The sequence below is a fragment of the Silurus meridionalis genome, chromosome 25 (assembly GCF_014805685.1).
Source record: "Silurus meridionalis isolate SWU-2019-XX chromosome 25, ASM1480568v1, whole genome shotgun sequence".
Taxonomy (NCBI): Eukaryota; Metazoa; Chordata; class Actinopteri; order Siluriformes; family Siluridae; genus Silurus; species Silurus meridionalis.
Window position 1 is genome coordinate 7155754 of NC_060908.1, and position 288358 is coordinate 7444111.

The 288358-nt window shown below is 37.5% G+C and overlaps 5 protein-coding genes across 12 annotated transcripts in view; 1 reads left to right on the forward strand and 4 right to left on the reverse strand.

Moving 5' to 3' along the window:
- Positions 1–1813: 1813 nt before the first annotated feature.
- On the reverse strand, positions 1814–8885 carry si:dkey-220k22.3 (uncharacterized protein LOC796870 homolog). Its single transcript, XM_046838593.1, has 4 exons — positions 8548–8885; positions 7910–7940; positions 5246–5305; positions 1814–3728 (listed from the first exon to the last, which is right to left on the reverse strand). The coding sequence occupies exons 1-4, from the start codon at positions 8641–8643 to the stop codon at positions 3310–3312; spliced, it is 606 nt and encodes a 201-aa protein (XP_046694549.1). The 5' UTR covers positions 8644–8885; the 3' UTR covers positions 1814–3309.
- Positions 8886–26253: 17368 nt separating this feature from the next.
- On the reverse strand, positions 26254–128274 carry si:dkey-220k22.1 (multiple epidermal growth factor-like domains protein 9). Of its 3 annotated transcripts, XM_046839147.1 has the most exons (7): positions 127623–128274; positions 112195–112393; positions 55239–55378; positions 45848–45997; positions 30937–31206; positions 28390–28835; positions 26254–27989 (listed from the first exon to the last, which is right to left on the reverse strand). In XM_046839147.1, the coding sequence occupies exons 1-6, from the start codon at positions 128092–128094 to the stop codon at positions 28411–28413; spliced, it is 1656 nt and encodes a 551-aa protein (XP_046695103.1). In that variant the 5' UTR covers positions 128095–128274; the 3' UTR covers positions 26254–27989; positions 28390–28410. The 3 variants fall into 3 exon arrangements, with proteins under 3 accessions (XP_046695103.1, XP_046695104.1, XP_046695102.1); XM_046839148.1 differs by having other exon boundaries at positions 26254–28835; positions 127638–128274; XM_046839146.1 differs by having other exon boundaries at positions 26254–28835.
- Positions 128275–139250: 10976 nt separating this feature from the next.
- p2rx1 (purinergic receptor P2X, ligand-gated ion channel, 1) lies at positions 139251–167819 on the forward strand. 4 transcript variants are annotated; one of them, XM_046839779.1, is made up of 14 exons: positions 139251–139527; positions 148568–148712; positions 150315–150386; positions 151288–151360; positions 154000–154059; positions 155072–155156; positions 156089–156169; positions 161012–161153; positions 161881–162011; positions 163069–163159; positions 163609–163674; positions 164055–164150; positions 167357–167389; positions 167492–167819. In XM_046839779.1, exons 1-14 carry the CDS (start codon positions 139391–139393, stop codon positions 167510–167512), a joined length of 1233 nt encoding a protein of 410 aa, XP_046695735.1. In that variant the 5' UTR covers positions 139251–139390; the 3' UTR covers positions 167513–167819. The 4 variants fall into 4 exon arrangements, with proteins under 4 accessions (XP_046695735.1, XP_046695736.1, XP_046695737.1 ...); XM_046839781.1 differs by lacking the exon at positions 139251–139527 and adding an exon at positions 139720–139919; XM_046839782.1 differs by lacking the exon at positions 139251–139527 and adding an exon at positions 139720–139875.
- A 2280-nt stretch (positions 167820–170099) lies between these two features.
- camkk1a (calcium/calmodulin-dependent protein kinase kinase 1, alpha a) lies at positions 170100–271188 on the reverse strand. Of its 3 annotated transcripts, XM_046839045.1 has the most exons (18): positions 270743–271188; positions 240325–240376; positions 222948–223360; positions 216568–216615; positions 216016–216069; positions 206294–206345; positions 204517–204650; positions 202905–202941; positions 201626–201647; positions 199362–199450; positions 195279–195478; positions 189898–189951; positions 189680–189753; positions 188451–188538; positions 186349–186477; positions 184739–184842; positions 176010–176057; positions 170100–174958 (listed from the first exon to the last, which is right to left on the reverse strand). In XM_046839045.1, the coding sequence occupies exons 3-18, from the start codon at positions 223269–223271 to the stop codon at positions 174871–174873; spliced, it is 1545 nt and encodes a 514-aa protein (XP_046695001.1). In that variant the 5' UTR covers positions 223272–223360; positions 240325–240376; positions 270743–271188; the 3' UTR covers positions 170100–174870. The 3 variants fall into 3 exon arrangements, with proteins under 3 accessions (XP_046695001.1, XP_046694999.1, XP_046695000.1); XM_046839043.1 differs by lacking the exons at positions 240325–240376; positions 270743–271188 and adding an exon at positions 231010–231103; XM_046839044.1 differs by lacking the exons at positions 176010–176057; positions 240325–240376; positions 270743–271188 and adding an exon at positions 231010–231103.
- A 10977-nt stretch (positions 271189–282165) lies between these two features.
- The window catches only part of atp2a3 (ATPase sarcoplasmic/endoplasmic reticulum Ca2+ transporting 3), a 77731-nt gene continuing 71538 nt past the window's right edge, over positions 282166–288358 (reverse strand). The window contains exon 21 of the mRNA XM_046838696.1: positions 282166–285830. Within this exon, the coding sequence (XP_046694652.1) occupies positions 285784–285830 (47 nt within the window). The 3' untranslated portion in view covers positions 282166–285783. The remainder of the gene's footprint in view (positions 285831–288358) is intronic.

The following is a 288358-nucleotide window of genomic DNA, read 5'->3' on the forward strand; positions in this document are numbered from 1 at the left end:
TCCGACACACCACATCAAATTCAATTAAGTTTCAAATGAGTTTGAGGAAGTTCAACAGGGAGTTCAACAGTTTGTATAAGGAGGAAGTTATAGAAGGTATGTGTGTAAAAGGAATATAGGGCCCTTATACACAACGAGTATTTGCTTGTGAGAGTATGGCTGTACTGTATGTGATAATAAGTGTGTGACAGTATGATTGCGTGTAAAAATATGATCGTGTGAGAGTATATTTGTATGTAAAATTGCATGTGGTAGTATAATGGTGTAATGGTAGTTAAACCAAGCATGACTTACAGCACAGTATAGATGCACTGCACTGTACATGTAACAATAAAAAGAGCAATAGAAAATGGGTCAAGCATGTAAGCATAAAGTAAATATAAGGTATACTCCTAACAATAATACAGATTAATTGTGTATAATTAATTGTGTATAGTTAATTGTGTGTATATATATATATATATATATATATATATATATATATATATATATATATATATATATATATATATATATATATATATATATATACAACTTGTCACTTGTCACTTACAGCATTTATTTTTTGACAAGAAAGATGCAGTGTTTTCAGAACTCAAATCATGCAAAGAAAACAAGTTCATATTCATTTTAAAGAACTTAATACTCATATTTTAGCTTAGGAAGAGTTCAGAAATCAATACCTGTTGGAATAACCCCGTTTTTTAATCACAGCTTTCACAGACCTTATTCCACTCCTGTCAAAATAATTCATGCAGCTCAGCTTCTTTTAAATGGCTTTTGATGGCCATCTATGGGGTTTCAATATTTTTTATTTTATATTTAAGTCTGGGCTGGCCATGACACATTTATTTACATTCACATATAGTTGCTTGATGGTGCTGGCATTTGAAAACCTTCCAATCCAGAGTGCAATAACCTTAACCATTGATTTAACACCTCTACACCTTGATTGACCTAGCTGTGTGCCATGGAACATTGTTCTACTGGGGGAAAAAACAATCCCCAGGTTTGGGGAACATTGTCAGAAGTTTTCTTTCAGGACAACCCTTGTACATGGCTAGATTCGTGAGCCCTTCATAACGATAAACATCTTATAGGCCCCTCCCTTTAACCATTAGACGCCCAGGTTTTGGGCAAAGCTGAAAACTAAAGCAACCTGACTCTCACTGTATCACTCTGCCAGTACATCTAGAATTAAATCCTTATTTTTTCACTTAAAACTTTTCTTTTTTAACTCTTTTGGCATGGTCAATAGTTATCACTATCCAGCTTCACCATCCAGCTTGTCCTTTTACAAGAGCAGGGTTTTTTATAGTTTTCCTGCCTGACATGTTGAGATGCTGATTTAAAAAAGATTTAAAGAGGTTTCTGCAAAGAAGAGTATAATTTAATGAACTGTATAGAATAGTACAATAGAATATAGTAAGAAAAACACAGTGTTCAGATGCAATTATTAAAATGAATTTATCGCTTTAAATAACAAATAATTACAATCATACGAAAAATGCAGTAGATAAATACAATATTACTGAGCTGTTTGAGAACAAAGACAGTAGTACATTTCATTTCATTCTTTCATCATGAGTGTATCGTTTGGGCTAACCATAAAAAAAGTAAAATAAATTTATATATATATATATATATATATATATATATATATATATATATATATATATATATAAATAAAATCACATACAATCAAATATGTCTGAAGAGTAGTTGCTTAAATGTCAATACTGAGAATTAAAAAAAAAAAAAAAAAAAAATAATAATAATAATAATAATAATAATAATAATAATAATAATAATATTAATAATGGATAACATTAAATTTTTACATAGCCTTTCTCACTTCTCATATCCTAGACAGCTTTACTGCAAGAAACAAGAAACAAAAAACAAGAAATAACAACAACAACAACAATGAAAAAAACACGGTATAACAATTTGGAATTTCTTACACGTTTTTAGAATTCTGATCAGCAGCCCTAAATGTATCTGAGGTTAAAGACGTGGAATGCTTTTTTTTTCAGCTGACTCATAACAAACCCTGAACCTGGAAATTGATTTTGTGTGTCATGTAACAATTCTTGTAAAAATGTAAGAAGTTTAATCCTTTGTCCAATCAGGAACTCAAGAATATTAAACTTAATCCTGAGCCTATTACAAACAACTTAGAATATACATGACTTGTATTCTAATATTGATTGTCACAATGCAACTAGTTCCAGCTTTATGGCTGTTAAATTAGTGTGTTATGGTATGACATACCCTCAAAAAACCTTTACCAAAAAAAATTTCTCATCAGGAAAAAAGGATATCAGATTTTAACTCTGCATTAGCAGTTTATATATTAAGTGTTAAGACAAAATGGATGTATTTACATTTTTCCTGAGCAATAGAAAAAACCATTATGCTAAAAGAATTGCTTGGTTTGATTTTTGTATTTAAATTATAATATAATGAGGTTATTATTATGTGATGCTCCATGTGGGGTGTGTGGGGGGGGAACTAAACTAAACTAACCAACCAACCAAACAAACAAACAAATAAACACAGAGGAATATGTGATCGTTGTCATCACATACTGCTAAACTATCACATGGTATGGGGGATTTCTCCAGATTGTTGGTGCACATTTTGAATTTTTACAACAGGATGCTCCTCAAAAACACATTTTAAAGCATCACATTCAGCCACGTCACTTGTGCATGTTTTCAAAATAATGGCAAGAACAAGAAATGGAATTTCACAGAAATACCATCCTCCATGAAAAAAAAAGATCCCTCGTTTCACAAACACAGCGAAGCAACAACTGCAGCAGCGAGTGGAAGTGACTTTAATTTGTGTGTGCTCATTTCGTCAAACCGAGAAATGAGGAAACAGGCATGATGCTTTTCTCAAATGAGTCATAACGAACCCGAAACAAAGTGAAAATCACTTTTGTCTCTAATGGGCGGAAAATGTGTCATGCTTCTCAGAAAATCATGAGTCGGGAACATTATGCAACAAAGGGGGAGGGGGGAAAAAACAAAACAAAGAAAAATTATGGAGATAAATATTGCACCTCCCTACGCAAACATCCCAAAATTGTTGAGTTGTCATATTTCTTCCTGTGGTTTAACATTTCTCAATTTTACTTCGTGGAAGCCTCTGATGCCTTTGGTCATCATTTTGACATCATAACAGAAAAAAAAAAAAAAAAAAACGCCTTCAGTTTGTGATTTAAGTAAGAAGAAGGAAAATAGCTGACAAAGACATTGAGCATATGTACGAACTCGTGGGAAGTTGCTTGTTTCTCCCTGATCAGCCTGACCAGTCAGTGTAGCGAATGATGGTGATGTAACTTGAGAATGGCTGCACATCATTATACTTAATCCTCTCCTTTTGATGTGTCTTTATGGCGAGGCTGTTCTTAGCCTTGATGTGTAACAGGAAGAAGGACGAGAGATGGGCATCTTGCTCCGTCTCGCTGAGTGGCCTTGTGTCAAAGGAACCACTGTAGTCCTCTTGACCTTCAGGATATCTGAAATCCACGTAAAAGCTGAGGTCTACACTAGAGCTCTTTCCATCATTTTTAAGACTGTATGTCAGCTGTACATAGACCAGATAAACACCCGTCTGCTCCACTGTTATCCACATCTTGTTTTCATCCAGGGAGAAATTCTTTTCACACCACTCCTTCACCAGGATCAGATGATCATCTGTTGCAGAGTTGTTACTCACTAGATACCAAACAGAAGACTCATTCATGAGTCAATACATCAGTATTATCACTAAAATTTCACCTTCTATTTAAGCAAGTTAGCCCAAGTAAAAAGGGCTTGTGGGTTATACAGAATATCAGCAAGACTGCAATATTCAGTGTAAATACATGGCTGTGAGTGCAATATAACAAGACATCTTTATAACACTATAGAGGAATGATCTGAGTCACACTCACTCAATAGCTGTCAACCAGGAGAGCTAGCTAATACTGATTTATACATTCCTGTTTAAAGTGTTTCTGGTATATTGTCCTTTCAGTTCAAGTTCCTCTGATTAAAAGAATGCTTCCTGGTTGCTGCTGATATTGCTTTCTCTATTGTACTAACCATTTTAAATAAGGAAGTGGAAATATACATGGTGTACACAGATAAGTGGAGTGGTACAAACAGTGAAATATTTCAGTGTGGTTCTAGAAAATATAGGAACTCTTGAAAGCTTTGAAAATAAATAAGTAAATAAAATGTAAACATCTGGTCATAATGCAATTGAGCAAACAGACTGATTATATTTACTATATATGCAAGTGCCTTTTTTAAATTGATGGACAGGTTGCAGTAATGTGAATAGACAGTAATATATTTTAAATCTTGGTGTATATTAGCTTTACATTCTGACAAACAATTTATATATAAAAAAATTATATATTATATATAAATTTATATATATGAAAAAAATACTAGACAGCTATTCTGGCAGAACATCTTAGATAACTCATACCTCACTATCCTAAAGCCAGGGGAAAAAATGTGCCACAGAAACTCCTGGCTCAGATGATGGTTTGGATTATATTATATAGATAATAATAAACCATTACAATCATACTAACAAATAGAACTTTTGATCAACTGGGCATCAGTAAAACATACAGGCAGGTTTTACACATTTTTTACTGACAGGAAAGAATATCAGCCACCTTTGTTTTTTTGTTAGTATGCTGATGAAATGATAGTGTAAGGTTACTTTCTATAAAACCAAGACTTGCGATTCAAAAGTTAAAACGAATGAAGTCGGCACAAATCGAAAGCAAGCACTATCAAAAACATATGTGCATCTTTGACGTCCCACGTCCTTTCCCCTACAATGAACGGGCTTTTCCATTGGGTGAATTGTATTTGCAACCACGGTGATAAAGGAGAAAAGCTTTTTTTTTTTTTTGACTAACTGTAGCAAGTGGTTAAAATTGCTAAATAATACAGATCAACTGTAAAGCCTGGCACGACTGTAGCTGTATAATTTTTTACTGAATAATAACCAGCTTAGACTTGAAAAAAATGAAAAGTGCTGATGTGCATTTTTCATATAACAAATCCATCGATCAATCTTCCAAGTAACACTAAATCTGGTATAGTTATTGTATAATAACCTCATTTATAACTTTTATGTAAATTACAAATGATTTGGCATGCATTACTCTTTAAAACTGCTATTCAAGGAACAACACAACAATTTTGGAAAATGCTCATTTAAACCTCACCTTTACAGAGACAATGTGCAGTGGAAGATGGATTTTTGAGGATTTCCCACACTGCTGTACCTGTAGGGCAGGGGAAAGAAAAAAAATCTGACATGATGTGACGTATTTACAGGTTAATAGTAACACACTTGCAAAGGAAACCCATGCGTCATGCCAAGCAGCGTGCTAGAAACAACGAAGGAGAGAGTTACGGGAAACAGCTCTACAGCTTACCACAAGCTTGCACGATAAATAAGCAACACACACACACCAGCACCTATTAGCAACACAAATAAACACATACAAACACCTGACTCCTGTCTATAAAGAACCCCAGTCCTTCATTGCAGATGATCAGCTAGTGAAAAATAGCAAGTCTACCATTTTTACTCAATTACACACCAGGAAAGTTTCAGTTGATCTTGAAAGGAAATTCAAATCAAACACAGACCACCAACACACGACCCTAAGATAAAAAGCAGCTTCCTGTAAATGAAGCAGAGCATTTTGCAATAGGAGTCTTAATGTAAATGTCAGTGTGTCTTAGGGGAATAAAAGTGATAAAAATAACTTGCTTATGCACTGTAACCCTTTACTGTCACATAATGTCTGTATGTTTTACAAATTGGATATAAACATACAGTAATTTTCTGTTTGGTTTATTACTAATAGAGCATTATATTTTGGAACATATTGCATTATTTTAAAATGTTATGTTTCTATATCTAGCTAGCACACTTGAACTTCTCTGTGATGATCAGCACAAAGCCTATATTGCAGCCAGTACTGACTTTAAGGGTTTAATGAACAAAAAACAAAAATGACTATTCATGTTAATAAAATATTCTGGTAGTGTGTGAGTTTGTGTGTGGTTTTTAAACCTTTATTAGGCTTCGATTAGCCATTATTGTTACAGTAGCTACCCTGTGAGGAGGGTGCTGCCTGAGACAGAGATTAAAATTTTCGGCTGCAATATTCTAACATTATTTACTATCATAAGAATAAATGGGATTAGATAGGTTAAAAAAGAAATAAATAAATGAAAGTCAGTTGTGTTTGGAAATTTTGATTGTCCTTTCTACTTTCTTTCCCTTGAACTTGGAAAAGCTGAAATGTTATCACTATTGTTTAATCCAAACCAAACAGTTTACTTCGTTCTCATTTATTTACCCTGTAACACAGCTATATCATCTTTTACAGATAAAGGTACTCTGTATAAATTGTATAATCTGCTCTGGAAAATATTTTGCCAATTGGTTTTTGTCTTGTTGTCTCAGCTGAATAATTTGACGAAGATCCAATGCTAATAAAAGGTCACTGTGCATGATTTTAGTTCCATTAAAAATATATATATATATATTTATGTAACGTGTCCATTCTCAATTCATTTGTACAAAATCTTTAAATTGTGAAACATTAACAAGATGATTGCATTGTTAAATATTAACTGTACAGTGTATTGGACTTTTGTTTATTTTTTATTAAGGTTACAGCTGATATTTTAATTTTTATGTTCATATAACTGCTCTTTGTTATAAAATAAATAAATGTAATAAATCTCAGTATGTTGTATCTTTTTCCTATTTGTTCTTCGGTCTACATATAAAACGTACGCATGATATTACAGTAGGATACACTATTTGGTAATAATATAACTATATGGCAGTAGTTCTGTAAATTACACAGAAATGTGGCTGGCCATGACATTGTTTATTTAAAGAGATATTTCTTTTTAGAAAATGATTTATATATGATTATAAGAATAATATAGTAACTGAAGACTTGTTCACTTGGGGTTCGGCTACAGCTCTAAAAAATAGCCCAACCTTAATTTAATCCGATTTTCTATTAATTCTATTATAATTCTATTATTTCTACTTTCTTGCACTATTTACAACTGTCACAGTGCAATCATGTGGAATGGGTAATAATAATGACCTGATATGTTTTTTTCTTAAGTCATATGTAACACTTAAACTTCTAAAATGTTGATCTCAGTAGAACGAAACAACACTGTACAATGATATCAGTATATTAATACAGGATAGGCATCTGTAAAACACAAATCACATTCAACTTCTCAGTCTTTCATTTCAAAGCCAAAGAATGTAAAGCGTTACACTTCACTCCTATGGAAGGGGTGTGGTCACATGTGCAGCACAATGTGTCAGTTACGCTCTTATAGAAGCTTTTCCACCAATCTCATCATATCCATGACATCAAATTAGTTTTTGCAAACTTACTGATTGATGCAAAGTCCCTGAAAAAGCTCCAGGAACTCGTTCTAGAGCTAGATGTATTAGTGCTGGCATTTTACTTTACAACAATTTCAATAGAAAAATCCTGTATTTTATGCTTCTTTTTTGCTTCTTATAAATAAACAAGCTTTCATAAAAAAATAAAAATAAATAATAATAAATAAATAAATAAATATGTTCCAGCTGCTAAATCATCTTCTAATGTTCTTATTATCGGTCTAAAGTGATACAGTTAATAGCTTTCACACTGTATGAACTTACTGCAGCAGAACAAAAAACAAACTGAAAATCATACTGGATTTTTTCACCGAAATAAATAAAAATAATAAACTTGCTTTCTTTTTTTAGTTATTTTTTAAAATGTGGTTATTAGGTATGGTTAAAAGAATGTGCATAGGTGAGGGGATATGAGTCACTGGAAACCTACCGTTAATAACTTGTCCTGAGGGTTTTGTTTCCTAAAAGAATAAAAGAAAGAGAAGTCAATAAATTAATAAAATAAATACTAATAATAATATTATTATTAATAATAATAATGATAATAATAATAATAATAATACTAATGATGATGATGTTGATGATGATCATCATATATATATATATATATAGTGTGTGTGTGTGTGTGTGTGTGTGTGTGTGTGTGTGTGTGTGTGTGTATACATATCTATTCAAGCGCAGAAATTGTTCTCAACTTCAAAGAATTGCACTATTTAGACTCTTTCAAATATTTGCAAAAGAACTAATTTGGAATCGACAGAAGAACAGATGAGACGCTTCAGAGCCCAGACAACACGCCCCCATGCAACTTAGAACCAATTCACAATTCGCTTTCTCATTTTACACAGCAGCTTTTTAGTGCAACTTTCAACAACAATAAATAGAAAAGCTGTTTAAGTAGTTACAAAAAATATTAAAGCAGTTTCAAATCAGTCGATCGCTATGAATAAGGCACATGATACCGATCCAAGTTTGGGGGAAAAAAAAACCAGATCGGGTCTACTTAAGGCACAGCGTTGTGAAACGCGTGTAATCCAAGAGATTAGAGAAAAGAAGACAAGCCCTTACCCGGGACGCAATGATCCAGGTTACACAGGAGACAGTGACAGCTACCATGATCACTGCGGAAATCCAGGTAACGTGCGCTCTGGCCGCGTGCGCCATCCTCTCTCCCCTCCGCAGCACAGACTGGAAGCGCAGCGTGCGTCTACATCTGATCAAATACAAAGTTAAGGGGATCTCCCACGCATCCAATCGGCCTTTCACTCCCCTCCACTCTCCCTCTCTGTGGCTGAGACTTAAGATGTGCGGGGGCGGCAGTTATGACACACAGAACGCACACTACCACACTGGCGCCTCCACTCATACTGGGAAAAGAACCTGCGATCTGAGGTTTCAAGCATGAGCATGAGACATGCGTGCATCCCGCAAAACAAGTGCAGGGTGAGAACAAACTGCAATACCCCAAAAAGTCCATGCCGTGCATTGCATTAGAAGTTCCCAGATTTAAAAAGATGGCACACATTTCTTTGAGAAGCAATTCGTTTATTTATTCATTCATCATTTCAAGGTTTATTTACACGATTGCACACTTGCTGATTCAAAAGCAATGTAGGGTCCCCAATCCACCCATGAGCTACAGATGAGGTGGCAGTGCAACCCACTGCTCTGTGGTCTTATCACACAACATGCAACTATGCATCATTAGTCATTTATTAAATGAAAGCATTGCTGAAGTTTGCAACCACAGACACACACCTGTTGAAGGTTTAAAAGTATTTACAGTATTATCCTACTCTCAGCACTTTATTCCTTTAAAATTGAAAGCACAAAAAAGTTGACATTATTAATATTGTTAGTTTTAAAGTATTGGATTATGGTACTGTATATGTGGAAATATGAGAAATTTCTACTTAATGTACTTACAGAATATGTAGAAAGTTGGGCATAGAAAGTATGCAGAACCTTTCAATATTTTTTCTCCACAAATCTACACAAATAACTTTAACAATTTTTTTGTGAAAATTTTTGCAAAGTTACTTAAAAAATGCCAGCTCATTTATTTACATAAGTATTGTGATCCTTGGCTATGGAACTCTAAATTGAGCTAATGTGCATCCTGTTTTCCTTTATTATCCTGGAATAACTTTAGAACCTTCCTCTAGTCCAACTGTGGACATTTCAATAGACTGGACATGGTCCAGAAATGTAAAACCCAGTTTGTTTAAGCTCCCACTGAGACCTTTTTTTTATCACAATCTAATCAAGAGCATGACGTTTCTCTACTGTCATGAGATAGATACTGAACTTTTAAAGTTGAACCCCAAGTGCTGTCCCTGGCATGTTTGTATTGTAAAAAAAATTTTTTCCAGGAGATCAGCAGTTTCTGAATAACATTAACTGTAAACCCAACTGGCACGAACACCAGTGACATGGTCAGTGTTAATGAGGTCACATTTTCTCACTAATCTGATGTTCACTGTAATTTTTAGCTGAAACTCTTGACCTGTATATCTATAATTTGATGCATTGCACTGCTGCCGCATGATTGTCTTATCGAAACAAGCATATAGCAACAAGCAATTCAATGTGAATTATTGGATTTATTTAAAAGAATCTTTAAAAAAAAATTCCTTTCTGTCACATGATACCAGTCCATGTCATGTTGTATAGCTTATTTACACATCCATATACTTTTCCAGGCACTTGTGTTTCTTCCCCAAACTGTGACCACAAATCTGGAGGCACACAATCGTATATAACGACTTTGTATGTAGTAGCATTTCATTTTCCCTTTATTCAATGCCCCTGTGCACAAATTGAGCTCTATGATGATATCGGTGGCAGTGGGTGGGCAGTGGTGGTTTCTTCTGAGCATGAATTCAAATACCAACATCACCAAGATGCCACTGGTGGCCTTTAGACAAGGTCTCTAACCAGCAATTGCTAAGTGTACTGTATAAATTAGATAATTAAATGTCATCTTAATAAGGGTGTCTGCCTATGCCATTAATATGGTTTACAGGTGTTGGAGTGGAAGATCTTGAGTGGCCTACTTGAGCTCTGACTTTAACTCTATTGAATACCTTTAAAATCAAAAATATTTTGTGGATAAATGTGCCAAATAACCACAACCACAAACCAAAATCCATGAGAATATATAAATAAACAATATAATTATAATAAAATGCCATTTGCTCATGTATTTGTCTCTCAAATTGTGGAGCTTATAATCAGTATTCATTCAAAAATACACTGAAATAAATGTTTGCACTTCTAAAACTGAGCTCCACTAAAGTGGAATCTCATATAGAATGTGACTAAATATTGTACTACAAGCTGGTAGAAAACAAGCTGGTAGACTAAGTCCCCAAAGCAGTTCATGATTGTATATCATGCCAATCTGGCAGTATAATATATAATGTTGTGGTTTGTGATGTGCTGAGAATGAAAAATACAATATGACTTCAAAGTTTTTCTGTGATGAATGTTTTGACTCGTACAGCTTGTAACATTTCTGCATTTTAGAAAGAAACGGGAAACCAAGACCTATTTGCCAGAGGCATGGATTGCTATCTCAATCGACTCAAAAGCCAGCTACGCTGCATACTCTATCTGTAATGTGATCTTTAAAAAAAAGTGAATAACATTATGTAGCAGAACAAACAAATGGAACATGGCAATAATCATCAACCTCGGTGAGAACAAACCGCAGTGCTTCAAGGAAAGGCTAGCTATGACACAGAATCCATCCTGATCAAAAGCAGTTGTGTCATAGCTGTACACAGTAGTGGGCAGACTGCAATCATGACTTCTCAGCCAGCTGGTAGGTATCTGATCTGAAACAACTTTACCTCTCAGGCTAGTTGGCCTTTAAAAATCTGTACATATTTGTTTCACGACCACCTTCTTTGGTTTTTCCACCAACCTTCCAAGACTACAAGGCAATCCCACATTAAATCTCTGATTAGTTGAAGAAAAAAAAAAGTCAGCAGTTGCTTAAGTGTGGGTGTTCAGCTCATGCTTGCACTAGCTTTTGCCATATATGTGTGTGTGTGTGTGTGTGTGTGTGTGTGTGTCTTTGTGTTCAGGCTCTGATCACCTCTCATTTAGCCACAATTCAGTTTGATTTCCTGTCATATTTTTTTTTTAATATGACTCATGTTTATCACTTGAATCTATTTACACAACAAATGTCTTATTTCCAAGATGGGGCTATTTCCCATACCTTCTCAGAAGAAAACTACTACCAAGCAGTTCCAGTCAAATCGGAAGTCACCAAATGATCTCTTTTATCCTTTGTAAGCCCTTGATGATGTCAAACTTTTTACAATTTCCACTTCACTGTTCTGCTGACAAGGTCTACTTCTACGGTCTACTTCCACTCTAAAATATGTAAACAAACATAAAAAATGTTCGAAGGCCATAGAGCCTCCCAAATTAGATCTATTCCATTGGTAAAGATTAATCAAAGAAAATTTACCTGTCTGTCAAAATAATGATGGACCTGAAAAGATTATAACACATGGACTCATTATATAACCGGCACACTATGAATTTGACTCTCATAATATCTACCTATTATTTTAACAATCACTTTTACTCATCTTACTTCCGAAAAACCATCTGTATTTCCTCTCGTCTTACACTGACTGCTCCTTTTACTTTATTTATGCTATATGCTGAATTTAAACCACTACTAACCATTTAAATCTAAGCTAGTCAATAGAAATATACAACATATTTAACTCTTGTATGTATTCCTTTCTAGGACATTATGGAACAACTTTTTACTTCTAACTTTGTTAGTCTCGAACCAAACTCTAAGCACCATACAGTCCCTTTGGAATGTAGAATCCATTCACATATGACATCAAAAATCTTCCTACGTGTCTCAGTAAGCAAAGGGTTTCACAAGAAGCTGAGAGAGAGACAGGAAAGCCTCTGCTCAGTTTCCACTCGGTGCTCTCCATTATCGAAATGGAAAACTAGTACAAACTGGGGCAGGGTATGAAAGATTAATATCAGTGAGTGTCAGCATTCTCATTCTCTGACACACAGTGTGAGGCAGGTAATTAGAGCAAGTTGCATTAAACTTTAACTGTAAAACAACAACAAACAACTCTTAGTCATATAGAGCTGTTCTGGGACACCAACACGCTGCTGAAATGTGGTTGACTCCATGTTATACTAAACCACACTTCAAATGCAAGTGTTTAATTTGACAATTTAAAGGTCACCAGTGGTACAGCAGCGATTTTATAAGGAGAACTCCACCCTGATGCACAGTCAATATGTTTGCAGTCAAATATTCGTAAGGGTGTTCATTTGTTGTTTGGTCTGTTTTTTTTTCTGTACGATTCATGTGACGTTGGTTTTGCATCACTCACACAGTAGTGTATTTACAAAGAGGAAATTAAAATAATATCAAACATTACACATAACAGACCAGTTTGGCTGTTAGCTAGTTTTCTTATCTATGAGAAATTTCGAGTGACAGCTTTGACAACAGGAATGGAAAAGCTGGGGTGTCTGAGCAAGAGGTATAGATAATTAAGTGAGAAATCTGAGCGGATTAAAGCATTGAAGAGTGTAAGAGAGAGAGAGAGAGAGAGAGAGAGAGAGAGAGAGAGAGAGAGAGAGAGACATGCCTCAGCTTGTTCGGATGCTGGGGTCAGAGTGCAGGTAAATGATACAGAGAGAGTTAAGCCTAGCTTAAAAGCACAACAGTGGCAGATTGGTGGTGCTTGGGTTTGAACTGCCAAACTTCTGATCAGAGCCTTAACCACTGAACACATGTTCATTTTTTCCTTACACCGAAATGGGCTGACCACAGTGATATTTGGAAAAAGAGTTTAAGGGGAATCCAAAATATCTGAACTCACATGTCAGGGCTGAGCTTCTTTCTGGGAGTTTACTGTATTCAGTTTAAAAAGAATTCATGCTCTTGCCTGTTCCACTGCACATGATTCATGGAACATACTGCACTGAAGCAACTGATTAATTAGACCCTCCTACAGTGGATAAATGTTACATACAGTGGTGTGAAAAAGATATGGATTTCTTATTTTTTTGCATCTTTTTCACACCATCAAACTAATTTAAATATTAGTAAAAGATAACACAAGTGAACACAACATGCAGTTTTAAATGAAGGCTTTCATTATTGACAGAAAACAAAATCCAAAACTATATAGCCCTGTGTGAAAAAGTGTTTTTCCCCTGTTAAAACTGTAGTTTATCACACCTGAGGTTAATTTCCCTAGCCACACCCAGGCCTGTTTACTGCCACACCTGTTCACAATCCAGAAATCTCTTAAATAGGACCCGCCTGACAAAGTGAAGTAGACCAAAAGAACCTCAAAAGCTAGACATCATGCTGAGATCCAAAGAAATTCAGAAACAAATGAGAAAGAAAGTAATTGAGATCTATCAGTCTAGAAAAGGCTATAAAACAATTTCTAAAGCTTTGGGACTCAAGTGAACCACAGTGAGAGCTATTATTCACAAATGTCAAAACCATAGAACAGTGGAGAACCTACCCAGGAGTGGCCGGCCGACCAAAATTACCCCAAGAGCACAGCGACGACTCATCCAAAAGGTCACAAAATGACTCCACCATAAGAAAGAGACTGGGCAAAAATGGTCTGCATGGCAGAGTTTCAAGACAAAAAGAACATAAGGGCTGCTACCGAGCAAAAAGAACATAAAGGCTTGTCTCAGTTTTGCCAGAAAACATCTTGATGATCCCCAAGACTGTTAGGAAAATACTCTGTGGACTGACAAAAGAAAAGTTTACCTTTTTGGAAGGTGTGTGTCCTATTATATCTGGCATAAAAGTATGGTTGGTGGTGGTAATGTTGGTGGTGGTAGTGTGATGGTCTTTGGCTGTTTTGCTGCTTCATGACCTGGATGACTTGCTGTGTTAAATGGAACCATAAATTCTGCTGTTTACCAAAAAAATCCTGAAGGACAATATCTGGCCATCTGTTCGTCACCTCAAGCTGAAGCGAACTTGGGTTCTGCAGCAGGACTATAATCCAAAACACACCAGCAAGTCCACCTCTGAATGGCTGAAGAACAACAGCAGGGCAAACACTTTTTCCACAACTGTATTAGTTAAAATATGTTTCACATTCATGTAATGTCTGACATTAAATTTCCCTTAGGTCATTCTTTATTTCATAAGCAATTAATGAATAAGAAATCTTTACATAAGAAAGTGAACAAGCATTCTCCTTCATTACACCTCAATGAGGATCATTTGTTGAATGTAAAACTTGGCAAGCTAGATTAGTTCTGAGCACGGTAAAGAAAAGCTCCTTTGTAGGTGTTACAACATAAGCAATAACAGAATCCAACTTGTCTTGTAGATGTTACTTAAATTTTATTATAAACCACAAACTATTAAACAATACTTGCGATACTTGTGTTGTATTGAGAAGATCGATTCTCACACTAAAATATCTATATATCTCTATATATAACTATATATCTATATCTATATCTTCTTCTTCTTTCGGCTTCTCCTATTAGGGGTCACCACAGTGGATCATCCGTCTCCACAACCCTCTGCCCTCTCTGTCGCTGTCACACCAACGACCTGCATGTCTTCCTTCACCACATCTATGAACCTCCTCCTTGGCCTTCATCTTTTCCTTCTTCCTGGTAGCACCATCCTCAGCATTCTCCTACCGATATAACCCATGTCCCTCCTCTGCACATGTCCAAACCATCTCAATCTTGCCTCCCTTACCTTGTCTCCAAAACGTCCTACATGCGCTGTCCCTCTAATAAACTCATTTCTAATTCTGTCCATCCTCGTCACTCCAAACGAAAACCTTAACATCTTCAACTCTGCTACCTCCAGCTCCACCTCCTGTCTTTTACTCAATGCCACTGTCTCTAATTCATACAACATCGCAGGTCTCACCACAGTCCTATAAACATTCCCTTTCACTCTTGCAGATACTCTTCTATCACAAATCACTCCTGTCACTCTTCTCCACCCACTCCACCCTGCCTGCACTCTTTTCTTTACTTCTCTAACACACTCTCCATTACTTTGCACTGTTGACCCCAGGTACCTGAACTCCTCCACCTTCTCCACCTCTTCTCTCTGCAACCGCACCATTCCACTGCCCTCCCTCTCATTCACACACATGTATTAAACATTCCTAAGCTGAAAACATGATTTTTACAAAGAGCTTACAACCTTCCTCTTTCCATAAATATTGCAAAAATGTATTGTAACAAATACTTAATCACACTAATGACTGTACATTACGATTAGTTAAATTGGATTTAGAGAAAGCGTATGACAGAGTGCCTTCTTTCTCATTCACACACATGTATTCTGTCTTACTCCTACTGATTTTCATTTCCCTTCTCTCCAGCATGTACCTCCACCTCTCCAGGCTCTTCTCTACCTGCTCCTTACTCTCACCACAAATCTCTCTGCACCCTGTCATACGCTTTCTCTAAATCCACAAACACACAATGCAAATCCTTCTCTATACTTCTCCATCTGTGGTGCTCCTCCTCGGCATGAAACCATACTGTTGCTCACAGATGGTCATCTCTTCTCTCAGCCTGGCTTCCACTACTCTTTCCAATTACTTCATGGTGTGACTGATCATTTTATTCACCTGTAGTTACTGCAGGTCTGCACATCTCCCTTATTCTTAAAGACCGGTACCAGCACACTCCTTCTCCATTCCTCAGGCATCCACTACCATGTCTCTTTGTCTTCCTTTCTATTTCCAGATGTCACACCAAGTACCTTTCTATCTGTCTCTCTTTTCAGTTCTGCAGTATTTGCCCAATCATCCAACACCTCTTCACCACCACCGAGCCCCTGTCTGACCTCTTCCCTGGACCTCACACTACAGTCTTCCTCCTTCAGTTTTCACCATCTAATTTTTCTTTCAGTCCTCCTCTTCTTCTTTACCTCCAAAACCATCATACAGACCACCATCCGATGCTGTCTAGCTACACTGTCCCCCGCCAAAACCTTACAGTCTCCAATCTCCCCCGCCAAAACCTTACAGTCTCCAATCTCCTTCAGGTTGCATCTCCAACATAGAACATAGTCCACCTGTGTGCACCTTCCTCCACTCTAATAAGTCACCCTATGCTCCTCCTCCTTCTTAAAATAAGTGTTCCTCTCCTTAAAGCCATACCTACCCATCACTTCCTCATCACCTCTGTTCCCTTCACCTACATGCCCATTAAAATCTGCCCCAATCACCAATCATTCATTCCTAGGTACACCATTTAATTCACTCCAGAATTTTTTCTTCTCCTCCATCTCACAGCCGACTTGTGGAGCATAAGCATTTATCATCACCCCTTTAACTTCCAGCTTCACGTTCATCACCCTATCAGAAACTCTCTTCACCTCCACTACACTCTTACTATATTCTTCCTTCAAAATCACCCCTACACCATTTCTTTTTCTATCCACACTATAGTAGACAGGTTTAAACCCCCCTTTCCACATGGTCTCCTGAACACACAACATATCTACCTTTCTCCTCTCCATCATATCAGCTACCTCTCTCCCTTTACCAGTCATAGTACCAACATTTAAAGTGCCCACCTGAACCTCCACTCTCCTACACTTCTGCTTTTCCTGCCGTCTCTGTAGACGTCTTCCTCCTCTCCTTCTCCTCCTTCGGCCAACAGTAGCCCAAATTCCACCGGTACCATGTAGGCTAACGATACCTGTGGCGGTCGTTGGTAACCCGGGCCTCGACTGATCCGATATGAAATTCTTATTCGTGACCCGCATATTCGATTTGGCACATGTTTTTACGCTGGATGCCCTTCCTAACGCAACCTTTCCCATTTATCCGGGCTTGGGACTAAGCATGCACTGGCTTGTGCAACCATAATGGCTGGGTTACATTATATATATATATATATATATATATATATATATATATATATATATATATATATATACACACACACACACACACACACAATTTGATTTACAATTATTTTATACACTGAGCAGTTTATGCTCAGTAAGGGCCCAGAATGACAGCTTGGTAGTGCTGGGATTTAAACTTATCGCCTCATTACTCATGACCTTCCAATCCAAAGTCCAATGTCCACTTCTATTAACAAAACACAGAATGTATGTAAGAATACATTTCTTGAACCTAGTAGTAGTAACAATGAAATCTTCTTACATTTCTGTGACTTGTGTGAGGTCTTCACTCTTCTCATGATATATTACACTCAGGTCTCTGCAAGTACCAGTTTTTTGTCCCACGATTGATTTTGTGATTTTGTCTTAGTTTTGTCGTCACCGGGCCAATGGCCTATTTTCTGTGTATGATTATAAATCCTAACTTGGATTTGATTTGGTCTGCTAGTTTTTAAAAATTAAACATTCATATAGAGCACTTGTATTTGTTTATCTCCAGTATGAAATAACAGGATTGCTGCACTGGGTGTGACTGATAAAAAAAAAAATTTTTTTAAAGCAGTAGAGTTGATAATTGATTAATGATTACCCTACCTGCACCCTGATTACACTGTGAAGTGTCTTTAAGTAAATACTTAACAATCCTTATTTCTCTCTCTGTCGAGTTAAACATGCTCCCGGGACCATTGTTCCTGTGCCTTTCTTCTCTTTGGATCTGCTCAAATTCATCCTGACACCCTGCCTTTAGATGGAGTTCTCTTAAATTGGAGACCACTCTGTACAGCTGAGGATGGTTCCACATCCACAGCCTAAAGAGCCATGAAGTTACTGAGCAACTCAAGATGGATGGATTAGGACTATAATTAGTATAAACAATCTGGTACAATGGCTCAGGACCGCAGTTTGCACGAATAGTTCTGGAGGACCCATCATTAAAAACAGTACAAACTAGAATTATAATGAATGGACATTTGGTGCGACCCAGAGGATAATGGGTTCCCTTTTGGGTCTGGTTTCTCTCAGGGTTTCTTCCTCATACAATCTCAGTTTTTTTTTTCTTTTCACAGTTACTACTGGCTCGCTCATTTGGGATAAACTTAAAATTTAAACAAATTTATAGCCACTGAACTTATACATTCTGACCTTTTAAACTCTTTATCTCTGTAAAGCTGCTCTGAGACACTGCTCATTGTTAAACGTGCAATACAAATAAAAATGAATTGAATGAGTTAAATTATTTAAAGAAAAAGAAGAAAAAAACCTAGGAATGCAGAAATATTTTGTGAGAGTTTAAATATGGTTTGTGTGCTTTTATTTTGTTAAAAGTTTGAGTAATATATATTTTTTTTATCCAGTGTATTGCACTCTATTTAATATTAATAACTGTGGCTTTCAAAATACCGGCATTGCTGTCGGTTTCAGTGATACTGGTAATTGGTATCAAATTGAAAAGAAAATAAGTGGTTTCAAACATCACATAAGAAACAAATGCATGACTTAAGGAGACTAGAAACAAGTTATTAGGGTTGCACAAGCCAGTGCACTCTTAGTGCCGGTCCCAAGCCCGGATAAGGAGAGTGAGGACTGAAAGAAGAATAAGATGGTGGAAACTGAAAGAGGAAGACTGTAGCATGAGGTTCAGGGAAGAGGTCATACAGGGGCTCGGTGGTGGTGAGGGGGTGCTGGATGATTGGGCAACTACTGCAGAAATGATAAGGGAGACAGATAAATATGTACTTGGTGTGACATCTGGAAATAGAAAGGAAGACAAAGAGACGAGGTGGTGGAATGAGGAAGTGCAGGAGAGCATAAGGGGAAAGAAGTTGGCAAAACAGAATTGGGATCAACAGAGAGATGAGAAAAGTAGGCAGAAGTACAAGGAGATGCGGCAGCAGGTGAAGAGGGATGTGGCAAAAGCCAGGGAGAAGGGATATAAGGAGCTGTATGAGAAGTTGGACACTAAGGAAGGAGAAAAGGATGTGCTGCAAGTTAGAGCAATAAAGGATGGAGATGGAAATGTGTTGACTAGTGAGGAAATTGTGTTGAGAAGATGGAGGGAGTATTTTAAACAGCTGATTAGTGAGGAAAATGAGAGAAAGAAAAAGTTGGATGGTGTGGAGAAGGTGAAGCAGGAAGTGGATAGGATTAGTAAGGGGGGAGTGAGAGCAAGGATTATGAGGATGAAGAGTGGAAAGTCGGTAGGACCAGATGACATACCGGGAGAAGCATTGAGATGTTTAGGAGAGATGGCAGTTGAGTTTATACCAGGTTGTTCAACATTTTTGGAAAGTGTGAGGATGCCTGATAAATGGAGAAGGAGTGTGCTGGTACCAATCTTTAAGAATAAGGGAGATGTGCAGACCTGCAGTAACTACAGGGAAATAAAGTTGATCAGTCACACCATTAAGTAATTTGAAAGAGTAGTGGAAGCCAGGCTGAGAGAAGAGGTGACCATCTGTGTGACAGCAGTAAAGTGTGCAGTAGGAACGACAGACTGGTCGTCTTTAAGGTGGAGGTTGGACTGCATCAAGGATCGGTGCTGAGCACTTTCCTGTTTGCAGTGGTGATGGACAGATTGACGGATGAGGTCAGACAGGAGTCTCCGTTGACTATGATATTTGCAGATAATTTTGGGATTTGTGGTGAGAGTAAGGAGCAGGTAGAGAAGAGCCTGGAGAGGTGGAGGTACGTGCTGGAGAGAAGAGGAATGAAAGTCAGTAGGAGTAAGACAGAGAGTGTGAATGAGAAGGAAGGAACTCTTCTCTTGGCACTCTGTCATACGCTTTCTCTAAATCCAATTTATTAGTGTGATTAAGTATTTGTTACAGTACATTTTTGCAATATTTATGGAAAGAGGAAGGTTGTAAGCGCTTTGTAAAAATCATGTTTTCAGCTTAGGAATGTTTAATGACAAAGGAATGTAAGCTTTCCAATGTATTATAATTATTTTTTTAAGACAGAGAACGAGGTGAGGAATGCTTACTCAAGCAAAAGAACAGGAACTGACTTGCATTTTAGTCGTTGTGCAATTTTATATAAAATTATAAATGCCAGACTTGCATCACTCCATGCTGTTTTAACAAAATAATGCAGTTGCTGCCTACACCAGCAATGACTAAAGCTTATCTATTCCATGATGAAACATGACTGAAGAGCACATTTCTACTTGAAAACACCATCTTTGGCTTGCAAGTCCTTGGTGTCACATACTAGTATTGTAGTGCTTTGTTATAGTGCATTAACGTTTATCACAGCACACAATTAATATGTTAATACACCAAGTTATTAGCAGATGTGTGGTATTATGTGTTGGAATGATATGAAAGGTCTGGAATATATAATAAACCAATACATGTATGAAAATGATGTCTCGTGCTTCCTGTACCACTATTTTAGAATTTGTACGTTCGTTCGGTATATTCCCTCAGTTAGTTGACCTTATTTTTTGGGCACAAAATGAACCTGACAAACTGAAGCAACCCCAGTTCATAACATTGGTGCCACATGCTTTGTACTTTACCATAGCCACTTGAATGATGGATGAATCACTTTATCTGTCTGTCTTCTTAAACTGATGTGTGTGCCTAAAAGCCTGTGCTGACCAACTGGCCCCCATCTTTAAATCTTTAACAGATCACTGCCTCTGTGTAGTTCCCTGCTACTTCAAACACTCCATGATCATTCAAAAAACCCCAAATCACTGGTTTTAATGATTACAGACCTGTTGCTCTCATGTCTGTTTAATGAAATTATTTGAAAGACTGGACCTGGCCTACCTAAAGGACATCACTGGACCTTTGCTGGACTGCTTTCAGTTCGCCTGAAGAGTAAACAGGTCTGCGGATGATGCAGTCAACATGGGACTGCATTATATACTGCAACATCTTGATAGACCTGGGACCTATGCAAGGATCTTGTTCAGTTCGGCCTTTAATACCATCATTCCTAACCTTCTCTCAGCCAAACTGACCCAGCGCTCAGTGCCCACCTTAATCTGTCTATGGATCACCAGATCACCAGTAAGGCTGGGCAAACTCACATCCAGGTCTCTCACTATCAGCACTGATGCTCCCCAGGGTTGCGTTCTCTCCCCACAGGAAATGTCTTCCGACATGGTTGTTTAAAACAAATGAGAAGCTGCTCACTGCATCATTTAGGGGTGAATAAATTGGAAGTACATAATGTAGCATATAATGACCACCTGCCTAGTATTGTGTTGGTCCCCCATTTGCTGCCAAAACTGTCCTGAACCCTTCAAACATTAACAGCATTAACTTCTTTAGCAATTTAAGCTACAGTAGCTCATCTGTTGGATCGGCATCAATAAGTCTTGGCCGCCTATTACCCTGCTGCTGGTTCACCACTGTTCCTTCCTTGAAGCACTGCAGACCAGGAACGACCCACAAAAGCTGCAGTTTTGGAGATGCTCTGCCCCAGTCATCTAGACATCACAATTTGGCCCTTGTGAAATTTGCTCAAATCCTTATGCTCGCCCATTTTTCCTGCTTCTAGCACAACATTTTCACTTGCTGCCTAATATATCCCACCCACTAACAGATGCCACGATAAAGAGATAAACGGTGTTGTTCACTTCCCTGGTCATAATGTTATGCCTGATCAGTATACTTATTGATTAAGCTTTTTCATGTTGTAGATAAAGAACAGGATGAAAAATAATACCTTAATAGAAAATAAAGCCCAAATATGCTTAAAAATCAAAACATTATCACACAACAAGGAGACCCTCATGATAAGATACTGTATATAATTAATTGCAAAGCCATTTGGTGGCTATAAATGTCATACAAAACATCCAGTTTTACTTTGGTATTGTAAAATGGCGAAAAAACTGAGTAATTAATTACTTGAGTAATTTGAGGGTTACTCATTCATTTAATCAAACACAATCATCTGATGGAGAAACTATACGATGTAATGCGACAAGACAGCCTAATTGTCCACATATAACAGTGGATGCTCATCAGCAAACTTTACACAAGCACAAGGTCAAAATGGGATATAGAGTGTCATATCATTTTTTTTATTTTAAGCAGCTTTTAAACAGTTTGTGATCTGTTTAGTCACCTTTTTTTTCTTCTTTACATTTCCTGTGTATTGATCGCAATTATGGCTTAATGTAATTTTTCAAAGATGTGAAGACAAGGTGACATTTGGGTTTAACCTGCCAAACATGACTCAACCTGATGAGTACAAAGAGTACAAAAAAAAGGTCACAATCAGAGGCACACAGGAGGCAAACAGCATCTGTCCCACTGAAAACAAACAGTGGGTGATGATGTATAATGTACTGTTGTGTGGAGATACAGCAGGTGTTGTACTATGATTCATACACTACTTTCAGGTAACTCCAGTCACCTACAGTTTCATTTGCAAGCGGAGGGAAGTTTTCTACTGAACTAAGTAACGATAGCTGCATCTTTTCCACTTGAGTTGTTTTTTTTTGTGTGTGTGTGCAAACCAAAAAAGCGACTCTCACAATGCACATTCATTTATTACTTCCTAATCCACTCACAATTACAGTGGAGATATAAAGAGCTATGGAATTTATACTGGTCTAAAAATGAACTCGAGCCTTCAAACATTTCCAAGTGTGATCGGAATTGTTTTAAAGCAAGAACGTGAATGCTAGAGGTTCAAGAGGCCTCCAAACATGTCCAGTACTAGAGTAGAAAACATCGAGCTGAGCCAACTGACCATTACAACACTGAACAACAGTATGTCATGGGATTCCAGGGGATGACACAATCATCTCTTTCTCGTGACAGTTTGAATTCGAAAGTACAGAACAATATAGCTTTTAAACTATTTATAGATTTTTTTTAGGGGTTGTTTTTGCAGTTTTGCATTTTACAGCAGACCGACACTCACAACTTTCCGTCATTCTTTTGTACATAAGTATTATTTGATATTGCTGATATGATATCTGCCTCATAGCTTTCTACACTCTCGCTTGCGAATGATGATACGACATTGTGGCTTTCTGTTGCACACCACAGTACCTATATCGCAACACGCGCAAGAATCATGTCATCAACCGGTAGTTGCGAAATGGCTCTGATTTAACGTTAAAGTTAAACTAAATGTTTTCTATAAGGGAAAGATCTGGACTGCAGGCTGGCCATTTCAGTACCTGGATCCTGCTTCTATGCAGCCATGATGTTGTAATTGATGCAGTATGTAGTCTGGCATTGTCATGTTGAAAAATACAAGGTCTTTGATGAAAGACACAGCGTCTGGATGGGAGCATATGTTGTTCTAGAACTTGAATATACCTTTCAGCATTGATGGTGCCTTTCCAGATGTGTAAGCTGCCCATGCCACATGCACTCATGCAACCCCATACCATTAGAGATGCAGGCTTCTGAAGTGAGCACTGATAACAACTTGGGTTGTCCTTATCCTCTTTACTCAGGATGACATGGCGTCGCAGTTTTCTAAAAAGAACTTCACATTTTGATTCGTCTGACCACAGAACAGTTTTCCACTTTGCCACAGTCCATTTTAAATGAGACATGGCCCAGAGAAAACGCCTGTGCTTCTGGATCATGTTTAGATATGGCTTCTTTTTTGACCTATAGAGTTTTAGCTGGCAACGGCTAATGGCACGGTGGATTGTGTTCACCAACAATGTTTTCTGGAAGTTTTCCTGAGCCCATGTTGTGATTTCCATTACAGTAGCATTCCTGTATGTGATGCAGTGTCCTCTATGGGCCCAAAGATCACAGGCATCCAGTATGGTTTTCCGGCCTTGACCCTTACGCACAGAGATTGTTCCAGATTCTCTGAATCTTTGGATGATATCATGTACTGTAGATGATGAGAACTTCAAACTCTTTGCACTTTTTCTTTGAGAAACCCCTTTCTGATATTGCTCTACTATTTATCGCCACAGCATTGGGGGAATTGGTGATCCTCTGCCCATCTTAACCTCTGAGAGACACTGCCATTTTGAGAGGCTCTTTTTATATCCAATCATGTTGCCAATTGACCTAATAAATTGCAAATTGGTTCTCCAGCTGTTCCTTATATGTACATTTAACTTTTTTGGCCTCTTATTGCTACCTGTCCCAACTTTTTTGGAATGTGTAGCTCTCATGAAATTCAAAATGAGCCAATATTTTGGCATGACATAAAATATAGGTTTATGAGATTTGTAAATTATTGCATTCCTTTTTTATTTACAATTTGTACAGTGTCCCAACTTTTTGGGAATTGGGTTTGTACTATATACAGGCTATGTTAAGGGTGGCTAATTTGGCAGGATTCAGGCATCACCATACTCATCACTTCTAGCTTGTAGTTTAAAAAAAAGAAAAGAAGAGAAGACAAAAGACAAAGACAAAAAAGCTTATTTGTACACAGAATGAACCTCCTTTTCCTCAGCGTGGTTTGTATGTGTTGCTCAGAAGGCAGCGTTCTGTGCGAACATTTGATTCAGACGTAGAAAGGCATGTGCTTCCTATGAGACATAAATCCAGTCAACTGTACCTTTTTAAACTACTTTATCCTAAGTACTGTATATCCCACTGTATATCTCACTCTCTGGCCTTTTGTTTTTACATACAAGTGCTTATAACTGGCATCACTGTGATTGACAGCGTAAAGAGAACACTGATAACATTGCTCCCTTTGACTTCTGATTGTTGCAGCTGATTTCAGAATTTGGTATTCATGCTTGCCCAGACCAGCTTACAATAAGAGTCTTGTTCAATGGCACCAATGGTTTGGTGTTGCTGATATTTGAACTCATGACCTTTTGATCCGAGTTCTAATTTCTGATCTACTGGCATTCACCACTGTTCCTTTCTTGGTGCACTTTTAATAGATACTGACCACTGCAGACCAGGAACATCCCACAAGAGCTGCAGTTTTAGAGACGCTCTGATCCGGTCGTCTAACATCACAATTTGGCCTTTGTGGAACTCGCTCACATCGTTACGCTCACACATTTTTCCTACTTCTAACAAAATCTTCACGTGCTGCCTAATAGATCCCACCCACTAACGAAGAAAAGATAATCACCAGTCAGTGGTTATAATGTTATGCCTGATCGATGAATATATGTATATACATCTATATAATACCAGTGGGTACCATTTGATTCCTTCTGAAATAATATCTGTACATATGTATATAAAGACAAACCAAAATACATTTTATACATTAATAAAATGTCTAGCCTTTGTTCCCTGGTGGTCTAGTGGTTAGGCTGCGGCGCTCTCACCGCTGCGGCCCGGGTTCGATCCCCGTTCAGGGAACCAACCCCAGCCCCTCTTAGTGCCGGTCCCAAGCCCGGATAAATGGGAAGGGTTGCGTTAGGAAGGGCATTCAGCGTAAAAACGTGCCAAATCAAACATGCAGAGGATCCGCTGTGGCGACCCCTAATGGGAGAAGCCGAAAGAAAGTTTAATTAAATGTCTAGCCTTTGTGCATGTTTCCAGTAAGATAAATGTATTTTTTAACAACATTCTACATCCTATTTGGAAGCTGCAGGATATCAAATTTCCTGACAATCAAGAGAAAAAGTAATTTGTGCCATTTTTGCTGTTCTTTTTTTTTTCAATTCTTTTAATAATATTGTGATATTAATTTACAAGCTTATTTTGAACATACAACTTTTTAGTCAAGTCCTGATTTGACCACATTGCCATTAGTATGGCTCCTACTATTGCTGAATGTTCAGCATGAGATATCGTTGCCTGTCGTATGTTAACACATTTTCTGAATGGTTAAATACCAAAAAGAAAATGCCGCCTCGGTTTATTCACAGCTGCATGTGTGACTGCGTGCATGGTAAAAGTGATAACCACTGTCAATTTGGTCAAAAGGTTTTTTTATTGAAATCATTCACAGAGTTAGTTGTGTGGTCTGCACTTTAACAAAAAAAAAGCTTAAGACCAGATAAAGTTAGCCATTCTTTTTCCGGTCAGGGTGAGATGGACTGTAATCTACTGTGTTTCTGGTTTCTGTGTGTATATATGGTATCTCCCCACATCGTACCTATACAATACAATAGCAGCATTTTTATTTACAACATAATTTCTCTGTACAACAAATATTTACAGAATAACCAGACCTCAGGTATGGGGGAGAACCTGATTGAGAAATGGGAGCTTTTGAATGTAGCAGAAGATGCAAGATGGAACCTGGTGTCATGTATTGACGTACTCAGTGCTTCAGTTAAAAGCTGCCTAAACAAAATAATTTACTTGTGCTCTGATGAAAATGAACTAGTATTATTTTTGGAAAAAAACCCACACATATCCTTTGCCTACTTTTTTTAATAGCTCTGGCTCAAGTTATTTCCTCATACACTGTTATTATTTTAGCAACCGTTTTTGGCATTCTTCCCGTCAGCTACTCTCTACTAACACGTCTCCACTCACTTGTTCGATCAGGCAGGAGCAGGAACAATTGCAGAGTTGTTTTAGCCAAACAAGCCTGACTTTTCTTGGCCAGACAATCTGACTCATGACATAACACTTTTTCCATGCAAGTGCTTCCACCTTTATGCCTTGAAACTTAGTTCACTCTAGACATTCAGTGATAACTGTAGGAAACTGAGGTGTCTCACATAAAAAAAAAAAAAAAAACCCGTCAAGCTAAACCTCACTTACTGCAAGACGATGTGTCTGACTGATATAAACGTACAGTGCAACTGAGAAGCTAATTATCTGTAAAAAATAGTCATAATAATAATACAAAAGAAAAATCTCACTGGCCTGGCAAAGAGGTTCACTCTGGAGAAGTTTAAAAACAAAACACCACTATGATTTGCTGGTATCGCCACAGAGAAACAGTTGCTGTTCTTTCTCTATTAGGACTATAAGTAGTGCATCATCTAAAACATTAAGAGGTGGCATGTGCAGGAGAGCGTTCAGCGATTGATTAAATACTGCCCTCTATAGGCACACCTGTAGAATTGCAGTGATGGGAGTAATCCTATATGAATACGATTAGACTAAAACCAGCTTGTGTACAGTATATCCTTAAATACTCAACTCTCTTTTCAGAAATAAAAAGCAAAAATTCGTCATAGAAACTGCCTTATTGTGATTTGTTGTTATTATTTGTAAAAGTCATGTAATGGAAGTAATGTAGACATGCCCCTACTTCATAACCGCATGTGTTTCTGCTGCATCCCACGATGCAGTGCATCAGCTTGAATGCCACTGCAGTATGGAGGAAAACAGACGCCTGAGTACCATCATCAGTGTTAACACATGGCTTTTGTACCTGCAACCACATGGCGCAACACTCAACATCGCCTCTTTCTATGTGCAATTCTTTCATGTATCTCCCTTTTCTGTAGGTCTATGTTTGTGTGTGTGTGTGTGTGTGTGTGTGTGTGTGTGTGTGTGTGTAAAGCATTAGTGCATGTCCGGTCCCACAACGCCTTGGTTAAAGTTAAATAAAAAAGTTCAGAGTGCCGGGTGCCACACTGACACCCCGTAAAACCTGGCTGAGCTGTCGAGACTGTCCGATGGAGGTGGTCTCGCTTTCCATATCCTCCGTTTGTGCATTTCTTCACATCTATGTGCGTCTACGTTTCCTGTAAAACCAGAAGCATCAAAGCATGTCCTTTTTTCCTCCCTCAACCATAAGCTGAATGTTAAACAAATTAAACACTTTATGGCAGTGCAATCCAGACTTAACTCAAATTCACAACCCTAATTAGAAAATGCTAATTCCTGCCATGTAATTCATTTCCTGTGTGGGTGTTCATGGTTTTTTTTATGCAAAAAGCCAAATGTCATAACAGTTTCAGTTTTGTTAAAACATGAGGTCGTCAAATTAGCAATTTTGCTTCCTCTTCACAATCGTGCAGAAGATTTTGATTAAATGCTAAAATAATTGATGCACCTTCACAAAAAGAAATACAATTCCATATACAGGACTGAATCACCATTTTCTAATTAGCGTCTCAAATTGCTTAGTCGATATTATGCTACCATAATTCACTGAAGGTCATGTCACGGCATGTATAAACTCCCAGGGCTGTTGAGGGTAAGCTGCCCGTTGGAGGCTGCCTCGCATGCCTCATCGTCCAACAGACCAGAGGCGTCTGCGTTGGTCAGACTGTCATGGTAGCTGCTGAAGCTGATGTTGTCCTCCTTTAGCTCGATTGTCCAGAACGGTGCGTTGATCTTGCGGTTCTGGTACTGCCGGTAGGTGTAAATGCCGCCAGCTGTTCCCAGCAGTGCCACTATCAATGTGATGATCACAGCCAGAATGATTAGTCTGATCTGATGCCACGAGCTCACTAGCTCGGAGTTAGATGTGCTGTTGGTAGAAGCGCTCGTTAGACCGGACAGGAGCGCCGTAGATGATGTGGGAAACTGATCGGTTACATTAGGGCTGGTGGTCATAGTGGAAGAGTACAGAGGTGTAGTGGGTACTGAGGAGAGAAAGAAAAAAGAGAGAGCACACGTAAACTGGTAGAACAAATTTTGAGGTATAAGGTATAAGGATATAATATGCAATCAATCACTTTGAAAGCTTATTATTTAACACATTATAGCTATAAAAAAAGGAAGAAAAACAGAAAGGAAAACAACTGGTGAATATATTAAGTGTTTTGATCTATGAAAAGCATATAAACACAAAAACCATGATTTTGAACGCACTCTGTTTTCCAATAATGCATTCCTACGTTCTGGCACACATCCTCATAACCACAAATCATATAACGTTAGGCAGGGGGCTAATAAACTGCTGCACTCTGATAAATTCTTCCAGTGCTTATTAAAACAGAAATATCAGATAAATCAAAATGACCACCAGTAAGTCTACTCAATGACTACTACTAAAGTAGGGCTGTCAAAATTGACTGATCAAAAATGCGCAATTGCTTTTTTTTTTTTTTTAGACGCCACAGATTTGATTAACGTGCGATTCATTTAATTCATTAAAATCCGCTTTGATGCACACGTCCGGCAATTAAAACCGTCCGTGTGGAAACATAGCAAAAGTTCCGTTTGGTGTCCTGATGAATAAGGTAATTTAAAACACCATAATTACTTTAAAACCTTTACAAGAATATTTTGTCTTCATGCTTTATGTTTAGTTTGGTTTCACTAATAATACACACATTTGCATAAAGCATTCATACTTTTCCATGCCCACGTTGATTAGAGTATTAATACCTTGAAGAGTATTAATTGAAGGTCCATCAAGAACAGATAAAATTGTGCGATGAAGTTGCGATTAACTTATGACAAATCGGCAATAAATATTTTAATTAATTGACAGCTCTATACTAAAGTCTTCACAGCTAGCAACTGTGCTATTATATCATTTGTCTATTCCTGGGTAAATTGTAATAGAATAATGAAGCTGTTGAGAAGCAGAAACAGTGATGCTACTATTGACCCCACCGCGAGTTTAATAACTGTTAATGCAGTTTTAAAATGCAAAGACTCGCAGATCAAAATTTTAATGTCAATATATTACGTTTAAAAAAGTTTTCATTATAGCCATAAAAGAAAAAGCATGGCATGTACTGTATAAAAACCTTTTTGTGATACTAAACACTATTACTTACTCTAGACCGCTATTTCGCTTTTGTTTTTGATTAACTGGACTTAGCATTTTAATCACCATGCGCTACTTTGAAAGATTTTTGTTTGTTTTCTGACTCAATGGGGAATCACTTTGCATAAAAGCACATAACAAATAAACAAAAGTACTTGGCAAATTAGAATAGAACTTATAAACGACAAGTTCTCAGTGTTTTTTTTACTCATATTAAGCCATCTAGTTCATGCTAAAAAAATACATTTATCGTCGTTTGCTTAGTTGATAAGGAATAGATAGCAGACTGGTATGTAGTTGCTTTAAATCCCTAACACAGAGTTGTCCAAACTAGGGCATATGGGCCAAAGTTGGCCCTGGTGACTATTCAAGGGGGGAATCCATTTGAAATGGATTAAAAATAAGGACCAGCTTCATGTCTCTCACTGGATGTCACTGAACAGCTGTATTAGTCACTGAACTCTATTGTACAATAAATTGGATTACTCATTGTACTACAGGTTTTACTGCACTAATAATAATAATACATTGTATTTACAAATGCCTTTCAAAACACTCACAAAAACTGTACAATTGAATGAGAATCACAAAAATCAAGACAAGCAACAAACAACTGTTTAACTGTTAACATTTTCAGCAAAGGATATTCTCAACAATTAAGTTTTAAGACATGATTTAAAAGTGGTCACTTTCTTGTATAGACTGCGGAAGAGAATTTCAAAGATGAGGAGCAGCCTGGCTAAACACCCTAGACCCAATAATGACAGTGAACAGAAGATACAACAAGGGAAACAGATAAAGAAAATGAACTACTTCTTAAAACTAGAACTTTAAACAAAAAATCTTCATTAGATAAGCAGATTACGGAGTTTCTATTAACCGATTTTTTATTTTGGTTTGCGGCCCATAGTTTGCGAAGATAGTTAGAGAAAGAAAGTTTGGGCACCTCTGCCCTAAAGGCTTACTGATGGCTGTGCAGTTCTTGACAAGAGCGTCTCCAGTGAAACCAGGGGCGCAGTACTGGCAGTGAGATCCAGTGGTGTTGAAGCTGCAGTTCAGGCAGTGTCCGGTCTCTGGGTTGCAGGTGCGGGGTGCGCTGCTTGGCTCTGCGTTCCCATTGCAGTCGCATGGCACACAGATACTGTCTGCGTTGTAGAAGCCAACTCGACACAGCTCGCAGTTGGGGCCCTCGTACTCAGGGTTGCACTGGTCGCACACCGGCTTCCCAAATGCGTCTGTAAGAACGCGAAAAAAGCGTAAAAGCTAACAATTTCAACTCGGTTCTTCTAAACCAAACCAAACAAATATAAAATATAATGGTTCATTTTAGTTTTTTCTATGCCAATCATTCGATGTGAAACTTACGATAAAATAGTGCAATAAGATCATATTCATTTAAATAAATTCTAATAAATAGTTATTTGAGTGGAACGGAGAGAGAGAAAGAAAGAGAGAGAGAGAGAGACAGAGACTGTAAGTTTATGAATTACCGGCGTCTTTACCTCGTCAGTGCTTTCACTCTGCATTAAACTGTTACTGTTTGCTACTATGGCTACATTTGTTTGTTATGCATTGTCTGTTAAACCGACTGAACCTACCAGTACATTCAAAAGGTATGAAAGCACACATTCCAGCCAATCAGAATGAAGTATTCAGACAGGCCATGGCTTAATGTTTGTTACACGTTAATCTAAAGCAGAAAAATAATGAGTCATTCCATAATAATACTTTATTCTTTAACATATTAAAAATATCCCACCACATCACCAAGAAAAAACATTTTATTTTTGATAGGATGAGCAGGTTTTTTTTTCCAGCTGGGGTCAATTTGAAATGTTTCAGTACTCAAACTGGTTTAAAAAGTCCAGTGTTTACCCAAGAAGCTACAGATACAGTAAATTGTGAAAATGAGCTGGCAGGATGTTAAAGGTTGCAAGCTAAGTTTCTTTTCTCGCTCTGATGTGATCTTAAAAAAATAATAAAAATCCTCAATCAAATTAAAATCACAATTTCAGCATCCATACCACTTTACACGATCCATCAAGATAAACTCTAGTTTAACATGCATTCATATGTAATGCTACTCTGCATCTATTAACAATAAAAGGTATCATCACAAAAGATCCAGAATTTCATTCAGATCGTTAATCACCTCATCAATCATGTAGATGTTAGGTCTCTAAAATGTAGCAGAAGGATTATCTGGTGGACAATCCTTTCGAAATTACAATTGTTATGCCTGATGGAAGAACAAAACACACCAACTTCAAACAGAAACACTTACCAATAACCTGAACACTGATGTTTTTGCAAATATAATGTGCTACATTACACACTTTGCTAAAAGAGGATCAGGAACGTGTGATCTATTGCTCGCTATTAACACAATCAGCTAATGATCCTGCCACATGTAATTACTTTACATCAGCTACCGTTTTATACTGTAACATCAAGTAGTTTTTCAGGCAGCCAGGAAGCACTCTGGAGTGGTAATTTCCCAGGTGGCCTTGTGAGTGATCCCACCTTGTTTTATATGGTGCTCTATGGGACATATATGCAATGAGGTACAAATGCTTCTCTGAATGCTTCTTTTTGCATCAGTTCATTGGACTTGGAAAATGTAATAATTTGCTAATTCATTTGATTTATATTATCAGCAGGAATCTAACTTAGAAATATCAAGTCAAGTAAAAAGTCAGCTTTTATTGTCATTCTAACCATATATAGTACAGTACACTGTAAAATAAAACGGCGCTCCCCCAGGACCAAGGTGGTACATAAAACAAGGAAAATGAACAAAAAGTAACACACAAATTAAATATTTACATACTTTTAAGAATTTCCTCATATTTACTATGTCCCACGTTAACGACAGTAAAATGACAGCACACTTGAACTGAATGGTTCACCAGTTTGTACTAACTGATTATTTTTTATCAAACCCTTCAATGTGCCATCTACTTTAAAAGAATAGGCCCTAAACCTCACCCTAGATATAAAATATTTACTTTCTTTATTTGAACTATTAAAAAATTCTAATCGCTATTTCAAATTTTATTTCCAGAATTTGGGCTCAGCCTTTCGGACCCCACTGTAAAAAAATATAAATAAATAAATAAATTAAAAAAATCTTTGTTCGAAAGCCTTCTTTCCCTACAGGTCCTTGTATTCAACACTAATTGCTTTCTAATCAAAAGACAAAGCTCCACATTATTAAAACTCTCCTGCTTTTGCTAAAACTGTCCACGTTAATTCCGGTGACTGAGCATTTAAATTGGACACACCACTCTCTAAGGTAGCTGTTGTGCCGTAGTGCTAAATCATGGACTGTGAACAAAAGATGACAACCTCTGGAGCTTCCCTGAGCTGTCTGCATCAGATGAATTCAATATTGCAGTCAAACAGAATCTCTACAGGCAGCAGAACGGGGCGAGCAACATCCGCATTTTAGAACATTTCCCTTCACAACAGTGAAGCCAGTTCACAATGAATAATGAGTGCTGTAGACGGCGAGAGGGATTCCCCCGGCTCATACCGCACAGTTTGCTTTTTGTCACGCAGTGACATTCGACTATTTTTATTGAGATGTACTTATTATTCTAAGAAGTCCATGATCAAAGGCAATATATATGAAATCGAGTCTCATGTCAAGAAATGAAAGCGATTTTGTAGTGAAATGGAAAAAGCTTTGATGGTATAATATCTTATCGTTTGAATGTTATCCATAAAAACTTCTCAGTGACGATAAATAATCTAGTAAAAAGTGGTGTGCTGTGAGAAATTTTTTTTATTAAAAGTCGACGCCCAGTTAACACTGATCTAAATGATATTCTGATGTCCCCAAAATACTTCAGTGAATCAGAATTGAAAACTGTGTAATCATCCATGCTACCTACTACACCTCAGGCTGATCCTTTCACATTTACTTTAGGTCTGGGAAGTTTTCTAATCAGCTGGGGCTTTTGTAAATTGGTTCCTGCTCCTCCGCCTGTGTTGCTGTAACACAGAGGGATTTCCGGCACAAGCCCTGACTGATAACCGTGGCAGTCTTAACAGGATTGCTACCAAATTTATTACACTTGACTTTATATCCTGCAGATGAATCACATAATCGCCCCTGAAATACAGCGTCGTGATGAAAAGCACCGGAGATAAAAACTGAAATGCCCTAAACACTAAAATGTGGCATTTGAATAATGAATGTATTCCGGCATTCGCTTTTTTTTTAATGGAAAATGTGAGACACCAAAAACAAATGAACATATACATTTTTTTTATAATTATCAGTTGATATAATTCTTTTTTTATAATAAGAAATTACACATTCAGAGACATTTCAAAATATGAAGATGCGAAAAGGTTTAAAAAAGGATTGAGAAAACAAAAATGGTAAAACAACGATTTAGCAGAAAGATAAAGACTAGTGAGAAACTGAGAAAGAAAGTGTCACACCGCTGCACTTCTCAATATTATAACATGGCTTAAACATTTACGAATACTGCTAGGGCAAAAAAAAAAAAGAAGAAAAAAAAAGGATAGTGTCTGATAACAGTGGGACAAATTCAGAGTCAAGTTACATGTATGCAGTGAGTATATTAGGGCTGAAATGATCCCTCATGGAACTCGTTTAATTCCATTACAAAAATTCTAATAGAAAAATGCTTTGTTCAGTCCATTTATCGACACACGGAGCACTGCGTTTCCCACAGACCAATATTATTGACGCACCACCCGCTAAACTCTGAAGCGCTCTGGACAGGTAAACACAGGAGGAGCTGCAGAATGAAAAATGGAGGAACGGGGAGAACACAGTGAGGGGTGAGGAGAAGATTCAGGCCAAAGAAAATGGCAGAAAGTTTCCAAAGTTTGGGATCATTTCAAACTAAAACATAAAGAAAACAACGTACGGTGTAGTTACCTATTTAAAAATACCTTATTAAAAATAGATTTTTATATTTGGATTTATATACAGTGCGTTTAAAACGTCGCTCCGCAGTGGCCGTGTAGAGCAGGTAGTGGTATGCAATTTCAGCAGTAAAAATTTACATTTTTCTAAAAAGAAAAACAAATGACTTGTTGATTTTAAATGACCGCCTTGTTTTCTCTCTCTTATTTAGTATTGCACTTTAATAAAAAAAAGGTACTTTTTATTCGATTACTTGATTAATGGATGGAATAGTCGTTAAAATAATCGAGTATAAAATTCATGACATTATGTTTGAGTGATACAAACATTCAACAACACAACCTGAACTACTGTAGTGCATAAATTCTTATACAAAATTGGCTTTTCACATTAAAATGAGCTGATACCTTGATGCTATCCATTTTGGGACAAAAATAAAAAAATTGGAATAAGCTGTTTTCTTTTTCATTCCACATTTTATATCCGTGATTCTTAAAGAAAACACTTTTGCTCAAAAAATCGCAAATGTCAGAACTACACACAGGCCATTTGCATGATCTACATGGCGAGACCAGAAAATCAACTTACTTTACCATGGAAACGAATTCACAATACAGATGACTTTTTCCTGCATAAATATTGTGGTCTGTTTTAGACGCAATTTGCTGACACCGGAAACAACTCTAAAAGAGCTTCGGATTCTGTGAGCACACCAACGCTCATTTCACTAAAATGCAGAATACAGAATATAAAAGAAACATAAGAGATTATATATATATATATATATATATATATATATATATATATATATATATATATATATATATATATATATATATATAAATAAAGAGAGAGAATTTTGCCTTGTCAAGAGTTAATTTGTAACATTTCTTGCTTTCTTAATGTGCTCCAGACCATCAGAAATTCATATTATAGTAAGTAAAGAGAAAAGACAATCCATCATTACAGTACTTCAAGAAATGAAGGTCACCCAATTAAAAAAAATCCATTTTTAAATGTATCTCCATGGGCAGTTGCCAAAACCATCGAACACTATAAAGAATCAGGCCACAAAAAGAAGACAAATAGCTACCTCTGCCGCAGAGGAAAAGTTTATTAGAATTACCAGCCTCAGGAATCACAGATTTACTTAAATCCTTCTTGGAGCTTAAGTTGCAAACATATTTGAACATCCACTGTTTTGAGAAGACTGCATTAGTCAAGCCTTGAAGGTCAAATTGCAGCAAAAAAAACATTTGCTTGGACCAAGAAACACAGGGAATTGACATTTTCTGCATGTCCTTTGGTCTGTTGAGTCCAAATAGGATATTTGCACTGTAGTTCTAACTGCCATGTCTTTGTTTGTCATGAGTTGGCCCAAATTAATGAAGGAAAAGCAGCCAACAAGCACTCAACACCTCCGGAACATCTAAAGATTGTTGGAAAATTATTTAATGTAACTACCTCATGAGGCTGAGTAAAAGAATGCAGAGTGTGCAAAGCTGTTATAAAAGCAAAAGTGTTAAATTTGAGGAAATCTAAAACATATTCTGGGTTGTTTTAAAAAAGTTTTTGTTTACTATAAAATAAAGTATTTTTGTCATACAAGTTGTTTCATACACTGATGGAAGGGAATTATTGAACTGTGAAACTGTGCAGAACATGGAGGAATTGCATGACATAATCCACTAAAGGTAAATAAGTATTACTTTCTTTATTAAACCATATTTAATTTTTATACAATTTGCTACTACTGTGAAAAGCTAGAAGCAATTTCCTTTTGTAGTTTCGAAATGCACCATTTTGTTTACATGTCTGAAATAATCTTGCTTTCGTATACACACAAACATGCCCCTTCTGAAATGTTCATACTCTGTTTACCTCAGGCTAGACTCTATACTGTTCCCTCTCACAGCCTCGTGCTGCTCTGCACCGTTCAGCTAGAGGAGTCCCGGATACGCAGAGTCTCTGGTGATTCAGGCCAGTCAATCATTAAGCTTTTGGAAACAGAGCTGCCGGCAATGTCTGTCGCATTTCCTGCATTTGTCATTCACACACGTATGCTTTGTCAGCATGCTATAACATGATGTTTCCTATACAAACACTGGAACAGACACATGAATCTGTTGAGCAAAACTGAAACCTCAAACAGACCAAAAATCTGCAATATTATTCACTTTCTTTTTCTGAGTCAGTCGCACATCTCAACTATTCACTCCGTGTTTTAGGCTCATATTACTGTGGGAAGTACTGCGGAATGAGACATTCCGAAGATAATGAGTGGAAGAAGAAAACGAAGCCCCGATTGTGACATATAAGCGACATCGTGAATTAAACAGGGTGACGAAGCCAGCCTAATGCAAATAAAGTCGGCATATTCAAATCAACATGACCGTTACTGAGAGAACCATGTTGGAAAAACCTCTTTCGTTCCCCCTGAATCAATCGATGCTTAGCGATATAGTTTTTTTTTTTTATGAGACAGTTGATCTGTCTTGAATGGAAATTTCTAATCAGATATGTCAATGTGGAAATTAGTGTTTACTTTTATAAATAGTTTCCAAGAAACATTGATGTTTCAGCCTCTGGTACAAATTTGTGGTTATATTACTCATCCTCATGACAGCCATCGCTCCGTGGTCACATCAAAGCTGGTCTTTTTTTATTATTATTATTTTTTACTCTTATAAATTTTATTTAGTTTTGCTGTTATCTGACAAACAGTACATCATGTACATGGATTAAAATATAGAGATTGTTATGATAAAGAAAATGTATGAATTAATATAAGACTTTGATTCAAAAATAACTGATTTGATGGTAAAAATATTCATATTTCTATTTCGTTTGTGTTATCTATTATAGAATTATTTGTTAGATTTATTTTGAAAAAGCATTTTACATCGAAATAAAGAGAAATGATTTTATTGTATTAGTGTTACTTATACATATAGATATTTACTCATTGTATTTATTCAAAGAAAACACTTTACACAACAAAAATGTAAATATTAAAAAAAATCAATACAATTATCTACACCGAGTATAGTCAGTTTTCTGTTTTGCTGTCAGTTTCTTCTTAAACATTTTTTATATATTGTGCTGCAGGACTGGTTATATACTGGACAAATGTTATATGTTTTTATACAAAAATATTTTGTCAACCTACTAGAATATTAGTAGCTGAAATATCACTCAAATGTTTTACACAGACTAGTTAAATAACAAATCCACTAATTACAGAGTTTTTGTCAACCGGAATTTTTTTTTATAGCTAAATATTTACTGAACATATATTTTCTGGGTCACATATCCTGGTTAAGTACCAGTAAACTTAGTTTCGAGTACAGTCTAGACGATTGATTCTCTCTGTTCAACTCCTGAGTCATGAAAAGCCTGGAATAAACCTAATTATGTGGATATATGCAATGTTATATCTATGGAATTACAACTAGCTGACTCCTTTTTATAACTAAGGTCTGACTAATTGCTTATGGATTTATATATATATATATATATATATATATATATATATATATATATATATATATATATATATATATATAAATATATCTGTTATTCAGCGGTTTTATATACACACACACACACACACACACACACACACACACACACACACACATATATATATATATATATATATATATATATATATATATATATATATATATATATATATATATATATATATATATATACACACACACTAAACTACTGTAACCGTACTGTACGATTAAAACCGCTGAGTAACACAGATTATCTTCTTACAATGGCACCTACTAGTGGGTGTGATATATTAGGCAAGTGAACACTTCTTATCGAAAAAGTTCTTAAAAAAGGCTAAGGGGCAAACTTAACAATCTGAGCCACTTCACCAAATTGTGATACCTAGATGACTGGGTCAGAGCATCTACAAATCAGCAGGATTGTAGTGTGTTCACGGTATGCAGTAGATAGCCCCTAATAAAAAGTGGTCTAAGGAAGGACAAATAACAGAGGATCTAGAGCTCATTGATGCACATAGGAAGTAACAGCTAGCTCATCCAAATCAGATCAGCTAACGTAGCACAAACTGCAGGAAAAAAAATGAATCTGATGAAAGGTGTTATTGTGGCTTGCTGAGTATGAAGCTGTATAGCTGCAGATAGGTCAGATGGCCCGAGCTGACCCATGTCAACTGCCAAAAAAAACGTGTGCTATAGAACTGGACCACGGAGTGGTGGATGAAGGTGGTCAGATGTTATGAGTCGCTTATGAATTATATACATAACAAAAAAGTGAACTGAAAATATGTCATATTGTAGGTTCTTCAAAGTAGGCATCAAGAGAATGCCAAGAGTGTGCAAAGCAGTAATCTAAGCAAAAGGTGGCTACTTTGAAGAACCTACAATATGACATATTTTCAGTTGTTTCACACTTTTTTGTTATGTATATAATTCCATATATAATTCCACATCTGTGTATATTCATAGTTTTGATGCCTTCAGTGTGAATCTACAATTTTCATAGTCATGAAAATAAAGAAAACACTTTGAATGAAAAGGTGTGTCCAAACTTTTGGTCTGTACTGTACATCAACGATACAAACTGTGCAATAGCTGTCTAGACACATCAAAACAAAACTATTGATTTTGTAAACTTTGTGGTAAAGCTGTTTGTAATTCAAAAGGTGTCCAACAGCCCAGATCATGTGACTTAACTAGAATTCGCAATAATATCAGTGAAAGCTTTGTCTTTGTCCATTTAATTAGCGTTCATTTTTGTGTGCATGTGCGAGGGTGTGTGCTTGGATAAAGGAGCCTCTGTCTTGTTGACATGGCAAAATTACAACGCTGAGCAGAAGTGATAGAATTGTTTTGTGCAGTGTATTCAAACAAAATGGCATTCGCATTAGCATGACAATAGCAAAGAGCAATTATTTTCTGCGGGCCAATTTCGTCCTACATAATCAACAAAGTCATGCTCGTTTGCAGGGAATAACTTATTGAGGCATTACCACAAGCAGTGATTAATTATTCACACAAAAACACAAACAAATCAGCTTCGTTACAGCGTGCAAATAGCTGATGTGAAAGGAGTGTGCTCCAGAAGAATTCGTCGATAAATTTTCATATAATAGCACTCTGGAAAATGAATTTCAGGAACGCATTCGCATGCAAACGGCCTAAAGGGTTGAGGCATATCTTCGACTGAACACAAAATATAAAATACATTAAAAACTAACAGAAATTTCTTTACCACCATAACAAAAGATTCCAAATGACCTCTATGTGGTGTACTCACTCTATGCATAAGTGTCAAAAAGGATGAACACAACGTTATTATCTTATTAGAACGTTATTAGAACATAACATTGTTTATTTCTAAATACATTTTATAAAGTCTATATTGTGTATATTATATTGATATTAGAGGTGTAACAGTACACGTATTTGTACCAGGTTTTTTTTTTCGGGGTATAAATAAATGAAATTAGAGTTTGTACAGTTCATACAGTGCAGTGTCACTGTGGTTACTTACTCCGTACAGGAAATAAGATTTGTAGTGCGCTGAAATAAGATATGCGATGTTTTGTTTTGCGCCTGCGTGAAATTGAGGCCACTGTCGTTCTTACAACAGGCTCGCGAGATACATTTCATATATATACGCTTCATGTCCAGTCTCCTGACATTTCCGCATATGCAGAGAGTGAATGAATAAAGAATGGAAGAAATGCTGACTTTTGTTAAAGTATGCTGAAATAAGCAGAACAGATCATATCTTTAATAAATTAAATATGAAATGTTGAACACACACAGACACACAAACATACATATAAAATAAACTGTAAAATGTATTTATTTTTTTTATTAATTTTTATTTATGTATTTTTTTATTTAATCAATACAATTTGAGCCAATTTAATCTATGACTCAATGTAATCAATATAATACATATTTTTTTTAATATTTTTATAAAATATTATTTTATATATTATTAAACCAAGCAAGCCTTTTATTTAAAATTGTTTTAAAAATGTATACTTTTGATGTTCACAAATATTAATAATAATTATAAACTGTGGCAATAAAAAACAAAATTCCATATCTGTACCAAAATTGAACTGAAGCGTGACTTAAAAACTGAGGTATGTCCTGAACTGTGAATGTTGTGTACCATTACACCTCTAATCAATAGACATAAAAAATTAACATTCATAAAAGTTTCATAAAATTCCAAAATGATTCCCCAGAGTAGAAAGTGTTAAAAGTACAAAAAGATAAAAAAAAATTATATTTTATTATTAAAATGATAAATATAACAATAATTTTAATTATTCTGAATAAATTATGTATTTTATTAATTTGAATATTAACTTAAAGTATATAGTGTTAATCATTTTTTATTAACAAATCTTAAATCTATTAATAATAATGATCATTACCACTATAATAAGGCGACCCCTAATAGTAGAAGCTGAAAGAAAAATGATGAAGAAGAAGAAGGAAACCACTATAAAAAATACAATACGGATATGTTTTTTAAAATCATATTTATATAAAATAGCAAATTAAACAGTATTCAGTTTGCTACTGATTATTTCTGTAAAGTAAAAATATATATCACAACACCTGGGTTCTCACAAAAGTGCACAATATCACAATATTACAAAATGCACATTATTTCTTACAATTTCAATATTATAATTATATATCATTATAATATTATAGAATCATAAGCCTCTAATTCTGCACTGCAAGTGTGTGGTTTTCAACCGGTTTTTATTACCATCAATATGTCTGCAAACCACGAGGCAGTGTTTGCACAGTATGAAGAGACGGACCCGATGCAGAGAATGTAAAGATATCACATAACAGCTCAACTGTGATAGCAAATCATGACCTCTACTAGTGTGACATTTCCACTGCTGGCTTATATGATTCAGGGCTTTCTGTATTTGAATTCTAAGGAAAAGCTGAGCTTTTTGTGAGAAAAGATGTAAACAGTGTGACATACATGATGACTAACAATGGAAAGCAGGGGGAGGAGTCATGGCAGCTCTACAGGGAGGTTGGGAATCTGGATCGAATCAGATTTGTTTAATGACCCATGTAATGTTTCCCTCTTCTCTTCATCTTCTCCGAGAGTTTAGCTTGCTTCAGTGAAAGCACTGCGCTCTTAAATAGCACGAGGAATCTATAGTAAATGTGGCTCATTTCCTTAAAATGAGCCACAAGAGGGCATGCGGTACATTGATTTCATCACCGATTTTATGTGATAAAATCATTCCAACACACGGCCTTGTTGTTTAAACTTTAATAATAATTAGTATAATATACAAAGCACGTGTCTGATGAATAATATGTGTTGTTCATATTTATACTATAATACAGTTTAATTCTAAAATATGATTGGTCAGAAGGTGCACTTTATTTTGTAGAACAGCATGGCCTGGACAGGAGATCCTCCTTGTTCTAATATGTTATTGGTTTTATGGCAACAGCTCATACGCGGTGAAATCAAAAAGGAAAAATGCACAATCATTCTCGTGTGTCAGTACATTGAAACTGAGGCGTCATAGGGAGTTGCAAACTTTCCCAGCACAGGAATGCCTTCAGGACTGAGTATACAGTTTTTAGGTCTTTCTAGAGCCTGGGGAGGTAAGAACCGCTACAATGAAGTATATCGGGAACTAACTTTTCTCTCAGATGTTCCATGACATCTAATAATAAACTTTGATGAAATACACACTGGGCCATTCTGCTATATGAAAAGAATATGAGGTGCTAATCCAATTAGTACGCTTTAGTTGCTAAACAACATCCAGTTAAAAGCAAACACCTGTATTAGTGTATTATGGAAAGTGAAGTGGTTCACGTTAAGTGTAATAAGTTCAAACCTGCCCAGTTATTGTCGTTACATGTGTGTTACAAATAAATTTACAACAGGTTCATACGTGGCATCTCAGGTTTCCTCAAATGTGTCAAAAGCTTTTCTTACTCTGCCCATATAATCCCTCCTCATAAACTTACAGCTACACCAATTTTGCCACAGGACTGGAAAGCTCTAGAGTTCAGCTACTGCTTGTGATTCCCCCGAACAAGCCTTGCTGATGAACAGTCAAGAGTTTATGGGGACAAAATCATGGATCAGTTTATCACCAACATACTGTGTGCTTCTGCACCTGATCAGACTACACCAGCAGTAATTTACTTGTACAATGAGATACGGCTTGCTTAATGCTAATCACCTGCTGACCTGTGGGTTTAAGCTGTTAGCATGCAATAAATCAATAAGTCACACTAGTGGGGTACATGCACCAACACTGTTGAAATGATTCATATCTGTATTCTGTTCCGGAGCCATGAGCAATTTTCTAACTTATTTGCTAACTTGTTTTAAAATATACATTTTTATGTAATTGAGTTGGCTTCTTTTTCCTCTGTTGGTTAAACAAGACAATTGACGTTAAAGAATGGTGCTTGTGGCGATGAACCATTTGTACAGATAAAAAAAAAAAAAAACGACAAAAAAAAACTATTGTTGCTGGTTGCTACTCAATTGCTGACTCAGTGTTTTTGTTTCATGTGATAACTGGGGTGTGGGAGACAGGGGAGAGAAACATTTTACCATTAACCCCAAACACCCTCCCCTCACAACTTTGCGCAAGTACCTCCTACTGGTGTAATCACTTCATCTTAGAAGATCACAGACATACATTTTCATGCTGTTTGGATCTAAAATAAAGTAAAACAGAGTACACTCGTGATATTAATTGCACTCATACTGTTTAAATTTTGACTCAATATCATACTATATTCAATAATTTGATGCTGAGCACACATAAGAATGGGTATATTAAAGTCACTATTTTTCTTAAATCCTACACTCCACAAGATGATTTATATTTGGAACATGGATTTTAAATTCAGTGTGTGAAACTTTAATGGGCTGTTGGTGTAAAAACTGTATTAAGCTGTAGGTTTGGCACTGGCCACAAGAGCACAGGACTATAAAATAACACAGGGAATATGAAGAGAGTGTGAAAAGTTCAACAAAACCAAACTACCTCATATTCTTTACCGTATTCTGATCTGATAACGCAGCTTTCGTAGATCGTTCCCGAACAGGCAGAGTAAATAAGGTTTATAATGCAAACCACACGTTCGGGAGAAATTCCAATACATTTTATTTAACTAAAAATACAAAAAAACACCCCAAAACTATTATTTACACTATATGGACAAAAGTATCAGGACACCTGACCTATCCTTCCATATGTGATTCTTTTCCAAACTGTTATCATAAAGCTGAAGGCTCACAATCGTACAGGTTGGTTTTGGATCCGCTTTAATAAAATTTCGCGTTCACTTGAACTTGGGAACCCAAACCTGTTCCAGCATGGCAATGCTGCTGTGCACAAAGCCAGCTCCATGAAGATATGGTTGACATAATTTGAAGAGGAAGATCTTGACTGGCCAGCTATGGCGCTCTAACTTAGACCCTAGTGAACACCTTTGGGATGGATTGGAACACTGACTGCACCCCAGGCCTCCTCACCTCACTTATATTAGTACATGACTTTATTTGTGGCTGATGAAGACAAAGGTCCAAAATCTAGTTTCACAACTTCTCAGAAGAGTAGAGTTTTCTAGGAGCAAATTGAGACTAAATGTGGAATGCGATGCTCAAAAAAGCACATATACTTATGACCTGGTCTATGCAAACCTTTGGCAATATTGCACATTTTTGTATAATTTAATTTAAACCAAAATAGAGATGAAAACGGGATTCAAAATCAGGTGTAAAAGCACCAGTATCTTATTTTTTTTTATGTAGAATCCTTTCTAAATACTAGTTTTTATAAGTCTTTTCATTATTTATTTCACAGCTTGAACGTACAGCTGCTGTTTAAAGGACTGATATGGACATGATGTGGGTTATATGGCCTGGATTACGCTCATGTTCAAATGTCTGTGCTAAACTTTGTTACTCTACGAAGGAGAACTTGTTTGTAAGGTACGTCTTTTTAAATGGTAATTTTTATACACCTATATACACGTATCCACCCGCGCACTTGGTGTCTGGATATGCCGTATTTTGACACAATATAGTCATACAGCTCATCCTGGACCGTGCCTACGTGCACACGGCTCTTCCCTTTTGTGAGCACAGTGCATGGTTTCGGGATGACTGAGTGTGAAAATGAACACACTGTACAAGCCCCTGCCCTTTCGCTGGCTTGTGGGGTTTCCGCTCGCGGGTCTGTACCTGAATGCAGCTGCTAGAGAACACTGCTGTCAGCATAGAGTGCACCCACTCAGAGTGAGAGATAGAGAGAGGGAGGGAGAGAGAGAAAGCGAGTGAGAAAGCAAATGAGAAAGAAGGAGAGGGAGAGAGGGTAAAAAAAAAAAAACCACAAGTATGCACGTCTTGACAAAAACAATAACTCGAACAGTACACAGGTAAAATGAAAGAGAGAGACACACAGAGAGAGAGAGAGAGAGAGAGAGAGAGAGAGAGAGAGAGAGAGAGAGAGAGAGAGAGAGAGAGAGAGAGAAAATTTGACAAAAAACAAGTAGGAACATATAAAGGCCGATACAGATGTAATGGGAAAGAAGTGGAAACACAAGTGGAAAAGAGGGCCAGGCGAGTTGAACAAGCCTGCACATCTGTACCTTCCATATCTCTACCTTCCTTCTTTCATAATCCAGAAATAAACCTTGCGAGGGCTTCTTCCGACCAAGACAGCCCTCAGTTTAACGGAAATGCACCTGCTTTCGAAGCTCGAATCTAAATACCACTTAATTACTAGACAAAAAAAAAAAGAATGTCATGACACACATGTAATCAGGAGATAATGTTAGATCTCATATCCTGGATTTACTCAATCCCCCCTCCCCCAGAGGACAGACAAAGCAAACAGGCTAAGCTAGGTTATGCTAACCTCAGGAGTTAGGATAGGTACTTACTGAGTGTGCAGTTGCCTGACGAGGTGACGATGGAGCAAGGGCAGGTCGAGCACGGAAACCTGAGGCTGGAGCCGTGCTCTCGGTAGAAGTTTGGTTTGCACTCAGCACAGCTGGAGCCTCTGGTGTTCCCCTGGCAGTTCAAACAGACGCCTAGGAGAAACAGGAGGGACAGAGAGGGAGAAAGAATGGGAGTTGAGTAATCAGTTTGAGAAATTTGACTGACAGGACTTTGATCCAGTCAGGTGCTTGCACATGGAGGTGCAGGTTGAGCAGCGCAGAAGCAATGAAAAAAAAATATATACAAAAATTAGGTGTGTGCAACTGCAAGATTTTTACCAGGAACTCGAAAAGGAAGGTGATTCTGAGAAAAAGCGCTCGTTGCAAATTGGCCCTGATGCAGGACTGCTGGAGATGCAAAGTCACATGATTGTGATAAAAGACACTCGCTCTGGGAAATTCTTATTGATGTTGAAGAGTGCTTTTTGTAAAGGAAGCACATTATGCTGATTAATTCTTCTCGGTGGAGCAGAAATGGAAAAAGCAAAAGAGGACTGCCTAAAAAGGGTTTATATAACTACTGGAAAGAATTTGGTATAGGGAACAGATACAAACATGCAGACAATAAACAGAAACAGTTGAGTTGTTGTGTTACTGGTACACCATGGGCATCAATACAATACTAGTGTGTGTGTGTGTGTGTGTGTGTGTGTGTGTGTGTGTGTGTGTGTGTGTGTGTGTGTGTGAAAAATGAAAAGATACTTGAGGCTGTAGTGAAGGGCAGCAGATTACAGTGTGAATTGTAAGCTTACTAATAAAAGTCAGAAAAAGAGAGAGCTGCAAAAAATAGCAAGCTAATATTTACTACTAATAAGCAAATAAAATGCTTTTAATTAAGCCTTTACATTTCAGCCTTATTCAGATACTACCTGTGCTGGAATTAAGAAAAAAAAATGTAAACAATGATGTGTCAGTTGCATGATATTCCAAGATATGCTTAGTTTGCTATGTATTTTTATTTATTTTTACATAAACATGAACTACTGTATTAAATGTTAGTTTTGTCCAGCAGGGGTGCCAGAGCTGATCTGTAACAAAACAGCTCAAAATCAAAACCATTGCAAAAACAAGCTTATGCCAAATCGTAAAACAAAAATGTACAATGATTGCAAATGTACAAACAAAATCAACAATTTTAATAACATGTCTAAAAAACTTCCATTTTCACAGCAATATGCAGTTTTACCCTAAACTCTTACCACAAAGTTGTATAGGATGTCTTTGAATGAGGTAGCATAATATTTGTCCTTCACATGAACTGTTCCAGCATGACAGTGCACCTGGGCACATAGCCAGCTCAGTGAAGATATGGTTTACATGGGCTGGAGTCGAAGATTTTGAGTGGCCTGCTATAGAGCTCTGACCTCAACCCTACTGAATGTTTGGAAAGCTGACTGCACCCCAGGGCTCCTCCCCCGTACATCACTTCCTGACTTTACTAATGCCTTTGTGGCTGAATGAGCATAAATGTCCATAAGCACACGCCAAAATCTAGTGAAACATCTTCCCAGAAGAATGGAGGTTATTATAACAGCAAACTGGGATTAATGTGGAATGAGATGTTCAAAAGGCACATTTGAACAGTTTACCTTTACTGTAGAACCTTATCTTTTCATGGAAAGCTCTCCACCTGATTCTGGAGTGTGGCTATAAAGATTGGTGTTCCTTTAGACCCCAGAGCATTACGAAGATCAGGAGGTCTGGGGTGCATTCAGTGTTTCAGTTCATGGTGTTCAGTAGGGCTGTGGTCAGGGCTCGGTCCTGCATGCATGCCCACATATTTTTGGCCATATTGTGTAGATAAAAACATCTTTGTGCCAATCAATTTAGGGGATTCATTCAGTGACCTATTATACATAGAATATAAACTGAAATGTTACTTACATTCATATAGATGAGCTCTGGCATATCAGTAGGTCTTCAATAGAGCAAAACCACATAATGCAGCTCCTGTGCTTTACAGGGTTCATATCTTGTGGTCAGATGAAACCGAAAATGACCAGTTGTGTGAAAATTATCGGCACTAGGAATCAGACTAAATACCAGTATATATTAAATGCCAACCTATTCTCCAGAAGATTAAAGACTTTGGCAATTGATGCACAGACCAATAACAGAAATGTCTGCAAAAACACAAGCGCAATGTCCGAGTGTTATGCAAAAATCCCAACCCTAAACCAACAACAAAAAAACCCTAAAAAAACCCAAACCCAGTAATGTAGACTTGGCAACACCGTCTCTGCTTTCTACAATTATGCAGACTAAAACAAATCAAGAAACATAAGAATATGAGATAGAGAGATCCACCAGACAGTAAGAGGAAAAATTATTAAATGTCAGGGGGGAAAAAAATCCAGTATATTGAAAAAGCTAAAGGACAGGAAGATGGAGAGATGATTGGTATTAAATCACTCAGACAGGAAGCGACACTTCAGCCATTCACATGCTGATGAACACGCGTCCCGTAATAGGGATGTTGGAGTGCATTTCCCTGCAGATTGTTCGATTTTTCATATTCTGCCATTTTCTTAAAAATGCCACTTCTGGCTCTATGTTCTCTAAGCAGGTGACCATATACATATACATATATATATATACATATATATATATATATACATATATATATATATATATATATACATATATATATATATATATATATATATATATATATATATATATATATATATATATATATATATATATAAATAAATAAATAAATAATGTTTTTATTACTTTTTCCTCACTTTAAAAAAGTTTGTTCCAGCTGTCGTAAATAGGCAAGACTTCACATGTGATGGCTTCTGCTACACGGTACAACAATCCTTTTCACAGATGGATCCCAAATTCAACTGTACTGGCCAGATGGCAGCCAGTGTGTACAGCATTGTGTGCGAAAGTATTTCGCTGATGTCACTGGATGCCTTTGCACAGAGCAGCCCAGAGTGATACGATTCTGGCAACTAATACAATCTGAATGCGCAGAGATACCATGATGAGATCCTCAGGTCCGTTAAGGTACTACATAAATCCATGGTCCACTATAAATCCATGTCATAAGGATCTCTACAAACTTCCTGTCAGCTACAATGGCCTGAATTCTCACAGGTCAGCCACTGAACATTTTTAATAGTTGCTAATGATCTGAGGCTCGCGGGTTTTATCGCAAGCGCTGCCAAGCTGCTGTTAACACTCGACTGCTCAATTATGTCCGGTCTCGAACCGCAAGTGGCTTGGATAAAAGGTCAACCGAATGATGTAAATGTAATTGGAATTCACTCCAGATTATGCTGATTCAGTAGATGTGCGGCCAACACATTCTCCCACTCACTGGAATAATTCCTGGTTTATATAAGTAAAATTAAATTACAACTCAATTAAAAGCGTAGCTGTGAGATTTTGACAATTTATTTGCAATAGAAAATGAGTTATATGTGGCCTTTACATTTGCTCGTTTCCCCCTACTGTATATCCCATGCTGTCCTGAGAAAAATGTGGTTGCAGGATCATTACTGTTCAAAAGCTTGTGTTTGAGAATATATGCTGGCCTCAGTGTGCAGACTGTGCAGAGCTGAAAGCAAGTCAACACACACTGGCAGCAGACGAGCCAGAAACCAGAGGCAGGCATTAGTAATCAATCTAGGGTGGCGTGTGCATACATAGTCAATGACAAGATGTGTGTCTGTGTGTGTATGCATGCACAAGTGATTAAATGTGGATCTCTTATGCTCCATTAGCCAAATGAGGTCTCTAAATCAAACTTCCAGAGACTCCTGCAAAAGTGTCAGTGCTTGGAGATGAACAGGGCGGAGTGTTAAGCGGCATCTGATCTCAAATTCGCTTGTTGTTGTTGGTCTTCAAAACCCATAATATCCAGTAGGTGGTGCTGCTGTGTGTGTATTCCCTGTTTGAAGGAGACAACATAAAGTGAGACAGCAGGGGTGATAATGCAGCACAGCATGCCTTAAAGCTGAACTGCTGTGGAGTCCAATGCATGAAGAGCCGGACACAACGCTAGTAATATTCTTAATGAGATTTCATGAGACTCAATTAGGGGCTGATGTTTGATTTGTTTTTTCAAAATGAAAGGGAAAAAAAAAACATACAAGTGCAAGAGCGTTCTCTCGAGGATGCGAGACTTGGTGCAGTTGCTTTAATGCTAATCAGAGAAAATTATAAAGGGGAGAAAAAAACACTGCTGCAGGCACACATCCAATGGCAATAATCCACATCGGTGAAATAAATCACAGAGTTTCCGTTTAAAATTCCCATGAATTTCCTCTGTGACGGATTAACACTCGGTTAGAGGACTGAATGGCTGCTGTTAGGTCTTAGCATTACAATAGAGAGAACAGAGAACACTCTGACAACAAGCACACATACACTAATGAGAGTCATCTGACCAGCAATACATTCAAGTTCAGCTTATCACCCCAAGCATGCCCGTCTCCTACTCTGCCTTTGGAAATGCAATTTCAGTTTATCATTGTGCTTTGGTGGATAAGGGTGGGGTGGGGTTGGGGTTTGAGTGGAAGGTGTCAGGAATAGGACCTGCAGAAGGAGAACCTGAAACAGGCTTCTGTTGAATCGTGGTGGACGTAGCAACTCACCCCTTACAAAAAGGTCATCCGTTTATATACTGCATTACCAAAAGAATCATGGTGAACTGATTTAGTCACTGCATTGCTGTTAGAAACACCTTTTTTAAGACATTAAAGATTTATTTTTTTACCTCAGTTCTAGCTAAGGGGAATTGTAATGCTACAGCATACAAAGACATCCTATACAATTGTTTGCTTCAAATTTCGATGCACAAGTATCAGTCAGTGAACTGCACACTGTCTCTTTAAAATCTTTCAAATCATCAATATTGAGGCAGTGAGCAGATAGCAGGTGGCCTGGGAGAATGGGGTGGGCTGAGAAAATCTCAGTGAAGGTTCCACAGAAGAAAGTGACGAATGGAAAAAGAGCAATTCCTGTCTTTATTGCTGTATTATTAATCAAACTAATGTAGCTGAGGAAAGAACGCAACTAGCTTGAGTAACAATGTGGGGAAAACTCTTCAGCAGAAAGAAACACTGACGCCAAACCCGACCTGACAAGGAGAGTGACTGGATAACTGCTGTGAAATCCGACTCCAACTTCAGTGCTGTGTAACACAATACAATCAATATCATTCAATGTCAATGTCATTAGGCGTTCCTTTTATTTTAGGGACATTTGTTCCTCAAAAAGGGCTAAAAACATGCCCCCAAACTGCAACCATATGCACACACTTCTACCCACAAAGTCACGTCCTCCTTGGATAAAAGCTCTAATTGTGCTTTATGTAACAGTACCCATCCTACCCTCACAAGGGTGATCAGAGGAGCAGCCGTAGAGTGAATGGAGCCGGCAGAAGTGTGTTACATTCGGTCTGCAACATCGATCCAGACAGTGTGACTTCACGCTGTGTCATTCTAATCACGGACGCTGGCAATCAGAGTGCATCTGCGTGAAAGTGCAGATCTGTGTACGAGCAGTTTGTGACACCGCGACATCCTCAAATCTGCGCGAACTTTTCCGCTTTGCATTCAGCGCAAATGACAATGTATTCACTCACCAGCGGTGGAAAAATGAATTGTCAAATGGATTGGTAATGTTAGCATCAATGCAGGTATGTAAATAGGGGGAATGGATATACACAACAACGTGGTCGAATGGCTGCTGGTATTTAAAGTGTCTTTTCATTCTCCACAACGATACATTTAAAGAAGTGATTTGGGCAAAGACTCAACACAGCTCAATTATGATAATGAGGAGAGCAGCTATAAACATGTTCATTCCCACATTACCTTTTAAAAGGCAGCCGGTGATAAGGGGCGTTTTTTTTACGATAATTGCTTTCTCTAAAGAGATACAATGTGAGAGACAGATAAAAGATAAAGGTAAAACGTTCAGACGATCAAATTAATACCTTAGAATCTTTAACATTGCTTAATCTGGATCAGAAAATAGAGCTGAAAGAAGACATTCTCCTCAAGGACATTCTTCTGGATCATTTGCATGACAGTCATTTTTTGCTGCATTTCATAATCTGGTGACACGAGATAGATTTGAATGTTTCTCCAAAACGACTGGTGGTGTTGCAATATTTTCTAAAGTTTTTTAAAGTACAAGTAAAAAGACTACATTTTATTCTGTAGTGTCAATGACGCTATTTGAAAACCAGAATATAAAAACTCGATTTGTGTTCTCCATATTGTACACACTTAAAGTGAAGAAGAAAAAAAGATATAACCACTGCTTGGATGTGGCACATGCAGTGAAACACAGGTAACCGACAATAAAGCACTGCAACTCTGGGTGAATATATATTTGAGAAAATATGGACATTACCTTTGCCATTTTTACTTGACCTTTTTAATCTTCTTTCAAGATTTCAAAGTTTCAATAGGAGAATGATTTTATTTGTCCAAACATTATATGAACACACGTTTGTGGACACATGTACAAAACATGAACATCCCATTCCACATTTAGTCACTAGTAACCTTTCTTTTGGCTTCTCCATTAGGGGTCACCACAGCGGATCATCCGCATGTTTGATTTGGCACATGTTTTTACGCTGGATGCCCTTCCTAACGCAACCCTCCCCATTTATCTGGGCTTGGGACCGGCACTGAGATTGGCTGGGGTGGGTTCCCTGACTGGGGATCGAGCGCCGCATCCTAACCACTAGACCACCAGGGACACAATTAGTCCCTGGTAATAACCTCAATTCTTCTGGGCAAATGTTCCACTACACTTTGGTGTGCTTATGGAGGATTGTGCTCATTCAGCCACAAGTGCATTAGTACTCCTACTTACTACTTAGTTTACTAAAAGGTACTGATGTAGGATGATCAGGCCCGAGGGAGCAACATGCTGGAACAGGTTTGAGTCACGCATTCAAGTGGTGGGAAAAATGAATGCTTCCGCAATCAACGACATCCTATACAACTGTGTGCCTCCGACTTTGTAGTAACAGTTTGAAAAAAAAATCCACACGCCCAAAAAAAAAAATACAAATAAATAAATAAATAGGCCTCCCAACACTTTGGCCCATATAGTGTTTCTGATACATCATTTTAGACTGCATGTCAAGTACTTATCAGAATAAAAAATTATGTCATTAAAGGAAAAATGTGAGTGCTCCATATTTTCAAAATTAAAATTATGGGAGAAAAAAAAAATTGTATGAGGCTCTCTGAAGGAAAACCTTTATTTCTCCTACCCTACTGTGAATTCAATTAAGTTGGACAGACCATCACAACAGGCTGCTCTCACTGAGGACCTCCACAGCATGCTTATAAATCAGGCACTGAAAGAAACTATACAATATTTAACATCAATCACCAACTTCAAGTTCCATTCAGTGCCACGCATGTATTTGTGCACAGCACATTCCTGTATTTTTTGTGTATACAGGTAGCAAAGACATAAAAATGCAGCCCGAAAGATATAACTAGTTCATATAAGACCTCTTTAAGTGCAGTCATGTGTTGAAGAACAGCTTAAAGGCAGACGGCACAAAATTAAGTTTCGTGTAAGTCACGCTGCAATGAACGACTTGTAAAATCACGTCATAGACTGTCGTGGGGAAATGGTTTTAGCAGAGTCGTCAGCAATCTGCAGCAAAAGTCAAAGAAATGCAGTGGTATAGATGAATTTATTTGTTACTGTTGATTGCAGGTCAGATGAAATTAGTGCAATCTGTGTAATAAATGACTGCCGCTGCCCAGTTTGGGTGAGGAATGAGAGAGAAGAAGAAGAAAAAGAAAGAAAGAAAGAAAGAAAGAAAGAAAGAAAGAAAGAAAGAAAGAAAGAAAGAAAGAGAGAGAGAGCGAGAGCGAGAGAGAGAGAGCGCGCAAAAGTGCTTAGTGCTGCCTCATAGTGTTGTGTAAACACAAATTATATTATAGCAGCACATCTTGAAAGAAATATTTGAGCAGAGTCCCAGAGTCAATAATGGATGGCTATTTGTGGGTATTAGAGAGATTATAAAATAGGTTTGACAAACAAATCAAATAAAGCTTCCACAAAAGATACAGTTAAAGAATTCATCATTAAGAAGAGAGTTTCGACCTAAATTTAGATGCTGAAACTCTGTTTTAAGCCACCTGCATTTTCCAGTCATATGTGGTCACATCTTCCCGTCACTTCAATTAGGAGACCCAAACATGTTGCAGCATGGCAATGTCCCTGTGACAAAGCTGACTCCAAGAAGATATGGTTTACATGGGATGGAGTGGAAGATTGGCCCGTTATAGAGCACTGACCTTAACCATATTGAACACCTTTGGGATGTAACTGGAATGCTGACTGCACCCCCCGGGCCTCCTCACCCTAGATCAGTACTACGTGACTTTGTGAACGCCCTCGCGGTTGAATGATCACAAATCTCCACAACCACATCTAGTGAAACATCTTGTCACCTAGAGTCGGGGTTATTATAACAGCAATTGTAAAATGGGATGTTTGAAAAGCATATACTGTACCGATACGAATATATACGCACACACATTTGAAGAACTGCAGTAAATGTCATATTCAAGCTTGTGGGTGCTTTCAGTGTGTAACTGGTGCATGCTGTAAATTATTTATTTATTCACACATTCTGGTTCCTAATTCTGGTTGCCAATTCCCACCCACAACTACAGCCATGAAAGGTGAGTGCTGGCGCATGTGCAACTCCACCACTACATCTTTGAAAAGCTGGAAAAAGGTCATTCCAATCAACTTGAAAGAGTGCAACAGCGTCCATCCTTTCCATCCATAGACCAGGGACAATTTTGCTCTATTGGACACTAGGCCTTGAATAGCTGTAGCATCACCTGGATTCAAGACACAATCAACCAACAAAAAAGATGGATGCTTTTGCGATGGACCATTTAGAAGACTTTCTTTTAGCCTCAGCAAAATGTCCTCGAAATCTCATTTTTAAACAGAAGGCGAGGGAAACAGGACGAGTCCCGCAACATCCTGGCTTTGAAATTAGTTGGATGCCCTTCAACCCTCCATGACCTCAAAAATAATTTCAACCTGAAAGTGAATTTGCTTTCACACTATGCTTATTGCAAATGGAGTCAGTTTTTAAAGTTTGTATGAGATTTATATATAAAAAATCAGATTTTCCATCATCATCAATTCTTCTCACCTCACACCCAGTATTTCAAACAAGGCATATACATTACACAAACACTTTATTCCAACTAAACTGTGTTCTCTATATATAGTATGAGAAATCTTATGCTTTCACCTTGCAGTTATTGAAAGTTTGGTAAAGTGTGTGTGCACGTGTGAACATTCTCACCTGATTGTTTGTCGCAGGTGTTCGAGTGATTGTTGCATTGGCATGCTTGGCATCCTGTGCTGCTAAAGTTAAAGAAGCCCGGACTGCAGTTGGTACACTTGTCGCCGTCTACTCCCGCTTTACACTCGCAAACTCCTGAGCTGAGAAACGCAACAAGAAAACACAAGAAAATTGAGCTATTAATATACAACACTGTTTATACTGTTTAAAACAAAGCCCAGGAAACATATGGTGTGAATAGTTTATATATTTCGTTTCCTAGACTCTATGTTTAGTGTGAAGAAGATACACTGGTGAGGGAGTAGCATATGCGCCGTTTTTGAAGTCAGCTCATTCGTTCATTTTCGTTCGCATGGACGAACATGAGTAAAGCATCTCAAAATCTCTGTAGGTCATGTACAGGAAACAGAATGTAGTAGTTCATCTTATGAGTTATCGTTCTTTTATCACGTGACTCCCATATACCCTATGCAGTGCATTACACAGGAAACAGAATGGAGTAGTTCATCTCATGAGTCCTCTGGCCTGATTCATTCGTTCTTTTATAACATGACTCCCTATAGGCTCTTCACAATAAAATAGATTTTTTTTTTTTTTTTGGTCCGAATATTGACATTATGTTACGAGATGCTACGCAATGCAATAGAGCAGATATGAGAGGTGAACTACACATTCTGTTTGTCATGATTTATCTTTAGCTGCATCGTCATATTTTCATTATTGGAACTATAGTCAAAGTTTGTGTTTGTAGATGTGTTGGGGGATCTGCTTATTGAAAATGTAACATTTTATATTATTTTTGATCGAAGGAGTTTCAAAGAACCAAGTCACTAAAATTATTAAATCTTCCCATCATTAGAATGAATCGAATCATGACTGGAATATGCTGTCCAACACATAAGGTCTTTTCACACTGTGTATAAGATAGTAGCATCAAGCAAATGAAAATTGCAGTTAATTTATGTAAATATATGTACAATAAATAAATAGGCTATATGCAGTAAAAGATGTGCAGAATCTGTTCAGCAAATAGAAGTAAACATGAAAATGAAAATATTTTAATACGAGCAAGATGCATATTTATTTATTAGTGTGTGTGTACACTGTATGTAAAACAGTACCCAAGATAATACATAATATATATAGAAAAGATATACAATTCTAGAATATGCTATGAATTTCATAATACAGAATGTATAGAGTGGAGCAAAACAGCATGAAGATTCCAGGCAGTAAAAGCAGTACAGCATTAAGAGTTCAGCGCGGTGACGTCTGTAACGAGAAAACTGGCCTTGAACCTTTTTTTTGTTATTGTTGTTGATTTAAATCTTATTCCAACTGCAAGCTTGACACCTGCAATTTAGAAGCAGGGTTAGCGCCACTTTTGTGATGGTAACCCTGCATTCTAATGACAAATGTGTACAGTGTGAAACAATGCGGTGGAAGAATATTACAGCTGTGTGCTGTGCTTGTTGAGACTGCAAATATGCAAATAAGAGTGTTAACCAGGGGTTTTAGAATGTACACTGTGAATAATCAGATTGTGAATACCCAGGATTTAGCCCTGGGTAAAGGATCAGCAGTGTAAAACGTGTTTTATTTTTACTGACACGTTTGTTTATAATTTATTTTGCAGAAGATTCAGTGGTGGGGCAAAAAAAACAGCAAAAATAAAAAAATCGACATCTATGATTATATTTTAGATGGCTTAAAATGTATTTCTTATCTTTAATATCAATGCTTTACTGATTACGTGACAGAAAACAGACATTAGCTTAACCCCTAAAGAAGACAATCTATAGAGTAACATGTTAAATGTTTAGCTGTTTATTTCCTAGTTGCAGCACTGCCCATGTTTGTGTTTTGCTGGACAAAATCTCTCTATACAGGGTTCATTTTGAAGATTGGCCATTGGTACAAACACAACCACAAACCAGCGCTGCTAATGGAGTATACACTTTAAAAACATACTCGCACACTCAGTCAAAGCCAAGACAGCAAAAGATTTACTTCAGCACAGAGGTTTCAAGATAGAAGAAAAGAGGGAAAAAAAAGCCTCATATTTAGATCAAACACTGGCTGTTTTTCTTCTTAGCTGTCAGACTGAATGCTCGCTACTATAACTCTTCAAATGCCCTGACTATTTTTTTTCTCTGGTTGTGGTTAGTTTGTTTACACTGATCTGGGATCAGTTTTAAATCCTTGCCCCTGCAGTGCTTATGCCTGCTTCTAGAAAAGCAAGTAAATGCAAACAGCTCACCGGTTAGCCCTTTCGCTTTAACAACATCAAACGGCCATGAATTGAAAGAGAAACCCCTTTTTCTCTCTCTGGCTCCTAACAAGAAAAGCCGCTTTCATCTTGCACGGACTGTGGTAAGAGCAGGGGGAAAGAAATTTTCAGGTCTTGTTCCTGAACCTGAACATCTGTCACAGATAATGCCTTGTGCTGAGAGTCACACAAGGAAGTGTTATATCTTTGCAGTCATGCGATCTAGAGAAAAAAACCCAAAACAGAAAAAACGTCTGGATTTTTTTTATGTGTAGAAAGTATACGATAAGATCAAGATGCATTTGAGTTTCATTTCCGAATTCATGTGAATCTTGATCGGCTTTGGGCAAAGTGGAACATTTATTTTCATTAATGCTGCACCAAAGTAGTAGGCGTATATTACACAGTGATTTGGGAGTGGGCCTGGCCTCTCTGGGGTAAACACTAAACACTATCTAGTGCCCTTTCTGGAGTGAGCGTCTAAATACTGAAAAATTACTACGTACATAAAGAAATCAGTCTTCATCCAGGAAGCCATTCTGGTCCTAAAACCTTTTTTTTTTTTTTTTTTAAATATATGTTCATTGGGGCCATTTAATAACGTAAACACTTGTTTTAAGAAGGAGGATTATAGGGTGACGTGTAAGAGTGGAGGAAGGTGCACACAGGTGGACTATGTTCTATGTAGGAGATGCAACCTGAAGGAGATTGGAGACTGTAAGGTGTTGGCAGGGAACAGTGTAGCTAGACAGCTTCGGATGGTGGTCTGTAGGATGGTTTTGGAGGTGAAGAAAAAGAGAAGGAAAGTGAGGACTGAAAGAGGAATAAGATGGTGGAAAGGAGGAAGACTAGTGTAAGATTCAGGGAAGAGGTCAGACAGGGGCTCGGTGGTGGTGAGAAGGTGCTGGATGATTGGGCAAATACTGCAGAGGTGATAAGGGAGACAGCTAGGAAGATACTTGGCGTGACATCTGGAAATAGAAAGGAAGACAAAGAGACTTGGTGGTTGAATGAGGAAGTGCAGGAGCGCATAAGGAGAAAGAGGTTGGCAAAACAGAATTGGGATCAACAGAGTGATAAGAAAAGTAGGCAGGAGTACAAGGTGATGCGGCAGAGGTAAAGAGGGATGTGGCGAAAGCCAAGGAAAAGGCATATGAGGAGCTGTATGAGAAGTTGGACACTAAGGAAGGAGAAAAGGATTTGTACCGAATGGTCAGGCAGAGAGACCGAGCTCGGAAGGATGTGCTGCAAGTTAGAGCAATAAAGGATGGAGATAGAAATGTGTTGACTAGTGAGGAAAATGTGTTGAGAAGGTGGAGGAAGTATTTTGAGCAACTGATGAATGAGGAAAATGAGAGAGAGAGAGAGAGAAGGTTGGATGGTGTGGAGATGGTAAAGCAGGAAGTAGATAGAATTAGTAAATTATGGTAGATTATTAGTAGAGGATGAAGAGTGAAAAGTCGGTTGGACCAGATGGCATACCGGTAGAAGCACAGAAATGTTTTGGAGAGATGGCATTGGAGAATTTTGGAAGGTGAGAGGCCCGAGGAATGGGGAAAAAAAAAAAAAAAAGAAAAAAGTGTGTGCTGGTACTGATCTTTAAAAATAAGGGAGATGTGCAGACCTGCAGTAACTACAGAGGAGTAAAGTTGATCAGTCACACCATGAAGTTATGGGAAAGAGTAGTGGAAGCCAGGCTGAGAGAGATGACCATCTGTGAGCAACAGTATCTGTAGAGCATTGCAGACACATTATTTGCTTTAAGAATGTTGATAGAGAACTATAGAGAAGGTCAGAAGGAGTTGCATTGTGTGTTTGTGGATTTAGAGAAAGCGTACGACAGGGTGCCAAGAGAGAAGTTGTGGAAATGTATGAAGAAGTCTGTTGTGTCAGAGAAGTATGTGAGGGTGGTGCAGAACAGTGTGACAGCAGTGAAGTGTGCAGTAGAAATTACAGGCTGCTTTGGTTGGATTGCATCAAGGGTCGACTCTGAGGACTTTTCTGTTTGCAGTGATGACAGGCAGGAGTCTCTGTGGACTATGATGATTGCAGATGACTGTTATTTGTGGTGAGAGTAGGGAGCAGGTTGAGAAGAGCCTGGAGAGGTGGAGGAGTTTAGGCACCTGGGGTCAACAGTGAAAAGTAATGGACAGTGTGTTAGAGAAGTGAAGAAAAGAGTGCAGGCAGGGTGGAGTGGGTGGAGAAGAGTGATAGCAAGAGTGATTTGTGAAAGAAGGGTTTCTGCAAGAGTGAAAGGGAAAGTTTATAGCACTGTGGTGAGACCTGCGATGTTGTATGGTTTAGAGACAGTGGCATTGAGTAAAAGACAGGAGGTGGAGCTGGAGGTAGCAGGGCTGAAGATTTGAGGTTTTCGTTGGGAGTGATGAGGATGGACAGGATTAGAAATGAGTTTATTAGACGGACAGCACATGTAAGACGTTTTGGAGACAAAGTGAGAGAGGTCCGATTGAGATGGTTTGGACATGTGCAAAGGAGGGACATGGGGTATATCGGTAGGAGAATGCTGAGGATGAAGCCACCAAGAAGGAGGAAAAGAGGAAGACCAAAGAGGAGATTTATGGATGTGGTGAGGGAAGACATGCGGTTAGTTGATTTAAAAGAGGCAGATGTAGAGGACAGGGGGGTATGGAGACGGAAGATCCGCTGTGGCGACCCCTAAAAGGAGCAGCCGAAAGAAGAAGAAGAAAAAGAAGGGGCCATTTAATAACGATAGGCTACGTTTTAGTTTAATGCAGTACAGTGCTGTTTAAAGTCTGAAGACATGGAGTAATCATCTTGGACATCAACTCTGAATGTAGTGTGCTTGTCCCAATGTGTCCTTCTACAATTTAAGGGACTTGTATATAGGTGGATTCTCCACATAATCTGGCCAAAAACAACAACATTATTTAGTAAAAAAGAAAATGCAGAATCTGTGATATTTTGACATTTGTTGTTTAGAAGAAAAAAAATCCAAATGCAGAGCTTGTATTTTATATGGCAGCTAAATCATGAGTTAACATGTTTTTGAAAGGAGCCTTAAAGTATTACACCCTTCACCATAATATAAAAATGAGTGTCAAAAAAAAAAAAAAAAAAAAAGTCTTGCATGGTGGGGGTACAACGTGCAATTGTTGACACAAAAGACACACAAGCAGTTACATGATACTTATACAATGAAGCAGAAAGCTTTAAGTATTATAGAGGATTCTTTTCATTCTTGATACTCAATTCCAGATGTTGCCTTCACTTTAGACCAGGGGTCACCAACCTTTTTGAAACCGAGAGCTACTTCTTTGGTAGCGATTAATGTGAAGGGCTATAAGTTTGATACTTCTGAAATAACAAATTTGCTCAATTTACCTTTAATTATATGTTATTATTAATAATTAATGATATTCATCTATATCTAGTTATCTATTTTTTTAATATTGTTATTTTCAAATTCACACCAATGCAACTGTGATTTTAAAAAGAATAGCAACAAAAAAAAATTAGATGCAGCTTTACTGGTAAGTGGCACTGTGGTGAGCTATTTTTAGAAAAGGCCCACGGGCGACTCATGTGGTCCTTGCAGGCAACCTGGTGCCCGCGGGCACCATGTTGGTGACCCCTGCTTTAAACCATGGGTGAGGAAAAAGATCTATCAACTCGCAATTATGACAACTGCCGTTAGAATATAGAACTCTGAGTCAGCAATGTGAGTTGGTGTGAATATGTAATGCATACAGTATTCACTGTCAAAAGCTTAAAAACACCCAGGCTTTTACTGGTTTTGGCAACAAATAAAGTAAGACAAAAAGACAAGAAATGGACTGTGAATTTGGATGACTGGAAGAAAGAGAGAAAAGTGCATATATTTGTATATTTTTGGTTTTAACAAAAGAACTTATGTAAGACAAAGAACGGGAGGGAATCTGTTAGCAGACTGCTTTACATCCACAGTGAAACATGGAGGTGGAAGCATAATGGTTTGGGGTTGTTGAAGCAGGGAAGGTTGGAGACTTATTCCGGGTGCCGGAATACTGAACCAACATGGCTACCATTACATATTTCTGTGCCACGAAATTTCCGTCTGGACTGTGGCTTATAGGAACCAACGTCACCAAACAGCAAGACAGTTGAATCATACGTCCAAACTCTGTAGGAAGCAAACAGTCGACTGCTGTGTTATCTATTATGGAATGTCCTGCCCAATTACCTCACCTAAATCCTATTGAACTGCACTGGGGTAAACTGGATCACAAGATCAGAAAGAACTATCCAACTAGCTAAGAACAACTCTGGCAAGATTTACGAGGTTTTTTAGCTAAATGTTTGGAGGAACGAGCTGTGTCTGGATTTCGAGTGTGTGTAAAGCTGTTATTCATGCTAAGATAGGAAAATAAAGTGTGACGTCTGTACATTTATACATTTGTTTTGGTCAAAGTAAATCTTCATGTTACAATACCTACTTTGTTGAATATAAGCAAAACAAACATGCATTTGTGTCTCAAAAATGATAAAAACCTTAATGATAAAAAACTTTTGACAGGCACTGCATCTATGTACATACAGAAATATATATGTGTGTGAATTTGGACTACGTTTCTATATATTTATACTGTTATTTTTAGGTTATGAGATGTTTTTGTCGTATTGCTTGCTGAAGTCAAAGGCAATTTTCTTTTTACTCTGTAGACTACAAAAGTGGTAGTAACTACATTCATGGTAGAATTCACCAGTGTCATCGTTTTTTTTTTTCTGTCTCAATAACATCAAGTGTAAAAGAAAGTGTGGTGAGGGAACAACTTTTATAGCTGCAACAAGTTTATAGCTGCTATAAAGTGCATGATAAGAACTAACATGTCTCGCGAAAGTTACAAATCACAAATGTGTTCAATTATAAACAGTTGCCAAATCGCTGTGTTTAATATGCAGTGAACACTTTCACAGGGATGTGCTGTTATAGGAAAATAATAAATAACATGCATCATACCACCTGTTCTACTTAATGTCTTTCGTAGGTTATGTTAAATTTTTTATAAGTGCTTCAATTTATACATGTATTTTTAAAAAGTTTGGCAGACATACAACACAATAATATACTAAGCCTACTTCGACAATGTCAGAGTCAAAAATAAAAGCCATAATCACGGGGCCACAAGCAAACCTATGATTAACCTGACACTTCAGTGATTAAACGCGTAAGTGCAACATCATTGTGGTTTTTCTACAAGACTAAGTGGCTCATAAAGCTGGGCAACATCTGCAGTTATTCCTTTCCCTCCCACACACACAAATAACTTTAATTTAGTTCCCCCTAATGTACCCCCGCCACCCCTGCAGGTCCAATCATAACTGTGTGTTCCCGACCCACTATAATTGCCCTACCTACTGTTGTGCTGGATGTGTTGGATGCTTTCTCTCTGATAATAACCTTGAGACTTTCACACTAATAATACATCAGTGCACGAGCCCAAGCTCATTAAAAAAATGGAGGAGAAAATTAACCACAAAGTAAGATGAAATGCACACGAGCTCCTGCTCTAGACAGCGACATCATTTAAACACATGCATGCACTGAATTAAAAAAATTACGAAATAACACCAAATATGTATCTTTAAAAAAGAAAAAGTAAAGTGAAAGAGCACTGACTATTAAAAGCACCACAATTCTTTAAATTTTTTTTTTCTAAAAGTATCAGACTTTCAATTGAACTAACAATTAAAATAAAATAAAAATTTTATTTGTCACACATATTCATACCGAGTACGACATGTAGTGAAATGCTTTCTTCCCACTGTCCAATACGTAAACATAAAAAATCGAATATAAGGCAAAAATAAAATAAAACAAAAATAAGTACATTAAAAGTGTAGTTAAAAAAAAAACAATATGATTATATTATATATATATATATATATATATATACATACACACACACACACACACACACACACACATATACATACACATATACATATACACACATATATAACACACGAATTGCACACAAAGGGATGGACCCTCTCAATGTTGCAGGTGTAGGTGCAGGCATAAAAATTTCTTATCACCCGAGAGGGTAGTTTAAATTTCCTGAGGCGTCTCAGATGTTACAGACGCTGCCAAACCTTCTTCACCAGGGTGTTGATGTGACAGGACTAAGACCGGTCCTGTATGATGTGAACACCTAGGCACCAGAAAATGTCCACTCTCTCTTCTGGGGTCCCATTGATTACAGCTCCTGCTTCATGCTGAAGTCCACTATCAACTACTTAGTCTTGCTGACATTCAGGAGAAGATTGTTCTCCTGGAATTATCTCTCCAGGTTTTTATCTCCTGTAGGTAGGCAGTCTCCTCATTGTTTAAGATCAGGCCCACCACAACAGTGTCGTCCTTGATGATTGTGACTAGATGGTGCAGAGCAGGGGGCTCAGAACAGAACCCTGAGGAGCTACACTGCTGAAGGTGAGGGTGGATGAGGTGTGTTTGCCCACCCGTAAGGCTTGTGGTCTGTCTGTCATTATTATGTTATTATGATTAAAATATATTATATATTATTAAAAAAAATATATCAATTCATTTCCACAACATAATTGATATATTTTATACACTATTCAGGCACAATTACCTCCTCACAGTAGCACTTGGGAATGAGTGGGATATACAGTATTAGGCAGCAAATGGACAGTCATTAGTCCATTTGTTATTTTGTTATTACCCCATAAGTTATTTTGAAAGGAGGACAAATGTGTAAGTATCTGAACGACTGTGACAAGATCCAAACTGTGAGGTTCAGACTACTGGGATGTAGCTTCCCCAAAATAGCAAGTCTTGTAGGGTTTTCCAGTTATGCCGTGGTTAGTCCCTGACAAAAATTGATGCTGGCTATGATCGACAGGTGTCAGAACACACAGAGTCACGACTCGCTGCATACGGGGCTGCATGGCCACAGACTGCTCGGAGTGCCCATGCTGACTTTTGTTCACTGCTTACTATGTGCATGTGAGCATCAGATGTGGATGTTGAGTCCTGGCATTCATGTGGATGTTACTTTGGCACACACCACCAGGCAAAACATAGTTGCAGATCAAGTACACTTTTTCATGGTGTTGATTTTGCCTCCAAATTCCCCAAGTCTTAATCCGATCAAGCACCTGTGGGATGTGCTGGACAAACAATTTCAATTCATGGAAGGCCCACCTCATACCTTACAGCATTTAAAGGATTTGCTGCTAATGTCTTAATGCCAGATACCACAGCACACCTTCAAAGGTCATGTGGAGTCCAGGAATTAATCGGTAAGAGTGGTTTTGGTGGCATAAGGTGGAACTACACAGTATTAGGCAGGCGAATATAATATTTTGGTTGCTCAGAGTATATAGAGGATACAGAGAATATCAGAGGAAATATAGTGTTGGAATTACAACTATATCATAATTCTACCACTTAGTCTACCAGTTTCCATTTTGAATGTATCATGTGACCGAACACAAGAACACAAGGAAACACAACAAAACAAGAAAAATTCCTAAAATTTGTAAATGCATGTGAATAAAATGTATTTGATATGAATCAGCAACCTTCGGTTAGACAGAATGTGAATCTTGGGCAAACTGTTTTCCCCCTTAAAATACATAAGAATGATGAAATAATTCAAACAATGCTGTGTTATTAAATAAAGAATAAATAAAAAATCTAATCAAATTATTATTGATTCTTTCTGTACATATGTTTATATATCTATATGTTTTTATACTAGAAAATAACTATAATGTAAAGCATGCCATTTTTTCTCAATGCAAAGAGTAAAGCAATTTTTTTCTTTTCTGATACTAAAACCTTGAGTATCATATGACACCAATAAAGCTGTAAACATATATTTTATAAAAATATATAGAAACTATTTTTTAAAAATGACTAAGCTTTAAAATGGTCTTCAAAAAAATATTTTTCTTTAAAATAATAATAAAAAAAACTACTGAACTTTCATTGACTAAAACTGTGGTTTTCTTTGTTTGGGAAAAAAGAAAGAAAAAAAAAACATTTCCTGTTTGCCAGTCCAGTATTTAATATTTTTTCCTTCTCTTTAAACAAATCTTTGGTATCTGATCAGTACAATGTCTACCCTGTTATCCTGGATTTTATATCTAATTAATCAACCTAATTGCAACATACTTTATTATTTTAGATTATTATTATTTTAGATGTATTAAGATTGGTGTATGATTTTAAAAAGTAGGTCAATCCTACTACTTCTGTAGACATACTTATTCACACATAAATATGTCTACAGAAGTAGTAGGATTTACCTACTTTTTAAAATCATACACCAATCTTAATACATCTAAAATAATAATAATCTAAAAGATTATATTTATAAATATTTTATAATATATTTAGATTATAAATGTTTTAATCAGTTTTTGCTTTTATTTCCCACCGCTCGGCTGTTTGTGAGTACAGAAAAACAGTTCAATGATGAATTCAGCAAACAGAGTTTGTCATGACACCATTTGTTAATTTGGTTTATTCTCTTTTTCTTCATCAAAAAGATGTTTGTGAATATTGAAAACTCTGAAACTTCTAGCTCCCGTGAGACTGACGCAATCGCACTGGAACGGCTGCGAGGAGAGTTTCGTGGCTTTTTTGTTGTCGTTTATTGTTCTCGTTATTTCCCCATCAAGGGACTGATTGCAAGCGAAGAAAACTAGGTGGTTTCCTTACTTGCTGAAGAGATTAACTTCCACAACGTGCTTCCAAAGGAGCAGACAGTGCGACAGGACGACCACCATTTAGAAAATCTGGTGAGTGAATTTAAACGTTATAAACCATGTTTTTTATGTTATGCACATTTTACAGCATTCAATAACTGGCAGGATTACATCATCTTGTCCATCTGTTTCTTTCTTTCTTAGGATGCCAGTGACATGGACTTGTATCAACAAATTCCAGTATGAATCCTCTGTTTTGACCTGGAACGTCCACAGCTACACCCTTTCTGATGTGCATCATTTTGAAAGCGAATTCAGTAATAAAACTGGACAAACTGCCTCAGGCCTTCTGTCTTCTTTATGGACTAATTTATGCCCTGCAATAGAACTACCCAAAAAACACTTTCCATTTTGTCCAGCAGGCATTTCTTTACCTTGAAAAGGTTGACACTTCTTTTTTTAAAAAGGTGTAAAAAAAAAATTGGAAAACTAGTTTTAAATTAGTTTCTTTACTCATTTGTAATTTAAAATTAAAAGAACTAAAAGAAAAGATTTTCTTTGCTTGCTTTTGTACTGTATATAATTTCTTCTTCTTCTTCTTCTTCTTCTTCTTCGCTGCTCCCATTAGGGGTCGCCACAGCGGATCATCCGCTCCATACCACCCTGTCCTCTACATCTGCCTCTTTTACACCAACTACCTGCATGTCTTCCTCACCACATCCATGAACCTCCTTTTGGCCTTCCTCTTTCCTCCTACCTGGTGGCTCCATCCTCAGCATTCTTCTACCAATATAATTTATGTCCCTCCTCTGCACATGTCCAAACCATCTCAATCTCGCCTCCCTCACCTTGTCACCAAAACATCCTACATGCGCTGTCCCTCTAATAAACTCATTTCTAATCTTATCCATCCTCGTCACTCCCAACGAAAACCTCAACATCTTTAGCTCTGCTACCTCCAGCTCCACCTCCTGTCTTTTACTCAATGCCACTGTCTCTAAACCATACAACATCGCAGGTCTCACCACAGTCCTATAAACTTTCCTTTCAATTTTGCAGATACCCTACTATCACAAATCACTCCTGTCACTCTTCTCCACCCACTCCACCCTGCCTGCACTCTTTTCTTCACTTCTAACACACTCTCCATTACTTTGCACTGTTGAACCCAGGTACCTGAATTCCTCCACCTTCTGAAGCTCTTCTCCCTGCAACCGCACCACTCCACTGCCCTCCCTCTCATTCACACACATGTACTCTGTCTTACTCCTACTGAGTTTCATTCCCTTCTCTCCAGTGCATATCTCCACCTCTCCAGGCTCTTCTCAACCTGCTCCCTACTCTCACAACAAATCACAATATCGTACTGTATATAATTTAATGTAAGTAAAAGGTTAAGTGGAACAATTTGACAGAACAAAATACTTCAAAGCATTTAAGTATTAAAGTATTTAAGTCTATTTAACTAAAAATAATTTTTAGAACAACTTAAAAATGTAAGTTATCTTTACTCAAATGAAACAAAATTTTATTAAGTAAACATTGCTGAATTATTTTTAGGGCAACCAGTTTCCTCCAATTTTTTTAAGTAAAATCAACTCATCTGGGCTTAAAGTGCTATAAACATAATAATAATCAAATTTAAAACAGATTAGCATGAATAAACAACGGTTTTATAATCACATTGTGCAGCATGAATCAACATCAAATCAGTCCACCGAGATTCTCATCTCTATTTAATCACTCTCAATCCTCTAATCGTCTGAATACAGTTAAGCGGTTGTATTTTTAGTACTACACAAATCCTGGCTAAAAGCTTAAAAAAGAAAGTGAGAAATTTATCTTTCTGAATCGATGCCATGGGGTCTAAGGAAGTGGCCTCCCTGCCCGACTCCGAGTTCTGTGCCACAGTCAGTGGGTTGGAGCTGACGACTGACTCTATAATCCTCCACAGCAGCAGTCTGGCACGTTGATGCCTCGCTGTGCTTAGTCTCAAAGTCAGAAGAAATATATTAAGACACAAAGTCAGAGACGGGGAGGGGGAACGGAGATGGCTGGGCTTCATAATTTGTGCGAAGTGTATACACAGAGCGAAACCGATCCTGTCGTGTAAACTCATGCCAAAGTAATAACGCAAAGAAGCCAAGTGGAAGCTTTGTGTAAATCAGCGTTATGTCACGGCTCCATAAAAAACTTTTTTTTCCCGGGTGGATAATGGTCGTAGTGCTCCATTGCTGCTAGTGTTCTTACTGTTATATAACACGCTCCTGACAAAACAGAACACTTACCGTGATTAAATACCAAAACACTCATAGTGTGTACCTCTAAATCCAGAGAGTTTGACAAAAGTCTGAATAAACAGCACACTAACATGACTGAATGACAACAGCGGGAACTGTTTTGGCTCCACCACTTATGGGATACATTTCTGGATAGAAATATTGCTTATTATATTTAAGATTATATTTTGTTTGATCGTAGTGCTTCCTGATACTTCTTACATAATGGGGGAAGAAGACTACATACAAATATATTACATACCTACTTCCCTGTCCTCATTGGTTCTATTTTCTAAGCAGACAAATGAAAATTGTGGAAATTTCTTGGAAATAATGTCTTATGCCCTGTAGTTAGTCTTACCTGATAAGCTGCATTCAGTTAAGTAATTTAAATAACTCTATGTATACTATATGGACAAAGTATAGGGACACCTGACCTTTCCAGCCATATCTGGCACCCCCCCCAAACTGTTACCCCAAAGTTTGAGGAACACAACTAAATAGGATGTTTTTGGATGAGGTGGCATTAACTTTTCCCTTCACTTGATCTAGGAGACAAAAATCTGTTTCAGAATGACAATACCCCTGTGCACAAAGCCAGCTCCTTTAAGATATGTGTAAAATCTTGAGTGGCCTGCTATAGAGCTCTGTCCTCAGCCTTACTGAACACCTTTGGGATGAATGGGAACAATGACTGCACCCCAGGTCTCCTCACCCTACATCAGCACCCTGCATTAACACCAATCTTTCAATTTACTAAACATCCTTGTAGCTGAGATCAGCACAAAGCTCCACGAGCCCACTCTGATATTTAGTGGAACATCTATAAAAAGAGTGTTATTATAGGAGCAAATGTAGACTGGGATGTTAAAAAAAAAAGACACAAATCTTAAGGTCAGGTGTGCACAAACATTTGTCCATTTACGTTTATGGCATTTGGCAGATGCCCTTATCCAAAGTGCTTTGAAATCTCCATCAATATATACATTCTAATACTGGTTCATTATGCCACAGAATAAAACACTGTTAGGAGAGAAACTGTCCATACAGTGTATGTCTAAATATAAGTCTGTTTATATAAATCTCCAGCAATTCTACATTCAGAGTTAAAATGCCAATGCTGTTTTATCTCCAGTAAGGATAACATTCACCTGGTTTAAAGGAAAAGCTGATTAATCTGCTACACAAGATTGAAATACATGAGAAGAGGCTAAGATTAAGACATTAACAGTACCAAAGGTGGAAAGTAATGAAGTACAATAATTTGTTAATGTACCTTAGTAGATTTCTTTCTGGCTTCAGTGCTTTGCTTCATTTATTTTTCGGACAACTTTTTACTTTCACTCTTTAAATTTGTACACAAATATCTGTACTTTCTACTTCTTACATTTTCAAACCAGACTCGTTACTTTACTGTTGTTTTGATCTATTTGGTGACATGATCAATATCCATTCTTCTCATTTCGTGGCTTTTTCAACCTACCACTGGTGTGTAGCATTTCCTGGCTCTCACGCACCACAGATGTAGGCTAGCCTATGAAGCTAACAACGAGCACGGCAAAAGGCAACAAGAAGTCTGGGGTTAACGTGGATGAGAGGGAGGACAGAGGGAGTCAGTGATGTAAACATGACTGGGAACAGAGACATTCCTGATCATTATCATCTTTTCTCTGCTTGTGTTCTATATGGTGGATGTTCAGCCTGGATACATTCATTAGGTAACAACATTTGAAATTAATTTTGTATTAAGATATTAATATGATGTGAGGTTCAGTTCCAGCGTGACACTAAAACAGGCAGTCGAAATGGCACATTTTTACTAAAGTAGAAATATACAATTAAATCCTTGCTGAGGGCACTTAATTCTGAATACACCCCGATGTGCTGAGGTATATAGCTGACTAAATATAGAAATAAACCCGCATGTGACGATGCATACATACATACATATGTATATATATATATATATATATATATATATATATATATATATATATATATATATATATATATATACACAGTACAGACCAAAAGTTTGGACACACCTTCTCATTCAAAGAGTTTTCTTTATTTTCATGACTATGAAAATTGTAGATTCACACTGAAGGCATCAAAACTATGAATTAACACATGTGGAATTATATACATAACAAAAAAGTGTGAAACAACTGAAAAATGTCATATTCTAGGTTCTTCAAAGTAGCCACCTTTTGCTTTGATTACTGCTTTGCACACTCTTGGCATTCTCCTGATGAGCTTCAAGAGGTAGTCACCTGAAATGGTCTTCCAACAGTCTTGAAGGAGTTCCCCGAGAGATGCTTGGCACTTGTTGGCCCTTTTGCCTTCACTCTGCGGTCCAGCTCACCCCTAAACCATCTCGATTGGGTTCAGGTCCGGTGACTGTGGAGGCCAGGTCATCTGGTGCAGCACCCCATCACTCTCCATCTTGGTCAAATAGCCCTTGATGCCTTCAGTGTGACTCTACAATTTTCATAGTCATGAAAATAAAGAAAACTCTTTAAATGAGAAGGTGTGTCCAAACTTTTGGTCTGTACTGTATATATATATATATATATATATATATATATATATATATATATATATATATATATATATATATATATATATATATATGAACATTTCCCTCCCAGCACAGTATGAAAATGTTTGCGAGCATTTAAAAGAACAACAGCAAACCAACAAACAAGCATATGAAATAATGACAAGGAACCAAAAAGCAGACAGACGCACACACACAAGGCCAGAAGGGAGAGAAAGCTCAGCATTGCTATAGACATCACTGACACTTTGATATTATCCAGCATGGTTATCCAAAAGGCTTATCTGATTTGTGGTTAAAACTGTTAAGCTTACCACAGCACCCCTCAAAAAAAAAAAGCCCTGCGAAGTCATGCTTCCATGGCAACAACCCCAAATGCAAGCAAACTATGATCAGTAGGACTCGGTAAAAAAGTCTACTGTAATGAAAAAATAAATAAATAAATAAAATGCTGCATGAGTCAGGGTTGAAGCACCTTCAGCTCAAACTAATGCAAGCAGGCTAATGGCTGTAAAATTGCGGCGACGCCCGCTTCGGAAATGACAAAGTATTTCACTAGCCTCGAAAGTCTCCTCAATAACGAGCACATCTGCAAAAGTGTATCCAGTGAGCCCGAAAAAACAATTACGCGTAATTAGTGGATAAAGATTGCTGATTGGTCTTATTGCCGCCAGAGGAAAGCTCTCTGAAGTTGAAAAAGGTTAGCTCTATAAAGAGACAGACCTGCCGCGAGTGACGAAATGAGGCCATTTTTTGCTTTTACAGCTTTTTGCTGGCGTTTGGGTCTTTTCCAGCTCATTAAGAAATAGGCACACTCCCCCTGAGTCCAGCATCCAGCTCACTTAGTTGCTGGGTACCTCCTGAGCTATTTCATTTAAATTCATGCACAGGAGAAGAATATAATTATAAAAAATTAATAAATAAATAATGGAACAAAAAAAAAAAAAAAAAAGAAGAATCCCTGAACATGTACTCAGGGGATAAAATCATTCCCTATAGCACTGAATATATATCTATATAATATTGCATAATTCTTTGAAATGATCTGGATATATAATTTCGATATCGATTGGCAACGCCTGTTCTGTAGCTGAAGAAAAGACTGGTCTGAGTGCATGCTGTCATCTTGTGCATTTTAAAATGCCATAGTAGAGAGCAAGAGAGAGAGGGAGAAAGAGCGAAAGAGAGAGAGAGAGAAAGCAAAGCTCCTCTTCCCAGAAGCAAAATGCTGCCAACAAATAACAGTCCATGCCAACCACCTCCCAAGGACTGATACCCATGGAGAACTCATCTGCTGCGTCCTTATCACCTTCTTAGAGCAAAAACAGCACGACTGGGATGAGGCTCGGGGAGGATGCGGTGCCACCGGCGGCCCTGCGATATAAGCTGTTCAAGTTTGCACATTAAGCAGGATAATTCGTGTCCTCGTTATCGTGCCGCAACGTAGTCGCGTGTCGGCTCGGCTTAAAAGCTTACATCATTTGAACCGGTTACTGCAGTCCTCCAGTACCTAATGATACTGGTTAAACAGCAGAGTCTCGCTAAGTAAACGGACAGTTTGGACATATAGAGATTAAGTCGACAAATATCAGCAACACAAATATTAGCTTTTACAAACTGTCGAAAATGAGCAGTTACTTTGTAACTCTCATAGTGCAAATACAGCCGAGCACTGAAAATCCGGAGGCAATCCCAGGAACAATGGGTATGCGGAAGGAAAAGGATTAAAAAGGGGCAGAAAATGTTCGGTACGTTTACGGAATCTCTCAATGGGAATTTCATCTGGGAAATATTCCAAATTGAAAAATGACCAGGAATGAATCGGAATTTATGGAAATTTATAAGAAATTTGGGGAAATGTATAGAAACTGTATCATACACAAACATTTTGTTGCACAATAGTTTACACACAGCACAAGGACGTTTTACACATATGTATGGAACATGTATGTAATTTAACATTTGACATTATTTCGTGTGAAGGACTCAAGAAAGTATCTGTGATATGTTATAAAGGAATGCACAGTGTATGCAGGGGGCATGTCCTCAATAGTCCTGCAGTAAGTGGGCTGTGTGAATGTGTTTGAATGTGCAGGGTAGAAATTAAACTGAAATTGTTCCCTGTTATAGATTAACCAGCATTTCTGTAAATGCCCAGTTTATTTCCATTCACTCCCATGGAAAGTTTTCAGTCTTGAAAATTCCTGGAGCCCCAGGTAGGAACACGCTCCGAACAGATCCCCAGAATTTTGCGCACAAACATTCACTGTAGGAATTCAGATTAACTAACCCTGTATATTTTTCTGTGGAAGAAACCTAAGAACCCGAAGAAACCTAATAGACACCTACAGGGGGGGTGGCGTCGAACTCGACCCAACTCAGGCTCCAACAATGGACCCTGGAGAAGAACAGTGGCAATCCTGTGATTATTAAAAATACCAAAGAAACTTAGCTCGCTTCTTAGCCATGCATTAAAAAAAAAGTTCTTTTATAACAGATTGAGGTGGTGAGAACATCTGGAGACGAAGCCTGTGCTCTGTCATCCTGATTGCAGTTTCCCCATACATGCAAAGTGAGAGTGACTATATATCTCGAAAAGATTAATCTCACACCGGCAAATTCACCTCATAATGCATCAAAGACTGCGTAATCACACTAAAAAAAATAAATAAATAAATAAATGAAGGGTAGGTGATGGGGCATTACTTAAATTTGTCAGGTTTGCTGCTTGATGTTTGCTATTCGATTTACAAATACAATCATTACGAGGAGATTTATTTTTCCGTAAACTGTCAGGTGAGCATCATTAGAATAAAGTCACCACAGATGTCAGCTTCAAAAATAGTGCTGGCTGAAAATGTTTAAAGTGTTGGGTAAGTCAGTGGGCACGGTGAACAAAGAGGCTCTGTACTCAGAGGAGAGCTGGAAAGAACCGACTGCCCCTCCGTCTGCATGCCAGTGCTGGTCTGAGTGAATGCAGAGGACTGCAGTGAATGAAATGGAGGGAACGAGGAAGGCGAGCAAAAGTGCTCTTTAAATTGACTCAATTTGCGTCTGTACAACAAGCCTTTTTTCCCCCCAAGAGGAATTACAGGACAGTGTTGTATCGGCAGCCTCCAACATCACTACTCATTAGTGTGAAATTCGCACGCTTTGAGGACCCAAGCTAAAAATATCACTGTATTAATCAGCCGTGACATGAACATTATCTATCACTTTGTTGTTAGAAGCTGAATGAGAGCGAATGAGGAAAGGAGGCTCGCTGAAGCTAACAATATCAAACTATCGCTGCCGTGTAAAGAGCTGCTTAGCAAATTACGATTGTTGGATTGCTAAATTCAGGTCACCAGTGTCATGTCATGCCTCTCAGCATTTCATAGTTGCTCTGTGTAATAACGCTACAAAAAGAAACAAGGGTTACCGTAGTACGATTTTGTCCAGACGGAGAACTATAACTAAATGACACACTATACACTATGCTATCTAGTGTAGGAATTTTAGATGGTTGGTAGCACCTTAAATGGAACACTAACACTAATAGAAAATAAACCATTTCTCAGCTGCAAATGAATGAACGTATCAACGGCGTGGTTTCAGACGAAAATTAATTCCTTCATTCCACGAAATAGGGGGTCGTTCCCTTCCCTGGGAAATGATGTGAACCTAACTGTAATATACAGTTATATAGTAATCTAGAATTTTATGCATTAATAATAGCCTTCAAGAAAACAAAATATCCACAATTTTCTAGGTAGTGAATCATCCAGTCATAATATTACTACGTGGAACAGAATAGTGCATATGTCCAAGTAATTTGTGGCCATTTTGAGTAAAAAAACCCCCAAAACACACACAAAAAAAAAAACAGTACACTATTAGATTCGGTGTTGAAAACCCTCGTCATCGTTACTTTTTACACCCAACATTAATTCTATCACCATTAGACATAGGTGTGACGTTCACCACAAGTAAACGCAGCTTCACAAAATCTCCGTCACCTGGAAGCCACACCCCCTCATCGATCACATCCCCAACAGTACACACTCTGTTTGTCGATTGAATAAGTGCATGATCCGTGGATATGAAGTGCACCACTGCTTGTTGGAATTGTCATTATGAACACACTAATCGCACTATTTAAACTACAAAATAAGTAATAGTGTATGAGATATCGATTTGGTGGAAAAAGATTGACAGAATGCATTTTTATATAATTTTAAAATGAAAAGTTATTGGTGGCTGAATATATACAGTAAAACGAGCAAACCGCCAACCCACAAACACTCTGTAATGCATGACGAAGTCTGCAATGCATCAAACTGAAAGCACAAGCCATTTGTTTTCCCGTTCTGAACAAGACTGGAGCTTTAAAGGGTCACTTGGCTGGGACTTAAATGATGCCATCGTGCTTGTGATCGATGAACCAAAGGAAGACACAGGACACTTGGTAAGGTTTTTCTGGACGAGCAACAAAGGAAGGTGACATCTGAGCACACTGTCAGGTCCCATTACTGTGTCAGGAGGAGAACGCAAGGCCTTGCACTAGCCAAAGGCTTTCACCAGCTGTAGGAAATGGGAAGTGACTGAGTGTAGCCGTCCAGAGACGATAAGAGCAGTCAAAGTTATTGATCAGGTCTGTCATTCTGCTTTTGAGGTGAAGAACGGCCTACTTCTCTCCAACCACAACCTAATTAAAAATGATCAGGCCATGCAGAAATGTGAAGAGGGAATTGCAGGTGGTTTGACAATGAAATTGAATTTTTTTTTTCCAATGGCGAGATCCTTTTTAGAATTCTAAAAAAAAAACAAAAAAAACAATCGATGTGTCAAACCAATACATAACAGTGATAAATGCTGGATGATTTATTTATTTTTTATCTGCTCACAGATTAGAAAAGGGGAGAAGTGTTGCCAGGTACTCCCAATGAAAGCTCATTTTAAAAATAGACTGAAGGGCATGTGTGCTTCCGGTGAAATAAAAATCTTTCATATTACAATATCAAGGACTCTCAAAACTCTAGGTGTCATTTATTTTCCCTAAATTCCTCATATTAGTCATTTTAGAGTTCTTATTTTTAGATTAGCTGAAATGATTGATGTCTTTTTCATGAGTTCTAAGCAAACATTTGTTTCCACTAAAGAAAGTCAGAAATCATGCTGTATGGAAAGTCCTTCCAGAGTACCTTCTCCACTAATCACTTTGTCAGAAGGTCTTTTTTTTGTTGAAGTCCATGCATAGCCAGGTTACGCCGTTGATGGACACGGCGAAAGTTGTGCCCGACAGAGGATGAACTTGTAGAGATAGGAAGTTCCAACATAGTTCAGTGGAGATCTGAAGAACCATCTGGTTCTCAGTATGGACTGTAGATGAAGAAAAATCGTTCAGCACGAACAGATAGTCGGTCATCGGCAGTGACCTAGGGGGCACTTCAACTGATGCACACATCCATGCATGGACACAGAAAAATGCAATGTTCCTCAAACATGAAACACAAATCAAATACTCTCAATACTAATATTTTCTCATTCTGGACAACCAGACTACACCACATGGTCAAGATCTCTGGACAAGAGCGTCTGCTAAACAAATGTGAATGTACACGTCCTTGAATGCTTCAGCATTAGGATTTACTTTCACTGTATCAAAGCACCAGCATCACAATACCTCTGTGCACAATGCAAGCGCTATAAAGACCTGTTGTCCACGCACACTCTGACTATAACTCTTGTATATGCTTTTTACACATCCTATTCCTTTCACAATAATCTCCACTCGCCTGGGAAGGCGTTCCACTAGATTTTAGAACGTGGCTTTGGGAATTTCTGTTCATTTAACCAGAAGTATCATTCAGTTTATTGAGATTGAGTTCAGGGCTTTGTGCTTTGGGAAATCGGGTCTTCACAGACCTTACTTTATGCACAGCGACAGCATCATGATAAATCTTGTTTGTGCCCCTCAGTTCCAGTACAGAAAAATTGCAATGCCACAGCATACGTAAACATACGTTATACAATTGTGTGCAACTTTGTAGCAGCAGTATGATGGAAAATCGCACTGTATACCCTACTGACCCCCCCAAGAAAGTTTCATTCTTGCATGCTCAATTGTAATTGATGCCTACTTCAATAAGAACTGCTGAGTGAAGCCCAGTCTACACTCTGACCCACAAACATGCCTGCAAGCATTAAGCATGCCAACTCATCTACAGATCTGTAAAGCAGGAAGAAGACATAATGCTAGGGTTAGCTTGTGGTCATTACTACGGCAAAAAAAAAGAGATGAAAAAGAACTTTTGGAATACACTGCAAAAACAGCAACAGAACTAAATTTAAAAATGCGTTGTGTCATCTGTCAAAAACATAAAAATGGCGTGTTTTTTTTTTTTTTTTTCCAGGCACAACCGATTTAAAAAAAAAAAAAACTACTTGAATACAGAATGAAAGCAGACTACATAAATATTGTGAAAAAAAAGACTACTTGTTGAATCAAATGTTTACAACCAACCACTTGCACAACCTTCCATAACGTACTGCTCGGTGCTACTCTGTTACAGTTTTTCTTTGTCTCATGTTTTTTGTTTTACTTTTTACACTAAATGCTGCACGTGAGAACTTTCAGTTGTTAGTTTAGAGTATTTGGTATTGTTGTGTTCCTTTTGTTTATTTGTGCTGTTTGCTGTAGCACATTGGTCCTAGGGAAGCGTTTCGTTCTACTGTGTATGGTTGAAATGCCAATAGAGCCTACATGCCTTGACTTGACTAGTGAGACACATGGTTAACACTTTAATGACAAAAGGTTTCAATCACAAAATGAATTTTCGCCCTCAAAGATGAGCTGCCAGAAAGTCCCTAGAATAAATGCATTAAATATCTACTAGCACAGAAGGACGTTCATTTCATCTACAATTTGTCCGGCCTTGGTTATAAAGTACAGGCTATTAGAAAGAATATTTTCCTGTGTCTTTAATAGAAATGTGAAAGCTCAAAAGGTGTACCGTCTAAAATAAGAGCTTTTCTTCGGAAATGCCAGGATATTGTGCATTCAGGCTTTATTTTAATATTAATGCATGCCTTGAGGTTCTGCTGGCTGAAGTCAACTTTGTTTAAATGTTTAATTTACCCGAGATTAAAATCTGAATATTGCTTTGCATAGGTAATGAGGCGGTAGGGGGGGTGATGCGCCTGGGGCTCGAGCTGAATTACTGAGGAGCTGCTGGAGCAGAGCTTAGTGTCCTGTGAAAGCCTGTCCTGCATCCGCAGCCATTTATCAGCTCCTAGCCTGCCGATAGGATTAGAAGCGCATTCCGTCAGCCCACGGCTTCTGGCTGCCGGCTAGTTCTGTGCAGCCTCGTTACAGTCACTTAATATAGGTCCAGCACTTAATATAGGGCGCAGTGCAAGAATTATTCCTCTTTATGATTGCTCCCCCAAGCGCCATTTGTTTCGGTAACAACGTGGGCCGATCGGCAGGGGGTAGGCTGACTAACAGGGCATTAGGCATTTTTATATTTCTATTTCCACGCATGTTTCTTTCAAAAACAGCTTACAATCGTGGCACCAATCCAAGCATCGAGCGGAACAGCTCTGCCTTAGGGGTCTTTTCAAGAGCAGTCCATCAGCAGCTCTACGAGGTTTACGCACAACCTCGTAATCACCATCTTATCATATTAACCACTGAACATTTTGTTACTTACTCCAGTGGCACTTCAGGGAGGAGTAGCTCAAAAATCTCGAGTACGCTTCAGTTTAAAATATTCATTGTCACACAAGGCAGGTGCTTAAGTGTTCCGCACAGACGATGCTTCGAAGATGCTGTTGTGAATTCTCGTCAGTTTGGGGCCATCAGCGAATGAGTCATGTAGTACGCCTGGGCGATTTCAACATCTCTCTACGATTTTACACTGCCTTGATGTCCAGTATCATTTACTCGGATTACATTATCTTAACTTCCAAAGGAGGTCTAACAAGCTAACATCAGGAGAGCAAAACAAGTATCAGTAAGCAGTCTTTTTCTCTGCATTAAAGCTGGAGACGAGCCAAACAACCTATCAATCTGGAGTGTACAATCTGGAATCTACTCTACCCCACCCATCTCACATGTTCTTGACGAGACTTGTTTTTGCTTTTCTGTCACGCCAGACGAGGAATGTTTTCATTACGAGTTCATTAACGTCAACTCGTTATGAACACGCAATGAACTCGTAATAAAATCTATTAAAGTATATCTGACTAGTGTCTCATATGACACCGGCGTAAAAATAAATACGAAAAAAAAATAATCAGCTGTACAAGTAAGTGGCAAATCTAACACTTATACAAATAATATTAATGGTGAAGATAATTCGATGATTAAAAAACATAAATAACTGGCTTTCCTTTGCTCTAAGAAACATTTAAAACAGCAGATAAAGAACAAAAATTGTTACCATGTGGAGGAGAAATCTATACTGAAAAACTTTACTTTAGAAAAAGAAAACTGTTTCGTGCAGATGCACCTTTAAAAAAATAAGTAAAAGCACCATCCAGCTAGGTTCTGTGATTGCTGCTGCCAGCAAGCAGCTCCGGACTGCACATCTGGGAATATTATTATATATCCTCAGACCCCCCTGCAATCTTTTTATACCTTAGATGTAAGAAATGTGTGCGTTTCTGTCTTTTTTATTTATTTTTTAAATAGACCATTTAATTGAGGAAGGGGGAAAATCTATATGGTACAAGTCCAATACAAAAAAACTACTTCAAAACCTTAATATAAAGGGAATCTGATGGAAATAAGTTGATCAGCATTTTCTTTTCAAGGCTAAATATAAAGAACAAGAAAAGCAATGTTTCCCTCAATTATTTTCAGCCATATGCGAGTTAGTGAGTTCCTGCTTGTGTGTTTCTAAAATAACAGTGCCGTTACTGTTTTCTCTACTTAGCACTGCTAGAAAAGACATTAGCCACGTTGTCATCGTCACCTTTTTTCGCTACACATCTGGATTTGGTCGAACCAATTCCGTGGCTCGTGTAGACGATTCCTCATTCACACACACACACACACACACACACACACACACACACGCACAGGAAATTACGCACATTAACTCTCTCAGATTGACCAAACTAAAGTGACGGACTTGTACCTGAAGCATCCTGCTGACTGCTGCTAGCAGTCGTAATTAAATCCTCAGGACGGATTTAGAGTGACGCATGACCGCTGGCTTTCAAGCTGTGTGAAAGTGACTTTACCTTCATTTTTACCGTCATTGAGCCTGGTAGATCATAACTACAGCCAGGGAAGATGCTGTTCGGTTCAAAGATTCAATTTTTTAGCACTTTTGCAGTGAGTGCTAAGCAATGCGCACATGCTGCTTCACTGATGTGCTGAATGGAGGCACTGAAAAGATATGGCGAAAACATGAATGGAAAAGGCGACATACAAACTCAGGGCTGATGCTGATTCCATATCCAACCAGACATTCATACTAGCGTGAACCCAGGTTACTTGGGTTGGTTTTAGCCACAGTATATATATACACACACACACACACAATATGCCTTTGGATGTGGTAGCATTCCATTTTCCATTCACTTGAACTAGGACACCCAAACTGTTTCCTAATTCACAAAGCCAGTTCCATGAAGATATGCTTTACATGGGTTGGAGGAGAAGATCTTGAGTAGCCTGCTATAGAGCTCTGACCTCAACCCTTTTAAACAACTTTCGGATTAACTGGAATGCTGACTGCACCTCAGAACTCCTCACCTGACCTACATCAGTACCTCTGACTTTACTGTCACCCTTGTGGATAAATGAGCACAAATCTCCACAGGAAAACTCCAAATTCTAGTGGAACATCTGTCCAGAGGAGTGGAGGTTATTATAACAGTTGAGTAACTAACCAATCCGTTACTTCCTTCAGAACATGTTTATACGCATTTAATGTCAGGATGCGAGATTCTCTTCAGTTTCGCCATGTCAACCAGTAAATGGGAACCAACTGAAGATAGGAAGTAAAGTTGTGGGTGGGGGAATTTGATTTTTAAAATGTCAACCCACATGCAATAAGATACTGTATGTCTAAGGAATCATTTAAGCAAATTGTTTTGATCCCTGCATCTCACTAGAACAAAATAAATAAATAAATAAACAAACAAAAATTATTGGGCTCCTGAGTGGTGTGGAAGAAAATCATACATCCTATTATTCTGGAGAAGTTTAAATTATGATTATGGTCAGATCCATTGAGTCCAATAGAACATATTTGCCATGCTCACTGGTTAAAAGGAATAGCATTCTCTCTCTCTCTCTCTCTCTCTCTCTCTCTCTCTCTCTCTCTCTGTGTCAATCACAGTGACACTGGTCAATTGAAGGCACAGGTATGAAGAAAAGCACCGCTTTCATTGAGAGATTTCAATGTGACCCCGCATGTGACCCCGCATGAGCAATAGTTTAAAACTTACATAGCTGCTTTGCAAGTCAGAAACAAAACGGGCATGTTGTGTGATTAGAAGAGCTAGCCAGCAGTTTAAAATTAACAACTGACCAAATTACATAAAAATAGGAAGAAAAAAAAACAACAACTCAAACAATTCTGCTGATTCTGCTGTTGTTTGGTCTCCCGTCACTGATATAGCAGCTCCATGTCAGGCACGTACGCTGAAATTCATGGTCAGCTGTTGCTTTGTCACACATTAGTGCGAGTTAATCAGAAGAAATAACTGGTACTAAAAGAGTGTGTTAATAAGAGTTACAGCAGCACTGAGTGCACATGGGAAATCATTGAAATATCGCTCAGTCCCACCTGTCCCATTATCCATGGCAGAGTGTTTACTCCGTCAGGACATGGGGCAGGAATTATCCAGTGTGCCTTAGGCCTAGTAATGATTACTGCTTCATGGCATCCTGAGGGTTGGAACCTCCTGCACTATAGTCTCCAAACCTTTCTTCCCCAAAACTTCTTCAATTACTGCAGATTAGGACTAAACTGTCCTTTACTTACGTCTTCACTTCACTACAGCTGGAGTGAAAATTAGTGAACAGGAATTGCTGACTGCAAATTTATATTCAAGAATCAAGAATACAAGAATACTCAATTCAACAGGTCAATGTATGACAGACCTTTTTCAGACTATGTTTATTATTATTTTTTTACAGAACCATTGCTTAAACGAAAACAACTCATTATACTATTGATCGTACACTATACAATTTTATTTAACATATACTTTAATGTTTATAAAAGCCTCCACTCTTCTGGGAAGATGCTCCATTAGATTTTGGAGTGTGCTTATGGAGATTTGTGCTCGTTCAGGCACGAGAGCCAAAAGTGCCACATCCAAAGTCGCTAGTGTGGTAACAGTTTGGGAAGGACCACATATGGCTGAAATAAAGGCCCAATCAAGTCCATATGTTGTGTGCATATACAGTAGCTACTACCAACCCAAGCAGCTTGTCACACCCTAGTATGATTGTCGGGTTGGATATGGAATCACCATCAACCAGTATTTTATGTCGCAGTACTAAAATCAGGTGTACACTACTTTTGTCCATATAGTGTATATTTAGATACACATGCAGCTAAAGCCATGAGAGGCCTTTATTCTGAACTAGAGGACACTTGTTTTCTAGCCTAAAACTAGTGTCTAGTACTCGAAACATTTGCTTGGTCTGTTTTGCACGTTGTATGTCATACAGTATCTGTTCATATCATGACAGATTTCTAGTACATGTAACAACAAAGCTAGGCAGTTACTCTTGACGTTAATAAACGATTTGCAAATTGTAATTATAAAACCAATACTATAAGAAACAATAAAAATTAGCGAAAAATTCTCTCATAACAGCAATACCAAAAACCTTCTAAAGCGAACCTTTCATGCTGAGCTCGTGGATCACGCGGTGTTAAGCTATTCTGACCCTCAAGACTGCCCAAGTGTGTGAGTATCTGTATAATCAAATCCCATTTCACACAAGCGTTATATCAAATATGCCGCTGTGTAATGAGACACTGGAGGAAAGAAAAGCCTCCAGTCAAACTTCATTTCGCTCTCCTTATTTCATTTACTTTCCCCTTTGTTTGCATTTCACAGCAATTCGGCGTCTTCGTCTACTCATCCGGAAAAGCGAGCGGCTCATATAAACCAATTAAAATTCTGTAAAAGGTGTGCAAGACACCGACGTGCACGTTTGGTTATGTACATTATCATTTTTTAAATCGTTTTTTGTACATGGAACCAAATGCAGATTAAGAAAGTAGTTTGTGCAAAACATGAAGGGAGGGAAAAAAAACCAAAAAAAACAATGCTTTAAATAGTGTTAGTTTAAAAATCGAATCAAAAGCCGGATGTGGGATATTTCCTACTGTAGATAGAATTTCAGAGCATTGCAGCATTTCACTAAAGAGATTAACCACAGTGTGTTGTGATATTTCTTCAATATAAGGAACTTGGAAATGAGTTTCAAAGCTCATGTCTGAATGCAATCAATGCGTTCCCTTTATGGACGAAACGTCAGTAAGCTGGAGAAAAAGAGCTCGAGTGTTTCTGGAGTGGTTTGTCAGACAGAAGGAAAAAAAAAAAGGCCTACAAATGTCATGTTTTGTGATTCATCATGCTGGAACTTGAGCACTACATTCTAACAATGGACAAGTCTTGGAGCAGCTTGCTTGTGACATTATCCCTGCGGGTGTGGAAAGAGGGTGGTCTGGTTGGAGGAACGACTTTGAGGAGGTCGAATATTGACCATACTCCCCCACCATATGACGTGAATGATATCAAATAAAGCCTGTTTGTTCGCACGCAGGAGTCGGAGGCGTAGGCCATTTAAAGACACGGGCAGTGTTGACGCCATTCCAACATTTGCCCAATGAAAAGAGCTTTTAGAACTCGATAAAGAATGGATCATACAAAGATGAGGGTGGGACAGAGGGAGGAAGAAGGGGAATGGATCAGAGAGACAAAGAAAGGCAAAGAGACGCACATTAATGCTGTTGTGGTAGACCACATTAGCTGATTATAGGGAAAGACGACAAACATCTGGCCTGGCCCTCAGCCAGATTGACTGATTCTCTTATTAGGCTTGTGATTGTTTCCCAACTTGCGATCTACCATAAAAAGAACACAATAAAAAGAAAAAATAATACAAAAACAGGAGGGTTTGCATTTCAACCAATTTGCCTTGAAGACAATCTGGTAAAAATCTTATCAACTGTGTGGTCAGGAACTGCTGGCTGGCAGTGGCATAATTCTGAGATAAGACAAATAATAATTGTATTTCTTTTATATTTTCAATCCTTTAACAATGTTATCAGTTGTCCACATGACTTTCACTGTTAATTAAGTGTTTGCCCGTGCCCAAGCACCAACTGGTGCAGAAGGAAAAAAAATAAAAATCATCATAACCATGAACATTACATTGTAGACCTAGGGATTTTTTTCCACTGATACAGATGTTAACCAAAATAATTCTATAATATTATATAATTCAAAATACACCATCAGTTCAGAATATGCTTACAGCAATAAATGTTTCACCCAGAGGCAGTCTATATGCTGACCTGTTTAGCAGACACTGCTTAAGTAGCATTCAAGGGAATTCTTATGTTTCTTGTGTTCACAAAGCAATGCCTGAGAGGACATGAGTCTTTCACTGCATTTTTTTTAAAGGCTGCTTTTACTGCAGTTTCTGGAAGTTTCCCTCACGACACATTTCCTCATTTCTCTCTGGCGCTGAACAAGATGGTGTTAAATTTCCTGTATTCAATACTAAATATAAAGTGTTCTCTCTTTTCTGCGCATTTTTGTCTTCGTATTGATCGTAATTCCGATTTATACTCATCATTTCTACTTGTGTCAAAGCTGTACAGGACTGCTTACAAGTTGTTGTTGTTTTTTTAATAATCTATAAGAGAGATGTGTTCATTCCTCCTACATTATTCAGTTCTTCATTGGGTCTCGGTTTTATATCGACCTTCTCTCACTGAAACAGACTTTTCGGTCTAAACAAACACAAGGTTGGCGGACTCATTTTCAGACACTTGAAGGCTGCTGTTCCATAATTTATCTTTAAGCAAGTTCAAGCAAAACACAACAACAAAAAAAACATTCACAGAAATAGTAATTTAATATTGCTAGATATTTGGATGCCAACTTGCATCATGATTAAACACTTAAATGACCTTAAGCAGAATGTTTCTTCATCGATCGATTATTAGAGATTGTAGGTAAATATATCACCATCAATTCAAACTGATGGTTTATTAAGAAAAACAAAATAAAATTCAGATTCAATTTTTGCAGCAGGGGAATTAATTTACATGCGCTAATAGGTTTAGTACATCAGATCCTACGAGTGTTGAGGCATCTGTGTTAAATGTCAACACTCGAAACAAGTCACAAAAGCAGAAGCTAACAGCTGGCGTGGGACCGGATGAGCAGGATGTGCACCACGGCAAGGACTGCATCCCTGTGCAATCATGGGCCTGCTAAACGCATCTCCGAGAGAGAGAGAGAGAGAGAGAGAGAGAGAGAGAGAGAGAGAGAGAGTGAAAGAGAGAGAGTAGGAAGGCATAAAGACAGAAAGGAAACAATTGTATTCTCAGGAGAGCTGGAAAATTAACGAACGTCAGAGCTCGGGCTTTATACGGGGTGATAACTTTGCACTTGGCAGCTTGCCACTGCACAAGAACCGTAATAGTCAGCGATGCTACAATAAAAGTGCATCAGATGCATAACGGAGGAGAACAGAACAGTCCATCATTCCCCCTCACCCAAACCTTGAACTGGCAATGAAATAAGATCCAGATGAGGTGAGCCAAATCTAGCACAGCTTGGGAGGTACACTAACCAAACATGCAGAGCTGCTTCTCTTTCCTTCAAAACTTTACTTCTCCCTCTGCCGTGTAAATGCCGTTTCAGTGATAAAACATGCATGTGTGTTTGTGTGAGTTTATGCGCACACACATGTTGGAATAATTACTCACTGTTGTGGAGTGCAGTGGTCTCTGTAACACCTGAAAAAAAAAACCCTGACCTCTATATGACTGAAAAACAAACAAACACACACACACACACACACACACACACACACACACACACACACACACACACACACACAGTTCCAGGGGAGATGGTAGCTCAGTAGTTAAGGCTCTTGGTTACTGATCGAAAGGTCGGGGGGTTGGGGGGTGCTCCAGGGGTGCTGTATTATGACTGACCCCAGCTTCTTACATTGCTGGTATATGTGAAGAATGAATTTGAACTGTGCTGTAAAGAACATGTGAGAAGCAGAAAGCCCCTTCTTTAAAAATAACACGAAAGCATGAGCAAAATTCTAATAGGAAAGAAAAATACTTCCACTTCATTTGTTCCATCATCATCAACTCCATTTGTTCCAAAAAGGATTTTTGAAATGACATCGGATCTAACTAGGTTTGATTTAAATTTTTATTTTCCTCCTCTAGCTTTTTTTTTGCATTCGCCTTAACACCACTCTTTGTGGTTTGTAGTGTCACAGAAGAATTCATGGAGGTTGAGTCCAAACATGCGCATAATGAGCACCGATTTCCACTCCATTTGCTTCGATGAGGCTTAGAGCTCAAACGCAGTAACAGGAATGTTCAAGCTTATCAATCAAAATACTCCTGGTTGGATTTTAGACCAACATTACATTATCTATCCGGTTCGGTTCTAAATTGTACCTGCTGCTGCGCTGGACGTGCGTGACAGGAAAAAAAAAGCCCGCTAAAAGCATCATTAGCTCACAAATGAAGCTCTCTCAGGTCAATGGGAGCGGTTACGCTCCCGGCGTGTGTCTCTGGAGAATCTCAGTCGTTTCATTGCGTCTAGCTGAAGAGTTCAGGTCATTCAGGTCAGTTCTGTCATCTGTGTGTGTGTGGAATGTGGATGTGCAGAGGCAAGTCAGAACAAGAATACACCCTCTAGATGGCACCAGACACTATTTTCAGCTCTATCATATCACAGCTAATAACCAAATTACATCAAACCATATCTATTAGGACGGCTTGCTAATTCATGCATATTATCTAATCAGTTGATCATGTTGCAGAAGCAAGATTGTGCAGAGAGCTTCAACTGAGCGTTAGAAACATGAGAAATGTGATCTGCGGCTTGGGGAAGAAGCTATGGTGAGTCAAATAGAGAGATCTATTGACTCTATAACTAAGAAGCAAGTGATATGGTGGTGCAGTGTGTAGTGCTGTTATCTTCCAGCTCCAGGATCCCAGGTTTTGATCCAGAGCTTAGTTACGTGTGGAGTTTTAGATGCTATTCCCGTGTTCATGTGTGTTTGCTCAGGGTTCTCAGGCTTTCCCCCAACTGTCCGGAATAGGCTTTCAAGGCTTTTATTTACAATTTTCATCCAACTATATCACAAAACAACCCACACAAGCCATTACCAAAGGAGATCCATTCAACCAAAATAAACAGTGCAGAGTGATGTAAGTTTACGGTTTTTATCTAATCAAGAACTATTTATTAACCATTTCAGACCTGAAGCACTTACCAAACTTTACCTCCAGAACTAACTAGAAAAGCATGCGGGCGCATGGATGTAAACAAGTGATTTCAAGCACAAGTGCTGGAAATGGGAACCACTATGTATTTATACACTTGTACGAATAAACTACCAGTTTTATTTGACCATAAAATGTTTTATTGTTCCTGTTATTCATTGCGGTTTGGTTTTGTACAACAAATGTTACCGCAACTGAATAGAATGTCCCTTCACTTGACCTACAAGTCCCAAACCTTTTCCAGCATGACAATGTGCTTGTGCACAAAGCCAGCTCGGTGAAGATTTACATGCGTTGTATTGGGAAAAGCAGAATGATATGGTTAACATGGGAGTGGAAGATCTTAAGTGGACTGCTTTAGAGCTCCGCCCTCAACCCGCTGAACATCTTTGGGATGAATTTGAACACTAACTGCACAGCAAAGGCCTTGTCACCCTTCATCAATACCTGGCTTCACTAACACTGTTGTAGCTGAATGAACAGAAATCTTAAACACTCAAAAATCTACTGGAACAGAAGAGTGAGCAGATATTATTATAACCAGTGGTGGACAGTAACGAAGTAAACATAAAAGTATTTCCATTCGAAGAGACATTAACTTCATTACATTTCGTAGTCAAATATTTGACTTTTTATATATATATATGAAGTACTTGAAAATGTTTTGAGTTCATAGTAATTTTAATAGATATCAATTAGTGTTTGTTTAATTACAATCAGTCTATTAATAGATGTGCTATAAGTAATATTACAGTCTTTTCACATAAACTGAGTTGATAAAGTCTTGTGTCAAAAATGTTAATAGGAACATTGGAGCCCTAATAAATACTAGAAATAATAGTACTTTGGATACTTCATTAAATGTATTTTCAATCAAGTAAAGTTTAAAGGAAGCACTTTGACTGGAGTAATATGTTTACATGGTTTGTGTACTTCATTCACCACTGAATATAAAACATTACATACATATGTTCAGAAAGCATACAAATCTTACGTTCTGGTGTACACAACTTTGTGTACATATTTTACATACAGCGCATTTTGATTTGAAAGCTGAATGTGTGAGGATCCAAAAGCCACTTTCAAGCTTGAGCACAGCACATTCTCACATCTGCCCGTTGCGTATGAATGCGTGGTTATAGTCACAAAAACTGCTTCCTCCACCAAACCCTGTTATCTTGTCTTTTCATTTTCACAAAAAAACGCTTCAAATTCATAAGATTTGAAGGTTGACTTCTTTTTCCCAGTTACATCTACGTCTGAGCCTGATGGAAGTTGGTGTAACATTAGCAGATGGTCTTTTAAAACTTCTAGAAAAATAAGCAGAAGGAAATCATTTTGTGGTTCTCCTTTAAGATGTAATACTTTCTCCTCTCAAGTACATCAAGTGCAGGAGGAGGAAATGAGCTCATCGGGTTCTGTGAAAGAGCCTGTGTTCCTCACTAACAATGCACAAACAACTTGTAAGAATCTACCAGCCTTAGTCAAAACACACCGCTCGCAAAATTAGTATAGGCGGTCAGTAAAAGCAAAGTACACCATGCGAGTGTGCGTTTCGAAACACAAAGCTGCACTGGTGTGTGTTTTTCTGTACAGAAAGCGAATATCTAAATACAAGCGTCATTTGTTACATATTAGTCTTTGCCCCAAAGCATCCCCCCTAATCCCCACACTCCGCCTGGGGGATGCCGTCTCATCAGATGATCTCTAATGATGCCTTGGGATATCAGCCAGTCCATGCTGGCTGATCTCTTACTGATTTCCGACATCCCGAACTCGATCAATGCAGCGATCGATGCGGCCAAGACTCAGACATACGAGGTCGGAATAAACCAGAGCAAACATATAAAGTGTGTATTGACGATCACATCAGAGCCGCTTTGTTGCTTCACAATTCGAAGTACTGGCTTGAGTCCGTGGTATAATGCTTCGCCGATTTAATATTACAGCATGTGTAGACGCTGACAAAATGCTTCCTTTTGACCGAGTCAGTCTGTATTACATATCATATAACACAAACCGAAGCTTCCGCAATGAACCTTTAGAATAAAAACACTCTACACCCTTTAAGACATCTCTAAGGAGAAAGGCTGTTTCCAGACAGCACCATTTTGCACTAGTGAGTATCTGAGGCAGCGCTGCAGAGGCTAATTACCTCCAGCGTAGCAGACCTGCTGATGGCCCACTGTGTGTGGAAGACAGAGTGGAAAATCTTCAGGCTGGCCGTCTACTGATTCATACACCAGAGTCTTATAATGAATTCCTAATCTGCACCCCAGGTGCATAAACCCCCTCTTGCTTTCATGCCTGGCAGGTAACCAGGAAGAAAAAAACCCATGGATTGGACTAGAAAAGAATGTTGTGGTGTGGTTCAGATGCAGGGCCTACTGTATATGTTGTCATTATAAGAGCCAAAAAAACTCTGAAACAGGGGACTCAGGTGGGAAGTGTTGTACAACTGAATTGGACTGCCAGCCTGACTGGATTTGATGGAAATCTGGTTTACATTACATTGATCACTCCATCCCTTCAATTACATCAGCACAATCAGGATTCAAAATCGAAATCTAAAAGCACTAGGGTTATGCTTTTCCGCTGTCAAATGTGGGAGGCCTTGGCTTTGCGAACTTTAGACCACCACCGAAATGAACTGCAATTGCACTTCTATTTGAAGCCAAGTGACAAGATTTTGGGAAAGTTTGTAAAAGTTCCGAAAAGTTTTTTGCTGCTTTTTTTTTTAAGTATCTAAATGAATGTGGATGTGGCCTATATTTTAGCAGAGAGCAAAGAGAAATATCAGAAACCTGTGAAGCATTTTTATTGAAAACAAATTCAACAATTAAAAGGCTTTGTTTTGGTTACTGTGGAGAAAGAAAGAACTGGGCTAGTGACAGCCTACAGAGGGCCAAATGCTTGATCTTTTATACATATACACTCTAACCCCTCCACACCCCTCCCCCCACCACACACTTTACACCCCTTGTTAATACAATATAAAAACAGATGACATCAGCTACAAGCAACTTTTTTTTCCATTCATCAGAAATAACAGGGTTTTTTTTCTTTTCAAGTATTGTCACAAAGTACCAGAGTAAATTGTACAGCACGTATAATCCTTGTCCTCAGTCTTTCATAATTTCTGTATTTATCTGCCATATCTTCGTTCTATTGTCTGTTTTTCTGCAGCACACACAGTCCAAAAGGCTTGCTTGCAAGGCTAGGCGGAGAGCGAGGCTGTTAGGAAGCTAATCAGGAAATTGCCAAAAGGCATTAGGCATCAACCAATAGCAGCAGCAGCAGCAGTTCACAATGAAAAGTGAAACGAAACGGCAGCCGCTCCCCACAACGCAATCATGCAAACTGTTTCACACAGAGTGAAGTAACAGCGTGCACAGAAATGAATTTGGATCAATTTAAAACTTGAAGTTGGGTAGTTTGAAACAGATGATCAATGCAGCAACACAAGTTTCAAGTAACACGACTATCAAAGCTTCAGCATACAAAGAAATTCATACTCGAAATTGTAAATGTAACTGGTGTTACAAAAGAACACACCTGTTCAAAGAGGGCATGAATGGCGTTTCGGATTGCCAACAAAAGGCATGTATACACGTATTCATTTTCTGTACATAATGCCGCTTTATTGAACGTCCATGTACAGTCGGAACAACCCTAGCGCGGGTTCAATTTCTACCACTGAACTGCCACGGGCTGTGGGAAACACCTGGATTCCAACTTGTACACATGAAGAGGGGGCCTGAGAGCGACCAATGAGACGCAGCTATAAAAAGATGTGGGTCACGCCGTGCAGACATGGGACCGGTTATATCTGTAGATCTGTAGATCTGCAGCGTTTGTTTTCATGTTGCTCCAAAACACAAAAGAGTTGTTAAAATGCCATGGCAGCTGTCTCCTCGAGTAGGTCTGGACGCTTGGACTGATATCCATTTTGAACACAAGATTCAGATTCAGATGCAAGAGCCCCTACTGCAAACTGTTTAGTGAATGGAGTTCACTGGATGTTTATCAGGGTTTTTCAAGGGATTGTGAAACCTTATCAAGTCTCTATCTGTTATTAAGATCTACATGACGGGCATCATAGTGCACAGCACACTGCATGGCATTACTGCATTTTGAAATGGAGAAAGGTGCTCCACTTCCCTAGGACCTCCTCCAAATGTATGAGAACAACTTAAAGTGGGTGTAAAAAAGTACCTTATTGTTAGCAACCACTTTGGCAGAAAGAGCTGAGGCGCTGTACGCTCTTGTGATACGCTTGCTTTGCATGGCCATATGACTTTCAAGTGACTGCGTGGTTAAATCTGGGTGTTCCGCCCAAGGTAAAACCCCGACAAGGCAACACTTTATGACATTACAACATTATGACAAGTGAGTGACCAACACTGATTATATGTTCATCATAGCACCTGCTATTGGGCGGGATATTGTTAGGCAGCAAGTGAACATTTTGTCCTTAAAGTTGGTGTGTTAGAAACAGTAAAAATGGAGAAAATAAAATACATAAAATATATAAAAAGTTTGACAACGGCTAAATTGTGTTGTCTAGATGACTGGGGCAGAGCATCTCCAAAACTGCAGCTCTTGTGGACTGGTTCCAGTCTGCAGTGGTCAGTATCTATCAAAAGTGCTCCAAGAAAGGAACAGCGGTGAACCGGCAGCAGGGTCATGGGTGGCCGAGGCTCACTGATGCACCTGGGGAGCGAAGGCTGACCTGTGTGGTCCGATCCAACAGACAAGCTCCTCTAGCTTAAATTGCTGAAAAAGTTAATGTTAATGCTCGACGGGTCAGGACTGTTTTGGCAGCAAAAGGGGGACCGACACAATATTAGACAGGTGGTCATAATGTTATGCCTGATACATGTATAACCCAACACTGTGAATCAATTTACTCACTGCACAGGTTTCTTAATAAACAGAAAGTTTCTTTCTGTGCCCAACACATGCCCTATAGTGGTGTTATTTAAAGTAATATACCTACCATTTATTTGTTGTTTATGTAGGTAAGACTGTAAAGCGAAGCATTTGCCTTACCAGAGACTTGACCACTATTTGGTCCTGCACTATTCCCTGCTCATATGCTACAGCGGAACGTGTGCTACCACAGAAAGAGTGCATTATGCCGTCCAGTCCTACAAGTCTGGTAGTGATCATTGAGCACTTTGCTAGCGAAGCATAAGGCGAGTCATTTTCTTTACGGCTTTGTGGGTATCCATTATATAGTCACTGACCACAAGACGGGTAAATTACGACCCTGGTTACCTGTCAGCGTGTTACTAGATAACTGATTAGGTTTCATCACGAAAACTCAGGCAAGGAGGATTATTTAAATGTCTGCTGTGGGGTATTTATTTTAAATACAGAAGATCTCGTGTGAGCAAATGTATCAAAAGCAAAAAAAAGGTGTTTCACAATGTCCTTGATTGTTATCCGGTACTTATATTTAACTGCAGGTACACACCTGGGCCAGATTCAACTAAACCAGTGTGTAGTTCTGCCAGCTGTGCGTGTTCGCTTTGACTCTGCCGTTTCTACACAGTCAGACACTGTGTCCTTTAGAAGGACAAAGCTAAAGGAGTGCATGCGTACCTGCCATCCATCTACAACTTTCTAGTGGCATGGATATTTTTGAGTGTCCACTATATTTATGATCCATAGGGGGAAATCCCAAGTGAAGAGAAAAAGGGGTGCATTGTGCGGAAAGAAAAAAATATATATAGCCGGACCCTAGAGCTGTGGATTAGCGGAAACTCCGTTAATTTAGCAGACTCAGCAACAAACAGAGCATGCTATGTCGAGGAAAAATCACCCAACCATTCTAGCAGAATATTAGCCCTCCTGGATAGGTCTTTAAAACTCTGCTTACTTGTTACATTGGGGAGAGAAAAGAAAGAAAAACAGGAACAGGGGGCCTTCTCTCTGTCGAAAAATGCCACATCTACAAGAGGCGTGTTCAGGTCTAGAAAGTAGGATTTGTAATATAGACTGATAATGTATCACAAAAACGGGTGAAAATTTAAAACGTTCGGTTACAAATGTAAAAACTAAGAAATGAAAAATCAAAATCAATTCCCCTGAAACCTTTTGGAACAAAACACAGGAATCTGAGGCAAGAGAGGGGAAATGTCAGGGTAAGAATATAGTTCTTAAGGAGCATATGTATCGTTTAAATTAGCAAAGGAAACACATTTGGCCTTAACTGCTTTGCACCAAAAAAGAGATATTGACTTTTGAGCATGACATTTTAAAGTCTTGCTTCTTCAATGTAACATGCTTTTTGCAGAATTCTTTACTGCCATGCCAACATGGTTATCATCCCACCTGTTTTCTGGAGCTTTGCATTCTTTCTAATAACAACAAAGACTAAAATGAAGGTGTGCAGAGGTGTGCATCAACACTAACATCTGTACTACATATAGAAATATACATTGTAGGCAAAAAAAAGAGGGAGGGAGCTTTACATTCTTGATTCAGTCAGCAATTTCTCCCAATACTATAATCCTTTCCTGCTGCTGTAGGTATTTTCTTTATAAAAAATGACAGTAGGTATTAAAAGATGACAAGAATCTTGTCCTCCCAATGAAGGATCCTTTGACATGTGGCTGCGGACTTTCTATTGTTGTACTTTTCTTTTTCTGCATAACATCATTATATTAAGACTTTGCTATAATAATTCCAGTTCTACATTTTTTGGAGCTTGTTCAAAAGAAATAGTTATGGGATTTAACTAAAGATTCACCAAGCTTAAATGCAAATGCAATTGAAAATAAAACAGTTTCCTTATAAAATTAAAAGAATTGTTTTCTTTTACTTCATTTATGCATTAACATGAATCAATTACCAACAAAAAAAACTGATGAATCAGAAAAAAAAAGTTTAAAATGAAAATGAAAGTGGATTAGAGCTTCTGTATATAAAGCACGCCACGTGACTAACAGTGCGTCAAGCTGTCATACGTTTCACAAAGTGCCATGCTACTGCAAATCATTCAGCAAAGTAATCAACTTTGAAAGTCATGGCCTAGGTGAAAGATCAAATGATCCCCCCCCCGAGACAATATCATTTTTATGCACTCAGGAACATTTGAGATGTGCGACCGTCAAGATGTACTTGAACAATCCTGGACCAGATTCTATATTTATATCCAGGCTGATCAGCAACAAGAAAAGTAATATTTGTGTAGTGGGAATTTTTCTGTATGGCTACTATTGAATTATGAAAGCAAAAGTCATTGGTCGATTTGGTTTCACAACCTCAAAGCGGTATTAAAGGTACTTTTCCATAACTGTAGTTTCCTGGGCAAGCAACTAAGCAATGCTCTAGATGTCTGCTCTGAATGTTAACACACAGTTGAGGAAAATGGTACAGTTGCAGGCGATCTGCGGCTCTTTAATTCCACTCGGGGAGAAAAAGTCAGTGACATTCCTCACTGTTCTGAACTGTACTACACACTACACCATGAGCCTTCACACTCTGGTTTGCACATAACTCTTCAAAACAATTTAAGTTGCACAGGACTTGGTAAAACAGTTTTTGCACAGACACTTTCAATTTTTAGTATTTATTTCATGCCTTATTGCCTATGTTTGTGGATACTGCTGGAAGCTGTAACTTTCCTACTTAAATAAATAGTCTGTCTCTCTCTCTCTATGAAAAGCTCAATGTGGGTCATCAGTGTTCACCATATGCTTGTTTGTATGACACACACATGCCTGACACAGGCCTTGAAATCTTTTGACCTCATTTGTATTTTTACTATCTAACTGGCACCTGTGTGTGTTACTTCCACTCAACACCAGTAAGAGGAAATAAAGTCAAATATACTTACTCTGTTAAATTTAGTCGGTCAAATGTAGATCGATTAGCACTATGGCACCTTCAGTAAGAGGCCAGTAGGAAGCCAGGCATCTATTTTAGATTCATAAAAATAACTGCAAACCTGTCAATTTAATTTCAACACTGATAATCATGTGATCGTTCACTAACCCACGATCTAAACTCCATCACAGAATTTCAACCTTTAGAGAGTCAAAGCCTCCAATATGTCGAGTGAATTCCACGAAATCTGAGTTACTTGGAAACGGATTAAGAATAAATACAGCTCCGTAAACAAGGTTACTTTTACCACTGACTCCATTTATTCATTCATTGATTCAGTCTTCCAGTATCACCACATCACATCGAGTGAATTCCACAAAATCTGAGTTACTTGGAAACGGATTAAGAATAAATACTATATTCAATAAAAGCTCATTTTCAAATAAATTTGTATTATTGATAGATCGACAGATTAATGTTAGTCACACTAATGAGATTATATATGGAAATTATAGAATGATAACTCAAAAGAACCAATTATTCAGCTGCAACTGTGGCAATGTCTTGAAATAATAGGCTATTAATTTCAAAATGATGACATTCATGATGACTTCTGTATGCAAAGCACTCAGTGGTTAAAAATAATACTGAAAGTGAAACGTGTTGGCTGAGGAAGGCTTTTCGCTGGCAGTCAAATGCCTCAGTCTGCTAATTAACTGTAATCTACAAAAGCCATTAATGTTAATAATGTTATAAATGTTGTAACACATTTGCAGTTATTGTCAAACCTTGTAAATGTTTAAGAGTGGTGACATGTTAATGAAGATCGGGTGGCATATTTCACTTCATTGAAAGGTTTACTGGAGAGAGCATACAGCTACAGCTAGGTAGTCAAAGCTCCAAGTGGCTTATCTGCAAGTATCTCGAAAGCCTTGCTGTACAATTCCAAAATAAAAGTTTTAGAGAGAAAAAAGAAACAAAATGTAATAACTGTGTGTGCTAAAGGTGTTATCATTAGTCATCATAAGATATGGTAATGTGCAGCCTACAATTACCTAAAAACTGATGGAAAGATGATATTCATGATCATCATCATCATCACCACAATCACCATTAACATCTGAACTTTTCCTTTCGGCTGCTCCCATTAGGGGGCGCCACAGCAGATCATCCGTCTCAATACCACCCTGTCCTCTACATCTGCCTCTTTCAAACCAACTACCTGCATGTCTTCCTTTACCACATCCATAAACCAAAAGAACAAACAACAATATTAATCATCCAGGTATTAGCAGACAATGTGATTCTCTCTCATCATCGATTCTCAGATGAGGATTGATTCCCTCTTGAGTCTGGTTCCTCTCAAGGTTTCTTTCTCATACCAGCTCATAGATTTCTTTTTCTTACCACTGCTGCCCCTGGATTGCTCATAAAAATGCAAATTTAAATTCTATAACCTATTTATCTCTGTAAAGCTGCTTTGGGACAATGAGAATTGTTAAAACCGCTGTACAAATAAAACTGAATTGATTTGACGAGATGAATAAAGGGATTGTATCTGCTAAATATCTGGGGAATATGGAATTATTGCATTGGTCTCTCTAAGTGCCTAAGTAGTACATCTGCTGACCTTATGCTAACATGGATATACCTTGACATTCATTAAAAAAAGATTTTTGATTACTCAAAACAATTTCTCTCCACCACAGATGTCAAACTCATTGCCTTTGGTTTAAACTTGGCCCACTGCCTTGTCTTTTTCTGCCAACATGAACAATAAATAAATGAAAATAACAGTGATAAGTTCGACTGTACACTGCAACTCCACATTTATATACTAGAATATCCAGAATTCACACCTGACCCATAACGCACAACTCAAACTTGAAACCTGCTATAGAGCAGGTTAGACATGAATGTAAAAACAACTCATAACAAATATGCTGACGAAAGGAAGTTTGCTGGAGCATGAAAAAAAAGACAGATGGGAGATAAGTAGTAGTATGTTCTTAATATACTAATATACTTAATATAAACATGTGGGAGTTACTAATGGCTACATAGACACACAAAAGTGTAGTGATGGAGATTTGGGACTATTCAGACACAAGGGTCTTGATAAAGTCAAGTACTGATGTAGGTGTGTTGAGGAGGCCTGGGGGGGTGCAGTCAGGGTTTCTGTTCATCCCAAAAATGATCATTAGGGTTGAGGTCAGAGTGCTTTAGCATACCACAAGATCTTCCACACCAACCTATGTAAAGCATATATTTATGAAGATGGCTTTGTTCACATGGGCATTGTCATACTGGAATGGGTCCGGGGGAAATGTAATGCCAGCGCATCTAAAAACATCCTATACGATTGTGTGCCTCCAACTTTTTCTAGTAAAACCTGATCATTAATGTCCATATAAATATGAAATGTTTTACACCCGAGTCTCGATCAATGAACAATGAATGACCTCAGCAGTGATTATCAGTGTCACCCAGTTGAGAATGGATTCCCTTTTCAGTCTGGTTCCAGTCAAGATTTCTTCCTCATACCATCTTAGGGAGTGTTTCATTGCCACTGGTACCAGTGGTTTGCTCCTTAGAGATAAGCTTAGGAATAATTCTTGAGACTAATTAATACATTAGAATTTTATATTTGAAATCTATTTATTTTGGTACAGCTGCTTTGGGACATTGTCCTTCGTAAAATGTCTCTATACCAAATAAAATTGAATTTGATTACTTTGGGATGTACATTCACTTTTATAGGCTCTGGTAGACCTGTTTCATCAGTGCCTGGGTTATTAATTTGTTGGTTCAACAAATAAATAAATATTAAACAGCCTAAAATAATTCAGAATTGGTTTGCATTTGTGTATACATTTCGTTCTAAATAGATGTGAAGGATATGTAAAGAAGAATTTCGTAATTAGATCCTGTATAAAACATATAAAACAGTTTACTTAAAATCAGAACACTTATGAAAATAGCCACCAGGCAGGATTAGGCACTGTTCTTTTCCTATTCTTACACTACTCTTTTTACGCCTTTAAACATGACAATATCAAATTGCTAAAAGCCCTGTTTGTTGCAGGAATCTTTTAAATAGGCACTACTTAGTATACAGATGACTTGGAAGTACTTCCATGAGCAGCCTCAGCAGATTTAATTGTGCATTCAGCTTTTCTAAATTTCATGCAAATAAACAAATACAAATCTAGCTAATTGCAAAGATCCTAGCAATGTGCTATTTATGGTAAGTGAGGACAGTGACGGAGAAGGAGGATGGTGCTTTGTAAGCAGCTTCATGCCAGAGTTTAAATCAAACACTGACAGGTCACCATATAAGGCGCAGATGTGAAGGCCATAAGCTACCATACACATAACTTCCTTTCCGTAACACAGCCCTGCACAAAAGGCAGCACAGAACTACTGGATTTAATCTAAAAAAGCACTAAATGATTTCATCCTTACAAAAAAAATCCGTCTATTCGTGCCAATGTCTCAGCTATTTTGATGTCTGAGCAATAAACAGAGTGATACAGCCAACAAAACTTTGTATCGGGATTACGAGTGCCTTGACAGCTGTTTCTCACTAATTTTGTTGCAGGTTCTCATTATGGAGCTCCACGTACTTCCACAATCCTGCGGTAGGTTCTTTCGGAAAGGTCCTCGGATTTCTTTCACAGATGGTGGTCCTGCATATTGTACCCTTTTCTTCTCTCTCACACAGAATCTGCTGTGCCTCCATAAACAAAGGCTAAGAAACTGAGTAAGAAATAATAAAAATATATATAAAAACAACCATGAAACAGGTTAGACACTGCTATTGCTTATAAGAGCTTTGAATGGTCATTCCCTCACCAGCTCCTTTCTGCTTTGTCTTAATGTTGTCACAGTACAAAAAAAAACAACTACTCTACTGCCAAAAACACTGACTAATAACGACTAATTCACATGTAAACCTTCTCCAAACTTACCAAAAATCCATGCTACCACTCTTCAAAAACTAGAATAAAGCCTTCCCAGAAGAGCGCAGGTTATTAGAACAGCAAAAGAGGAACCAAATCAGGAAATGGATGTTTAACAAGTGCTTTGATGATCAGGTGTCCAAAAACATTAGGACACACATCTTAAAAGTCCTATGGTGGAAATATTATCAAGCACAGACACCTGAGGCTTCGCCCATTAATGTTAGAGAAACACCTAACGAAAGGAATTGCCATATACCAACAACGTATACAACACACTTTTGTAATCTTTTATTATTAGACTTTGATTATATACAGTGTCCTCCATATAAACGCTGTCAATGAAGTGTTTGTGACGTATTACATCAAGACATACACCGATTAGGCATAACATTATGGCATTATAACATTGTTATATAGCATGTAAATAACACTCTCTCTTCATCATGGCATCTGTTAGTGGGTGGGCTCGATTATGCAGTACCTAAACATTGTTGTGTTATAAGCAGGAAAAATGGGCAAGCGTAAGGTTTTGAGCTAGTTTCACAAGGGCCAAGTTTTGACTGCAGCTCTTGTGGGGTGTTCCTGGTCTGCAGTGGTCAGTATCTATCAAAGGTGGTCCAAAAAATAGAGATCTGCACTGAAAGCTTACAGAGTACCCTGATGGAGTAAAATATCAATTCATTAAATGACAAACTGGATAGATACTATTATGACTTCTAGAAGACTTGTGAGTATAATTGATAAAATCACTTGTGGTACAACAGTATTCACATATTCCAAACTGTGGGGTTCTGGGAAGAGAACTTAACAGTGTGAATGATTGGGATACTGTCTGGGGGAACTCGGTTATCTTAAAAAAAAAAAAAAAAAAAAAAACAGCTCAACAAATAATTCATTATAACTTAACTTACAAAACATGCCATTCCCTGCCTATTACATATAATGAAAAGAAAGTCTGATCCCTTTTGTGACCTGTGTAGCAGCTCAATTCAAGGAACTTATATGCATATTTCCTGGGACTGTTCCCGAATTGTGCTGTTCTGGTCCTCGGTACAGGGCTTATTGTCGGATCTTCTGAAGACTCCGACCCAAAAGGACCCACTGCTTATTCTTTTGTATAATGATTGTGTCACTGTCTGTTTACTGCTTTAACTGCTGCCAAAAAGGTTACCACAAAACTGTGATTGGATCCATCTAATCCATCTACTATGTTGGATAATACAATTTTGGTTGGACATTATTGAGATTTTATCAGACCTCTTGAAATCCTGAGATGTACTTGTCATCCCACTACTATTGTTTTGGTCATAGTTTTACTTTCCTGGCATATAACCCGTTTTGTTATTAATTATTATATTTTGTCTATTATTCTTATTTTTAATATTATAGTTTTTTTAGTATATTATGCATATAGGCAGCTTTTGGGCTCTGTTGTAAATTATAAATCTAAAATGTTCAATAAATAAGAATAATAATAAAAAGTGGTCCAAGGAAGGAAGGAACAGTGGTGAACCGACGACAAGGTCATGGGCGGCCGAGGTTTATTGATGCATGTGGGGAGCGAACGCCAGCCCGTGTGGTCCGAGCCAAATGACGAGCTCCTGTAGCTCAAACTGCTGAAGAAGTTAATGCTGTTGATGCTCGACAGGTCAGGACTGTTTTGGCAGCTAAAGGGGGACCAAAACAATATTAGGCAGGTGGTCAAATTGTTATGAGTGGTCTGTGTATAATATAATATAAACCTGTGATCTGAATTACAGTGGGTAATGCTATTAGAGTGGCTATTATAATCAACACTGTCTGAAACATCAAATTTGAGAAATCAGACGATTTTATGCACTAAAGTAACCTCAAGCATCTCCACTGTTTTTAACTTTTATTTGGAATCTTCTTAAACATCCAATAAAATCAACTTCCTCTTATGAAAATGGTCAGTTAGCACACATCTTTGTGTGTGTGTGTGTGTGTGTGTGTGTGTGTGTGTGCGTGCGTTGTTTTCAGAGGCTCATTCTTCTGACCCATGTGTTCCGACCACATCAAAGTTGTGTCTAGGTTTGCTGCTATATTCATGCTGAGTGACTGAGTGCTTGTTTTTGGCTCAACTGTGAAAATCTCATTATGGCCACTGTGGCTGACCAGCTCATTTCTCAGCTCTCTGATATATATTTATAACCAAGGATGACAGACAGATCAGGACTAATCAAATCAGGACCTAATTATTACTTTAGATCAAGCTTTGAATGGCAATGTATTGCTGGCTGATGGCCGTGCTCTGTATGCGTGTGTGTACATGATTAATGAACACTGCAATGACTTTGGCTGTCTTTAGCATGTGGGTTTTCCACAGCATGTGGTGTAGCATGATGTAAGCAAGTCAACATATTCACCCGGAATAGATCAGTCCTTAAAGTCACCTAAACCAGAAATGAGACAAAAATTCGTTTTCAGTATTGGAAAGGAAACACTTTCGGATGCCGTTCCAATATATTAAAATCCGCACGCGAATACACACACGCGCACACAATATACAAGAACCAGCCACTGGAAAACCAATAAACGAGAAGACAAAAGGTATTTTACCTACAGGATGTTAGTTTGAGCTACACACTGCAGTAAAGTCTGTACTGAATTGTCTATACATCACTCACTACTAGACCAATACCTTTTCAGCAATCTACTTGATACCTGATATGCATGGAAAATCAGCCAGACCAGTGCTCAGAGAGCTTTCAAGCACTGGGGTCGCTCACCCTATGGCATGAATTGTAAAAGCAAAACACGGCAAGGCATTCAGCACAAATTAAGGGTGAATAGCAGATTCAATTATTAACAGGTTCACCAGGCTAATGCATCCCCAAGACTTGTGTTTTTTGTTTCCCATATACTTTATTAACTAAACTCAAACGTGGTACGAAGCATAATAAAATTAAATTGCGAAATATAACAAACGGAAAGTGTATAAAAACACTGCACGCTGTGTTTTTGGCTTAGACAGAAAGTCTGTGTACTTACATAATCACAGCGTTTAAATATACATGCAAAATACAACATTTTCTGTTGCAAAAGTCAATAATGAGTAGAACTTTAACTTCATAGTAATTTACTTTAGAGCGCCTTCCTTTCAATTCCAATATATTATTCAATACATATGGTGTTTTAATTGTTAAAAGCAAGGCAGGCTAGATTAGGAGAGCTTGGCTAAATACGTAGAGCAGTGATGCGAAGACACTGTACAGTTGCTAAAAATTGAAAAGGATTTCTTGCTTTATTTATAAAAAAAAATAAAAAAAAACTCTGGCTAATTTTATATTCTCAGAGAAATAACAAATGTAACTATTAAATCTAAAACTCAAAGGCTAGCTGCAAGTAATCATCTAGAGCTGACCTACAGATTAGTTGGACAATTTTAATATGTGCTGTATATTCAGATGTAAAATAAGGGTTTACCTGCTGACTAAGAATAATTCACAGTTTTACCAGCGCCCATCATCCTCTGCCAGGAATTGCTAAGGCTGTCGTCAGTTAAACGAGCGCTGCAGATTCCCACCTAAAATAGATTTGCATTCACTATGTGTCAAGAAAACCTACTTCTACCTGCTTTGGTAGCATGCTGGCAGTACAGCAGGCAGGAGCTATACACTCTCCTGGAATAAACATGAGCTCTATGTGAATATGGAATCTGATGAGCATTAATATTCCGTGGTATAGTGACACTTGACTGCATCAGGGTACAAGTCAGATTTCCTAGGATTAACTCAGCAGTTCTAGGGGGATTTTCAGCTCTTCGGCAAAACTGCTGCAGTGACAGCTTCAACAATATAATTGTTCAAATTCATTCTTTCAAAAGAATGCAACAATAACATGGTTTATAAAAGCTAACGTGACTGCACTGGGAAAAGCGTTTGCGAGCTATGCTGGAAGAACAGCTTTCCGTTATCTGGACCGGAATAAGAAATTGCGAGCTATGCTGGAAGAAGAACGTTCCTCAAAATGGACTAAGAAACAAGCTATGCTGGAAGAAAAACGTTCCATAAAATGGACCAGGAAACACGATTGAGAGCTTTGTTCGAAGAAGAACGTTTTATAATATGAACCAGGAAACATGATTGCGAGCTATGCAAGAGGAACAACTTTTTCCCGAAATTTGGACCAGAATATGCAATTGCAAGCTTTGCTGGAAGAAAAACATTCTGTAATATGGACCAGGAAGAACAACACACTGGAAGAACAACATTATGTAATTTGCTGGAAGAATAATCTGAAATATGTAACAGAAAATGAAACTGTGAGCTACGCTGAAAGAACGCTCCTTAAAATGCACTAGGAAACAAGCTTTGCTGTAAATTCACCAGGAAACACGACTAAACTACGCTGCAAGAAGCACATTCTGTGATTTGGACCAGGAAACAAGACAGGGCTACACTGGAAGAAGAACATTCTGTAATTTGGACCAGGAAACACGACTGTGAGCTACGCTGAAAGGAGATTGTTACATAATATAGATTTTGCTGCATCCATCATCACCTTGCAGATTAATCCAACATCTGCAAATTTAAAGACATACATAGTCAATGAGAATTCAAGGCTGACTGAGAAACAGCATGAATCACATCAAATAGTAGTAGTTTGACACATGGCCCAAGAATTTACAACTCTGAAGCCACAAATAAATCAGTTGCTGTTGGTGCAAATGTTGCTTTTACTGAGCAGCATGAGAATAAGCATTACCATGTAGTTACTGTCAAACAAACAACACATTCTATGCTTTTCCTTAACCTGTAGTTTCATCTGACTACAAAAAGAAATCAAGGAAACAACTCAAATTGGAATTCCTATTCGGGCTTATGTCCTCAAACCCAGGGTACAACAAGTGTTCAAGTTGGCTGCTTACTTTTTAACAGCAAACTGTTCATCATGTGAAATCAGCACTTCTTACCTGCTACAAACCTACAACACTGACAATGGAATCTTCCCTGATTTGAGGATAAATAATATTCCACTGCTCATCACAGTGTCCAAGCTAGATTGTTGCTAACAAAGATGGACATGCGGGAGGTGGCATCAGTGAATTGGTCTTTAAGATGTTAAAAATGGCATCATTCCGATTTCCAAAAGCAGCATAAATACCAAATGAAGCCAGACGGGTTGCTCTGTTGTAATCTCACAACATATTGCTTGGCACGGAGTTTGGAACACATTAAATCTCCACTCGCCAGCTATTTTTATCTTTTCACCTTCAACAATTTTACAACTGGGGTACGACACAGATTTGCAAATCAGCTGTCCTCAGCCACTACCTTCCCACCCAAATCTCTAGGCTTCTATTGTTCCTAATGTTGGGACGTGATGATGCCTGTGATGGCATGTTGCTGACTGTGAATTATTACTACAGCATTGTTGGGGAAATTAAATATCTCAGTAGCTTATTTTCTCAAAACTGAAAGCGCAGTGACGGGTGAATGCATTTGTGATAAAATAACATTCAACGTACAAGCATATAAGAAAAAAAAATAAAAATAAAAAAACACATTAAGGAGAGCTTGCAGAAATATGATTTTTGTACACCACAGATTTGTGGTGCTTCATCGGATCCGGAGAAAATCTCAAATAGCGAAATCAGACTATCAATTTCCACAGCATCTGTACTAAAGGCTTCTACCACCAGAGAAAATTGTCATCACTTTTCTTTCTTACATAACAGTATGTTTCTGAAGCACACAGCTCAACTTACTCACTCTACTGCAGTATTACTTCTGCTGCTGTGTAAATGCGATAGGGTTGCAGTCTTTCCTGTACGGCAGCTTGAGTTTCTTTGCTTTGACTTGTCCTTTCTAAGCAAGGCTACATGTAGGACACCGTCATTCTCACAATTGCGCCACAGCAGATGGCTAGAACCAAACTAAAACTTGATAATGACAGAAACAAGATTAAACAACACAAAATAACTATATAATTTGGCTGTTAATGGTAATGGGATCCATATCAGGTTCCCGGTGTATATATTCGAGCATGAAGAAAGGTGGCATAGGGGTTACAAAGCAGAAGGGGCTATCAGTCAGGATCACACATTACTCATGAGCCGTCAACATTCAGTCCTCTCCCGGGCCCTAAAGAATATGTCCAAATATGACCTGACACTATGAACCATTACTGATCTGGACACTTCTTTAAACAGACAGTTTAAAATTGACACAGAATTTATAGCCAAGTCAAAAATATTATAGAAGATAGTTTACAGTATGAATGGAAGAGGTTGATTCTGTGACTGGTGTATTTTATTAAAAGGTACAGGACTAACTTGGGTGTGTGGTGGTCAGGATTCTTGCTGGTTGGGACGGGATCAAATACAATTAAATGTATAACCTTTCTTTAATGTTTTTTTCTGGATTTTTAAAAATATATATTCCGTTGCCATGAAACGTCTAGACTGTTTATTTCTTTATAAGGGGGTAAACTCACAAAATCAGCAGGAGATCGAATAATTATTTCCCACACTGTACACAACATTTTTTTAAATAACTAGGATGCCAGTATAAAGAACTGATTAGCTAAAATTGGCATGTTCTGACCAGCAAGTCAGCACCATGTTTGCGCTTTACAGCAATCATGTATGATTAAGTTATGAACTTGCCGGGAGCATCCGCAAAAGTACCAATGAATCAACAGGAACAGATCAGATCCAGATCATTTTCAGTGCAGAAACAGGAGGTTGAGGTAGCGTGATTTACAAGGAGCAAATGGGAGGGGGTTTCTGAAGTTTTTGGAAGGTTATAGCTGAACACACAAGGAATAAAAAACCCTGGGGTAAAAAACCTGAGTGGGGCGATGTAATGTTGCCAATATAGCATAATTCGTTTGTGTTTTGAAAAGGCCGCCATATATTAAGACACAATGCAAATACCATAACGCTACAGCAGGGAAATAATAATGCCATTTTACAAGAGACTATAATGTGCTTTAGCCAAGTATATGCTTACACATATACACATACCGTATAGGGCAAGCCATACTGTATATCTTCAGCAAACTGACAGCTACTGCTGGTAAGCAACAAAAATACTCATGCAGGGCAAAGGTCCTAACCTAGGTCCTCCAATCTTTTAAATGCAACAACTGACCAAATGTATTGTTTTTACTCTTCTTGCCAGAAAAAAAATAAAAAAAGAAATCAACTCTTACATCTACACTCCAATTTGCATTTCATTTGCCTATCCATGTTTATGCTGTATAGTGAAGCACATTTTAATACTGTATAGCAGTGGCAGGCTGTCATACATATACAAACATACACATTCAGATACATATATACATACATTAATGTGTATATTAGAGTTATATATACATATGTTAGGACAAAAGTAACGCGTTAACGCAAATCAATTTTAACAGCACAAATTTTTGTTAACACACGATTAATGCTATGTGCATGTTTGACCATTTTTATTAAAAATGTTAATAACTAATCATTTAAGAGGCGAAATTAAAACCTGCAACGCAACACACATTTATCCAAGACGTCCTTTCTTTACTCGGATATAAAAATATATTAATAAATAAATTCCACGACAAATACATTTTGTCTGTAAATCTGTAAAAACTAAAACTGTTTTACAGATGAGTCTTAAATCAAGTACCAAAATCCACAATGGTTCACACATCAGACAATTAAAACATGGCAATGTGGAAATATAGCAAAAGTTCCGTTTGGTGTCCTGATGATTAAAAAAATTTAAAAACACCATATATGCGATCACGATGCGATTAATCACAGTTTACCTCATGACAATCGTGCGATTAATCGGGATTAAATATTTGAATATATATAAAATGTTTGTCCATGATTATGTATTTAATTTCTCCAATAGTCAATTTCTCTTCATTTCATAGCGTTTCTCACGTTATGGTTACGGTATTGGAGAGCACGTGCTAGTCAGACTCGCAACCTGCATCTGCTGCAAACTACACAGTCTTTTCATTTCACAATGGCTGACAAGAGAATAAATTGATTTGGTCGCAGGTTTACTTATACAAGATCATTCACAAGACTTATTTTAATAAAAAAATTAAAAGTTGGACTTCATGAGGAACGGTCAGCCAAAACAGTTAAAGCTTTTTCATGAACCATTTATACTTTTGTGTTTTCTTTTTTGCAGAAATTAGACAAAAACACACAACTTTTCTTAATTTCAAATCCCCAGGAAAAATTGTAATGCAAAAATGTACAGAAAACCTGGGGCCATGTTATGAGCTTAATATTGATACTTCTGTTAGCAATGATGTATGTGAGGGGGTGCAGCTGTGGCTGCAGTGAAAGGAGACTTATTGCTTTTCTTGTTTTAGTAATGGCATTCATTCTCACTGCATGAGGCACCAGTCTTTGATGCAGCGCTGTTATACTGCGTTTACGTATAATACTGATCTACGTTTCTATTGTCGTGGCATTAAGTGATTGATTGATTCAGGTTGGACATCACTGGAGGCCTATATGTGAAATGCATGGCCTGCCACCGCTGTATAGACAAGCCTTTTTCCAAAAAACATTCTAATAAAAATAACTTAGGAACTAACATTTCCAATTGAGTAGAACAAAAAACCATGGAAAGTGTCAGTGGATGACAGTTTATCATGACTGTTTAATTTTTGGCTGCGACTTCCTTCTGATGCTCAGCGGGAGAAAGGGAGAGCTGAGCCGATGCTTGGAGTCAAACTGAGGCGGCTGCATGCTTTGTGCGATCTCCAATTCAAACAGAAGTGAGTGGCAGAGGCTCGCTAGACTGGGGTTTCCAACTGCAGGCGGTCTGTTGCTTCCAGGCTATAATTACTTACACTGTCCTGGCACATCAGAGCAAAGCTAACTTCAGCCCCGGTCTGCATATGTGCAACACATGCATAAAGAAGTGAACAGAGGAAATGTCTTAAAATCCCACCCCATTAGTTTTAAATTGACTTATTTTTATTCATTAAACAGTAATTTAAAAAAAAACATGCATGGCTTTAAAAGAACCTGGTTTGGTAGGCAAGTTTCTGCCTAATACTTTTACACTGGTGAGCGACAAATCCTTGGTGTTGCTGGTAGTTGCTCTCTCGTGGTTGTGGAGCACAGGCGTGAAGTGTGTAAAGCAGGATTTTATTTTGGCAGCTTCTTTTAAGCAGTTAATCACCTAGTTAGATAATACCAAGTCATTACACTATAACTATGCCTAGTTTTGCATTATAAAGTCAAAATAACAGCAATTTATGGGTTAATTCATTACTTTTTGTACCCATGATACTTCTCACTTAACTGTTAATCACAACGTGTCAGTTATGATATCTATAATAATTGACATTCAGTGGCACAGACAAAAGGAACAGGCTCCAGTCGCCAGTTTCATCTGACATTTTGCCGATTTGGCATTTTGGTGATTTTCTGACTGATATTTTACAGATATTACATGCTAAGTATACGTATGCAATCCTGTGAGCAATAAAACACTGTGCACTTACACATAAATAATGAACTACAACAGTGGTTATGTCAGTGCTGCTGGACTTATTGCAAAAAATGTTGCCAGTTCTGTGAATATAATGCGATTATTATGCAGAATGCAACAGTCTTGTGGCTGCCAAGATTAGAAGAGTCCTGGATGAGCGGCTTGAATATTATCGCCTGTCTATGGCACAGTGAGCATAAATAATTGGCAAATATATATTCATGGTCCCTTTCCAGCATGTGCGTAATGTATTGGCTCTGATGGTTTGTATAGTACGCTAAGATTTTTTAAAATTATTCTTTAGCTTGCAATGTAACAAGGTCCTCGGTGAGCAGACTATGAATAAATATGCTGGCTGTGCCCTTTATCTAAAAGGAACATGATATTAGGTGTACCATTAAATAATTAAGACTTAATGAAGCAAAATTGGGGAACACTTGGGGAAAGTGTACTAGTAAAGGGTCAGAGTGTGTCCACCATTGCCAGAGTATATTCCGGTAAAGACGGTAAAGACATGCCTAATGATGAGTGAAGGCGTATAATGGTGGAACCCGCCAAGCCTTAATAGATAGATAGAAACAAATGTATTGTCATTGCATAGTACAGGTACATAGCAACGAAATACAGTTTAGCATCAATCAGAAATGCAAATAATAGCAATTGTGCAAAGTGACAAGTGGAGACAAACATGCAATTAAGGCTGTAACGATTCCTCAAGTAACTCAAGTATTCGATTACAAAAATATATTATTTGCCTCGATGCTTCGTTTAGTCTATTTAACTAAACACGAAGCACTGTGTTTCCAACGGACCACAATAACGCACTGCCTGCTTATCTCTGAAGCGCTCTAAACAGGTAAACACAGGAGGCGCTGCAAAATGAAAAATGAAGGAACGGAGAAAAAAGTAGAGCAGGTAGTGGAGCACGTTTTTAAAGATGGTGATAAATACACAGATTTAGTGCGTGGAAAATTTCAAGCAGTTTTTCCCCGGGGGGACAAGAAAACCACATCGCGATGCTGTGCGAGATTTAATAGATAAATACATGAGTGAGAATAATTATGAGTTTCAAGTTATGAGAATAGTTTCTTATAACTTACTCTACGTGGCCATGTAATGTGTAATGATGTAAAATGGCAATTAAATGCACTAAATAGGTTTAGTTTTCAACGACATGCAATTGCAGCAATAAAAATTTACATTTAAAAAAAAAAAGTACAGCAAATAAATAAAAAGGCTATAGCAGTGAAAGAAGTGCAGACACTGTTGCAAAAGTTCAACAAGTAAATAGTTATAAGGTTATGGCAGTGAAAAATGAGCAGACTGTTGAGAAAGTACAAGTCAAAGGCTAAGGCAGTTAAAATAAATTGTGCAAAAGCTAAATACACTTAGTAAAGGTATATATACACGTGAAATATTGTTAGGGCAGATCGATGTAAGGCACAACATATATAAAGAATGATCGGTATATAAATTTGCAATATGCAATATGTACATTGTATATACAACTGTACAGAAGTTATACACAGTATGTCTGTGCATTAAAACAGATCTGTGGTAGAACTAACTTTGTTAATGATGAGGCCTAAACCATAAACCCACATCTTGGAGATACAACGTGAAGCACTGCCATCAAGCCTTCACTGTCGGTCAGAGGCAGATATGATACGATTCTCAAATGAATGACTCATGAGTCATTTCCCTGCCATAACTTCAGTTGGCTGAACTATCAAAGACATCAAAGACGCAGCATGACAACAGGTATGCTCTTTTGATCAGTGAAAAACAGCACAGGCCCATTTTTGCATGTGACCGCTCTGACGACGACGACAAAGTGTAGGAACACGAATGCAGAAAAACATGATTCGTGACAGCGTGTAAACTCACTCACTTGCAGCTCATTGACGTTCAAAAAAGAACTACTACATGAACATGACTGTTAATGACGAGACCTTTTTAAAGGAACCTCAGTGTTAAATCAGTGTATGTTGTTGTTTCATTTACGCCACTTGATGGGACTTTTCTACTGTGACTGCCATATCTGAGATTAAATCTAAAGCTTTACATAAATGTGTAGGTGACAGGAATGTTATCTTCAGTTCCTTGTAAGGGAATCAACATTGCTTTGACAAAGCAGAGAGATTTATGTTTAATTCCATAGAACTGCTGAGTCGCCTTTAAGTGGCAAAACAATTACTGCATCTAGTTTTTCCAGGTGTATATTTATACACATAAACAACCCCGTTACCTGTTACAGAGTGTCTAAAAGTGTTCAAGAGCTCAAACACTGGCTCTTTATATAGTGGGTAGGTACAGATCAACTAACTAACCAACTAAACATCGAACAAACTTGCTATTATTAGCAATTTTTGCATTTTTCTCATGGTGTAGCTTGTGAACACAGCTATGAGGCAGGATGAGCCACCGATGTACAAGGTGGTATCAAAGTTGGCACACCAACAGATGGCAGCACGAGGCCGCACAGTCACAGGGATCACTGACCTTTAAAAGACACCGTCCTGTGTACAACGGAAGCTGTGCAACTTGTGGTGTTCTGACCATGAGTGTTAACACATCTGCTAAGGATACAGTTAAGTCATTGAGCTCACCTCACAGGAGTTTCTCACCGGAAACAACATGATCTCACATTCGCCCCACCCTAATCCCCAGATTTGGCGAAAATGAAGATCCATCTCAAAGGTCGCTGTTTTTTGACGGCATTGCGGAGATCCGGCGCAATCGCTGAAGGTGATTGTTGCGCTTTGAAAAGACTGCCATGACACATTCTAGAAGTGGCAGGTAAACTCGGAGCGCTGTACAGGTTGTCCTCTACTTACGATGGAGATACGACCCCATCGTAAGTCGAAAATATTGTAAGTTAAAGATGGTTCTATGACTGTGACAGCATTTCCTGCTTAATGCTGATTTTCTGCTCTAATGTGATGGCGTTCCTCTTCTTTTTTTCACTAAAGGCAGGAGACATACTTGGGCGCTTGAGCGCTGTCCACAAAATGGCTGCAAATTTATAAGATCACGTGCACCGGTAGGATAGCCGTGAGAAGCACAATGCTACATGACAAACTCATCAGGCATATTTAATGATCTGCTAATGATAATAGCCTGCTTCACCTTTTTCCAATTATGACTCCTCCAAGGGTAAACATCATGTATGCAAATGAGCATTTTTGTTTTTGACTTGAAAACTTTTTTCAAGTCAACAACAATTTTTGGCAGCTGCTCTGCAAGATGTAGCGGTTAGCTTGAGGGAATCTGGCACTACCGACTGGAAAAGTGCTCTGTGGAAGAGAAGAAAAAAAAAAAGAAGGAAAAAAAAAAAAAAGAAAGAAAACACTCACGTACCTATTGCACTGCAGCCCCGCTGCTCCGGATGAGTCACAGTCACACTGCTGGCAGGCACCTGTGTGGTTTCTGAAATAGCCGGTGTAACACTGCTCACAATGGAGTCCGGAATAGCCACGCAAACACTTACAGCCGCCGGTGAGTGGGTCACAGCTGTCAGGGTCCACTGAGCCGTTTGTGCTGCAGTTACACTGAGGGCCTAAGAGACAGAGAAAGAGAAAGTGACAGATGAAGAGAATCAAAGTAAAAGAGAAAACATAGAGAATCCGAGAAAGACAGGCATAGGCAGAGAGATGAAAGAGTGTGGAAGACAGAGACAGCATAAAGAGATAAAGAGAGAGCCAGGTAGAGAACGTGAGGAGAGAGAGATATACAGAAAGACAAAAGATAAAACACAGATAGTCACACAGAGAATCAGACAACGATAGACATAGACAGATGAAAGAGGAGGACAGAATCAGTGACAGAGAGAAATAAAATAGACAGAGTAGAATTACAGAGACAAAAGATAAAAAGCAGATGAGAGAGAGAGAAGAAAGTGGCAGATAGAGAGAACCAAAGACACAGAGAAACACAGAATCAGAGAAAGACAGACATAGACAGAGAGATGGAAGGATGGAGATGGTAGATAGAGACCATGACAAGGAGACAGAGACAGCAATAAAAAGACGAACAAAATAGATAGACAGAGAGAGAAAAAAAAAAACAGGCATTGAAACAGAAAGGGACAAAAAAAAAAAAAAAAAGAGAGAATGAAAAAATAAAATAAGGGGATTATCAGACAAACCCCTACTGTATGATAAAAATCTTAAAAAAGTCAAATCCACAAAAAAGTAAAAGATGAAAGGATAAGAAGACCAAACTCCAGTCGGCAACTATTGAAAAATATCTGCCGACTCGTTCTTCTCAGCGGTCACACTGTTGCCTCCAGAAGAGTGAAAAAACACACAAAAAAACAAACTCCTTTTATCGACAAATCTTTGACGTGGAAGACAATTCAGAAAGATTACGTTCATTACATGTTTTTGCTAGCTGACTCCAGCTGGGTTGTGTTCAGAGGTTTCGCAATTGAAAGAAAAAAAAAAAGAAAAGTGTTACAGAAAGCTGGCGAAAGAAAACGGCTTTCTGTCGTTTACAGACTTCCAGATAATGACTAAATGACTACAGCTGTTTCTTACCTGAGTACAAAAAGAAAAGCGCACTGGGGAGATTTGACACTTGATATTCATATATATACAGAATTCTGTAATAATCTCCCACATAGCACTTCCTCAATCCTAAAGTTACAATCTTATTTTTTCAAAAATTTGTTTTTTTTGGCCATTCACATTTATCACACTGTATTCTGCATGAATTATTTATCTAATAGTCAATAAGGAAAGCAAGCTGTCTCATTCCATTATGTGCTGCTTTATCCCTGAGACCTGCTAGTCATTTCTAGTCACAAGTCCACAAGTAATAGGAGTGCGGCTTCATGCTGGGTATTGTAAAAGAACTTAACCCTGTCAAACGCCTGTGTGATGATGAGACACAAAACTGCAGATTGAAATAACAGAATGGGATCTTCGAGCATGGCATGTTATGATGGTGCAGGATGCGCTGGTTTGAGCGTTTCATAGATTATTCATCGACAACAGTCTGTAGAGTTCACACAAATTGGTGCAAAAACAAACAAACAAACGCCCAGTGAGCAGCAGCTTCATGTTGCTCATTAGAGAGAAAGAACAGTAGTTCAAACTGACAAAGTCTACAGTAATCCAAATAACCACTTTTTTACAACAGTGCAAAAGCATCTCAAAACACACAACGTGCTGAATGTTGAGGAAGGAGAACACAAAGTGTGCTGGGAGGTGGAAGCTTAGTGGTTAAAGCATTGGACTTTGAATCCAAAAGGTCTTGAGCTCAAATCTTCAGCCACACCAAGCTGCCACTCCTGGGCCCCTGAGCAAGGCCCTTAACCCCATAGCTGCTCAGCTGTATGACCAGATAGGACACTCTGGATATGAGTGCCTGCCAAATGGCATACATGTAAATAGAAAGTGTTCTTTCTAACCAGAAAAACTGTTAAAACACCAATTCAAAACTACAGCATTTAAAAGCAGCGTCAGGAGGATGTCTTGCCTGTTCACGTTCTTCATCTCATGTCACTTCCTGCAGCAAAATCCCAACAGTCTCATCCACATGGTGCACAGTGGCTAGACTGACAGCAGCAGGAAAGCTCATCTATTTAAAAAATTCATAAATAATAACCCTCTGCACTGTTGTAGGAAAGAAATATTCTGTCAAGCAAAGAGAAGAGCTAAGAATGTCATCAAATGTTAATGACTATTCTCTGTTGGTGGGGCATTTTGTTGCTGGCCGGGGGTTTCTATTTCCTAAGGCATGTTGACACGGAGTGGAAAGCAGAATTGTACTCATTTAAAAAACATGAGAAGTAGCATATTGTTCCAAACTGGGTGCTCAGAATCCTGAACTCCTGCAACAATTAGGTTAAAGCACAGAGTTGTTATCAGGAACTGAAAACTGGGGATAAACTCTTCTTATTCTTTAATTATTGACTAATGGGAATTATTTCCTGTCCTGATAACCAATTTAATTCATAAATGATTACATTTTAGCTTGCCATTCTTCAGACATTTTGTGCAGGAGCTCCATATGTGAATAATGGAGTACACTGGTTTGATTCTTTTCCTCCCCCATTAAAAAAATAAAAAAATAAATAATAACTAAATGGGCTCAACCAAATATTCATCGAGAATGACTGACAGGTGTGGTTTAATTCTTCATTATTAACAGACACCGCCTGGTAGCCTGTTCCTCCCTCCACCACATTTTACAATAATCTATGAGCTGCTACTTTCACAACATAGTTCATTCCGTTTAAAAATGACAATAGGCAAGAAATGGCTGGAAATTAAAATCTACCAATACATGTTTCAGCTTTTTTTTTTTTTTATCCCCACAAATTGAAATAAAGGCTTAATATTCCTACAAACAAAGTGTTAAATCCAGATTTGGCAACCTGTTTTTTTATGTTTTATGTAGAAACCCTGCATTTTAACTTCAGAGTACTACAAGTATAACTTACAATATGTTTAAAGTACAGTGTAGGAAATAATTATTTGATCCCCTGCTGTTTTGTAAATTGAAATGGTTAATTTTGACCGAAAGAGAAAGAATATCAAGGAAATTCAGAAAAACAAAAATTGTTTATATTATATATTCATTATTTTGTATTTGATCGAGTGAAATAAGGATTTGATCCCCTTCCCAATCTGATCGTTTTGTAGCCCATTCCAGCCTTGTGCAGGTCTACAGTCTTGTCCCTCTTTGGTCTTTCCCATGGTGGTGGAGAGGTTTGAATGGAAGAGGTTGATTCTGTGACGGGTCTTTTATACACATAATGAGTTGATATTAGGAGTTCTTTCTTAAAGGTACAGGACTTATTTGGGTGTGTGGGAGCCAAATTCTTGTTGGTTGGTAGAGGATTGAATTTTGTATTTGATCACTTGATCAAATACCAAATAATTTATATATAATGATTTCTTATTTCTTTCTGGATTTCTTTCATATTCGTTCTCTTTCTGTTGAAATAAACCTACCATAAAAACTCTAGACTGTTCATTTATTTGCAAGGGGGTAAAATTACAAAATCAGAGGGAGATTAATAGTTATTTCTCCCACTGCAAGTATAAATCTGGAATGATTGGCTGGTGTTCGAAAATCTCTTAACATCACCTGACTCCCTGCAAGCCCCACCCCTTTTCCCCATCACTGTGTAAGATATTGGTCTTGTGGAACCATTTCACAGTCCTGGTTTCAATGATCAATACATCACTACTGTTCTGAACAATGCACTGTTACTATTTACTGCATTTGTCCCCATTTACACTATTTTTACTTTCTATTCTCTATCTGAAATATAGAAACTCACTAGGCCGCATCTTATTAAATCAGAATCTTAGCTAAACTAAATTACACAGGTTCCCTGTTGAACTCTGAAATTCTTTCTTTTGTTGTATAATCTTATCAGTTGTAACAATTCTCACCTGTATAGTGAAGAAGTTTCACCCTTTTGCTATGACTTTTACAAATCTCTTGGTTTTGAAGCAGATAAATAACTTCTCAGCTTAGTCTGGCATGTCTTCTAGTTCAACAAGCAGGTAATGTGTTGTGGTTTATCAATAATGCATGGTGTGTTATGGGGGGAGGTATATACTGGCTATAGTGTAGTCACAGTATTTTAAATTGATTTTGCTGAGCGGAAGTTTTGCTAGAGTAATATACTACATATACTACTGAAACCCTGTGCAATTAAACATTGTACAGTAATAATGCACTGTTTAGTGTAGGCATGTAACCAAATAGGACATTATTCAGAATGAACAGATAATGTGCTCTAAACAGATGAATGCTTGCCAGGGTCAAGGCTGAGAAAGAGCTAGAGGTGTGCAGTGAGCCTGGGGTCCTGCAAACACATTGCACAAGCTGGAAGCTTTTCTTTTCATGAGGGTGAGAACATGTACGAAGTCAAACACAACAAGATAAAATGATAGTGTAAAACACCTAATACAGTAACACTATATCACATACAGTGTAGAAATGCCCAAACTGGTGACTTGCTAATGGTGTTGCTTTTTCCTCCTCTCGCATGCTGTGAGCTGTGTGGTCATGTGGGGAGAAATTACTGCAGCATGTTTCTTTGTCCCCCAAAGATAGAGCAGATGATACCTCCTAGAGGAGCGAGCACTAAACATGAGCTAAGTAATGAGAGAAGATGCGGGGTAGGGAGAAGCGAGATTCTCAGCGCACACATGCTGAAAGAAAGCCACTGGCAGGCATAACGGTGTTGGAACGGTTTTCGGAAACTGCCTACGCTGGATTGTTGTGCTTGGCTGGGAGGTCAGAAAGTAAAGCACATGAGTGAAACGGCCCTCCAGAGATGAGAGGCTGCTGCTGATTTTGCCGCATAATTCATCATTAGAAAACTGCAAGTTCCTGCTAGCATGGCTTTATTGCGGAACATACAAATCAAGCGCCACGCACAGAGGCTGACTTTGCACACTTTTGTACCGTGATGCCTATTTTACAGTCAACCGTCACCGAAACAATTTTATACTATACGCTCAGAATCGTTGCTGGAGGGAGAGAAATGGAGTGAAGAGATATATTTAGACGGAGCTCACACCGAGTACGGTTCCCACTGGAAGAGCGAGAGACAGATATGTTTGTGTACTAGAGGTGACCTTGCTAAAGATAAGATTACACAATTGGAAAGCTGAGAGACGTGCACCATCACACTGTAATAATACCATCCACCAGCTTCCACTGGAGGGATGTGGCTTTTATTTATTTATTTATTTATTTTTTGACATTTATTGAGTAGAATGATCTAAAAAAATTCACTGTAGATTCACTACAACATGAACATTTATACGCAATAAACTAAATAAACTGTATAACTAAATCCTCAACACCTTAATTGTTGGATCAGTTTTCCCAGAGCCTGAGGCTGAACTCAATTACAGATAAAAAAAAATAAAATACCAATATAACCTAATATAGTGTGTAATATGATAAACTACTTTTTCTCTGTGAAATGTCATGCATTTTATTTCAAATTTAACTCAATGCCTAGAAAAAAAAATCTACATAAATCAAAAAATTATGAAATTTTATGTTGAAAAAATTTGAAGAAAAAAAATAATTGGAAGCCTGATTAAACATCAGCTGGTTTAATCCTAATGGTGGAAGGAGTGACCTTCATCTACCAATCAGAGTGACACTAGCAAATCATTTGAGCCCGTGTATGTAGAGGGTAGAGGTAGAGGGTATATAGGATAGAGTGTAGAGTGACATAGCAGCAGTAAAAAAAAAAAATAAAAAAAAAAGATGTGATTCAGAGAGAGGAGGTTACACCCTCCATTGTTTGTACCTGTTGTCTGATAAACTGGGTTGGAATAAAAACAAAGTGGAACAAAATAAGACTTTTAATCACTGAATTTGAACTTGAACTGTCAAAGGTAAAAATGTTTAATATGATCAAATCTTTATTCAAGCCAATAAATTCAGGCTGCAGCCTCCAAGGACTCTGCAGAGAGCGGAGTAGGAAATGATGTACAGCGTTCACCAGAATCTGAGCCCCTTGGTGAGTATCTGTTACTGGTCCACATAGTTAACAGAGGAAATTAAGACATCTGAGCCTCCGAGCAAAAGAGCGAAAAAAAAAACAAGCCACTGAGTAAATATCACGGTGTGCATTTTGACTTGGTCTCCACCTGAGAGACTAGAGATTGTGGCTGTTTACCAAATGATTATGGCTCTGAAATGAACAGCTGAAAAGCATACTCCACAGATGAGCTCTACTGATTGGACTTTTCGTGGGCCGTTTCCAGCCTGGGATTGGTGACAGCTACAAATAAAGCAGTTGGAGACTTCTGCTAGAGACTCTGTTCGTCTCACACTTGTCACCTGTCTCGCTGCAGGAGAGCTCAGTGCTGTCAGATTACACACAGAAGGGAGTTCGACACTTGCTCAGATTGATGAAAACCCTGCCAGAGCCCTATGCATGTGGAACGAAGCCATCGGCAGTCAACATCTGCACATTTTCCTATCATTTTCAAAATCAAGGGTGACGGATAGTGAAGACTTCAACGTAGTGACAGTTCACATTCGCACATCTACAGCTGAAGCAAGCACTTTCAGCACAAGATGAACAGTGAATTTTTTATATAGATTTTTGTATCATTTGACTTTTTCACAAAACGGGAAGTTTTCTCAGTTCCGGTTTATTAAATGGCTCATTACAGCTTTCAAAACAGTAAATCACAAGCAGGGGCAACAAAAATCATTATGCACAAGCCAAGCCTAACTTATACTTCATGCATCAGACACCTTTCAGACATGTCTGTACTCGCAATGCACTGTGCTCCAGAATGTATACTTTTACAACCTGCCCTAAAAACAAGAAAGCAAACCCAAAACGTTTCGGTCAAGGAAAAGGTTTACCCTGAGTGCCTTCCATATCATATGTTTATAAAAGAAATAGTTTGCTTATTTCATCGACAATTTGGCCGTATAGTGTTCAACTTTCATGCGAATGCCACCACCCACACCACAGTACTTATAGTATTTTCGATCGTTAATTAGATCGATCAAGTCTCTGATACAACACATGCTGCATTCTGGCAGTTTTTAATGTCCAATACATTTATGCTGGATTTCCCATTAATATGACAAACAATGTTGAAAAAAACTGATTATTTTTTTAAGGTTTTAACAACTCAAAATGTTTACGCTATGTATTAAAAAAAAAAGGGTTCATCTGGACTGTTGCTACAAAGCTGGAGGAACAACACTGTACAGGATGTCTGGGGAGGCGGTGGCACTGACCTTTCCCTTTCCTTTCAATCTGTTCCAGCATGACAATGCCCATGTGCACAAAGCAAACTCCATGATGATAAGGGTAACACTAAATTGAAAGATCTTGAGTGCTTAAGAGCTCTGACCTCAAGCATTAATGAACACTTTTGGGATGAATTGCAACACTGACTGCATCCTAGGCCTTCTGCATCAGTAGCTGACTACACTAATGCCCTTGTGGCTGAATGAGCACAAATAATCACAAGCACACTCTAAAACCTAGTGGAAGATCTTCCCAGAGGAGTTAAGGTTATTATAATGGCAAATGGGGACTAAATGGGTAATGAGATGTTCAAAAAGAATATGTATTGTAAGATTCAGACAGAGGTGGCAAAACACACACATCCTTCACTCAAGCAGAAGTACAAATACTCATGTTTTAAAAGACTCTAGTGAGAGTTGAAGTACTGACTACACTTTTTACTCAAGTAGTAAAAAGTAGTTTTAGTGTCATGCTTGTAACTGAACCTCACATCATATTAATATTAATACAAAACGAATTTCAAATGTTACCTAATGAATGTATCCAGGCTGAACATCCACTATATAGAACACAAACAGGGAAAAGATGATGACGATCAAGTGATCAGGAATGTCTCTGTTCTCAGTCATGTTTACGTCACTGACTCCCTCTGTCTCATCCACGTTAACCCCAGACTTCTTGTTGCTAACTTTGTAAACTAGCCTACGTGGGGCGTGGCAGCCAGGAAATGATACACCAGTGGTAGGTTGAAAAAAAAAACATGCAAAGACAGGAAATGATGATGGGCTAAAAACACGGCAATGACAAGAAAAAAAAATTGCGAGATTTCCCCAAATTAACTAAGCAAACAAAAAAATCAACTAAAGTAATGAGTTTGGTTTGAAAATCTAAGAAGTAGAAAGTTCAGATATCTGTGTAAAAAACTTTAAGTAAAATGTTGTCCGAAAAATAAATAGTAAAGTACTTACACCAGAAAAATCTACTGAAGTAAAGTAACAAATTATTTGTACTTCATTACTTCCCACTTCTGGATTCAGAAAAGGATTCTGACATCAGAATAATGTTCATACTAGGACCAAAGCCCTGGGTCAGCTTTAGTTGCTTGGATTTTGTGACATAAAAATGTTTGTTCTGATAATGTCTAATAATACTGATAATAAGCCAGTCTAATAAGCCTGATTCCCTCAGGCTATGTGGCATCCCGTCGCCCTGCATTGTCAGTAGCGCGACAGAAAACTAAACTACCAAAGCTAAAGAAACAACTCCATATGGCAGACGATATTCAAAACCCCGTCAGGCACAAATGGCCGTCTGATGAGCTGAATACTCGCTCATGCATGCTCGCTTCATAAGCCTAATATGCTGACAGAATTCCTGTTTCGCACACATGATACGTCTCCAAAACATACATTTATTGCGCTAAAATAGCACTAAAATAGTCTGGCGTCAGGGCGGTTATTATACTTGAGGGCCTATTTTTGTCATGATGATCAGTTCATTAAATTTCTGCTTGCCCAGTTACCTCATTGGTCTAGATTTCCACCTGAGATCTAGGTAATGAGCACACAGGGAAATGAAGGCAGGAGGAGAGAACTCATGCGCCTCAAACACCTCGGCATTATTAAATTGGATTGTTACAGGCTGGATCCATATTCAGATTCTGCTGCAAAAAACAATAAAAACAACAACGTGTCTATCAGTTTCTACAATATAACATACTGTGCGTGGGAGAAAACGAATCCTTGAAAAAAAAAAATGGGTGGGGTTTTTAAACGCTTAATCTCTCACAGCCACAGCATACAGGCACAATGCCCAGAAAAACAATCAAGCACGGATGTTTTAATCCACATCCAAATGCTCCAGTGTAAGTCTTTCGGAATTATTTGAATCCTGATGTTTTTCTGTTGTTCGATGTTGGCAAAGCCGTATTAAAATAGAGAAATCGAGTTACCAAATGACAGGATAATGCATGAGAGCATGCATGAACTCCATATCATTCCTTCTAGTTCATTTAGAGGAAACAGTTCGAGGTCCTGTAAATAAAAATCAGTCATTAAACTGCTTTCACTTTTGAAAATTATAATTCAGTCAATGATTCATCCTTAATAACCGCTTCATCCCTGATAGATCCGGAGCCAATCCTAGAATCATTGGATGCGCACAATCACCTCTTGGCAATTTTAGCATAACTAATCCTTTCATGGGTGGGAGGAAAACAGAGAACCCCGAAAGAAAACGCATTCAGAAACTCCACGCAATCAGTAACCTGATCTCAGAAATCAGACCCTGGAGCCGTGAAGCAACGACGCTACTCGCTGCGCCACAGCACCACCAGAGATCATTTGCATAAAAAAATAAATTAAATAAAATAAAAACGAGTTTATTGCTTGATTGCACAGCAAAAGAGTCCATTAATTATTTTCATGGGGTTACATTATAGGACACCTCAGTAAATATGGATGACTGTTAAACATAAATAAATAAATAAATAAATAAATAAATAAGATGAGCAGAATGTATAATAAATCTTGAAGTGAATTTTTTTCCCTACAATGAATGCTAATAATAAACCACCAGACTTGCTGTCAGATACTTTGCAATGTTTTGGCAGCCTCAAACGTGCACATATGATTAATGATTAATAGTTAAAGCATTCTGCAATTTAGGCTCATTTTTTATTTCGTGCTTTTTCCAACGGCAAAGTCTCCTATGCGCTATATATGGAAGCGGCTCGGATTGCTGCAAAACAAATTCCCTAAAGTGCTGAAGCAAGAGAAAGCGGTGTTGCTGCATTTAAGCTACTGTTTCACACTGGAGCTGCTGCTTTGTTCAGAATTGGAGACTCGCTTTCTCCTTCAGAGAAAGATGCACAAAATAGGCAGGAGATTTACACTACACACTCAATTTGGTGCAGGAGATAACAATGGAGTCACAAATCATCTTGAATCACTAGGATTTTATGCTGATAGATTCTTTGCCCAATATAATGCAATATAAGACACACATTGCTGTACACTGGGTTTATGCAGCAAATGTATGTTTAGTACTGTTCTTATGATATTTCCAGACATACACCTGTTAAGTAATATTGCAAGAGAACATCTGTTGTACTAATCATCCATTCACTTGGGAAAACCCACTACTATATAAATCAGTTAAGCAAGTAATGTATGCATTTTTGTCACCCTAAAACATTCAGCAAACCTTTATCTTTATTACAAACCTTAGAAAGTCCCATTATTAAGTCACATGACCATAGATTCACCCTTACTCTAAAACTTACCTAAAAGTCCCAGATCACATTTCTAATAAATCCTTTTAACCTTTTCCATATTTTACAGTTCTGCATTTATAATTTGGCTGGTACTTTATTAGATTTTGCTTTCAATAGGAAACAAATTATGCTTCCAAACTGTGCTTTGTGCTGAAGCCTAATGTTGCAAAAAAAAAAACCACACAAGAAGAGAGGGTTCTTTCTTCCAGCCTGTCTTTAGCAGACGAGCAGCTGGGGGATTGGGACAGCGGTGTATGGGTTTGAAAATGTCACCATAAATTGAGAGACGTGGAGAAACGCTGAAGGAGTTTGTGGCATGCTGCCATTTTCTATTCACGCAGAAGATTAACTCAAATCACAAACAATAAACTGCAAGTCTAATGATCTGTGTGCAGGATATAAAAAAAAAGCAATCATTAAGAAGTAACAATAGAATCGTAAAAACTTACAACACATCTAAATAACAGCTGTACAATAATCATACAGTAATGATAGAAAATGTTTATAGCATATTTTGCTTGTTTGCTTGAATTCCCCTTTAGAAAACAAGATCTCAGAGGGAGGGAAAGGGATAGACGTGAATAAGAAAGAAGACGCAGGGAGGTAGAGAAAATAAAAGTAAGAGAAAGAAAGAAAGTAAACAAGACACTGTGGCCAGTGAAACGCCTCTATTTAATGTTCGTCTCGGTGAGAGGCCAATCCAAGGCCAGCACTCCCATGATCATCTATCAAGAACCACAGACGTAAATACATCCATGTGTGCTAGAAGTCAGTGTATAGAGTATCATATGCACAGTACAGCCAGATTGAGGGGGTGTTCAATGCATTGTTTGGCATTAAAGGCATTCTAGACAGTTCTTTAATGACCTTTTTTTGTTATTTAAAAAAAAAAAAGGGACAGAAAAGCCATGAAACTGGTAGATTGTAAAAAATATTTTTTATGCTTAGCTGCTACAAAAGTTATGAATAGGACAAGATGTACAAAAAAAAAAAAAAAATCATCTTTCGGCTGCCTATTAGGGGTCGCCACAGCAGATCATACATGTAAACATGAATAAAGTGTGAATAAATCATGACATGAAAGTCCAGTTCCAACAATGCCTCAAACATTATTCAAAACCCTGAGTGAATGGACAGTGTTTAGGGTGGATGGATGGATGGATGGATGGACCTGACATCATATTCCCATTACATTGCTATTTTAACTGCTCTCTCTATTCCATGCCCACAAAAAGAAGTTATATTTGGCGATTGCATAATTGTATAATACGGCTATTGCAGTCAGTCCACTAATCACTTTTAACTAATCTTCAGGATGGAGAGATTTTCCTTTCTAGACCTCGTCTACAATTTGACTGAAAGAGCAACTTAAAGTTAAATCAAATGAGTGCATTCTCCTTTAGCGTCCTGCATCCGTTCTTGTTCGAGTGTACTGACCTTTCCTCCAAGGACAATTTCTTTTGATTCGCTCTCACCACTGCTTAACTCCACCTGTCCATCCCTGAACATGAAGTCCTTTCTGCAGTGTCTTTCCAAATAGCAGAAACGAGCTGACTTCCTCTTTTGTCTTTATTGACCCATTTGTCACAAGCGCCTTAAATGGTTCATCCATTATAAATCGGTGCAATCAAAGGCAGGAAAGAGCGGCTGGACGGCGAGACTGAAGACTGAGGAGAGGACAATTTCCAGCTTGTCACAGGGACTCTGTTACACTGCCTGCTGAAGAAACAGATAAGCACCGACCTTCCTTCTAAAAAAAGCACAATAACAGAGTACTAGGCGGAAGTTAGAATGGATGCAAATTGCTCAAACTTGATTTTTTCTTTGTAAAAATAAAACCTTAAGGGATAGGAGCTGTGTGAAAGACTTGATGCAATCGTTTTATCACACTGCAAAAAGTCTAAGAATGAAAGGCACCTACGCGTAATCGTGTCAAAGTTACATCTCATTACTATTCCATACGTGCTCTACAGACATGAAAGATGTCTCTCTGTGTCTAACAATATTGGGACAATAAGTATCACTCTTGTATTGGATCATGTTATCCTGACGGTCATATTCGCCATTCTGCCCTAGTAAGAGGAGAAAATAAAAATAAATTCTAATAATAGCTCTGTGCATGTATTCCATCTGAGTCAAATAATTGCTTAAAGGGTGTTGCAGCACTTTCGAAAGCACTCTGATATAATGTTTGCTTTTCCCACTGGCGACTGCAGGCGGTGATTCAATTAACGTTTCCAGTTTTGTTTGGCCCAAGCACAGAGAATTCAAACAGAGAAAAAGACATTACTCATAGGAAACAATGTATAATGCAAAAAACTTTGGACTCAAAGGACAAATTTATGATTATTAATTAAGACTCCTAATATCGAGATGGACCTTCGCAAAAATTTAGAGTAATGACTGATGACCAGCCAGCCCAACCTCCATCGACCACCACAGCTCCTGATTCTAAAGATTGATCAGCAAGTGAAATATAAAGCAACACAGCAATTGATCCAGGTCCCAGGTCCTTAAAACTGGACAACATTTCTCTAATAGCCACCCAATCAGTTTACTGGCTTGGCATCCATCCTTGGTTAAAGCTCTGTAGAGGAAATCAACCACAAACGAGTCCACGTGATGCATCAAGCGTGATGGTAGACAACCAATAGTAATGTCTGGTCTCAAAGGATGAAGACTACACAGTGCATATTAACGGTGGAGCATCCAATAAAGTCATTTACACACAAACAAAATCCACATTATATTATATTATATATTATATTAGATAGATAGATAGATAGATAGATAGATAGATAGATAGATAGATAGATAGATAGATAGATAGATAGATAGATAGATAGATAGATAGATAGATAGATAGGAGAGAGAGAACACTCAAAAGAGCCTACATTGATATAAACGGACACTTTTCTCCTGGGAAATATTTGAAATGTTACTAATCTAAAAAAGCAATGACACCTTTTCAGTTTATATATAAATGAAGGTCATATGAAGGTCATAGAATGAATGTCATCTGGTAACATCCCATAATGTGCATAACGTGCTTTCGCTAATTAACCTATTTCATAGCACTAGATTAAAACAAACTAGTGGCTAATTAATCTATTTATTCATTTTGTAAGAAATAATTCTGAATACAAGTGACGGCTCTTTCAAGGGCACCTGTATATCTGTATTCCTGTCGGGTACATATTACTATTACCTCTTAACCCAAGCTTCCTTGCATGGTGTGTAGTTAAAATGCTCAAGGCAGATCAGGTACTCGTAAGTATTGGGACTTACTCTGACCATTTCCATTGCTAAACCGTTGACTAGTTGATTCCTTTACTTGTCACTTGATGGCACCTTTTACGTGTCATTTGGTGCTTTGGATTTGAATAAAAGCGTCTGTCAAATGAAAACATGTAAATACAATGTAAATATATTCCTTGAACTCGCCTACAGCTTGGGGAGCTTTTAAATGAGTGTTTTAGCCTACAGTCTGTATGCTTGTGCAAGATAAGCCAGTAAATGGAGCGATTTGAAGTTCACTAGATTAAGTTTAACAAGCTTATTTTTACAAAACAAAGGCTATGTGTAATCTGGCTGTAATATCCAGAACATTCATTACTCGCAGATCCCGCTCTAAATCAGGTTTAATCAGTATATGCGTGACACCTAATATCAACAGCAAACATTGGAAAACACAAGGAGCAACAGTCACTAACAAAATAAGATGACTAATTAAAGCCTGAAAAACCTGCCATCCTTAAACGTGATTTCCTTTATACTTGTGAACACAAAAGGATAGCGTGCAAACAGCTTTCCATATTAGTGATTAACACTAAACTCTGCATGTGGATCAAATTCAAGCCCCATAACCATATGCACCAGGCACTTCGGTGTTCAGTTGGCGTGTCCCCCCCCGCCCATTTTCCACCAAATGTCATCTTGGATACACTTCAACCTCATCAACCCCTGGAGCTTCAAATAAATGAGAAAAAAGGAGCTTGATAAGTTTGTTCTTTAATAGATAGGACATTGTTGCAAAAAGCCGTTTGCCCAATCCACAACTTTACACCCATTCATAACAACAACAACAAAAAAAGTCCTCCTGGCACAGTTCTGCTTTTTTTTGTTGTTGTTGTTGTCTTATCCAATGCGTCACGGTCACTGCGAGGGCACATAAAGGTGTGTTTCATGACAAAGCGGATACGAGTTTTGGGTTTTGTTTGCTCTTTCGCTTTGAGCCATCAATGACTCGCGAGACAAACAAAACACAACAGGTTCTCACACAGGCAACGTGGAAATGCGTTCTGTCGCCGTGACATGTCAGTACATGGAAGACCATTCGAAGTGCATGCAAGAAAAAATAAACAAAACAAAAAACCCGATCATAAAGAACAGGAATCAAAAAAGAGAAATGGTTCTTTAGTAGTGCTTTGGGTTCTCTGTGCTGTCCGTTTTATTGGTACGTACAATCATCATGTAGGACATTTGCAGAAGTGTATAAATGCTTGCATACATAATGCTCACTGCAATGCTGAGTATAGTGTGAAGGAAGTATACAGGAGGAACAAAAACATGTCAGAGATGAGATCTAAGGTCAGAGTGGGAAAACCAAGGACTGGCAGTTGTTACACATGTGCATGCCCTGAGCTTTACTAATAAACACGTGTTTATTAGTAAACACTTATTTACATTTAAGTACAATAATAACAGACAGTATCCACAGAAGTAATGCTTTTGTTTATGGACAGTTACCTTTGGATGGATTACCTTTTTTGGTGGTAAGTTCTGATGTGGTGGTGGTGGTGGTGCTGGTGTTGGGGCTGAAGGTGCTGGTGGAGGATTCCGTAGTAGCTGTTGAAGTAATGGTTGGTGAGGAACTGGTGTTATTCGACGTTCCTGTAGTTGTTAGTGAAATGTTAGGCTTTGTCGAGTTGAGAAGTGTTGGAGCCATTGTTCTGGGTGAAGAACCCACTGTGGTTGTGACTAGACCGGTCGTACTCCTGTCTTTTGGAGTGGTGAGGAATGGAGCTGAGGTTAACGGTGACAGCTTCTCCTCAGGTAGATGGTTCGGGCTGCTGGTTGTGGCACCAAACACCTCCAGCTGGTTATCCGAGAGAGCACGCGCGTTACTCGCGACGTCCGGGCTGGCGTGGGAGCCGAGCGCACGAGACCCGCGAGCCGCGCACGCGAGCAAGAGGAACTCAAACACCGGAACAACTAACATTCTGCAACATGCACCGCGCACGCTTTTCAGCTCCCCATGTGAAAAGGAACAACAAATAAAGGTTGCAAAGTAAATCCAGTTGGTGAAAGCCCAGTCCCTAGTCACGATCAACGTCTATACTTTTTATGTCGTCCACCAGCAGACCTGCGGTTCCACTCCAACTATCTACTGACACTTCTGCTCGCGTCCGTCTACTACTAACAGTCCATCAGCCAATCACACGCTGAACTCTCCAAGACTGACGTTAATCTGGACCAATCATGACACGCGGCTCTAAATCCCGGCTCCTCTGAATGAACTGTATTTAATAGAAAAGCTACAACAAGGAAAGAATAACCAGAAATAACTACAAAGTTATTCACACTGAACCACCTTGACAAATCATTTCTCTCCTGATGGGAGATTCCACCAAAATGTCTTTGATACTATATATATATATATATATATATATATATATATATATATATATATATATATATATATATATATATATATATACATATATATATACATGTATATATATGTATATATATATATATATATATATATATATATATATATATATATATATATATATATATATATATATAATCACACACACACACACACACACACACACACACACACACACACACACACACACATATATATACAGTACAGACCAAAAGTCATGAAAATACAGAAAACTCTGAATGAGAAGGTGTGTCCAAACTTTTGGTCTGTACTATATATATATATATATATATATATATATATATATATATATATATATATATATATATATATATATACAGGTTTTAAAGGTGAAGTGGTGAAGGCAATAGAATTGTTGCAACTCATAAAATATGCTATGGGGCATATGGTTCACAGTTATAAGATCTCAAAGTGAAGATAAACTGTCAATCACTATAATATCTGGATGCTGTCGTCTCTCCGCACTCACACGTTCACATCTCACATTTTTTGATGACTGTGGTGTGGTGGACTGTCTATTTTCCCAGAGATCATTCACAATTTGTGATAGCGTCTGGCTCTCCTTTTTAGTTATGCTGCTGCCATAGCTAGTCTTGACAGAGTTCCTACTTGCACCCTGATCACACTGTACAGTGCCCTTAACCTTTACGAAACTATAAGTATACTTAATCCTTATTTCAAAATAATTGGTTGCTCAAAGGTAAAGCTCTGATCAGAATGATCAGAATGTTGGGTGTGAAGCCTTAGCATCGCCTAGCTGCCTATCTCTCTCTCTCTCTCTCTCTCTCTCTCTCTCTCTCTCTCTCTCTCTTTGTCAAACATGCTTCTGATGTACCAGTGATCCTGTCCCATTGGCGATCACATCAACAATCCAAAAGATTCAGGAAGTTAGTGAGCAACTCAACAATGCTGACGACGGATTGGAACTCAACCGTCTGCTACAATGGCTTACGACTGCAGTTTGCATGAACACTTTTGCATTTAAGTGCCTATCACTGAACAACACACCTCAACAATGAAGAAACTATGATTAATGGACATTCAGTGCCACCAAGATGAGGATGGGTTCCCTTTTGAGTCTGGTTCTTCTCAAGTTTTCTTTCTCATACCATCTCAGAGAGGTTTTCCTTGCCACTGTCACCATTGGCTCACTCATTAGGGATTAACTTATATAAGGAACAAACTCATAGGCATTAAACGTGTACATCCCAACTTCATAATCTCTTTATCTCTGCAAAGCTTCTTTGGGACCATGTACATTGTTAAAGTGAATCGAATTGAATTGAATTATCAAAATACCTACTGGGGGAACGGCATTTGGAACAATTTTTCTTTTTCCAATTCAGTTCAGTGACTTGTAGATTGTTCTGACAGCTTGTGATAACCCAAGACATTACGAAGACATACATTAACAATATTTATTATTGGGAAATGAGTTTTAATTTATATAATAAAATACACACTGTAATCAATGTGAAGGCAATTTCATATTTGCTGCTCTTGTGTATGATGGAATTAAAACCACACTGTAACTCAATCTACTGTATCTATTTCCTTACAATTAGATAATCATAATCATCATAATCATAATCATTAGATAACCACAAAAATAAAAGTAAAAACGATCTAGAAGTTGAAATCATGGACAAAATGAAATGTAGAGCATATATATGGAATAGGGTGCTCCATAAGCACATGGGTGCAATTTGTCGGGTTTTCACAGAAATACTAATTTTGAGGAGCAAACATTTTAAATATCATTGTGTAAATAGGAAATGACGAGTCTTTGGCGCCATCTTGTGGAACACATCCACCTACTTCACATGGCCTTAGCTTCCAAAGCCACAAATGTTTTCCAGTCATGCTCTCGTTGTTCCATGCGCTTCAACAACTCAGTAACACATGGTTTCTCTTTCATACATTTCCGTCTTTAGGAAGCTGGAAGGTATTTTCATACCTTTCACCCAACCTTAAGAGAATTTTCTATGAGTGTACAGCTGGAAGTACACAAAACCTGCAATTATGGTACTGTATATGTCAGACGCCTTTATTTAGGGCGAATTACAATGATCTCATATTTAAAACACAGAGCCCTTGAGAGTTGGCAGCAAGTCAAGTCAAGTCTAGTTTATTTCTATAGCGCTTTTCACAACAGACATTCTCTCAAAGCAGCTTTACAGAAATCAGCAGTTAAGGTGAATGGTGTGTATTTATCCCTGATGATCAGCCATGGTGACTGTGGCAAGGAAAAACTCCCTTAGATGTTATAAGGAAGAAACCTTGAGAGGAACCAGGCTCAAAAGGGGAACCCATCCTCATTTGGGTGACATCGAGTTTGATTATAAATCTTTCAACAATACAGAACACTGGAAAGAGAGAACTAACATGAGCACTGGAGTATAAGATTATAAGTAAATGTTGTTTCAACAGTCTTTGGTATAAAAGTAGGAGCTACTGAGCTCAACATTTGTGATCATCACAGATCCAGCATCAGCTTCTCCATGCCAGAGCCTTTAAACACTTCAGGAAGTCCAATGTCAAACTCCACACATGCAGTGGGATCCAATTGGCACTGGTACGTCTCTAGATGGTTCAGGATGTTTGCGAGTTTGGCATCTACTTCTTTAAAGTCCATAATCTTCATGAGGTGGGACGTGACTGGAGCTGGCCAAACCTCAGGAAGCCTCGGGATGGGGAGAGAAAGAGAAGCAGTGGAGAGGAATTAGCGTAGCTGCTGTTCATGATATTTGCTCTTCAGTACAGTGGCAGTGTGGTGGTGCATGTACATCACATACTCAACCTTTCCATTCAAAGTCCATCTTAACCACTGTGCTACCACTTCAGATTTGGGTGAGGATCTTATTGATGTACATGTTAGTCCTGAATTGGGCATCACTATTGAAAAATATTCTTTTGAAGCTAAATTTAATAAGACAAATCAAGTGAGTTCTGTTGGTGATGGACAGATCTACACACTGTTTAATTTACATCTGTAATATCATGAGATTCTCACTGATACCGGGGTCTGGTGGTGTCAATAATAATACCTGTACACCTGCTCATTTATGCCATTATCCAATCAGTCGATCAGCACAGTGCATAATATGTAGATACAGGTCAAGAGCTTCAGTTTAAGTTCTCATCAAACATCAGATCGATGAATATCTCCATGACCTTGATCGTAGCATGGATAGTGGAACAAGATGGGCTGACTTAAGAAGCTGATAATTTCATTGGATTTTCACACACAACCGTCTCCAGAGTTTACACAGAATGGCGTTAAATGAATGCCAGATCTCTTTCTTTGTTAAGAGAGTCAAAAGAGCTGCCAGGAAGGCAATAGCAACCCAAGAAAACACTTCAATTGTGGCGAGCAGAAAAGCATCTCAGCCTTTTCCAGTGAAAACGTACTTGAGTTTACTGTAGACCTTCTGGCAGCTTCAGCCAATCTGGTCATTTTCTTCTCAACTCTCTTATTAACATTTCTACCCACAGAACTGTGGTTAAAACTGCACCCACTCATTGTTTTTTCCACACTATTCTATGTGAACTCTAAAGCCTGTAGTATTCCAAAATCCCAGAAGATCAGCATTTTCTGAAATACTAAAACCAACCATGCCACAGTTAAAGTCACAGAAACCAAACTTTTCCCCAATCTGAAATTTGATGTCACATTAACTTAAGCTCTTAACCTATATCATATTATGACTTATGTATAAGTCAGAGATGGTTTCTCAGATTTCCCCACTGCCTTAGAGATAAACCATTTGTCTGTCCAGAATGTGTATGTTTACTGACATAAAAAATTTCTCTTGTTTACTTTGTGCAAGTCACTTCATTCCTCACTGCAGTGGATTGTATATGTGATGCTGCTGGCCTTGCTTTTTCATGCCCTTTCAGAAGTACAGTACATGTGTTTTACTGGGGTTATCTGTTGTTCACCATATAAGGCAATTAGAATAGAATAGCCTTTATTTGTCACATGTACATTACAGCACAGTGAAATTTATTTTCTTTGCATATCCCAGCTTGCTCGGAAGCTGTGGTCAGAGCGCAGGGTCGGCCATGATACGGCGCCCCTGGAGCACAGAGGGTAAAGGGCCTTGCTTAAGGACCCAAGAGTGGTAGCTTGGCGATACCGCTCGAACCCCCGACCTTCCGATCAGTAACCCAGCACCTTAACCACTGAGCTACCACTCCCCTGTATACTTATACTGTACTTAATTTGTCCTTCATCACAAAACTTGTTGAACTTGAAATTTAATCGACATTGCATTATAAAATAATAATACATTGGCTATTTCCAATATACAATAATGCAATGTAATGACATGAAGATCATTTCACTTTTGATGCAAAACCTTTTACAGACCCAAAGAGGGAGTCTAGACTATATTGCCTCCAAGTGCTTACAATCATGAAGTTTTCTTTGATAGTACGTAACATAAACTAATCTTTCATGAGGAGTAATTTGTAACAGTGTGCAATGTTGATCAGAGAATCAGCAAGAACATTAACCCAGGCTATGTAGAATATGGAAACTTTCCAGAAATAAAAGACTCTAAATAGATATAATTGATATTAGATATTAAGGGAAATAAAAATGTAGTTTGTTTTTGTTATTTAAATGCTGCTTTTCCAGTCCATACAGTAAACGATGGTTCGTTTAGAAATTTAAGTCATCACATCAGACATCACAATTCATTTAGATTAGCATTTGGTACAAATATATTGCTATTTCTTTTAGGTTTTAGAAGTGTAGGAACAATGTGGTAAATCTTTGGGTCATCATCTCACCATATGTGAACTTACTCCCATAATTTTAAAATCCTCCCTTAATTTTCAGTGGGATTCAATTCCGGGAATTGGCTAAGCCATGGAATGCCTTCTTGATTTATTATGGCAGAGTTTGTGGTCTTTTTCCTGTCCTTAGCTCAATGCTTTGCGGAAAAGTAGGCTTGAATCATGATCTCATGCCCTAATTCTGGGATCATATTCCCAACGCTTTTTTTTTACCAAATACAAGTCGAATTACTGCCAAAAAAGTCTATTTTATGTCCGGCCAGTGTATATTGTGTAAATGGAATCGGAATCTGTTTGAAAGCTTTTGAATGCACATTTATTGCTTAGAGTTTTATTTGGGGGGTAGGAAATTAATTCAATTCAATTAAATTTTATTTGTATAGTGCTTTTAACAATGAACATTGTCTCAAAGCAGATTTACACAAATAATGTGATGATAAAGAATGAATAAGATGTTCTTTATAAGTGTAAGTTTGTCCCTTATGAGTGAGCCAGTGGCAACTGTGGCGATTTCCCAAGATGGCATAAGGAAGAAACCTTGAGGGAAACCAGACTCAAGAGGGAACCCATCCTCATCTGGGTGGCACCGAATGTCGGTTTATTACAGCTAAACGATGTTGAGGTTTGCAGTGATGGTGATCAGATGCAAACTGTAGTCCTGAGTCAGTGTAGCAGACTGTTGACTTTAACTACAGTCCAAATCCAAATCCTCAAAGCTCCTGTTGTTTCTACGTAATTACAGAGAGTCCATTGCTTATTGTTCTCTATCTGACTGCTGTTCCAGCTGCTCATAGTTTTTACTGCAACTCTTTTTTTGACTGACTGCTATGACCCTTACCTTACTTATCATTTGTCTGAGTGTGTACTGTGAAGTGTTAAATGTTGCACCTGTCCAGGATGCTTTTATGAACTTTGCACCCGTGTATTATTGACCCAGGTGTACATACAGGCATGTTTATGGCCGTTACTATGGTTCTGTTGCTTCTCCTTTTTAACTGTTGTCAAATCATTTTGTCCATATATTATTTTTTATATTTTTACTTCTACATATAGATTTAAAAATAGTGCCTGAATAGATTAGTAAGCATCCTTTTCCTGTATATAAATTAAACGTTTTTATTTTTACTAATGAGTACAATGTCAAAAGACAATATGTGTGTGATTTCGACATGGGAATGCATTAAATAACCTAACAAATGTGTCCAAAAAGATTATCCTACACCATGTAAACAAAATACTGCAATTGCAGGATCTGTTTTTAATAGTATACTTATAGAAAAGTCACACAAATGTGAAATCTGAATAGCTGCATGAGCCACACATTCATTTAATCAGAATCAGAATCAGGTTTATTGACACACACAAGGAATTTGGTTCCAGCTGTTAGTGACTCTCAAAGTACAGACATAAATAAAACTATACATTCAGCTTGGACTATACAAGACTAAAACAGACTATACAAGGCAATACAGACAATGTGAGACGATATAGACAGTGTGTGTATTAAACAGGGATACAGAGTATATATCAGACCAGTAATGTACATAAAGTGCATGGTAGTGCAAATAACAGTATTGTGCATCAGGTATGATAGTTTACTTTAAAACTTTGTACAATATATAGCAGCCATATTGTGCGTAACATATACGGATAATGTGATGACTGACAGTTCAGATAAGGCAGTACTTATAGATATGAAGCAGGGAATATATTTAGGGTGAGTTGTTAATGAGGCTGATTGCCTGGGGGATGAAACTATTCCAGTGTCTGGCAGTTTTGGTAAACAAAGTTCTGTAGTGCCTGCCAGAAGGGAGGAGCTTAAAGATGTCCAGGGTGCGAAGGGTCAGTAGTGATTTATCCTGCCTGGTTTCTGGTTCTTGGAGTCCTGGAGAGTTGGCTGGGGAGCACCAATGATTTTTTCTGATGTTTTAACTGTGCGGTGCAGTCTGTTTCTGTCCTGTTTTCCTTTGCTGCTCCAAACCAGATGGTGATTGATGAACAAAGGACAGATTCAATGACTGCAGTGTAGAACTGCATCAACAGCTCCTGTGGCAGACCATACTTCCTTAATTGGTGTAGAAAGTACATCCTCTGCTGGGGCTTTAACACAACATCAAAATTGTTCTTTACATTTATTTACACTTCACGTTTTGATTCACATTATTCATCCATTTTCACATTCTTTTTTCCCTCTTTCCAATGTGACTTCATTTTTCAAAAATGATCACATATTATTTACACAATGTCATACACATTATAGTCAAAAGTATGTGGACACTGATCGCAATCATATTTGCCTACTCCAAAACCATATTACAGTAATCTCCATTTTTCTGGAAAAGCCTTTTTTACTAGATTATGGAATGTACTGTGGGAGTTCATTCAGAAGAAAAATACAAGAAAAGCATATTACGGAGGTCAGGTGCTGATGATGTGTAAAGAACTGGGTTCAGTTGGTGTTCCAGTTCATCCTAAAAGGTGTTGAATGGTGTTGAATACAGTGTTCTGCCACTCCATTCTTCATTAAGCTTGATTTATGCACAGCAGCACTGAAATGATGTAACATGTCTGGGCTCCTTAGTTTAAGTGAAGGGAGCTTGTAATGTTTCAGCATACAAAGACATTCTTTAGAGTTATGTGCTTACCATGTTGTGTGAACAGTTTGGGGATGATTCACATATGAGTGTGACTTTTAGCCATATAGAGTCTATAGGCTATATGTGTTTTGCCCATGCAAACAAATATACTTATATGTGATCTCATACTCACCTACTGTATGGTGGACTATAAGGTCAAGAGAGGCAACTATGAATTAAACAACTAAACTGTAAATAATTTAGTATTAATTTAAAATATATTTAAGAATGATTTCTGCTTATTTAAAATCAACATTAGACACCTTTTTTACATTCTTCTGTGTCAATGGTCCACCACCAGGGGTCACCATCCACTGATTTCTACTGAATGGACCTTTTGTTGTTGCACACATTCTGTTGCCTCAGCATATAATTGGCATGGACATACTGATGCTCAAAAATCTTTTACAGCAACATACCTGCAATCTGGGTAAAATAAATTTACAGTAAAGTACTCGAATACCAAATTATAAACCTTTTCACTTAGCAGCCACACCTTGCTCAACTTGCTTCCAGTGATTCAGTGTAATCTTTCAGTGGATTAAATTCAGTGGTAGAAATAAGTTAAATGAATGCAAGCTAGTCATTCTTTTGCTTTTCATGGACTTAGAGTCTGAGGTCTGATGGCTGTGTGTTTAAATCCACGCACAGCCATGGTTAAGGAGGACACTTCAGCTTCTTTTTTGTATTAGCCAAATGAGCAACTGATTTGATTTGTGTTTATTTTGAAAATAAAGACAACGCTAAATCAAGCAAGACAACTTTAAATAAAACAACTCAACTTCAACAAATCAGACACTGCTTTACAGAAAACAGTCAACTTTAAATAAAAGACAGCTTACGTTAAACCTTTAAAAAACACAGGAAAGTTCAAAAATAAATAACTGTAAATAAAAAAGTCAATGGACCAATTTAAACTCATGATCCAATGAAAGATACGCTATATAAACAAAAAGTATGGCAACACCTGACATTTCCAGCCATATGTGGTTGCTCTTGATATCTCATTTTGTTTTTTAGTCTGGACCCCTTCAAAAAAATACCAAAAACAAACAAACAAACAAACAAACAAAAAACAACAAAATGTATTATTTAAAGTATCACATGCTATGATTATATTCATACATAAGAATACATTTAGCAAAATCATTTCTGAATCAAAAATCATTCTGTTATTGTAGAATTAAATTATATATTAAAATCCCCAATTTCTACAATAACATGAATTAACAAATTATTTGTATATTATCACCATTCTTTATATATGCATTAAATTTAAGTACCCAATGAAAGGTTTTATTCCCAGAATGCCAAGAATACACTTTCAATACACTACAAATTTAGTTCACTAGTAAAGGTGAGTAATAACTAATATATATATACTGAATATTAAAAAATATATCAACTTTTATAATGATGTCCTAGAATAATAAAATGGAAAACATCCTTTCTTATGTTTCCTGAACACTAGGGTTTCCCTTTAGAGCAACGAGTTGAAAGGATCATTATCTTTTTGTAGGTTCTACAGAGGTTAATTTCTCCCTTTACTGCTTTTTATTTTTTTCAGTTGTTTTTTTCACAAAACAGGCTTTGAATAACACAGGTAAACGTCAGTTCAGTATTTCCACTGAAGTATTTGGTAATACTTATGAAAGCTCTTGTTTGTTATTGAATGCTTTTTGGCATTGGGTTACAACCTAAAGTCCAGACTTGCCCTTCTTTTGCTTTACTGTTCATGTTTGTCTTGTTGAAACTCCATAAAATTATATGCTTTCATTTAAAAAAATGTTAATTATTTAAGAGAAGAAAATTAGACTTTTGCCTCAGTTTAAGGTTAGTTTGGCTTAGAAACCTGCCCTGTACACATTTAATCAAAATGAGCATAATGAAAAACAAAGATATTTAAAATTTTATAATGGCTTTAAGGGATTATATTGTGGATAATGGATATATATTGTCCAAATCAATGAAGCTTTGAGATGAGAAGCACAAGATCCTTGAGCTTCTGTGACACAACAAGTTAAGACAGATGTTAAAATGGATAATAATCAAATTCCTTCTATTTGTTTGGATTTTGAATAAGGATACGGACTGAGATATGTGATGGTGTGCGGTGATATTGTAATAAGATTTCGTATCGTCGTGTTACGTGCAGTCTTGTACCTTTGCTTAAGTGTGTTCCAACATTCAAATGCACTTTTGCATTTGTGGCCTTATTATAATTATGTTCATAATGAATGCATGATGGACTGAGGATGTTCATTTACATATGTTTTGTAAGACACACATGGATTGTGATTGATTGTCTCAAAATATACATATAGCAGTATGTTTTTATTTGGTGAGGTCATGTGGAAGAATGGTTTATAAATCAGTGTAAGCATATTCAAATTGAAATGGTTGCATATTTGTTATTATAAACCAGAGAGATAGAAAATGGGATGTAGTAACATACAGGACACAAACATTTTCAGTTCACAGTCCAAAGTTTGCTATGGTTGTGATGATACTACTGTCAGGATTCAGTTTATGACACTAGCTTTAAGACTTTAATTCAATTCAATTTGTTAGTATATTTAAAAACATTTTTAGAAAAAAATAGACTGAAAAGTCTCCTTTTTGAATCATAAACAATGCAAAACAATGTACATTTTGTCCATGTACATTCGTTCAGAAAACAGATGATATCAATTTATATTGATAACTTATTTAATGGCTACAAACAAAGGTTTAATATTGACCCAGGGGTAAAAAATATCAATTGAAACTGAAAATTTAAGTTTCAAACATGGCTTGAATGCTTGGTTTCCATAGCTTCTGCTGTTGTTAGAAATCTTAAATAGAGAAACCGAAAGAATAGCCATAAAACGAGGCGAGCGTTAAGATACACAACAGGTGGGAAGAGGACACAAGATATAGAATATGTACACAATCTAAAGTTGGCAAGACTTTGCAATAAAATTAGTCAGGTGATGGAAGGAACTGGTATAGTGGTGTAGTGTCCCTGACTGCCATAACAGATGTAGTAATGACGCACACAGATGTCTTTAAATTACATGGCTATCAAATTATCTATCAGATATCATCCTCTGCCCAGTGAGACTTTGTATGTTTACAGAATAAAACTGTGTTTAAAGTAGCAAGAGGAAGTCTTTGCAAGAACGGAGGAGGGGAATGGTAAGACATGATGAAAAAGAAAGAGAGAAAGAGAGAGAGAGAGAGAGAGAGAGAGAGAGAGAGAGAGAGAGAGAGAGAGAGAGAGAGAGAAAAGGAAGTCAGATCACAATGCCTCTGCACTTTCTCACTCGCACTCCCTCTCTCTCTGAGAGCTGAGAGAAGAGTCAGTGATAGTAGAGTCTTCAGCCTTCATACATCCAGCAAAAATGAGGAACATCTTAAAGGATGCTTTTGAGGACTTCTTCTTTGAGTATGAGACCCCTCGGCAGGTGCTGGTGAAAAACCCGAGAGTGGGTATCGCCTGCAGAATCCTCCAGTTGGGGGTGCTGGCTTACATTATAGGGTAAGTTTTTTTTTTTTTTTTTTTTACAATGCTGTCAAAGGCTTTAGATAAGAAGGAAGGAAAGCAGATATCCAGAAGGCGAATTTGAATTACTCTGCATGTTTCTGCCTGTATAGGGTGGATATGCCTCAAGAATGTAATCATGATAAATGAGTTGGGGGGTTTTTCTCACTGTGAAATGTCATCGCTGTGTATAACATCCTCTACCACAAAGAAAACATAAAACAACTGCTTCAAGTAGTAGTGTGCTTTCTTCCTCTGAGAACAGTCTGGGCATGGGATTGTTCAAATTCCTCGGAACGAACAGGCACAGCAATGACTTCAGGGATGAGTTGCAGCTTGAATGTGGTATTTGTATTACAGATTAACCCTTCTTAGTAACCATATCTGAGGTAAAGGTCTTAGTTCCTGAATATTATAGTTATAATATAAACTGCAAAAGAACATTTATATTGTATAACTTCGTATGTTGTTATATAGTACTTTCATAATTATTGCCATTTTTCATTATATGAAGGAAAAGAAAACTTATATAATGATAAATATATTTTATCTAAATATCTAAATTTTTTACCCAAATATAAAAAGTATAAGAATATTATAACCTATGTAAGATATATAAATTGTTGTGACCATTTCATTATTTTTATTATTGCAAGCAGGTTGCATTGCTGTTGCCTTAACCAATACCTTCACTGCTGTATAAGTATGGTTTGATTATACATGTAAAAACTCTCTCTTTGCTCTTTTTGATCATAAAAAATTATGCTAATAATTGTAATTAATAATAATAATAAAGAATTAAAAGAATTAAAAAATACCATCAACAGCACAATTCAGTCTTTAGCAAAGTTTCCTGAACGTACCACCTCAATGTTACCAAACATGAATTGGATTTCAATTAAAATGATGTATTGTGTTAATCTGTTTGGTCATGCAAATCATCAGAATATTCAGTGATGAAAGTAGACCACATGCAAGGGCACCAACTAGCCACTTTAAAATCTGGTGGTTGATCAGTGATGCATTGGGGCTGTTTTGCGGCTGGTGTTTCAGGAGGTCTTTTAAAAGGATTGATGAATATTTGTGAAATCAGTCCAAAATCTGTTTGCTTTCATTACAAGGTTTAGTCTTGGTTTTCGAGAGGTTTTCGATTGTGTTTAAAGATTTCGCTTTAAACACAATGAGCAAAACTTTCTATTCAAATTGATGCAAAATGGATAAAAAAATATTAATAATTAATGTCCCTAGTTTTAAAAGAGATACTGTAGGTGAATAGAGCTGTCAGACTCTGGTCCTATCTTAAGACTTGTTTTGAACCTATTGTAATTGTACTTGAACTTTTGGTCTCTTTAAATAGGGTCCTGATTTCAGCTTAGAGTTATATTATATTATACATTATTACATTAGGTTATGTTTTCAAGCCTCAGTCTTTACTTGATCTCGGCAAGTAGAGTGTACAAGTTTTATACAATTATCGCCAATGCAGTTGGACACAGATAGAAAAAGACACAATGCTGTACTTCTCTCTAGACAAGGAGTCACAAAATATTACTTATTAGATAGATCAATATTAGAACGCATGGTTTGTACAACTCTATTTCCAAAAAAGTTAGGACAAAGTTCAAATGTACAGTATATAAAAACAATGCAATGATTTGCAAATCTCATAAACCCATATTTCTTTGTCATTATAGAACATAGAACACATATCAAATGTTTAAACTAAGAAAATGTCCTTAAGATCCTCAATAATCATATAAACATTTTTATAATAAAAGGACATCTGTCAGATTCCCTTCTCCAGAGAGACTTAAATTGTTCTAATTTATATTAATGAGCAGTTATTGGGTTAATTTGAACTCAAGACCTTGAAACCAAGATCAAACACCTTAACCACTAAGCTACCAAGTTCCGCATGGTATCTTACAATTAAATTAATTCCAACACTTTTGTACGTCGCTCTGGACAAGGGTGTCTTCTAACCGCCGCAAATATAAATGTAAATTAGAATTTATGCAGGTCTTCACTGAGAGACAACTGTACTTTTTACAAGCTTAAGAAGCTAATGGAGGGCTCAGTATTGGTGTTATGGAGGTACCTTTCCATTGAAGAATTGGATCAAACACAAACACAAGAAAATACCAGTTAACACATCACCTCTGATGTGCCTAGTATACTGTATATGCTACAAGTCTCTGGAATTGTACTGGAAAATATTCTCTCAGTCAATGATTTTAATATGGTCATGAACAGTGTTGGGCAATAACGCGTTACTTGTAACGCGTTACTGTAACGCAGTTACTTTTGACAGTAACTAATACTGTAACGCATTACTTTTTAAATAAAGTAACTCCGTACCAATACCATATAGTGCATTTTCTGTTACTTTTTAAAATGAATACATTTTGGCTGAAGTGTAGCCTAGAGCCTAACCTGCTTACTGCAGTGACGCATTGTAGGATTGGTGGATGAACCACTGTAAACACGAAGAAGATGCACTGTGGGCGTGTTTCCGTTTATTCAGGTCTGTGCGGCAGTAATGGCGAGTCGAGGCGAGATCAAGACGAGTTTCTCAAAGTGGAAATATGCTCATTATTTCACTTTAGTTGGGCATAAAGACAAAAACTTTTTAGTCAAATATAAGCTTTGTCTTTCTGGTTCGAAGGTCGTATCTACTGCGATAAACAGCAACTCCAATCTGTTGAAGCTCCTCCAGAAGCTCCATGCCTTGTTATTTTCAGAAATCCTTGTGATATATTTAGTTTGTGCTGGTCTGACTTAAATAAAATAGTGTTTAAAAATTACTTTGTGTTTAAGTCAGTTTTGTGTTTGTATAGACCATAACACATAAAAGGGCATTAATGAGAACATTAAAGAAGGTTCTTTAAAAAAGTAACTAAAAAGTTACTTTTAACAGTAACGCATTACTTTTAAGTAAGTAATCAACAAAGTAATTGAGTTACTCTTTAAAGAGTAACTAGTAACTGTAACTAGTTAATATTTCTTAGTAACTAGCACAAAACTGGTCATGAAGTCTACCATGTTTCTCCAAAATCTCCCAAAAGTATTTAATTGGGTTGAGAGTAGTATAGCATATGATTTACATTATTTTATAGTCTTTAAACCATTTAACGTTCCCTTGTGACCTGTGAAAGGGGGTGGAGCCTTCCTGCAAGAGACCACCCTCATCAGGATAGAAATGTCTCATTACATGATAAACTGATCAGTGAGGAGAACTTTGTTTTAATTTGCAGTGACCTTTTCACTATAGAAGACACGTGGACCCAAACCATGGCAGCAAAGTAAATGCACCTGAGCATAAAAGAGCAGTCATTTATTTTTCTTTAATTTTGTCAATTAATAATGATTGTATATTTCCCAAATACTCTCAAAAACTCATTCACATTGCAGTGTGCTCTTCAGGCAAGCCCATTTATCCTTTTCTAACGTTTCTGAAGCAGAACTTCCCCATGTACCATGATGCACTTCCTACAGTAAAAGATAAAGCATGTATTTCTGTCTATATTTAAATACTGAACTGTGAGTTTGTGTTCTTAGTTATGTGAATATATTTAGTCTTTCATGAAAAAAGGAATGTGTTTAAGGAAATGACTAGACACAATTGTGTAAAAGATGTTATAAAGAAAATGCTCTTGTAACACTTTTCTCTGCATTGACCACTATCGTGAGCAACCGATTAGAAAGGTGGTTATTAGTTTAAAGAGTATAAGCGTGTAAAGCAAACTTAATGAGAGGCAAACAGACTGAAAAACAAATAAAAAAGCTTCTGTGTGGGTGTTGTTTCTGTTCTGTAAAACTGGATCCTAATTTTTTGAGTAGATAGGCATGGACCTGGCAGTACACACACAAACACTATATCTTATATTTATATTTTTTCATTATATGCATCATTTCAGCCCTCTTGAGGTCTCACAGTTGAATGAGTCCACAGTAGGAAACTTAGAGTGTCTAATCTACTGTTATCTTACGGGAATTGAAGGATCTGCTGCTATCATTGGTGCTAAATACCAAAGCATGCATTCAGAGGTCCAGGTTAATGGAACAGAATGGTATGTGTGACAGAAGGGGACAAAATATAAGTTACATGAATTTGATGTAGTGGCTGACTGGTGTATTACATATGTTTAACATATTTTATGTTTATTTGAGTTCATTATTGACATGTATAGAGGATATGAAACCTGTTTGCATCTGTGCAAACAAGACTGCTATGAAACTGTCAAACTGAAATAACAATGTCAGGGTGGAGAGCATTCAGGATGTGCAAAATCATTATTGTAATTAGACTTTTTTTTTTTTTTGCAGGTCCTATTTTTAAGAGATCAACTGTAAAATGTCACTTATGGAATTTTGTGCACAAAAAAGCAATCCAAGCTAAAAAAACCAGGTCAAAGATTTCCATTGATTTTCTTGGACATGATCGGCAGACGATTTCTAATAGCTGTTGACGCTTGCTCACAGATCTCATAGCATATTACAATGCGGTGGTTTACCCAGAGTCTAAAGCTTTTATCATATCTGGATGAGGAATGCAAACATTACCTTTCATGGAATCCCTGTTCATAGAGCTGCATAATGTAACAGCTGTCCAGTTAGCATATATGCACAACATAGAAATATGGGCAGGACACAGAGCATAAATATGAGGTCTAAAAATAACAGTGGCTTAATATACACTTAGATGGCAAGTCAAAAGTAACTATGGTTTTGGCAAAAAAGCTTAAGAGAACCATGTTTTATTTAACTGCAAGTTGTGTTGTCTATAACTCTCTGGAATAAATCAAATTGATAGTTAATAAAAAGAAATGCGTAAATACACCGTATATAAAAATTATATTGTGGGTATGTATTTTATTCCAATCAACAGAAAACTATAAGTCCACTCAGTTTTAAAAAATGCAGCATAATCAGTCTAAGCAGCATGAAGAACTCTGCTTAGACTGATTATGCTGCATTTTTTAAAACTGAGTGGACTTATAGTTTTCTGTTGATTGGAATAAAATACATCCCCACAATTCTTTTCACTTCCATTGACCGAATGTATGTTGATGATTTAAACTGTCAAAACGCACACACACTTACAACTATGTGCACATAGAAGCTTCTCAAATCAAGCCAAATCAAGTGACTTTTTATCAACCCTATTTGGATGGTATTGTACAGGTTGAAACAAAACAACATTTCTCCATGACCAGAGTGCTACATAATACAACATCAATTAACTTTAGATGGACCAAATTAACAACTTGGTCAATGAAATTAGACTGGTACCTCACCCTTGGGCATGCATTTATGTTTTTTTTTTATGACTGACCCAATCTGGGGACTTAAGTGCGATCAATGGGCTGATGTTTAAAACACGGTAACACTTCACAATAAAGGTACATAAGTAAGCATCTACTAATATGTAACTAACTTTATTATGAACTACTGATGAGTTAAAGCATATTCTATTCAAGAATTAACCATAATTACACCATGAGTCACGTGAATTCATGTGTGAACAACAGCAACCTTAATTACGTTAGTACATGTTTATTAATTAATGTATTAATTTTCACTTTAGATTAAGATAAATGTAACATCCTCTATAAAAAAGAATATGAATTAAAAGTGTACTATTTAAAATACATTACAAACACCATTGGATGGTGCTGAATCATCCTCCTCATGTTTTGAAATGTTACTTCGAACTTTTGAGCCTAAGTGAGGTGAGGTGAGGCAAAATGTACTTCCAGAGTAGCACACACTGGCATATAGTTATCATTTTCCATATGTTATCATAATCCATGTGAAGTATTGGTAGAATAGAATATTAATAGAATTAGAATAAAATCTTCTTATTTTCTTTGTAAATTATCCATTTCAATATAGCTTAAATTTATTACTGTATTTGTCATCTGTTTTTTTTTATACCTGCAAATCTTTTTTTCCTTTCTTTCTTCTATTCTTTTTTTATGGTTTATGAAACAGTTTCAATCTTTTAGACCGGCTTTGCAAGCCTACATCAAAGTCTGTTATAGTTGCTTTAACTTGTACATGTAAATACAATATGTTATTGTATTTACCATCAAATAACTGTACAATATATTATTTCAAGCCACAAACAGTGCAGTATATAGGGAGCATTTTAAGGTTCAGCCCAAAAAACAAACAAAGGTAGTTGAATGAAGTTGCTTTGAGGTTGAGTTGTAACCGAATACAAATAAGTTTTTAAAATGTTACATATAATGTATTAGAATGTGATGAAAAAACTCTCGATCATCAACAAACTTTCCCAGAACACACCACAGGCTGCAAACATGACCAATCAAGATCAGACTGAAAAAAAAAACAAAGTGAATTTGTCATACTCAGAGTTACCTGATTACACACTTGAATATGATCACACTATGTAAAGAACATTCACTCAATACACAGTCACATTCAGTATGTCATTATGCATTCTGGATTTGCTCTTGCGTAGTGGTTCACTTACCGCCTTCACGTTTTTTGGATCAGCTTAGCAATTCTTCAAATAACACTCTAAGCTACATTTGCATCTGCTTCAGCCTACATGTAAATGCATACAAATACAGATGTGAACAAGTAGCTCCAGACACAAGCTTGAGCAGGGATTTCTCCTCGCCTTGATCTTTCATGCTCCTTGTTGTGGATTGTGCACAGTAACATTGCTTTTATCAATCCCAAATTCATTCTACTGTTCATTCTCTTGTTTGTTCAGTTTGGTGCCAATCTTGGGACAGCTCAACAAACACAATATACACTCAATTTGCCTGGTATTTAGGAAAAAACTTGATTTCAGGTTAACTTTTGAAACATATACAGTTTCAAAAAATACACCATACACAGACAAACACATGTATATATATATATATATAGTATGCAAGTCTTTTAGCATGCTATGTTGTATACATAGTCTTAGTTAGAAAAATAACATAACATAACAATAACATATATATAACAAATATATATATATATATATATATATATATATATATATATATATATATATATATATATATATATATATATATATATATATATATATATATATATATATATATATATATATATATATATATATATATACGTTTTGAAGTGAAACCGCCAAATTCTCGCTTTTTCTAAGCATTTTTTATCGGTTATGTCGACATTATGTCGCCAAACCCTAATATCTCGAGCACAAGGGGGGAAAAATTTGCCATTTAACGTCGGTTATCTCGGTGCAGCCGCAGAAGAACTCGCAGAAGTGGCGGAAAAATCAAGGCTTACAGCTGCTACAGGTGTTGTATTGTATACTGGTGAATCTCTGCTGTTAGGAAGGCACGTACCGGGAAACGCATGCGCGATAACAACGACCACCGTGAAACAACATATACCAACAATAACGGACAGTGAGAGTGTGGAAGTTTAAATAGGAGCTGGTGATGATGATAAACGAGCACCATATGTGTGCGATTGAAGCCGGGAGCTTCAGAGAAAGCGGCCGAGAAAGCACCTGACACGCTGAAGGGGGCCGAAGGGGGCGTGGCAGGTGGATTCCTGACAGATAAACATGTATTTTTATAGCATGCCTTCACCAAACAAATCGCGGCAACGCTGTTGTGTAAAAAACCCCTTCAAAAACACGTGCATGTACATTCTCATTTATTAACTCACATCATGTACATAAAGAAATTTCAAGCACGTTAATATACTGCCGCCATTTTGATTTTCGTTTATCTCGATCATCGGTTACCTCGATGCTTTTTGACGACCCCCTAGGACATCGACATAACCGGGTTCCACTGTATATATATATATATATATATATATATATATATATATATATATATATATATATATATAGCTGTAATTTGCGACTAGAATGGAGATTACATTTTGGTTACTGGAATTTGATATGCAATATGTCTGACATATCTAAAAATGTACAATATATGTGTGTTTTTATTGTCTTAAACAGTTTTTGGTTGCCTTAGGTCTTCTAACTTAACACCTATTTCACATAAATCAGATTCAGGTCTGGGCTTTGACAGGGCCATCCTTTTATTTTCTGACTCTTGGTTTTGAATGACTCCAGTGTAGCAGTTGTATTAGAATATCCTTTTATTTGATTCCACAACCATGCTTTACTCTAGAGTAGTCATCTCAACATGCCTTCTATATTTTATATGGATACAATTTTATGGATTATTTTATAAAGCCCCTATTTTGAAAATCCCACGAACAGCGTCTTTCATCTGAGCACTCTCTAGCTACTTTAGATACGCTTGCTCTTTTGCTAAATAACTGTTAGTGGTCCCCCTCAGAATTCATGGTTGTAACATATTTATTCTGTTGGTAATAACGGAATTAATTGTATTAAAATATTTGTATTCATATTTGCTTTGTCTTCATGGTGCTGTTTGTTTTGGCATATTATCTAACAAATAATAGTGCATTTCTAAAACTGGTGTATTTATTCAGATTCCACACAGATGGTCCAACAGGATTAGTTCAACTAATTATGTGGGAACTGGTTACACCAGAACTAATATTTGTCTAAATCTATATGCAATCTATAATGCATATTTTATTTAGAAATAATTATAAAAAAGCATATTTATTTTTCTCTTTACTATGACAGGTAATTTTAAATTGATTTGTGGTCTATAGTTTTATTCATATCAATACAGGAGGTAAATATTGTAGCACACAGTATGCACACTGAATTTTATTGCATATAATCTGCATGGGTTTAATGTAATATTGTTTTCATGAATTTCAAGGCCACATTGTCTGTGTGTGTACCGTTCTGTCTCTTGTGCATAATGTTCTTTGTATCTGGAGTTATTCTTTCGCTTTTATTTTGAGAATAGAGCTAACTTTAAGTTCACCAATAAAGCTTTCTGTTCTACTGTGCACCTGTGTGGCTATTTACAATAGCAAGTTCAATTAAATGCTATTGAAATGAATGCTTATTATCAAATTTGCAAGGATAATAATGACCTTTTGTTTTTGTTTTGTTTTGCAGATGGGTGTTCATTTATGAACGAGGTTACCAGAATGAAGACACGGCTATAAGCTCAGTTTTTACTAAGATGAAAGGATTAGCTTACACTTCAATAAATGGAACTGAGAGGCTTTGGGATGTAGCCGATTATGTTTTCCCTGATCAGGTAAAATGATTCCTAGTAAATGAGAAAAACAACCAGTGTCTATGAGAAAGTGGTTGGTGTGTGTGTGTGTGTGTGTGTGTGTGTGTGTGTGTGTGTGTGTGTGTGTGTGTGTGTGTGTGTGTGTGTGTGCTATGCTATGAATGGCATATAAAACAAAGACTGATTTTAACAAAGACAAATCAAGAGAGGAGAAGTACAAATACTTCGTATTTAGTAGATTTCTCTGGTATCAGTATCTGATTTCACTATTTGTTTTTCGGACAACTTCTTAATTTTACTCATTCATTTTTTTACACAAATATCTGTACATTCTACTTCCTACATTTTCAAACCAGACTCGTTACTTTAGTTTTAATCTACTGTACTTGGTGAATATTTTTTTCTATTTATTGCACACTGTTTTAAGCCCATCAACCTATTTCTTGTCATTGTGCGGCTTTTTCAACCTACCACCACTGTATCATGTCCTGGCTCTTAGGCACCAGAGACGTAGGCTAGACTATGAGGGGTTCAGTGATGTCAAAATTCCTGATCACCTGATCATCATCTTTTCTCTGTTGGTGTTCTATATGGTGGATGTTCAGCCTGGATACATTCATTAGATAACAACATTTTAAATTCATTTGTTTTAATATTAATATGATGTGAGGTTCAGTTACCAGTGTGACACTAAAACAAGTAGCAGTAAGGGTTACTTTTTACTTAAGAACAAACAGAGCCTGAACTTCTTTACTTTAACTTGAGTGAAAAAGTGTAGTCAGTACTTCAACTTTTACTGGAGTCTTTTAAAACATGTTCTACTTGATTAAAGGATGTGTGTACTTTTGCCATCTCTGGCTTCTAGATGACTCTGAACAAAAGCAAACAAAAATGTGCCTGTAAAACTATTCTTACAATAATCATGTAATGAGGGAAGCTTTTATGACCTATCTACATACTATTGAAGTATATCGTATTTAAATTCTGACATTAAAAGTGCAAAGAGGAAGGCAGTAAAATTGGCTGTTAATTTCCTAGCATAAACAGAGCATTTTGGATATCGTGTGTGAGACACATCTGAGTGACACAATGCCTTGTAATACAATATAATGTGGGCATGTTAAGGATGAAACATGTGATAGCCCTCAACTTCCCTGGTTGGACAAGAAATCACATTCCAAAAATCTTTAATAGCTGATGATTATTATTATTATTGTAATTTCTAGGTTATTGACCCATATTATGCATCTATGTGGTCCAGCTTTAACTGCTTGAAGTCAAATTAATCTTGGTCACTTTTAGATCTATAATTACTGCTTTATAACCCAACTCTTAATGAGATTACACGAAGATGATCTGCTGAATCAAGAACCAAATTCAAAATTTCTATGTATTTATACACGTTTGGAAATTGTACTGTTGTTACTGACTAGACCACTCTAGCATTGTAAACCAACATAAGTCTCTAAGGTAGCAGGTTATGAGTTCTTCCAAACTCTGAGCTGATTTTAATACACAAAGAGGCATTTTTATGATTATATACCCAATGGCACAAGTTTAATGTCTAAAAGCAAAAACCAAGAACTACTGAATGTTTCTCTCACCATTTTATTCTTTTTAAAGGGGGTCTCATCGTTTGTTGTGATGACAAATTTCATTATGACGGTGGGCCAGTCACAGGGCAAATGCCCAGAGGTATGGAAACAACACTATTTTTACACTATAACTTTTTTCCCTTTTTCTCTATACCTCTCTCTCTCACTCTATTTCTCTGTATCTCTCTTTCATATCTCACAAACATCTGATCTGCTTTACCCTTAGCAAGTTTTGTGGTTTCCTCTCCTTCTTATTTTCCTACTTTTCTTCTTCCATGTTTACTTCCAACTGCAAAACTACTGTATTTACACCATTTTACCCCAGTTTTCTGAATTTTTGTTGGATGAATGATGCTATTCTGTGATGTGTTTTCGAATTTCCTGCATTTTCTTTGATACTGTAGTTTCTTGGTTCTACTATTTGTATAAGGAATTTTTTTTGGCCTTCCAGGAAGTGCTGTACTGCAAACATGTGACACTTTAATTGCACACACATCAACACCCTCCAACTAATCATGTGATTTCTGATAACTGGTAACTGTTTCTATCAGATTTACTTTATAGGTTTAAAAGCAAATAATTCACACACACACACACACACACACACACACACACACACACACACACACACACACACACACACACTGATGATAAAGATAAAGATAAAGATAAAGATTTGTAGCTATACAAGTGAGACAGTGAAACAGACCTCACCAAAAATCTTTATAAAGTGTGCATCAGTAATGAATACAGTAGAAATTTAGTAAGCACTCCTTTGTACAAATGAATCTAAAGTTCATTTGGATGTTACATTTGCATCAGTCTACTCAACAATGCAAAATAATTTCTGGAGCCAATTTGAATGGTAATACGATGCCATAGTAATCAAATTGCTTCTGAATTTTAGCTCCACCCCTAGACATGCACACATGTAGACTTCACACGCACACTCACAGTGGGTATGTTGTCACTGTAATAGTAGTAATGTGTTTGTGTTTCAGCTTCTGGATGATACTAACAACTGCACTAAGGATAGCGATTGCACGATGGGCCAATATAAGCGTACTGGAAATGGTAAAACTCAGAACGAGTCATTTCAGTAGATATCTGCATGTTCCAGAAAAAAAATATAATATTCCTGATGGCGGAGCAACTAAAACCATTGAGAAAGAGCTTACATTATTGAAATATTACTGATAATCTGTAACAAGAAAATTGTTCTAATCAATGAAAGCTGGTATAAATGGGCTGAAAAGCTAAAAAAAAAAACAAAATTGCATTAATATAATGTTGCATTTTAGGCATCCAGATCAGATTATATCCTGTTTTTTGGAATTTTGTGACTCCAAATGGAAGGACATTATCAGTGTCACAGAATGCTTGGGTAGTTCACCAGTGACAGTTGTGTCAAATAATTACACAGCATGACAGACTATTTAGATTTGGCCTTGAATTAGGATATTACTTTTGTGACACTCCATCAGTTCCATTTTTGGATTATTTACCATTTTGTCCCCAAAAAATGCTTTTGACAAGTGCTTTAAGACTATGAAAGTGTTACAGGCTTTTAGTTTGCTGCATGTCATTATACTATGTCATTATGAGAACTCTGTATAATGATATAATGCATTGCCCAGCCCTAATATATTCATTAGCATGTTATATATTAAATAATTCATATATTGCACAGTATAGTCTATTAAGAACATTGGTTCTTTTATTGAGTTTTCCAATTACCTAATTATTTTGCACCAGTGCAATGCATACATTTATACAGATACAACAGCTGAAAATGTTCAACATTGAAAAAAACACGGTAACATTTTTCCAATATGTATAAGCCCATTTTCAGTCTCCACTTTCCTGTTCCTGGCTGAGCTCGTTGTTGAAGCTCCTTTACCTCAAGGTTTAATGTGTTGTGCGTTCTGAGAAACGTATTTCAGCTCACTATGTCTGTAGAGATAAGATATATCAGCTTCCAAGCAACCTCGTCTTATCTCCTTCATGATTTACTTAATTTGTTTGGAGAACTATAGCCAACTGAATGTTTTTCTTTGAGATGGTTCTGTGCAAACGGAATGAAAAAGTCATAATTTCAAAAGTCACAATTTTCTCTATTTTGATGTTTACTAAAAACATTTATGCATACATGTATGCATCGTGCTACTGCCACACAACTGTTTCTACTACAGTTGTCAGCAAGTGCAAGGTGTGGTAGTTTGGTGGTTATGATGGTCTTTTGTTCGGATGGTTATAAGTTCGAATCCCAGCACCACCTGCTGCAACTGCTGGGTCCCTCAGTTGTATGAATGCTATAAATGTAAAGTGTTATTATAATATCTAATATCATAACCAGCTGTCACTGGTTATAACTCATGTCATTGTTTTCAGTATATTATAATTTTGGTCTTACTGTATAAGAAAGAACAAGACATGAACAAAAACATTTAATGTTTAGACGAATGGCATTCTTAGATTAAATATAACATACCTGTATATACATAATTCCAAAATCCAAATTCACAATATTAAAAACAAAATATAATTAGTTTCTCTGCCTCCAGGACACTAAGATTCAGTTTGAAATCTTCGCTTAGCACTTTATTCATCAAAGACTCTTCATCCATGTATCTTCACGATCACCAAGCATTATGTTACATTGGCAAACAAATGCAAATACACTGAAGGATGGAAAACAAATGCAAAATGTATTCAAAATTGGTTTTGGTGTGAAGTCTTTCTCACCACAGTGATATTACTATCTCTATTCCAATGTTACATTAACTACAAGCACAGATCCAGGTCGTGTTAGGGATCGCATCCGTTTTCTCCGAGGCTTGGCTCTGCTCTCCTCTGCTTCAGCAGCCGCTTTATGTCAATTCTAATGTTGCAATACTAACCTGAACAGCGACAGATATCAATCATGTGACACATTTTCAGGATCATGAATGTTTGTAGAAAATGACTTTCTAATCAAATATGTTCTGGGTAAAGGATGGCTCCGGATCTGAGACTGATCAGGAAAATATGGTTATTTTATTGTTTGGACACACTTATTTTATGTGAGCACTTCAACCACAAATTACTCATCCTCATCCTCGCTATATTTACATTAGGTCACATAGCATATTTACCAAAGGTGTCTTCACGACCAGTTCTTTATCTTTATCAACACATTTCTATGCAAATTGCATCCATGCCAAACAACTTTCTGTATTTATTTATATTCACTATTCTTATTGAAATTTCAGCGGTATTAGCAATGACATGACCACTTAAAGGTTTTCTATTAAAAATAGCAAAAAAAAAGTTGTTCATGTACCACTCCTCATTCCTCTCTCCCCATCCCACGTTAAAAACTTGACCAAACTGAAGCGTAAATAGACTGAGAAACACATATAATAATAAAAAAAAAACAATACATATTGCAAAATAAAAAGTTGCTCCTTAGTTTTAGAACTTACTCATCCATTGGCAACTATTAAAGACGTTTCCATAAATAAATGGATAAATGAATTTTATTTTAAGTTAAGTAAACTGTATAAAAAAAACGGTTGGTAAGTAAATGCTATTTCATATTAATAAGGTATGTGAACTGCATTTATGTGTTTACCCTCCTTCCCTACATCCCTGAATAAAGCCTGATCTCAGCACAGTCAGCTAAGCGAATAGATGATACGATTATCCGTAAATAATAAATCTCTGCTTTACAGAGAGCTACAAGAAAGACGCGACCATTCAGCTCTTCGACGATGAACTAGGCAAAGAGAGAGGTTTGTGGCAGTACCTCACTTCACCGAAATTGAGGGAAGTCAATGTTAAAAAAAAAAAAAAAAAAAAACGGCCAATAAATACCAACTCTAGCAAAACCTTAATTTAACTTACTAAAGTGGTGGTACAAAAGTGGTCCTAAAATTGATAGAATAAACAAGCAAAGAAATAAAGTCATTCAAACATCCAAGAGCTTTTAAACTGATTGTTACTGCTGACACATGTGTATAAAATATATATTATACTAGACATAAAATTAGAAAATCCAGGTTTGAAAGGTTTTATTATTGATGTACAGCAGGGGTCTCCAAACTTTTCCAGAAAGGGCCAGTGTGGGTGCAGGTTTTTATTCTAACCAAGCAAGTCCAAACCACATTCTACCTGTTCAAATCTAATGATCTTCATTTTCAATGACTATCAGGTGTGACCATTAAATGGTTGGAATGAAAACCTGCACCCACACTGGCCCTTTCTGGAAAAGATTGGAGACCCCTGATGTACAGTATGGCAAGCGAAGTGCTGCACTTTTATTGATCAGATGTGACACTTACTCATATAATCGTCCTATACTAATGTACTAACCACTGTAATACATGTAATCAAACCACAGTGTAGCTCATATTAAATAATAACACTATATATAAATATGATTATGGGAAGGCTGAATTTTAAGGACGTGGGTGTCAATTTTATTAAACAATGACACAACCCCACTAAAATTTTACTCACATTTTCCTCAATCTTAACACATGATAAGCCATTAGAAGATTACTGTAAACTGACACTCTTTCTGACAATGCAAGTGGTTGTGAATACATGTGAAGCTCATACCTTTCAGTATGCACTTTTTCTTTTTGTTAACAATTCACACCACTCAAGAGCAAACATGCTTATGTGCACGCTATTCATTTTGCTTTTCATGCTTCCTCAAGCATAAAGCTGAACTGTTTGGTATTCTAAGTTGCCAGAAGTTTCGCTCTGTCTTCTTGATACAGCACTCGCACTGTCTCCTAGGGCTCATGACTGGGAAGTGCCTGGACAATACCACTTGTGAGATCCTAAGCTGGTGTCCTGTACAAGACGACCGGGTGATACCAAAGTAAGCCTTTTCTACTTGAAGCTAACACAGCCTTATTTGAAACATGCTAAAATACAACACAACATTTTACTTTATGATTATTTGTTTGTGCTGAGATTTGAGGATGTAATGTTGAGGTATTCAGCTCACATTTTACAATTGACTAACAATCTTTAAGATTATTATGTGAGAGTTACACACACAGGGTAAAGTTCAAGTAAACTGAAAGGATTGTCTGAGTTATACTTCTGATCCTGTTACATGGATTAATGGTTACATAGTGTAACATAGTCACACATGTCATACATCATTTTACAAAGTAGAAGAACCATTGGTATTTAATGGACAAATAAAATAGTAATAAATCATTTTCGATGAAATCAAACCAAATATTCAAAGCTGACCATGATTTGATGCACCTCTCAGCTTTGTCAACTTTTTATTAGCACTTTTTGGACTGAAAATGAGGCCAGCAGTGCTAAAAAGTAATAATTACATCTTTAACAGGTACAAAATGTAATTGGTAAGAGACATTGTGAATTAAACTTAAAATTTAAAAAGTGAAGCAAAAAGTACACATAATGAATCATAAATGTAGAGTAAAGAGTAAGTTGCTTATAACTTTGATACTCAGTAAAACTAAAAAGTATCCAAAAAAAATTACTTAACTACACTAACGAAGAACATTTACTCAAATACTACTCAAACACCACTAGAGCTCACTGGAGCTTCTACTTAAAAATTATTTGCCTAACTTTGTAAAGTAAATACAGTTTGCATAGTCTGACTGGAGCATACAAAAATTATATATTAAGGCAGTTGTATTGCCCAACTCTGTATACACTTAACTTTCTCTAAATAAATAGTGACAATGTTTGGACTTGAATTGTCGAATCTAAATGCAACTTGATGACATTAATTTGTTGTTTCTCTGTTTTTTTTGTCTCCCCAAGTCCTCCTCTTTTGGCTGCAGCAGAGAATTTCACACTGTTCATCAAAAACTCCATCTCATTCCCTGAATTTGGAGTTGTGAGGTAAATCTATGTCTACTATGACATGCCTTTTTATAATTTCAACAGTGTACATTAATACTTAACACATCCAAACTATGAAACAACATGTTTGGATTAAGAAGTAAACAAACAAACAAAAGAAAAAAAAATTGAAACATCCCAAAATATGCTTTATATTTTCAATTCTTTAAAGAAGTCATCTTTTGCTTTGATGACAGATTTGCACACTCTTGGCATTCTCTCAGTAAGCCTCATGAAGTAGTCACTTGGAATGGTTTTCCAAAAAGCTTGAAGGAGATGCCAGAGGTGTTAAGTGCTTGTTGGCTGCTTTTCTGTCAATTTCCGGTCCAAGCCAAATAATTTAAATTGGAATTATAGCAGGTGATTGTGAAGGCCAGGTCATCTGATGCAGCACTCCATCACTCTCATTCTTTGAAATATAGCTCTCACAACACTTAAAGGTATGTTTGGGGTCATTGTCCTTTTGGAAACATTTTTTAAAGATGGTCCCACTAAGCGCAATCCAGACAGTATGGCATGTCACTGCAAAATGCTTTGGTAGCCATTCTGGTTAAGTGTGCCCTCAATTTTTACAACCACCAACAGTCTCTCAGAGTTAGCAAAGCATGCCCACACTATCAAATCTCCTCCTTCAGAACCCACACATTCAGGAATCATCCATTCACCCTCTGCATGTCTAACAAGACAAATGGTTAGAACCAATAATTTACAATTTAAACTCATCAGACCAAAAGACAGTTCTCCACTGATCTTATGTTTAAATCATGTGTTTTTTTTTTTTTTTGGCCCAAGCAATTCTCTTCTGCAATGAAGTAATGATTTCTTGCAGCAATTCAACCATAAATCTCGTTTGAGCAATGTATGTTGAAAAATGTCTGCTTTTTGAATTCCGAGAAGCATTGAAGTAAGTCAGCAGAGGCTGGAAATTTAAATTAACTTATTCTCTGCAGCAGAGGTAGCTCTTGGTCTATTTTTCCTGGGATGGACCTAAGGGTCATGAGGATCTATTTTATCATGGCATTTGATGGTTTTGGTGACTGCACTTGGGGATACAATTAAAGTTCTTGAGATTTTTTTTGGGTTGACCGACTTTAATTTCTTAAAGAAATGATGGCCTGTTTCTTGCAATAATATGGATTTGTACAGTAGTTGAAGAAGCACTAATGGGGCTATTGACCCTGTACACAATTGTCTCCAATTCTAATTAAGCTCTTAATTATGCCTTAAGGTAATTGGTAAATGTTGTAGCAAATATCTTGTATGAGATATAAGTACTTCAGAGAAATAGTGAAGTACAGGTAGCCCCCAACTTACAAAATAGATAGGGACTGGAAAAGTGTTCGTAAGTCGATTATTCGTAAGTCGAGAAGAGTGAGACTCTATGATGCGTTCTGAGGAACCATGAGATCGATTTACCAAGCGATAAATTATACATATTTTTTAAGATAAATGCAGTCAATGTTAAATCTATAGTACAAAGATGTATATAATTATTTTACTTTCCTAAATGTAGAGTAACTTCTAATCTTGATGAAATAGATTTTATAATACAGTACATAGAGTAGTGTTCAGGGGAGGAGGGTGAAGAGAAGTTGGATGATTTTCCTAGAAGATTATCGACAACTTCTTCTTCTTCTTCACTCTTGTGACTGGTTGATGGCTGTGGTGAAGCTAGTGCTGCGCTTGTGGATGGTTGAGGTTCTACTTTTATAAAGTAAAAATCAAGCTTTGACTGCACGGTCTGTTTCTTCTTTTCTTGGAAGACTTCACGATAACATGCGATCGCATTGTTAACTTGTCTTTTAACAACTTTTACCTTTAAACGATGTAATTTTTTTCAAACAACTGCATTATGTAAGACAATATTGAGAATACCTCAGCCATCTCCTTCACATTAAACTTTGGAGGCGCTTCCTCAGGTTTATCTTTGTTTTCTTCATCTTCATACATTTTCTCAGTTTCTAACTGTATCAACTCTTAATTTGTTAACTAAACACCATCAACTACAGGATCGATCATGTCATCTGTGTTAACATCCAAAATCAGGTGTTCACTCAAACTCAAAATTTTCTGTCTAATTTATTTCACTTCACAGTCTTTATCAAAGCCTTTAAAGTCATTCACAAAAAGACGCAACATTTCCTTGCAAAAGCCGTTCATACACATCATCACCACATCATCCTATGCACAATGAATATTTTTGATGGCATCAAGGATGTTGTAGCCTCGTCAAAAGTCACGTAAAGAAGCGCCTGTATCAGTTGCTGCAACAGCCAGAGCGAACATATGTCGTAGAAAGCAACATTTACACCTTGTTTCATTGGCTGAATGAGAGAAGTGGTGTTGGGTGGCATAAAACCCACTTATATGTCTGAATGCAAGTCTCCAAGATGAGTTGAATGTCCTGGAGCATTATCCGAAATCAGCAGGATTTTGATGGGTACATTTTTTTCACTGCAGTAGATTTTTGCACCTGGTATTAAACAGTGCAGGAACCAGTCTTCAAAAACCACTGATGTCATCCAGGCCTTTTGGTTATGGCGGTAATGCACAGGCAGCATGTTCTTGCTAATGTTTTTGAAGAAATGCAGGTTTTCAGATTGGTAAATAAGGAAGGGTTTCAACTTGAAGCCTGCCACGGTGCCTCCAAGCAACAAAGTCACTCTATCCTTAAAAGCCTTAAAGCCAGACATTGACTTGGCTTCCTGATGGATGTGCGTAGAGGCACGTGTTTTTGATTCTTGTCTTCCATCCATACGACCAGCAATTTTTCTATCTCTTCATTAGGGCCATTTCTTTTTGCAGTGATAATCGTTGATTTGGTGGAGGTGGCAGACTTCACTGCGTTTGTCATTTTTAAAGTTTGTACATTTGTAATTTAAAGGCAGTTTCATGTAAGATAACAGCCATCGAGATGCCAGCTTCTCTCGTCTCCTCTGCTTCTATTCTCCACCAGCTGGAGCACTACTTTTGCATTTTTTTTTCCATGGTAAGAAATTAGCAAACACTAAAATCACAACACATTTTACAAATACTCTTCTCACAACAAGGACTTGCAAAGAAAATGCAGGCCTGCCAGGCATTCTTCTTCTTATCCCTCTGTTTGCAACGTTGTCAAATCTGAATAGCATGTGTAGATTTTGAAAGTTTCCTTGAATATATTTTGATTTTCTTTGACTTATTTTTTTTCTGGGCAGCCGTGTTCGTATCTCCGAAAAGTCGTAGGTCGGGGGCTGACTGTATTTCAATTTGATTTGGATTGTGAGTTACTGCTTGTGTGGAGTTTGTGTGCATGTAACTCCAGGTCCTCACAACAATAGATGTAAATTGCCTGAGACCATTCCATGTGTACTTAAAGGTGGATTCAGTTTAAGCTATGATCAGCCACATTTCTAATTGTAAATGCTATGTAAATTCTAGTGCTTGATATTAAATCACAATGCCATCAAAATTAATTTTTTATACAAATGTTATAAAAATTTAAGCTTGACAATAATTTATCTTAATTTACCATAAACACAGTGGCTCCAGAGTGTACACTGTATGATCGATAGGTTGTGAACATCTGACCATCACACACACACACGAGTGAAACTAAAAGGCCGAACCTGCACACAAAGTGAGCTCCATTAAAACATGGTTTGTTAAAGTTAGAGTACTTGAGTGACCTGCACAGAGCCCTGCCCTCAACTCCACTGAACAAATTTGAGATAAACTTGAACACTGACTTTTTCTTTTAACATCAAAGAAAAGATTGAATCTAGTGGACAGTCTTACAAAAAATAATAATAATAATAATAATAAAGTTTTAACAGTAAAGCAGGGGTCAGATATTGTACATTTATGGTCCAGTCAGGCTTATGGCCACTCACCGTTTTTTATTTTATTATGAGATTACAACAAACCAAACATTAGATCATTAAACCTAGTTCTTAGTATTATTACTCATTTGAAACTTGTATTTTTTTTTCTCATTTTGATCATTTTGCATCTTTCTAGAAACAGAAGGCCATGAGAAGTATAAATGGCTTGAAATAGATTCAATATAGATTGAAAATAATCTTATATTTTATTTGTTTTAATTTAATTATAGAAAATACTAGATACATCTAACTATACTCAATATATATATACTTTGTAAATCATTTTTGCAGTGCGTATGGGATATGGCACAGTGTGTTATGGTGCTCACACATGGAATAGGGGACTACGCACACACATTCACACACATTAACATATATGGAATATTTAAAGAAGCATGTCAACCTACACAGCATGTTGTTTGGACAGTGCGAGGACACTGGAGATCCCAGACAAAATTCATACAGACATGGTGAACAAAATGTTTACACAGACAGTATTTTATTATTATATGGACAATGCCTTCTCTGTATGCTGGTCTGCACTGCCCTGTCATTCACTATGCTAATGTTCTTATTGTACTGTATTGTGCTGCATTTGCACACATTTGCAGTAGTCCTATGTTTAGGTCTGCTTATGTCTTAGTTAGTTCTGTTGTCTTTCATAGATTTAGGCTGTCTTATGTAGAACCTTTTTCCTGGAGGAACATTGTTTTGTGTCACTGTATACCACTGTATGCCACTGTACACCAACTGAATATTGCTGAAATGGCAATAAACGCTCACTTGAGTTGACATGAATCAGGAAACCTCACACACACAGTAATCCAAGTTGAAGATTTATACTTAGATTCTGAAAAATTACTAATAATGCAAAACTGCTATAGTAATAATGGCTACACCAAAGTGCTAGAAAACTGGTAGGTCAAGCACAACTGCAAGACTAATCTGTGTAAATCCTTCTCTTTTCTGGTTTCTGCAGAAGTAATCTAGTGGAAAGCGTGAATTCAAGTTATCTCAAAACCTGCCTGTTTGACCAAAATGCAAATCGACTGTGTCCCATCTTCAGGCTCGGAGATATTGTGAGCCTCTCTGGGTTTAAGTTCTCAGAGTTAGCTCAAGTGGTAAGTCTCACACATGCTCATACAGCAGGTTTTATTCAGAATTCTTTCTTTTAATCTATTATAAACTGTATGTACATACAGTATATCACAAATATCTATTTCAAGTCTACTTTCCATCATGCCATACTGAATCAAATTTACTTAAAATATAATTTTCACGATATATACCTTGAATATAAATAATGGGAATTTTTTTATTCTATTTGTGAATCAGATATACAACCATGGACAGTTCAGCACTCAGTGAAATGCTTTAATGATATTTATACTGTATATAAGTTTATAATTAAAATATAATACAAATATACACTAGAATTTCTGGACAGATTGGAAAGAGAAAAATATACAAATAGAACAAATATAATATGAGGGGTAAGATCAGTGGCAGAAAAAGTATTACTAAATAATAACAATTGCAATAATAATAATAATAATAATAACAATAATAATTATTGTTATTATTATTATTATTATTATTATTATTATTATATTATAAGTAAAGCTTACATTCCTTTGCTGTATTTTGTTTGAAATGTAAATGTAATAAAAAATGTACAACAAATAAACCTATTAAATGTATATATATATATATATATATATATATATATATATATATATATATATATATATATATATATATATATATATATTACACAAATGTACAGAATATAAATATATATATATATTCTGGCTGGAAAAAGCCTAAATCTTTTCTCATTTTTGACAGGGTGGATCAATAGGGATTCTGATTGAATGGGAGTGTAACCTGGACCTTCGTATTGAAAAATGCATACCCCAGTACAAATTTGAAGGCCTCTATGGAAACAGCTCTCAAGCATCAGTGGGATACAATTTCAGGTAGGAAGAAACAAGCAAGATAAACATTAAACATTTTGTAGGTTACTGAAATTATGGATGATTTCATCCTTTGAAGCAGAGGATTTTTTTTTGTTGCCATTTTTGTTGTTTTGCTGCTTTTATTTATTTATTTTTATAATTTTTTTTATTCACTTAGATATACAGTACAATATATGGGCAAAAGTATTTAGACGCCCAAATTTTCTGCCCATATGTGGTTCTTCTCCAAACTTTCCCAAAAAGTTGGAGGCACACAGTTATAGGAGTCTTTAAATGCGTTATCATTAAATTTTCCCTTCACATGACCAGGAGACCCAAACCTGCTCCAGCGTGACAGCATGACAATGCTCAGCCTACATCAATACCTGACTTCTCTAACGCCCTCATGGCTGAATGAGCACAACCATACTCCAAATGCTAGTGAAACATCATAGAAAAATCAGGTTTTAGGGACTAAATGTCACATGCAAGTCCACAAACATTTGTATATAATGTACACTTTTTAAAATGCAAATGCTCGTCTCAATCTTTAACAATCCCAAATTATGACCAAATTATGATCAGTTTAACATGAGACACCAGTTCTAATCAGTGCACACAAAATTCTTTTTTTGCCATAGATTGAAAGCATATTAATTTTCCAATCTGGTTATTCATGCCCTCTTATTTATTTATTTATTTACATTTTTAGTGATTTTTTTTTTCTTTTTTAAAATAGACCTAATTTTATTCTGTCTTGATTTTTTTTAAAACACAGGTTGGTAAGAAAACCCACTGTTTATAGAGAACATGAAGGAACTTACAACAACATTAGATGTACTACAAATGGTTTAAAATCACCCTCTTAACGAATAAATAACAAACAGTAACATTAGGAAATCACAAACACGGTGAAATCAGGGGAATGAAAAATTCATGGGAAGTGCTGCCAATGGAAAATAATCAGTTTGGCCAGTCACACATCAGGTCATGTGACATCACCCAGTTGTGGATTGTTTTCCTGTAAAAGCATGCCGTATTGCTGACATTCCTTTATATTGATCTCCTGATGTTTCAGAACGGCAAAATATTACGCAGAGGATAAAATCCAGAAGAGAACACTCATGAAAGTGTTTGGCATATTCATTGAGATCATCGTACATGGACAGGTGAGATCACACACTTACACTTTGGAAAACAGTTTCTGATCACATGACCATAAGATTCGTGTTTGGTTCTAAAAAATCCCATTTTACATTTTATTCCTATTTGCTGGTATAATTAATCTGTATTCTTCTGGAAAGATGATTTTGGAGTGTGTTTGTGGAGATTTGTTTTCATTCAGCCACAAGGACATTGGTAAATAAGTGTAGGTGAGGAGTGCAGTCAGCATTCCAGATGATCTTAAAGGTGTTAAGAATGGTTGTGGTCAAAACTAAAAGATCTTCCACTCCAGCCCATGTAATCCATTTACAGTTGTGTGCTGCTAACTTTGTGATAACTTTCGGGGAAGTACCACGTATGGCTGGAAAAGTCAGATGTCCAAATACTTTTGTCCACATAGTGTACATTCTGTACTATCATTAGTCTGTAATCATCATTGCTAATTTTTTTTTAGGCGAGAAAGTTTGACATCATCCCAACACTAACAGCCATAGGGTCAGGAGTGGGAATCTTCGGAGTGGTAAGTTTCACAGACAGTCATCCTGACCGGACTCATCACACCACACACTTCATCTGCAGCTACTAAGATTTATAAACCAAGCGTCAGACACACTTCCACTACCCTCATTAAATGCATTACTGATTGGAGTGTTTTTCTCAACGGACAAAACATGCATTAAGAATGATTAATATTGTGGCATGTGACAACGATGATCATACACTTACTGTAGAATTGTGTAAAGTTGTTTAATAATAAAGGGGAAGTTACGAGGCTTCCTGTGATAAAACACTGAACAGAGATAAGTTGAGAAATAAGACAGCCGTCAGGAAATGGCTTGTAATAAAAAAAGAAGACAGTGTTAATGGACCAACTTTGATGCAGCTGCTTCCTTTTATCAGGCCACCGTCGTGTGCGATGTGGTTCTTCTGCATTTAGTGCCAAAGAAGGATTTCTACAAAACCATGAAATTCAAATCAACACCGTTGCAGGAACAGGTAAGCATTCCTTCACAAACCCAGGAATTTATTGCCACCCTTTTAGGAAACAGGGTACAAAAGCATACATACGAAATATGCAAGTAGATTGTTAATGTTGTGGGGCTTCAGGATTTTTTAAAACCCAAAACATGGTTGCCTCAGCCAGGGGGTTATACTAGGCTATAGATAGCTCTTCCAAACACAATATGACGGGCCCACTGAAATTTGTGTATCATAAAATTTATAAAAAATTAAAGCTCCATATATATTCTAGTATGAAACAAGCATTTATTATTTTATTTTATTTTATTTATTTGTTTTTTGGGGGGGAATCACCACTTAAATGTTCTTCAATATGATTTAAAAATCACCAACTGAATGTGTTCACTCATTGAACATGTTACAAAAGGTGCCAATACTTCCAGAATGACCTGTAACAACCTCCAGCTTCTACCAAGGATGAATATAATTTGTCTTCTCATCTAATTTTCGTGTATTTGATTAATTACATTTTCTGGTCATTTTGAACTCAAAAGCTACAGCAGGAGAGGACGTTCGTGCCATTTCTTTAATGTCCACTAGATGGCAGTATGCCTTCATTTACTGTAGAAAACACTTTCAGTTTCAGACGTACTCATCTCACTCCTACTCTCCAGACTGATACTGGGGGTGAAGAAAAAAAAAAACAAATATTCAACAAATCCCTATTTTATATAATTAAAATCCTGATATCTAGTGTAACAAATGAAAAGGAAAAATCTTAGTCAGGTTTGTTTCTCGTGTCATCTTGCCACTGGTAACTTTAGCTTGTTTATTATGGATGTAAATCTACACTATAGTAATTAAAAATAAATTAAATTGAATTGAGCTGAACTGAAATGCTCTGGTTTAATGGAAATTTAAGGAAAAATATCTTTAATAGATTTGCTAAAATGCTTGAAATCTACCTCTTGACAAGATTCGTAACTGTACTGGCTTAATGGTTATCTCTTTAATCAAATAGGAGAGCACTGTCTTTATGTAGTTTGTTTCAATTGTGAACATGGAGAAAGAAAGAAAGGTCTGTCTGAGCTAATGGGCAACACAGAGATAAAGAAAAACTTTCATGGTAAATCAGATACTCTAAAATGCAAGCGTATTATTTGATGTAAAATCGAATGCAGTTAAATGATAGGTGCAATTCTAAAGGATGTGCTGAGAGGAAAATGCAGGTTGTAATTGCGTAATGGGTGTTCAGAAAACGCTACTCTCAAACAAACACATTTAACAGCTCTGAACATTCATATCAGCTGTTATATGGGTCTGCGTGTTGTATTTAACATATTTAAAACTAATAGGCTTTTAAGCTGTTAGCTGCTTTTAAAACCACATTAAAATATTTCGAGCCAAGGGAGATTTTTAGCTACAAGTAGTCTAAGCAGTGCACTTAGTGTTCACAATATTATAATAATATACAGGTGATGATGACACTTTGAGTGGATTCGTGGAAGCACATGTAGGATGCTGCTTTAAATCCTGAGAGATCAGCTGTGCTCTGGATGACTGGATAGTTGGGTTGTATAGACATAATGCACTTGTTGGACATCCAAATTTACAAGAACAGGCATTAAAACTGAGTCCCTTTTCCTACTCTAACAGTCTTCACTGTTCTGGGAAGGATTTCTGAGCATGGCTGTGGGAATTTGAGTCTACTCAGCCACAAGAGAGTTAGTGATTCAGGCACTTATGTCAAGTGAGAAAACCTGTCTAGCAATCGGCCTTCCAGTTCATCAGGGCTCTGTTCAGTTCTTCATCTCATATCGTGTGCACAGGAGCACTGTCATGCTAGAACAGTACATTCTAGACATGGTGTATGTACGTGTACTTATATATGATGTGTTTATAACTAAATCGCCAGATGGAGACCAATTTGTGAGACAATTTGGAAGATTATATAAATGTATAAAATATGGGTTACAATGGATTTTATAAGAGTTTATATTGTTACCTTATATTGTAAGTTTCAATGTTATCATTTTGATTGTTCGAGAAATTGACACGCATCCTGTTTACACGCCATTTTCGTGTCACTTTAATTCCCAACATGTGTCAGACTGTTATTGTAGTGTACTCGACTTCCACTCTTCAAATAATTGACCTGTTCTTATCTGACGGAAAATGGATACTATATTTGCTAAAGAAAAACAGTTAAACATGTACTGAACACATACACATACATTCAAGAGAAGATACTTCACAAAACTTCTAATCAAAACTTAATTGCTTCATTTTACAATTTGTACTGAAACAGTAAAACTACAAGAGGTCGGATTTTTGTATTTTGTCCTCTAGTAGGAAAAGTGCACGATGTGATTAATCTCACTTGGATACTGAAAGCTCATATTTAGGAAGTTTTCCTATTTAAAATATACTCATACAGATATGCTTTCAGCATGTTACACTGTGTCTGAATTTATAGTATGTGGTAAAGAAAGAACTGAAAAGTACACCAAGTATTTTTTCTCTTATCCCACTCAACAGTCATGCTTTGCTCAATAACAATAAAACGTCCTACTCACTTCCTGGTAGTGCCTGAAGTAAGAATATGAGAGCTGAAGTTGACCTGGTAATGTTGCCAAATACCCACACCACTGATGTTTGCATTATTAATGAATTAACATGTAATATGTGATCCCAGTGAGGGATGTAATGAGTGTAGGTGTTCTGAGTGGTTGCATCTGTATGTGTGTGTGTATATGTATGTGTGTGTGCATGCAGACAGAAATACTTTCTTTAGCCTCTAGGACATGTAATACAGAGGCTTTCTTGGAAACCCCCAAGCAACAGTTACCTTAGCAACAGTGCGCTGACAGAACCCATCGTTCTCAAAGAGCGACAAAAGTGGGGGATCAACTTAACCTGCAGAACTCAGAGCACCTCCACAGAGGACACAGTGAGAGACAGAAAGACAAGAGACAGAGGAAGTGTAGAAAAAAAAGAGAGTGAGCAAGTGAGCATGGGGTGGGGTGGGGCCTGGGGGGGTAGTGATGATCATGTTTTTCTTTTCTTTTTACTTGGAAATCATAAACAAGACTTCTTTCTGGGTAAACCTCAGACGCAGATTCTTGTGAAACATCTCGCATATAAACCCGCCAATGTCAGTTCTGTACAATATCACACTCTTTCAGCTCTTGGTTTTCAGCACATGCTTGTGAAAATAAAAGCTCATTTCTGCTCCTCTGCAGGAACCCGAGTCGGTGAAGATGGACCAAGCCAAGGTAACACACATTATGCAAATGGTTTTGACAACTACAAAAACAAGCTAATTTCACATTTCATTATCGTAATGGTGATTTTTTTTTTTTCCTCTTTTTGCAAAGGAGGGAACACAAGAGAAATGAAAGGAGGCATTTGACAAAAACGTGTCTGCACTGAAAGTTAGAAAAAATATATATACTGAGTTCACTGCACTGGACCAGGAGAAAGGCCTGATACCTATCCTGAGAGACCTATGAATGAACACACACACACACACACACACACACACACACAAAACGATTTCATAAAAACACATCATTAATTCCTTTTGCCTTCAGATCTAAAGACCGCAGACTACAAAGAAACTGACTGTAACATTGAGATTATGTTTAAAGGCTGAATTTGTAGAGCGTATATTGTAAATAATAAATACAAAATGAACTACTTTAAGATTTACTGTCATTGGTTTCTGATCCTCCGGTGCACACAATATTTTCTACCCCTTATTGTTTTCAGGGATTTTTTTTAGAAGGGTCATTTCTGTTTAACTACATGACATGCAAAGTATCACACACACTCAGTCCCTGCTCTGGGTTTCCTGTGAATATGGAGCCTATAGTGGTAACACCAGACACACCGTATCACACATCACTATACAGTGTTTACCTACAGGTGAAGTGTTTGTATTAAACACACACCATTAAATAATTCTCCTTTTAACACATCATAGATTTGATTTTCCTATAACACATGTTATAAAGTGATTTATTCCCCAACAATGACGTTTGCCATTTGTCAAATGAACATTTATTTTTTGTATTTCATGATAGTTATGTTTAATGTTGTAGGATACTGTATGTAGGGCGATGTGTAAGAAAGGTTGACTATTTTCCTAATAACATTTAAAGACAGTTGGCGTTTTTTTTACCAGCCTTTCTTATTTCTCCCTTAAGTTAAAACACACACACACACACACACACACACACACACACACACACACACAAACAAATAAATCTCCTCCTCTGACCTAAAGACTTTACCTCATTCTGTTTAAAATAATTGTGACACTCAAAACCCCCCGCTAACGTCAAATATCTACATGCTGAAATGTCACCATCTTAACGCTTGGTTTCTGCGCCATTGACATTACTACATTACTTCAAAACCTTCTTTTGGCTTCTTCCGTCAGGGGTCGCCACAGCGGATCATCCGCATGTTTGATTTGGCACATGTTTTTACGCTGGATGCCCTTCCTAACGCAACCCTCCCCATTTATCTGGGCTTGGGACCGGCACTGAGAGTGGCTGGGGTTGGTTCCCTGACCGGGGATCAAACCCTGGCCGCAGCGGAGAGAGCGCCACATCCTAACCACTAGACCACCAGGGAACATTACTTCAAAAACAATAATGTTAAAACAAGTTTGTTATTATAACCCCGTGACTTGCTTTAAAGCAGGAACTCTTGCTACAGGAGATAATGCAAATTAATCAGAATCCACAATTCATCAGTGCTGTCACAACATTAAGTGATGTTGTCTGTGCTAAAAGTGGTTATACTTCATATCAGTGTAATACTGAGTACAAGTGATCAGATCTTAAAATCAGATTAGTGGATTGAAAGTAAGTGCAAAATACTAAATGTTCCAATAGGACACTATATAGAACTTATTATTAGATTATAAATGTGTTTTAAAACATTACATTCATCATTTAGTCCTCATTTGCTGTTTTATGATTCTTCTGGGAAGTTGTTCCACTAAATTTTGAAGTGTGTTCTTGGAGATTTGTGCTTATTCAGCCACGAGGGTGTTAGTAATGACAGGTACTGATGTAGGGTGAGTAGGACTGGGGTTTAGTCTGCGATTCAATTCATTCCAAAGGTGTTCTATAGCGTTGAGGTCAGAGATCTACAGCAGGCCACTCAACATCTTCCAAAGGATATCTTCATAGAGCTGGCTTTGTGCACAGGGGCCTTGTCATGCTGGAACAGGTTTGTATCTCTTAGTTCAAGTGAAGAAAACAATTGAATGCTTCCACATCCAAAGATGTCCTGTACAATTGTGAGGTAGCAGTTTGGGAAAGAACCACATAAACTTTCTTTCGGCTTCTCCCATTAGGGGTCGCCACAGCGGACCATCTGCATGTTTTTATGCTGGATGCCCTTTCTAAGGCAACCCTCCCCATTTATCCGGGCTTGGGACCGGCACTAAGGCATGTGCAACCCTAATGGCTGGGGTTGGTTCCCTGACCGGGGATCGACCAGGGAACAACATATGGCTGGAAAAAAAAAAACAGGCATTCAATTCTATCGTTAAAAATTGATGGACATTGTATGAGTTATTATTATAGTCAGCAGGCTAGAGCAGAGATTGTGTGGTTACCTTTTAATGTAAAAAAAAAAAGGGTTTGATGCTTTGTCTTATTGAACGTCATCCAGCATAATCAGGTTCAATTACACAATGCACATATGCACTTATGTTTGTATCAACAAAACCGAAAATAAAATCAGTGTTGATACGGAAGCTTAATGTAGAGGTTTTCAAGTGTCAGATTTAAAACTTTAAATCAATCAAACATGAGCAAAACATCATTTTGAGCAATATATGTACTCATTCATTTACATTTTCTGAGTTTTTTTGTCTTTATTTTTATTTTTTTTTAAATCATGTGGGCACAAGCAAATAAACATTGTATTGTAGAATTTCGCATTATCATTAAAAACACATTCCCATTGGTTTTAAGCTCTTTATTGTCTTTGAATTTTCTAAATGTACAAAAAGCATGCAAAAAATAGCCTCTTTATAGATTTTGGTACATATGTACATGGTAACAAGTTGCATTCAATAGTTTTTACTGTGCCATGCTGTTTTTTTCCCCCCGTAAAAATTATAATAAGTTAATACACAAGAATACAGACATCCGTGTAACAACCGAGAACGACAACAAGTCACTGAAGCGAAGAGTAATGAGACATTTCTACATGAGAATCTGCAGTTTGTTTAGACAGAAATCAATTGGAAAATTAGATGCATACAGAAGGATCGATAAATATTTACAACCTTAAAGCTTTGGATCCAAAAGACCTGCACAGCATTCCAACACTGTATCCAACACGGTATCCAACACACCCCTGTGTATTTAGGTTCATAATGTGAGTGGATTTTGAGTGGATATGAAAAATCAGCCCTTGTTAAAAAGCACAACGAAAGTAAAACTTTTTTCTGTTTAAATAAAGAATTTAGTTATTGACAGCGATATCAGCAAAACTATCAGTCAATTAGCACATTTTCTAACTAGCTTGCTAATGGTTAGTAGAATAATGGCATGAAGTTTCATAATGACCTGCTCCCACACTGATACTGGGATATTGGTGCTGGGGAAACATTAGCCAGAGTGCCAGGATTGAATCAACATTGGTGCATCATCATGCTATTATTGGTGACTCGACATTAGCAGGGTTCTTATGGAAAGTTTTGGATTTACCCAGACCTAAAATTGTATAGGAAATTCCAGCCACATTCACATAAAACACACGGAGAACATGGATAGGTGTCCTCTCAGTGATCAGTATTTATGAAGACCAATCACAACAGATGGAAATATAGAAATGGCTTTTGTTACTCATTTAAATTTTGACCAAGCAGAAAATAAGTACCGTATCTACCTACTACCTCCACACTGTTTTATATGGAGGCTTCTTCTGCAGGCAATCAGCTGATTTGTATAAATCCAAACAATAAATCATTTGAATGTGTCAGGCTGAAAGAAGGACTGATGAGCTGTTTATGAACCTCCCCTCAATAGAAGAAAAAAAATGCGCAATTAAATTTATTTACTCATTCAATCGTTCAATCAGCGCAAGGCTGAGCGAGCAATTACTGCAATTGTAACTAAGTCACAAGGACCACCTTAAAAGCCTGCTTTTATTCTCTTACACTCACAATCACTTGACTCTTGACAATGTCACCAAAGAGCGAATGTGGGGGAAAAGTAAGTGACGTGACTCAGTGTGACAGTTGAGACCCCCTAATCAATTGAATTAATCTCAACTGGTTCTCCGATATATTTCACTTGACCTCTAAGCCATCACTTGGTTTCCAGTCCATCACTTCTAGATTTATTATATAGTTTTTGCAATTGATATGAATTAATCTCAAATTGAAATATACAGACTTTACACAGAGGTGCACATCTCTTAGAGAAGATCCATGAAGATTGTGATTACACACAAGGGTCAATACTATGCACAGGGCTAAAAAGGAAATCGATCAGGTTGTGTCTAAACCAGTAGTGGAATGCAGGCTTTGTCTAGCTAACATAAAAAGTGACGAGGTGCTATACAATCTTATTCAAAACAAAAATATAAATAAAAGTAAATGTAGTGTTTTTTAAATTACGTTTTTTTTAAATGACGTAGTGTTTCACAGTGTAAGCTATGGAGAATCCGTGCACTACACACTTTTTTCTCTTTCGAACTCCTAAGCTAAGAATGTACAGTTAGCGGTGTCACAACCACTGCGACGTCTCTGTATGTGTGTGTGTGTGAGAGTAATAAGTGACTGAGGCACTGCACAAATGCAACTAAATGACCCGAACTAGAACAGAAAACACACGGCAGAGCTCACTGTCCATTTTTTCCCCACTATAAAGCATCTATATACACAGAATAAACCTCAGAGCAAGACATACACGTTAGCTATTCATACTGTATGTGTACAATAGAATGTGTTAAAGGGGTTTTATTAATATCCTTGAGTCGTACAAGTTGTAAAATAAGATACTTGAGTCGTAATGTGTTTATGAATATACTGCACCTGATAGTAGAGGCTTTTGTAACGAGTTCAGAGGTTATACTGAGGTCCTGGACATGCCATGTGTGACGCATACAACGTACAACAACAAACAAGTGCATAGTAAACGTTTAAGGGGACACGTGCATTACGTTTGTGAAACCCACATGCTGTGTTTGATTATAGATTTGTGACCACTGTACACTTCTGTTTGTGCATCCAAAAAAAAAAAAAAAACAACAACATGGAAGTGTGCGCATGCTACACTTCACACATCAACAAACACACAAACGTGTTACATTCATTTCTCCTCCAAACACAGGGGATGATCAATAGAAATGGCCATTTACACACAAAGGGAAATTAAAGGTATTTGTCCGAGAGAGAGAGAGAGAGAGAGAGAGAGAGAGAGAGAGAGAGAGAAAGAGAAAGAGAGAGAGAGAGAGAGAGAGAGAGAGAGAGAAAGAGAGAAAGAGAGAAAGAGAGAGAGCGAGAGAGAGAGAAAGGGAAAGAGAGAGAGAGAGAGAAAAAGAGAGAGAGAGAGAGTCAGGCTAATGGGTAACGATGAGAAAACACCATCTGTTAGGGAACATGAGAGTCATTACATCATTCAGAAAGCCAAGGTAATGTGGGAACTCACGCCTCTGTATTTAAACATCCAGTGGGCGAATACAAAAGACAAATTCTAACAGCTGTCCATAAAACAGCAATGCTGGTCAATACAAAATCATGAAATAAAAAGAAAAATCCAGATGGAATTAGGCATAATGTGCAGGTTTTCTTTTACATCTAATATCCTGAAGGTGGAGTCCGGAAGCCTCTAGGGTTCAGTGTGCTGTTTGGTGAATATATGATTATTATTATATGAGCTTGATTAAAATTGTTTTACACCTGCAGAAGAATAAATAATTAAAGGACCACATTGTGTTGGTTTTCTCATGCCTAGATTCATGTCTGTGACAGTTAATGTCACAAAATTTATCATTACATATTGCTGTTTTGGGTTTTGACCATTTTTTTGCCCAGAAATGTAAGTGTAGGTAAAGTGCTGTTTCTAATAGCTGCATTTAAAAAAAATCTATGTGGCTAAACATTACTTTGATGTGCCTAATATTTCAATAATCCGATAAGGCATTGCCATCTTCACTCTGGAAGCGATCCCTGGCTGCTGAAAGCTCGACATGTCCCGCTTTAGATGATATTTACTACGAATAACAGACCGTTTTTATTTATGCGAAAATCGAACAGTTTACGATTAAACAAATCATGTTGAGAAAACGTGAGCTGATTAATTAACAGTTCTTATGACTGCCACTATCAAAAGACATCACTGCAATATGTATTTGTTCAGAGCACGAATTACTGCTTCAATCCAATTGAAATGTCGGTCAATTCAAAAACGTTTGATTATCAGCAGCCCGCAGTTCCCTGTTAAACCAATTTCATCTCCCTGAACCCGGGTGAACATTGTATGGATGTAATCCAGGACAAAAGGAAGGTGTAAATGTTGAATAACACGCGGCGTTCCGGGTTTAATGCTAATCACAGCGTTCAGACGATCCTGTCTTCTTGCTTTCTACACACTCAATGACTTGCGATTGTGTTTATGTATGCGTTTATGACAGACGAACCGTCGGGCGTTCTCTTGTCAGCATCTCTCGCTGACAAATAAGCCGCTGCGAAGTGGCGAGACTGGTAAACGATGACACATTCTGCTCCTGTAGGGAGACAATAGCACATTGTGACACACAATATGGTGTCTGTGTTACTACAGTCTAAATGAACGATTTAGACTTGAAACATTTACCATCATCCAATGTCCTAGTGATTTGTAGCTCATTTGCAGATCATTTGTAGTGATTTGTGTGTGTGTGTGTGTGTGTTTCAAATGAGGAGCCCTCTAACATTTGCATGTTAGCCCTATTCTGAAATGTGTGCTTGCACAAAAAAAAAATCATAGCCCTCTCATAGTGACTGAGTTTTGCCCACTTGAATAAAAAAAAACACAATCTTCAATTGGTTTGTGCATGTGTGTGTACCAAAATGGCAAGCAGTCCAAAACTGGCCATGTGTCCAATAAATATAACAGTATGCAAAGCAGAACAAGGCAGCACAACATCGAAATTACATTACATATGTACAAAATGTTTCCCTTCTTCCACTTTTCCAGTGAGACGATGAAGCTATGTTGCTTTAAATGAGTTCCCAGGCTTCTGGCGGTCCATCCATAGTTTAAACAATGTTATAATGTTCGGTTTGCCATCCAAAAAAAAAAATCTCCATTCATAAATGATGAAGGGTAAAACGTGTTGAGAGCATGAGGAAAGAAAAAATGTCTGCAAAGCCAATTAATAAAAAGATATGATACGCTCTTGAATGCTCCTTAAAATCCCAGACTTATCTTTATACAAGAGATTTTCTCTGTACAGGACTGTGGTTGGCAGGAGGAGTGTCTTTGCACAGCGGAGGAGAAGAGTCCAGCGTCGACGTGTTAATCGCAAAGCAAGGTAGATCCGGCCAAACCGCCAGCGTCAAAAGGCTTTGGAATAAGACACATCATTAGAGAATGAGAAAGCAGGATATATATCGGAAACGTTTGCAAACTGTGGAGAGTTTATGACGATTGTGTTGATGTGAAAAGTAAGGTTTAATTCAGCGTGTAACGTAGGAAGAAGTAAAGAGTGGAGCTTATGGCTGATAAAGCGCACAAGCTTATGAGCGATCGTCAGAAGAGGGCGGTTCATCTTCGTGCAGGTCCTCGAGCTCCACTTCCCGTCCAGCTTCTCCACTGCTGCCTTTTCTGAAAGACACACACACACACACACATTATGTAGATAGGTCCAAATAAAATGTTTCAGCTCTGAACAAACTCACAAGTTTTTCACACTTGAGTCGGTGCTCAGGAAGGGATTCTGGTTTTGCTTCGGGAGGGGAGTTGGTAATCGCAGAATTGCTTCCACGTAAAAATGAATTATTTCGAAACTGGATCGAACCCATAAGGTCGAACTTTTGCGCATGCTGGTTTACAAAATGTAAGGCACCAGATTCATACAGTTATAGTCTTTATTCTTGTTAACAAAGAAAGCCTTTTTAGGATATGGAATGTAATTGTGCAGGATTACCTACAAACAGTGAGACATTAGAAGATTTGTATCCATGATCATAGGAATCATGCTCTAGTGCCAAGAAAGTCTTGATTTACATAAATTCCTGGACCAGTTGTCCAATACCAAACTGCCAAATATTAAGCTTTTGAATGTTTGTTTTTTTTTTTTTTTTTTTTTTTACAAATATTTAAAACTATTTGTCAGAAATGGACATGAATTAACTGAACACATACATTCATCTAGTATGTTATAATGTTTCCCTTTGTCTTCTTTAAAAGATTAAGGTGGACAACACTTAAGTGTGGATAGTTTCCACAAACTACATTACTACACACACCAAGAAATCTTCTGAACTCTCAATTCAGGAGGCTCAAGGACCAGAAAAAATTTTCTCAAAGCAAAAAAAAACCCAATTTCTTTTTAAGTTCGACATCATTACCATCTTTGAATGCAAACAAAAGCTTAGACAATGAAGAGATGAAGCAATGAAGTGATGAGAACTGACAAACACAATAACAGTCACAATTAGACACAACATGTTCTGCAGGGGAAAGATGGAAAAAAAAATATGCAAAAAAGCAAACGTGTGATGTAGTTTGGGGTTTCCCACGTGACAGCAATGAACACATGGTGCTAAACTGGGGAACAAATGTCACACAGTGGAAAAGATGGACAACAATGACATCCAAGCATCAATACCCACAGGTAACAGCAACATCTTCTACAGTAACAACCAACCTTTACCTTAAAGAAGGGTGGAGTTTAATAGAGGGACGAAACGGCCACAAGTCCCTGCAGAGGAAAGAGAGAGTGAAGCACAGAGAGTCAGAAGTCAAAATATCTCAGAGAATGCACAAAATAGGATGGCAAGAAGTGAACTTTCACATTGACGTAAAAGGGTTTTACAGCTTTGCCGTAGCACAATATGGCATTTACGTCATCATTCATGTGAAAGTCTGAGGAAATTGCTGCAATTTCTGTTACCAAAATTCTTCAAAATGTCTTTAAACCTGTATTTGCATTTAACATGCTCATCCCCATCCAGTTGTGATAATTAAATTGAGCTAAGCATGAGCAGGAAGATTTTTTTTTGATAACCCTACACTAGCGAATAGATACAAACAACATTTCACCTAGCAAATGAAGAGCCAGAAACAACCCAGGCTGCAGTAAAAGAAAGTTTTCCTATCAACCTCAAATCTCCCACATCATGTAAATGAGGCAGCTGGCACCTGAACACAATTTTTCGACGACTATTTCTCATCAACCGAAACAAAGGACCTGCCAATCATTTAGAAACAATTGCAGACCATTTTCAGAACATTCCATACTTGAGTTCAGTTTTCTTTCTAAATTTGTAAAAGAAATAAAGATCATCTAAAAGGTAAATGTGATACGCATAAGTGACATTGACAACAAAATATTCAAACTTTCTCCAGGGGTTTCTCTGAACCTCCATGCTGAAAACAAGGCCTTCAAATTCCATACAATTTCATGCATCTTAGACCTGAGTGACAACTCGAGAGATGTGCCAGTATATAAACCCAGTGATGGACAGCAAGTGGATCATAAGCCCATGTCACATTAAACATATACCGTCATTTCGGACTATTAAGCGCACCCATATATAAGCCGCACTTAACAAAGCCGAATTTGACAAAGATTTTTATTTTGAACATAAATACGCCGCACCTGTCTATAAGCCGCAGGTGTCTACACTGAAAATAATGAACTTTACACAGGCTTTAACGAAAGAGAGTGACTGTTACACGGTGTATCGGGTGAAATATGTTGTGGCTCCTTTAAGAGCGGAGCCGCATTTTTCCGGTATTACTGCATGTGTGCAAGGCCGAGGAATATGTCCTTATTGTTTTCTGATGCTCATTTCTAAGTTTCTTTGACTTCGTTCTAAAATTTCATTGGTCTAATGTTATGTTGCTCAGTTTTTTGGCTTGAAGTTTGTGAAACTGGGAAAAACTCAGGAAAAATCCATAAATTAGCCGCTTCATTGTTTAAGTCGCGGGGTTTAAAACGTGGGAAAAAAGTAGCGGCTTATAGTCCGAAAAATACGATAGTGTAATTAGTCTTGAAGTCAACGACCTTGCATAGGATTTAATTGACTAATAGTCTTAAGAACACATCCACTGTAAATGAATTCTTCATCAGGGAGAGCTTGTGTTTCTTGCCTTTTAACACAGTTCCAGCAACAAACAAAACCCTGTGAAAAACTTATTACATGCTTGATAAACTCTACCAATATGTGGAGAACTAGATAATAAACCTAGTTCTTAAAAACCATTACAGTTTTTTTTTTCCCTTTTCACAAATTGTTTTTCACATGAGGTTGGAACATATTCTTTACCAGTACAGAATAAAAATAAGCTGCATCTGATTACAAATTACATCACTAATTATGTGAATGCTTATGGAGCTAATGGATTTTTGCAATGGATCTTATGGATCTTGGCCAAACAATACTCCTGTGACATCTTGTACTGCTTAACAATATAAAAAAAAAAAATCAAATTTGGACATTATTTGACTTTGACTTTATTTGATTTCGCTTCAGAACATTGCTGCATGTAAACGTATAAATTGTATGTAAAAGTTATGTATACAGTCCCACATGGTTTTGGCAGAAATTAGCCTCAGCTTGGTAATTGGTTGGGTGCTAGAGAGCCACATGGTTTGGTTCCAGGTCCATTGAAATCCCCTGAGGCACCACAGAGCTCTGAGTATCTTCTCTAAGTAGATGTTTTACAGTAGCTACAGGAACATAAAGACAATTCACCAAATGCTTCAAATTTGCATGTTCTGATTTTAAGAATCACTTCTGTCAGGTTTAGAAGATTAGCTATAACTCTTCTTAAGCTTGTGTGAATAAATAAATTATAAAAAAAACAATAAACACATGAATAGGTTGTAATTTGTATCTTATAAGAATTTTTCTACCAAATCTACCACTTGCACATGGACAGATTGAATAACAGAAGCCTATTCGTTTACTGCTCGCTTATAAATGGTTGAGAACAGATGTTGAATGTCTTTCTTTTCCCCTGTATGAAGTTTCTTTTCTAACACTCAGTGACAATCAATGTCTCTGGTATCAGACAATACAATGGCAGCAAATACCAGAAATTTCAAAGAACTTCCAACAGAAATAGTAGATTAGGGAGGAAAACAATTAATTCTACAGATTTATACAGGATTTACACATTTCTCTTAAATATTTACTGACAGGATTCAACATCTGCCCTCTGACATTTAGTATAAGTGAGCTAATAGTAAATGCTTTTTTAGTTCAGTGCAGTGAAACATGGTGAAATTTTATTTTGCGGTAGTTCAAATCTTTGTGGACACCCGACCACAAGATTGGTTTATGCTTTTTGGACACCCAAGTCTACATTCATTCATTCGCTGCTACAATAACCTCCACTCTTCTGGGAAGATGTTCCACTTGATTTTGGAGTGTGCTTGTGGGGATTTGTGTTAATTCAGTTACATTGGCGCAAGAAAAAGTCTGGGGTGCTGTCAGTGTTCCAATACATGATAAAAGTGTTCAGTAGGTTTGAGGTCTGAGCTGTATTGCAGGACATTTAAGACTTTGCGCTCGCTTTGTGCAAAGGGGTACTGTCATGCTGGAACAGGTTTGGGTCTTTTAGTTCCCTAGTGAAAGGGATCCTAGTGCAGGGAAAAGTCTGGTGTCCCAATACTTTTGTTTATATAGTGTGCTGTAGCTGAAGGAGTCTTTTAGAGCACTGATTCATTTCAACCTAACAAAACTTAGAACATGTTGCTGTGTAGATATTGAATTTCCTTTGCATCTGGTAGCATTACTAAGAAGGAGTGTTATGTATTCTAGTACTGTGTCATTGCACATACACTCAAACACACACACACACACACACACACACACACACACACACACACACACTATATTTGCACAATTGTGGCCAATTTAGAGGCACCAATCCAAATAAGGCATGTTTTTAGAGAGCAGAAAACCAAAAGAAACTGGCTCGCACGCACACACACACACACACACACACACACACACACACACACACACACTCCAAATACATACAGAATTCACAAGACATATACAAAGGCTTTAAACATAGAATAAAAAACGAAGACTCTGGAGGTATAAAGCAGCAAGTCTACCTGCTGCACTGCCCACATGGCCACATCCTAATCAAAAAGACTATGACAGCTATAGACAATATATCAGAAAGTGGGCTGTAAGAGAAAGGTGCAGAGCAGCAACATGGCTGCCCAGGCTGTGAGACAGGAGAGGAGAATCACACCATGTGGCGTCTACCTGCTGTCCTTGACTAAAATGTCCTGATGATACATGCAGGGGGCTTCGAATTTACTGCTTACTGTCAGTCGGCCACCAAGCAACACAGCAGAGAAGGGGGAGGGGTAAACGAGAGAGGGTTGAGAAAAGCAAAAGGAGCATGCTGTTCAAGCTAGTGTTTATCAATCAATATATTTGCTATACATCGGATTATGTGAAACATACCTGTACTATGGAGTTGTGCAATGTCCCTCAATACATCGTTTTATTTTTTGTAAAATATTGTTAGTATACGCTGATGCAAATACTCGTGGTTTGATTCGGATGACTTTAAAAAAACATTTACCTTAGCTACTTTCCTAATTATGCCAACATGCTAACGATCAGTTATTAGCAAAAGCAACAGTTTTGAGTTTGTTTAGCTACAAGCTTTGTAGGCTGACAGATTAGATAAATAACATGTAATGCTAAAATAAATATTTCCCTTCCCAATGATCTGTAAACTAACCTTGACAGCTTAGGCTAGAGGACAGAACAGGAAGAAAGATATTCCTGCTAGTTGTGTCGAATGAAGGTTAAAGCATTGCACTGCCTTGAAGACATTTTCTGTGGCTCGCCGCATCATTTTCAGCTTTAAAAACAGTTAACACGGCGAGGGGGAACCCGAAACCGTGAAACGAATCGTGAAAGTACTGCGTCCTCAATTCAATCTGATTGACTGGTAGTCACATGACTAAAAGCACACCAAATGATAATGGTGATAACCGCACAGAAAATACACTATATACACTATACTGCACATTATTATGCCATTAATAGTATGTTGTGTACAGAATATACTAGCACCATATATAGCACTGCACTAATATACAGGACAAGTAGGTATGTCATTTCGAACACAGTTACGGATGCAATGAGACGGCAAGTCTGACTAAGGAATGAAGCGAGTTTGAGTGAGCGTGAGATGTGATCTTAATAAGGAAGACAGGGAATATAGAGGTCCTGACATGCAGTCAGTTTATTCTCACCAGACATCCACTCACAGCCTTGCTTCACACATGCCTCGTTAAAAAAAAAAAACTCTTGGCTAGAAAAATAGCCCACGAAAAAAAAAGACAAATAATTGACACGCTGTGAGTCAGGATTGCTTCTGCAAGGCACCATGAGGGGAAATGAACTCGGTAAGGACTCTGAGAGCGAGCTGCATTTTCAACATGAAATCCTAAAGAAGAATAGACCGGAGGTAAATGTCATGAATGCTACTATGGAAACGCATGTTAGCAGTTTGAGGTTAAGGTAATGGGTGGTTATTAGTGTGGTCCTCCTGTATTCCTCTTCAAATAGTGAAGCGAGGTGCTTAAAATCATCCTTGGTTACAGAACAAAACAGTAGTAATGAGTGATTGAAGCAAAAATTTATTTTATTTGAAAAAACATATAAAATATTTTCAGTGAATTTAATGAATGATGTCTTATTTTTTATCAGTCTGAATTTTAAACAATACTAATTACTACTGTTATTGGCATTTGTTTTTATTTATTAAATCTGGGCTCCTGTTATTACTGTGATTCCAGTGAAAACACCACACAGGCCAATAAAAATTGTATTATTATAGTTATTATATTATATCAAGTATGGAAAATAAAAGGGTTGAAAATTCCACATATACAGTATATATTTTACAAGATTCTGGAAGGAAAGATGATGCCTGAGGAATAGGGAAGGAGTGTGCTGGTACTGATATTTAAGAATAAGGGAGATGTGCAGACCTGCAGTAACTACAGGGGAATAAAGTTGATCAGTCACACCATGAAGTTATGGGAAAGAGTTGTGAAAGCCAGGCTGAGAGAAGAGGTGACCATCTGTGAGCAACAGTATGGTTTCATGCAGAGGAAGAGCACCACTTATTTGCTTTGAGAATGTTGATGGAGAAGTATAGAGAAGGTCAGAAGGAATTGCATTGTGTGTTTGTGGATTTAGACTAAGCATACGACAGGGTGCTGAGAGAGGAGTTGTGGTATTGTATGAGGAAGTCAGGTGTGTCAGAGAAGTATGTGAGGGTGGTGCAGAACATGTATGAGGACAGTGTGACAGCAGTGAAGTGTGCAGTAGGAATGACAGACTGGTTCAAGGTGGAGGTTGGACCGCATCAAGGATCGACTCTGAGGACTTTCCTGTTTGCAGTGGTGATAGACAGGTTGACGGACGAGGTCAGACAGGAGTCTCTGTGGACTATGATGTTTGCTGATGATTTTGTTATTTGTGGTGAGAGTAGGGAGCAGGTTCAGGTACACGCTGAAGAGAAGGGGAATGAAATTCAGTAGGAGTAAAACTAAATGAAAGGGAAGGCAGAGGAGTGGTGTGGTTGCAGGTAGAAGAGGTGGTGAAGGTGGAGGAGTTTAGGTACCTGGGGTCAACATTGCAAAGTAATGGAGAGTGAAGAAAAGAGTGCAGGCAGGGTGAAGTGGGTGGAGAAGAGTGACAGGAGTGATTTGTGATAGAAGAGTATCTGCGAGAGTGAAAGGAAAATTTTATAGGACTGTGGTGAGACCTGCGATGTTGTATGAATTAGAGACAGTGGCATTGATTAAAGACAGGAGGTGGAGCTGAAGGTAGCAGAGCTGAAGATATTGAGATTTTCATTGGAAGTGATGACGATGGACAGGATAGAGGGAGGTGCGAATAAGATGGTTTGGACATGTGCAGAGGAGGAACATGGGTTTTTTTATTAGAAGAATGCTGAGGATGGAGCACCAGGAAGAAAAAAAAGAGGAAGACCAAGTAGGAGGTTTATGGATGTGGCCAGGGAAAACATGCAGGTGATTTCTTCAACAAAGAAATGTTGAAAGGTTAAACAAGAGACCCTAGTCTCATCTGGGTGAAACAAATGCTAATATATTTAAAATATTACCTTTTAGACAATATATTAAAAAAAGGTGTCAACTGGTGAACTTATTTGAAGCTTATGAGAATGAGCCCCAGAGGAGAAAGATGACTGTTTACCCAACATTCGGACCATAAAGCCCTTCAGAGGGTTTCTAAAAACTGCCCAACAAATCATCGGCACTCAGATTCCCACTTTGGAGAACATTTACAGTAAACGCTGTCTTCAAAGGGCGAGGGGCATAATCAAAGATACCTCTCACCTCAACAATGGACTATTTACCCTTCTCCAATCGGGCAGATGCTTCAGGTGCCTCAGAGTCGCACAAACAGACTGAAGTATAGCTTTTTTTCTTGTGGCTGTTACTGCACTGAACAGCTGATTCATTCCAGAAGTCATTTTCTGTGTATTTTGCACTGCTTATCCACTACACATCTCTTTTTTTACACTATCCATAACTCACATTTAAACTCTTGTACATGTCACCCATATTTATACTCTATACACTGTTTCATACATTGTACACAAACATTCATACTTGTACATAACTATATCAGGTCATCTGAGTATATTATCTTCTGACATGTCTGTCTATGCATAATCTTAACACAGTATATTGTATATTACTATATATAACATATATTATTACCTACTGCACCTTCTCTACATTATTCACCCTCACCCCTGTACATATGGACCCCATACCCTTATTTATCACACTGCTATTCATTGTAAATAGGCCATTATGCACTTCTGGTTAGATGCTAACTGCATTTCATTGGCTCTGTACATGTACCTTGCACAACAACAATAAAGTTGAATCTAATCTAATTTGCGAGAGATTGAGCCAAAAATTAGGCCGCGTTTAAAATTTCAACAGGTAAAATAGTACAGATTTTTTGAATTATGTTTGAAATAGACACACTTTAGATAACAATTACAAAACCTGCTGCAAAACCCTGTCATAATTGACTTTGTCAGTTGCAACAACTAATCCATCAAATCCATAATAATCGATAATAAAATTCATTGCCAACGAATGCTGTTATCGATTAGTCCGGCTGCTCAAGTTTCAGTTTGGCGTGACGGCAAGATAACACATCAGGTTGTGCAATCAGCTCGCATGCGACATCGTGATGGATTCAATTAAACCGGTGCGAACAAACGCAATCTAAAGGCAGCAAATAACAGAAGTGGTAAACGATTACATTTTTAGTCATTGTTGTGGTTTTCAGCCAATGATTCAGCATTTTTACACCAATGCATATTTTTTCTTTTTTATCAAACCTGTTAGTTTGCTGCATGTCTCTGTTCTATTCTCTTTTTTATAGCATCTATCTACAACAATAACTTCTGTTTTCAAATGTGATTTACTGCGGCTTTACTATGTTTAAATGCTTGTTTTTTAAGTTTGTATATTTAATTTATGCATATATCATACAAGATAACATTTATTATATATTCCAGATGCTTATATCTTCACAAATGAACAAAATGTCTGTGCATTTTTTAAACAAAAACTGTCAAAATAGTTATGTATTATATTTTCTTTTTGTTATTTTAAAGCATAGTTATCAACTTGCCATTTGCAAAATACAATAGAAATGTTGATTTACACAAATTTCTCAATCTTGTTTTTATTTTTTGGATTTTTAACAGAAAGAAACAACTTGACATAGGGAAATTTGTTCTAAGAAGAAATCCCCCATGTAGCCCTCAGAAAGCAGCCACTATAAGTAAATTAAAGATAGATAAACTCTGTGGCTTTTGCATATTTTAAGTACAATTTTATACATGAATACCATGATTTGGGATTTTAAATAGCTATAATACATCTAATATAAAAAATCTAATAAAATAAATAAAAAAAATATCAGAATAATCGACCAATCGAAGAGAAAGAAAATAATCGTCCAACTAATCTAGCATCAAAATAATCGTTAGTCGCAGCGCTATTCAGTTTACTGTTACATCCTGAATGCTATGTTTAGAACTCACAAGTGGTTTGCGTTGGCTTTAAGTGTTAACTGAAATCCGTGAGAAAAAAATAAAAAAAAGCCGCGAACATACTAAACACAAGTGAACAGAATTAATAGTATTGTTCACTATTGCGACTGTACAACTAAAATATTACATATTTTATACCATTCCACCCTTTAGTAGTGAAGAAACAAATGAATCGCTGCAAATTGATAATAAAAGATTACATGAATACTACTGTAGTTTCTCACCAAATGTCTGTTATGATTAGTGGTGAGAGTGTAGAAGTATGTGCTGTGGTAAACTCACATGAGCAGGCTGCCTGGAGCAGACATGGACCGTTCTTCCCTCCTGCTAGGACACTCGAAAGGGTTCCCAAAGGAGCGTTTTCTCAACATGGCCTTCACCAGGATCTGTTTCCCAACACAAAGATTGATATACGGGAGTATAAAAACTAAAATAAATAAAGAGGTGTAGTATTTTTTCTTTTATTTTGTAAGATAAAATGAAATAATAAAAGAAAACACTAAAATACTAAAAAAACCCTCATGGATGAAGAAAAAAGCAAGACATCCATCTTCTGCTTTTGTGGAATATCATCTGTGGTAACTTTAGCACTATTTCATCTCTTCTAACGTTCAGGTGAGGTGAGAATTACCTGGACACCTTCCAGGCTGAAACCTTTCTCAGAGTCATAAAGTGACGAATGGTGATATATTTGAAGAAAAAAAAATACGGCTGTTATGACATCTCCCCCTACAGGTGAGCTCACCATCCAAGCTGGCTATTTTTGTGAAATGTTCCGTTAGGGCTAAAAATTCTCCATACATGGGCGAAATGTCTTAACATAGTTCATGTTTGATTTATATTTTATAAAGTTTTTTCAGCATTAAAGAACGCCTTTGAAAAAATGCATTGAAATCATTCTTATCAACACATCACATGCATTCTGGGAGAGATGTGTCTGTTCACAAAAAAAAAATCATCACACACACATCTATGACCATCATATAGATGATGGGATTTGCTGGAAAGTTTCCTGTATGTATCGGAAATTTCGAAAAACCATGCAATCACACTTTGCATCACAATGCATATTTGGTTAAATTCAACAATATATCTCATAATTAGCACGTGATCCAGCACATCAGATTTGGTATTTACTTACATATTTTTATACTGCGCAGTTGACAGTTCATGTATGAATAGGAATACAGTGGGTGCTGCCACACTGTAGCTTTAAATAAAAAAAATGGTTCTAAGTTGAAAATATATACGTTTTTCCATAACGATCAAGCGAAAGTTGACAGGAAAAACTTTTCTGAGACTTTTCCTAGGTAAAGAAGTAACACTGAAAGGTTTAAAAGAGACCCTAACCTCATCTCAGTGACAGATATGTGAATAAATAATAAATATCCCCTTCTATATCTGCAATTTAGAAAATATACAGTACGATAGTTAAAAAACTGCCAAATGTGCAAACAGGAGCGTATGAGTAGCGTATGAGTATGAAAACAAAACTGTCCTCAACGATGAAGACGATAAAGACATGAAGACAAAACTGTCCATAGCAACATTGTTGTGCTATCAGACAGAAAAACGACTGTTTTAGTAATACAAAAAATGTAAATAGGCAAATAAACATGCCTTAAATAACAATTCAATAAACATGATTTTACATAATTAAATTCAACAACAAATAAAAACAGCACTTGGTCCAGCGCATCCTATTTGGTGTTCATTTATATATTTTTATAGTGCACAGTTAAACGTTAAAGTGTGCATGAGATGTGTCAAGGTAATAAAATCATGGTGCTATCTTTAAAAATATGATGCTCTTAATTAATATAATATTTATTATACAGTATAATGGTACTGTATTTATTTATTTTTTTGAGAATCTTTACATTATCACTTACCACAGCAGACAGACTGGGAACGAACTTGACCGAGTTTTGAATCTCCTCTTCTGTGACCTCCACCGCAGTGCAATGTTCTTCTTCTAAAGGCAGCGGGTCAGTGCCATCCTGTGTGACCCAGGAGTCCAACTAGAGAAACACACGAAACAGAATACAATACAAACCGACAGAATTGGATGACTGGTTCGCTAGACAGCAGCACTGCAATCTAAAACCAACACAGCTCATTAAAAATGTATAATATATGTATAATCATGAATGCTCACATTAAGTCCTTAAGACTACCCAGAATTCATTTAAACCAGAAAGTAAAAAGTCTCCTCTCTGTGAAACTATTTTGCCGACCGTAACTTCAGTTGTGCACTTGTAGGTGTTTTTACTGATGCAGAAAAAAAATAAAAGGTTATACTAAAAGCTTTTGAAATAGAAGTATAATTCAAGGTTCCCAAAATAAGTCATATAAATCCCCTGTGACAAAAGAAGAAAAGTAGGAGCTCCAGAAATCGTCTCTAAAGATACTCCAATAAGTCCTGCTTTAATGGAACATTTCACATTTTGGCAACTCCACTGTCACACAAAGATGGCAGATGGGAGTTTCAAAACATATCCAGAGTCTCCACTTTTGACTCATCACAAGACAAATTGATTCACAGCTATAATCTGACAGCTTTGCAGCTCATTATGCAGAGCTGCAAGAGATGCGCTCTAGTAACATGAGCAAGCATATGCAGCTTCCTGTTTGGGGCTGCAGTTTTAACTCGACAACTTGAGGTAGATTTCAATGTGACATCAAATCAACGTGGCAGCACACGGTGTGAACAGACTTGGCTTTAGTTCTGTTAATATACAGACACAGGGTGTTTAAATCACTAACAATGACTTCGTTATGAATATTGTTAGTCAGCTAGTTTATTGCTAATGTTACTCACTAGTGGCCACTGGGTAGCTTGTTGCTAACGCTACTCTCTATATTCTAAAGTTGTTGCTGTGCTGCAGTTTCAGTCCAAATGTTTCAGTACACAAGTACCAGTAGTCACATAGACATATACTGTACCTACACAAGTGGAGCTGCGAGAAAGCAAACAAAACACGCATTCACAGAGACATTCACGCTTTGCATACCAAACATGCCGAGGTGAGAAATAAAGGCTACTTGCAAATGATCGTTTACACAACACGCACAACGCAGTCAGCAGAGGTGTAAACAGTACCTGAAAATCATACTTGAGTAAAAGTATAGACACAAAACTATAGACATGCTGCACACCGTACTCTTTAAAGTATCTGATTTTAACAGTACTTAAGTATTTGACTCCTATTGAACGTAGGTTCAAAAACGCACTAGTCTTCAACACTAAGACACCTATTAGTGAAAAGCCCAAAGCAGCTGATTTGTGAGGTTTTACTGCCCAAAATTTAAATTTAATTGTGCACCCCAACACTACATTAACCCAAGATCAACACAACAGCCTCTTCAAGATGCCGGAACGAAAAAAGATCAAACAAAAGAACCAAGTATTAAAGCAATCTTTTAAAAAGTGATCTTCACCTGACAAATTAATTTATAGGATCATGTCACAAAGTAGAAGAAACTTTAGTAATTAAATGAAAATTGAAAAAATTTGAGTAAATCATTTTAGATAAAGTAAAACTCAATATTCAGAGCTGACTGCGATTTGATGCAACGACAATATTTTTATTCAACTTAAACAAAAACTGGTTCTTAAAGTTTTTGAAATTTTTTTAAACTCTTTTCCGACTGAAAATAAGCCCCGCAGCGCTAAAAAGTCACTCACAGGAAATTGTTAAGAAGATAAAGCTGCCATGCAAAATGTAATTAAAGAATTAGAATAGCCTTTATTTGTCACATATACATTATAGCACAGTGACATTCTTTTCTTCGCATATCCCAGTTTGTTAGGAAGCTGGGGTCAGAGTGCAGGATCAGCCATGATACAGCACCCATGGAAAACAGAGGGTTAAGGGCCTTGCTCTTGACGATTCCGGGGCTTGAACCCACAACTTTCTGATCAGTGACGAGCTACCACTCAAAATGCTCCAAATCCGCTTTAATCTGCTGTTTTGTTGCCACATTTGCTCACCTTAATCTGCGGAATGGTTATCCGTGAATCAGGGTTCTTGTCCAGCATTTTGAGGATCAGATTTTTCAGGTCCTCGCTGATAGTTGGCCTGAAAAATATAAACAAATATATAAATTAAACTACATAATTGGACCTTAAGAAGTACTGTTAAGCCTTTAATTAAAGTATCTCACAAAAGTGAGTACACCCCTCACACTTCAGCAACCATTTTAGTTTATCCTCTCAAGAGACAACACTATAGAAATGAAACCTGGATATATTTTAGAGTAGTCAATGTGCAGCTTGTATAGCATTACAGATCTACTGTCCTCTGATATAAACTCAACTTACAGACATTATTGTCTAAATAGCTGGCAACAAAAGTGAAGCTCAGGGGTGTACTCACTTTAGTGAGATACTGTAGCATTCATTAGTCAGCAACTTATAAAATAGCATTGATCCAGTGCACAACATTTATTTATCCATTACATTTTTCTGAATAGAACACATGTGTTCAGTTGAGTCTGAGTTCTAAATAAATGTGAATGTACACCATTTAGATATTAAATATTAACTACAGTATGCTACGCTAACCTTTAGCTATCACAGTCATTCTTTACACACGGCCCCCTCTTGACAAACCTCTCAAGCAACTCAGAGCTAAATTTTTTTAACAATCCACAAAGTATGTCTTAATGGTGTCACAAACACATGCAGTCTTATGCCCCTTAACATTAGCATACAATAAGGGAGCGTGTGATTGTGCGTGTGTGTGCATGTGTCTATGTGAGTGTAAGAAGCTCTCAAGAAAGTGCTTTCATTAGCTGATGACAACCTGTCCAATCATACACTCAAGCTGCCAATCTTCTTGAATGTCCCCGTCTCCCCAAGAGAAAAAAACAACATTTGTAACGCACACTCCGTCTGACGCCTGAAAGACCTCAGAAAGCCTGGTTTATATGGCGAGACGAATGTCGCAAAGCCTCTCAGCTGTTCTCTTTAATTCTCTGCCTGTGCTGACAAGAAAGACAGACACTTTACCACGAATAACGGCTTCTGTTATTCACTCCTGTCTCTCCACCGCTCTTTCCACAGCCGAGATGAATATTTCTGCAGCCTAAACGAGGCCTCGTTAAATTTTAACACACAACCTCCGAGCAGTTTCCAATTCATGCTTCTTCCGTGTCTCGGTCTCCGTGCGTCTTTTTTGATGGATTGCAAACAGGTGGAGATCAGAAGGAAACACTTACGTCTCGGGGAACTCCACGGTCTTGCTCCTGATTTTATTATGCAGCGCCAGGATGTACTCGTCGATAAAAGGACACTGGGGAAAGAAAAAAGGGAAAAGCTGTAATACCTAAGCCATAAATTCAAGATATAATCAGGAACATCCTTTGCAGAAATCAAACACACACAGTTAATTTCTATTAAGCATTATGTAAATTGGTAATGAATCCTGGAGTCTTACCTTCCCGAATACAAAGCAGTAAAGGGTCACTCCCATCGCCCACACATCAAGAGCCTGCAACAGAGAAAAGTCACTGGAATTACACAAAATGCAATCTGCACATTCTCTGTCAGTAACTGGGAGAGATTGTGTGTGTTCACGAAAAAAAGAAAAATCATCATACACACATCTCTGATCATCATATAGAGGATGGGATTTGCTGGAAAATTTCCTGTATGTATCGGAAATATCGAAAAACCATGCAATCACACTTTGCATCACAATGCATATTTGGTTCAATTCAACAATTAATCTCAGGTATGTTAAATCAGTAACATCGTGCTGGATTCTGAATTATGGACACGCTAAGAGTGAGGACTCAATGCTGAAATTGCGCACACTGCTATTCAGACCTGAAACATTTAGATGCTTCAGAACTGCATTAGCAGGCCAGAGTTTTTTGACCTTGAAATTGTTATTTTATTGTGAGATATCAGCTTGAGCAAGGAGCAATATAAAATCCAGCATCACTGGCTGATATTCTTAAATTACCACAGTATGTCACCCACAAGATTTATGCTTTGGATTGTAAATACACACACAAAAAACATACAAATCTCCTGCTTTTGTTGTTTTACAAATGACAGGATAAAGGCTCCAAATCTACTACTGAGGCGTGCGTTTTACAGGTTTAAAAGCAAAAAACTTGTGCTTAAATGCAGAAGTGGTCTTGATCTTAATAATTTAAAATGTTCATACAAATGGAGAACCGGTGCGTAACCCAATTCTGAATATGAGTAACTTTCTTCTGCGCCAATACTGACACTTTTGTACCAATGTTGCCAATGCAAATTATGACCCATGATTTTGTATGAATGCTGAATTAGAGCCTAATGCAACAACAGACTCTCTAGACCTACAGATTTCCAGTACACATTCAGAGCAGCTAGCCTTGAACACTATCCTCCCCCAAACAAACGAGTCTGTCTAAATGACTGAGTATCTGCCTGAGTCTCTGAAGGCAGAGCTAAATCAGGAGTCGAATAGTGAAAGGATGTGTGTATGTGCGTGTATTTGAGACCGAATGCTTTCAGCCGGTGCTCACTGCAAGTAAAAGCGATTTTCCTTCAGACGGTGTGGGTAATAACAACAATCCAGAACTATCTGTACATGTGTAGCGTACCATTTTACCAAGTATATGTTTCTCTTTGCATAAGCTTGGGCGTGAAAGTAAGAGGTTGTGCCGCTGTAAGCACTTGCAGAACAAGGTCTCTGTATACTGTATTAGAGAAAAAAAATTCTTTCCTACACTATATGTTAGGAAAAGCCATTTTCACCAGAAATGGCAGTTGTTTGACAAATGAATGGTCTGCACTATTTCTAGCTTCACTTTGTTAAATTCTTTGATTAGCTGTCAAAAAGCAAGCATACAGAATGAGTCACCCATTGTTGATTATTTTCCTATACCAGAATATCTTATATAACATATACACTATCACAGCAATTTACAGAAATATACCAGGATTTTTTGTTCGTTTCAATTTCTTGTACCCTTCACATTTTATGTTGTCCACAAAACAAAATTCTTGTCATAATTTAATTTCTAACAGCTATAAACCTGTAAGAGCATCATTACTACATTGTAATGTATAGTCTAGGTGGAAGTGGGGGGTTAAGTGGTTAAGACATTGGACTCTGGATTCGAAGATCACAGGTTTAAATCCCATCAAGCTGCCAAGGGCCCTTAAGCAAGGCCCTTAACTCTAAACTGCTCAGTTGTAAGTTGCGCTTGATATAGGCACCTGCCAAATGCCATAAATGTAATTATATTCATCCTATTTTTTCAGTGCTGCTGTACTAGTTACAGTAATGCCTGTAAGCTCATGTATATAGAAGAGGACAGTTAGCATAATCAGATGTACTGTGAAGTTGTATAAGAGGCTTGTAAAGAATTGATGGCAGAGTAGCTGCATCATGTCTTAGTATTTAATCCACCTGACAGGAATCTGTGCTTCTCAGTGGTGAAAAGGTTTAAATCCCAGCAAAAGCAGTTGAGCAAGGACCTTACTCTTGAAAGGCCATTAAATGCCATACATAGAAATGAAAAACTAGCCGATGGGAATTGGTAAAGACATTAGGATATGAGCTCAATGACTGCACACACACAAAAAAAACCACTTGCTATCTAAGACCGCAATATCATATGGTTTTGTCAGATTATGCTTCTGACTAAATTACTTAGTTAGTAAGCTAGCTTGTATAAACTTCAATTAACAAATAAATACATTTAAAACATAATTTGAAAGATAACATTGCTAGCGATGCTCTGCTGAAAAAACTGGCTAGCTTTCAGACTTTTGCATTACCTGCAATATATAATTTTGAGACACTTGAGACTGTTAGCTATTGGGAATGTTTTATCTGAAACATAAATTTGAGCCAGTTGTCTATGGCCGCATCGATTTACAAGCCTGGTAACGGTTCAAAACGAAAAGAAAAATGATAAAAAAAATTAAAAAAACCAACAAAAATTGAAAATCAATTCACAGAACAATCAATGTACATTCCCCAGTTTGTACAAATATGTAAATATGTTTGTGTGTGTGTGTGTTTGTGTTTGTGTGTGAGTGAGAGTCAGAGAGAGAGAGAGAGAGAGAGAGAGAGAGAGAGAGAGAGAGAGAGAGAGAGAGAGAGAGAGAGAGGAAGAAGGAAATGGCACTACTGTATGAAACCCTGTCATAAAATACACCCAGGATACGAGTTATTTCCCCTTATCACTTATTTTAAAGCTGTCATAACAGTCATTCCTTCACCAGCTACTCTTTTGTCTCTCTCCTTTCAAAATAACAATCCGAACCAATGCAGCTTGTCATGTTACTAAGAAAGATGTACTTCCTGAAGCCCTGAAGACTTTCCCATAGAAATAAACTGTTTTGTCATATGTAACACTTAGTATCTGATGTGCTATGTTTAGGGACACACACACATATACACACAACATAATTTCAGCCCCATATGTTTGTGTAATATATATATATATATATATATATATACTGATGTTACTGATTACTGACAAAATGTTATTATTGAATTTTATATATATATATATAAAAAAAATTATATATATATATATATATATATATATATATATATATATATATATATATATATATATATATATATATATATATATATATATATAAAATTCAATAATAACATTTTGTCAGTAATCAGTAACATCAGTATTGCCATCACCAGCTATCTGAAGTGAGTCTTAAATATGGAGTACAAACTGTTTAATATTAATTATTAATAGTTATAATTATAATAGTTAATTATTTTTAGTCGTTATATTGAAAGTAAGGACGAAGACATTGCAGCAATTTCAGCTTTAAAGCTGCAGCACAAATCAATGAATCAGGTAACTTTACACGACTGTCATGCTGTCACTGTGAAATGTGCAAGAGCTTGTGTACAACCATGGTGACCTTTTAAACGAAGGCTGCACTCTATTTTTTAGAACAAGGAGCATGTGTGTGTGTGTAAAAGAGCGCACACGCGCGCGCACACACAAAGCTAGACAAGCATGCAGTATATAGGAAATATACAATAAACCTTATGAAGTTTACCACTAAATCTGCAATGCAGTGGATATTGCTGTTTTCATTAGCATGCGTGACACGACACCGAGCCATCCAGTGGGATTTACTTGAACAGGTTCAGACTCTTTACTGCTAACAGACAATATAAGCCCAAAGGCGGTACTGACTTCAACCTATATATCAGAAGGCTCATCAATAAACATGAGCAGTGATACACATCTCACCTTGCAGCTTTTTTTATAGGTGCAAACTAATTAAGATCCCCTGTACTGTAATGACTGTAGAATATATAGATTCAAATCCAGCAATATTATTTTCACAAATTTGCCTCTGTATTACCACTAATGTTAAATGAAGCCGGTGTGAATAAAGTGTAGATTTTCAGCTTTGATTAAAGAAGTTTGAAAAGAAATATTGCATCATCTGTTTAGGAATGATATTTTCTATTTAGTACCTCGATTTTACAGACTCTGAGCAATTTCCAGGCGTAAAATAATATTACAAATAAAGTATAAATGATGTAAAGTATAATTTGTAAGATTGTGCAGCAAATCCTTTTGTCGTCAGTGGGTATTACAATACTCTTTTTTGAGATGCTTGGGATGCCAGAGCATCTCTTGTTTGTGGGTCTTTGTGCTTTCAGTTTTTTTTGTCAGTAAGTGCTTAACTACGTTCAGGTCAATTGCCCATTTTTAACATTAATTTCTTTGCCATAAACATGAATAAATGAAATAAAATAAAATAAATATCTCTTGGGCTGCTTTTGTGGTCTGATTATGTCATTATTCATCTATACTGTGGAGCACCAACCTATCAGTTTGCACAATTTGGCTAAATCCTAGCAAAAAGTATAGTTCTATACACATCAGAATTTATCCTCAAGGTTTCTGTGGGTTTCACCAAGTCAAATGTGAGACATTTGAAGACCTTTTATAGACTGTTAAGTATGAAATTTAAGACATATATAATGACAAACACCCACACAAACACGTAGTCAACAACTGGCCATAACCAAGCCCTAAAGTCATTCTTTTCAAGACAAGTCTCACTACTAAACTCTACTAAACTCACTACTGAAAAAAAAAGTCGTACATTTCACGAAACTTTCAAGCCAGTAACAGAAATTGGCCGTTGCACGTTGTCTCATTTTGTAGTCGTAATATAGCGCATTACGTTTGGACTAGCGAAAGAAAAAACTAAAACACCAAGGAAACAACAACAACAACAACAAAGTTCTAGCGCTGCAGAAGCATTTCAACGAGCATTAGAGGTAGCGTTACATGGACACATTTCTTTAAGACATAGAACAGCAAATGTAAAACTTTAAGAAAATGCTGAAGGCTGAAACCCTGTATCCTGCGCCTTCTATCAGCATTTACATCATCAATAAACACCAGTGACTCAGTTCTACTGGCCCATGCCCATGCCATTACACTGCTTCCATGTTTGACAAAGAAATGTGGTATACTTTGAATCATGAGTCTTTCCCTTCCCTATTCTTCTCTCCTCATCATTCTAATGCAAGTAAATCTTCGAATTAAAGCTAAAAGTCTACTTCATCTTAATCGCGTAAGAGCTCCAAATATAAAAAAATATGTATAAAAAAAGAAAACTTAAGCTAAAAAACTGGTCATAAAATATAAAATAATATTTTGTAGAAATAGGTCTAAAAAAAGTGTCAAAACTGCCATTTTATAAATAATGTACTAGACACCAAAAATACAGTTTGTTTGTTATCCTGCTAGTGGACGGCAGTGTTTTGCTATAATAGGAACATTAGTATACTGCCATGGTGTTTACCTTTCCACTGAAGCTCTTGCGGTTGTCAGACAGAGTCTCGGGGGCCATGAAAGCCGGCGTCCCTGCTGTGCTGGAGAGCATGGCATCGTTACCCTCGAACTGGTTACTAACACCGAAATCAGCGATCTTCACGTGGCCGTCATCTCCAAGCAACAGATTTGACGGCTTGATATCCCGGTGGACGATCTTCTGATAGTGCACTGAGGGTGAAGGAGGAAAACCAGAGACAACAGACACTTATTATAGTATATTGTTTGTAATGCAATAGAGATGCAATTAGATAAAGAAACATTTGATATTGTCACAAATTAATGCTGCAAATTGTTGCATAAATGCAAAAAGGCAGGTTTTGTAGCGAGGGCATGTTTTGTGATTCTGAGGGTCATTAGAAAGATCAATTGGGGTCAACAGGAGCATTCTGTAGAGCTGATTGGGTGAGTAATGAAGTCCTCTTTAAAGTGCGCAACTGAAAATAAGCTGATGGCAGATCGATCGAGTGTCCTTCAGCAAAAGGTCACTAGTGATGGTCGCTGATTTGTTTAAACATTAATACATCGAGCAGAAACATCTGGCTTGTATTTTATATACTAGTAAAGTCATGTAATTGCTGATGTGTTGAATCTTTCTGTGAGAGACATTTTATTTAGCACTCTAAAAGGAGTCTCCAGTATATATCAATATTCATACAAGCTTTCTTCCTTTCCTGGCTTCACATTAATTGCTGTACATGTTACATAAACATATAACTGAAACCATTTTTCACAGGTCTTTTACAAATATGGCATTAGCAGCACTTAGAACAACCTAATGATTCTGATGACACACTACTAACACCTTCACACCCACAACTGAAAATAACTAGAGCTTTACAATGGAAAACAGGAGGATTACGAGGGAAAATAACAATGGCAATTAAAAACAGAATAAATACTGCCCAGTGAAGCCATTTCTTTATCAGCTTCAAACAAAAGCTTCTGAGTGGAACATGTATTATGAAAGAATATAGAATAAAAAAAACAACAACAACAAACAAATAGAATAACGGAATCCTATTGCGCAGATAACCGACCACGGTTAAGCCAAAGAAAACGCACAGCGCTATCCGTTCGCTCTACGTTCTCTTTATTCCCTGGGGTGTGTCACACAGAGCTAATGGAAACAGATAGACCGTATCGCATCGTTTTTTTGGGCTTCATTAAAGGCGGATCCCTCCAACACACTCACGCTGCTGCCCTAAAAAGCAGTCATGAGAAATCGCACGTGGAGAGCTGGGGCGTGAGAGAAGATCAAGTCATGAAACAGATCTCAATCTCTTACATCAATAGAAATTTGAAACGAGTTTCCGGTATTTATGAGCAGCAGGAGGCTTGTATCAGTCTACCACGTGCACGTGTGGGACATGAATGCACATTTTTAAACACAGTACAGACGAAGAGAGCTGGGCTTTGAATAGCAGCTCCATGCAGATAGCAGGCAGGAGCAGCTGATCTCGGAGCCGAGAGTAATGAGAGCATTGTGCAATCCAAGCCAGGAGAAGCATAAACCTCCCACAGAGAGGGAAGATGGGAAAAGTCAAGTAATAGAGTCAAACAGGCAGCCTGTAGCCATCTCCGAGTTTTAAGGTTATCATAATGCACACATGCTGAGAAACACAATAATGATGCAATGCAGCTCCTGCATACTGGATTAAGCCTACAGCAACTCAGGTCTAGTTTCTATCAAGTTCTAAGCACATCACAGGAACGTCATTTCAATCGAATTTTACCAAAAACCCATCTTGGCTGGAAATGACTTCCAATGGTGAAACTAGACTTGTAGAGGCAGCTATATTTTTTTTCAGTTTAGATTTTCATAGAATCAAGGGAACACATGAACTGGCTCTAAGGTTAGACCATTTTACAAACTTCAGAAACACCCCAATCTACTCCTGGCCAATCAGAATCTTTAAATTTTACTACTTCAATTTCAAGAATCTTCTGACCCACTAACAATGTATTCAAGGCAAAACAAATCTCATTTAAATCTGATTGGAAGCAGATACGTGACTTGCCGGAATAAATATCCAGTATTGTGTAACTAAAAGTAAACGGAAAACTGAGGGCCTGGTTGCACCATTTATAAACATTCTGCCTCAATTCTTTTTCTGTTGGCTTGCAGGTGTTACAGTTTCACAAATCTAAAGCCTGAAGCGTCTTCTAACATGGAGAGGTTTAAATGTTTTTTTCATTTTAGAGCCTGCTGATGTTTTACGACTCAAATCAAAACAGCAATAAAAACTACTGACAAGCCTCTGACATCCACCTCTCCATCTGACCCACTTGATTGAAACTAAATATGTGTCTTAACTTCATGTTTGAAGCTGTGGATAATTTAATTGCCAGACAAAAAGGCTGTAATGTAATGAAGAAACTAGCCTAATTATATGACAATGCAGATTCTTTCAATCATTTAACTTGTACAGTTGATCTTATAGTTATATGCAGGATACAACTTGCATTGAAATGAAAAGTTGATAAAATTAAACATCTTGAATCTTGAATCCTTAACACCAGCGTCAGCCGCTAGACACTGCCTGGTTAGCGGCTAACGCTAGCGCTATTGATTCTTTAGCGTTTTCATGCATGCGCAAAACTAATTTAATTTTCGGAACAGATTGAGTAGCCACAGAAGTTTCAAAATAAAAAAAAAATAATACAAAAATGCAATGAAATTGCAAGGTGGAGACTAAAACTTAGATTCTTAGGAAATTTAGATTGTATCTATGTTCCGCATGTAAAAAGGATTGCATTTGGTACACGTGTGTACCGAACCGAAGCCCTGTACCGAAAAATTTCGGGAGGAATACGTGTTCCATTACACCGCTAGTGTAACTGTTGACTAAGAGTCTGCACTTGGTTTTCTAAATATAAAATTCACTAGTGATTTGTCTCATCTGTTAATTTGCTATAATAAATGAATCCAACTGGGTCAATCAGTTACACATGTAGTATTAAACAAGTATTAAACTACATTGTCAAAATCCAATGCCTAATATCCAAGTATTGATTCTTATTACACTTTAAACTGCCTTGCTTTTCAATGCATGTCACCAAGCACAAGCAAAAAAAAAAAAAAAAAAAAAAAAAAAAAAAGGATTTACATCAAAAATTATAATTCAATGCAATCTAAATGTAAGTTTTATTTCAGCTTTTTTTGAGACAATTCCAATTTGCTCATTAGTGAGTTAAATGAAGAACTGCTGCCTCTAACAGATTAGAGCTCTCTGGGAGATCAAACTAATCTGAACTCAAAGAAAAGCCATTTAGCATTTGTCATATGGACCTAAAAGAGAGAGATCACACTGCCTCAAATATGTCAGTAAGATCATGCCTGTGGATTCTCTGCCTGTGACTGTTCCCAAACAAGAGAAGAAAATGACTTCTAGATGCAACATCAGCGACAAACAGCTATAACTGGTGGAGAAGAGATTTATATGGACCTCAAACTAAAAGGTCAGATTAGATCTTTTTCTTATTATTAAATAACCTCTTTCCCTATTAGCTAAATGGACACCTTGATGTACCATGACACCGAAGCAACAAGAAGCATGGAAAATCGTCTCGAGTTACAATTCCCAGAAGATGGGAACCTTTACATAATGGATGACTAAAAGTGTCCATGGAACAGCGAAGAAAGGCCGGGAGCCACCTTGAGAACGAGTCTATCCTAACCCTTTTTAAAATCTAAATCTAACGATTTTTCATCCAAACAAGCCAAGAAAGATGCCTACATAAAAATTATATAAATGTTATATAATTATATATAAAATATATTAATACAAATGCATATAAATATATTCTTACTAAGGAGGGAGTTGCATTTCGAACATTTCATATTAACACTTTGCATTCAGTTTTAAGATTATTATTATTAAACAGAAGTGTGCGGCGTAAACACAAACGCAATCCAAGAAGAAACGAAAATGATGCTCCTCTTACAGCAAAACTGCTCTCAGAGCTCCTTTTTTACTACAGACGGATCTGTGTACTGTGTAAGGTTTTTGATTAGACTGTCTCTCACAGAAATTCCCAGATGGTAACTCACAGTACTCGATGCCCAGGACAATATCTCTGAAGTAGAGACGTGCTTGCTCCTCATTTAAAGGGTTCTCTGTAGGCACCTCCATCACTGGGCTGAAAAAACAGTAAAAGATAAAGAGAGAACGGCATGAAGGAGGGTTCAAAAGGGTTCTAAAGGCTGAAGAGTCTCTAAGAGGCGTTTTTAATTTTATAAAACACTAAAAAGCCTCTCACTTAACTCCATTTTGCAGGTGGGGCTAATTTCAGGGCCAGAAACAGTGTGTAATAAAGAAACTAGCATGATTATATGACAATGCAGATTCTTTTAATCATTTTCATTTTTACAGTTTTAAAATGTATGAAGAGCTTATGAATTACAATCTGCACATTGGAAACACTGAAATCTATGCTCTAGTGTGCATAGCACATATAATTTGTTTTGTCTTAGTACTAAAAATTCATCCCTTAGAAACAGTACTTCTTTTGTCCTTCATTGTCAAATAATATTTCTTTAACAAGGACATGACAGTGGAAAAATACGTCATTATATGTAACTCAATGTGGACCTAAAATAAATATACAAAAAACCAAAAAGGCTCCAAAATTTCCAACAAATTTTCCACTTTTTATCTGAATTACAAAAAATCAAACAAAGAAAAAAAAAAAAAAAGGGACTCAAATCTCTCCTCACATGCATTACCATCTCCTTCCTATCCTACCGCCTCGTGCTGCCAAAAGGCCAAAATAATTTCGCTAACTGTGGTGGTAATGGACCATTTTGTAATTATGTAAAGCAAAAAAAATAAAAAAATCTTGGCCTTTTTGTGGAAAAGTGATGGACAAAACCGAGCAGGATCGAATAATAAACTCTCTCTTTGCGGCATAGTGGAGCTGATTAGGCAGGTAAATTTGGCTTTCAATTACAACAAAATGTCATATTTGAAAAAAGAATAGACTCCTACAGCAAACTGGAATAATGCTTGCCCTTTAAAGCTGAAACTTGGACAAAAGTGCAGTTATATTTCCCATATGGCAAAACAGGAACGGCATTAAAATGCTTCAAAAGGTTTAAGATTCCTGTACTGTACTTAATGGTAGTTTATATTGTTCTATGACACAAGCCCTTCATTACGACTGACACAAACATACATTAATATTTATTTATTTATTTATTTCAACAGGCATCAGTTTGTCAGGTTAAGTCCAATTTAATGTCGTACGGTTTTGTTAAAATAAGTTTTGACGCTTTCTGGATTGACAGACATTGTTATTACAATTTGCTTTTCTACATTAGGTTAATGTGTAGAACTCCTCGTTGAGTCAAACTCATTCTAAACAAAGCAGAAAGAAAAGGTACATAATGCCTGGTAGTTACTTAAGGCATTGAACCTCTTAAATTTTTAAAACCTCTGGCATGAAGGAGTTGGTGTTGGATCTACGATGATCTCAAATGTTGAACTATTTTATGAGTTGCTCAGTAGCTCCTGGTTCCACATCATCAACTGACTGTAGACAGGACATTACTCATAATCACACACTCTGGTGCTCATGGTATTTCTCTCTCCGGGGTTTCGTACTGTTTTAAGATTTATAATCACACTCTTGATATCCCCTTTTGAGTCTGGTTCCTCTCAAGGTTTCTTCCTTTTACCATCTAAGGGTGTTTTTTCTCAACCAAGTCGCCCCAGACTCGCTCATTAGGAATAAATACACATCATTCGATTTAATTCTTAAGTTCTTTAAAGATGCTTTGAGACAATGTCCATTGTAAAAAGCACTATACAAATAAACTTCAACTTCAACTTTTGAACTTCAACGATGATCAAAAGTACATAAACAGGGTATTGATTTCTGAACATTGGCAGATTTGACCATTTTCTGTAGTGTCCCTAATTAAATATAAAAAATATAACAAAATTACTGACTTTATATCTGTCTACATTTCACCAAGTCAAACATGCAGCACCGTAGCTTGCAATAAATCAATTAAGATGAGAGCATCAGCACCAATTTTTACGTTGAAATGAAGGAGGCGGGACTTTGAGGTGTATAAGTTAATATTATAGCGTTTAAAACACCTACAGAACTGTTAATCACTCCAGACTCATGCATTGAAAATATGTAAAAGGTTGGCAATGCCAATAAGCATCAAATAAAAAGAAAGAAGTGCCTCATAAATGTCTTTAGATTATATTTAGAAATACGCCAAAGACGGCAATGAAATGAAGTGATAAAAAGAGAAAATAGCCAAGACTTATTACAGGAGAAAAGGAGGTACAGATTACTCACCCTTTCGGCATTAGCTCAAACACTGGAGAGAGAGAGAGAGAGAGAGAGAGAGAGAGAGAGAGAGAGAGAGAGAGAGAGAGAGAGAGAGAGAGAGAGAGAGAATTAGCTTAACCATTTTTTCCCCCCAAAGAAATCTCCAATCCTATTCAAAACCAGTAGTTTGCTGGTTTGTTCAATGTTTGTAATTACAAGAGTGATATATAGAGACTGGATGGTGATTTATGATTTATGATTATGTCCTAGCGACTAAAGACATTAGATCTTAAAAGCCACCTTTAACCCGTAAACAAGACTTTCAAACATCTACTGCTCAGCTTGTATTGTGTTTTGCTTATTAGTTTCTCTGGTTAACCAATAAACATAAAAAGTACTTACAAAGAAAGAATAAATGATGACAGAACATATATAGTAGTATAATCAACTGCCTCAGCAGGGTTCATTCCTAGCAATTTGCTAGCAAATATACAAATGTGTTAATTAGCTATAAACTGCGATTCCCTCACCAGCAAGTCATGTTGCCAAGAAACCAGGATGTGCAAAAGTCAAAATCATGAGCTGTTACATAACACTGGCACTGGAGACTCATTACATCAATGTTGAATTTTCTTCACCATATCAATGCTATTGAAGTTCATGCTATTTTAAACCTACTACCACATTTAGATAATGCAGTGTCTATAGTACAAGTCCCTGATATAATTAGTTAATATATTAATAACAGCATAAAAAGCGAGCAGTGTGATATTATCCTATGCTTTGCCTTACTGTCAGATCTACAGTGAGAATGTTACAGAAAAAGAATCAACATCGTATGACCAATCAGTATTAGGAATATGTATATAATCTGTGGTATAAGTGTTATAGTTTAGTTTTTATTAGCGGTGTAAAAGAATCATGAATGTTCACTACAAAACAAGACAGCTGCACAGCGTCAGCAGCTAATCACATCCCTTATTATTAGTGACATCACCAGCCTATGGACTCCATCATTCTATATTGTCTGCAGTGTTTTACAAAGTTATTAGATTACAGATATCTCTGTTATATGAGTTACGCATGGCTCATGGCTCTGCTGTAACTCAAGCCTAAATACTATCAGTCAGGAAACAATAAATGTCAGAAACCGATGTTAAAAAGTGACGTTTAAACCTAATTTCGGCACCCATAAGCTATATAACAACTCAGTGACATTTTTATATAGTTTAAATGCCTGTGAGTTGTGGGGAACTTAAGTCATGTGAATGATAACAGCATTATAGCTGAAGAACATCATTCGTACCCATGTGCAGATTGTCCTCGGCTGGGTCATCCAGAACCTGAAAAAGAAATGGTATTTGGATCAGAAACTCCCAGAAGGCCTGCTGTTCTCCACTGGTGTTCATATCAATGTCGAAGAGACACTCAGTATGACCTAGAACTCGACAAACTAGATTACATTTACAAGAAAGACATGAGTAAAAAGAAGACATATAAAAACAAGGCATGTCCCAAAAGTAAGTATTTTTTCAAATCTCTTCCAATTTGTATTCCATCTCTTTTTTTTTTTTACACACCTTATGCAGAAAGGTGAATAAAATGTATAGAGGAATAGTACAGTGCATCTGTGACAATTTACAGTGCAACAAGTGACAGCCTCGTTCCAAAATGGATTCAATTTGTTATTATCCTCAAAATTCCACACACAATTCCCTATAATGACAACGTGAAAGATGTTTGTTTGAAATCGTTGCAAATTTAAAAAAATAATAATAAAAAAAAAAAATCACGTGTACATAAGTACTCACAGTCTTCGCCATGAAACAAAAAATATCTTAGGTGTATCCTGTTTCCACTTATCATCCTTGAGATGTTTCTACGTCTTGATTGGAGTCCACCTGTGGTAAATTTTGTTGATTGGACATGATTTGGAAAGGCACAAACCTGTCTATAGAAGGTCCTACAGTTAACAGTGCATGTCAGAGCACAAACCAAGCCATAAAGTTCAAGGAATTGTCTGTAGACCAGAAGGGTAGAGATACATTTCTGCAGCATTGAAGGTGACAATGAACTAGTAAAAGGCACATGACAGCCCACCTGGAGCTTGGAAAAAGACACCTTAAGGTCTCTCAGACCATGAAAAACAAATATCGAACTCTTTGGCCTGAATGCCAAGCGTCATGTCTGGAGAAAACCAGTCAATGCTCATCACCTAGCCAATACCCTTCCTACAGTGAAGCATGGTGGTGGCAGCATCATGCTGTGGGAATATTTTTCAGTGGCAGAAACTGAGACACTTGTCAGGTTTGAGGGAAAGATGAATGCAGCAATGTACTGAGACATCCTTGATGAAATCCTGCTCCAGAGTGCTCTGGACCTCAGACTGGGGCGACGGTTCATCTTCCGAAAGGACAATAGCCGTAAGCACACAGCCAAGTTAACAAAGAAGTAGCTCCAGGACAACTCTGTAAATCTTCTTGAGTGGTTTAGCCAGTGCCCAGACTTGAACATCTCTGGAGAGATCTGAAAATGGCTGTGCACCGACGCTACCCATCCAATCTGATGGAGCTTGAGAGGTTCTGCAAAGAAGAATGGGGAGAACCTGCCCAAGAATAGGTGTGCCAAGCTTGTAGCATCACACTCAAAAAGAATTAAGGCTGAGCAATGGCTGTGAATACTTATGTACGTGTGATTTTTTTTTTTTATGTACGTGGAGAGAACTCACTTCTACAGTTTTCCATTCCACTCTCAAAACTCAATTTATGCACTGACCTCTATTCATTCTCATAAAACCAAAAGGTCACAAAGATGCATCTTCTTCAGTTCTCTCAGCACTTTACCCTCAGGCACTGATCGTTGCCTTTTTATGACAATCACTGCTGCCCAAAATGTTTCGTTTTAATACTTTGACTTACCTCCACCAGTTTGACTATGTTCACATGATCTAGCTTTTTTAGGATGGCGATCTCCTGGTAAACTCTTTCGAGAGGCCCAAGCACTTTTGGCTGCTCTCCTATAGCTGCTTTAGGGCCTCGAGGAGGAGGACGACCTGCCCACAGAGCACCAGCATAATTAACCAAAACTTAGTTTGACACCAATTTGTAGCATACAATGAGTTGTGTATAAGTGAATTATATATATATTACTATTTATACTCAGATGAAAATTGACATTTACCCAATTTAGCCATTTAATCGTCACACGGCTACAAATCAGAGAGTCTGACTGGTTACACATACAGTAGCAATTTATGATATAATCTCATAAATTAGTTAATTACTAAACAATGTCTGTTGAAGATGCACTGTTTAATAATTACAATGGTTTATGTATTTCAAATACGTTCGACGATTAGTCAGCCCTGCTGTAAGTAAATATTATACTGTAGATCAGAGATGCTCAAACTAGAGCCTGCGGGCCAAAGTTGGAATGTGGTGACCCTGTGATTTGTTATATATTAGAAAGGTAAAGAAAAGGGGAAAAAATGCCATTGGGAAAAACTTTTGAAAAAAAAAAAAAAGGGCCAGCTTCATGACTCTCATTAGAAATCAGTGAATAGCTCTGGAAATAGGTACTGAACTTATTGTACAATAAATTGGATTGTTTCTCATTGTACTATAGGTTTCAGTTAACCAGAACTTTGAAAGCAGTTAAGTGTTTTAATTTAATGATTAATTTATTTCTTTTTAAAGCCCCACAGTTCAGCAAGCATTTTAGAATAATCTTCGCAAGGGACAATACTATAGAAATAAAACTTGTATATATATTTTAGAGTAGTTGTGCAACTTGTGTGTCAGTACAAATTTACTGTCCTTTAGGTGTCCAGCATGTGTGGTGACCCCCTGGTGAGGAGAACCAAGAAACTGTGTCTTGCCTACAGTCAAGCATGGTGGTGGTACCATCATGGTCTGGGGCTGCATGAGTGAGGCTGGTACTGGGGAGCTGCGGTTCATTGGGGGAAACATGGATTTCAACATGTACTGTGACATTCTGAAGCAGAACATAATGCACACTCTTCAAAAACTGGGCCAAATGGCAGTTTCAAACAATAAAAACGACTTCAAACACACCGCTAAGATGACAACTGCCTTGCTGAGGAAGCTGAAGGTAAAAGTGATGGAGTGGCCAAGTAGGTTTCCAGACCCGAACCCTATTGAGCACCTATGTGTCCTCAAGCAGAAGGTGGAGAAGCGCAATGTGTCTAACATCCAGCAACTCCATGATGTCTTTATGAGTGGAAGAGTCAAGTCAAGTCAAGTTTATTTCTATAGCACAGCAACAACCATGCCCAGGAGGATTTAAGCAGTGCTGGATAACGATGGTGCTACACACAATATTCACACTTTGGACACAGTTTTGAGGACACAGGTTACTCACTGTTGTTACCAGTTCTTTTGACAATAATGGCTGTACATTGATTTGGTTTCAGAGGACAGTAAATGCGTACTGCTATACAAGCTGCACATTGACTACTCTAAAATATATCCAAGTTTTATTTCTATAGTGTTGTCCCTTAGAAAAGATACTAAAATGGTTGCTAAAATGTGAGGGGTGTACTCACTTTTGTGGGATACTATAAATGAGTGTAACAATGAAAACTTTAGTTTTAATATAGATTTTAGCCATTATTAAGAAACGGTTTGTGCACCTCTGGAATAAATTGTAATGCAAAAAATAATTTTAAAAACCTACGTGGAAATCCACACTGCTTCATCAGCTTCTTCTTAGATACCACTTTCATTGCCTGGAGAAAAGAACAGAGACAAGAAGAGCAAATGAGATGAAGAACAAAGCGAGAGAGAGAGAGAGAGAGAGAGAGAGAGAGAGAGAGAGAGAGAGAGAGAGGCAGATGAATAACAGACATGTACAAAGAATAGTAAACTGTAGTATGCCTTAAATATTCTCCATTTCAGGACTTACTTTCCTTTCCTTCCTTTTCTTACCCCTGGAGATGAACAAATCCACCAATCGCCACAATTTATGAAAACGGCACCCTGTGACTTTCAAGTGGATGACAATCAAACCAACTTCCTTGAATCTCCATATTACTCAAACAAAAAAGCGTTTATATTCTGTACTCAGGCCAATCCCCCCTCATCCAAATCCAGGCTTAATGGAGCACTCTAGGTTCGCAGTGGATCCGGCTAAGTGATTGGAAGTGATTATGAAAATCCATGAGCAAAAAATGAGAATTCACCAATGAATAATTAAGCGTAGTTTCAGAAAAGTAATCAGAACTTCAAGGTTGTGTTTCCAAGCAGTAGGAGAGAGGGGTAAAAAAATTTACCAGTGAAAAAAACTCCAAAGATTACATAAATGTTGAACAACTCACTTTAGTTTTAGCAACTACAGTCAGGGTTTATACAGCTGCTGTGAAGTGCAAGGTGAATAATTTCAAGGTGGACTTCATCTTTCAGACATTTACATTTAAGTTCTATATATGGCACAATGATGTTGGTTTAAATTGTAGAGGTTCGAGAAAAGTCAGCAGTTAGTATGAGAATTTCTATATTTGAACACCACTGGAGCTGCTATGAGATTCCAAACACAATATGACCAACTGTGAGACAAAATCTGGGATCTGCCTTGTAGTAATTTGGAATATCAATTTGCAAGCCAATTACATTATTTACACAGGATTACATCAGTACACACCAGTACACACTAGTTGTTTTCCCTTTTTTAATGACGACTGATTAATGATCATCAAATCAGTCCAAAACCTTTTTAACAAACACGATTAGGTCCTGATTCTTAACCTATTTAAACAAAACAAGAAACATGGGTAACTCTTTGCTAGTGACCATTTTGCAGCCATCATTATTTTTTAGGTTATATTTGTTTGTTTACTTATTCCCAACAGTTGTAAGGCACACATAATATTTGCAGTCATAACATATGACATGGGATATAAACTGCTGGGAAGATAAAAAATTTATTGTATGGTGTTTTCATGTTTCCTGTGCACATGACCAACTCTTAAATCTTAAATCTTCAATCTAATTTTTACATTCTAGGCAATTAAATTTGAACTGATATCTGGGTGATAATACTGGCAAGTATATTGACTTTCAGTAGTTATTGAAGACTTTATTGAATCTTTGTGCCAAGTGCTAAATGTGGCTCTATCAAAATAACTGGCACTGCAGCACCAGTGGGTGTAGAGTACACAGGAAAAACCTAACTAGACGCAAAATTTGGAAAATATAAAGTGTGTTTCCTTTCTACCAAGAGTTAGACTAATTATAACTAAATATATTCAAAATGAAGCAAATGTTTTCAAATTTTCATACATTTCTAGAAATCCTGTAAAGTAATACACAGATGATTAAAGAACATTTTTATTACATAAGGAGGGGAGGAACGTTATCTGTATTTAGTTACAGTATAATAAAAAAATACAATTATATAAATGTATATATATATATATATATATATATATATATATATATATATATATATATATATATATATATATATATATATATATATATATATAAAGTGAAATGACACAGGGAATAAGTATTAAACACATGAAGATAACAAGGTGCAAAATGGCATAGAAAGCCAGATCACCACCTGAAATCTGTCAGTATTAAGAAAGAAACCCTGCCCCCCTATCAGTATTAATTGATATCAGCTGCTTTAGTCCTAATTGATGGCCTATAAAGGCTTCTCATTACCCAGGAGGCACACAGGAAAGACTTCATGATGGGTAAAAGCAAAGAACTCTCTCAAGATCTTCGTAATCTTATCGTTAAAAAGCATTTTGATGGGAATGGTTATAGGCGCATTTCCAGAATGCTGAATGTTCCTGTGAGCACTGTGGGGGCTATTATCCGGAAATAGAAAGAGCATTAGTTCACCATAAACCGGCCACGATTAGGTGCTCCACGTAAGATCCCTGTCAGAGGAGTCCAAAGAAAAATCAGGAGAGTTTGCCAAGAGCCAAGAACCACTTAGGCAGAACTTCAGGAAGACCTCGCATCAGCAGGTACTGTTGTTTCAAAGAAAACTATAAGCAATGCACTGAACTGCCATGGCATCCATGCACGCTCACCACGCAAGACTCCAGTGCTGAACAAAAAGCATGTTGAGGCTCGGTTAAAGTTTGCGAAAGAGCATTCGGAGAAGCCTGTGGATTATTGGGAGACTATAGTATGGTCAGATGAAAGCAAAATTGAACTTTTTGTCAGTCATTCTACACACCATGTTTGGAGACGAAATGACACTGCCCACCACCCCAAGAACACCATATCAACAGTTAAGTTTGGGGTGGAAGCATCATGGTTTGGGGTGTACAAATTCAGGATACGAATCATTCGAAACGCGCAGCCTACATTTTTAGGGGACATTGGTTCTTCCGTCACGCAACCTGCACGCTTGCACGGCTCCTAAAGTTTAGTTAGCGTCTTGAATTCATTGTGATAGCACCGTCTTAGCGCTGTTTATCACTGTGTCTTTGTTTCATTGATACTACAGCACAGTAGTTATTACTGAACAGTATTGTATACGTATATATTTATTTTATGGTAGTGGAGATTCTCCTTCCTAACAATAATTCTCCTGCTCCGAACAACATCATCATGCCAGCATAAGCTATTCTCAAAGGTAAAGTACCAAGTTAGGATACTGTTTTCCTCTTTTAGATGTTAAGGCACCATTATTAAGTGCTAAATACTAAATAATATTAGTCCATATTGGTAGTATGTTTATTTTTATATGAATATTTGGGTTCGTTCGGAACACATTACCTCACTTTCCATTATTCCTTTATATATATATATATATAAGCCTAACCTAAAGCAGCCTAAGGGGAGATGGGACATGTCTCCCTCTAGGACAAGTCCCCTCTCCCCTTGACTGCTCAGCTGTACACTTCGATCATTCACTTTCAGTAAACTTACCTGAGATCTGACATAGCTGTAACAGATCACTAGTACAATCAAGCGCATAGAACTACAGCAACCCTGTATATGTCGTGTGCACAAAGCTGTAAACATCAGTTCCACACATTTCAACAATGTCTAATTAGCATCTCATTGAAATGAAACAAGCTGATTAAAGAATAACTGCACCTGTGTCTATTCTCCTGTGGTAGAAAGAAGAAGTAGTGCACCGTGTGCACAGGGAACACAACTCGTACAATGACGGCCGCTTTGGAACACATCTCTGTTCATTACCGAGCAATTTGTGGCACCTGTGCGAGAGATTAGGGTTGTCTAATGAATGAATAGGGGGACATTTCAAACACCATGCAGCAAGTCGCTTTGAATTAGAAATAGTTACTTTTAAATAGATGAAAAAACACTCTGCTTTGTTCGTTCATTTCCAATTATGCAGTGCATGAATAGAATAACAACAGAACAGCTTTGAGTCATGTGACTACAGTATGTATGACGGTTTCTAAACAACAGGTTGGATTGGATCTACATTGGAGTAGGTGTGAGATTGCCTCAGATATAGCAAGCCCACCACCTTTGTCTGCATCCTACAAGTATACAGTAGATGGAGTATACAGTTCTCTTCCATTAGAAACCACTAGCTGCTGCTGATGGCGCCACATGAATAGCATTCAATTCCATAAATTCTACATAGTAAAACCCTGGACTCATCTCTCTTGCTCTTGTTTACACTCTCCCCTGATTGGCTTATACATATCTCCTGACCAGCATGCACTTGGTCTACTTTTGTGGCAAAGGTTTGTTTATATTTGGTATATAACATGGAACTATTTGTGGATTACTATGAAAGATCTCCAAGGGCAAATCATAGTATCTCATTATTTCTTCTCTGCTGACTCAATATCCATAAGGCTACATAATACATTATGTAACCATAATATTATGGGAAAAAATGGAGAAATGGCACAAACAGAGGGACTTAGAGGAGTCATTGCCTCAATTTCATAACCTTGATTGAGTCACAAGGTCAGGTGATGTTACACAACTTAGTACTTGAGCACTTGAATAAACAAACCAAAAAAAAGGCTTCATTTAGAATTCATATGGAAATTTTAAGACAATTACAGCTACAAACTGACAGCGATTTCAAATAAATGCCATAATCACAAGCAGCATTCATTGCGATTTATCTCAATATAGTCACAATTTATGTGAAATGAAGCAAGATTTAATTAGTTTTATTTGTATAATAATAAAAGTACAGCTAGACAATTTTGCTCCAATGGCTTAATTTAAATATTTACAAAAAAATCCTTCCAAAAGGCATAGATTATGCATACTGCTGTTTGTTAGCTTTTGAGTTTCCGTACTAAAGCTTGCATTACAAAGTGTTCTTCAATCAAACGCTGGTGAAATAAAAAACCTTTTCTATTTATCCTCTGTCTGTGGAAGGGTTTGTGCTATCATGACAGTTAAATAAGCGGTTCCCCCTTTCCTTTAGTTGTATGTTCTGACTGTGTGCATTTCGCAGAAGAGAATACCCTACCAACTTTGATTAGCTGTCAAGTCATTACGAGTGCATTATACCCTCGGAGGAAAAAATAGCGTCTCGTAATTACTACCTCCGTAGCTCTGTACTTGGTGATTTCAAAAGACAGGCAGTGCATAGAGCGAATCTGCTTAGCAATGGTGCATGAAAATGAATGAATAGCTTGCTAAATTTGGTATAGTAGAGTCAGCTGGTGGTGCGTCGAGGGTCCTTGGGAAAATCTGGTGGGTTCCTTTACTTGCACTGTGTTCCAGCGCTTCTAGCTGTAACATAAATTGGTGTTAGCTAGCATCCGTTCTACCTTGTTTTTGCTGCTGCACTGAACCCTCCACTGTGCAATAGCTTTCCACGCATCGCTGTTTTATTGTACTCTATAAATATATTGTCTCTCTCATGCTCTTGTGTATGTGAATTCTATGGAATCTCACGCTGCACCATGGCTCTGAAGAAAAAAACTAATAATTCGTTGTTAAGATTAAATGACATTAGAAAGTGTGAAATTATTATAAGTACATTTAGAACAGATTTAAAAAAAGTGTGACAATCCTGCGATTAATCGCGATTAAATATTTTAATTCATTGACAGCCTTAGTTTTACCCCTTAAAGGTCGGATGCAGACCCTGGGGATGTTTTAACGTTGTTAAAAAAATATCCTCACTCCCATAAATCAATATATTGATTTATCTTGTTTCAGAAAGGCTGTATGTGAAGAAGTGCCAGTGGCCATGAATACTGATGCATTATCACGCCTGGGAAGACAATAACTCCTTTTGATCGACACCATTTTTCCAAAATGAATCTCCGAGTTAATGCTTAACAATAATGTTAGTGGTGATGGTAGTGATTCTGGTTGTGGTCAATTATAACATGTGGGTGTAAAATCTCCCACCGGTGTTTAACTCAGTTGAGATCTCATGGCCATGAAAGCCAAAGTGTATCATTTACATGATTTTACATGATAATCTACATGATTTTACATAATAATTTGCCCACTCCCTCTTGGATAGTAATATGTTGCAATTGAATAGAGGCAATTTCTACATTTATGTGCAGTGACTTTCTCTCCAAGTGGACAAAATGAGGTAATTTGTGGAAGCAAAAAGTCCCCCCACCTTAATTTCAATTCAAAGGGTAAAGGGGCTTTTCACTTGTCTCATGTACATTACAGGACAGTCAAATTCTTCCTTTGCATATACCAGCGATCAGGGTCAGCCATGATACAGCAGGGTCAGCCATGCAACACTGCCCCTGAAGCACAGAGGGCTAAAAGCCTTGCTCAACAGCCCAAGAGTGGCAGCTTGGCGATACTGGGGCATGACCCCCCCAACTTTCTGTTTAGTAACTCAAAACCATAACCACGAGCTACCACTTTCCCAACTTAGTTTACTTTTGTTTCTATACTGTAGCACAATGTCCAAAAGCAGCATCACATAGTTAAATAGACTGCAAATATAAAGTTTAACTTGATAAATTAGTCCCTATAAGTTTAGCCCTAATAAACAAGCCAGTGATGACAGTGCCAAGAAAAAACTCCCTAAAATTGTATGAGGAAGAACCCCTAAGAGGAACCCGAATCAAAAAGGAACCTCATCCTCCTCTGGCTAAACTAGACAGTATTGAAAAGAACAGAGGTCATCATTATAAGTTACCTTATCACATCAGTGAATTAAAGTTGATTTTGCAATATAACTTAAGTCATGTATCTGTCACCCATTTGTAGCTTGGCAACGACGGGTTAAACTGTTTAACATTTAAGATGTTGCACAGTTGCGTTGCAGTCAGCTTTAGTGACAAAAGGTTTACACAGTATTTACATCAAATTAAATAGGTTCCCTGGTGGTCTAGTGGTTAGGATGCGGCGCTCTCACCGCTGCGGCCCGGGTTTTACATCAAATTAAATATTACATTTACACAGACTTTCTAAATAAACTATTTATACAATATGAATATATATACTCTTACGTCATTTGGCAGACGCGCTTATCCAGAGATACATTTGTCTTATTAATAGAATTGAGCAGTGAATGTTTAAGGGCCTTGATTTTGATGTTTAAGGGCCCCATGCTTGATGAAGCTGGGATTAAACTCATGACCTTCTGATCCAAAGTCAAATGCCTTAACCGCTAAGCTAACACAAGATGTGACAAATTTGACTCAGCCATTCTCTAGAATTAAACTCGATAATATCAACATGCATCCTTTGTATACAATGCATAAGCATGCTGCCAGTAAAGATTTCTTTCACTCATGAGTTCACTCTGTAGCAAAAAGGCAAAAAAAATATAGATAGAATATGATAAATTAAAAAAAACAGAGGTCTTTTCCATCATCCCATGATCCTAATCAGAGAATTCAAGTTTACAAGCTTCTACAATATACAGTAATTAACGATTATACACCATTGTAATAATGATAATGTATTGTATCTGACATCCAACAATAATAATACGGTTTATTGCAATGATTCCACAAACTATTCTTTTATTAAGAAATATTATTATAGGCCTCCATCTAGTGATATTTTTATTAAAATGGCATCATCGTTTATGCTAGCATCCCCTTTTCCGATTATCTTACAAGTGACCACTTTCATGGACAATAAGGGCATGTTGATCCTGGATTCTTCATCGCAACCTCATAGCCATAATTTACACACAACTCAGGCTCCTACACAAAAAATAACCACGTCACGGAGCATCTCATCCTCCCGGATGTTGTCCCTAGCTGCCCACATTGATCGGTAAGGCCTGGCTGCTCAGGAGCAAGACCTCAATCTTGTTATTCCTCCAGCCACACTTTATATTTATAAATCCCAACGTGCACAAACTGCACTGTGAACAACTGTGCTCACTACGCTCCTTCAGGGTTTCCGAACATTTGTCATAATGTGTACCACCCTGGAACACTTGCACAAAGGTGTCACCCAATCATTGCAGTTTTTCATTACGTTTAAACAATTCTATCATTTTTTTTCTCTCTTAATAACACAATCTCTTTTTTCTACCGTCACTCTCTGAAATCTAGCTCAATTATCTGTTCTGTCTCAATTCAAATCTGTCACATTTTATAGGCCACTTCTAGCCTGTGTAGGTGACAAAAGTGAGGCCTAAGCTCATTTCAGATCCAGAGCCTCAGTACGGCCATGTGTGCACACGCACACAAACACAAAACCCGCACACACAAAGCAGGGTGGTGTAAGCCCATTATTCCTCTTATACAATTACTCTTGACAGCAGAAGCTGAGTGCAGTAAATGGACACTCAAGTGTCTGCGCGAACAGTAGAATCCTGAAACACTCTGTCACATTCAGCACACTTGCGTTCTAAACCCAGTCTTCAGCCAAACAATGACAAAGAAGTGGCAAGCAACCTTTACAATAAAATTGTGATTGGAGATTTGTTATAATTAATCGACATTATACAACTGTATTCAATTGACTCACATATTCATCTCTTATATTAAATTCGTGTATACATATATTTTTGATAGTGTATACTTTAGACTTTTAATATACCGTATTTTCCAGACTATAAGCCGCTACTTTTTTCCCACGCTTTGAACTCCGCGGCTTAAACAACGAAGCAGCTAATTTATAGATTTTTACTTGGTTGTTCCTGGTTTCACAAACTTCATGCCAAAAAACTGAGCCCCATAACATTAGACCAATGAAATTGCCGAACGGGTTTAAGGTGAACCAATGAAACTCTTTATATTAAATCAGATGCGCTCCCACTGAATCGGGCCGCACCACATCATAAATATGGATGAGGTTCCTCTGACGTTTGACCTGCTGCTCACTCGGACTGTCTACAGGAAATGCAAATCATTCGTCACGCTGAAAACAACCGGGCATGAAAAAACACTTCACCTGTGTTCTGAGCTGCACGGCATCGGGAGAAAAGCTTCACCGATGGTGATTTTTAAACGCACGACGATGCCAAAAGATAAACTCCCGAGAGAAATAGTTGTGAAAGGAAGGAGGGAGACAGTGAACAATGACTTTCTTGGTAGGCTACTGTTTAGATACAAGCCGTGTAACAGACAGTGTCTTTTGTTAAAGCCTGTGTAAAGTTTATTAGTTTCAATGTAGACACCTGCAGCTTATAGACAGATTATTTAGGTTCAAAATAAAATCTTTGTCAAATTCAGTGGGTGCGGCTTATATATGGGTGCGCTTAATAGTCCGGAAATTACGGTACTTTTATATATATTATCTTTTTTGATTGTTATAATTTTGATTTGATTTTATATTCTATTTCTATGTACATGTGAACATGTTGGACAGTCGTAAGAAGCATTTCACTACTTCATACCCTGTATAAATGTGTATGTACCAAATAAAATTCGAGTTTGATCTGAATTTGAATATAGCTTTCCATCGTTTTCTATTCACATATAAGACGTGGTATAAATAAGAGATAATCCATGACTGGGTGTGAAATACACAATTGTAATGCATGGTATGGGTATGCATGGAGCAACTTACACTTATCTCACTCATACAAATGAGCAGCTATGGGCTTAAGGGACTTGCTTAGAGTCCCAGATATGGCAGCTTGGTGTGGCTGGGATTTTAACTCAGGACCTTCAGATCCAAAGTCCAATGCCCTAATCACTAAACTACCACCTCCGCATCTAACACACAGAACCATGGAGAAGTTAAAGCTAAGACCAGTGTTTGCAGTGCAAAATGGTTCATTTTTACTAGTTAGTATTTTATATACAGGTTATTATATCTAGAATTCGGCCTTCCCCTAGTTACAGAGAACTTACACAGAGATTTCACAGAAGAAATTTGTTTACATTTATAATACATAGATTTTGGGGGATTGTCTCCGGAACTAGCTTTCAGCAGTTCAACAGTTTAAACCAAAAACCTGCCAGTCAATCAGAATGAAGCATTTCAATAAACCCTGTTATAAACACAGTTTAAGATTGGAAATTCCTCTGAAGAACTTACATAATACTTTTCATCATCCTCATTGTAGGCCAGTTTGACCACTCCATAAGAACCCTTGAAAGAAAAGCAAGCAGATAGGAGTCAGCTGAGGAAAGTGAATAATGTCTTCAAATACTTATTAGCCAATTTGTTCAATTATTTGATCTTGAAGTGAATCCAAACAGAATTACATTAGTTATAGAATTACAGAATTACATTAGTACTACTGTCAGGTTTATTGCACTTGGAATTTGGATCAAAATTGAATTCACCTTTTCACTGTAATATCATTTCAGTAGTTTTGCATAAAGCTCATTCTTTCAGTTACATGCGAGTTACATGAGAGCCATTGATGTCGAGAAATGCATTTCACAGCTGTACAGTCTGCTAAGCAAGTTAAGCTAGGTATCAAACTCATCTTATGTTAATGAAAACTGAAATTGTTTTTGGTTTAAAGTTAATAAATCCTGGAGATTATAAAAAACAAATTAAGACAGGGACACTAAAATCCCACTTCATAACTGTACGAAATGTTACCATACTCTTTGGATCAGATAATTGCTTAAAACTTACCTTTCCTATTTCACTCTTCAGTTTGTACTGGTTAAGCTGGATACAGTCCTGAGAGAGAGAGAGAGAGAGAGAGAGAGAGAGAGAGAGAGAGAGAGAGAGAGAGAAAGTTACTAAGTTAAAAAATAATAGCAAATCATTGCATAGCATGAGATTTACACAGAAATATGAAAATGCAAGAGAAACCACAACTTTTATCCAAAATCTGGTAAAATACTAGACATGTGTATATGCAATATAGCACAAGCATCTCTGCAAACAGGGATTGCTGTTACAATGGTTATTATTCAATTATTATTAATCCTGTTATATTTATTGTGCAATCATTTCACAGAGTTAAAAAGTCAGAGCAAGAGAGGAGAAAGAGAAAGAGAAAGCGAGAGAGAGCGAAAGGAGAGAGAGAAAGAGCGTGAGAGAGAAACATCTCAGTGTTCATGTTTTAATTTAGCAGCTAGTAAATAAAGAAATCCTGCAGATCTTCAAATCCACAGGAAGCTCATGGAAGCTCACACTGGCACTGTTTCAGTAACAGGGATTTGTTTATCGTCTGAATATTTGCATTTGCAATGCTGATACATTTCAGATGCCTGCAATATGCAAATAGATCCTCTACAAGCATCCACTATCAGTATCAGGGCTGAGAGATGAAACAGCGTAAGCGGATAAATGCTCAATTCTGTCAGATAATTTGATTTTAAACACTTCTAATGTTTTTGAGTTCCTCCGCACAGATTTCTATGCCTCGGTGCTTTTAAATCAGTCTTAATACTATGAAAAAAAAAGAAACAAAACAGATAAACAGACAAACACACACAATCACACCATCTTTATTCTATAAAGACAAATATGCTTAGCGAGTAGGGGTGCAACAATGCACTGTGACAATCAATACACATTATACACATGATTCAATAACACTGCTTCTACATTGACAAACACAGTGAACTCCAGCTTTGGAGCTCTATTTGGCCAACTTAGGTGCTCATTAAATTTCAATTATTTTATTATTATTATTCTTTTAATAAGAAATATTATTATAGGCCTACGTCTAGTGATCTTTTTATTAAAATGGCATCATTGTTATAATTATATAATATATATAATATATAATATAATAATAATATATAATATATTATTATTATTATTATGATTATTTAATCAGAATGTATGTACTTATTTTTCAGGAAATGGTGAACCTGTACATTGTTTACAATAATAAATCCAGGCAAAACCAAACCTAAAATTAATGCTTTTAAATCAACTTTGATAGTTTTAGACAGATTATGGAAAACACATTGTTTTGCATTGTGTATGATTCAGAAATGAAAAAAGAAAAAAATAATTAATAAAAAATAACATCCAGTCATAATTCTTTATTTAAATTTGGCTCTAATTTAAGAATCAAATAAAAATGAACAGAGGGTAATATTGTGAATATAATTGAATTCTGACTAGTGAGTATCAGTAGATTCAGACGGGAGGATTTAATAGTAAAATGACAAGACAAGATCCCTGTTTTTTCCTATAAAAATGAGTCATGTTATACGTACATGTAATTCTAGCCTAGCCTTGACCTTGCATACATCTGCATTGCACAATGCCGGCCCAAACAAGGTACATAAGCAGTACATGAACACAATATTCCATCCAGAATTTTAAATCAAAGCCAAAATTATATTATAAGAAAATAATTAAATTTTCCTTTTAAAGCCCATGCAGGTTTTTTTTCACAGAGATATCTAAGGAGCAGTTTAATCATGAGTGCTTAGTCAGCTTGTCCTTCAACATGTGGGTACGGAAGAGCGCATCAATTTAACAAATGCATTATTTTATTACTTTAATAAATTGTGAACCGCACACATTACACAGTGATCTTCATCAGCCAGATCTTTGGATTAAATTGTTAACAAAATGAACTGCTGTTTCTTTATAAAAAAATGTGAAGCGCTGGATGCAGTGCTGTTTCATAAGCGGCTAAATAATCAGAACCGTAATGTCCAAATTGAAGTAAATGGGCACAGATTAATGTGATAATTACAACTACTATTCATGCAGCAAGATACTATATAAAATATATATTTTTTTCCTTAAACTCATAGTACTTCCTGTTTGACAGCAAACAAAAAACTTCTTTCATTCCTTTTTTTCTTCTTAAGTCCCGTGTTTTTTTTGTCCCTGCTATTTTAGGTTGACAGGTAAGTGCTTGTGTTTAAAATCGGACTAAGAAAAACATGTAAATGTAAATATTCATATAACTAACACAAGGCTTAAAGCTCTTATACAGTGCATTACTTGGGATTTATACACACAAATGATTGTAAAACATTAAGGTTTACGAATCAATGGTTTTTAAAGCCTGATCGTTTCCTGTGAGACACGACACCTTTCAATGGTGTGTGCAATGCAAACACTTAGTGTGAACTAAACACTCATGCTAATGCCAGAATGTTTATTCAGAATGTTTAGTCTACTGTGGAACACCATCTTTATGTTTATACATGAGGTAGTTTCTGAGGCATTTTATTTGCTATTGATTTCACTAGCAACACTGCATGTTCTGAAACTTTACCTGAGTCATTCATTTTTTAAATAAGACTGTTACTGTAGTAAGGTTTTGTGCGACTCTTTTCCCTGACAGGTTCAGTATTTAAAACATAAATACGCCTAAAAAAATAATAAAATGAAAAAGGGAGAGAGGAAACTACACTGAAAGAAACCTCTTGAGATACTCAGCAGACACTACACAACACTACACTACACCCAAACCCACACACACACACACACACACACACACGCATGGCCTAACACATGAATAAATAATTTATCTTGTGGATTATTAGCTAAAGTTGCAGACACGCAATCATGAAGTTAAGCAGAGAAAAGGTATTTTATATTCACTGCTGAAGAACCAGACGGCCAGACAGAGCTATAACAACGCTAGCACATGCTCAGTGAGACCAGCACTGCAGTAAAGCTACCTCCCCCAACACACACACACACACAGCAATAAAACACTGGCAAAGTCTATCAGCTGCACCAGTCAGAAGTAAAACTGCCCATCCGTCTATTGACTAATTCTTATTCAAGACACGAAAGTGCTGAGCTGGTTACACGCACACACAAACGCGCGCACACACGCGCACACCCCTATCTGTCTTCTCATCTATTTCTCATTATAGCCAAATATAGAAGGGAATAGTTAAAAGGCAAACACACAAACACACACACACACACACACACACACACACACACAAAAATAAAGACATTTTCATGATACATGATGGACAGCACTGAACCAAAATCTAATCTAATTGAAAAGGCGTATCGTTATGTATTTCGTCACAACATTGATATATAATAAACGGTGCTGAAAGGTTTTGTGTGTCGAAATACTTTGAAGAAACCCCCATGCAATTTGAGGTTGGTCATATATACATCAACATGTAAGCATGAATAAAGTCACAGGAATGTCAGATTTGGCATTTGTGGTATTGTGCCTTTATATCCACCCGATGATTGTTTAGCATGGAGGACAATGGAGGAGAGAATATCTTATTTGGAGAACCTTCTTAATAAATTGTAATTGTAGAAGATGTGTACTTGGTCATCTTATCCTTCAAACGGTAAAGACTGAAGAGTCCACTGTACTATTCCTATGTACAAGCTGTTACTATAGAAACTATAACAAATCAGGTCAAGTCGATCATTATTAACCTGTCAGTGTACATGTTCACATCTGGAGCTTCCAGGACTGTTATATAAAATAATGCACACCACCTAAACAACCATACTGTAATTACAGTAGATGTTTCAATGAATTTATTCTAAATTGTACTTTATTTCTGTCTTCATGTTTAATAATAGAAGTTTGTTGACACCTGACCAAGATTCGTATGTGCTTTTTAAACATCCCATTCTGCATTTAGTCCCCATTTGCTGTATAATAATCTCCATTCTTCTGGGAAGATGTTCTACTAGATTTTAAATGTGCTTGTGAAGTTTTGTGCTTATTCAGCAGGTAAAGTCTGGTACTAATGTAGAGACCTGGCGTGCAGTCAGCGTTACAATTCATCCCAAACATGTTCAATAAGGTTAGGGTCAGAGCTCTATAGCAGACCACAAGATCTCCACTGCAAACCATGTAAACCCATGGTACTGCACAACTACACATACATTATATGGACAAAAGTATTGGGACATTTGACTTGTCCAGTTGTATGTGGTTATTTGGCAAACTGTTACCACTAAGTTGGAGGCACACAATTGTATAGGATGTCTTTGGATGTGGTAGCATGAGTGACATGAATTTTTCTATTCTTGAACTGAGACCCCAACCTGTTTCCAGGATATCAATGCTGCTGTACACAAATGTATCTAAATGAACATATGATTTACATGGGTTGGAGTAGAAGATCTTAAATGGTCAGCGATAGAGCTCCAAAATCTAGTGGAAAGTCTTTCCAGAAAAGGGGAAGGTATTATAAAAGCAAATGGGGACTAAATGTGGAATAGGATGTTTGGAAAAAAGCGCATTCAATCTTAATGTTCAGGCGTCCCCAAACCTTGGCAAGGTGGTAGCTCAATTGTTAAGATGTTGGACTTCTGATCAGAAGGTTATGAGTGGGCCCTTGAGCAATGCCCTTTTACACTGAATTACTCAGTTGTATAGGTGGGATAAGTCGCTCTGAATAAGAGAATTTGCTAAATGCCATAAATGTACATGTATATGTAGCCTTAAAAAGGAAGAAGTAAAAAGTCCTAACAATAATATAATTCACAATAATAAGTCTTAATACGCAATAATAATGCAAATTATTTTTTAAAAAGGCCTTAAATAAAAATAGCAGCCATGCTTCCAATTGTGTCTTGTTCTAGAGTAGCTATACTCAACATCTATGGAAGAAAGAAAAAAAAAAAAAAACTGGTCTTTTTCACCTTTCAGCTTCACATACAGCTGAAAAACTGATTTTAAAATCTGTAACAGCGCTTGCTTGTTACTTCTATTCTCACAAATAAGATGTTTTTCGGTAGTTTCTGATGCATGCAAAATTGATGCCGAAGTGGCTCAGGGCTTGTTCCAGCGAACAGATGAGTTCACAAGAAAGACAGATTGGGGTCAGATTAAGCAGATATGAATGCTAGTTGTCAAAACAGACAAATTCAAAACGAGCAGAAAAATCCTGAAATTCATCAAAGAAACTTATGTGAAAATAACCAAAGAATCCATTGCAATTGAGTTTTACAAAAGTATTTCCACTGAGTTTCACATACACTGGGTACTGCACTGACAATTTAACTGCATTCGAAAATAAAATATTAATATGCGAAAAAATGAAAGAAAAGTGTAAATGGGTGTGAAATGTATTTTTAATGTACTGTGTAGCAGTGAATAAAAAATTACAAAGAAACCATTAGTTACTATGGATTCTGAACTTGTGTTGCTTCTTTTTTTTTCTTCTTTTCTTTAGATTTTTTTCCTCAAATAATGAAGTCTTAGGGGAAAACTTGCAAAGAAATCTTTCATACATTGATGTGTCAGTGTTGTTCACTCAGATTTAATGGCCTCCCACGGATGATAAACAGGCTGCTCTGTTAGGTGAAGCTCTTAACAGACAAACTTAACAGCTTTTTAGTTCCAGCTTTCAAAATGATTCACGTTGTTTCTCGAGCTAGATGTAGCCAAAGTGCTGCTTTTGTCTGTTTTTTTCCCCACGTCGGTCTTCTATAAGACGAATTTGAACGCAAATGATACACAGAACAAATCTCAAAGCAACGTTTTCTATTTCACCTAATATGGTGAAAAAAAAAAACAGCAATATATCATTTTTCTATACAGTAATGCCAAAGATATGCAGAGACACTGCTTTTGTATTCTAAAATGACACTTAGAAAATAAACTCTTTATTAAATGATTCGTATAACAGAGACATTTTTGCTCAACCAATTGAACCATTAAACAACACACTGATCACTTTGCAAATAAAAACTCATGTGTAGCAAGAAACATGAGACGTGTGGATTCATGGACACACTCATTGTTGCATGTCCTGAGGACAGCTGAAGAGAGTGAAAGATAGGGACATGGAGAGACAGGCAAACAGATAGAGACACAGAGAGCAAGAGATGAAGACAGAGTGAGAGATGGTGATACAATAGGGTGCTATAGAAAGAGTTTTTGTTCAAAAATAGAAAAATCTGTACATCATTTTTTGTAAAAAAAATGTTTCAAATCTAATTATCTGTTTAATATAAATAAATTAGAGCAATGCAATATGAATATATTCTTATTCTCACATAATTAACTGTCGGACATTTCATTCGAATCTTCATACCTCTCCATGCTAAATGATTAAATGGACCCAGTCTCGGTAGTGGAAACTCACCTGTGAGTCTGAAATGGACACCCGCTTGGACTCGATGGTTGGCCTTCGTGCAGCGCGTGGTGAAATGTGAGAGATGCGCTCGGATGCGCCTCCTGCCGACAGGTACGTCCCTCTCTCCTGAAGTGACATCTTCCTGCCGGAGAGGTGTGGCCGTTGGGGTGGAGCCCTCTTGTGTCCCGCCCCATTTCTCAGCCCGTTGGTGGAGGGGTCTGTTAGTGTGATGGCGGACATCTTGGCTGAAAGTGGGGTTGGGGACGTAGAGGATTCGGAGGAATCGGGGTCCAGCTCTGGCCCTGCGTAGCCAGGGTCGCTGCTCATCGCCATGGAGACAGGGCTATGGGAGGGGCTCAGAGGCAGCAAGGAAAGAGTTTGTGGGAGGGGTTTTATCAAATGCCCGCCCTCCAGTTCAGCACCTACAGTGAAAAAGTGATACAAGTATGCGTAAGTGATAATCCACCAGTTATTTCGGCACAAGAACAAGAATAATAACTTCAAATAATTACAAAGGAAATGCCTCAATGTTGGAAAATATATTTTACAGTCAGAGGAGGAAAAAATAAACCTGAATAAATAGAACAGAAGCAGCGATGAATGGTGACAGAAGTAGACTTAGATGCTAGAACATAACTTTATATCTTTGACATCACAGTACCATAATAAATTATATGTCTAATTAGTCCATTACATATTATAGTCATAAAGGCACATTATTTTGTCATAATAATTAGAAAAATTGCATGCAGTTATGTCGAACTGATCTCACTACTACGACGAGGAAGAGTGAGGAGAGGGTGAGTAGAGAGAGAGAAAACAATCAAGATTTTTTTTACAGTCTGGCAGCAACAATGTGAAAAAAAAATCACTGTAGCATGTAATGAACTAACAAAAATGCTTTTAAAAAAAATTGCACTTTTGCACACAGACTGACACGGCTATTTCACTACCTTTTATTTAGAATACATTCATCACGTATGTACATATCATCCAGTCACCTTTCAGTCTGCACAATCATGTTATATTACATTTGCATAATGGAACAATGGTGTCATTTCTACACAAAATTGTACTGTCATGATATCTAGTGACAGTTTGCTTCATTTATATGAAATTGCCAGAACCTTCACACAGCTTGCATAGGACCTTCACAGTTGGACAGAGGTGTACATTAGAATGAATTATCACTTACAGCCGGGCTAGTATACTGTAGCTACCGAATAAAACAAAAGACTGGCCATAAATAGTCAAATAGACAGGCAGAGGGAGAGAATCAGACAAATAAAACTAAGAAATGTGTATTTCACATGATCGCAGGGCTTTCAAGACTCGTTTTACAGCTTCAGTTTGTTCATTGTATGTTTAGTGATTGTTAATATGTTATGAAATCTGATATTGTGATTTGTGGTGACAGAAGGGTGCAGGTTGGGAAGAGCCTGAAGAGTTGGCGGTACAAATGTACTTAAATACAGTAATAGAGTGAAAATCGTTCCATCACTGTTTATTGCAGATGCCACAAAACATTTTTTGCAAAAAAATTAAGATGGCTTTGCATTTTTTTTGGCAAAAAAAAAATAAAATAATACATAAATAAACAAAAGTAAAAATATATATATATATTTTAGTGATAATAAAACAAACTATTCAATATGGGGTCCTTTTTTTTACCACGTTTTCACACCACGTGAACATTAAACTGGTTTGTAAAAGAAATCTGAAGGAATTGTACTGTGACCTGCTGTAGTCGTTTAACATTTACTGTGCATTAGTTCATTTTTGTGCAAAGGCAATCCCTAAACAGCAAATAACTGCACTCAAGTGCATACTGCAAACAGGAATTTTCAAATGTTTGCCTTTCTCTAAGAGAAAATGCATTAAAAAGAAGTTTCTGAAAATACTCTTCAATAAATCATTTGCATACAATGGGCATATTTTTTACAAACACTTTTCAATTCTGTCATTTTTAAAATAACATCCAAGTCTGAATTTTTTTTATCTATTCAAAAATCATTTTCTACTATATCGTCAGTATGAAATGCTTTGTATTTTGAAGATTTTTTTTTTTTCCACTACACAGGGAACAATGCTGAAATTCTTGTTGGTAATCGCAAACACTGTAGGGAGTTTAGCTTTAAAAAGCCCTGAGGTATTCCCTTTAAATGTATTTTTCTCTCAGTCAACACTTTGCAGTCTTCCTTCCTTCTTTCCACCTCTTCCACTCTGGAGATATCAAAGAGAAAAATCCTAACCCAGTGCTCTTATAAAGATGACATTCCTTGTGCTCAGGAAACAGGCGTAGGTTTGTTGTGTAACTGCTCAGACTCCTGTCACTGAGAATCCTGCCACAGCCAGGCTGAAGCACTTATCCACACTGCTGAGTAATTGGAAAAAAAGTGCCTGAAAGAACCTTTCCTTGTGGGCTGAGATAATTAAGATTAAGTGCTATAGACGAGATGGGGTGCATTTGCCGCTCTGTGTGTGTGTGTGTGTGTGTGTGTGTGTGTGTGTGTGTGTGTGTGTGTCCTCGTCTCAGACACACTGCTGCAATGTTACTGTTTCAGATCTATGTATTCCCTCAAACAAAAACACACAACACATTTTCTCTGTTGCGGCAGGATGTAACTCATTTCCTGCATTTTTCACTTATTGTTTTATGCATTTCCCGTTATTAACAGGTGAAGCGTAATTGCTCGCGATGTAATAGACTGCTAAGGAGCTAACTGACTAAACATAGCAAAGATGTTATATCAGTTTAAGCCAGATTCAATTCAACTGAAATTGAGGCATTTTCAATTTTAAAATATTAAGTTTTGATTTGTAACTATAGATGAACACATGATTTGGAACTTTCTTCATGCTTCTCTACCGTCCAGAACACCTAAATAGCTAGTCAACTCTGCCATTCAAAAACAGCTAGGAAGCTAGTCAACTGCTAGTTTGTTAGCCTATATTTCTCACACTCGCTTCACAAGTCACATGTGTGATTTTAATATCTCATTGATCATTTTTAAGAGCTTTAGTATTATTTATTAACATTATGCTCACTAAGTAGTTATGGGGCTTAACATTTCTGGCTAGCATGTCATCCTGAAATCTGAACTCAACTCAAATACTCAGTAAAATCGAATATTTAGACAACTAAGAAAAGAGAAAGCGAGTCCTCTGGAAACAAATCTGACTTAAACACTAATCTATATAACAAATCTAGGGGTCCACCTTGTCATATCTATTTTAAGCACAATTTTAATCAGACTTAAACTGTTTCCAATATTATTAACAACAAAATTGATATTCATAAAGATCCAGTTAGTTTGGGGGAAAAAAAAATCTGAAAAACCATATTCTGTAAGAGCTCCCAATTAGTTTGAACCTTGATTCATACTGATTTTACATGAATTACTGCAATTTAAAATAAATGATTTTAATCTTTATTTATTTAAATTAAATGCACAATATATTTTATTTAACACAACACACCTTTTCACAGCAATCTAAAACAAATCCACAGAGTAAGACAAATAAAACTCAAGTAGGACAAAGTGAGCTGACACACTGCAGTGGCTGAGCTGCATTATTGTAAACCTACACTCACAAATACTGACTAATACAGATGCAAAAAAGTGCATGGAGGCCGTTTATTTTATATATATATATATATATATATATATATATATATATATATATATATATATATATATATATATATATATATATATATATATATATATATATTAACCGCTAGTGACTCGACATGGTCATGTAAAACACATCGTCGTTTTATTCAATAACGATCAAATACCCATGAGAGTGAAGACAGTACGGTGCACATGGTCCAACTCCTTTAAGTTGCATCACCTGCTGAGGAAAGTATTCGGAATGCCTTCTGGATAACTTAGTAGTACGGTGACTACCAAATAGCAACAATGTGTACATGTTGCATAAGAGCGCAATGGCTGCCTGTAGGAGACGCTCTTTCATTATTTGCATTTTATATATTATTTTGGGTGTCACAAAATGTCTAAATGATTGACAGGTCATTGGATCTTAATAAAAAATTAGCATGCAAAGACAATCAGCATTAGCAAACCTTTTCTGTAAATTTGATGGCCATTTTCACCCACAAAAACATTTACACACAAAACTACTACAATACTGATAAATAAGATATTCGAAAATGATAAATCGGACCTTACTGAAGACAAACCGTGATGCTGATGCGATCCCTCAAGCCTTTAAGGGCTCATCGAAACAAACCTTATTTAAATAAAGTGTAGAAGTGGCCCAACATTTATAGTATTGTGACTACGGCAAAATGATCAATTAGCTCGGCTCGGTCCGTCTCCACTTAGCTTCCACGAAAAGCAAAACCAATTGTCTTCTCAAAAGATCTCCTTTGTTTGTAATTATGGATGATATTTAAATCAAAGCTGCAGAATCAAAGCAGGGCTGGACAGCTGGACAAGCCATTGTTCACCAGATAAAAAAAAAATCAATAGAGCTCTTTAAACCAATACAGAGACAGAAAGAATGAGAGTGTGAGAGAGAGCGAGAGTGAGAGAGAGATGGGTGATTATGTAAAATCATCATCCCACCTTCAAACCTCTTCAGAGGCTTCTCGTTGAGGATTACTGTTCAACCACGCATGCTAAACATCCATGTGCAAAAGAGTATACAAGGTAACTGAAATCGAATGACGCAAATGCAACGAAAAAAGAAGTAAAGCTCACACACCGTCTATCATCGCTGACCAGATTTCCTCCTGGCCGCCTACAGATAGAAAAAAAAAGCAGATGGCCTAAATGACTAAGCAGAGAAGGAGCTTTGAAACACACAATGTTCAAACTTCTCAACACAAATGGCAGGGGAGACGCTTTCAATTAGGCGGATTTGGAGCACGCCAAGTATTTCCTCTCCAATATCTCTCTTTTTTATTTACTTTCAAGGTTATCTAAGACAGCCTGAGCATTAAGAGAGCCTTTTCTGTTTAACAGATCCTCGAGTGCTTCATATTTCGAAACGAGTATGCGGAGGGTCTTCGAGTTGCACGGGAGATCACTGGAGTTCATTCGGTGTTGTTCTGCCATCTGAGCGATTGCTCTTTCATTTCGCTTTTACATCAAGGGTCAGTTCTGGACATGAGAAAGGTTCAGCGAGTAATTACTGTTTTATACAAAACCCAACAGGCTTTCCATAAAACATGTTCACACACAGCCAAATAGCCATCTTCAAATAGTGTCTGGATGTCGGGAAAATCTGACGAAGAATAACATTTCCTTTTTTCAAATACATTTCTCAATGGCTCCTTCTTAAAGAGTATAATACTAATGTCAAAATGTTATTCCAGCTTTAACAGCTTTGATATGACACATTAAGGAGACTAAATTTGCAATCGTAATCATAAATTCTCAGTGTAAACCACAAATCTGGAAATCTGGCTTTTTCTATATTTCTCTGTAGGTTTGCACTTGCGTATGAGCCAATATCTCCCATTTTAATGCGGTACAGACATGAACTCATCTTTTTTTGCTTCTCCCATTAGGGGTTGCCACAGCAGATAATTCATCTCCATACCCCCTGTCCTTTACATCTGTCTCTTTCACACCAACCACCTGCATGTCCTCCCTCACCACATCCATAAACCTCCTCCTTGGTCTTCCTCTTTTTCTCCTTCCTGGCGGCTCCATCCTCAGCATTCTCCTACCGATATATCCCATGTCCCTTCCCTCCTATGTCCAAACCATCTCAAATGGGCCGTTCTCATTTTGGGGACATGTTTTACTTTTAAATTCACATTTATGGCATTTGGTGGATACCTTTATCCAGAGCGACAATAATTCTCATTTATACTACTTGGCAAGTAAGGGTAATAGGGGCCTTGCTAAAAAGCCCAGCTGGGATTTGAACTCACACCCTTCTGATCCACAGTCCAAAGCCACAAACACTGTGCCATGACCTTCACAGTTTTACAAAACAAACTGTATGTAATATGTAGATCCATTACATAAACAAAAGTATTGGGGCACCTGGCTTTTCCAGCCATGTGTAAATCTTTGCCAAACTTTTACCCCAAAGATGGAGGCCAACTGTATAGGGTGGCTTTGGATATAACAGCATCCAAAAAATATATAAATATCCTTTCACTTGAACTATGAGACTCAAACCTGTTCCAGCATGACAATGCCCCTGTACACAAAGCCAGCTGCATGAAGTTAAGGTTTACATGGCTGGGAGTGGAGGATTTAGAGTGGCCTGCTATAGAACTCTAACCTCAACCCTACTGAAAACCTTTGGGATGAATTGGAGCCCTGACTGCACCCCAGGCCTCCTCACCTCACCTACATCAGTACCTGCCTTTATTAATGTCCTTATGGATGAATCAGCACAAATCTCCACAACCACACTCCAAAATCAAGTAGAACAGCTTTATTATAACAGCAAATGGTTACTAAATGGGGAATGGGATGTTCAAAACGCAGATAAAAAAATCTTTTATGTTTAAAGGACATTATTTTCCTAAAAATACACAATGACTAAGAAAACTAAAATGTTATTTTAAAATGTAGCTAGGGGGAAAAATGAGTCAAATCAAAAATCCAAAGCCTTCATTTATGGGTTGTACACAATACACAATCAATGAATAATTTGTCCACTTCTGCTAAGATAACCCAATGTTGAAAAGTATCTGCTCAGTGATCACAGATATGATTAATTGTGCAGTCACATAGACCCACACAAAACCAGGAAACCTGGAGTGGTCATGATGACACTCTCTAAAACAAACCCTTGCTTTCTGATGCAAGAATCATCAGTATTTCCGTTTGATCATGAAAACATCCGTTTTGTCCCCCTCGCTTCTGTGTTCTGAAAGACAAAATAGAAAGCTGCTCACTGTGCAGAGGCCCTGGGAAAATATTTCGCCTTTTACATTTATTCATGCACGGGTTGTAGAACATGAATGCCTTCGACAAGCGATCGGTAGGAGAGGATGCTGTGACCCTCCGATCCGCGACAGGTGGTCTTCCCGTCGCCCCTGACAACCAGCCGAGCCGGCATCGGTGTATGTGCTGAAACTGCAGGATGTACTTTTCACCCTGACACGGGCGGATTTCGACCCATTAGATTGAACAGAAACAGCGATTAAAAACTAATGAAGGCCAGAAATGATTACAAGAGCAGACACTTTCCGATGATCCTCTTATCGCTCCTCTTAACGCTGCTCCACTGACCAGCTCATGACCTGCTTTAATAGCTGCCAAAAAAAAAATTTAATAGTTGCAAATCAATGGATAAAAGAAGAACCATGAATACACAACAATCACAGTGCCAAAAGAAATGATACTGCTGTATAAGATGAGTGCAGTTTGGTAGTCCATGTAACCTTAAAAAAGATGGACCTGCTCATAACAAATGCTCAAAGATAATCTATTATACATACTTTCTTTCCTGGTTTGTATCTTCGGTACAAATGAATAACAATATCAACTAGTAATGTTGCTTGGATCTTTACTGGTTTCATGAAAAATAAGTAAGAAATAAAAAGAGGTTTTTCTCAGTATTTCTTTCCTCATCTAACAAAGCAATCTGCCAACACTAACAATATTAAATAAGTTCTTAAACTAGTTAAGAAAACGCAAAAGCCCTCCCCATAACCCTGACTGGTACAAAGTAGAAATACTAGAAACACCCTTTAAAAATGATAAAAGAACATCTTTTGACAGAAAACTTCACATATAGTCTAAGCTGCTGTAGAAGTATTTCTACTGTCTGATCAATCAGAATGGAAAATGACAGTTGAATAATGGATTATAAATAATATCTGGTAATGTTAAACACTATATCACTTCGTTTCAAGAGCTGACCAGCAATTGTTCTTTAAATTCAAAAATGTTACTGTCTATTTCTAATGACATTAGTAGATTACAAAGAATTAAGCAGTGTCAGATACTGTCACGGATAGACCAGGCATCAGAAACAGGAAGTAAAGGGGAAAGTCTTTATGTTATCTTATTATATAAACATACACACACAGGAAAGCTTGAGAAGTCACTGGAGCAAATGGTACACTTAACTGATTGCTTCCAGTGAATCGTAGCTAGGAGCATGAAAGCATAGGGAACCAGAGCAGTAGGAAGTCCAGGTGATCTATGGTCGTAACTGGTAGATTAGACCGAGACTGAAGGAGAATAGGGACGTTATAGAGGGGAGAGGTAAATAGGGAACAGGTGTAGGTGATTAGTTGAAGCAGGACAGGTGTAGGTGAATAGTAGGAGGGAGAGGCTGAGTGAGAGTGTGAGCATTGGAGGAAGGCATGACTGGTGGCTCCCTGACAGATACGGACACATAAGCAGGTCAGCAAGGGCTTTATTTAACAAACTTGAAGGGATATTTAAAAAATGTGAGAGTTAAGAGTACAGTCAAAAACAAACCACGTGAACTAAACCAGTGCGTATACGTTGCAATAATGACTACAAGCGATGATTGAAGACTTACCTCTTCCTGAAACACTTTAATTAGCACTTTCCAAGTTTGCTTTGTAGAATTTAAGAGTTACATTTATATTAAGTTTGTAATCTTGCGTACCAGTGTAGATTTATTCATTGCTAGAGACTCAAAACACTTTTGTACGTCGCTCTGGATAGGGGTGTCTGCTAAATGCCGCAAATGTAAATGTAAACGTAAATGCAATGAATGCTGGGTTGCGTTCTCGATATTGTAGTCTCCAGTGTTAATGTGACAATCAGAAGGGTCAATCAAACACTGAGCTCCATTAGCTGACCAATAATTGCCCATTAATGCCAGTAAAGTTATAATAATTGCTCATTAAGCTGACATGAATTATTAAATAAAGTACTGATGAGAAATGGGGATGAAGGGCAAGAGTTATTCATTACTGCCAATTAAAATACCACAACTGTTGTCTAATTGGACATTAATTAATTAGATAAGGAAGCTTAATGGCATTAATGGATTACAAAGAGCTCAGATAGAAGCATTGGGACAGAAGGCTGATTTGCAGTAAATGCTTTTTTACATAATAAGTACAATGATAAAATGTGATACAACATTTTGTGAAGACTTTTACAGCAAATGAATTCACCAGTGGGGGGTAATTTACTATGAATTTTAAAACTACAAACAAAACAGTGGTCAGTTAAACCCTGCAAATAATACTGCAATCAAAATATTATATCTACCATCTCTGAGTCTTCGTTTTCTTTTATTTAATTAATGGACAGGACTGTTTCCACATGAACAGCCTAAAGATCCATGAGGTTACAGTGGAGGGTCAAAATCAAACGCCATAAAAAAAGATTTGGACTGCAAATAATTTAAACAGTCTGCTGTAACGGCTTGAGAATACGATTGACATAAACAGCTTTGATTTCAAGTGTCCATCAGTGAACAGCTGATAGCAGCCTTAATAATGATTGAACTATAATTGGAATAGACATTCGGTGTCACCTAAATGATGATGGCTTCGCTTTTCAGACTGGATCCTCTCAAGGTTTTTTCCTCGTGCTATCTCTGGGAATTTTTCCTTGCCCTGTTGCCACTGCCTCGCTTATTATGAATAAACTTATAGACACCGATTTATGACAAAAACAGTTATATTTGTTTTTTTATATAATGCAATAGAAAAAAAATGTTGCTATGCAATTAAATATGGTACAAATAGTCCTTTCTTTAATTTTTTTTCTTTCTATTTCGTTGGTTCAGACAGACAGCAAATCATAAATTTACTTATGTGGCTTTTGACTTCTAATGAATGGCCCTTTCACAAACAGCCATTTTTAGTGAAAAAAAAATGAAGAAAATTTAATTCATCCTGTTCTGTCTTCAGGAAGATGCATCTCTACCTCTGCCATGTTAATCTATATTTTATCACTCTCAGGACACGCCTTGGTCGCCGTAGTGTTTTGATACAATATATTCATGTAGCAGCACCAGTGTAGCAGAGAGAATGCGTTTGAGAAACAGTTTATGAAAGAGAAATCGATCTACATACAAAATATTGGTCACAAATAATTGATAACTTTGTAAATATAAAAATATACTTTTACTTCTATTATTAATTTTTTTACCGATGCAAATATATAAACAGTGCATCTTGATACAAATGGCAACTTGTATCTGATGCACACTTTTTAAATTGATGCTGCACATCCAACTATTATGCCTATGCATCCATGTGAATCGGTGTAAGAACTCTAGCTGCAATACACCTGCCACCACACCAGAGGGAGCTGTCCCATGAATTTTTAACAATTACAGACCGAGGGACACTTCTGGTATTAGCCTTTATAAACAATGCTAACGCTAGTAAGCATGCAAAGTTTTGCAGTTTCCTTGTTTACCGAGCCGCTCTTGTTATTTGTTTTCCTCTGTGTTACAACCATTGGCACGTTTCTACAACTACAGCTTTTGTTTATAGTGTACTTTTGGCTTTATTTGCTCGCTGCTTAATGTCTACCTGTCACATAAGCCGGAGGCCTATGGCGAGGGCACTGCAAAATGCGCTCTCGTGGCAACACTGCTGACTGGAAAGGCATTAGATTGGGCTTCGGCTGCTTAGGATAACAACAACCAGGTACAGGGCTCATACAACGCTTTATTTCAGGATATTTTGGGACAGCTGTTACAACTACACCACGGGTCAAGTTCAGTTGCTGAGTATGCGGTAAAATTTCGGACCTTAGCCCCCCAGAGTGACTGGGATGATGTGGCACTATGTGCATTGTTCAGAGAGGGATTTAACCCAAATTTGCAGACAGAATTGGCTTGCAAGGTCCAGAACCTCTCTTTATCACAGTGTGGCCAACCAAGCCAATGCAACCCTCGCCCGAACCAGGTCAAGCCCGCCCCCTCACCCCCACCCTCAATCATAGCAATGATTCCGAAACAATGCAGCTGGGGAAGATCTCAAGATTCCCACTATTCAATGTGTCACGACGAGATTTACCGTGGTGTATAATCAACCTATTGGGTACAGCTATATCACCCACCAGACTGCTCCAATAACCCTTCAAGTGGGATTGTTCCACATGGAAAAAGTCATCTTATGAATCGTCAATGTCATCTCTTTCCCGACTAACCACATCATTTTAGGATTCCCATGGCTGCAAATCCACAACCCAGCGATTTCTTGGCAACACAAGGAGCTAAGTCAATGGGCTCCAAACTGCCTAGAAAGGTTTATGCACAAACAACTTAATCTATCCTGTTCCCAAGGAATACCGTGACCTGGTTATCAATAAGAAATGCACCACAGTACTATCCCCACAACGACCATGGAACTGAACCATAGAACTGTTTCCCAATGCGACTCCACACAGGTGTCGGGTGTACCCCATCTCAACACTGGAAACCAAGGCTATGGGGGAATATGTAGAGGAGGCACTTGCAGGCGGGTTTATCCGACCCTCCAATTCCCTAGCAGCAGCTGGAATCTTCTTTGTGGAGAAGAAAGACTAAGGACTAAGAGCCTGTATTAGATTACAGGGGACTGAACGCTATCACAGTATGCTACCCCTATCCACTCCCATTGGTACCAGCCACCCTTGAACAGCTCAGAGAGGCACAGTATTTCACAAAATTGGACCTTCAAAATGCCTACAATCTGATCCGTATTAAAGAGAGGGATGAATGAAAAACACCCTTCCACACCAACAGTGGACACTATGAGTACAGGGTGATGCCCATGGCCTCAGTAATGCTCCAGCAGTCTTCCAGGCTTTTATGAATGAAATATTTAGAGAAAGGTTGAACTCTTTCTTTATCGTGTACATAGACGGTATGTGATCTATCCTAGTTTGCATATGATTTATATACCATTAGCCTAAAACTATGTTAGGAGGAATTCTAGCACACTTTTTTTAAATACATAAAACAAACAGGAAAAATAAGTGCTTGTTTAAGTGTTTCAGAAAGAGGTAGGTCTTCACCCGTCGCTGACTATACTTGACCACAGATTGCTCCTTCAGTGAGTGCTCACTGGCTTATAAGACCCGTTTTTGGATTTGCAAAGCAAACGTTTATTCAGGATTATTGGTGTTGGCTATGACAACAATATCTATATACTCCCAGCAACGATCTGAATTATTTGTCTTTTATTTTAAAAACAGCTGTTGAGCTACAAAGTGCACGTCACACCCTTCCTGAAAAACAGGTACTAAAAAAGTTCTGCATTCTGATATATAGAACCCTACTGAACACATTTGGGAAAAATTGGACCACTGACTGCACCCCAGGCCTCCTCACATTACATCAGTACCTGACTTTACTAAAATCCTTGTGGCTGAATAAGCACAAATCTCCACAAGCACACTCTGTAGCACAATCTAGTGAAACATCTTTCCAGAAGAGTAAAGGTTATAATAACAGCAAATGGGTTCTAAATGTGAAATGGGATGTTAAAAAAATCACACACATATACATATAGAAGTGCAGCCAAATATATTGACTTGGTGCTATTTATTTATTTTACTAAAATCTACATTGATTACAAATCGCTACACACCGCAGAAGCCTTTCTACTCTGGCTTTTGTCTTTCCCTTCGCTTTACAGATGAAGGATTCTTTTTCAGTACAGTGTTTTATACTGCAGGTGTCAAGATTTTTCGCACACTAGCAACGTCGCATCTTTACAAGCACACATAGTTGTGTTGCTTCAGTAGACATGTCTGATTACATGCAATAAACTACTTAATGTTCTTTCATGGTATAAAAACCAACTTTGACCAAACAAGGCTACACTTTGTCATTCAAAATTCCTCTTAAAACACTCATATTATATAAGGTACGCTTCAGGTCATTGTCTTATTGTGTAGTGAAGCTGGTTTTAATTAGCCACAGTCCAGGAATTGCATGGTGCTGAAATACAGAACGGCAGCCATGTTGGTTCAGTATTCCTTTCACCATTTAACCTACATTTGAACTATGTGTTACAGCCTTATTCCAAAATAGATTATAGTCATTATTTTCCAATAAATAAAACAAATAAATAAAAAATAATCGCATGTACATAAGTATTTACAGCTTTTGCTCAATACTTTGTTGAAGCACCTTTGGCACCAATTACAGCCTCAAGTCTTTTTGGAATTCATGGCTTGGTTTGTGCTCTGACATGCACTGTTAACTGCAGGACCTCATAGACAAGTGTGTGCCTTTCCAAATCATGTCCAATCAACTGAATTTACCACAGGTGGACTACAATCGGAAAATGTGGAAGTATGATGCACCTGAGCTCATTTTTTTTTGTGTTTTGGCAAAGGCTGTTAATACTTATGTACATGTGATTTTTTTTTATTTTTTTATTTGTAATAAATTTGCAAAGATTTCAAAAACACTTGTTTCACTATGACATTATGGGGTATTGTTTGTAGAATTTGAGGTAAAATAATTATTTCAATCCATTTTGGAATAAGGCTGTAACATAACAAAATGTGAAAAAAGTGAAGTGCTGAAAATACTTTCCAGCTGCACTGTAGATAATGAGTTAAAATGCTCTCCAAATATGAAAAAAAACTTGCGAAGTGGAACACAAGTGCTACATATATTTCATCCAAAACCTACTTTTTGTTCCTAAGGTGACAGTTTGATGAGAATGAATACCAATCAATCACCTATTTTGTTGTATGTAAACAAAAAGAGCATGCATGCATCTCTTAAAAACAATAAAAGACTAGATGTTTCCACACTATTGACCGCCACTGTACTGTACAATGTTCCTTTCAAAAGAACAATCTTATATAAGAATATTGATCCTGCAAGTCTTTTTATTACAATGAAAGTGGAAATATTAATATTAAAAGCTTTTGCATATTATAATAATGTGCAGTATACAAACCCATTATTGAACGAATTCATTTGACTCGATGTGCGCAAAAATTTGCATATTTTCTGCTTTCATTTTTTGCTTTGCTCTTAGTCTCTCAAAGCAGTAATCGCAAAATTCACATTTTATACACACAAGCAGACTTTTTCAATGTGGATGGATCAATACAATGATATTAATCTTGGTACTAGATTGAAAAAACTAAACAAAAAACAACAGCATACAGATTAATAACACAGCTGTGTTATCATTAAGGTTTGTTAAGAGATTTTTGCAAGATAACTGATTGTTTGCACCATCAGAACAGATTTGTTGACATTTTCCAAAAAAATTGATAGAATTTATGAGCCACTGCTACTAATGCAATGCCGTGCGCAAACCACACAACAACCAGGCGAGTGGAAAGTTTGAAATTATTGTGAAATTATGATTAATAATGTTTTTGAAAAAGTAATAAGAAAGCAAATGTTTATTCACATTTTCTGTCTGTGTGCTGAGGTTTTCTTCGAGTCGGTAACACTAATGCTGCTTGGCAAAACCCTGACAGGACTCTTACAAAGGGCTTCAAATCCAATAACATGAGCTTAGTTTCTAATACTAAAGGGATCATGTTCAAGGAATAGCGAATTAGAGATATACCATCGAGAATTACTGGTGCCCTTGGTAAAGAAAATACGGCTATAGTGGGGAAAAAAGCATTTCTTATAACATTTGATGAGATACAGAGGAAGAAATGATGTAATTATTAGAGCCCTCATCAATACAGAATCTGCCCAGATCCTCTAGGGGTCTCGTGTGGCCTCGCCTTTTTAGCTTTGCCACAGGTTCACAGTGGGATTTAGATGAGGAGACTAAGCGTGTGTGTGTGTGTGAATAGCTTCTGTGTATTCTGTGTAACAGTCTGTTACACCACATAATCAAATTTTTACTCTGTGAATGCTCCAAGCAGCCTGTGACACACATTTCGAAAATGAGGAACATGGGCAGAGACACAGGACATCAATAACAAATGTACAAAGTAAAGATACAGAAGTGTGTGCATGTATAAATTGTGAACTATCTGTCTATGTTGGGATTCTGGTTCCTCTCAAGGTTTCTTTCTTATGCCATCTCAGGGAGTTTTTCCTTGCCACAGTCGCCACCAGCTCGCTCATCAGGGACAAACTTCCTTATAAAGAACATATTCATTTTTTATCACCATGTTATCTGTGTAAAGCTGCTTTGAGACAACGTTCATAGTTAAAAGCGCTGTACAAATAAAAATGTATTGAATATTCCTATTGTTAAGGGGTGTGTGTGTGTTGAAACACTTAAATTAGCACTTTCAAAGTTTGCTTTGTAGAAGAGTTATATTTATATTAAGTTTGTAATCTTGCGTACCAGTGTAGATTTATTCATTGCTAGAGACTCAAAGCATTTTTGTACGTCGCTCTGGACACGGGCGTCTGCTAAATGCCGCAAATGTAGATGTAATGTAAGTGTGTGTGTGTGTGTGTGTGTGTGTGTGTGTGTGTGTGTGTGTGTGTGTGTGTAAGCGCGCAGAGGTGGTTAAAGGTGGATTGGGTGCATTCTTTGTATTTGCACTATAAAGGGGTCCGTGTTTGTGTGTGTGTGCAAAACATCAGAGGTAGTCTGTAGTCAATGTTGCATTGTAAGTGTTATGTGTTTATGTGCGTGGGAAGGAAGGGGTTAGTAGACGCCTCCCAGGGTCAGGGGGTAATCTGTGTCTGCAGTGATGGGGGAGAAGCAGTGGATGAGTGTCGCGCATGAGCTTGATGGCCTGTGGGTAAAAACTGTTTTTCAGCCTAGATGTTCTGGCTTTAACACTCCTTTAGCGTCTGCCTGTTAGTAAGAGTAGAAAAACATCCGTGATGGGGTGACTACTGTCTTAGAACTGTGTATGTACGTATTTGTGTGTGTGTAAGAGTGAGAGAGAGAGAGAGAGAGAGAATGCATGCCTATGTATATCTGTGTGTATGTGAATGTATGTGCATGTCTATGTATGTTTGTGTGTGTATTTGTTTGTTTATATTTGTTCGTTTATATTATTGTGTTTTACAATGTAATTACATTTTTATGTATTTCATATTCGCCAATTCTGTCACAGTAGTACAGTTTCGCTGTTCTTGCCTAGACCACGCTGTGTCCCTGAGGATCATCTCACGCTCACTCCTCCTCTAAAAACCTCTTTAATCGAGGCCAGAGACAGACAGAGCTATGATGAGATTCACCCTGACTGATTTAAAACACACCGTGTGCAACATGATAGAAAAACACTGCCATTCTGGATCCAATTCCACTTGCACACAGGAAAAGGGAAGAACGGGAAAGAGTCATGTTGCACTGCATGTATGCATGTATGCATGGTCAGCCCCGGAAATGATCAACACTCTCGGATATGTGGCTGATTATCTTAATCTCGCACTGAAAACATGAGAGTGAAACGTCACGAAAAAGATCAAGCTCGCCTGATTGAGAGTCACCTGAAAGCTCTATTTCTGTCCACAGGTGCTTCTGTTTATGCTTACATAAAAAAAAAACGATGGTTATGAAATTGAATATGTTGGCATGGAGGTGGAGTCTGATTGTAGATTTGGAAAAACGATGATCCAAAAATACTACAGTCTGCAAATCCCTAATAATAATCCTCATAATAATTATTAAAAACACACAAACGGTGCCTTTCATACCTCTTTACTAGTTTTAGGGTTAAAATACATGTGCATCTTCTTCTAGTAGACAGGCAAGTAGACATACATTATTTTCATATATTTTTGAGTCAATAGCTGATTTCTCATTTAATTTGGTGAACATATCCTTCCTAAACAATATATATATATATATATATATATATATATATATATATATATATATATATATATATATATATACAGTATGTAAAATATTTTATAAAAAAAATCTATCTATCTATCTATCTATCTATCTATCTATCTATCTATCTATCTATCTAATAAAGAGACAAATAGATAAATAAACAGATAAGTAGGCTTTTCCCCACAGAATAAATAAAATATAAATCTAAGAAAACTATTTCTTACTTATTTCTGTGAATAATTATATCATAGTTATGTTTCTTCTTTCTTAGAACACATTTCTTTCAGTTAATGGTTAATTAACTAATCTAATTAACCACAAACATGGCTTTGTTTATCCAGGAGGCCAATATTTCTGCAGTTGACTGTAAACCAACAGGTAGAATGCGTATGGAGGGGTCTAGTTAATTACTCTCAAAGCACACAGCGCTCAGGCTAAATGAGTGTGTGGCAGGGCTAATTAGCATGTGTGTAGTGTATCTTCGGCATACGGCAGGAAACTGGAACAAAATATTACAAGACGCTACCCACACCATCCGAAATCAGATCGGCCATGCTGCCCACACAGGATGTGCTTTCTGTTCATTTTTAGACTGTTATATACTAATGCCATGTCATTTTTTATAAAACAGTACATGTGCATTTGATTTTATTGAGCAAGCAAAAGGAGTGAGACTGTGATCATGTTGTTAAAATAAAACTTGTGTGGACTCACCTCACACCAAAGACACCTGGCTTGGCCTCGTCACTCCAGAACGGATGAACACCTGAGAACAGGAGAAGCGCATGCTATTAGAGCTACACTGCATTTGTTAGTCTCAGTTAAAGCAAGGAAGTTCAGCAGAGTCTTGCTGAGAAAAAAAAATCTACATCCTGATTCCTGGTTGTTACTTCCCACTATAAGTTATCATATGACTGACTGTCTCACAAAATAAAAATTATATATGTGCATGATTTTATGCTGTGCATTGTTGTCACATGACTGGCATGTGTAAAAATGTGCTATACAAGCAATGTGGTCACAGTGTGGTTAGAGGAAATACTGGAACTCTAGTAACCTTGTACGGCTAATTAAATTACATGAAACACTACATGGACAAAAGTTTGTGGACAACTGAACATTAGATTTGTATGTGCTTTTTGAACATCCCTTTCCAAATTTAGTTCATATTTGCTGTTATAATAACCTCCATTATTCTGAACACATGTTCCACAGATCTGAAGAGAGATGTGCTTTTTAAGTCATAAGGGCGTTAATAAAGTCGGTTACTGATGTAGCGTGCGGAGGGCTGAGGTACACTTTAGAAAATGTAGAGACATACCTGGCCAACAAGCAGAACTCAAAAAGTAGCGGGTTAAACAGTTTAACATTGTGGTGTGGAAAACTAAACCATAAGGACTGGATGGAGAGGTGTGTGTGTGTGTGTGTGTGTGTGTGTGTGTGTGTGTGTGTGTGGGAGTAAAGTTAGGGTTTTTTTTTTTTATATATATATACACATTTTGTGGGACCACCATGTTTCATTACATCATGCAGTCACTGTGATATTGTTCTAATAAGCTTATGCAATGTTACAACATTTATTTCCACCCAGAGATGCATTCATTTCTGACCAAAATCTTGTATTGATGATAGGAGAATAGAACTGTTGCGTAAAGTCTACTTCCTCAAATCGCAAACATACTCAATGGGGTCCAGGTCTAGACATTTTGGTGACTAATCCATGTGTGATAATTAGGTTCTCTAAACTACTCTCTCACAATTGAGCACAATAAATCCTGGAGCTGTTATCCTGGAATATGCCCATGCAAAGATCAGGGAAGAAAAAAAAAATCCATTGATGGAAATAACTGGCTGTTCAGTATATTCAGGTTGCTGTTAAATAACAACTAGATAGTTCATTTAGCTGAAGTCGTTTTTTGGGCACATAATGTTGCTGAACCAATTGAAGCAACCCCGGATCATAACACTGCCCCCACAGGCTTGTACAGAAACAACCATGCCTGATGGGTGGATTAGTTCATCCTCCACTCTTCCTAATCTCTCTCCCTTGCAAATTTAAGAGGCAGCTACTTTTCCACACCATGGTAGTGTGTTGCGACCAGGTGATCTCTGATAAAAATGATCGAGCTAGCTTTAAAAAAATCAATAAAAAATTAATAATTGTTGTTGGTTTTCTTTAATAAGCAATTAGAAGTCAAATGTAAATATTAAAGTAATATTTGGAAATTTCGTAAGTTATCTAGTTCTCTGTCTGCGTCACGGATAAACATCATGTGTTAAGGATTTCCGTGAAGTCTCCTAGTGTTTCAGAAATAGACCCAATTCTCTATTTTCTTTTCTACCGATTTTAATACAGGAGAGCTGAGCCAGAGTAATTATACAAGCCTTAGCGATTATACATGAAAAACAATGTCTCTTGATAGGCAGCGAGTGTCGCTACAAAAAGTTTTAAAGTCTACAAACTTAAGCAGACACAAGTCATGTTCGAGGTGAAAGACTGTATACTTATATTGTGACTGCGGTGTCACATATATTCGAAAGTTTAAAGTAAAAATTTCTAGGCGATGCTAGATGAGCAAATCTGATTTTAAAAAATGTTATCTTTTCATTTTAATTCGAGCTTCAATATCTTGTGTTTGTCAAGTGCAGATTAATGTGTCCTCTTTAACTTCGGACCCACAAGAGCCTGCTTCTTAGTACACTTGCTCCTAAGACACAAAAAACACTTTCACAAAATGTCAAGTAGTCCACACAAGAGTAAGACATCAAGGACTTGGCAGGCGTTACTGTATGCAGACTCCATTTCCACATGGGCAATGCATCAAGACAACTTTGAAAAAAGCCTTTTTCCAAATAGAGTGGTTCATCAAAGACAACTTTACACGTAGCCCACCATATACATGACTCAGCATCCCATTAGAATCTTTCATGATGTAAAGGTCCCTGCCTGTGTGTTTTACATGTTTATCCTTTGTTAATAAGATTTCCCTGGTGGTCCAGTGGTTAGGATGTGGTGCTCTCACCACTGCGGCCCGGGTTCGATCCCCGGTCAGGGAACCAACCCCAGCCACTCTCATTGCCGGTCCCAAGCCCGGATAAATGGGGAGGGTTGCGTTAGAAAGGGCAGCCAGCGTAAAAACGTGCCAAATCAAAACATGCGGAGGATCCGCTGTTGCGACCCCTAATGGGAGAAGCCGAAAGAAATTTATCCTTGAAAATATTGTAAGTTGAAACCCAGAAGTCTTAAGAACAGTGATCAGTATGGAGTAGTATACTGTAATTTGTTCATAATCTAATAAATTACAGTACATACTTTAGCAAAACAAAGCACTTTTTGCTTACTTCACAGTATATATGTATGTGGCAGGGATTACCAATGCGAGCGCATGGATGAGCGCATTTTTGCGGTGAGTGGAGGGTGGAGCCGGATGAAATGAGTGGTAAGACGCACACATGTAGCTGATGAGACTATTCATTCTGCTCTGTTTCAGTGTCCAGGGACGCCGATAAAAAGCATAGAGACAAGAACTATTATTGGGCTTTAAAACAAAGAAAACACTGAAAAATAAATACACACTAACACAACTGAATTCTGTCGACTGCTGGTGGTAGTAAGTCGTCTCACAAGGCGGGAGATGCGTACATCCTGGCAACATCCCAACGTTTCGTACCACATATATTCTGGTACGTTTGCCTGCCACGCAAAAAACGCAAAATATTTGTACAAATTTGTTGTATCGTTATCGCCATCGTAAGATCGAACAGGTCATACCGTCGTATCTCAGGAGGGTTAATACCTGGTGGTTAATACCTGGAATTACACCAACTACGCCACTGGAAGCCACATGCAATTCTTTGTAAGCAGACTATCATAGACAGAACACCATGTTTTTAATGAAACATATAAATTATGAAGCACCAAAGGTTTTGTCTCATACTGTTGTTTGTGACATTAAAGGATATTTGAAAGATGGATGACATTAACTGCCACCGCTACACCAATGACATACTTGGCACAATAGACCTAAACAATCTGATTGCATTAAACATGGTCCTTAAATGAACATGTAAAATAGCAAAACGGTCACAGATTTACTGCCTAAGCACTACCTAGATTCCCTCTTTAAAACTTTGAGAAGGTCAGACTATTTTTTTCTCCAAAAAGGTGACTCAGGTGAAACCTGGAAACTGTAAGCCCTAGAAACTGATCTATCAGGTCCACCTCCATGGAGAAAAATCCATATTTACAACACTTTACATATAGCACACCTTGACTTCTGCAAGAAGATATAGAAGACATCTATAAGGACTTTTCTCTGTCCTGGCAGAAGGTGGAGTAAAGCCGAGTCATTTACTGTCTTTAAGCATAGACCAAACATTTTTATTGAGCAGTAATAAAAAAAAAAAGAATGAAGCGAAAGAAAACTTGTACTGTTTTTACTGCTGTACCAACAGCTGAAGTCCTCTCTAACAGGGTTTTAGCTTGACTGTATTCTTAGACGCTGACCTATTTGCACTAGCATGAGGATATGTTTTGTTGGAGACTACAAAGCACTTATGTAAGATGCTTTGGATAAGGACGTCTGCCAAATGCTGTAAACGTAGCTTAGGTGTCAGTGACAGCAACTGAGCAGTACACATCCCTAGATAAACATGGTTGTGCATGTACACTGCATAACCTTGAGATTGGATTACCGTACATGTTTCTCTGTATCCATCAGCAAGCTCCAATTTACTCAAAGTTTGGCAGAAAGGTAGAATAATGCTTCCTAAGATTACTTTTTCCTATTTCAATCCTCTGCATTATTTCTTGCTTCGGCTAACCTTGGCTTGTTTATTGGAGATTGATGTTCTGCTATCTGTGTTAACATTTATATTGCATATGATTCTAAAATTTTAAGTGGAAGCTACTCAAAAGTACAGTGTCGGACTTCCCTACCTTCAAACAACCAAACACCCAAAAACACCCTTATTGTTAATGAATATCAAACAAGTCTGAACATTTACCACCCATAGAACTACAGGTGGATAGAACATGTTTAAAACACGTCCAGCTGGAAAGAATTCCATGTTTCCGAGTCGCATGTGGAATTCGACGTGAAATACTTTTCGTGTTGAATCGTGAAGTGCTCCAGCTACTGTCTGCTAGCTTCAAACCTTAAGCCCTAAAATGCCTTTACTCGGTGGCTATTCAAAACAGTTTCAGGACAAAAAAGAAACAAAGACATTTCAAACTGTATTAATGTTGAGGCTTTCACACAAAGTCTTCTGAAAGCTTTTTCCCTGAGGAAAAGCGAATATCATTTGTGGCTTCTGAATGGATGAAAGAGACGATGAAGAAAGCGAACGCTCCAGGTATTTTAGCTTCATTTGCTTCAGTTGTGAATGACTGGAATATATATATATATATATATATATATATATATATATATATATATATATATATATATATATATATATATAAGAAATCATAGATCCGACATAATCCTCTGACTCCATGTGTCACTTTTATTTCTAGTCGGTTATTTGAAAATGGCATGTTTTGGGGACAGAAGGAAGAAAAACATAAAAATGGCAGCAGTTTCAGAGTTAAAGTTCTACAATGTCATTTTGAAAGTTAAGTAGGATTAGAGAGCACAGAGGACAAAGGGGTTTTTGGAGGCTTATAGTAATAAAAAAAATATAGATATGGAGTCGACAGCAATCAAGATCACTTCCTAAAGCAATTGTTCAATAAAAGAAATACTCCAGGATTTCTCAACCCAATCTCCCTCTCAGGGATTCCCAAACTAGGTTAGGTTAGTTGATTTATAGATCCTCACAATATCCTCTATTGTTTTATTGTTGTGATCTATGAAAACTGCATGTGTTCTACACAATCAGTTAACGTGATTGCTAATAAACAATAAACAATAGACACGTGACGCATTAGCGTAAGAGTTCAAGAATAAAAATGAGCAGAATTTAATGAGTGGCAAAATATTTATTGAGTATCGATTGGACGGTGATGACAAAGTACAAAAGGTGGACAAATCCAAATCAGCCTTCATAAAACAGTCTCCAAAATCAAACATTAGTGAGGCAATCAAGAAACAGACTTTCAAGAAAAACATCCAAACCAGATAGCAAGCAAAAAAATACAAAAGCCTGGAATCACAGTGGAGAAAAGTTTTAGAGCAAAACTTCACATTCGAAAGCTGGGCTGCTTTTCTTAATGTTTCTGTACTTGATTTGGTTGAGGTGTGTGTGAGTAGTCGGTAGTCTGAATAAATGTGATTGTAATTGTGGCTGTGAGTGATAAGAAATGGCATGCTGGGGTGAGTGATGGATTATAAGAATTTTAATTCATGCTGTATTCTGCGCTATACGGCAATCTCCTGAATGCAAGCTTTTCCTCCCTTTCCTTCCCTACATGGTTATTCAGCACAAGGAATACTCTTAGTTGTTAGTTACTTGTGTTACACGTTCACTATACGCTTCTCTTCCCACATGATGAAGGCAACACCAACAGCAAATGTGATGTTAAAAAAAAGGTGTCCATAAACTTACTTTTTCCTATATACTTTATATTACTGACACAAGATAAGATCTTATGTATAACAGTCCTAAATTAAAAAGGTCACTGGAAATTCATAATGCTAATTGCCCAAAAACCACTTCTTATTGACCTAAAAAGTCTAACATAAAAAAAATTATACAAAAATTACACACACACACACACACACACACACACACACACACACACACACACACACACACACACACACACACACACACACACACATATATATATATATATATATATATATATATATATATATATATATATATATATATATAGTACAGACCAAAAGTTTGGACATACCTTCTCATTCAAAGAGTTTTCTTTATTTTCATGACTATGAAAATTATAGAGTCACACTGAAGGCATCAAGGACTATTTGACCAAGAAGGAGAGTGATGGGATGCTGCGCCAGATGACCTGGCCTCCACAGTCACCGGACCTGAACCCAATCGAGATGGTTTAGGGGTGAGCTGGACCGCAGAGTGAAGGCAAAAGGGCCAACAAGTGCCAAGCATCTCTCGGGGAACTCCTTCAAGACTGTTGGAAGACCATTTCAGGTGACTACCTCTTGAAGCTCATCAGGAGAATGCCAAGAGTGTGCAAAGCAGTAATCAAAGCAAAAGGTGGCTACTTTGAAGAACCTAGAATGACATTTTTCAGTTGTTTCACAATTTTTTATGTATATAATTCCATATATAATTCCACATGTGTTAATTCATAGTTTTGATGCCTTCAGTGTGAATCTACAATTTTCATAGTCATGAAAATAAAGAAAACTCTTTGAATGAGAAGGTGTGTCCAAACCTTTGGTCTGTACTGTGTGTGTGTATATATATATATATATATATATATATATATATATATATATATATATATATATATATATATATAATGTGTGTGTGTGTGTGTGTGTGTGTGTGTGTGTGTGTTCAACCATTTGTGACATTACTTTTAAAAAATGACCTTTTAATTTTTTTGTCCAGTCCTCACATGCACACGCATAACTGTGCTCTCCCTTAAAACACAGATTAACTGATTTAAAGCTACATATTCACTAAATGAAAGGACTGTCATTGTAAACAGCAGTTACCACAGATGCAAAAATACTGTATGCACAATACCTTAAAAAACAGTGTCATATGAAATATGTTTTTACGCATTTACAAACTTATTTTTTTTTTCTCGCTGGACACAATCACACACACACACACACACACACACAAACACACACACACAGATGTGAGTGGAGTTTACTAAGAGTAGGCAGCTAGACTAAGAGTTATTATCAACTCAGCATTGTCTTTAATAAAAGTTTTTTTTTTTTATCATAAATGCTGCACTAGAAACTACTGAGGGAACCTGAATTCACAATAAGGCAGTGTATATATACACACACACACACACAGGCAGAGAAGGGAGGAGGGAAAGTCACTGAGGGCTGAGCGAGTGTCTAAAGCCGAGGAAACCCAGAAGGAGTGGATTAGCTCAGTTAATGACTGCGCCGATGACAGTGCACCCTACACATATGCACACACTGGAAATTAAATGCCAGTGTGCGTTATGGTACACTGTGCACCAACAAGCTGAAATAAGAACGAGATAAATAGGACTCATGAGTGGCTCTAACCTTCTGCAATTACGTTGATCATGAGGTATGAACTGAGTCTTATCGCGGCCAGGGGTTATATTGGATTTCTGTGAAAATATCTGATAGCATATATCACATCACTTTAAAGCCCGTGAGACTTTTACTTTTGCTCCTTTTTAATAGACTTTGAGGAAGCATAATGAGGCAAGGCCTGGTTCATCCTTGTGTGTCTTTAATTGAATCACCCAGATTCAATATCTGTCGGTCTCTGGGACCACGCAGCTTCTCTCAATAACCAAGTCCAAATCGATCAGGGGTACGATGGAAAACAGGCAGCTGAGGACATCCTGTAGGGGAGGACGCAAAAACTGATCGGCAGCTCGCCATGCCCGGGTTCACCTGAGGGGGAGGAAAAACAGGCGCATAGACGATCATGGCCAAATCCACAGCTTACCTTTCCCCGGGCTTGCCGATGGAAGGATTAGAGAAACGAGAATGAGATAGAAAGAAAGACTGTATTGCGACATGGAGTGCAGGTTGTTTGGAATGACTTTGATAGACTCACACTTATTGCGGTAACAATTTACAGATATACAACCTGGTGCATTAATAGGATTAGCATTCATCACGGTGTTATAGTCAGCTGAAAGACGGAGTACCTGTGAGGGAAAGGTATTCTAACCATCATGGAAGTGTTTAGTGCTGCCAAGTATAGTCCGTGCTTTTGATTAGGTCTGGTCAGCAATGCCATGGTTTTTTTTTTCTGATAAAGCTACGAACGTTTCTTAAATGGCAGCAGATGTAGCAATGTAGCGTGTTTACATCCGTAGCAGATTACAAAGCCAAAGTGCAGTTCGCACCCTCGATGTTTACAAACGGAGGTTGCTGTACTGTGATTTAGGGGCACTTAACCAGACATATGAAATATTTAAGGCAGTCAGAGATGGATACAAACGGGACGAGAATAGAAATGTAAAGAAAATGAATAAATAGATGGAAATAGATAATATTAGAAGCGTTTCCAACATTGAGGTAATCACCCGGTCACACACCCTGACTAACGGTGATATCCTAACAATCTTCGATCCAAGGTATTGTTTCTAAAGACAGCCATGGTGTCTCCTGCCTGAAAGCATTCTCGTCAATAAGACCTTCAGGTCAAATCCAATTCCTTTCAATCATCTCTCCATCGCAACCTTATTTAACCTGATGCTCTGCAACTGTCAAAACACATCAGCCATAACTGGGTATTTATTCAGAAGTCAGGCTTCCTCTTTTATTTTTGTGGCAAAGTGTGTGTGCACACTTCTATGTGTATGTATTACAGGCTGAACAGGCAATCATCAAGAAAAAGATTATTAATAATCACATCTGGGAATCTCTTGGAAAGCGTAACTTGCGGTTAATAGAGATTCATAAATGATGAATGGTGGAATTTCAGGGCTGCCCTGAGGGAGCTTGGACTTCACCCAACTCTTTACTCTGTCAGCTATAAAAAGCAAAACCAGAGAGAGGGAATCTGTATCGTGCACAAACAGGCACTCTGTGCCTCATTAAAAATGCTTAGCCTTCAGCAAATATCAGCGGGATCCAGTGTTAACGCGTAGCATTTGCTTAACGTTCAAATTATTTTCACTTGTGTTCCATGGGTCACTGGATGATACGCAAAAGTAAAGGAGCCCAAGACCTAGAGGAAACCTACAGCGCTTTGCTTTATCGTCTTGCTTTCCACTTGCTAGGTTTTCAGATCCATTTTCTCGTTCTGAACAATCAACGATGGCCGAATCCGCCCTTCCATTCTCGCTGTGATTGAGCCAAAATCCATGACTGTAGTCTAATGAGATTGAGTGCATAAGGAGAAAATAAAACACATTTCCTATGAACTAAACTATACGGACGAATGTTTGTGGAAACCTGACCATAAGATTCTAATGTGCCTTTTGAACATTCCATTCAACATTTAGTCCTCTTCTAGAAAGATTTTCCACTCATAACCCATGTAAACCATACCTTCATGTTACTAGCTTTGTACTAGCTTCGTTCCGACGCTTGTGACCGGTGATGAAACTGACAAGTACCGAATAAGTATTTTTTGTATGCAATACTGTATTGTACAAGGAATAAAGAAAATGCATAGACATTTTCAACCACATTGGGACCCATAATTTAGACTTAAAATGCACAGAAATCACACTTTGTTTAAGAGCTAACATGAGACGAACAAGAGACTGTTTTAACGCAAGCTTCCGAGTATTAGTGTAAATATAAAGACTAGCAAGTGTGTAAGTGTGTTGGAAGAATTTTGAGTATATTATCAATAACAGTCATAAAATGAGCCTGAAACAGTCTTATAGCAACAGTTCTGGTTCTACAATATCCAGATAAGATTTTCTACTGAAGAAGGATTGATATAAAGAATAACCTGTTCTTTTTTTGAGGACATTCAAATACTATCCATACGACATCTACTAGGCTGTCTGATAAAGAAAGCTTCATGCAGAAGTAAAGCATCAGGATGTTTGCTGCATGTTTAATAGACTAAACATGATGCTTGTACCCTACAAGGACCCGTGTACCCCGGATAAGTTTCTTTAGTGTAAAGCAAACACCGTACACATTTTTTCTCTGGTGACTCTAATTAATTCATCCATCAGTGTCCTTGCAAAACCCCTCACTTCCAGGCTTGATGTTAAACCATTATGCGTGAGAGTTTCTGGGTAAGCACTTCCAGCACAAGTACCGTACAGAAAATTTGAATGAGCTTTCGCACTTATGCTTAAAGACAGAAAGGGATCACAGAGGATTCAGGTGTCCACCTGACTGTCTGGCCGTGTGAGCAAAGACCTGAAAGACTCTCTGCGTGCAGGCACACATTAGTAGGCGTTTGCTCCTTTTTTGTTCTTTTACATTAGTCATTGTGGGATAATTAATAAAAGGCAACCCAATCAAAATACTGCATTCTACATTTATACTTGGATTCCTTAATAGGAACTTGAGATGTCTCACAATCGCATTTTAAAAATACGGCATTCCTGATCCACCTACACAAAGAAAACTGTGATTAAATTAACGGGAATTCAGTAAAACGTACTGCTGCGCTGAACTACAATGTGCCTGAGCTGTGAGTTCGAGTGTTTGTGTTTTGTTGGATGATCAAATTTTCTTGTGGAATTGCGTCACCCTCTGTTCCAATAAATCCAAATAAGCACAAAAGGTAGCATGTATTGAGCGGCAATGGGAAATCGAAACAGCCCCAGCCAGCGGGGCGTCTATGTGGGTATCCACAAGGGCATGTCCTGCCCGGCCCCAGAAGAACATTTCTAGTTCTCACAAGAATATTTGTTTTTTCTTGAAAGAAGAGAAGCTTGAAATTAATTTATTTGTTCAATATTACAGTCAGAAATATAAAAATAAATAGACAACGGTTCATAAGAGAGCAAAGAGCTCCCACTCCGGAAATGACACATCTTTTTTACAATCAAATCACTCAGCTAGATGTTTCATCGTTTTTATTTTAATGACTGAGAAAAAAACGATTTTCATTTATGAATTACACAGACTGTTGCAGTATGATTTCATGAGAACATGACAAGTCTCTGAATGTCCTTGAGTGACCCAGACAAGGACCTGACTTAAAGCATTAAAACATCTGCTCATATGCTCTCCCCTATCCAGTTTGGCTGAGTTTGAGAGGATCGGCCAGTAATGAGTGAAACCAGGTGTTCGACTTCCCCACGAAACCTTAAAGCTGTGAGCACTTCTTAATATAAATGATTTGTTTTTTAATGTGGTAAGATTCAGTGTGGAAAGATGCATTGATCGACTTGAAATTATATCTATTACACAATAAAAGGTGCAGAATTGGAAGGGGTTTAGAATACTGTTCAAATCTGATGTAATTCAAATTTACCACTACGTGCATAAATGAAGTGTTTAAGAACGAATAATTGCTAACTTAACCATAAACAGTAATAGGAAAAAAAAAAACTATTGCTAAAGTTGATCAAACATGTTATGTTCTGCACAATGAAACTTTTCACACGCAAAGCCGTGCTTGTAACACAAACACACCACAGCGGGAATGTTGCCTGGTTGAAATGTATGGAAAAATGTGGACATTAAATGGATTAAAAGGATTAAATGACATGAACAAGTCAGAGTGATATACCTGGTCAGCTGGAAATCAAAGTGCAACTGGTAACTTTCATATTAGGTCAAATGGGAATTTTCTGATATTACATTTTTCAAGGCACTTTTAGAAAACATATTGAAATGACTAGATATACAAACCTGGGCTACATTTCAACATCTTCATATAACTGATAAATTGCTGTGACATTTATATAGTTGCATTTGTTTATAAATTGGTCTAAATGTAATGGTAATCTGTGAGTAATCGTTCAATCGGTGAGACATGATGATTCACACATACCTAATGTCATGTTACATTACTCAATAAACCTGACTCAACCTGCAAAAGTAATGATTTTCCAATGAAAATAATTACGCCAGATTTAAAAGGCTGGTACATGATTCTGATTCACCCTCCCTTGCATCCTATTCCTGCCAGCCCAAGCAGACTAGTTCCAGTAGATCGACCGTGATGCATTTTAATGGCCATTTCTAATTGCCTAATTAAATCTGGTGCACGATGCCACAGAGTAACACACTGCAGACCTCTGGCATGGACTTTTAACTGATCTAAGACCCACACTAGTCTCTGTGATTAAGAAATACTCCAAATACTTCATTCATGGCCATTGAACATCAAGCGTCCATGCCTGGGAAAACCTCCCAGAGCTAATAAACCATCAGTGAAATTTCAAACCCCTTACAGTATAACAAGCGTTTACTTCAAAGATATTTCATATCATACTTTAATTTCTGCAAATATTAATAAATCCAGGCATAGTCTATAAACAACTACCTCTGCACTGGCTTGATATTGGGAAGAAGAAAAAAGACCAGCTTGAGAAGCTTTTGAATTAAATTATTATTGATTTAGAGACACTGCATGTTATTGGTAGTGCACTAAGAAATGCCAGGGTTGAATACTTTTCAGTTTCTGTGTGTATTTAAAAACTAGCAATAATAAGAAATGGGCTGTTTCTGAGCCTTCACCACCTTGAATCGAATGATCATAATCAGAACGCTTAAGGCGAGGTTAGGTGTGGAGACGTTCTAATAAAATAACTCAATTTAACTATATTTACAGATTATATATTTATATTATTATAGTTTGTAGACACATGACAATATGATTATATGTGCTTGAACATCCCATTCCACATTTTGTCCAAGTTGCTGTTATAAAAACCTCCACTCCTCTGGGAAAATGTTTCACTAGATGTTTGAGTGTTTTTCTGGAGATTTGTGCTCATTCAGCCACAAGAGCATTAGTAAAGTCAGGTGCTGATGTAGGGTGAGGAGGCCTGGAGTTCAGTCAGTATTCCAAAAGTATTCATTAGAGTTGAACTCCTTGAGTTCTATAACAGGCTAGTGACAATCTTTCAGCTCAACCCGTGTAACCCATATGTTCACGGGAACCGGCTTTGTGCACAAGGGCATTGCCGTGGAGGAACAAATTTAATGCTAATGCACCTAAAGACGTCCTTTTCAATTGTGTATCGCAAACCAAGGCTGAAAATGTCAGGTGTCTTATTAATTAAAAACAATAAAAAATAAATAATAATTATTATTATTATTACTTTTATTATCATTATTATTATTATTATTATTATTATTATTATTATTATTAGATAGCATTTAAGTAATTTGCAGAGCACTGCAACCAACCTTAAACAACCATATAACAAATATTCTACCTCCTTCAGTGACCAGTTTTTTCCACCGGATGCCATGTTTTTAAGATGTACAATTTTTAATTCAAATGAAAAAATAGTCAAGGGTTTATATGGTACTTTTTTTTTTTCTCTGTTCACTGGATCAAATGACGTGTAAACGAAGACTTTTCATCAATTGGATTGCACTGATAGAATACGATAGACCAATGGATTATTCTGTCACATGTAAATGTACCAAGTTTTGTGTCCTTGTAACAGTGTAATAGTCTTCCAGAGGATAACCAATCAAACTTGTCAATGAATGAATTGATGAAACACTATTAAAAGCCAAAACTCAGTGCTGTTACATGCTATTTGTGATAATGGAGAACCAGGGAAAACCCTAAGCAATGAGTAATGCCTTATCATTATGTATTAGAAGCTCAATCCAATTAAATCTGTTTGAGCTTCCAGGTTTCTCCGGGTTTGCCTTAAAAAGCTTCACCGGTTTGACTTCCCCAGAAAAGCCATTTACTTAGCCAAGCTTTACAAAATGATCAGTCAGGCGTCCTTGAGCTCTACACTCACACTTCATATCGCGAAGGTCTCAATAAACATCAGCTGATAACAGGAAGGAATGAAATCTGCTCATTATTTATGGATGGATTCCTTCACCCCTATGTACATATTCTCTCCAAAAAAAACAAAACAAGTAGCAACCTTCTGTCGATAAACTGAAAAAAGCTCCTCTGATCAGTCCATTGGAAAACTACACCATCTGTGGTCAAGGATTTCCACTGGGGACAGCTTGCTGCTACATCCCCAGGTCTGCGTCGAAGTTTAAACAAGAGCCAAATAGGCACGGCTTTCCTCAAAGAAATTGTTTGTTGTTTGTTCAAAGCGCCTCGCTGAATGTGTCGGGGGAGGGGTGGGGGAGGCGGCGGGACTGGCTCGCCATCTGCACAGAATTGAACAACATTCAAGATCGAAGGCTTTACGGCTGTTTGTTTCCCAATGCCGCACTCTGAAGATCGTCTTAATTAGCTGGTGAGAAACCTTGTCAGAGCTTCCTCCATGTCGTCTAGCTTTCACAACACTTGCAAAGGACCATGACTGTAATCCCATAATCAGCTTTGTGCTACTGAAAGTCAGCATGTATAAAATGGCCATGACACAGCAGCAAAAAGCTCTAAAGTAATAAAGGCTCACTTCAATTTTGCCATTACATGTACAGAATTGACAGTAAGTGGGAGTGAGTGGGCTCCCAATGAGAGGCTCGAGTTTCTCAATCACACAACTCGGCACTCAGGGATTGAGTCTACCCATTAAAGCCAAAATCCAGCCTCAATGACTTTCATCTTTACAATTAATTTGTAATATTTAATGACATCCTAGATTCTGTTTTTGGAAAATTCAAAATTCAGTTTTTTAGTTTAAAGTTCACATGACATGCTGTTCGCTTTTCACCTTAATCTTCACCTTAAGTTCACGCTTTTTCATAATTTAGAGTTCAGACTTATTTCAAAATATAATACTTCGCAGTTTAATCCTAAAATTAGTCTGTCGGAACTCAGAACCCGTCTCTGAGCAGACACATCACGGGTAGCACTCTTAACCTAATAAAATCAAATTAAATACACCTTAAAAGCCGATGAAAAATCTTCAGTCTTGGATGAGTAAAAGCAAAAAGTTCTTAAAACACAAGCTAGATAAGGTTGATTAGAATATTTTTCTCGACAAGTCCAGCTCTCTATCTTCATCATCTCTACACTGTAACAGATCAAACGAATCAGCTTCTAAACCTTCAATTTAAATGCTGTTACCCCCGTCCACACCCGGCTGAGCCGAGTGATCGAGTCCACACTCATTCTGTGTCTGATCACTATGACACTGAACATCGCTGAAACCTTTATCTCTCGTGTTTAAGCTTGCTGAAAATGTTCTTCTGTTAAATGTCATCGTAATCGCGCCAATAACGTCCCCTTGTGACGCAGCGTGGCGGCACGATAATCACTAAGCACAGCAGGATATTTTAATATAATCGTATTTAATGTGTTTTTATAGACCGTTTAAGATCACGCATGAAACCGGAGAAGGGTACGGACAGTAAGTACATGCAGGAATTCTCCAGGAATATTCACACCACAGGCTTTATGGGTTTTAGCAATCAAGGCAGTGTGTGTGAGGGACCAAAATAAGTACTTGACTGGCAGTTTCTCAAGAGTAGATAAGAAGTAACAAGGCAGGCTCATCGGGAGACCTCTTTTGGCCGTGTCTTCGCCAGTGACAGATTTGAAGACTGGGCATTCAGGCCGAGACTCATGCAAGAGCCATCTGTCTACTTGATTTCCGTCAACTGTTAGCATAAAATAAATAAATAAATAAATGGCAGCAGACCCGAAAATGTGTTCCGAGTTCCTACATCACAGCGCACAGCCGCTTGATGTCTCGCAAAGCTGTAATATTCACCAAAAAAAGCAAGCGTGAAAGCCGGGCCGAATGAAATTAAAGCGTGCCAATCCAGACATTTGTCAAACTGGATAGGGAAAGCTTTGAAACTGAGACATTTAAGCTTCTTTTTGTTTTTTCCTCGTTTTTGCACAGGCTCAGAAAAAGATGAATTATTCACTGGGAACTTGGTGAGGATTTCCAATTTGAAATGCTACTCCATCCCCAATATATACAATCCATTATTTTTTTTTCTTTGTGAGGTGTGAACCTTCTAGGGGAGTACTAACCCCCATCCTGAGTGAAAATGTTCAGTGAAACCCCAGAGTCTGTGATTAATGAAACGCCAATGTTTTTCCATTTTACATAAATCAGTTGAAATCTGCTATTTATTGGCACTAATTTAAACAAATTTCTTTTTTTGCAGTCAAATTACAAGACAACACAATTAGTACCGCACTGTACACCTAACGCAGTGTTGTTACATTCTAATAGCAAACTTGTGTTGGTTCAATGGAAAAAGACAGTGGACAAATAACTTTTCCGGCCAAATGTGGTTCTTCCCGGTTGCATAGGATGTCTTTGAATGCAGGAACATTAAAGTTTTCCTTCGCTACATGAAGATATATTTTCCCGGGTTGCTAAAGAGCTCTGACCTCAACCCTACTAAACAGCTTTGGGATGAATTGGAACACTGACAGGACTTTAATAACAACCTTTTGGTTAAATGAGCACAAACCTCCTCAAGCACACTTCAAAATCTAGTGGAACATCTGCCCAGAAGAGAGAATAATAAGGGTTATTATAACTGCAAATAAAGCCTAGATGTAGAATGGGATGTTAAAGAAGTACATATGAATCTTATGATCAGGTGTCTTTAACCCTTTGCCTATACAGTATATGTAAACACTACTACATGGACATATTATACTTATATAAAGTTGTGTAATCGGAATTCAAGGGAATTTCCTTTGGAATTAATAATTTTCTATATTATCTTATCTATATAAACTAAGTAGTTATAGTAGAGTGAGACATAATGTGTATAAACTATGTGCATCTGTGCTATGTCTCTACTAATAGTGAAGCTGTTGGTTTCGATTTAATGTGCTGTTTCATTCATTATGTTTCTCATTTTAACATTAGCTTCTCCAGTTTGTCAAATTAGCTTTGTGCTAATTTGTGCCCATTTATCAAAATCGACACATTCACCATATAAGTTAATTGGCATGCAAAAATCTTCCACTGAGCTCAGAAAGGTCATAAGAAAATGCTCACAATAGCTGTCTCACTCTGCATGTGACTGTTTGTACGGTTACAGGTGTTTACATAAATGCGTTATTGTGTAATGGTGAATGAACTGATTTTGTGTATACACAACATTTCTTTTGGACTTCTGACCTAAAACCTTATCTATTAAGTAGATACACTGTATGGACACCTGAACATAAGATTTGCGTTTTTGAACATCCCATTCCACATTTGCTGGAGATTTGTGGCCATTTAATCACTGACGTTGGGGATCCCTTGTGGTCTCGTGGTTAAGGTGCGGCGCTCTCAGGGAACCAACCCCAGCCATTAGGGTTGCACAAGCCAGTGCACTCTTAGTGCCGGTCCCAAGCCCGGATAAATGGGAAGGGGTTGCGTTAGGAAGGTCATCCAGCGTAAAAACATGCGCCAAATCAAACATGCTGATGGTCCACCTAACGGGAGAAGCCGAAAGAAAGTTTAATTACTGACGTCAGGGACGTGAGGAGGCCTGGGGGTGCGGGTCAGCATTCCAGTTCATCCCAAAGGTGTTCAATAGGGTTAAGGTCAGAGCTCCATAGCAGGCCACTCAAGATCTTCCAAACTTTTATCCTTTATATATATTAATAATTTATGTATGCATGCTATAAAATGAGATTAATAGGCAGTTCCTAATGCAATTTAAATCTCACTGCATTTTTTTTTCGTTAAGGTCTATCTCGCTAATGCTCAACAAAAACACACACCGACATCTCTGCCTGCTTTTTTACAGCACGCATTAATAAGACAATAAGCCGAGCACACAGCATGATTTTATTTTGGTTCGTAAGCTATTAGAGTCTCTCCTAATGGGTTCTGAGAGGAGGAGCTGTGGCCCGCAAATCGGCGCAATTATGAACAATTATCTAATCAAAATACACGCATATCATTTTGTTGGAGGAGCAAACAAAAGTAAACAGATTTTGTTTACTATAATCATACATAGTTGCAGTGGCCTGCAAAAAATGGTTTACAGCTATATTTGGGAGAATTACACTTTCTGTAATAAATCCTTTTCTTGTCAACTAGATGGTGAAGATTTCCAGGAACATCACAGACAGTAGACAGTGATGTATGAATCTGTTAAGCATATCATATATATGATATAGTAATATATGGGCAGATGTTTGTAGACACGTGAAGATTTGTAAGTGTTTTTTGACCATTTGATTCCATATTTAGTCCCCACATTTTATACACAAAAGTTTGCTCACTTAGCAGGGTTGATTGGCAGTACACATTCCTAAACCTCATTGGTATTAAATGACATTGCTTTTCCCTATCTTTGCCAATTTTGTCTTTCATTTTCATTGCTGGTTGCTTCTGTCTCGTCACCTATGGCTCCACAAAGTGGAAGATAATTATTTAATTGGGTTTTCTCATAACCCGAGAGCCGAATATCTACAATTAATGAGTGTCTTAACTGGATCATGAATCATTTGTGAGGTAGCACCATGTAGAATGACTGGACGCACAGCAGAAATGTGTTTAAAGGAAGAGACTTGAACATGAGCCAGACCAGAGAAAGGTGGGGGGAATTATCGGGGGTTAAAAAAAGAGAAAAAAATACTGCTAGAAGAAAGAGAGATGGGAGTGAGAGACATCACAGTGAAATGCAAGAGAAAAAGACAGAAAAGTAAGTAAGCAAGGTATAAAGAGAGAATAAGATACTACCAAAAGAGAGAAAGAGCGAGAGAGAGAGAGAGAGAGAGAGAGAGAGAGAGAGAGAGAGAGAGTGCCTTGACACACAGAGAATTATTTATGGGCACACAGGGTCTTGGAGCTGAGGATGCTGGAAAGCATTTTAGCTGATTGAAATATACTGTACATACAACACACACACACACACACACACACACACACAAACCACACACCACACTTATCAATTCGTTGAAAGGGTATGAAAGCGAATAAGATTGAGAATGATCAAATTTCATACGTGTTCATAAAATAAATAAATAAATAAATAAAAATAAACACTGAAATATTAAGTTTTTATTGCATTTGAAAAATACAAAATCCTTTACTATCTTTTTACAGCCACACAAAGAAAAGTAAACATCTTTCCATTTTAGACCATAAAAGTCTCGGGAGCAACATGCAGCTATAACAACTTCCAGCATTTATATATATATATATATATATATATATATATATATATATATATATATATATATATATATATATATATATATATATATATATATATATATATATATATATATATATATATATATATATATATATATATATATATCCTAAAAGAGCGACTCTGATTACTGCCCAAGGTGGAAAGTATTGAAGTAATTGCGCATCATTACTGTACTTAAACAGAACTGCAGTGACGGCCCGTGCATTTGGTTCCTGGGCCTTCAGAGGGGACTTACCCGACTTGATCCACCTCTTAATACCACCACTATCACGTCGCAATCATAGAAACCATCAATACAATACAAAAAATGCAATATAACAACGCGTGGTTTTACAGAGAGAGAGAGACATCTCACATATTGAGGGTGAATACTGTTTTATTAAAGCAAGAAACCCAGTTAAGACTGGAAAACTCTACACTACAACCGAAACTGTGCACCTACATCATCTGGAGCAGTTCACAAGCAATATTTGTCTAATAACATGGCAGAGACCTTAAAATCTAAATAAAATACAACCTACTCACCAGAGATTCAGACTTATAATATGCACCACTCTTTAGAGGATGTAAACCAGTGGTCACTGATCTGGAAGTGGAGAACAAACCCTTTCCCGGGCTGAGACAAGCTAGCTAGCTTCGGGGTTGGGCGACCTCCTTACGATGTCTAGCTTTTCTTCAAAATGGCTTTTTAAGTATGTCCAAGGCCAAATCAATTTCCTCCTTAGGCATAAAAAATTCTAACTCAGATGTGTTCATGTGTGCAGAGAGCTACACGTGTTTTGCCAGTCGAAATTGGCTGTAACCGTTTTCCTCTAATCAACCAATCAGAGGATAGAAAAATGCTGACGCTATTCTGGGCCAGCTAGCTGATGATTCTCATGGAGACTAAGGTAAAAAGTCCAGCAGTACAGACTTTGAAGGCCCTGGGCAGATTAGTTGACATGGCAGTACATAGAGGCTGAAATCTGATTGGACAAAACATTTTTAACATCCACATACACGTACGGGAAGCAGTGCAACCAAAAGAAACGCTACAAAATGAAGAGAATAAACTGTTGGGAATAAATTAATACAATTTCATGGAACAAATATTAGAGTTTAAGTTGTAAATGTAGGTCAGTGCTTCTGATGCAGAGAAGGCTTTGCTGGCCCTGACCGCCCGCCACTGCGGAACTGAATACATGAATCTTTTAGAATGTCAATAATACTTTTACCTTTGACATATGTATCAACATACAATACTATATTGTTTATATCAATCCAACAACCAATCACCTTTGTGCAACATTTTCATTCAACATGATTTTCTTTGATAATGTGTTTATTATTGATTTATTACTGGAGGTAAGATTTGTTAGTATTATTGTACATTTTGTAAAAGTTAAAAATTTAAAATATTGTTATTACTAAGTATAAGTATTACTTACAATAGCTTACAATAGTACTTATAGTAATAGTGGTCTTATTAATAACCTCCACTCTTCTGGGAAGATGATTCACTGGATTTTGGAGTGTGCTTGTAGAGATTATTTACTAATTCAGTCACGAGGGTGTTAGTTAAGTCAGGTACTGATATATAGTGAAGCATCCTGGAGTGCAGTCAGTGTTCCTGTTCATCCCAAAGGGTTGAGGCACTTCCACTCCAACTCATGTAAACCATATCTTCATGGAGCTGGCTTTGTGCACAGGAGCACTGTTATGCTGGAACAGGTTTTGGGTCTCCTAGTTCAAGTGAAGGGGATTATCTAATGCTACTGCATCCAAAGACGTCCTATAGACAATTGTGTGCCTCCAACTTGGTAGAGAATAACCACATATGGCTGGAAAAGTCAGGTCTTCCAAAACTTTGGTTCATATAGCGCAGGTAAATATTACGGTGTCACTGAGTTAATATTTTAAGTACAGTAATCCCTTGTTTATCGCAGTGGTTACATTCCAAAACCGCCCATGATAAACGAAAAACCACGTTAAACGGAATGCTTTTTTTTAATTGTTTAAGCCAGAAAGCAAACTAAATTTGACAAAGATTTTTATTTTGAACATAAATAAGCCGCACCTGTCTATAAGCCGCTTACACTGAAACTAATGAACTTTACACAGGCTTTAATGAAAGACAGTGTCTGTTACACGGCTTGTATCTAAACAGTAGCCTACCAAGAAAGTCATTGTTCACTGTCTTCCTCCTTCCTTTCACAACTATTTCTCTCGAGAGTTTTTCTTTTGGCATCGTCGTGCGTTTAAAAATCCCCATCGGTGAAGCTTTTCTCCCGATGCCGTGCAGCTCAGAACACAGGTGAAGTGTGTCACCGCATTCTTTATTTTCTGTACTGTATTAACATTTTACTTCATTTTATAATGAATAATGATATTTTTGTAATAAATTTCATTATTTTAACATAAAACTCCATTAAAAAAATTCCCTATAAGTGTTTTGGTCAATCGTGCTTTTCACGAGAGACCGGAAAAATCAAACAAACAAATTAGTTATGTGGCAAATGCAATTATAAATAATTCGGGGGCACGAGATTCAAACTGTGATAAAGCAGAGAATTACTGTATTGTAAGTATTGTACGTATAATACACTAATGCATAGTTAAACATTTTAAGTATTGTTGATTTATTGTTGATATATTATTGTTTTAAGCCATATTAATAATGTAGGAACCGTAGGTACAATATAATAATATTCATAATAAACTAATAGTGCAAGCACTGTAAGTATTAATAATGCAATATTAACTACAAGTAAATATTCTAAGCATTATAATAATAATTTTTAACAATTAGGAATATTGTAAGTATTATAAATTCTAATTCAAATCCCAGCCCTGATAAGCACTGTGGGGCAATCGGGCAAAGCCCTAAACCCTCAGTAGCCCACTGTAGTAAATGAGATCATTGTGAGATGCTCTACAAAAGGGTATCTGCCAAATGCCATAATGGTAAATTAATATTGTGCATATTGCCAGTATTGAGTCACTTTGATCAGAAATAATGCAGAATCTTCACAATTTGATCATTTATTTTGTGTAAAAAAGGAAGCTTTTACTTGCCACATGTTACATTACAGCACAGTGATATTTTCCTTTGCATATTCCAGCAAACCTGAAATCAGAGCACTGGGTCAGCCATGGTACAGATCTATATACCTGTAAAGGGATTCATAAAAACAAGAAGATACCTGTTTATACTCCTGCATGGAAGCTTGTTTTCGAAGGGAAATTCTGTTACACATCACTCCAGATATGATCACAATAAAAATCACACAACATAAACACGCTTAAAGCTATAAAATGTGTCCTACAACACATCCTATTTACCTTACAAATCACCGGCCCACACACACACACACACACACACACACACACACACACACACACGCACACACAAACACACACACACACACACACACACACACACACACACACACACACACACACACACACACACTATACACACTACACCGAAGTAGCATGGCAGCTGATAATAACAAGCTTTGTTCATGCTCACTATCTACGCCACCTATTCTACCCTGTAATTAGAGCGGAACGGCCTGATGAAGATGCAAACATTTACTAATCTTTTGCTGAACTGCACAGCGACACTAAGAGAGGAAATCTCTCATGATTGTGCATGACAGGCAACTAAATAACCTGATGTGTCGAAGCCCAGCTCAGGTAAACATCACACAAAAGCACCATACACTCGCTGTGTCCCTATGTGGCGTCTATGATGTGCAACAGGTCCAAATCGAGCGTGACGTTTTCACTGGAGCCGTCATGCGACCTGACAGACGAAAAATCTCTGTTTCTTCTCTGCACCTTTTCATTCTGGTTTTCTTTCTCTCTCATCCCTGCATAGCATGCATATTTAAGTTGACAGAGGGGGATGATTTGCTCCTTTTCAGTAAAACTCCCTATGTGTTTCTGTTTGAATCCTTTCCGACTACACAGATGTACTAACACACACACACACACACACACACACACACCTACAAGTCTTTCTCAGTCTGACAGCAGGAGTGAAATTTCACTCAGTGTAGGTCAGACACGCTAAAGCAGAGGTGAAGGAGACAGCATGACACTACAAAACAGGTGTGCGCTAAACTCCTGCCTGTGTGTGTGTGTGTGTGTGTGTGTGTTTGCTTTTATATTTTAGTAATGTTCTTTATGCAGTCAATTGGTTTGGTTGCAGTAAAATTTATCTGTAGCCCATCATAAATAAGCTACACTTATACTAATGTCAGAAAAAGGTTCTCACATGGATAGCAAGACAAGTGTGTGTGTGTGTGTGTGTGTGTGTGTGTGTGTGTGTGTGTGTGTGTGTGTGTGTGTGTGTGTTTGTTGCATGCACTATGCAATCTTTCAGTTCAATAATTCACTACTGAAACAGTTCAATAATTCACGATAAGTGCCTGGAGCAACCAAGTCGCAGGAAAAGCGGAAGAGGAAGTGTTTGTAGCATCCTCGTTACGCAACGCTACGCTACGCTACACAGAAGCACTCGGGAACACATTCGGCATGGCTGCAAAACAAACACGCAACAGGATATAGGGAAAAGGAGAATGAAATCTCGTATTGCACAATCTGTCTGGGCTGCACTTGTGGCATTGGATCAGGTTCCGGAATGAGAAATCGGTTTAGGACGTAGCTGTCGCTCAGTCGACCACAGTGAACATTTCTGAGTCAATAATGATAAAGCGATAATGAGTTCTCGCGCTGTGTAACGATTCTGAAGCAGGAACGTACAATTGTCCGCTGTTATAAATTTCCGTGGAATTTAATGAGATCATAAATCCATTTTGATCACAAATTAATATAAATATAAATAACATACCCCGCTGACCACCTGCCTGATATTGTGTCGGTCCCCCTTTCCCTGCCAAAACAGTCCCGACCAGTCGAGCATTAACAGCATTAACTTCTTCAGCAATTTGTGCTACAGAGCTCATCTGTTGGATCGGACCACATACTTTACATTTTATGGTTTTACATATCATAAATAATCTTATTAGGAATACGCACCTACTCGTTTGAATTCTATGGCTTTACATATCACTACATTATCAAAATTATCTGGTGCTTTATCAAGTCGAATGCTTGTGGAACCACCTTTGATAGCAAAACTTTATCTTATCATGTTCTGTAAAACTTTAACACTCTCTCACATCATGTGGAGGAAGTTTGGCTCACTCTTCTTGATGTTTGTGGTTATTTGTTTATGCACAGCTCTCTTAAATCCCATGGCATTTTGTTCGGCTGAGGTCCAGACTTCATCATTGTCCTGTTGCATGACCCAATAGGTTAAGACTTAGCTGACAGACAGATGGCCCATTTGACCCTAGAATATTTTGGTATACAGGGGAGATCACGGTCATTTCAATGACTGTATGGTGCTCAGGTCCTGTAAAACAAGCCCAAATCTTCATGCCTGGCAGTTTGTATTGATCTGGTGTGTTTGGTTTCACCAAACGTGTCCCTGTGCATATGGCTAACCATCTCCACTTTGGTTTCGTCTGTCTAGAGAACATTGTTTCATTGTTCTTTTGGTTTGTCCAGATGCAACCACAAATCTGCTAAGACATTTACTCCTGGGAAGACTGGCGACCGTCTTGAACGTTTACCACTTGTGACTAATCTTCCTCACTGTAGAATCTTCTTCTTCTTTCCGCTTCTCCTATTAGGGGTCACCACAGCGGATCATTAATCTTCCTCACTGTAGAATGATGAGCGTTAAACTGTTTAAAGGAAAAGGCCTTCTAACCCTTCCCAGATTGAAGGGCAGCAACAATTGCTTTTCTATGATCATTGCTCATGTCTTTGGTGGTCACACTTGCTGATCATCAATTAATCAAGGGCATTTGATTAGCAGCACCTGGTTGCTACTTAGCCTTTTAATTCCTCTGGAAGCGGTAAAGATGTCCTTAGTTTTCACATAGTTTCACCATTTCGGCTTAATGTTTTGTATTTATCCAACTGTAAGACCTGCTGTTGACCAGATGATTTTTATTGTCCTTATACATAAAAACCATAGAATGGAAAGAGGGTTAGATAGATGTTATATAGAAAATAAATGGATAGACATGGAAAACTTGTTTATTTTTCACACAGAGAGCAGAGGTGGGAATCAAACCCCTAACAACAAACTTATAATAGAAAAATGAATAATACTTTAATTATATTAGACAACAATGAGCACAGTGTCCTTCAAATGCTGTTTTTAAATCTAATTACACTGAGTAACAAATCGAGATGTGATTTTAATGCAAAAAAAAAGTCAAAAATCTAATTCTGAAGTAAATAACATTAGGTTGTCTCATCATTGCTATGAAACTCAAGTGTAAGTTAAACTGATGCTCATTTATGCACAAGAAAATGATCATTCATTGGGTTTAACGATTCCAATAACCGAATTGGAAATCATTTCCCGATTCGAGTTTATTGAACCAAGTGTAAGACCTACTTTTATTTAATATCTTAAAGAATGATGGTTTATTCCTTTAATACCATGAACATTACCAATGATTACATGAGTTTATTTACTTAAGAATGACATCATCCTTTTTAGCTATTTATACGGCAGTCACATGTTGTGCCGTTCCTGTTATCTCTTACTCCAGGGGTCCTCAATCACAGGGCCGTGGACTGGTACAGGACTCTGGATCATTTGTTACCGGGCCACAAGGAAACAATATACCCCTTTAAAAAATGTCTTAATGTTTTTTTTTACTATTTTGTTGATTTTCACTGTTTTTTCTAAGCTTGCATTGATTCTGCATTATGCTGAGTTAAGTTACATTTTCATTATATGTAATAATTAAATTAATAATGAAATTTTATAATGTGTAAAATTCTAATATAATATATAAGTTATTGTGTTTAGTTATGCACGTGACAACCATCCCTCAAACCCCCCAGCCCACCCCCCAGTCCGTAGAAAAATCGTTTTTACGTGAAACTGGTCCATGGTGCAATAAAAAAGGTTGGGGGCCTCTGTTTTACCTTCAATCCGCAATATACACATTCGCTTCCTTTATAGATTGTAGTGTTACTGATAAATCAGAAAGCTCTCCATCCTGAACGCCTTCCTGTCAAGAAAAACGGAAAGGTTCAGCCTTCACTATAACTGCTCAAAAAATGCTGAAGTCTCCATTCATAAATGTCTCTGACCTTCAGCATATCAACAATAATCCTGTTCATAATCCGTTATAATACAAGCCTCTATGGACACTGTTCCTGAAGAAACCATCGCCTGTTTGAATCATGTGGTTCCTCATTAGAGCTGAAGGTACAATCAGAGTTGCTGTTATAGAAAACGACTCACTGTTTTCCGACCAATCACAATCACGTATTAGACAGTAATATAGCAATCAAACAAATTACATCACAATAAATATATAAAGATTTTAAAAAATATATTTTAGGCTTTTTTAACAACTATAGTCGTTATTCACAGAGAAGCAACATCATTACTGCCGTCAACAGTGATGAATCTACTTGGATTAGGCACGAAAAATACGCAGCCAATTCTTACATCGCTGCAGCGACTGAAGCATCACGCTGACCGGGACGAGCACCCGCATCTCTAATTCTGCGTGTCTGCGTCTTCATTTCTCTGCAGTCATTTCTTATGCATACATTTAATACACCCTGATCCCAGCTGCAGTCTCAGAACACACACACGAGAAAACCACTTTCTCATCTCACTTTCTCCATCATCATGACCAGCCTACACGGTTCTGCTCTGACCTACACTAATAGAGTCCTTTTACAGGATAACCGGAAAAGGCCACCGTTCTTAGCAGCCACACACACAAAGACAGACACACACACACACACACACACACACACACACACACAAACAGAGCATTCAAGGAGCTTTCATCACATTCATTCACACCCACCAGGAGTGGGTGAAAGCTGTCTGTGGTCTCGCCAGGAGCCTCAAACCGCTGTCAAACTGATGTACAGCACAAAGTTGAGACAAACGGGAGCTCAGGACGGTTGATTGTACAAGACAAGCAGGTTTTTGTATGTCTTCAGGTGATAATGTAAAGCAAATGGTACAATTCAGGTAAAAGTCAAAAATGCCGGAATGCTGCAATACAGTAATCCCTCAGAAAATCCAAAGTGGCAACCTACCGTATTTTTCGGACTGTAAGCCGCTACTTTTTTCCCACAAATTGAACCCCGTGGCTTTAACAACGAAGCGGCTTATTTATTAATTTTTCCTGGGTTTTTCCCGGTTTCACAAACTTCAGGCCAAAAAACTGAACCCCAGAACATTAGAACAATGAAATTTCCGAACGGAAACGAAAAAACGCACCTCACCTGTGTTCTGAGCTGCACGGCATCGGGAGAGAAAACGGCTTGTATCTACTGTTTAGATACAAGCCGTTGTAGCGCGTTGAGTCAGTGTTAATGGAGAGCTCGCTAACTCCAGTTGCAACAGAAATCATATAAGCACAGACAGGTTTCCAAAACTCGTGCTTTTTTATTTTTCTTGGCAACAGCGTTACGGGTTAGTCAAAGAAACAAAGAAATGAGCATCAGAAAATAATAAGGACATATTCCTCAGTCTTGCACACATGCAGTAATACTGAAAAAATGCAGTGGCAGGCTATTCCCAAAATACCGCTATGCTCATAAAGGAAGCGCAACATATCTCACCCGTTACACCGTGTGTAACGTGTCTTTCGTAAAGCCTGTGTAAAGTACATTAGTGTAGACACTGCAGCTCATAGACAGGTGCGGCTTATTTATGTTAAAAATAAAAATATTTGTAAAATTCAGGCTTATATATGGGTGCGCTTAATAGTCCGGAAATTACGGTAATATGTATACAGTACAGTATACAGAATACCTGTATATCTTAAGGCTTTATAAACTCTTATAAACCTTTCCTCTGCTCTTAAACACTACGTAATTTTAACCTAAAAAATCTGATATAAGTACTCACCAGTGATGATACAAACTGAAAGATGAAGATGAAGATGACTTAAGTGTGTAGTACTAAAAATAATTAAATGAATAAATGAAATTAATGTACTGCATACCCGAGATGAGCATTACAGCTCTTCTGAATGCTTCATTTTTTACACTAGAAAATGCTTATTTTACCGCAAAAATGATTAAAATAACTCAACAATTCTACCTATATACCGCGAAATCCCACGATACAGCGAAATATCCATAAAAACAAAATCAGATACGTTCCATGTAAAAACCCGTGAGGTTACAGTGACACCGCGAGAGCTGCACCGTGATGTGGCGTCAATTTCGCAAAAAAAAATAAAAATAAAAAAATAAAACATTTCTTTTTAGTCATGTATATTACGAATGCAAGAATGTATGTTGTATATTTTTAAGTTGAATATGTCTATAACGGTTACAATCCATGGCTAATATTGACACTTTGTGTGTTCTGTATTCTTATATTCAATCCTAATATTCAATTCTTAAGTTCCTTGTTGTCTTGTTTTGCTTATTTATTTATTTTTTTTTACTTATGCGCTCCAGTCAAATACCAACAAACTAATTCTTTAACACATTTTCTCACACAACGACACACAGTTCCTTTATAACTTCCTTGACAGACTGTCACAAGTTTGTAAATATCAAAGAAAACTTTGTATTCATGATTACTTCAAGGTTTTTTTAGCCAAAAAACAAGTGTCTAATACATTCAGATCCGATGATTAGATTCTAATGATAATCATTCTATTTCTCAACCCATCCTGAGGCATTTAGAGATTGGGCCAGCTCCAGTTGTGAGACATTTCATGAAGTTAGAAGATGCAGACCTCGGTTGTGTCCCACTAATGAAGATTTAGAGATGCACCAGCGCCAGTTGGATACCACTTCATGAAGCTTTCAGACATTGGATTTCGATGATAAACAACCACTTAATCAATAATGCATATGCTGTTTCTAACATCAACAGGCTCTGGTATTAAGGAGTTGGTGTTGAAACTGTAATAATCCCAGATGTTGAGCTAATTTATGAGTTGCTCAGCAGCACCTGGTTCCACAACTCCAACTGACTGTATTAGACTGTAGAAAGGACATTACTCATAATTATCATGATCTTTCTCACTCTCCAGTGTTTGTAATGTTTTTATGATTTATAATCACACCCTTGGTGTCACCCAAATGAGGACTGGGTTCCTGTTTTCCATCTGGTTCCACTCAAGGTTTCTTCCTCATACCATTTTAGGGAGTTTTTCCTTTGCCACACACCACCCCAGTCTTGAGTCATTGAGAATAAATACACGTAATTCCCTTCTATTTACATGTTTTTGCATGCTGTGAGACAATGTACATTGTAAAAATTGCTATAGAAATAAACTTGAATTGGATTTATGAAATTCCCACTACTCAGATTTATGAAATTCCCACTACACAGATTCATGGACTGCTGTACATAACAGGAAATAGTCACGAAGTTCATATGAAGAATCCTACAAAGTTCTAAATGTTATGCCATGCTGCTAAGAGCAGGCGTGACAGCAGGTTTTGAGATCATACAGGGATATTCATCTGAAGTATTCAGACATGCATGGATGCGTATCTCCCAACCATAATATACGCTACTAGTATCATGTGTTTTAAGCGGGAAAAAAACAATCTGTTATTATTATATATATAATATGATGATCGGTGGAGCGGCATGAGAGGTGTGAAGCATGCTTTTAATGCACACGGTATAATCATGCATGTAACATGCGTGCTGAACTGGCACGATATGGAAGATCGGTAAAGGTGTGCATGAGACAGTGGGAGTGCTGGAAATGTCTGGTGTGTGAGTGAGTGTGTGTGAGACACGGTACCATATGTTGAAGTGTATGGGATCATGGAGCAGTGAGGCTGGCTAGACTGGATTAGTAACAGTGTGTGTGTGTGTGTGTGTGTGTGTGTGTGTGTGTGTGTGTGTGTGTATACTGTGTTATCCAACAGGTGTAATTTACTCTATGATAATAATACTATATACAGACACACAGGATTGCACTCTAACGAATTGACTCTGTAATTAGGTCAGTGAACATGACAGATGAATGATGATGATGATGATGATGATTATTATTATTATTATTATTATTATTATTATTAATGAATAACTATAAAGTAGCAGAAGTGTGTTCATCATCTGGACATCAACTAAACCAACTGAAGGTCTCTGTCTAACACAAATACTGTACACACACACACACACACACACACACACACACACACACACACAGGGATTTGAACACAATTATTCTTACACTTTATACAGTATTGCTAAAGACAAAAAAGTTTCACACACTCACCACTTTCCGGAAATATTGCTTCCCCACCCCTGTTTCCTTTCGATCTTCTAATGATCGGGACTGGATGCTGGTCTTGGGTTCCGCGATGTTCCTCCTGATGTTCCTCCTGATGTTCCTCCTCCCTTGCATCCGTTTCTGTTTTGTTGTTGGTCACTTGCGCTTTCTGACTGTATGTGTATATTTATATATAACGTATATAAATGTATAATCTGGCTGTCAACTAGCTTTCGCTTCGCGCAGTGCAGAGCGCATTGCCGCCCCCTACTCGATCTCTGCTCCCCGGCGGTGGGTTTGCGGCGGTGCGCTGTGCAGTTTCCGCTTCTCCGCGGTGGAAAGTTGGAGCTCGGGCTCAGGAACGCGCACGGAGGAGCGCGCGGAGATCGAGCGCGTGCACAGCGCGCAATCTAACAGCCCAGTGTGCAACTTCCAAGCTCCGTGGAACACCAACCCCTTTCTCTGCTCCCCGCGTCGGGTCCTAAAGCCCGACATTTTATCTTCTCCTGCTGAGCAGAGCGACATCTAGCGGCAGTCTGGTGAAATGGAAACGACTTAAGATGTGAAGGATTTATTCATTGTTCTCGTGTCGGATTCAAGACATAACATTAAATAACTCACCAATGTACTGATGCATTATTTCGTATTTAAACTTTCAAAACTCTCAATCTTTAGAAACACATCATATCATATCAAATGTTTTTTGTTTATTTTTTCTAATAGAGCCAAAGACTAGTTATATAAATCCATTCATGTTAGCATTGTTTTGTTTCTCATAGTTTCTGTCTGGTGTCTCGTAGTTTCCTTTCAGCGTCTCGTATTTTAGATTGGTGTCTTGAAATTTCATTTCATTTTTGTGTTTGATTGATTTTGTTGAGTGTCTCATAATTTTAGTTTGGTGTCCCATGGTGTTGTTTGGTGTCTCATACTGTAGTTTCTAATTAGTGTCTTGTAAGTTTATTATTGTGTCTCATAGTTGCTGTTGTGCTTCATAATTTCTGTTTTGTGTCTTGCAGCTCTTTGGTGTCTCGTAATTTCTGTTGTGTCTCATAGTTTCTGTTTAGTCGCTTATAGTTTTAGGTTAGTGTCTCCTAGTTACTGTTTGGTGTCTCATAGTTTTAGTTTAGTATCTTGTAGTTTCTGTTTGATGTCTAATAGTTTTAGTTTAGTGTCTCATAGTTTTAGTTTAGTGTCTCATAGTTTTAGTTTAGTGTCTTGTAGTTCTAGTTTAGTGTCTCATAGTTTCTGTTTACTGTCTCATAGCTTTAGTTTAGTGTCTCCTAGTTTCTGTTTGGTGTCTCATAGTTTTAGTTTGGCATGTCGTAGTTTCTATTTATTGTCTCAGTTTTGGTTTAGTGTCTTGTAGTTCTAGTTTAGTGTCTCATAGCTTTGGTTTAGTGTCTCCTATTTTCTGTTTGGTGTCTCATAGTTTTAGTTTCGTGTCTCATAGTTTCTGTTTAGTCGCTCATAGTTTTAGTTTAGTCTCTCATAGTTTCTGTTTGGTGTCTCATAGTTCTAGTTTAGTGTCTCATAGTTTCTGTTTACTGTCTCATAGTTTTAGTTTAGTGTCTCGTAGTTTCTGTTTGGTGTCTCATAGTTTTAGTTTAGTATCTCGTAGTTTCTGTTTGGTGTCTCGTAGTTTCTGTTTGGTGTCTCATAGTTTTAGTTTAGTATCTCGTAGTTTCTGTTTGGTGTCTCGTAGTTCTAGTTTCGTGTCTCGTAGTTCTAGTTTCGTGTCTCATAGCTTTAGTTTAGTGTCTCGTAGTTTCTGTTTGGTGTCTCATAGTTTTAGTTTAGTATCTCGTAGTTTCTGTTTGGTGTCTCGTAGTTCTAGTTTCGTGTCTCGTAGTTCTAGTTTCGTGTCTCATAGCTTTAGTTTAGTGTCTCGTAGTTTCTGTTTGGTGTCTCATAGTTTTAGTTTAGTATCTCATAGTTTCTGTTTGGTGTCTCATAGTTTTAGTTTAGTATCTCGTAGTTTCTGTTTGGTGTCTCGTAGTTCTAGTTTCGTGTCTCATAGTTTCTGTTTGGTGTCTCATAGCTTTAGTTTAGTGTCTCCTAGTTTCTGTTCAGTTATTGTCTTATCGGTTTAGTTTAGTGTCTCATCATTTTAGTTTAGCATCCAGTTATTTTTTAGTTTAGCCTCATGTGCTTTCAGTTAAGCATCTTGTTGGCCACTGTCTATTTATAAAAAAAAAAAAAAAGTGTAATTCTCATTAAAAAAGAGGTTTAAAAAGCATAACCTCCATCTAATTAAGAAAAATTATGTTATGTTTTGCTGGCACAAACTATCAAAATACATTAGTTATTTTTTTTTTTCTTGTTGCTAGCAGGTTAGGCTAGCATTTACTATGCTAATGTTATATGTTGCCAAAAAAAGAGGTTTTAATGATGTGTTTTCAGGTTTTATTTAATCAAAAAACAGCATTTATGTTTTTATTTACATGAATTTTACAATTTGTTTTACATATTGCATTATCTATACTTTCACATGACTATAATCTTGGTCATTTGGCGATCTCTTTAAAAGTCATTTTTATTTCTACCCATAATAAAATATCATATTACATCCAACTGCTTACAACACACACACACACACACACACACACACACACACACACACTTGTACATCTGTTTATCATGCAATTATACAATCATGTAGTAGCAGCATTGTACATATCGTGCAGATTCAGGAGTTGTTTAGTGTCACGCTGGAAACTGAACCTTTCATCATATTAATAAATTACTATAAAAGCATTTTAAATGTTGTAACCTAATGAATGTATCCCAGCTAAACATCCACCATATAGAACACAAGCAGAGAAAAGATGATGATGATCAGGTGATCAGGAATGTCTCTGTTCTCAGTCATGATTGCATCACTGACTCCCTCTGTCTCATCCACGTCAGCCATACTTTTTGCTGCCTTGCTCATTACATCTGTGGTGTGTAATAGCCAGGAAATGATACAACAATAGTATGTTATAAAAAGCTGCAGAACGAAAAGAAATAGGTTGATGGGCTAAAAAAGGCCTGCAATTGGAAGGAAAAATATTGATCATGGTAACAGATAGATTCAATCTAAACAAAATGAGTTATAAGATGTAGAAAAGAAAGATATTTGTGTAAAAAAATGTAATGAGTGAAAGTAAAAACTTATATTCTGAGATTCTTTTCTTCTCACCATGGATGTATTGAGTGCATATTTGAGTAACTGTAGACTTTCAGTCAGCTAGAACCAGTTTAGACCAGTTTCTCCTGACCTCTCTGAACTGATTGTTTTTTGTTTTTCGCACCATTTAGGCATGCCACATCCTACTCCCCGATCCACAAAGCAGGAACATAGCATGGCTGTTATTTGGAACAGGTTTTACAAGCCTAAGCAATGAGCTGGAATGAACACATGCTAGAAAGCAGTTAAGGAAAAAGTAATATGAAAGGATGTGGAAACATACCGAAGACAGAACAGTGCTAGCAAAACACACAGTCACCTGAAAACATCCTCAAGTGAAAACTTGTAAAGCCTTGTATGCGTTTGGCATTTATGGGATCTGTAACTTTTAGCTACGCTGTTCCTTATCTGCTCCTTATTTACTTCCTCTTGATATTCAAAACAGTGTCTTTGTCTCTATTTTCAAATCTTTTCAGGCAGGCATATCAGTGATACTGTATAAGTACGTCTTATTGGTTGTATAGTGTTTAATTATTTTCTTGTAAGACTCCCATAAATCAAATTTATTATTATTATAATAAATTTGGTTCTTTCCCAAACTGCTAGCGCAACATCGGACGCACCAATTTGTATTGGATGTCTTTTAAAACATGTGAAAGTTAGCCAGACTTTAATACCATTTTAACGTGCAGCGAAGAGAACACCAAGGCACGTAGCGGAAACTTTGGCCAGAGTCTTTCTTGCCTTTTTGTCAAGAGCATAAACACGATATGCCTCATCACCAGAGAGATTATCCGGAGAGGATGATAATTTACTTGTTTTATTTTAGCCTGGTTAATTGGCCCCCCAAAGATGAAGAGCATGGAACTGGGCAGCACCGTGGAGCTTTCACTTGCCCAGTGGCATGTAATAAATTAATGATTTTTTCCACCCTTGAACGCAGTTACAAGTAAGCCCCATGACTTTGGACGAATAACACCTGACATGCAAGTTATTAAAATATCATGTGGGCTGCATAAGAAACAGAATGTCTCTTTGCCTGTGCTGTCAGTGTGGTCAAACACTAAAACAGTACCTGCAGAAAGATGGTTTGGAGCTGGTATATGTGCATCACTGATACACAACAATGTATCACAACATTTAACACCAACATCTAGCTAACTAAAGTACAATATACCTGACACCTGACTCTTTCAGCCATATGGGGTTCTTGTTGAAACTGTTACCAAAAAGGTTGAATCCACACAATTTTTCAGGATTTCTCTGGATGTGGAAGCATTAAGTTTTCCCTTCACTTGAACTAGGAGACCTGAACTTTTATTCCAAAAGCTCATACGAATCTTATAGTCAGGTGTCCACAGATATTTGCCTATACAGTGTATCTAACTTTTAGCTTTTATCATCATAAGGATCTTTTTGACTATTTAAATTCATATTGCACTCTGAATAGCCCACCTTTTTACTGACAGTTTTAAAGAATGAAAGAAAGAAAGAAGTAAAAAATATATAACTTTTGAATATTTGCCAATAACACCATGGCCTGCAGTATTCACTTTCCCTAATACCACAGGAATTTGCCAATGATTACCATTTTTCTTCGTTAAAGAAAGACACGTCACACTTTTACAAAATCCCCTTTTGGTGAGGAAAAACATTTCCTCACCAGACTCTCTCTTATTTTTTATCTCTCGAGAATTCAAAAAACAAAAAATGCAGCTTGTTATGTTACTGAGAACTTCTATGTTCTTCAACGTTCTGTTTACTGTACGCACACTTTGGATTGGAAGGTCACAAGTTCAAATCCCAGCACCACCAAAATGGGCCTTGCTCAAATAGACAAAGCCCATTTTGGTGGTGCTGGGATTTGAACTTTGAATGGAAACCTTTAACTTCTCACTTGTAAGTCTGCCAAATGCCATAAATGTAAATCTAGAGAAATGATAATGCATTAGAGCATTAATCTTGTGCATGAATGAGAGGGAGTGCAGTGGAGTGGTGCGGTTGCAAGGAGTCGAGGTGGGAAGGTGTCTTAATGGTTGGGGTCAACTGTGCAAAGTAATGGAGAGTGTGTTAGAGAAGTGAACAAAAGAGTACAGGCAGGGTGGAGTGGGTGGAAAAGAGTGGCAGGATTGATATGTGATAGAATCTGGATCTGAAAAAATGAATGGAAAGTTTTTAAGACTTGGTGAGACCTGCGATGTTGCTAAGTTGTATTGAGTAAAAGACAGGAGGTGGAGCTGGAGGTGGCAGAGTTGAAGATGCTGTGATTTACATTGGGAATGATGATGGACAGGATTAGAAACAAGTTGAGTTGAGAGAGGCGTGATTGAGATGGTTTGGTCATGTGCCAAAGAGGGACACGGGGTATTTTGGTATTAGAATGCTGAGGATGGAGTTGCCAGGCAGGAGGAGGTTTATGGATGTGATGAGGGATGTAGAGGACAAAGCGGTATAGAGAAGGATGATCTGGTGTGGTGACTTCTAACAAGAGCAACAGAAAGAAGATAAAGAAAAGGAGCGAGTGCATTAATCTATAATAATCTTGATTTTACAAATATTAGATTATATATATATATATATATATATATATATATATATATATATATATATATATATATATATATATATACACATACATATATATATATATATATGGCTGTGAGTTCAAGAAAGAAGCAGAGCAACATAAGTAAAAGCTATTCATTTTCAAAGGTGACCTAACTTCCCTCAAACATTGCCATTTATGTGCTCCATTACATGTTTCGTATGAGCTACATTCTATACTATGGGTTTATGCAAGAATTGAATTTTATTGCAACAGACCAGGTCTGTGTAAGCTGTTGAACATGTGGGATAGAGTTTTAATTCACTGGTATTGTTTGTCAAGAGCTGCTGTCTGAGGCATTAGCATAAGTGTATGCACTCACGAACACACAATCACATTTTTTTTTCTTTTTTCTTCCCTCTGTGTCCTTGCAGGCGTCTCTGTTTTGTTTTGACTCCTGTAAAAACCAAGAGAGACAAACAAAAGATGGAAAACAGAAGGGGGGGTAATCTTAAGAACATAAAAAATGATAATTTCTACACTTTAAGACAAAAACACTGACAGGTTTGGGAGTTGTGGACCACTCGGAGGCTCGCAGCTAAGGTGGGAGTCTTATGGCTTCAATCTGGACTTCATAGTCATGTTGCAAGTCTGTTTCATCCATACACAGGAGATCTGCAATGCAGAGTGTGTTCTAGCAGAATGTTATTAGCATATTGGAAATGACGCCGGAGCTCAGAGTGTGACTTCGAAACGTCCATCTTTAACGCACCTCCTGTTAATCTGTTGTCTTTTTTTCAAACTGTAACTAACTAAGTGCCAGTATATGAATAGACACAGATTATAGCAGAGACACAAGGTCTGGTTTAGGACATTACAGCAGTGGATTTAGCAGATTTAGACTCCAATCGATGCTTTAAAAGGGAGAGTATGACTGATTCCATGTTGTTGAACACTGAATGGTCCGAACTGATAAATCAACAAATATCTGCTATGAGAAACAGAGTTATGAAGAGAAAGCTCCAGGGTACTGACGCCACCCGTGTTGCACGTTGTGTCTCTGATTGGATCTCATGAGAACAATCAGTCAGCTTTGCCTTCCCTGTAGTCGAGAAGCGTGAGGAAAAGCATGGCAAGCGGAAATAACGACCCCTCAGAGGCACTAACGAGAAGCTACCTTCCGCTCTCCTCCCCATGTGGGCGTATCTCTGCATGCTCTGCAGAAACCCCCAGGGCTGTGGGTGCATGTGTGTGTTTGTATGATACAGGAGGAATCGTGGTAGTGCTGACTCAGCATGCTGGAACAGGTTTTGGTCTCCTAGTTTAAGTTGAAGGGAAAATCTTATACCTAAAGCATCCAAAGCTATCAAATATAATAGTTTTCTCAAACTTTGTGGAAATGGTTCACGGAAGAACCACATATGGCTGGAAAAGTCCAAATACTTAATGCATGTCCAATATATCAGCTAGCGGATGCGAGGTGTACGTTTCCTTTTGACTGATCTTTGAGTTAGTATATGTGCTCAAACCATTTCTGTACATTAAATGGCCTTGATCACATTATCACTGCTTATAAAAATGCTAATGGAATCCCAAGTAAGGAATAATATGCTTTTTTAAGCAGTTTTTCACCAGATACTTTCCCTTCCTCGCATCATTAAAGGGATGACTTTCACTTAAGGGAAGCTAATCTGCCAGCTGCTGTAAATTATAGTGTTATTACTATATGTTTTACCTCAGCGAACAGATTAGATATTCTGCAAAAGCAACAGTGTGCAATACATGATGAGGTTATGCCACTTTTCAGCGTGATCCTGGCCTTTTCCATTTTCCACCCCGGGTTAAAAAAAAAAACCGGTATACGTCATTGGCTTTGTGAAACCCCGGCTTGGCGAGGTGAGCTCAGCAAACCTGCAGTATGTGCAGCACGGTGAACATAAATCTACTTTTAAAATCAGAGACGCCGATGAGTCATGCTTCCACATGAATATTATCGTTACAGCCTAGCCATTAGCATAATGCGGGGAGAATGGATCGTTGGCATGAGATAAGAATTGCTCTCAACTATCAAACTGTAACAAATTAATTGGCACTGAGCACTCAGTGCAAAAACTGAATGGAAATTGGTGTTTTCACTTCACCAAAGGCTCTATATTAAGTAATAGTGATTCAGTGCATGCCCACTTGCAGCTTTGTATGACTCAGTTAAATGTGGATGGGCATTTGATCACACTTTTGAGTTTTTGTACCGCCGTTACCCAAATTCAGGGGCACGTCTATGCGATGTTCCCGATCTGCAGTGGTCAGTGTCTATCAAAACTGCTCCAAGGAAGGAACAGTGGTGAACCCTCGACAGGGTCATGGGGGGGCCGAAGTTTATTGACGCACGTGGAAAGCGTTCATATAAACATTTTTGGTAGAGGGGCTCAGACTCAATGGCCACCACGATCATCATTTACTGCACACAAACAAATCCTACAAACGATTGTAAAATGCCAGTGCTGCCATTGTGCTTATGATGTACAATAATAATTCCATTTGGAAAATAAATTGAGGGAAAAAAAAGATTTATTTATGATCTGGTTTCACCCATACTACATAAAGGATGAGGGGAAAAAAATTCAAACATCTCAAGTCCACTTCCATTCCTTTTTTAATGTTCTGGTTTTTAAGGGCTAGTTTCAGGGTTTTAGTTTTTTTTCAGTTGTAGTTGGGCATCTTGATAAAATTTTGTTAGTAGCCCATTAATAATGTGATCCTGCTCCACCAAACATTGATGGTTTTGAGACCTGACCACCTCTAGTTATGACCATATAAATACTTTTTAGCACCATTATTTGTATAGCCTTTGACTATTTACAATAGTAAGCATTACAGTACTTTCACTCACGTGCATTTAGACAACAGGTTTATTGTGCTGTTGTCCTGCTACTGTATGTTAATCACCTCCAATAATGATTCAAATAGCAAGAGTACTTATACATTTCTATTAAACCTACATAACCTGCTACTACGGTTCCCAATTGGTACATAGGCAAAGCAAACCAATGGGCTGGTTTGAGTGTTTCACCACACAACTGCTGCTTCTTTGGAGTTTCGTGCTTATAGTGTTTAGGCAGAAGGTTTTGTAAACCATCAAGAAAAAACATGCAGTGAGCCGCAGTTGTGTGGGTGAAAATACTATATTGATGAGAGTGGTTAGAGGAGAATGAGTCAAGCTCACTGGAAAGCTCTGTAACTAAACCATCTTTGCACCTGTGATGAACGGAAAAAAGCATTTTAGAATGCACAATGGGGGGGGGAATGTCGAGCCTCTTGAGCAGGAAACAACCAGATCAGGTTACAGTTGTTAAATATTTACTTTTAGTTAAAAAAGTTTCAGATTAATGATTAATATGTTGGTAGCATTTAAGGCCAACACTATAAACCTGCTGTCTTTATATTTATTAAAGTGAAGCTATTAGCTGCTCTAGACATCAAATGTACTGTGCAACACTCACCACAGATGAACTCAATTGACCAGATGTTTTCACACACTGTTTTTTGGGATTATGGACACATTTTTCCTACACATGCAGCATTGAAAGAGTATAACGCCCTCATGTCCGTGTTACCTTCAGGCTCTTTCTTCTAGTAATGCTGCCATAGCTACTCCATCCAGAGTCCCCTCTTACACTCTGATTACACTCTACAGTATTTTTTACTGTAATATAACAATAAGGATACTTAATAATCCACTATCCCTGCCACCCATATACTCTCATTCTCTCGCTCATCAAACACGCTTCTGAGCTACCAGTGACAGTGTTCCTCTTCCTTTCTTCTTTTCGGATCAACCTGATTCATCCCGACAGATACATCTTCCTTCGAATGAAGTTCTCTTCCATTGAAGACCACTCTATGCAGCTGGGGATGTTTCTGCATCAACAGCCTAAAGATCCATAACGTTACAGAGCAACTCAAAAACTATGAGGATGGATTTCAACTAATTAATAAACAGTCTACTAACATGAATTACGACTCCAATTTGCTTAAACAATTCTGCATTTGAATCACCTGTCATCAAACTACACACTTTAACAATAATAAAAATTTCAAAAATCTATATTTGCCACCCAGATAAGGATTGGTTCCCTTTTGAGTCTTGATCTGGGAGGTTTTCCTTGCTGCTGTCAACACTGGATCACTCATTAGGGACATATTTACACTTATAAAGAACAATCATATTTATTCATTCTTACCACATTATCTGTGTAAAGCTGCTTTGAGACAATTAAAATCTCCAGACTCTGGGATCTTGATTTCCAAATGAAATGCAACATTTTCTTTCATCTGAAAAGACGACTTTGGCCCACTGACCAACAATCCAGTCCTTTTTGTCCTTTGCCCAGGTAAGACACCTCTGACGTTGTCTCTGGTTCAGCAGCGGCTTGACACAAGGAATGCGCGAGTTGTAGCCCATAAGTACGTCTGTGCGTGGTGGCTCTTGAAGCACTGACTCCAGCTGCAGTTCACTCTTTGCAAATCTTCCCAAATTCTTGAATGGGCTGCGTTTCACCTTTTTCTACCACATTTTTTTCTTCCATTCAACTTTTCATTAATGTGCTTGGATCCAGCACTCTGTGAACAGCAGCTTCTTTAGCGATGACCTTTTGTGTCTTACCCTCCATGTGCAGGGTGTCAATGATCATCTTCTGCACAAGTGTCAAGTCAGCAGTCTTCTCCCATGATTGTGTAGCCTGAACCAGACTGAGACACCATTTAAAGGCTCAGGAAACCTTTGCAGGTGTTTGGATTTAATGAGCTGATTAAAATGTGAGTCTCCAATATTGAAATTTCATTAACTGTAAGCCAAAATCATCAAAATGAAAAGAAATAAACACTTGAAATACATCAGTCTGTGTGATGAATCTTTTGTATTGAAATACTAAATCAACTTTTTTTTAAATGTATTGAGACGCACCTGTATATACACACACACACACACCTTTTTATCTCTGCAAAGCTGCTTTGGAACAATGACCATTGTGAAAATGGTTCGATCAGGCTGATAGAAAACTATAAGCAATGTACTGGATTATGCAGCGTTATTTATTACATAACTGTAAGTTAGGTAACGTGTTTGCTCTCAAGGTTCTCCATCTAGTGTTTAGTTGTAGTGAGTGTTTTTGCCTGAGCCTATTCGTCTAGTGTTGTTAAGATTATTAGGATGACTACAAGGTAAAGAACAGAAAATATGATGTTGCAAAATCTGTAGAACCGAAAATCCTGCTCATGTCTACTACAAATGCAATCTTCTTTACTAGCAGTTACTGTACAGTGGAACACTATAGCATTTCTAATTAATAAAAAGTGTAAAGACAATTCCATAAACAGGTTTTTAACTACAGTATGTTCACGAAGCGCTGCTTATGACCTGCGTAAACCTCGGTTTATGAATGATTACCTTCCATCATGTTAACATCCAGCTCGCATGTCACCTATCACACAAGAAGCTGTACAGAAAAAGGTTTCGAATAGCTGTTAAATTCTCAAATGATATCTTTCGATGTATTATTAGTCTTTGTACATAACTAACATACTGTGTGTTGAATTTAAAACAGCACCACTCTGCCATCTGGTGGTCAATAATATTATCGTATTACAAAACTCAGATCTCTAAAACATTGACATTAGAAAGAGGCTCCACAGCACAAAGCGTACACCTTCAATAAATAACAAGATAAATAATCTTTATTATTTCCATGTCTTTTTCATATATATAAAATTATGTATGCACAATCAATATTACCAATGCAATGCAGAAATTTCCATGCTCAGTAGTGGGTACAAGGCTCCAGAAGCTGCTCAATAGAAGCTGTGCACAGAAAAACAAGGTTACCTTGGAAAACTTGACAATTGATCAGTAAGCACATAGACACCTATATGATGCTTTTAGCAGATCAGAAGGTCCAAAAGGAAAATCTAAACAAAACCAAACCAAAACAAAGAAGTAGCTCAGAACTGTCACCATTTACAGCAGAACATCTGGTGTGTTAATAATTAGCCAGAATCAACCAATGAATAAAATCTGAATAAATTAGATGATGTTACATTCCATCTGACAAACACAAACACGGATGCACGATTACAATCCCGGGCCTCTGGAGCCGCTGCACCCACCCCCCCGAGCCCTTCAGAATTTACACACGTTAAAAACTTCATTACCCAGCATTGAACATTGGCCTGTGTAAACCGGAATCTAATCTCAAATCAGCCCCTGCTCAGGCCTCCTGATCTCCACACACATCTTCCTGAAGTGGTTCTTTACATTTAACTCTGTATCTCGGTTGCGCTGCTTGAGCTTATTTGAGATGTACCAATTGATCTGAAATACAAATCAATTCTTTTTCTGAAGTGAAGGTGAAGTGAACAGGAGCTGAATGGATTTAGGGGGAAAATTAAATAAAATCTGTATCTATTTTCAAACCCTCAAAAAAAAAATAATCCTCAAATATTATTAGCATGATTCTTAACTTTATTTTACAACATTTCAAGCACAAAATAAGTAAGTAAAAGATCTCCATCAACCTTTAAAAGCAAACTATTAATAAGCAAAATCTGCTATAAACAAACAGGACAAGATCCCCTGATGCCACATCCTTGAAAAGGAAAAAAAAAATTCATTCCTTTCTTTCGTTGCTGCTGGTAAGTTAAGTTTATCTAAAAAATAATAATAATAAACAAAAAACCCAACTTAAATATTACATACTGTATAGGTTATTAATTACAGTAACAAGGTTCCATGCAATCTTTTTTTTCTCCTGTACAGATGGAAAGAGATCAGTAGTAATTATCAAGGCCGCACAAGCCCACGGTTTCTGTTGCTTGGACTGCCAGTGGTTTGTGTAGCCACAGTGTGGGAACGAGGCCTTATTGCCGTTATGTCAGTGCGTTGGAGTTCTACGATCCGATTATTCCGAATCGAACAGACGTACAACGCAAATCAAACCCCCCCTTAGATGATGGCCGATTATTCTTGTTTTTCTGCCGCGGCAGTTGCGAACCGCAATGATCGTCGTTATATTACACACAGAGCTAAAAAAAAGACTGCTGCCGTGAAGACGCTGTTAGGAAATGACCGCCGACACACTGTAGGCTTTACGGTTCACATAAGCACATCTGTCACAATGAGAAGTGCATCAAGATTTTGACAGATATTACATTACATCTCCCAATATCTATATTATCAAGGTCAACATAGTGGCACATAGGCAATGGAAGTAGCTGCTCGGCTAAATCCCTGCACACGCACGCGCGCGCACACACACACTGGCCCATAATCAACAGATAATGAGAGCATTACACCTTGAACATCATAATGGACAAGCTAAATAAACCACCTGGGTTCTTCAGTCAAATACATTATTATTATTATTACTGATATTCGTTCTAATAAAAAAATAAAAAATAATAACACACAGCTACGCCGGAGAAGCAGTCAGAAGGGTAAAAGACTCTTAAGCAATGAAATGAATTTTGAAAAAAACAAGAAAAAAAACAGGTAACGAGCCGAAGCAAACCGTTTTAGAATTAAAATACAAATAAAAGCAATTTCGCATCCAAAAGGAAGTGAGCATACATTCATAAGACAGCTTGCTCTGTGATATTGTGTGTTTTTCTCTCTCTCTCTTTGTGCGTGCATATGTGTGTGTGTGTGTGTGTGTGTGTGTGTGCGCGTGTGCGCATGCGTTTTTAAAGCAAAAAGGCACCCTCTCCTCCTGATCACGTGTGTATCCGTATCCAAGCGTAAAAGGCTTCAGTTTATGCATGCCGAGGCTTCTTGCAGATTCTATTTTGCACAAAGCTGCGCTGGGTTCTGAAAAACGCCTTGGCACCTCGACATCCTTTCTCTCACTCGCTAAACAGGAATCCAAGTAAACGATCGTTTTCTTTGGAAATGGGTTTGCTAGCAGCTCGTGGTGACTAGTGTTCCTGTGAAATTAAACAAAGGATCAAAGGTGAAACGAGAGAAGGAACCTGTTAGGGAACCTGTTCGCGTCGGGGCAGAACGGAGAGCCGTGGGAAGCGGTTAAACGACCCCTCTGCGGGTTTCCCGAGAAAACACAGGTGATAGGTCTATCAGGATATTTCAAGGTTAGTTTAAAAAAAAAAAAACAAACACAAAAAACGGAAGTGCTCGTGTGTAAACATCACCAGCCGAGGGCTGTAGAGTTCCTGCAGCCGATCGTCTGTAAAATGCTGGAAAAGCAGAAAGAAGGGAGTCTTTATCTAAAAAGCTGCAGAACAGTTTTGAGGCAAGGTGCATTCCCACTTAAAATGTTTACAGATGCAAGGATGCTCTCAGGGTTCTAGAAACGTTTAGAGCATCTCCAATGGAGAAAACTATTTCAGGAAGCCATGATTTAGGTCATTTTTGGACTTTTGAGGTGGGGCTTTGCCATCCCGGATGCTACTTATTGGTCAATTGCAAATAGACTTTAAATACGTTTTTATACATAATCACTTGGGCTAATTTTATATCCAAAATGGCACAAAACTGGCAAATATCCGATGACAAAAAAATTAGTTTGAACGCTGCACGAATTGTTCATATTCACCCTATAATAGCAGATCAAAAAGAAACAGTGAGGCTTCAGTAAGGCGGGAGTTTAACCTTGGTGAAAATGCACCTTAAACAAAAAAATGGACATGGTGGGAGACTGTAGGTGACTAGGCAATTAAACTGGCCTTGCATCTGTCCCTGTATACACGCACACACACACACACACACGTGCACGCACACACTCACTCGGACACATGGAGCTATACAGATGGCTTTTCTCTTCCTGCCCATCCCACGGCCCAGTGATGGAATGAACAGTCCGTCTGCGACTTGAACGTGATCCAAAAATCTTACTTTCACACGCAAGACACAACAAGACCTTTAAACTCTGACCTTTTTTTGATTCTGCTGTAACTGTTCTAGCTCCAGTTATTGCACTAAAATCTACTGCAACCTACTGCATGGAAGCCAAGAAGCCAAATAAAGCAGAGTTCCTAATGAACTTTATCACGCAATATTGTGTTATGAAGGCCATGCTTGTGCTGTTACACAACACACACACACACACACACACACACACACACACACACACACACACTTGGACACATTCGCACTCGGACACACTCAGCCCAGATAGATTTAGTGGTGACCAGGCCTGCAGGTAGGATGATGTAGAGAAGAGAGGCAGACGGGAGTGTGTGTGTGCTGCCTGATATATCATAAAAGGGGAATAGGGAAAAAAGCGAGTGGATGTGCGTGAGTCCGAGTGTGTGTGTGCTGGAGCCGTCCTAGAATTTCAGCTGCCGACTTTTCCTGTATCTCGCCTCCTCTTCACCTAGAACAAACAGAAGAGAAACACTGTTTAAATATGCGGTGAGGGAACGTTACACAAACAGCAAGAGAGTGTGAGAGAGACACACACAACAGAGAGAGAGAGAGAGAGAGAGAGAGAGAGAGAGAGAGAGAGAGAGAGAGAGATTGTGTGGGTGGGTGTTTTGGAGGACAACAAAACAAACTGACAGTAAATAGGAAATTGCATGCATATATATATATATATATATATATATATATATATATATATATATATATATATATATATATATATATATATATATATATATATGTATATATACACAGTGGAACCCGGTTATCTCGCCCTCGGTTATCTCGACAACCCTATTAAGTCGACGTTTTTGAAGTGGAACCGCCAAATTCTCGCTTTGTCTAAGCATTTTTTATCGGTTATGTTGACTTTTTTTATGTCGCTGAACCCTGATATCTCGAGCACAAGGGGGGAAAATTTGCCATTTAACGTCGGTTATCTCGGTGCAGCCGCAGAAGAACTCGCGGAAGTGGCGGAAAAATCAAGCCTTACAGCTGCTACAGGTGTTGTATTGTATACTGGTGAATCTCTGCTGTTAGTTAGTGCACATATGCCTTTTGTTGTTAAATGTTATATGATGAACGGGAGGCGAAAGCCGCGCTTGGCGGCGCGGAACGTGGGATGACCAGCAAAAGCATAGAATGAACACTGGCAGGATCGGGGGGGATCCGAGGTGCGCTTTGGGAAGAAAAGCGCAGCCGTTGAGAGAATGCCAGTGGGAAGGCACGTACCGGGTTACGCATGCGCGATAACAACGACTGCCGTGAACCAACATATACCAACAATAACGGACAGTGAGAGTGTGGAAGTTTAAATAGGAGCTGGTGATGATGCTAAACGAGCACCATATGTGTGCGATTGAAGCGGAGCTTCAGAGAAAGCGGCCGAGAAAGCACCTGACAAGCTGAAGGGGGCCGAAGGGGGCGTGGCAGGTGGATTCCTGACAGATAAACATGTACTGTATGTATTTTTATAGCATGACTTCATCAAACAAATCGCGGCAACGCTGTTGTGTAAAAAACCCCTTCAAAAACACGTGCATGCACATTCTCATTTATTAACGCACATCATGTACATAAAGAAATTTTAAGCACGTTAATATACTGCCACCATTTTGATTTTCGTTTATCTCGATTATCGGTTACCTCGATGCTTTTTGGCGACCCCCTAGGACATCGACATAACCGGGTTCCACTGTGTGTATATATATATATATATATATATATATATATATATATATATATATATATATATATATATATATATCTCAATTGATTCGATTACAAAAATGCTTTGTTTGGTCCATTTACACACAGAGTTGTTTCCCCACGGACCATTATTCCTGACGCACCACCCACTAAACTCTAAGCGGTAACACTAAGCGCTCTGGACAGGTAAACACTATGGAAGCCCGTTTCCACCACATTATACAAAAAGTTTTGTTTCGGCAACTCCGAGTTTTATTTTTCCAGACAATCGGGCAGCGTCACCTCTCTGTAGTGCCAGAAAGTTTTACACATTAAAACATTTAAATGAAATGGGCAACAATCAGTAGGATCACATGGTATCAAACTGAGCCACGGCTCCCTGGAGAGAACTCTGTCTATTGATCAGCTCTGGAGGAGACGGAACGAGCCTCGTTCATACGCCAACAGCTTCAAACTTCAGACCGAAAACATGGGTACCGGTGGATGCACCGGAAATGTTGGATGTTTACAAATAAAGTCGGAACTGCGAAAAAAATAAAGTTGGAATTGGAACAAAATTTCTTTGGCTTCCAAACGGCAACCCAGAAGACAATGCAGAATGAAAAACTGAGAAACGGTAAGAAAACGGCGAGAGGCGAGGAGACGTTTCATAGAAAACGACAGTTTCCAAAGTTTACGATCTTTTCAAAAGAAAGCATAAAGAAAACACCTTCCAGTGCGTTTTTTTAATTTATTATTTTATTTTATTTATAAATTTGTATTGCCATTTTTAATGTAATATTGCAGTTAAATGGGTTTAGTTTTCACAGATATCCTTGTATGCAATTTCAGCAATAAAAACGTTAATTTTTAAAAAAAAAAGGAAACTAATGACTAACGAATTATTTTGAGAGACCTGTCTTATTTACTCTTTTACATTTAGTATCGCTCTTTAATTAAGAAAAAGGACTTTATCAGATAACTTGATTAATCGATTAACATTCTACCGATTATTCCAATCACTAAAATAATGAATAGCTGCAGCCCTAATAGAAACTCAAGAATCAAAAGTACAATTTTACATAAAGGAACAGCATAATCAAGCACTTGAGGTGGTTAAAACGATAAATTCTTTGTTAGCCAGTACTACGTTTACCATAAAAAGCTTGCTATTCCGAAGAGATACAGCATGATTACAGACTCGAATACACTTGACTTGCTTTGAGAAGTAAATACAAATGGTTTCGCCAATCTGTCTTAATGAGTGGATTTTTAGGTGCATCTAAAAACTTA

Excerpts from the sequence above, each read along its gene's own strand:
- camkk1a (XM_046839043.1), bottom strand. The coding sequence starts at position 231,043 with ATGCTCCTAGCTACGATTCACTGGAAGCAATCAG. Across the intron at positions 186,478-188,450 it reads TAACCATTCCGCAGATTAAG|TTGGACTCCTGGGTCACACA; the intron begins GTGAGCAAATGT and ends GTGTTTCTCTAG. Across the intron at positions 174,959-176,009 it reads AAACTCCACCCTTCTTTAAG|AAAAGGCAGCAGTGGAGAAG; the intron begins GTAAAGGTTGGT and ends TGTGTCTTTCAG.
- si:dkey-220k22.1 (XM_046839147.1), bottom strand. The coding sequence starts at position 128,094 with ATGTTAGTTGTTCCGGTGTTTGAGTTCCTCTTGCTCGCGTGCGCGGCT. Across the intron at positions 31,207-45,847 it reads GTCAGGCAACTGCACACTCA|ACGCATTTGGGAAGCCGGTG; the intron begins GTAAGTACCTAT and ends GCGTTCTTACAG. Across the intron at positions 28,836-30,936 it reads CAAGAACTGCACAGCCATCA|TACCCACTACACCTCTGTAC; the intron begins GTAAGCCTTTAG and ends TTCTCTCCTCAG.
- si:dkey-220k22.3 (XM_046838593.1), bottom strand. The coding sequence starts at position 8,643 with ATGGCGCACGCGGCCAGAGCGCACGTTACCTGGATTTCCGCAGTGATC. Across the intron at positions 7,941-8,547 it reads CCTGGATCATTGCGTCCCGG|GAAACAAAACCCTCAGGACA; the intron begins GTAAGGGCTTGT and ends TTATTCTTTTAG. Across the intron at positions 3,729-5,245 it reads TGCACATTGTCTCTGTAAAG|TGAGTAACAACTCTGCAACA; the intron begins GTGAGGTTTAAA and ends TTTGGTATCTAG.
- p2rx1 (XM_046839779.1), top strand. The coding sequence starts at position 139,391 with ATGAGGAACATCTTAAAGGATGCTTTTGAGGACTTCTTCTTTGAGTAT. Across the intron at positions 156,170-161,011 it reads CCTGAATTTGGAGTTGTGAG|AAGTAATCTAGTGGAAAGCG; the intron begins GTAAATCTATGT and ends TGGTTTCTGCAG. Across the intron at positions 163,160-163,608 it reads AGATCATCGTACATGGACAG|GCGAGAAAGTTTGACATCAT; the intron begins GTGAGATCACAC and ends ATTTTTTTTTAG.